The following is a 279325-nucleotide window of genomic DNA, read 5'->3' on the forward strand; positions in this document are numbered from 1 at the left end:
AACATAATGAATATCTTTATTAGGCTGATGAGTGATAAAACAAAATATAATGTAGAAATGTTTTTTTTTTACTTTCGATATATATTACTATCTTGCAATATTTAGAACAATAAATTGAAATTATTATTTTCAGTTTAGTTTATAATGAGCATTAATTTTTTTTAATTAACTTTAAATGATAATTTCTTCACTCATCAAAAGTATGTTAAAAAAATTTGTAGTGTTTCATTTCTAAAAAGATAATATATATATAATTAAATTATGATTTACTCAATTTTTAAATCATTTATCCAAGTATATTTAATAATAAAATAAACAATTAAACCAATCATATATCAAATAAAATATTTACACCAACACAAAGTCAAAATCTCATATGGTGAAAAATGCAAGATAATAACTTCATAACAAATGCATGTTTTTAGCTATCAGTCAATCCTTAGCTCTTCATCGTTAAATCTAATTTCTTTAAAAACATGACCAATTTTCATATCTCTATATTATGTATATGTCAATTATTAAATTATTTTTCTAATAATAATATGCATTTTATTTCATGATCCTAGAAAATTCAAAAAAAATATTTATTTTATTTTATAATAAAATCACTCTTTGGTTAACTATTTTGAGCAATTTATTTTTCCATATTAATTTAATAAAATGAAAAAACCAAAATTTTAATACAATTATATTTTTAAAAATTAAAATACTGATACATATATACGAAAATAGTAAAATAAAAAAGATTGAAACTATGAAATATTTAAAGGATATTTATGGAAAAAACTTACTTGTTTCTGTCTTTGTCTCTCTCGTCTCTCATTTATAGATCGACCAAAAATTGGCTAAAATTGTCCTTGTAATTGATACAAAAAAAAAAACTTTTGTTTTCTCTGTTTTTACAATTAAACATTTTTTTAAAATTTTAATTATCCATGTCTTTTTATTTCCGAGATAATAATCAAACTTGTACATCCCATGTTCGCCATTTTTATGGGCTCGGCTTAATATTCTTTGTCAGTGGAATACGAGTAATGGACCAAGCCTTAAACCACCTAAAAATGATCTGAAAACTCCATGAAGGCCATCCAACTAAACAGAGCACCGGCGAAAAGAGAAAGCAGGGCCAAGTAGTTCAGATAAGCTATAACAGAGCGAAACCCAACAAAGAAAAAAGCCTACTAGAGTCTAACAGTGTCATTGCAACAAGGCTCAGTGGATCGAAGAACACCCATCCAGTATCCAAGAGGTATTCGGCGGTTTGCTTATAAATAGAGTTTTGCCTCTCTTTCCCGTGATCAAAGGAAATTAGCATTGTCTGCCTCTGTGATTTATTTATATTTTATATTTTGATCACTATGTGAGTTTATTGTTGATAATTGAATTGGATTTTATTACAGGAACAAAGTGAAATTGTTATTGAAAACAGAGAACTAATCAAGACTCATTGATTGAGAAACATAAAAGAATTTCCATTAATTTTTTACCACTATTTATGAATAATATCCTCCCTTTCTATTATTTCATACTCGATCCTAGTTATCTTAATTTCACTGGTAAATTTGGTAATATTCTAGTATTCGAAATGCTCTAACATTCCTAGTCATACCTCACGATCGAACACCATAGAATGACAAATATTTTTACATCATTTAATAGCTATATAAACGTGACAGAACTAGCACGAATTTATTTGCGCCCCTATTGCTTCTTGTTCAAACTCTCCCAATATCCATTTTCCCATTTCTCCACCTGCCTCGCTGCGTTCAATTGTTTCCTGTAAAAGGCTCCTAGCACTAGGGGTTTGTAAGGAGGAGGCATCGTGCATGGACTTGTAGTAGAAGGACCCTTTACCAATGATTCCATCATGAATTCTCTCTCTAACCCATCGGCAGAGCAGGCCATAATTTCCGAGCACAATTCAGCAGCTCCTTCGGGCACTTGTGGCGTAAATCTCAGAAGCTTGGCATACTCATTTAGGAGATGAAACATGTAGTCATATACGTAGTCCATTTTTAACCCTTCTTGAATGAAATCACTTGCTGCTTTCCCAATTGCTTGTGCCTGTCAAGTCCAACATGTATCATTATATATAGCTCTAGTAGTTTGAGAACGAAATCGTGATGCACGGAGTTGTTGAAATGTGCCAACCTAATTAGAGATTAGGGTTTACCTTTTGTTTGTGTTTATTGCCCCAATCTACAGCAAATTTAATGGACTTGCATTTATCATCTTCACGAATAGGCCAATAGTGCTCCACAGGTTTCAGATTTCTTGTGAAGAAATCGTAGTAATGGGGTTTTACAAGCAACGTAACAGAATCACATGCTAGAATGTATTTCTCACTTACAGACCATGCATATCCTTCGATATAGATTTTGTACCTATATATTTCACAAGAAAGTGAACGCTCAACGATTAAATAAAATTAATCGTATCATTTCCAGACCATGAAAAAAAAATATTATAACCTGTGTGTGCATTGGTTTGCCACGTTTGATTGCTTGAATTCTTGCTGGGATTCAAGGATCCAGTCCTGCGAAGGGTGATGAACTATTTATTAATACTTGGATCATGGAATGTCTGAGGTTTAAATGCTGGAGCCAAGAAATGATGTATTTACCTTCGATGTCTGTGATGAAGATATATACAGAGTATTTGCACAAGAAAGGCTGTTCTTGAATATTGAACCCCAATATATACTTAGGAACAGAGTATTACTACAGAAGGACTAAATACCTGGATGAACAGGCGAGCATTCCAGTCTTGTTGGTCGGAGACATTACAAGTAAGGAGGTCCTTCCTGGTTTCAGCAACAAAGGGGTTTCCCTTCCAGTAGGCATACGGTTCTCTATCTATCCATCTGCTCCTACTGTTGCCTTCTTTTAGGTCTATCAGCAATTTATCCCATGGCTTTATATTAATCTCAGCCCTACAAGAATCACACACACAAACCCTTTTTCATAAGTAGTTTACAGAACTGATTTTTCGTTTTATTTTTTAAAGAAAGGACATTTTAGCAGTAAAATATGGTTACTCTATTTGACGACTTCAATCAGCTATTTCAAGGAGGACGACGCGTCGTCGTTATATTTTAATACAATAAATAAATCTTGTGTAAACTATATTTTTGCTCTTATAAATTCACAAATATTCTACTTCGGGCCCATGGTTTAAAGTTTCCCATGCCTCTTTTAAGTACTGATATGTTTGAAAATATTGTTGTAATTATTGTTTAAAATATTTTTTATTTAAAAATTTATTAAATTAAAAATATATTAAAATAATATTTTTTTATTTTTTAAAAATTATTTTTGATATTAACATATCAAAATGATCTAAAAATATTAAAAAATATATTAATTTAAAATAAAATAAAAAAAATTTAAATTTTTTCAAAAGTGTTTTTAAAATGTATAAACAAATAGAACTATTTAACCTAAAAAAACACTCAAGAGCTGAAAAATAAAATATATTTCATGATTTGGGTAAAATTGAAACTTTTTTCATACGTTTGTGAAGATTATCACTTGAGATTCATGGGGACATGAGATAATATAAAAAGCTAGAGAAGAAAAAATAATAATTAGTGAATTTAGCAAGAGGGATTATCACCAATTCCTTTAGAGGTCCGAATCAGAGAATTGCATTGCACAGTTATATATTCTGTGCATGCCTAGCTAATCTTCTCGCAGATATCTTCATCATGATCATTTTTATTTAGAGATTGTTTGAGATTATAATAGTATTAATGATTTAAAATATTTTTATTTAAAAATATATTAAAATAAAATTATTTTTAATATTAACTTAGCATATCAAAATTATCTAAATATATAATATTTTTTTATTTAAATTTTTTTAAAAAATATCCAAGAACACGGTTTCACCATGTTCGAAACATACCCTTGCTGGTCTTAATTATTGCAAGAGCCGCCATCACCGACTCATTCCTATTAATGCCTAGAATATTCTTATAGAAAACAATAAAATTCAACAAAAGGACTGAAGGCTGAAGGCACAAGGATAAGATTTCAGAATTCAGAAAATATACCATCCCCAGAAGGACCAATCAGGGAACACAATGTCCTCGGTCCACTTGTCGCCACAGTACCGAAACAACGGTGGTGGGCCTGTCTTGTTCGGTCCACGATAATCACTTGATTGGATGACCGGCAGATCATCACAGTCGAACATCAGCTCCAAGTCTGGTATCTTACCTGGATACCTTCTCAGGAGTTGCAAAATGCCCCATATAGTGAATGCGTCTCTTGTTTGTATAGACTTTTTGTACTTCTCAAGGTATGCTTTGCCCTTGACAATTATTAGACGGAAATGTGCTGTTGTTTTGGCTCTCTCCAACATGTCTCTGCTGATTCCTGTCGCATTCCAAGGCCTTAAATCTTCGTGAATCCATCGAAAGTAGTTTGGACATTCTGGTTTAGATGATGTGTCTTCTTGATCTTTTGTTTTGGATGTTTTCGGATAGTTCGTAGGACAGGTTTGTGTTTGGTTTGTGATGATGCAGTTTAGGGGGAAATATTCGGGTTTTCTGGTGATGATCAGGGTCTGGTGTTTTTGAGAGATTATTACATTTGTTAGATTTTGACCAGAAAACTTAGACTGCAAAAAAATGTTAATGAAAGAATTTAGATAATCGAAAACTTAAACTTAATATAATAAAGTGAACTGCAGGGCTGAAAGGTATTATTGAGGTTTTGGAACTTACAGCATCGATCCATAAAGAGTATATGATGACGGCAATGAAGACGACTAGTAAGAAGAGGAGAGTCCTAATAGTGGCTAGCCCCTTCTTCATTTGGGGCCTTATCCAAACTTGCATCTCAGAGACTTATCAACAACTCCCGATCCATGGAACTTGACTGTCCCTTTTCTGATCTAAGAACTTTCGAGCTTTCTTTTAGCTTGGTGGAATGGAGACATGAGCAGTCCAGTGCTTTGAGTGAGAATCAAGTTTCTATGCAAGTACCTTTCTGTTTGTGTTTTCCTCAACGGACCTGTTGAAAAGCTATGGAAGCTTCTACTATTCCACTCCCCCTGTAAGTTCATACACCTCTGATCAAGATTCAAGAATCTTCTCTAACTAGTAAGTAAGTAACTGCTGAATTATTTTATTTTTATTTTTTGAGATAAAAAATAATATGTGGAAGGTGGAATACCTGGGTATTAACAAGGTTCAGTTGAGCTAAGAGCCCAGAAGAAAGTAGCTGAGGGAGGGGTTTTCAGACAGGATTCCAAGATCTCTATCTAAGAAGATAAAAAGTATAGTTTAGAATTATTGGCATCTTTAGGGACGGCTTGACCTACAGTTGACTACCAAATTAGCATTCAGCGATGCGAAGTACTGGCGAAAAGTGTTTATCCAATGCAACTTAGAGGGTGTTTGGTAGTGTGGTTGCGGATACTTTTCAAATAGCTTTCATGCCGAAATACATGCCAATAATATTTTTTTATTTTTTAAAAATTATTTTTGATATCAGCACATCAAAACGATCCAAAAAGTACAAACCGCGCTCAATTTTAGCAAAAAAAAAATTCAAATTTTAACAAAACGCAGGTACAAACGCAATACCAAACGTTCCCTTAGCATTTAGTGACGTCATAAATATCTTAAATATTTTTTAAAATATTTATTTTAAAAAATTCTATATAAACTCATCTTTCTAGAATTATAAGAGAGACTAGAGCTCATCTATCCAATACTTATATCTTTAAACTTCAAATCTAATACATTATAAGTCTAACACATGATTTAAAAAACATTTAAGCTAGGAGAATACTCATTCTCTATAACATATACAAACACTATATTTACTTAAGCTTTGGAGTGTTTTATCAGCCAATGAAAAACGCCTCCAATTTTTTTCCTGAGGATTTTTTACAACCAATCATTTGATGTCATCTGTAGAAAATAAACAAAAAGCTAGTTAATTCATGTATGAAACCCCAACACAATGGCTATGTCTAGGACTGCGCCAACAATATGCCAACGATTATGCCTAGGCTACTCTCAATATGGCTACGCCTATAGTTACACCCATGTGGCTACGCCAAGGACTATACATAGCAACACTCGCGACGACGTCCACGATTACATCTACGGCTACACCTATGACTATGCCTACGACTATGCTCCACAACTATGCCATAAGGCTACGCCTATAAATAGTTTTTATGGTGGCTTGTACACACCAAAAGATAACATTATGGTGAGTATTTCCTTCCACACTTGCTAGGTCAAGTCTTTCAAATATATTTGCTTGCAAGACTTGGGAGGCTCTAATAATACATGAAAAAACTATGATGTTTTATACAATGTATTAGGGGTGATCATTTTCGGTTCGGTTTAGTTTTTATATAAAAAAGTGACCAAACCGGTTTTTTTTTAAAACCAAAACTGGTTCAAACCGACCGGTTTTGGTTCGGTTCGGTTATTTTAGAACAAAAACCAATTCAAACCTACCAGTTCCCATTCGGTTCAGTTTGGCTCGGTTTTTTCCGGTTTGGGTTCTGTTCGGTTTTTTTGGTTTCAGGCTTATAAAACCGAAACCAAACCAAACTGATTGGTTTTTTTTCATGGTTTGATTTTTTTGATTATTTTTTTCCTGCTTTTTCGGTTTAATTGGTTTTTTTGCTCACCCCTACAATGAACACATCTCTATAAATATTCTAGATATTTATATTAAATATCCTAGATATTTATCTTAAGAAAGTCCATATAAACTCATCTCTCTAGACTTTAAGTTTAATACAAGACTTAAACAAGTTTTAATGAACATTTAAATCAAAAGAATACTCATTTTCCTTGTCACTTGTACAAACATTATATCGACTTAAGTTTCAAAGTGTTTTTCTTATAAGTGTTGTCAAGTTCACCAAGTTCTTCGGATCTAGTTTTATCAGCCCATGGAAGGCGCCCTTAATTTTTTTACTGAGGAATTTTTTCATCATCATCAACAAGTTAACCCATTAAACTCTCTATTCAATTCATGGATTTCACTAGAGTTTAATAACTTTTTTTTATTTAAAGAAACTTATTTTTATTTAATTATATGATAAGAAAATAGATACCCGCAAAACTGTGCACCAATACAATGCCGGGAAATTTGTTTGAGATCATGATAACCTCATAGAAAGCAAATAAAAATAAAATTATAAAAATTAATTCTCAATCAACCCAATATTGAAAAATAAAATTAAAATAATAATAATAAATAAATAAATGGACAAAAAAACAAAATATTATTCAAGTAAATAGTACTTTGTGAGTAGGTGAACTATCAATATACCTACTATTTAAGTTATTGTTATAGTTAATAGACATGTGACCCATGTTACACCGCATATTGGACAACATATTTTTTAAATACCGAGACAGTGATGTACAAGATGATATCTTTTTTATATATAGAAATTGAGATGGTGACAAACTGAATTGACCCAATCCACCTCAGGTCACGAGATCGCAATAACCCCATAGAAAACAAATAAAAAAATTACAAAACTCAATTTCTAAATAACTTAATATCGAGGAATGAAATTGAAGGGAAAAAAATCAATCTAAAAAAAGATGAAAAAAAAAGCTTGAGTCAACCTAGGTAAATAAAAAGAACCTGCAACACGAGTAATAAGAACATGATAAACTCATAGAAATCAAATCAAAATGAATTTTAAAGCTCAATCTCCAATAAACTCAATGTTAAAAGATGAAAATAAACAAAAAAAGTTTATTTTTTTTTAAAAGGCAAAAAAGGCTCAAGCCAACTCGAGTAAATCTTCTGAACTTATGACATGTGTTATAAGAACGGGATAACCCCATCCAAATAAAAGTGAAAGAAATTATAAATCTCAATTACCAACGAATCAAAAGGTTGGAGGATGAAATTGCAAATAAAACAGATTATTTAAAAAAAAAAGACAAAAAAGATCTAAGACAATCTAGGTTAACTTGTCAAACCCGCAACTTGGGTCATTAGATTAGGATAACCCTATAGAGAGGACATAAAAAAAATGATAAATCTCAATTTCCAATTAACCCAATATTTAAGGATAAAATGAAAAAAAAAATCAATTTAAAAAGGGACCTAAAAATAACTAGAGTCAACTTGAAAGAACCTTTTGAACTCGTGACTCAGGTCATGAGACTAGGAGTATCTCATAAAAAAATAAAAAAAAAATACAAATATCAATTCCCAATGAACCAAAAGAATAATTATTTAGAAAAAAATAAAAAAATACCTGAGCAAAATCGGGTAAACCTGAAAAACCAGTGATCTGGGTCATGAGACCGAGATTACCTTATAAAAGAAAAACAATTATGAAACTCAATTCCCAACAAATCAATATCGAAGGATAAAATTAAAAAGAAAATAGTCGGTAAAAGTAACAATAAAAACATGATGACCAAATTTGATAGCAATAGAAAGTTTGACAACCCACTTTGATATTTTAGAGAGTGCTAAGCATGGAAATCGAGATAAGAAGCAAGAAAATAAATAGGAAACAAAAGAGAAGAATAATGGTTTTTTGAATTCAAACTAGAAGGCCCTTGTTGATGTGCATCACACATGACGATAGACCAACATGGCAAGTCAGATCACATCAAGAAAGGGCGGAATTGGACATTTGAGGCTATACACACGCCACTAAAGCGCGATGGCCCCTCTAACATGTTGTCATGTGTTATGCTCACTCCAACAACTTTTTCTGATTTTTCTCCTTTTGTGTTCAAATCAATCATTGTATTAACAAGTTTTGAATTTATCCCTAAAGTGTTAATTATTTTAAATCAATGAAATTGTGTCTCTGTTTTTTATGTTTTCATCTCTTTTATCTCGGAACAATAACCAAACGCTATATCAAGAACAAATGATTAATCATTAACAACAATAAAAATTTTAGATCGGATATTTTCTAATAACTTCAACAAATTAGTATTTTAAATTAATTTTATTCAAGTATAATTTCAATATTTATTTAATTTTCATGCTATGAATTTTTTTTTTGTATCTTTCGTAATTAAGTTTATACGTTTGCTTAATTAATATGCTAGTTTTTTATAATGATTAGAAACTAAACAAATAGATCCACTTATTTAATTATTTAATCGTTTTGTGATTATTTCACAACACTATGATCGAGTCCACGGCTCGATGAAATAAGCAAAAGCCGCCGGAATATAGAGGTTGGTTACAGCTTTGATTGCTCGTCCATTGAGTGTTTGAGAAGCTAATCCTCCAATAATGTCGCTTTGATTGCAAAGAGTGGCTGGCAGGGGCGAGAAAAGTGAAATGAACAGAAAATTAGGAACAAATGATAATTACTTGAGTTTTATAGTTACGTGAGACAAAATTAGGAAAAGAAGATTTTGAAGACCCCTGGAGTTGTAATAAAAATCACAATTGCTATCACGGATCACAAGCAGTAAATAACAATCAAAATTATAGAAAATAAAGGGTGACTAGTTAAGCTTCGCTGGATGTGATTCATCAATGCACTAAATATATATTGTTATATGATCTTGAAGCCATTAGGAACCCAAAAGGGCATTGATCAATTATCCACCCAACACATACGTACATATTTCATATAAGACAGCAGGTGCAACATATAGATTATACTTGCTATGTGACCCGCGTTTCGCCATAAGTCAGAAGACATGTCATCCACAAGCTTAAATTTCAGTTATTACTGTGATGATTGAAAAATTAAAACAACATTTGTTTTGCTCAAAAAAACTTAATTTTAAAGTCATTTCCAAAAACACCTCCCTAATATCCTTGGAACATCCACAAACAAATCCATTAACTAAAAATACCCAAAAGGATCCTAAAATCCAAAATCAAAACGGGTTAGATTTATCTTTTCAGCTTAGATCTATTTTTTCATGCAATATTGATGCTTTAAATAACCACCATCAAACCCCTCTCATTCCATAAAACTCATGGACAACGAAAAAATCCATTTTAGTTATCAGAAATGGATTGAACGATGATTTTCTCTCTCATCGCTAGAATCCGACAACCCTTCTCTATCTTTTCTCTCTAATTAGGGATTGAAAAATAATACAAATAAATATTTGTACCAAAATCATTTTTTTAATTTAAAGAGACCTAAATTGTATATTTTGTGTTATTTTAAAAGTGTGAGTAAAGTGTATTTTTTATGAAATCTTTGGAACGCCAATCATGTTCGGCGTTTCTTTCATTTTGGTTCATCTTTTTTCAATTTCACTATTGTCTAATAAATAAAAAGAAATTGGTCTTCAATTAGAATTAAATCACCTAAAATTAAATTTTAAAGACCAATATAAATTATTGAAAAATACATAATAGGTCCAACGTGTTTTGTGAGTATGTAAACAATGTCATATGTAGTTAAAGTTAAACTTTGAGAACCAAAATAAATTATTAAAAAAATACATAGTAGGTCCAACATGTTTTGTAAATGCGTGAAGAATGCCATTTTCTGTTAAAAAACCCACACCCCTTTTACTTTTTTTTTTTAATAATATAATAATATATTTTGTTGCTGGGACATTTGGACCATATCAATACATTTTTTAAGCAGAAAAGCTTGTTCTCAAATGGAAAAAAAAAGCATTAATCAAAAATATTATCAATATTATATAAGAAAGAAAGCAAATGCATGAGAAAGTGTAATCCTCTTCATTCTCTATTGACTATAGATGAGAAAAGAATCGAGTAAGAAAAGCAAGAAAAAGGCCTTTCCTTGCAATAGTGGCCAACAGTATGAACATAGTGGTCATCATGATCTAAGCCAAGGCAAGGGCAGCTTGCTTTAAATGTATTCGTCTCTCAAAACCCCAACCCCACGTTGCTTTGAGTTTCTCTTAATTTTCCTGTAGCTCTTCAACTTTTCATATTCATAGTTTCCGGATAAATGGCACAGGTACAGTTAACCCCATGAGTTGTTAATGTTTCTGCTGTCTTCTCTGGCTATAACAAGCAAGGAAATAAAAACAACACATAATGATTTTCGTGTTTGATATATTTGTAGTATGGTTTTGTTTTTTTGTTAGAAGGTGGTTCTACACATGATGACTATGAATGATGAAAAGACAAAGCAGAAAGCTATCGAGGCTGTTGCTAATATTTACGGTAAGGAGTAGACATTACGGCCTCACCCCCTTCCATTTATTTTACATGTATCTCCTTCCTCGGTCACTTTGTCCGACATCTTTCCCATTGAATTAGTTCGCCGGAACGCAGTGCTAGCTATATAACTTAGAATTAATGTCTTGCTTGTCATGATTTTCAAATTGTTTGAATTATGAGGAGTCAATGACAGTATCAGGTATGAGTTTTATAGCAATGCAACCAGTTTGTGCTAACTTCTCGTATTCAAACTAGGAATGTAAACCGATCATTACCGTGTACATGCTCATAAATTTCAGGGGTTGACTCAATTGCCGCTGATTTGAAGGAGCAGAGGTTGACCGTCATTGGAGAAATGGATACAGTTGCGATTGCGAAGAAGCTAAAGAAAATAGGAAAAATAGATATAGTCTCAGTTGGCCCATCAGAACAGGAGAAGAAAGATGATTAGAAGTGATTGTCGGCTGGCTTACCTTATGATTACCTATTTTCTTTGAAGTATCGATATTCATATTTTGCAATGGTATTCGTATATATATGTAGTAATTCGGACATGGAATAAGCAAATAGCCCGAGACAGCAGACATGTTAATATGTTCCATACACACAGCTCTTTTCATTGGAGTGTGCTGGTGATTAAGAGTCTGATTAAATCACGGCGGTGCAATTAACGTTGTCCTCTTCGAAAGAGATGAAAAAGATTAAATTAATGGTCTTCGTCATTGTCACTTTGCCTAGTAACAACCCAACACAAGGGGTTCGTTCTCACCATCTTCAACCTATGAAAAGGCATGTTTCATATGGAAATAGATGATGAGTGCGTAGCCCTTGCAGTGCGACTACCCAGTAGGAAATTACTAATGAGTAGATTATTTGCTGATACATAGTAGATTATGCAATTATGGAAGATCTTTATTGATTTCCATCAAGTGATTTCAGCTAGCATTTTCAAGTAATTGGTCCATGGTGTGTCAGATTCTTTTGTAATCCACTGCACTGTAGTGATGTGTGGCTTGTTTTTTTGTTTTTAATAGTATGTTTGTCGGTATGGTATCAGTTATTTTTTAAATAATTTTTCATGTTGAAATACATGTTAATAATATTTTTTTATTGTTTAAAAATTATTTTTAATATCAGTATATCAAAACGATCCAAAATATACAAATCATATTAAATTTTAATTAAAAAAATTTTAAATTTTTTAAGAAATCAATTTGCACTAACTTTTTTTTTAACTTTAAAATTAAAGAAAATCAAATCACGTTCAAATAACGCTCCTATGTAGTAGGCCCATGTACAAAGGCCCAAACCATTTTCACTTTTTATCGAATGTCGAAGCCTCTACTTTTTGCAGGGGCTCGGGCCCCACTTACACCTGTCTCCGCCTAAACTCTTGACAGACAAATAACACAATAACACCAACAGAGGAATGTTAAATGTCATCTTTTAATAATATTTACTTTTTGGATTCACTTAATAAAACAAAAAGCAAAAAGAGAAGAGAATATAAAAGTTATTATCCACAAGAATATCTTCACCTAAAACTAAAACTTTTTTATTCTAATTGTATCTTTTTTATTTCTTTAAAATAGATTATAGAAAGAAACTAATATGATATTACTAGTTTGTTTTTCTTTTTAAAAAATTTAAATTTGAAAATATTACTTGAGATGAAAAAAATCTCCATCTTTTTTATTTTTGTAAAATTACCAATAAGTTTATTTTTATTTTATTGCATAGGCTATTTGTTATGGGTTGGTTGTAGAATTTCTTGCCCAATTCCATGATCTAGGTGACCACTTTTAATCTGGGTTTCAAGTAGACCCACTTTGTATGATGTTTGTTTATTGGGTTTGGGCCCGTTTTATTTGTGTAGTCTACCTTTGCTTCTGTCAAAGCTTTAGAAATGACAGCCCATGCTGCTCTGTTCTTCTTTTCAAATATATTTAACACAGAATGTTTGGATTGCTACAGTAAAATTATTAATTTTTTTTTAGGTAGAAAAAATGGTGACCTTGGGATAATGTAGTCTTTTTTAATCATTCATTAGTTATTAAAAAATTGTTTGAGAGTATCAGAGTCTTTTTCAATTTTTCTGCACAGTAAAATTATATTTTTACGTTATATTTTTACCCTTGAAATCAATAAAATTTAGAGTTGTTGACTAATGATGTTTTTATCTTTTAACAAGCTTTAAAACAATTAAAAATATTGCTTTACCCGTAAGGGAAAAAACCTAGAGTTGTTGAACAAGAATTTTTTTAGCTTTTTGTTTATTTATTAGGCTATAGTTGAAATATGTTTTTGCCCTAAGAAAAGACCAAAAAAGTAAGGTATGTAAAGAACCTAGAGTTGTTATCCTGCTCTATTAATCTCTGATTACACAAATAAAAAATAAAAAATAAAAAATAAAAATGATACGGCCCATTAATCTCCTAGACAAAGTAACTTTTAGGTCTTATCCTGCTTTTCACGGACGTAGCATCCACTCGTCCGGTACTTCCTTTTTCCTGGTGTGTTCTTTGAGTTTTCACCAAACCTTCTTTCTTTAATGCATTTTGCTTTTACTATACAATCTATTCTTTCCGTTAGCTGAGAGCATTTTGACTTTTATATATATATATATATATATATATATATATGACGTTCTTGCCTTAGCTAGGATCGATAAGATATTTTTATTAATTTTCTGAACATTTAACCTAAATTTCAAGAGTCAACTGTTTGAACTTAACTTGTTAAAAAAGAAATAATGATTAGAACCTATTTGGCTATTTTTAGAAATCATTTCAGCCTAATCGGTGAAGAATATATTTCCATTGTTATATTATTTTATTACTTATGGTGCATCCACACGTGTGCGAGTTTGGTCAAATGTGTGTGAATCCAACTCGTTGCTTCTCCAAAACTCTCTAGTTTTCTTCTTCTTAATTTCGAAAGAAAAAGGCTCTAACGTATTATTTTAATATAAAGTACTGTTGGTAGATTAGTTAGATGATGTTTGTTTTTATATTTAAAAAGTATTTTTAAAAAATTATTTTTTTATTTTTTTCTGCACTTCAAATTAATTTTTTGGGTATTTCCGGATTGTTTTAATATGCTGATGTCAAAAATAATTTTTTTAAAATAAAAAAATATTATTTTAATGTATTTTCTAGTAAAAAATACTTTAAAAAATAATAATCACCATATTAATCCTATAATTTGATGTAAGAAAAAAAAAGAAAGAAAAAAAGAGTCGAGGGTAGTACGTATATGCATGAAATCCTCATTTCCCAGCACCATAAAATTATTAATTTGATGCAGGATGAAATTGTCGTACGTGTAGAAAACGCAATCTAACTAACCCCACTTATTCATCACGGGATTGGATCAATCAAAGAGTTATTATCACTAACAATAATTAAGAAACCATAAAAAAGAATATTAAGAAACAATGAACTGTAAGATGTTGATCCATTCAACGTATATACGTACGTCATGAGCACTAAGTGGAGCTGCCGATTTGGAATCTTAATCCATAATTAAAAAGTTATTATCCTGATCTTATTTTTAATTTCTTACACATCACATGCAAGTGCTTCATTGGCAACAATTAAAGAGCAAAAGAACATTAATCGGTGTATATACATGTCTGCGTGCGGCCGCTAGCTATTTGGTTCCCCTTCTCGATCCGTATCGACTCATGAGGCATGAGCAGTGTTATTCTATAATGAAAACAGTGTATAAGGATTAAGGATAGAGGGAAATCTCCAGCAACATGGGCTGACGAATATATATATATATATATATATATATATATATTGCCTGTCATTTGTCGCTCTTTCTACATGTGTCGATATCAGCAGTACAAACAGATGTCTTAATGAGTTACTTATTAGTCGTTTTTTAGACATTCATGCGTGTCCAAATACATGATTTGTTGAATTAGTTTTAACTTTAATTGTTTTTATCCTTTTCATGAATGATTATTAATAAGACATAACACAATATTCATGATAGTGTATAACTAGTTACTTGTCTTGAAAACTCTCACTCTAATTACTTGTCTATGTCAATATTTAAATTAAATCGTGTGAGAATTGTTTCAACATAAACTAATTGAATTAGCAAGTTAAAAACCAAGTGAGACAACTTAGAAAAATATGGGTTGTCCTAAAAAACAATGATATTTTTATGTTGTTTTAATACTAAAACTATGACACATTGGATCACGTATAGTCATTTAAGATAAATATCAAATGTGTGACCCGGATCATGGACATGACCGTAATGCGTTAACTCAGTCAGATAACCATCTCTTTTTCTTTCCATTCCTCTATTCTATCATCACTTGAGCTTTATTTGAGCTTGGATCGGATGAAAATTGATATTAAATTGAAAACTTAATAGAGAATATGAGGCTAATTTGAAAGAAAAAGTTTATCTCGAGTGGGATGAGATTTGGGCTCAAAATGAAGAGGTGTTATTGAATTAGGGATTAATCAAATGCAAGTTGAGGCCTAATTATAGAGTTATTGGTGAATTAAGAATTAAATTGAATAAATTATATGAGATTCAAGATTTAATTGAAGAGTTATTATCCAATTGTAGTGGCATATGTGGTTTCGTAGCACCTCCAAAGACAATCTTGTTTGATATCCCTAAACTTTCTTCCCTAGATGGTTCGTGTAGTATAAGTCTTGATAATATGGGGTCAATGACTCTTTTTTCCTTCCAACTCTTTCCTTTTTATTCCGCTCTCCTCCCTTGAATTTCATAATATGGCTCGTCTTTTCTACCTTTACAACCTTTTGTTTTTCTCTTCTTGTCAATTTCAATTCCTCTAGTTTAAATCACTTTGAAAACAAAAAATTCGATCAATTTTTCACACAATCAATCGCAAATTCAATGCTAGGATGTTTTCTAACTACAGGAGAAGTCCACGAAGAAAAAATAAATTACTAAATCCAATTGCAAAACAGATAAATATAAAAGAATTGAATTAAAAAAGAAGATCACATGGCAGGAAAAAAAATAATAATTGCACTGTGTGAATCCATCCCATGTTTTAAAAAAACTTAATTTTTTTTTGTATATTTTAGATCGTTTTAATACACTGATTTTAAAAATAATTTTTAAAAAATAAAAAAAATATCATTTTAATACATTTCAGCATGAAAAATACTTTAAAAAATAACTATAATCATATTTCCAAACAGGTCTAAATATCAGAGATGCAACATGGGATTGCCTGTATCCTTTAATTTTTCTTGATACTCAAATAAGCAATATGATCAGTTTAGTCTATAAATAGTTGTAGGGTTTTTCAGTATCATTCCATGAAATTCCTCCTCCTCCTCTTCTTCTGAATTGTTCAATGAAATTCCATAGGAAGCAAATATGCAGATTTATCGATCAAGCTTTAAGGTATCCATTGATTATTGTTATTATTATAGCGTAGGTGAGAAGAGAGCATTTAATTAGGAAAGAAGATGTTTTCGGAACGAAAAACTACTAATTAAAGATATTTAGCGTTGGTTAAGAAATTATTGAATTATTTTTTATACTAAAAGGACTAATTAATTAATTATGGTAAACTGCTGGGACTAAGTTCTAATCAACTCTTATTCGAAGCTGGCACAGGCCCTGAGTTTGACTCACTTCTTCGCCAATTAATTCGTGCCACCTCATCTATTGCCGGACAAGAGGAAAAGGAAATAAAGAAAGAAGGAATTATTAAAAGCAGGAGGATGAAAGATAAAGTGCCATGAATGAATGGTGTGAGTGTGACAGTCTGGCAGAAAAAAGCAAAAAAGACTTATAATAGCTTCAGATTGAACAAGATTGGCTCCATTCGGAGAAGGAATTTCCATGTATTGAATACGTGATATCATTATTTAACTGGGCTATTAAATTTAAATATAATAATTTTTTTTTTTTTTGCAGTGCTAAAGTCATTTATCTCTAATAAATACAAACAAAAAACATATAAAGAATGAAGTTTAGATTTTGATACATTATAATTGAACTTGTTTTTATTTTTTTTTTAGTTTTTTTTAATTTATTATGTTTCTTTTAATTATTATGCAACTGTTTTATTAATAAATTAATTGATTATTAAAAAAAAGAGTAAAAAAGGAATGAAGCCGGCACGTGACGTCGGCACAGGAAAACAGTATTTTCTTTTCTTCTTGTTATCACTTATCAGTTATTGACCGAAGAAGGGGTTCTGCTGGCTGCTACCAGCACCTTGTAGGGTCCCGCCTAATGGAGTGTATCCATCCAGATGTTAACCTTTACCAAAAAAAAAAAAAACAAAAACAAAAACTTATTATGAGTATATGCTTGCAGTAATTTGTTAGGACATTACGTATAACAGTTGTTTTTTTTTTATTTAGAAAAGATATATGTTAAACAAAAATTTATTATGAATATATTATGTTACTATTTTAGATGACATGTATGACTCACTATTAAATCTAAAATCAGCTTTATATGATATTTATAAATTAATCTCGTTGGTATTTTTCTGATAGTATTAAGAATATTATCGTCATAATTTTATTGTGTTTTAAACACTCTACTTTTTTTTTTTTTTCTCTCGTGTTTTTTTGCCATGTCATTTTTTTATAGCCACTGGATTAGTTTTTTAGCTGTTTTTGTTTGAGAAATATTTTATCTCATTTGGTGAATGAAAACATAAAGCTTGTGTTTTTAGGTTTTAGTTGTGTTTATTAATCTAGATTTAATATGTTTTCTTATCAATAAAATTGAAAAATTAAGGGGTATGTGTTTTGTTTCTTTCCTATAAAATAATGCATGAATATAAAACCTTTTGCATCAATCTTTCACTTGATATTTGTTTTTTCCAGAGAAGATATCTGAAGATAAATTAAGTGGTAATATGTATAAGAATTTTATCGCTGTACAAAGACCCATGAAAGGACAAAAAAATAAAAGGAGAAATAATAACTTGAAATAACTGAAAATATCATATAAAGCATGTAGTAAAAATATTAGATATGAAATTAGCGGGAACAAAACAAAGAAGAAAAGAAAGCTCTGAACAGCGACGGTGGCCAGAATAAATTAAGGAGACCCGGAGGCACTTGATGTTAGGTTATACTTTAGAGCGTGTTTTAATTATGTCTTATTGTGATATATGGTTAGGTTGGTGACATGTCATCCACGTGTATTACATTCAAAAAAGTGAATTCGACATCATCAAACTCTCGTTAATTTCTAAAATTGTAAAAGCGGAATGATATCTGACTTTAAACAATGGCCGGCGGCCAAGGAAAAACTTGAAATTCTAGGAAAGGAAAGGGTGTCCGTAGGGAGCTGATGTTGCATTTTTGGCATAACCCAATTAAATAATAGTAAGTTTAACCGAGCCACGCCAACTTCATTGGAACATAAATTACCCCTAATACATTACTCTCCATTTTCAAGACCAAGTTTCTTTCCTTACTTTAATGGCTAAAGTGTTTCCTCACAGTCAGAGACCTGTGTTAGACCCTTTCGTGTCTTTAGAAAAAGAAACATTCACTATATGGATGAAATCACTTGTGTGCCAAACTAATGGCTGCACCGTCTTTGATTCCAATGGAGACATTGTTTATCGCATCGACAACTATGATAAGAAGTGCAGCAGTAAGGTCTATCTCATGGATCTTCGAGGCAGAGTTCTTGTTACAATTATACGAAGAAAGGTATTACGATCTCGAGTGAACTTGTTATAATTATCGGTTTGATGCAATTTTCTGGTCATTTTAATGGATGGGGATTTTCTTTTTTCTTTTTGGATCGGTATCCATGCAGAGGTTACAGATTGTAGGGTGCTGGTATGGTTATAGATGGAATCCTGATGCCAACGAGGAGAAGCCATGGTTTCAAGTGAAAACATATCGCAGACTTATCTGTATGGGAAGCTTTGCCTGTCAAGTTACTGTAGGGTTTGACAAGTATTGGGTGGTGAAATTGAGCAGCAAACAGGCATTTAGAATCGTGAACATTGATAGAGAGGTTATTGCAGAGGTAATTAGTATACCGTTTCTTCATATTGATTTTATGTTTTCCTTATTGCAAGCGCAGGTTTATATAAGGTTTAAATTCTTCAGATTGCTGGTTTAATGCAGGTGAAGCAAAAACAATTATCTTCAGGAATCTCACTGGGGGATGATGTGCTAACTTTGGTTGTGGAGCCTCACATAGATCATTCCCTGATAATGGCAATTGTGACTGTCTATGGGTTGATCAATTATAAACTGTAGGATATTACTGTCTTTTGCTTTTGATGCACAGTGAGACAGCAGTGATATTCATAGCCTTCAAAGACCAGAAGCCACTGAATATCTTGGCCATTGTAGAGGCAGCGAGAGGAGAGAAGTCTACTAGGATAGATATGAAAGTGTATAGTCCCGAAATGTCCTCGTCGTTGTTATTTTTTTATTTTATTTTTTTATTTTTGTAGAAAATGTTGCTATTATTTGAGCTTAATTAATTAACCTGTTCTCTCTGTTCAATTGTTTGTCTTTTGCCAACAAAAATATCTTTCCAAAAGAGGGCTAATTATAGAGGTGCACACACGCAAATATTCATCAATAGTTAAGATCTTCGAGGCAGATTCAATGTGTGAGGTAAGTTCTTTCGTGAAAGCAACTAAATAATTCTGTGAATTGATTTAAGTTTTTTTTTTTAAAATGTCATAAATATATTCGGTTACAAATAACGTTGACTTGAATACAAAATTTATACAATTGAATTTTCTTTTAATCAATAGTTAAGATTTGATTCTACTTTACATTATCTCTCTTTTAAAAGAAAATGTTATTTTAAGTCATATATTTGTTAAATATACTTCTAAATTAATTCATTTTAATTTTTTTTCAAGTAAAAAAACAACAATTAAATATCAAAACACCAGTTTTAATGACATTCCTTAATTTTATTTTTTTTAATCTTTCAACACAATACAGCTTAGCAATATGATCAAACAGTCGCTCTAGCTACTTCTCTGCACAGCCTTCGACTTCCTAATTTTGCGACAAGGTTTGATATTTACAGGCGTAGCTGTGCTACCCAGCTAGCTACATATGGCCAAACTCTACAAAAGAAGCTTGCATAGTACTGGCAACCACGTTTTCATAAAACAAATTGAGACTAACGGGACACTTGCTAGATGCTAACCAAAGTTGAAAAAACTAGATGAAGGCACTTCATTTGATGATCTCCGCGAGGACATCATCAACATTATTATGGAGAAATTTTTACCAAAAAATAAAGGGATTACTGCATATATACGCTGGCCAACCTTGATAATTGATGTTTCATTCCAAGAAAGCTGCATGCGTACGCATCTCTCTTTGAATACATGCATTTAGACAATGTCAAGAGCATATATCATGTCCACTGTTGCATGAAATTATTAGTACCTTGCATGTCATGAGAGACTTTGACTTACAATATTTGCATTTAAGTTCTTCTAAATTTTTATTCCCTGCATTGGACACCAAAAACATTGAGAATACATGGTTGCATGTTCTCTTGTAATTATAAGGCATTCATGGCTAGCAATTGCAATTATATAATGATGAAGTCCACATAGAAATATATATGATTTTCTATCCAATTGCAATTATATAATAATGAAGTCCACATAGAAATTAGATTTTTCATGGGCAATTTTTTACAAGTTGGGTTTCGAGTTTGTACTTTAGTATTCCTGAAAGAATAAATCCCTGTGAAACAAATGATTCTCCAATGTTTAAGTTGACAGGAGAAAAATAATGTAAAAGAAAAATGAGTTTTGCAATATAAGATAAAGTCTTGCAATGTAAAACAAATGGTGAGTAGGTGACTCAAGATATTTATAGATTTTGATCATATCGGTTTATCTTGAACGTGAAGAATAATATTACAATTGATTAGTGAAAATATTAATATTTATTATATGTTATAGTATTTGACATTGTTATTGATGAAAAGACTAATGAATATTACGATTATCCATCTTAAGTTGTAGTGTCTCACATTAATAATGTGTGTGTGGACAATGTATGCTACCGCATTTTAATTTCTAAAAAAAAAATTAAAATATATCCAAAACAAATTAGAAGTAACTTGTTTGAGCTAAGCTCAAATAATATGGGTGTTGCCACGACCCAAATGCTAACAAAGTTTGTTGTTATTTGAGCCACATTATTAAACGTTAATAATTTTTATTTAAAAAAATTATTTTGATTCGTGTAATATATATATATATAAAACAGAGAAATGTGAGATTCCGCTTCTAAAAGTCAAAATTCTGTTGTTTTATATAGACTATAGTAGTAACATACAAAATTGTTTTTTTTGTTATAAGAGCTATTTTTCCAAAAGGTTCTGCCCAATAATCAAAATTGTCATACAGAACAGCAAAATAGAAAATGAGCTACCAATACAATATTTCGTAAGAAAAAATCACTAGCCATGATTAAAAGTAGTAGACGCTAATTTCACAACAAAATACATTTTGACGATGATAAAGAGATTTGCTAGCTGTATGAATAATCAAAACCATGGATTGGAATAATCAAAGTGCACATGCATGCATGGCACAAAACCATGGATTAATCAAAATACTTATGGCAAAAAACTATGGACAATAACACGTACAATTTAATTAAAGGTATAACATAAATGCTAGTTGTGTGAATAATCAAAATTAAAAGAAACTATATTCGACTGATCTATGCATCGATGGGTTCTGATTAATTATTTGAACTATATATATATCATATAGATTAATATACTTTTATTCTCTAGAACAAGAAAGAAGTATTTGAAGATATCTTTCCATGACATCAATTCCCCTAAACAAAACAATATGAGGGTACGTAAAAGAAAAAAGAAACCTTGAACCAATTGGTGAAGGTTTCTCTTTCAACTCCCCTGACAAATATATATCGAGGGGAAAAAAGAAAAAAAAAACATTTTAAACAAATTAATAATGGCTTCTCTTCATTTTGTTGTTGTAGCTCTTTAAATGCAAGAAGTGAGATGAGAATAGCAATAGTTATTACAAGAGATAAACAGAGAATGCACCATCCATGACAGAAGAAATTAATTAAGCTGCAAACAGTAACTCTACAAGCTATATATAAATGCACCCTATTCTCCCCCGCAGGCACCCTCCATGCATGTGCTACAATGTAGCATTTGCCCATGTCCTAAACGTTATCAGTGCGGATCAAATGTATGTGAAGAACTAGTCAATAACATCCCTCCTCGGTCTTGTTATAATTTAGGTTTCCCTCTCTATAAATATTTCTGGCATCATGGAACATGCGTTCTCAAAAAATGTATACTGTGTTCTGCCCTTGGATTTAAGGTATGGTATTGTTATCATTTGTTGATTTCTATTCTTTTATATTGTTGCGCATACATACATATGTAACATGAAGCACTTAAATATTTTTCTGGTCTCCGGTCTGAAAAAATATTTTCAACGACCAAATCAAACCAACTACAAGCAAAGCATGTGCGTTTCTTTACATTTCATACTTTCTTTAAACACCATTCGGTTTTTAATGAAAACTAGCGCTTTGTCATCAGAACAATTTTAAATGTTGTGCGTCAGATTCCATGAAAAAGACAGCAGCTCCGGCGCTTTCTTTTCTATTACCTGATCCAGAAAACCAAGTGTTTTTGCTTGTTGGATAAACTACATGAACATTAAACCATGTGGCCGAATCTCTTATATATAGGGTAATCAAGGTATCTTTGAATGAGAACATAGAATCAAGAAACACGAAAGCTTGGTGATAGGAATCACCTCCAAAAACACTTGAATGGCTATGAGATCTAATTCATTTGACAAAACCCTTTTTGAGAACTTGCCAACTTCTAGAGAGAAGATGGCATGTTATAAAGTTGGTAGTCCTCGAAAGGATGCTCTCTAGTAGTCTGAGTTTGGAATCCAAATTTGTTTCTCCCTGATCTTGAAGTCTCTTGGGAAGAGAGCTTTATATCATTTTCAAGATTGACTCGAATGAGCCGTGATCTGATATTATTCGACCACCAATTAAAAAACCATCGAGTTAATTAATCACCAAAGTATAGCTGTCTTCTTCCTTTGTACAAATAGACAATAAATGGACTTGTTGAAACTAGTCTAGGAAAGAGCTACCTACTCTATCCATCTATATTTGTACTGGTACACAGAGATTAGCAATTGGATTTGATTAATTAAACCATGAAACAGTCATGGTTTAAGAAAAAAATAAAGGATGGCTTTGGCTTAGGTTGAAGCAGCAAGTTGCTGTTTCTCATGTCATTCAGAATCATCCAGATAGTGAAAAGAAAATAACCCCATTTCAAATCCATGGAAGTTTGCCACAAACCAGTTCTGCCAAGTGAAGAAGACAAGGAATGAACTGTCGTCATAGATGAGAACCTTCGTGATATAATACGCAAACACATCGAAGAGTAAAGACCTATGCATACCATATATAAACGTGTGAGATTGAAATAAATTACATATAACCATAAGCGTGTCCTTATCTTCTCTTTTAATGGCTTCACTATATATACACACATTACAACACGCATAAATGTTATCAAGTCTCATTCTCACATCAAACATCTTCAAAAATCCAAGCTAACTCTTCATCCACCAGCTAACCAAGCTTGATTCAAATGGCCAAGGTTCATGCTTTACCACAAGTTGATTCTTCTTCTTGCTCTACCTCTACTACTTCTTATATCTCTTCAAAGCCAGAAACGTTCACTATATGGATGAAATCACTTGTGATGCAAACAAATGGGTGCACTGTTTATAATGAAAATGGTGAGGTTGTTTATCGAGTAGATAATTATGACAAGAAGGGAAGCAATAAAGTTTATCTCATGGATCTCAAGGGCAATGTTCTCTTCACTATACTTAGAAGGGTATGTTCATGATTTCGAATTGTGATCAGTCTGATCATTTGAAAGACTGCCCTATTGTCACAAGATTTAATGTTTTTATCTTTAATTTATGCAGAAACTATTCTTCTTCAGACAGTGGAGGGGTTATAAAAGTGATGGCTTAAAGTTAAGAAATCAAGAGCCTTATTTCCAAGCTAAAAGTACAGAAATATTCCAAGGCAATTTATCTTGTCGAATTACTGTTCGATCCAGCGAAGCTCCTGATCAGAGATGCCACTACAAGTTAGAATCCTTGGCTGGAAAATTAGCATTCAAGATTACAAACAGCAATGGTGAAATTGTTGCAGAGGTATCCTTCTGATTCTTCCAGAAATATAATTGATGATTTGGGATCCGGTTAAATATTATATAGTTCGGTCTCTTTATACCTTATGTCATGAGAAATATTAACATTTAGTTTATGTGTTTGGTGCTTGGGCAGGCCAAGAGAAAGCAATCATCCTCGGGAGTATTATTAGGAGATGATGTACTGACCTTGGTGGTGGAGCCTCATGTTGACCACTCTTTTATCATCGGACTTGTTACTGTGTACGGTTTGATGCATCATAAACTGTGAATACTCTTCAAAATAATCACAAGATGTATATAGATCAGGAGATTTTTATATAAATCGATTTCAGTTAAGACGATTTTTGTTTTATAATTTTTTACCAATTCAATCCATGAGAACTTTAGCTAATGTAATGGGGGGTTTCTTTCTGCGCCCCTCCCTTCTTTCTTTTTCTTTTTTATTTTTATTTTTTGTTTCCGGTGCCATATTTCATCAGATTTTTCATCAATTAATGCAAAGTCCTTTTGTAAAGTAAGACAAATTAGACCCATGAATTATCTAACTATTTGTCACTTAATATTCCATGTTAAGTGTTTAGAATTGCATTCCAATAGTATCTTATGAAAATTTGAAAAACAAGTTTTGCTTAAAATTATTTTTTTATATTTTTATATTGTTTTGATACGCTGATATAAAATATAATTTATAAAAAATATATATTATTTTAATGTATTTTTGAGCGAAAAATATTTTAAAAAGTAATGCTATCATACTCTCAAATACCCTTTAAATCTAGTATGCATAATCTAGGTTCATAATTAGATGGAAAAGATAAAAGGAAATATGGTTGCTTTTAGATAATTCATATTTTTGGTAATATTGGAGTTAGCTAATTTAGTATTTGTAAAAAAAAAAAAAAAAAGGGTAATTGATTGTTCAACTCAAGACCCTCATTGTTGACTATGTTTTGCACAAAATGTCTATACTGGATATTGATTAAGAGATTATTTTTATCCGTGATAATAAAACAATGTCTATCCAATAAAATATTTTTTATTTTACTTTTTAAAAATAGTAAGAAATAAGCATTTTATATTTATATTTAATCAATTAATTTAATTTAATTAAAAAAAATAAAAGAAAACAACTTTAAAAAAGAACAGCAAATAAAAAGACCTGATATAACTTGAGTTATTTTCAAAACCAGTGAAAATCCTATCAAAAGTAATAAAAACAATTAATGAAGCCAAATTTTTAATTAAATAAATATTAAAAGATAAAATTGAAAAAACTTGAACTTTAAACACGTCGTTTATTCATCCCTAAAATCCAGTCACTATGGTGGCCAGAAAAACTGAGCCCTTTGTTTTCTTACTCAAAACTCATTCTCAACTCATTATGTTGTCCAAAACACCTAGGAATACCCTATAGACCTTGTTAAACTAATTCGTAACCACAAAAACGTAAAAAACCATCCTAAAACCTAAAATCCACCACACAAAAAACTTTCCAAGTTTATATCTGATTTTTTAGGTGTTTTCAAGTTAAAAAAAAAAACACCTAGTCTTAATTCTTCTAATCATATGGAACTACTTGACACAAAAAAACAATTATTTTAGTGGCTTAAATCCTCACTAACAAATATTTTCTCTCTCTAAGCTGTAATCTAACATCCTCCTTTCTTTTCTCCAACCCAAAAAACACTGAAAATAAGTAAAATGAATTTCTGTATCAAAATTAAATTTTATAAAATTTAAGGGACATGTCAATTAATAGATAAAAAAATAGGGGACTCAAATGAATTTTGACATAAATTTTCAATATGCCACCTATAGTATCTGCTTTTTTTCACTTAATTCGGACCCCTTTCTTTCAATCAACCCTTCCTTACAAAAAAAAATATACATGCAATTAGGCTTTAATTTGGTATAGAAAGAGCTTAATTGTAAAAAAAAACGAGGTTAAAGTATCAAATTGAATTTTTTAAAAAGATTACACTATTGTAATTCACGATAAAATATGAAATATGAGAGGTTAAACAGTGTTTATATATATAATCTTCATATTGTTGAAGGTATATTTACAGATTTGTCTTTGACATAAAGGGGATATAATTGGATATTTGGCTGAAACTTTGTCATACCTGTGGCCTTTTGGGCCAGAATCCAGCACCATCATTAAAAATATGCCCAAAACATAATCCAGTAATTTTAGGGCCAGATACCTAACTAGGAACTAACATTCTCGTTAATCACTTCAAAACAAGCATTCCTGACTTAATCGAAAATATTTTTCCTTTTCCTTTTCCTTTTCCCTTTCCAATTCTAATTTTCTACTTCATTTTCAGTTTTTATTGTCCAATAAAAAATTGTTCATTCCTTACCGTCTCACCATGTTTTTCTAAGTTACAAAATTAGAGATAATCATATGAATTTAAAATAAATACAGTTTGAATCTGAAAGTTCAAGCAACAAAACATTTATTGAAAAAAAAAAAAAGAGTTATGCAAGGAATGGTAGTGAAAAGAGAAACACAACCCTTCATTCAATGAAAAGAGTTGGAGAGCATGAAAAAAATGTTCTCCGAGCTAAAGAACAAAACCAGAGAATTAGAAAACACGCTTTCCCAATTTTCTAATTAAAAATTTTTGAACATGAACAAGAAACTCTCTGTTTTTTGTTTTTATTTTTTCCTGAAAAATTGGAGTATATCTGCAATACCGAGCTTCCCAGAACATGCGCTTCGGGAAAAAATATGAAAAAGAAAGACCATTCAAGCCCAATGCGTTTTGTAAGCAGCGGAGAAAACAAAACCAATTTAAAAGATGCGCACACCCAGAAACAAGCAACGCAACATTGCTTGAAAATAACTCCGAAGCACATGACAGAAAAAAAAAACATACAGCAGAAGTAAACCAGACACCCGTATATCCCATAAGCAAATGAAGGAAAGACAGATATCTCTCATCTTTAATCCTCGTCCTGGTATGCTTCCTCATCTTCATACTCGCCTTCCTCATCAGCAGTTGCGTCCTGGTATTGCTGGTACTCTGAGACCAAATCATTCATGTTGCTCTCAGCCTCCGTAAATTCCATCTCATCCATTCCCTCTCCAGTGTACCAATGCAAGAAAGCCTTCCTGCGGAACATGGCAGTGAACTGCTCGCTAACTCTTCTGAACATCTCTTGGATTGATGTTGAGTTGCCAATGAAAGTGGAAGCCATTGTCAAGCCTGTAGGAGGAATGTCACAGACAGTGGACTTGACGTTGTTGGGGATCCATTCAACAAAGTAGGATGAGTTCTTGTTTTGAACGTTGATCATCTGCTCATCAACTTCCTTCGTGCTCATTTTGCCACGAAACATCGCAGAGGCTGTGAGATATCTGCCATGGCGAGGATCAGCAGCACACATCATATTCTTGGCATCCCACATTTGTTGGGTGAGTTCAGGTACAGTTAGGGCACGGTATTGCTGTGAGCCACGGGATGTAAGAGGTGCAAAGCCAACCATGAAAAAGTGAAGACGGGGGAATGGGATGAGGTTCACAGCAAGTTTGCGAAGGTCTGAATTGAGCTGACCAGGGAAACGAAGGCAGCATGTAACACCACTCATGGTGGCTGAAATCAGGTGGTTCAGATCCCCAACTGATAAACAAATTTTTCCAGTTAGTTACCATCAACGATAAAGGCATCTATCACATTGATCATCTCATCACAGTGAAAAATTATATAACATAACAGGGTAAGGAAAGTTTCCGAAGACCCAATTTTTTTATTCTGCGGTTGAAAGTTCTTTTTTTCTCAAAATGCAGGCTTATGAATGAGAGAAACAGTAACAAAAGAAGGCTATCACTTGTAGCAAGCCATAGACAACCATGTTATAACAATGAGCACATCAAAACAAGTGTTAGTTTAGCTGAAGCTATTACCAAAGCATTACTAAAAATGGCAAAAACCTATGAAACCTGACGTTTTATATCTTTATGAGCTAAAACAGCTTTAGCAAGCGAGGCCCATGTGCACTCACAACTGTATTTGTGCATCGAGACAGAAAAGAATATGAAACCATGTGGCTAAAACCGTCCAAAGATGGTCACTGAAAAATTGAGGATATATTTGTGCACCGACCATGAGCACACGGTTATTCTTCTAGGTAAACTAGAATATTGTTTCAATTACGAGACAGCGAGCTCCCCATTTAAATAAAACCCAGATCAAATTAATATATTACCATCTCACGTAAATCATGATTATGAATACCTTTTTTGCCTACTTCATTGTCCAGGTATATGAAAGGGAAGAAACTGAAACCTTTAATTCAAGCAGCACATCTATGATAAATTAAAGTACAGCTCCTACTAAAATTGATAACGAAGTGCACGACAAACACACACAAAGAGAAGCAAATCAAAGGAAATTGAGACCAGGAAACAAGAGGTAACAGAAAGGGGAGGGGGGGGGGGGGGGGGGCTTACAGCTGGGAGTTGTGAGCTTGAGAGTACGGAAGCAGATATCATAAAGAGCCTCATTATCAAGAACCATACACTCATCAGCATTCTCAACAAGCTGGTGAACAGAGAGAGTTGCATTGTAAGGCTCAACCACAGTGTCTGAGACCTTTGGAGATGGGAAGACAGAGAATGTTAGCATCATTCGATCTGGGTATTCCTCTCTTATTTTCGAGATCAAGAGTGTTCCCATTCCAGACCCTGTGCCACCCCCCAATGAGTGGCATACCTGAAATCCTGCATTACCAACAAATGTATTTATTTATTAACTACTTATCAAAGCCAAAACACAGACAAGAGTCTCTTTTATTTGCTGAATCATTATCAGAAACAAAAAGCCTTCAACGAGATTAGAGTAGCAGATGGACTGACAAAATTTATGAAAGCAACTCGCTTCTTTACTTTATTACATTAAAAAAAACATTTATTATATTTTCTCTCTAAAAAAAAAACTCTAGTCAGAAACTCTTTGTTCCATTCTCCTCCATTTCCCTCAATTTCCCGAACCAAACAAACCGATACATAACTCAACTTTTCCTCATTTTCCGAAGAACCAAACAGAAAAGGAAAAAACAGAACTCCAGGTCCACTTTCCTGAGAAACAAACAGGAAAACCGTATCGCTTTCCATTCCACTTTTTCGAAAAACAAAAAATTAAGACCAAAACTCCTTACCTTGCAAGCAGTCACAGTTCTCAGCCTCCTTCCTAACAACATCAAGAACAGAATCAATCAACTCCGCGCCCTCCGTATAATGCCCTTTAGCCCAGTTGTTACCAGCACCAGATTGGCCAAACACAAAATTATCCGGTCTAAAAATCTGTCCATAAGGACCGGATCTAACACTATCCATAGTACCCGGTTCAAGATCCATTAAAACAGCACGAGGGACAAACCTTCCACAGCTGGCTTCATTATAGTAAACATTAACTCGCTCGAGTTGGAGAGCCGAGCCACCATGATACCGACCGGTTGAGTCAATCCCGTGTTCTGCACATACCACTTCCCAAAACTTTGCTCCTATTTGGTTGCCGCATTGGCCTCCTTGGATGTGAAGGATTTCTCTCATTTTCTCGGAAAATTTTTTTGAGAGGGAAAGTTTAGGGGTTCTTATATATATATATATGATTTATTTTTTTTTTCAGTAGAGGAGACTGGAGAGGATGCAGTGTGTGTGCTCTGTGGTTTGATTCTTCCTTGTTTGTGTATAAAAAAGAAGGAATTTGACGGTTCTGTTAGTTGACGGTGGAGAAGGGATTGACGTTTGGTTTTAGTGGGAACTTGAAATTTTTGAAATTGGGTTTGGTTTCTCTGGTGAGGTAGTTTTTATTGGGTTTGTGCAGTTGGAGACGCGGAAGGAGGTGATTTGTTAATGGAGGAGTTGAATAATTTGACGGAAAGTGGAATCTGTGTTGTAAATAAATGGTTGTCGATTGGATTGGGTTTTTATATAAAATAAATTTATAAAGGGTGAATTATTTTATAATGTTTGTGTTATGAAAAGTAAATTAAAAAGTATTTTTTAGTGTTAGGTTATATAATAGAAAATGATTTAAAAAATAAATTATTGATATATTTTTTTCAAGTTTATTAAAAAATAAAAACTAAAATTGATAAATGAAAAAATTGAAAGGTAATGAAATAAAAAAATAATTTAATTTTATAAACTTTTTAATTAAAATAAAAAAAACTAAATATGCTAAATTAAAAAATTAAAAGATAGTGAAATTAAAAATAAATAAATATAATTTTTTAAATTACTTCAAATAAAATAAATAACAATTAAAAAAATAAAAACTAAAATTTTATAAAAATCAAATTTTAATGGAAGAAGTTAAAGGAAAAAAATTCAAACAAAATATAAAATAATTAAATTTGATATAATCAATATGATAATATAATATGATAATAATATTTTTCATGTTGTGAGTGGAAGTGTGCGAGATACTAATAATAATTAATAATAATAAGTAGTATTAATCAAAGATCAATGAATAACTTCATTATTGATTGCATCGAACGGCTAAGATTGGTTGGTTCTGTGCGGACCTGGGTGGGTGGGGAAACTTGGGGGTTGCTTGAGCAGCGATGATCCAGGGGACTGACAAAAGGCAGTGGACCACAAGTACAACTGCGAGTAGCAGAAGCAGGATTGCAAAGTGTAACCTAAGCAAAGAAAAGCTGTTAGGAACATGACAGCTATGAAAGAGAACGGACTTCTCTATCCATCACAGCCACATGATCAGAGGTCAGAGGTCAAGGAAGGAGTGTGGTATTGGGCCTTGTCATGGATCCTATGTTGGGCATAATTAACGGGACAGTGATGGCCCACTGCAACTGATTATTAATATGCTCTTTTTCATTTTGCTGTGAGGCTACTTCTTTCTTCTCTTCTGACAATATTCCAAGTGGCAGCCTTCGACTGGAAGGCAAGCTAAGCTATCTTTATGCTCCTGCTTGAAAGTTCTGGGGTCATCTTTTGCTTTTTAGGTTTTTTTTTCTCCATTTATTATTGGCCAAGTTTCCTCGAAATGGATCCTAAATTTCTTATCAATTGGTTTTCCATGCTTTCCCGTTACATTTCACCACCGTCATGGGGTGAAGTCTCCTCCAATTAACATGAATTGGGACGATGATATTTTCTCTTGACACTTCCTTTTAGCACTCGGCTGGCCTAGCCCGTTGAAAATAAGGTTTAATTCATGTTTTAAAAAAATATAATTTTTTTATTTTATTTAAAATTAATATTTTTTAATGTTTTTAAATTGTTTTGATGCGTTAATATCAAAAATAATTTTTTAAAAATAAAAAAGACATCATCTTAGTGCATTTCTAAGCGAAAAACACTTTGAATCACAACCGTTACCACAATCTCAAACAGGCAGCTAGAAGTGTTTAGTGTTGGTACCAATTTTAAAATCTAGCCTAACAGGTCGATCCGGGATCCGACTGATCCAGGGCTGGAACCGGGTCTAGTTTTAGAAAAAATAAAGGAAGTTAAAAATTCGGCAGACCCGGCAGATTAACTCGGTCAAAAATCAAATTGCAACCCGTTGACTATTTATTTTTTTAATTAAAACAACACCATTTTGATTTATTAAAAAAAATTAGGGTTGACTTAGGTGACCCGGTGACCTAATCAAAACTAGTAACCTAAATCTTGGGGCGGGTCGACTACTAAGCTGAGTTTTAAAACTCTAGACACGCTACCAACCGCATTGCCAAACTGGTTCTTCAACTAGAGAATATCACAAGACAGGGCATAATTCTCTTTCATGATTGACTTCTTCTTTTTTTATCTTGATGATTGAACATTTTTGTTTTTGTTTTGATTAATGTAGGTATCTAGATTAGCTTGTATATATCTCAACTAATCCTACTAGTTCTGAAAGTAATGATCATATAAATCTTTAATAAACTCGGAATTAATTGAACATTCTCTAATCATCTTATATGTTGCACTTTTACTCAATTATTGTCCAGGTTCCCTCAATTGTTTGAAATAAACTACAAAACAAATAGATTATTGGAATAATCCAGTGTAAGAATCCAATTTGATGGTATCATTACCAAACTTGGGCAAATAATCAACTGGTCCAGGCATCTATTCCTTTTATGCATCCTAATCAGGTTTGATCGAAGAATGTTAGAAAAATAAGCAACTTCAACATTCTCTCCTATATATAATGCTCAATGTTCCTATATCTTTAGACTTTCAATGTTGCATTATCCAAAAGAATATTACAAAATTAATTGATTTTGCGGTGATCTCACAATTATACCATATATCGATTGCATTCAAAAATGTGCAAACATAAAATTACATTATTTAGTCCCTTAATTTTTTATTTTTATATTAATTTGGTCCTTTAGTTTTAGATATTTATATTTCACTCCAAAAAATTGTTTTTATTATGTTTCAATTCTCAAGAGAGTAGACAAGAAGTCACGGCAAAAAAAGGAAAAAAGAGAAAATTTTAACTTTCACATTCCGACAATAAAAAACACCAACAAGTAAATTTAATTTTATCTTGAAAGTGTAAATATTTTTTTTTTGAAGAGGGTAGTTATTGGAAGTGGTTTGGATCTTAACATGTAAAAAAAAAAGATAGGGTTTTGAATATATTTGATTTGGCTTGTTTTTAGAATTTTAGATTGATTATATAGTGTTTTAAAGTTATAAATGAGATTATTGAAGTTCATATAATTGTTTTTAGGAGTTTTAATGTGAAACTGAAATTAGAGTTTTTAATCCAAATAAATTGTAATCTAATTTTTCAATCATTATAGATGGCTGAAATTGTATATCAGTTGAGGCTCATGAGTGCCTGGCCTCACTTGGTCGCTTTCTTCTTCTTCTTTTAACTTTCTTTAAATTTTTAAATAAAATTCTTTTTAAATAAATAATTGTAATTATTTTTTAAAAATATTTAAATTATATCATATTTCTCAAATAAGATTAGAGGATTTTTATGGTTATATTTGTAATTGTTTAATAATTGCATATGAAACTAACATGCCTAGCATTAAAAAGAAATTACACATGAATATTCATTGACAATAAAATATTTTTTTAATATCAATGTTTTTATATTATTTTCATGAATTACTTATTTTTTTCATGCAGTTGTATAAGAATGATTGAGATATTATTTTTTTATTTTTTTTATTGAAAATTGGTTCACAAGTCATGATAATTTTTGTTTTGAAAAATCATACTCCTGATAAACATCAAAAATAAAAATATATAAATAACGAAAAATTAAGGAGATTTTGCTAAGGAAATACATTTTGTCCTTCTAAATTTAGATTTTTTGAATTCCTATGAATGTGTATTTTAATTTCTTTAAGTTATTATTCAAAAAATCACGTTGTTGATGAAAAATTCACTGTTGCTTTAAATAATAATAAAAAAACATTAACTCATTGAGATTCCTTCGAATATTTTTTTAATAAAATCGTTATAAAAAAAATAAAAATTGGTTTTGAGAATTGAAAAAAAAAACCTAAAAATAGATCGTTTCAGCTTAGACGTCTAGAAGGTAAGACATAATCAGCAAGGAGCCAGAAAATTCCAAAAAGAACACCCTTCATTTTCTCCTCCAAACTCTCTCGTATTTCACAATCTCATTCCACCCTAGAAATTTCACCTCTCAAGACTCCAAAAAACAAGGATCTCCATTCTATTTCTTATTCTTACAACTCTCATTGATCATCTTTGCTTCCTCTACCTTTTTCACAATTCACAAGGCCCGACATTCTTTGGTGGCAAAATGGTATGTGCATGCTTCCTTCCTCTCTACCTCTGCAGTGCACAACAATGTATCAAATATTGCCATTGAAAGCTACGATGCATGATGGCTGCTACTGCCAAATTTAAAAATTTCATATGATTAGTTCATTCTGATAATGTCACGATCAACAGTGAAAAATTTTGGTCTCGCAAACTTGTCTGTTTCAAGATGGTGGAGCATGTTGTTGATAGAGAGAGATCTAATTGTGTCTCATTAATCTTTTTTAGCATTTAAAGCTTCACAATTTGAGCTTCCGCATTAGTTTGAGTTCCTTTAAGGTGACATCCACCATCCACTTTAGCCATTCTGAATACAAGATTATTATTTCACCTCAACTTAATTTTTTCTCAATTTCAGGAAAAGTTGTAAAATTAACCTCCCCGTGTCTAATAATATATTCATGAATCTTCCTAAGCTATATATATATATATATTTGAAAAGATGCATTAGATTTAGTAAAATCCAAAATTTGTACCTTCTGTGTTATGATAAAAACAATATAAAATGTTGATTTTTCATAAAATAATAAAATAAAATGTTGAAATGATTACAAACAGTTCCTCTCTGCTTAAGCAATTTGTCTGTGACAATTAACTATTAATTATATCGAACTAAAGTTATGTTTCTTTTTTCTTTTTGGTCTATGGTATATATAGGCAAATTCAGCATCTGGAATGGCTGTTAATGATGGGTGCAAGCTGAGGTTCCTGGAACTAAAAGCGAAGAGGAGCCACCGATTTATCGTGTTCAAGATTGAAGAAAAGACTCAACAAGTGGTGGTTGAGACTTTGGGAGAACCTCAACAAAGCTATGATGATTTTACTGCCAGTTTGCCAATAGATGAGTGCCGATATGCTGTCTACGATTTCGATTTCACCACTGATGAGAATGTTCAGAAGAGCAAAATCTTCTTCGTTGCATGGTAATTAACATCAAACAAATATTGCAATGCAATCATTATTTTAATACAATTCTATGCGAATTTATCCATATCTTCATTTAAAATATCATACATATTTGGCTCCAGGTCTCCTGATGCATCGAAGATAAGGAGCAAAATGTTGTATGCTAGTTCAAAGGACAGATTCAGAAGAGAGCTTGATGGGGTTCAAGTTGAGTTACAGGCCACGGATCCCAGTGAAATAAGCTTGGATATTGTCAAGGAACGAGCGTTTTAAACAAAGGCTTGATTAGGGTTTCTTATACTTGGCGCGCACTCTAAATTATTAGTGCCAGAGTTTTTGTACTCTTACCTTACAAGTTACAAGCCTTAATTATTGACCATGTATGGATCACTTGAGTTGTGGTAGAATTGGTCAGGTTAGGACAATTTCTATTAACAACTGATTTTTTCTGCAAGATTTGCGACAGTGGGATCTTCATCCTTGAACATGGCTTTCAGAATTTATTTTTACGTATGCTAGCTGCCAAGTTAATTATCCATTCGACCCCCAAAAAAGACTAAATGAATGACCTTGACCATCCAAGATCTTAATTTAGCAAGCAATATCCCCGTATGGCAAGAACCAGTGGGTAGTTAGCTCTGCATGTAAGACAATCGGTGCCATCCAAGACTAATATCCACTGCTATTTTAGAATCAACCTCAAGGTTGACCATGCGATGCCCTAACCCTAGGTGAGGTTTAATTAACCAGCAACTATCACATCCCACTTTAGAGACAAGAAATCATGTGTGAACTTAAACCACTTTAGAGAGAGTGGTTCTTAGCATGCACGTACAAACTGCTACAACTAGCTAGATGAAGAACATTTGATACAACTATATATGCATCAATATTTTCACATCAGGTCCATAACTTGGGTGAGCCGAAATGTTGTTGTCCTGAACTTACAAAAGTACAAAAGAGCACTAAGTTGATAAGTTTCAATCATTTACGCCGAAAAATAAAGTGAAAAATAATTTATTAATATAAAAAAAGATGCAATTGAAAAAAAAATTATTTTAAATAAAATAAATAGTAATTAAAAGAAATCTGATAGATAAAAAATTAAAAGAGGATAAAATTAAAAAAATCATAAATTATTTTTAAATAAAATAAATAGAGATCAAAATTAAGAGGATCAAATTTAATAGAAAAAAATTCAATTAAGAAAAAAATAAAGAAAAAAAAATAACAATAAAAAAAAGAAGAACCGCAATTACTATAAAAATAAAATTAAATCAAAAGATTGATGACCAAACTTAATATAATTAACATATAAGAAAATATTTTTTAATTTTTTATAATTTATGAAAAGTATTTTTTACGCAAAATAAAAAAAATACTTTCTTAGCCAAATTTTTTTTTAACTAAAAAAATATTTCCCATTCGTCAATTTTTTAATAATAAATAAATATCTAAAAATAATTTTTAAAATTAAACGGTCTATGGATTTCAATAATATGAGTTTTGAGATTTGGTTGACCAAGGACAAAAGAACCAGCTGGGTTTTGAAAGTCAAAAGTCAAGAACTGCAGGCCGAGGATACTGAAATGGAGCAAGGCGAAATGTCTCGAAGGGTTATTAGGCTCAAACATTAAGGAGTTTATAGGGCAAAAAAATAAAATAAAGAATCTACATCCAAATCCCAAGCAAATCTGATCATCAGTACACAAAAGTTAAACAGTATATTAAACGTTGTCACTTGTCAGCTAATTTCTCGTTAGGCCAAGAGTCAATGCTAGGAATCGAATTAGAAAATGTCTCGTTCTTTTTAAAGGGTTAATGTCAACAAAATTAGGATGTGAGAGTTTGTGTTTGAATAGAACACTTCAAGGAAAATGATTTACAAATCAGCCTTACCAAGTAAATTAGCATTTTTCATCGTTGTCAATGCTATATATATATATATATCTATATATATATATATATATGGTTTTTATAATCTTGCTTCCGATCGAGTATGCCAAGGATGCCATGAAAACTCATCAAACATTGTTTATTAGCTGCTATGGCGTCATTCTAGAAAAGAAGAACTCTTTGAAGTAACACTACGTTGGTCATATGTTGGTTAGTCAAATAAATTTAATAATGTTTTAGTATTATTGTCTGTTTTTCTTTCAAGAAGTTTTAGATTCAAGCAATATCTTATTATAACAATAAATAAATACGATATTCTTCATTGATTTTTGTATTTTAGGGGAAGTCATTATCAATGCAGTTAATTGATTTTCTTACAAATTTTTCTTACAAAATACAAGAGCTAATCCATTTCATTTTGATTTTGATTTTGATATATTTCTGTTAAAAAAACATTTCAATCCAATAGTTTAAATTGTTAGGTGATGACCCCTCAAGTGAAAGCTCTTCGCGCTTGAAACTTGCACATGCATGCCCACATTACCTCGTACTTAATTTTTATCAAATAAACAGGGATGGTAAGATTCGAACTCGTGACCATTTGGTCATCAAGACTCTGATATCATGTCAAAAAACCAACTTTACCCAATAGCTTAAACTATTAGGTGAGATTCTATAATATGATTTATATTATTATCTAACAATTTCTTCGTTCAAGTTCTATCCGTTTATATTCTTAATTTACTCTTCTAATTTATCCTGCTAAGTATTGCTTTTACTATAGTACTGTCAAACTTCTTTAACCACTGTATGTTTATAATTTCTTAGATAGTTTTTATTTTATTTTATTTTGCTTATAGATTAATCAGTTTAATTTTCTTAAGTTGCTCAATCTGACAATGTACAAACTTGAGTAACAGACGAGTCATCCAAACCTAGCGACTTGGGAATCTAATAAAACTAGAAAACCTAGCAAGAACAAATGACCGTTTGAATTCTCCAATGCTTTTGCAAGTAATTATTAAAGTGTACTAAACAAAGTAGTCACGACTGGGTCCATTGGCTTAAAAAATACGAGGATTGAGTTTTTACTAGGCAGAAGCGGGTTTTTTCCTTAAAAAAAACCTACATGGCCAAGGATTGCGGGGAAATGCTGATCAATAGTTACGACCGGGTGATAATTTAAAGATTTTCAAACACCACAATCACAGTTGTTTCATCAATCATATCATCGAATGACTCGGATTCGTAGCAACTACGGCATTGACTATTAGAATGATGCCAGAATTTCGGTCGAATTAATAAAAGAGTGTTATTTGTCAATTTAATTACATGGTTTAATTTGGTCAGCTTATCTGTCTTTTTATTTCACGTTCAACTTGCTGTCCGCTATTTTCTCTCGCCTTGTAATTTTTAAATGGTCGGTGAAAGAAATCGATGCGATTTAGTTTCAAAATATTGATTGAGGCACAGAACTTCAAAGCTGAAATGCATTAATCTAGCGAAGTAACGAAGGAGGGTGGAATTAATTGCGCTCTCCATCCTTCCGGTCTTCCGAAATTAATTAATTTATAAATGTCTCGTTGACTCGTTGAAGTTTGCAAAATTATGATGATACCCCAGTGCCTTACTACATCAATTGACCATTAGTAAATTAAATTACTGATTAAACCTTCCGCTATCTTTTAAAATTAATTTTTTTTTGTTTTCTATTGTTATTACTTCGTGACAAAAAAACAATGTGATTGATTCATTTATTTGGCACAAACTTCAAAGGAACCTACTTTAGGGGTGAGGACTATTAGAAAAAAATCAAATTATCCAAAATTCTTCAACCAATTCAGTTTAAAATTCTTCCTAGAAAATATATTGCTTAGCATAAGTTTTTTTTCCGCATGGTAAAAAAATAAACAACAATGAATAATTTTTAAATAATAATTTTTAATAAACAAATGAAATTTAAAATTTACAAATATGGAGGTTGCTTGTATGATAACATCGACGATGGAATCATCAATAAAAGTATCTTTGTTTCAGTGGTGTTGAGTTTCCAAAAATTTTGAATGAAAACCTATAATTGGTGCTTGGTTTGAAAAGTTCAAGGTTAGTATAAATATAAATTACTAATTATTTTATAAAATTGACGTTGCAATAAAAAAATTTACTTGTCAGGAGGCTAACAACATTATTGTTAGGAGAGTATGAGAGAATCATAATGCCATTAGGTAAGATTGAATTCAAAATGTGATATTTTTTTAAAAAAAATTGTTCAAATTTTATTTTTCTTTATCTCAACCAATAATATTTTTCTATGAACTAGGTTGCGTGATTTATGGTATGAGGCGTAGAAAAAATCAAAGAAATATGCAAAAGAAAGTGATCTTCTAGGCTTATTTTAATTTTAGTTTTTTTAAAAAAAATATTAAATAGAATACTCATGGAATCACTAACAAACTTTACATCATTGACGAACTAAGTTCATCGGAGAGTTCTAGGAAATTGAAAATAAATTACAGAAATTTACCACTAATAATTACAGTCGGAATTAATTACTAACAAACTAAATCTATCAAAAAGTTTTTTGATAGTGTAATTCTGTCAGTAATATGCATATATATATATATATATATATATATATATAAAATTACTAATAATTTATTTTATTGATAACATGCTATTTCCATCGATAAATTTATTAAACAAATAGATGCTGATAATATCAAGTTTTGCAAAGTCCACGGGTTGATAAATACCGTTCCTTATTATAATTCCCTTGCAGTATTTCTTTGATGGCTGTTATATTAATTAAACGAGATCCAAAAGGAAAGGAAGGAAACGATTAATTAATTTAATTAATTATTAATATTTTGTTAGAGTGTTTGGTGGTTCGAGTTACTATATAAATCAATGCTTGGAAGGCAGACTACGAGCAGGAGTGTAAATCAACCGTCGACATTTCTTTCAAGTAAAGTTTCTCTCTCTTTCACTCTCCGTAGTCTCTAAAGTTTTCGTTAGTGCATAATGCACGCTTCACAAGTTTTCACACATGTATAATTTTCCTGTGCATTTACTTACTGAGCATGCATGCTACCTTGCTGATATTGGTTTTCTCCACCGGCATCAAGAGTTTTCGCTAAACCATTCGGATATATCTTTTAATAGAGGCATCAAAATGATTATCATTGTTAGATTAATTTACGACATGACTAATTAATGGGTCTTTAATTTGAGTTAATGATAGTGAACTTCTTAATTATGCATGCAAGGAAGTCAAAATAGTTGCGAGTCCCCTTTTTTTTTTTTAATTTTATATATAGAAATATTTTAGTTTAAAAAATGTCCTCTTCACAAAAGTAGGCTAGGATAGCTTTTCATTTTCGTAACAGGGCCAATTCAGTTCGTTACAATAATACAAGTACTCTCCCACTTTAATTTCCTTGTAACTACTAATTATTATATCATTAACTTTTTAATTGTTTAATCATTGATTTTTTTATTAAAAAAAGCTGATAGGATTAAATAGGACATAAGTGTGTTATGCCGTCACATTACACAGAAGAGAAAATTCATTGAACTAACTAGCTAGCTCAATATAGAAATATAAGATCCTTCTCTTGAGTAACATATTATACTAATTAATATTGTTTCTTTCCACCATCTGTTCCCTGTATAGGAACCAAAACATTACCCCAAAATATCACAAGCTGCAGAGGATAAACAGAATACTACAGATGATCTAGGTGAGTCATAACCAAGCAACAAAATCAGATATTCTGTTCACTCCTTGTTTAATCATTGATTGTGGGCGGCAATAATACTACATACTATGTACAGCAGAGAAGAAGAAGAAGAAGAAGGGTTTACGTGCAGTTCCCATTAATGTGGACAGCAATAACAATACTTAAAAGAAAGGATTTGAATATATAAATAGTTTCAAGATTGATAGAATATTAATTAAATCCCCTCTTCCTCTAAACTTGCGTTTATCCTATACAGACAAGTATCGAAGCTTGAGCTCCTTTCAATATATAAGAAGTAATATATTGTTTTCCTCGCTCAATTTAAGGAGCTAGCTATATATTCAAACCATTAAAAAGGTTCTATCAGAGGTCAAACTTCGAAATTAAGCTATGAGAATTCATATTCTCATGAATTTCTTAATCATGGAGTGAATAGCTAGCCTGCCTTCTAGTATATGAAAGGTGGTTTAATCTCAATGTCTATGAAGATTGATCGTAGAACACACCCAACCGAAAAATCAATCAAAAGATTTTGTTTTACTCTTTATTTTTAGTCACTTTATAAAAGGCTATGATTTCAGCACTGTCCATTGAAAATTTAAGCTGTCTGCTGTTTTTCTATTCATAAATGAAAAGTCATGAGCTGATTCTTGTTCTATTTTTTTTATTTACTTTAAATTATTTGTTTTAGATGTTTTCATATTATTTTTAAATATATAAAATTTATATTTTAAAAAATATTTTTAGGTTTCAATGTGTTTTAGGAAACACAAAAGGCCAAACAAGCTATATGTATATATGTTTATATACACACGCCATAATTTTTTGCAGTCAAACAAATCATCCAATCACCGCCGTTAGATTCTCAACTGGTTGCTGTCGGCAAATTAAATTTCCCCGATCTCCCCTATAAATAGTCTCCTCCATTACAGAAATCCTCTTTCTTAAGATTAATTTCAAACACAACAACATCTCCTATATTTATATCTACTTGTGCAGGTTGAAAGAACGAACGTATACATAAACACTTTATTTCATGGCAACCAAATTCTTGGCATTAGCATGCATTCGCAAAGAGAGTACCTATGGGGATTTATCACCAAGGCCAAGGTATCCTTCGATGCCGAAGTACCCGAAAGGGGTTTCAGTTCGAGAAACGAACGTGGAAGGATCAGAGGCAAAGGCAGTGTTTTCTGTGATGGGAATGACATGTTCTGCTTGTGCTGGATCGGTTGAGAAAGCTGTCAAGAGGCTTCCTGGGATTAGAGAGGCTGTTGTTGATGTCATGAATAACAAGGCTCAAGTTCTGTTCTACCCCAGTTTCGTTAACGTAAGTTATTAATCTTTTCTTGATCCAACTTTTTTATTTTGTATTATGCGTGAAGGAAAAGCAACTGGAATTCTTTATTAATGTTCTTAGTTTGAAATTAAGAAAAGCGAGAGGCAGAAGGAACTTTTATCATTTGCTCTTCTTCTTTTGAATCTTACACTAATTTGTAACTAATTTGTTTGTAATTTTAGATATTAAGTTCCTTATTGTTAGTTAATGCGACCTGAGAGTTCTTGTTTTTGTGAAATAGGAGAGAGTTATTTAAGGTTGAGACCATGTCATGTTCCCAATCCCCAACCTTCAAATATGTAGATAATAACAAAGTATGCTCAGTTCCTTATCATTAGCTAGCTATAGATGGAATACAAACATGTCTAGTGCTCCTTCTAAGTTGCAAAATCTGACATTGCATTTCACTAACCTACATTGCCATGTCAATTTGCCCGAGCTGATAGTTTGTAGCAGTACACCACTCACTAACTGTCTTAAGGTGTATTTCCACTTCCATCAATTTGTTGACATATTAATCGGATAATGATAGGAAGAGACCATTCGTGAGACTATTGAAGATGCTGGATTTGAGGCTACATTGATTCAAGAAGGGACCAGTGATAGATCCACTCAAGTATGCCGAATTCGTATTAATGGAATGACTTGCACTTCTTGCTCCTCTACTGTTGAACAAGCTTTGCAAGCAATTCCAGGTGTGCAGAAAGCTCAAGTAGCCTTAGCAACTGAAGAAGCAGAAGTTCATTATGATCCAAATATCCTGAGCTACAATCAGATATTAGAAGCAATAAACGAGACAGGATTTGAAGCCATACTACTTAGTACTGGCGTAGACATGAGCAAGATAGGGCTCAAAATTGATGGAGTAAGAACACAGAATTCAATGAGAATAATTGAAAATTCTCTTCAAGCTCTCCCTGGTGTTCAAAGTGTAGACATAGATCCTGAAGTCAACAAAATTTCCCTTTCTTACAAACCGGATGTAACGGGTCCCAGAAATTTTATCAATGTGATTGAATCAACTGGGACGTCAGGGCGATTCAAGGCAACGATATTTCCTGAAGGAGGAGGAAGAGAAAGCCATAGACAAGAGGAAATTAAACAATATTACCGATCTTTCCTATGGAGTTTGGTTTTCACAGTTCCTGTGTTTTTAATATCCATGATTTTTATGTACATTCCTGGAATTAAGCATGCATTAGACACCAAAATAGTCAATATGCTGTCTATAGGAGCAATCTTGAGGTGGGTGCTATCTACTCCAGTTCAGTTCATCATAGGCCGTCGATTTTATACAGGTTCTTATAAAGCTTTGAGGAACGGTTCTCCTAACATGGATGTGTTGATCGCCTTAGGAACAAATGCAGCCTACTTTTATTCAGTCTATTCGGTGTTGAGATCCGCTACCTCTCCAAGTTTTGAGTCCACAGATTTCTTTGAGACTAGCTCAATGCTTATCTCATTCATTCTTCTCGGGAAGTATCTTGAGGTTCTGACTAAGGGAAAGACATCCGAAGCCATTGCCAAGCTTATGGACTTGGCACCCGGCACTGCAATATTGTTGACTTTGGATGATCAAGGAAATGTGGTCCGCGAAGAAGAAATTGATAGTCGGTTGATACAAAGGAATGATGTAATTAAAATCATACCTGGTGCCAAAATAGCTTCAGATGGTTTTGTTATTTGGGGGCAGAGTCACGTGAATGAGAGCATGATAACAGGAGAAGCACGGCCAGTTGCAAAGAGGAAAGGTGACACAGTGATTGGAGGGACTGTGAATGAGAATGGGGTGTTGCATATTAAGGCAACGAGGGTTGGATCGGAGAGTGCTCTTTCACAGATTGTTCGACTTGTTGAGTCAGCTCAGATGGCTAAAGCTCCTGTCCAGAAGTTTGCTGATCGTATCTCCAGATACTTTGTTCCTCTTGTAAGTATATAATACACAGTTCGAATTAACCATTAATTTCATAAGCTGATTTGAACTTCTGTCACCAGTATTTCGCATAAGCATTCTACTCTGTTAATTTCTGGTCAACGTTTGCAGGTCATTATTCTTTCCTTTGCAACCTGGCTTGCGTGGTTTTTAGCTGGAAAGTTCCATGGATATCCAGGCTCTTGGATACCAAAGTCCATGGATAGCTTTCAGCTTGCTCTCCAATTCGGAATCTCTGTTATGGTCATAGCCTGCCCTTGCGCTCTTGGATTAGCAACTCCAACTGCTGTCATGGTTGGTACTGGAGTCGGTGCATCTCAAGGTGTTCTAATCAAAGGTGGCCAAGCGTTAGAAAGTGCACATAAGGTTAGCAAGAAATTTCAAATTTCTATTTCTATTTACAGAACCATGATATTATAGGCATTTTCCTGACGAATTGACGTAATACTTCAAGATCATTTCTGGCAATCTGAGCAACTGAAATATGTTCTAGTTATTAAACTTTTTTTCAGTCCTAAGAAATTCTGTACATGAGGCACGAGCCTTTCAGGGACTCCTTTTCTGATAAATGATTTTTCAGGTGAATTGCATTGTCTTTGACAAGACAGGAACTCTTACGATTGGAAAGCCTGTGGTTGTTAGCACAAGACTCTTGAAAAATTTGGCACTGAGGGATTTTTATGAGCTCGTAGCTGCAGCTGAGGTAAGCTTTTCTCCTTGTATGAACTCACTGTTAGAGTGTCTGCTTACCAATATAATCTAAATCTTTGGCCATTCTAGTGTCTCTACTGAAGCATAGAGAATCTGGGTTCAAGTATCTGCTTAATGTTTATTGTGTGATGAACATTGATATAAAGTTGGTGTTGCGCAACCACCTCAGGTAAACAGTGAGCACCCGTTGGCCAAGGCCATTGTAGAGTATGCCAAGAAATTCAGAGAAGATGAAGAGAGCCCTAAGTGGCCAGAAGCACAAGATTTTGAGTCCATTACCGGACACGGAGTGAAGGCTATCGTCAGAAACAAGGAAGTGATGGTGGGAAATAAAAGTTTGATGTTGGAAAACAACATCCCCATTTCAATTGAAGCAGAAGAGATCCTCGCAGAAACTGAAGGGATGGCTCAAACTGGGATTTTAGTATCTATTGATAGGGAAGTGACCGGAGTTCTAGCAATATCAGATCCATTGAAACCGGGTGCTCATGAAGTCATTTCCATTCTCAAGTCCATGAAAGTTAGGAGCATCATGGTGACAGGTGACAACTGGGGAACTGCAAATTCCATTGCCAGGGAAGTTGGGATTGAAACTGTTATTGCAGAAGCTAAGCCTGAGCATAAAGCTGAGAAAGTGAAGGAATTACAGGTACATAATTGAACTTTGTTTTTCCTTTTCTCCATTAATATACTAGTTAAGAAGATTTTTTCTGTACTTCAATTTTTTTTCATTCATAGGCTGCAGGCTATACAGTGGCAATGGTAGGTGATGGTATAAATGATTCACCAGCACTTGTAGCCGCAGATGTTGGTATGGCAATTGGTGCAGGCACAGATATTGCTATAGAGGCAGCTGATATAGTTCTAATGAAGAGTAACCTGGAGGATGTGATTACTGCCATAGACCTCTCCCGGAAAACCTTCTTCCGAATTCGCCTGAACTACATTTGGGCTTTGGGCTATAATCTCCTGGGCATTCCAATAGCTGCCGGGGCCCTTTTTCCAGGCACTGGATTTCGCTTACCACCCTGGATTGCTGGTGCTGCAATGGCAGCCTCTTCAGTCAGCGTTGTTGTGTGCTCACTATTGTTGAAGAATTATAAAAGGCCCAAGAAGCTGGAAAATCTAGATATCGGTGGAATAATGATCGAGTGATCAATAATTACAATGGTTTTGATTCAGTTTTTTTTTTTTTCCTGTGAAGGAGTGGAATTTGCCTTGTGATAAACTTAAGCATGTGTTCCTTGAGCAGTGCAGATAGTCTGTACAAAGTTGTTGATGCTTGTTATTTTTTTTTCCTGTATAAATACATTTGCTAGTGGTAACATGCACCATCGATTCTTCTTAAATGCCAATGCAAGTATAAGGCCTTCAGGAAGATCAGCAACGAAAAAAACCTTTTCTGATGCACGTAATAACTTATTCAGTTTGCTGTTTTTTTTTTTTTTTTTTTTTTTTGATAATCATCCCAGCAAGACTGATGCAAACCTGCAATTTCCTTCGTAGTTTTTGCTGATGAAAATATATATAGTTGTTATCGACAAATGGCTGTAACCGAAGCAAGACAAACACTAAAATCTGTGGCAAGTCAAAGCGTCCATGCATGCTGCAATTGTTAGGTTGAGCAGCAGGTGATGATCAGAAATGTTGATAAACAGAAGGGAGTCCTGTGGGGTTAGCGAAAAGTTCATTCAGACGCATTGCTAGACATTTTGTGCTCATGCATTATATGGAATAGGGTCTTTATCCGTGACCTAACGATTCCATGTGGTGTGGAGGTTTCGCATTCTCATCGTCATCTTTTCTTATTCTAAAAGAGAGAGAAATTTTTAATGAGCAATAGATGATAGAAACATGGACGAAGTGGCATCCACTTGCTTGCTGTGAAAATCTTGAATATAAAATCAAACCTGGATTTCGTTTTCCTAACCACACTCAGAACTATGCGAAAACATTCTAGAATATTATTGCTCAGCATTTTCCATTCCTATATCAACACGGGGAGAAAGTCCAAACTCCGAATATTTCCTTCTTTAATATTCATTGTAAACATTAGGGCAGAAAGGCTTAAAACCTTCCTTTTCCCAAATCAAGAAATAAATTATTCTTGTTAGGTATAGACATGACTCGTGAGGCAATTAAAACCATTATCGGTATAACCACTACCAAACCATAGTGGCCTGCTTGGCTACTTTCATAAGTTGCCATTTTCTTAGAAGTAGCTAATCCCGGTTGTACTCATTGGCTTGTGTCTGGTATGCTAGATAATGATGTATCAGATAAGATAATTTTTTTTGTGAAGTTGTTTGGTGTATTTTTGGATAATATAAAAATTAATTTTTGTCATGTCCAAGTTGTTTTAATAGAGAAATTTGTGTTCCACTAAAAGGATAGGACAAGCTTGTCTAATTTTTCATACAATGGTTACTCTAGATGATCCGGTTTAATGTAAAGATAAAAATAATTGTTATTGTAATTTTAAAACTCGACTAAAAGTAAACACGAGGCAAAAACCGGGTCATGAGTCTGATTGACCATTGACCCAGGTCAACATAAAAATAAAAAAAAGTTATTATCATAATTTTAAAAACCTGACTCGGAAGTTAAACCAGTGTTAGACTCGGGTCACGGGTTGAGTTGAACATTGACTCAAGATAACGTAAGGATAAAAGTGATTACTATTATAATTTTAAAACCCGACTCGGAACTAGGCCCAAGTCATGGGTCAGGTTGACAATTGACCCAAAGTCAACGTAAAGATAAAAATTATTATTATTATAGTTTTAAAACTCACCTTGAGAGTCGACCCGAGGTTAGGGTCGAGTCACGGGCTTGGTTGAAAATTAACCTAGGTTGACATAAGAATAACAATAGTTATTATCATAATTTTAAAACTCTACCCAAAGGTTGACCTGGGGCAAGACTTGGACCACAGGTTAGGATGGTCAACTCAGGTTGACCTAAAGCGACATAAAAATAAAAATAATTATTATCATAATTTTAAAACTTGACTTGGAGGTTAACTTGGGGTAAAGTTCAAGTCACGGTTTTAGAGGATCAACCCAATTAAAAAAATCAAAGCAATCTCGTTTTGACAAAAAAAAAATATAAACAAATCAATGGATTTTTTACTCGTGTTTTATCTTGGGTCGACCGGGTCATAGGTTGACCTAAGTTTTTGACCGGGTTAGGTTGGATTAGTCCTTTCTCTATTTTTTTTAATTTGAAATGGTCTAGATCTTGGGTTGGTCAAGTCTTGTCTAATGTCTAGCAAACACAAAATAAAATAGACTGTCTAGTCCAATCCAAACCATATACCTAATACAGGACAAAATATAAAATTATTGCTTTTACTTTTTACCTTTTCTTTTCCAGTGAAAAAATGGGAAAACGTTTTTATTTGTTGAAAACCAAAACGAAATTTTAATACATCAAGATTATAATTGTTTTTCACAAAAAAAAAACTATAATTTATAAAAAAAAATATCTTAATATTTTATAATTTATAATAATATAATGTAGAAAATTAATTTTATTTTATTCAATTTCAACCAATTTGTGAATTGATGAATCAAGTTCGGATAATAATGTCTCCAATTTCAACAAATTAGCCCAAGAAAATATAATTTTCAATTATATATTTGAAAATTTATGTGTTAGGTTCTACCCTACTCGATAAATATTAGACTTCTTGGTTCGCAAGTAATTAATTTGTGTGTGTGTGTGTAATATCGAATTAATAGAAATATTTACTTTATTACACCGTGAATCTGCTTCTGTCCGTTGCCCTTTGTTTGTGGTGTTCTTGCCACGTAGGGGGTAAGATTTTCCCGAGTCAACCTGCAGGATTGACTTCCAGAATTGGCAAGTAATTGATAATTTGCTGATTGAAAACCAGCAAAGCAAGTGGCATCTCCTGACTTGTCTATTTTTGTCTGGGGTTGCACGTGTGTCGATTGGCCCAATGTTCGGCATTTCTCAGCCCATTAATAATTTGGGTTTCTCAGCCCACTCAGTTTTCAACACTAAATGAAAACATTGCTCATCCATTTCTCATGAAAATTTAATCCTATTCATTGTCTTTCTCAATAATTGTATCTTTTTCTGGAGTTCTTAGTGTTGAGAACTCATGAATGAATGAATCCATTTCTAATATATATTTTTAATATATTTCTTTACTAATTCTTTTTTTTAAAAGATGTATTATCGCAATATCTATTTAATGAAAATTTTTATTTTTACGCTTCACACTTGAACATTTAATTCTACATCCACTAATATTTTTTAGATTAGAAAGTATAAAATTAATAAACCATCGTTCTCTTTACAATAATCTTTCATGTACAACCTTTTTAATGAATCTTGATATATTCAAGAATAATCATCCGTTATTTATGAAATCTATATAGAATATTGATGATAACATTTATTAATAATGTAACCATCAACTCAAAATTCCATTTTGGTAATTAACAATAAATTCATAATTTAATAATCAATTATTATTTATACACAGATTCAATGTTGCGTCAAAATATGAACTAAGCAATTAATCAAATTATCTGTTGTTTATTCAATTCAAACTTATTCAATTTAAATTAATCCCCTTTAATTATTATCAATCCCACAAATATTTAATTTCCCTCAAATTTTCAACTTAACAATAAAATTGATAAAATATAATTGGTACTCATGAAATAACTCATCGTTTCTTTCGGTATAATACACCTAAGTTACAAAACCAAACTCAATTTCATCCAATGACGAACAAATTCAATTTCCCCTAAATCTGAAACAAACTCTATCTTACAATTCATACTTTAATACAATAAGATTCCCTAAGAAAAAGTTGTGATGCACTTAAATATATAAACAAACTATAAATACTACACCAATAAATTAACCTAAAACATAAATGTGTAGGTTTGCTTCCTTCATGCAGAGAATATTTAGAAAAAATTAAACCAAAACAATTATGCTGACACTATTAAATATTGAGGTGGCTGAATTTATAAGGATGAGAGCTAGATTGTGGCGAGATAGGGGGAAGGATTGTTGTTTTCCGCCTTGAAGAAAAAAAAGAGGAAAAAAAAGATATTAAGAGACGAGGTTGTTGTCAATTACAACATTTTTAAGTTTATCGACATAACTTCCAATGAGAATTGGTGATAAAATATTTTTATCGGTAATTTCATCTACAAACATGTCATATTATTGACAGAATTCTAACAAAATATTTATTAATTTATTAATTATTTTTATTTTTATTTTGTTGGTAATTTTATTAATAATTACCATCGAAAATAATTACTAACAACAGTTATTCTACCGCTAATTATATCAATAGTATCCAATGAATATCTCGTATCATTGTTATTTGGTAATTTTCTAATAGTGATATGTTATCAAATTTTCTATCATGATTGCATTTAATTCATCTTGAAAATCAAGAATGATAAATGCAAAATTTTAACTTTCGATACTACCTTCGTAGAACCAAATAGTTCCATGTCATGAAAGGAAACAGCAATAACAGTTCTATTACAACTTATAAAATGGTGGACCCTATAAATTAAATTTCCTCAAGAATCATAACAAGTATGCTCAGGTAGGACCATTAACCATTCACTAAATTCCTTCTTTTTAAATCAAACAGATCATAACTCCACTCAACCTAAGATTCTCAATCATAAACCATTTAGAAGAACCTTTCTCTATAGCCACTACCCCTCGCTAAGAGTCCCCCAGCTTTCAAACTTTGTTATAAAGGAACACAAAATACAGACAATGCCGTGAAGACAATAATCTTGTCTTGCTGAGAAATTGCTCAAAGTTTCAGTATTTTGATGTTTTGTGCAGCAATATCTTAACTGCCAAAACTACGAGCTCCACAAGCATAAAACGCAGCCACCTTTCTAGCATTTCAATGGCTACCATGTTCTTGAAATTAACTTGTTTACGCAGGGAGAATTGTGGGGACCTGCTGGCAAGGCCACACTATCCATCGATGCCAAAGTATCCGAAAGGCGTGGCAGTGGACGTGAAGGGAACAGAGGTGAAGGCAATGTTTTCAGTCACAGGAATGACATGTTCTGCTTGCGCTGGTTCAGTTGAGAAAGCTATCAAAAGGCTTCCTGGAATTCTTGAAGCCGTCGTTGATGTCTTGAACAATAGGGCTCAAGTCCTGTTTTACCCCAGTAGTCTTGTTAATGTAAGTATGTTCTGTTTGCTGCTTGTTTTCCAAGAAAATACTAACAAGGATTAGGCATACATGCTTGGTTATTTTCCTTAGGCTGCATAACTCATTTTCTAAATCTGTAACATGTTGTAGGGGGATTAATTTGTATGTTCTGTTGCTTTGTATTCAGTCAAAAAAATAATAATCCAGCCTTGCTTTATTTTTGTTCTCAAGTGAGAGTTCCAATTTATCTTCATTGAAAAAAGAGCATTCTTTTTAGTGTGTGTCGGACACAATTAGTATCTTTAATGTCACGAGAGAAAAAGGGGTTCATCCTTTAGTTTGTTAATTTCTTTCTCATGATGGCCCCTAACTCTTTATCACTGGAACTTTTCCTAGTTGATGAACACTGCTTAGGAGCAAAGCTACAGCCTTCCAGCTGCAAACCTTTTTCTTTTTTAATCGAGACTCAAACTACATTATCATGAGACATGAAAATGACAGCATGTCAACTAACCTACAAGGCATATGCCATTACAGTGGAGAATGGTCAAAATACATGATATATTTTTAGCTTCTTTTTCTTTTTTTTTTTGTCTTTTCATTTCATTTCTTTTTCCAATTTCTTTTGTATAGATAGCAGCATATCATGGTTTTGTTTTTTCTTTGGTAGTGGAGTTGAAGCAGGATGAATTTGATCTTGGCAACTATCCACTCGGCACATCTTGGCAACTATCCCCTTCACTTTTCCCTTTACCAAATAATGGTTTGTTTTCGTGTCTGGACGGGAAACATGTCACTTTCCTTTTTCAGTTAGTGCACCAAGCAAGTGTTATCTTTTTCTTGATTGCCAGATCATGAATTCATCATTATTGTGACCTCGAAGGGCCACCTCTTGGTAGGGAAATAAAATTACAATTCATATCAGAGTTGGTGTCTTTTTTGAATTATTAAAAGCTTATATTATTATTAATTTTAGTACTCATAAAATTAGTTAATATCTACACAAACTAGTATGAATATCCATATTAATAATAATAATAAAATTACAATTCACAAGACTCAAATCTAAGAGGGTTAGGAGTTTTGGTAAAAAAAAGAGAAGAAAAAAACACCTCTTGAGAAAAGGGAACTTGCATTATTTGATCATGGTTTTTCTTAACGGTCAAGGTATACCACTACTAGAACCAGACTAAAGTGCCTTCCCAGGTTCATTCATGACAAATTTCTGGCAGCCCCCCTTAGATTTGTAGTGGTGTATTCCTTATCATTAATGTCGCTAATGCAAATGTTTGAACAGAAAAATGGTTGATGTAGCCTAAAATGTTATTGATTGATTGTTGTTTACTGGCTGATTCCTCCTGGACTATAACTGAAGGCAGGATATTTCCACTGGGTTCTGAATTGAAGCTGTATGTGAAAATAATTTTCCCTGTTCTTCTCCATCATTTTTTAGGAAGAAACTATTCGTGAGACTATTGAAGATGCTGGATTTCAAGCCACATTGATTGAAGATGAGATCAATGAAAGATCCAGTCAAGTATGCAGAATTCAGATCAATGGAATTAGATGCACTTCGTGCTGCTGTACAGCTGAAATAGTTCTGCAAGCAATTCATGGTGTACAAAGAATCCAGGTGGCCTTGGAAACTGAAGAGGCTGAAGTTTACTATGATCCAAAGATCCTGAACTACAACCACCTACTAGAAGCCATGGAAGATATAGGATTTCAAACCATGCTTGTTAGCGCTGGAGAAGACGTGAGCAAGATAGATCTTAAAGTCGATGGTTTAGGGGCAGGTCATTCAATGCAAATAATAGAAAATTCTCTTCAAACACTTCCAGGAGTTCAAGCAATCGAGATAGACCCTGAACTCGATAAAGTTTCCATCTCTTACAAACCAAGTATGACAGGTCCTAGAAAATTCATCAAAGCCATTGAATCAGCTGGGTCTGAAAATTTCAAGGCACTTGTATATCCACAAGGAGAAGAGAAAGAAAGTCACAGACAAGATGAAATCAAGCAATACCGTAGCACCTTCTTATGGAGTTTGGTTTTCACAATTCCTGTGTTTCTAATTTCCATGGTATTTATGTATATCCCCATAATTAACTGTCAGCTAGACACCAGAGTAGTCAATATGCTAAATGTAGGAGAGGTATTGAAATGGATGCTATCCACCCCAGTGCAATTCATTATAGGCCGGCGATTCTATACTGGATCTTATAAAACATTGCGGCGCGGTTCAGCTAACATGGATGTTTTGATTGCTTTAGGAACCAATGCAGCCTACTTCTATTCTTGCTACTCAGTACTGAGAGCTGCTGGCTCTCCAGATTTTGAGGGTACCGATTTCTTCGAGACTAGCTCAATGCTAATCTCAATTATTCTTCTTGGGAAGTACCTCGAGGTAATGGCTAAGGGAAAGACATCTGAGGCCATTGCCAAGCTTATCGAATTGGGACCTGAGACGGCAATATTATTAACCCTGGATGATTATGGGAACATTTTAAGCGAAGAAGATATAGACAGTAGGCTGGTACAAAAAAATGATGTGATCAAAATTCTTCCCGGTGCAAAAGTTGCTTCAGATGGTCTTATCATCTGGGGGGCAAGCCATGTGAATGAGAGCATGATAACAGGAGAAGCAATACCAGTGAAGAAGGGGGTGGGTGACCCTGTGATTGGAGGCACTTTAAATGAAAATGGGGTACTGCATATTAAAGCAACGAGGGTTGGATCAGACAGTGCCCTTTCACAGATTGTTCGGCTTATTGAATCAGCTCAATTGGCTAAAGCTCCGGTGCAGAAATTTGCTGACACTATATCCAAATACTTTGTGCCTCTGGTAAGTCCATAACAAGCACGAATACATTTCTTTAGTTCATTTATTAATTTCTTTTTTATCAACTAGCTGAATTATTCATGTGAACAACTGACCTTTTTTTTTCAGGTCATCATTCTTTCATTTTCAACTTGGCTAACCTGGTTTTTAGCTGGAGTGTTCCATGGCTATCCAAAATCATGGATACCACATTCCATGGATAGCTTTCAGCTCGCACTCCAATTTGGAATCTCTGTCATGGTCATAGCCTGCCCGTGTGCTCTTGGATTGGCCACTCCGACTGCTGTTATGGTTGGTACAGGAGTTGGAGCATCTCAAGGTGTTCTAATCAAAGGCGGGCAAGCATTAGAAAGTGCACATAAGGTTAACCAGAATATTCGATTTTCTATTTACAAATTCTGGATCTTCACAGATTACTTGTCATGGAGGTGGTTAATGATCTTGTAGGTGAACTGCGTCATCTTTGACAAAACTGGAACTCTTACAGTTGGAAAACCAGTGGTGGTCAAAACAACACTGTTGAAAAGCATGGCACTTCAAGATTTTTATGAACTCATTGCAGCAACAGAGGTAAGCTTTTTTCCACGGAAAACCTACAGTTTGCCTTAAGTATACTACTCTTCTTTTATGATGACTGTAAGTTAGCATTGGGGTTGCATATCTTTCTCAGATGAATAGCGAGCACCCTTTGGCCAAGGCTATTGTAGAGTACGCAAAGAAGATCAGAGAAGATGAAGAAGACCCTGTTTGGCCTGAAGCAAGAGCTTTTGAGTCCATTACTGGCTATGGAGTGAAAGCAACTGTCAGAAACAAGGAAATAATAATCGGAAACAAGAGCTTAATAGTGGACCAGAACATTGCTATTCCAGTTGATGGAGAACTGATGCTTGCCGAAACTGAAACAATGGCTCAAACTGGGATTTTAGTATCTATTGACCGGGAAGTGACTGGAATTCTAGCTATATCAGATCCTTTAAAACCTAGTACCCGTGAAGTCATTTCGATTCTCAAGTCCATGAAAGTTAGGAGCATCATGGTCACAGGTGATAATTGGGGAACTGCCAATTCAATTGCGAAGGAAGTTGGGATCGAAACTGTTATTGCAGAAGCCAAGCCTGAGGAGAAAGCTGAGAAAGTGAAGGAATTACAGGTACATTTGTGCACCTTGCACCCCCTATTTTCCCGGGATCTTGTTAGCTGTGAAAGTTGTTTCCAATCTCTTTGATTCACAGGCTGCAGGCTTTACAGTGGCCATGGTAGGTGATGGTGTAAATGATTCGCCAGCACTTGCAGCAGCCGATGTTGGAATGGCAATTGGTGCAGGCACAGATATTGCTATAGAGGCAGCTGACATAGTTCTGATGAAGAGCAATTTGGAGGACGTGATTACTGCTATAGACCTATCTAGGAAGACCTTTTCCCGGATTCGCCTAAACTACATATGGGCTTTGGGGTATAATCTCATTGGCATCCCAGTAGCTGCCGGGGCGCTTTTTCCTGGCACCGGACTCCGTTTACCACCATGGGCTGCTGGAGCTGCAATGGCAGCATCTTCAGTCAGTGTGGTTCTGTGCTCCCTCTTATTGAAGAATTACAGAAGGCCCAAGAAACTGGAAAATCTAAATATTCATGGAATAAAGATCGAGTGATTAATAGCACTAGTTTCGACTCAGGTTTTCTGAATAGATGTTGATCAGGAGTTGATTGAGAGCAATGTAGACGATACGTAGAAAAGCGATGCCAATTGACTAGTGCTCCATGAGATATTATATGAAGGAAATTTGCAAGAAAGATTTTAAACAAGTTATAGTGGTGAAGTATGAGCTTGGATACTTCCACCAAAATGGGAAAAATGGGATAAACACTAGATTCACTGTGGACATCCACATTGTTTCTCCTACACGGTAGAGTTTCTTTTAATTTTAATTAATTATAGCGCTTTAGGACCAGCACCGTCAAGCATTTCCCAAATATTTTGGCCAAGAAGCCTCACCCCTCAGCTTTTGCCGATGAGAAGAACATCGTCAATGCATGGTAAAGTATGTGCTTGGATGCTTCCACCAAATCAAATTGGATCGTGAAGATTCATGACGTAGATTCGGCCGCCACGAGTCTCTTACACCCTAGAAAAACTTTAATGCAATTGATGACACTGTAATCAAAATTGCATAAGAAATGAACGTGAACTCTAGAATGCCAGCAAAACACGGATGCAGTAGAGGCAGTATAAGCCATTGGATTTGAATGGTGATATTAACGTCAAATCAAATGGTTGCCGATGCTCAGTATTGTAGCTAACCCCAGAATCGAATAATGCTAGGCTGACAATTTAATCACTCAAGAGCTTAAACACCCGCTGACAATTTCTTTATCCAAAAAAGTTTCACAACGATGGTTCTGGTGTCTATAATAATACATCATCTCTTTCAAGCCCGAAATTGTTATTACAAAACATCGCAAAATATCAAAAGTACTTAAATTAATACGTTGTGGACTGTGGTCCACTCATTATTTGATCCAGTCTTGCTGCATAAAATCATTGGCTCAAAGTTTATACATGATGAACCAAGAAATATTTATTGCATGTCTTGTGAAAGATTTAAAAGCAAAGACTTCATACATATCTTGCTCCACCTCACAGTTTTTACTCTATTTACGTTGCATCTGTAATTTAACTTTGGCTGCAAAGAGGGCTTGATGCACTTCATCAAAGTGTGGTTTTGTTGCATTTTTGGTATCCTCAATCCACTTCTGAATCTTCTTGTGGGGACCAAGTATGCGATTGCGATCCGTTTCATCTGTAAACTGAAGCCCAAAAACAGTTTTACTTCGAGATAACAAATGCCTTTAGTTTAGCAACTTCATTTCCTCGGTATCAAATAGGAATAGGATGTTCAAGGCAAGTTTAAAGCAACAAAGATTCCCAGCTCACCAAGTGCAAGTCTATGTGTGCGTGTGGGTGTGTGCGTCTGAAAGAAAAAGGAAAGGATGAAATTCCCCCCCAGCTCCTATAATGAATTAGTGGATACAAGATGAACTACCATTAATCCTAAAACAATGACAAAAGTAGCTTGGTCTAGGTTTCAGCTCTTTTTGAAGAAACATGTGAACTTGAGGTGCGAGGCCTCCTACACATCAACAAAGCAGGGAAGTTAACTCAAAACATCAGCTTACTGCTATTGATCTAAACAGTCACAGAAAATCAACGTAAAAGCAAGCAGCTGGGACAAAGATTCCTCTTTCTGCATCAATAAACATAAGGTGGTGCTCTAATGAAGAGAGCTGGATTTCAAAATACTGCCAAGAAGACACCAAACACATTGCTTCATATCCATATCTTATCTCTCTCCATAATGTTTTGTTGTGGTTGTGATTGTGGAAATGGAAGAGCCCTTGGGTGGTGTTGTAAAAGGGAGGAATGAGGAAGTGGGGGTTTTTCCTTGTGTTCAAATGAAGTAAATCCTCACTCCCAAAAAAACTATATCCTATCAAAAAGTTTAGCTAAATCCCACTATCCATTGAATTTTCTCCCATAATAGCAGCAACACTAGTCATATTATATAGAAATTAATGTTCATAGCTACATACCTCTAGTTGCATTATCTCACAGACGAGGCATAGATCAGCTATGGATGGTTGGCTACTGCCTAGCAAGAACTGGCCACTCTCTTTAAGCCACAGAGCCTCTATCTTTGACAGGGATGAAGACAAAACTTTCTCGCCTTCAGCAGCTGCTTGTGGATTCAGAGGTCGACCAAAAAAAGGTGCTAGCAAAGTATTCTGAATAAATTCAACTGAAGAAACATCAAGTTGAAAAACATTGGTTTCGTCAGAACGAAGTACGTGTGGGAAAGGAAAATAAGCAATACCTTCAAAATGGAAGTTGCAAGGACAGAAATAGGGCAACTAGCATGAATGAAATACAATCCAAAATGTCTATTTCAGCGTTTAACAAGTCAGAACAAGATGACATAGACAATATGAGATAGCCCATCCGGCAAATGTTTCAGATTAGATTTACAATGACATACCTGAGCCGCGACGTAAGTTGGAGTGATGCCAATCCAAAATTGAGTGAATTTCAGCTCTCCTGTAAAGATCAGCTGGATACCTAACAGTTGAGCAAAACCTCTTAAGAACTAGTCACAGCATACAATCTTGTAATAATATAAAAAAATTCAATTAATCTTCAAGTACACTAAAAATCCTGCATCTGAAAGCACATGCAAACCAAACACACAGTGTCACCTGCATTATACAAAAACTAACATGCTTTTTTTAGTGTGATTATAACAAATATCCAAGTCATCAGCAGTAGATAGGTTTTAGAACATAGAAAAATGACTCACGTTTTCCATTTTTACATTTATATCCTAAAGTGAAGTGATGATGTACAAAAGCTGCCTTCCTTAAACAAAAGATAACAGATCAAGAATGTGGCCCAGAACTCTCGAGTGCCAAGAGACTTCCTGGTTCGTTGGACACATTTTTAGGTATTGAGAACATAAATGCTTACATAAACTCTATGTCATTTTCAATATCCATTTCATTCACTTTCCAATTATGTATTTCATATTTTAAGCCATTCATGTCACGTACAAATATACAAAAATTCATCACGATGGATATACAACTGTACTAACCAGTGATCAGCAACTCCAGGAAATGCAGAAGCAAGAAAGATTAGGATCGCGTGACTGCAAAGACCAATCAACAATTTAAAAACTAAATTGATGAGTAAAAATTTCATGGGTCGAAAGGGAGTACAAGTTCTCACACAGTAGTAAAAATCTATGCAAGGTTGAAATATATAAACTATATCATAGAGCGAAGTTGCTCGCAGTAAGCTCGAGTCTTAGATTTCCAGGAATCCATACATAAGAGATCAATCACAAGAAGGAGCAAGCAACTGACAGTTTGGGCTTAGATTACCTCTCAAAAAGCTTGAACTTTCCATCAACTACAATAGCTGGCACCTTTCCCATAGGATTTATTTCTGAAATTACAATCAAGAATTAGATACTGTCACAACTTCATGCTAGAGATCATTCATTAGCACAATTTTAAGCAACCAAAACACTTGATCAACATAATTTCCATCTGGGGTGGTCTCAATTTGCAAATAGAAAACAAAAGCCTCAATTTTTAGACAAAAAGACACCACGTCAACACATATATAAGCAAATGGAGAGAAGAAATACTTGATTGAGGGGTACCTTTGAATTCAGGAGTTAGATGTTGACCCTTTAATAACTCAATTCCAACCTCTTCAAAGTCTATCTTGTTTACCCTATACAAAAAAACATGCGAAACTCAGATCAAATAAATTACGTGAATATAAAAAGAACTCAAGTTCAAAACATTTTCAGTACGTGATGATTACATCAAAGAAGAAACCATCACAGAGGGAATTCAAAAGGGTCTTTTAAAAAAGTAAAAAATTACTTGCAGAAGATGACAATTGCCCTTGATGGCTGTGACAGACGATCTACATATACTTTCAGCTCCATTTTCTTCAATCACTCTTGGTACTGATTTTTCTTCGTTTTTTTTTTTCCGAGCAGTGCGACTAATGAATGATTCTCACGGTAATCTATTCTTTTATTAGCCTTCGAAACCTTACCCTAGATGTACATTAGTCAAAGGAGTATTTTTTTCTCGAAGATAGAATTAAAAAAAAAAAAAAAAAAAAAAACTTATCAACATGGAGGCTTCACGGTGTCCAGATGTGTAATGATTCACTGCAATATTATATTTACTATTTTACCTTTTCAAAGAAAAATTAATTATCTTGACTAAATTACATTTAAAAACAACATTTATTTTATTAAAGCCTAAGACAACTTTAATTATCTTGGCTAATATTTTTTATATTTGTTATTTGTATAATATTATTAAATTAACCAAGTTTTTGAATTTTTCATCTTTGGTCAATGTTATTTTTAATTATAGTATTTTGACCTCACAACTTTATTTTATTCACATCTTTTAATATTAATATTGAAATGAGAGAGAAAAGGCCACCAAAAGGGAAAAGGAAAGAGAAAGAATTCAACTTCATATAGCACCGTAGGTTTGTCTTGAATAATGAAGTTTGATGGAGATAAATTTGTACTTTAATAATATTATTAAAAAAAAAGTAGATTGAAGATAGCAAATTCTTTAAATTAATTTTTATTAAGATTGTAACCTCAGCTACATATTCAACAATCTATTTATTTATAAAATTCTATTTCTTCTTCGTGCAATTGTCTCATCATCTACTACTTTACACTATCAGTTTTTTTTTTTTTTTTCTTAACCATAAGAAACTCATTTATTTTTTCATTATAGGCTGTTGATTGTGTTTATTATATGATTAAAGTACAGTTTGGAATCTTGAACTCTTTATTATTTTTTTTTATTAACTTAGTTGTTCGAGCTAACATACAAACACCTCAACTAATTATACAGACTTTAAAATTAACGATAATGTAAATCTTCAGTGGCTATTATATTAATAATTATAGAGCTCGAATCTGAAATAACATGAGAGCAAATTTTTTATTTTTATTATAATGTAAGGTGAATTGATTAATTGACATTGATGTAGTAATTGAAAGTTCATAGAATTAGCAATTTTTGTACTTTCGTGCGAATGTAAATCAGGACGTAGTTGTTAATAAATAAATGTATTTAAGATAAGAAAATTGATTATTTATGTTTTGATTCGTAAATTTTAACCACAGCTCTATAAAATCAGCTGGTGTGATTCAATTGATTATCTGAAACGTAAAATAATTAAGTATCCAATTCAATATTACCAATAGAGAAGAATACATTACCTCTGTGGATTTGTTCCAAACATGTAATCGATACTAGTTATCTAACTTCAGTTTCATCGTTTAATAATATTTTTTAGAAAACAAAATATGCAAACTTTTCAAATATGTTTTCTTACAATAAAAATCTGAATTATAAATCAAAACTTCTATGTATATATTTAATTAAATAAATCAAGAACTATATATGCCAATAAAAATAAAAAATATATATTAACATGTTTATTTGACTCACCTAGCTTCAAGTTGAATTTTTTTTTTCTAACACAAATGAATTAACATGCGGTGTTATTAACATATTTGATAGTGAGTAAGAAATATAACTATGAATAAAAAAAATTAATGTTTATATATAATAAAATACAGTGAAAATCATATTCGTTAATAAAAACATATAAGATCTCAAACTTATTTTTAATGTAGTAGAAAAATAGGATAATATTACAATTGTTATATTGAAACACTATTTTCCTTAGTCTTTGTATAAGAATTTTTTGAAAAATAAAAGGTGTAAAAAAAAACAATTAGAATACAAAATACAAAAAAACGAAGATAAGAATAAAAAAAAAGTATAAATAGGATAATTGTAGAGTGATAAATATTCCAAGTTAAAAGAATAAAAAATTATATTAATTTTTTTCCAAAAAAAAGATAAAGGCAAAAAGGAAAAACTATAAAAATATTACAAAAAATGGTGATGAATATGCCAAGTATAAAATAATAAAGATATTAAGTATAAAGAAAAAAAACATAAGAAAAACTTGTTTTCTACTAAAAATTACATATTTATCACTACTATAGTGAAGAAATTGGATAAAATCTCAATTGTGACATTTATACAATAAAGTTGTGTTTTCTTTAGTATATAATAGTTATTTGACTTGTGCGTCGCTATGGGTCATAAATTATTATTTTTTAAAATCTAGGTATGCATGCTATTTTCTAAAAAAATCAAAGTATAAATTAAAAGATTTATGCAAGCATCTAATCAAATAAATCGATAATCATTTATGAAAATAACCAAAAAAATCGTTAACAATAACAAAAAAAACTAAAAAAAAATAAGAGATGGATACAAACCAAGATATTTGATCCTGCAAAATGAGATATTTATCTATTAGTGTCAACTAAATTTATTTATTAAAATAAATAAAAGATAATAAAAACAAAAACACATATAAAACCAATTGAATAAAAGAAAAGAAAAACAAAATTATTATGCAAGGCCAAACATATAGCCCAGACTACTTTCTAGGTCCATGTTTCTTGAGTGATTAGGCTTAGACAGTAGCATGAAGGGTGAGCCTGTACTTCAAAAATCTTCTAAAAGGCCGGGAAACCCAAAGAAAAGAAGCTCATACTTATAAAATTTTCTAAGTAGTTGGAAAGCCCCATTGGAGAGTCATGCAAGTCTAAGACTGCAATGAAAAGGCATAATATTCTAGATTAGTTCGTGGAGATTTCTTGAGGCCCGGAAGCCTCACTAGAGAGTCATGCAAGTCCGAGACTACACTAGAAAAATAAGAGATCGGAGATCAATCCCTTGAAATTGCACTAGAAATGCGAGAGATCCAAGATTAATCCTTGAAGATTTCATGAAGCTTGGAAGCCCTACTAAAGATTTGTAAATAGGAAATACTTATCAAAGATATGATTATTTTATTTTAAAAATAAACTTATTTTTTATTAAGGATAATGCATCCCAATGTGATATGTTGGGCTTTAGGGAGCCTAGAGAGTTTGGCATGAACGACAAGATTGATAATTGAGTTCCAACCTATGGTAGCTAAGGGGAGCGCATCTAGAGTATCGGCTATGTACATGGATATCACAAATGGCGTGAGCAATTTATAGAGGGACTTGACGAGTGTAATTGTAAAATATTCTCTTAGAGATCATTATGCCTAGGCTCTTCTAGGTAATGCAATTGCTTATGGGTGTTGGGAGTAGCCAATGATGATGGTCCTAGGATCAAGTGTGTTATCACAGATGCCAAAACTTGTTGGGATATTAAGGTCTGATTTTGCTCCTAGGTTACCAACATAGTTTAGGTAAGGATTTACACTTAATTGATAAGTTGTTGAACGTCTGGTTGAGCAAAAGTGCTCGTGATAGCAACAACAAGTAAATTCATCATGCACTCTGGTCTAGATATGTCATAGTTGTGTGCCATAGGGTATGAAAATGTTAAAAACAAAGTTTATAAAAATATTGATGTCTTTATAAATCTAAGTATTTTAAGAATAAGATTTATATGTTAAAAAATTAGTTAATTTTTTAGTTCTAGCAATCTAATACATGCTCTTAAAGCATATAGGTCCAATAAATGGCTTGAGCCCATGTTATTTTGGAGAAGATTTTTATGCAATAAAAGGATTTTTAATCCTATTAAATTTAAGTTCATTAATATGCAAAATCAAAAAAATTAAAAAGTACATTGCAATAAAAAAGAAAGAAGGTATCTTAACATTTGGGAAGCTCATATTAACCCAGTGACATCAATTAAATCTTACATCTTTTATTTTATTTTTTAATTTTTTGAAAAAAAGTCTCACATCTTTTGATTTCATTAATTTTCTCTCAAAATATAATAAATATTAGACAACATCTTCCATCCATCCTTAACAATTAAAAGAATTAGTACAATTTTCATGTGATTTACATGAGTTTATTAAGTGGTTTCAACTAAAAAGCCAAAACAAACCTCAATTTTTCTTAAAAGACAATGTTAGCGTTAAAGTTCACTAGCAAAATGATGGAAAACTTAATACGAGTTCATTTTCAAATCATGGAGAAATTGAGAAGGAAACTTTTAACTAAGCTAATAATAAATGATATTAATTACATTTGACGCAAAAATTGATAAATTAAAAGATTTAAGACTCAATTGATAACATGGTAATACTTTGTGGGCTGAATTGGGATTTGTTTTAATTACTTTATAACTATGCCTATCTACTGAAATTGAAAAATTGAAATCTAATTCAAATACCAATTTGAAAGTTTATGGACGGTAATGTTTAGGATTTTTATTGCAGTTATTTTTAAAGTTTTTTTATTTAAAAATATATTAAAATAATTTATTTTTTAAAAATTTATTATTAATATAGTATATCAAAAAAATAATAAAAAATTTCAAAAAATTTCAAAAATAATTTTTAATAGTTTCAAAGTATTTTTTACTTGAAATTATATTAAAATAATATATTTTTATTTTTTAAAATTATTATTAACATCAAAATAATAAAAAAATTAATTGAAAACAGAAAAAAATCTTAAAAATTTTCAAAAACAATTTTTAACCTTAAAAACAAACAATTTTTGCTACGTTAGATTAATTTAAAACGTTCAGCAATAAGTCTATAATTTCAACTTCAACGTAGGATTAGGATTTATTGATCATAAAACTGCGTGAGTAGCAAAGAAGTGCCGTTTCGGAAAGAGAGGTAATGGTACGATCACAGCTCTCTATTTACAACATGATAGACCCTCTCTCTCAACCGTTTGATTAAGTCAAAAACCCCACCCCCTTAAAACACCTCTTGATCAGCGGCTGACGCCGACAGAACCCATAAACCTACAAGGAATCCATCACGTGGTAGCACTACCCTTCCCCGTCAGACACTTGACATTTATCCATGGCACACACAACTAAATTCAAATCAGTTACTTACGGCGGTAACTGGACCACCAAAAAGAAAAAAACACAAGCTCATGACAAGCAAAAATGAAATGCATAGCAGCTGATTTCTCTCTGCTAAAGCTGGAAAAAAGAAGAAGAAGAAGAAGAAGAAGAAGAGAAGCTGGCTTTTCTCGCACCTTGTTGCTGCTGCTGCACCAGTAAGTAGAGAGACACTTGTAGAATCAATTACGGAGAAATTAGATATGTTCTCTTTCTCTCTCTAAAGCTGCATTAGTTTGGTTCTCTTTCCTCGTTTCTCGCACCCAGCCAGAACACATGCATCTCTCTCTCTCTCTCTCTCTCTCTATTTCATGGAGGGCCGACTTAAATGCAGCTGCAGGCACCTTCATGATTGCTTGAAAATGTTTGCCATCTGAAGTTTTCTTTCCTTTTCTTTTTCTTTTTTTTAGTTTTTGTTCTCGTACTGGCGAAACCGATTATAAAGAAGGTAAAGCTTTTTCTTTCTCCGTTTCTTTTCTCCACTCCTTGATTGTTTTTTTATTGGAAAAAATGAGCTCAAAGAAGCAATCTTTGGCTTTTTATTTTTTCTATTATCAAATTGAATCGTGAAATGTGAATGATGTTCGCTATAATCACTTTTCTGCACTTCTTTTTTTAGTTTCAATGAATGAACCAATGCATGAACATGCATGTTCTTCTTTGATTTCGTGCCTTTTGCTCTTTGATGTATCCATTCCTGTTTGGTTGCCGAGAAAATTGAGTAAAATAGAATGTTATTCATTGAATCTCCGGTTCATTTTGATCTGATTTCCATAATAATTTGAAACTCTTAAGAAATGCATGATTTTGAATTTTTTTATTTTATTTTCCTTCTTTTTGTTAGCTAGCTGGGGCCCAAAAGCGTGGAAAACCCTCATGGCTTCTCTTTTTTTATTGTTTTCTCAAGCCTTTATAATAAATATATTAATATATTATTATTAAATGGAAATATTCATTTGTGATGAAAAGGTCATGTGTCTTAAGCGTGGTTTTTGGATCTTTAATATAAAAGAGTGGACTGACTGATTATATGATAAGTAGTTAGCTAAGTACTTGGTTTGATCTTCTTCTTCTATTCTTTTTTTATTTGAATGTGTTTAGATCTTTTCAGTAGGGAGTCTATCACATGCATCAATTTAATTAAGCATTTGACTTGTGTGCCTTTTCTATTAGAATTCCTTAGATTTTTTCTTAAGGTCTCAATTTCAGCAAATTTAAGTCAACTACTAGCACTTTCCTAAAGGAATTTCTTGATGGGTTATTAAAGAAAAGGAGTTGTCATTTGCTTAAAAGATAAAAGTACTCTAGTGGTGTTTGCTCCATCCACTTAATTTTCCAGATTCATGGGAAATTAGTGCTATTTTTAGGTAAATAATCCGTTAATTTTCGAATGGTTAGGTGTAATGGTGGGATTAATGAAAGCATGTTAAACAAATTGGATGAAAATGTTTTAGAGCCTTAATGATTGAATTGTCCTGGATGGACACGAGCTAAGGTAAATGCTACGTCTACGAGTTTAGTTACTGGGATTTTTTTGAATGACTGGAGATGGTGTCCTCTCTGCTTGATACATATCAGCTCTGCTGTGAATTGAGCCGCTGGGAAGGTCTAGCCATCGTTGTAGCAAATATTTAACTAGTCATTAGTTGGCATGTAAATTATTTTAACACAGCTAGCCCCTTATGTTCATTTAATGTTTTCTTTCCTCCTTGCATTACTTCCAAAGTACATTTCTTTGATATTTGCAACACTGATGTTTGTTACAAACAATAATCGTATTTGTTTTCTGCACTGCAGTCTTCTTCCATCTTTCTAGTTCACATTTTTAACTGAACGAGCCTAGCTGCATCGACGTCATGATGAGCAACCTTAAGCTAGGGGTAGAAGTGGTTAGTGCGCACAATCTTTTGCCCAAAGATGAGCACGGTTCATCCAGTGCCTTTGTAGAGCTCTGCTTTGACGGCCAGAGGTTCCGCACAACCATCAAAGAAAAGGATTCCAATCCTGTGTGGAGTGAGTGTTTCTACTTCAACATCCCTGACCCTTCCAACCTACACTATCTTACTCTTGATGCCCATGTTTACAATAACATCAGAGCTACCAACTCCAGGTACTTCCTTGGTAAGGTTTGCCTTACTGGGAATTCATTTGTACCCTACTCGGATGCTGTTGTGTTGCACTACCCTCTGGAAAAGCGTGGAATTTTCTCGCGTGTAAGAGGAGAGCTTGGCCTGAAAGTTTATATCACTGATGATGCATCCATCAAATCCTCTACCCCACTTCCTGCAGTTGAATCTTTGCCAACAAAGGATCCAGGCTTAACACATGCCGTGGCTCCAATGGTAGACCCTATGACAAATACTGTATCTCATAAAAGAGTTGAGAGACACACCTTTCATCATCTTCCTAACCCAAATCACCAGCAACAGCAGCATAAGAATCATTCTTCTGCTCCTTCAATCACCCATCATGTACCAAAGTATGTGGCTGATGAGATGAAAGCTGCAGAAACACAGCCTCCAAAGTTAGTTCGAATGCACTCCGCATCATCATCACAACCCGGTGACCATGCCCTTAAAGAGACAAGTCCCTTTCTTGGAGGGGGAAGAGTTGTTGGGGGTCGTGTTATTCGAGGAGACAAGACTGCAAGCACTTATGATCTTGTTGAACGGATGTACTTCCTGTATATAAGGGTTGTTAAGGCTCGTGATCTTCCTGCCATGGATGTTACAGGAAGTCTCAATCCGTTTGTTGAGGTGAGAGTTGGAAACTACAAAGGAATTACAAAACACTTTGAGAAAAAGCAAAATCCAGAGTGGAATCAGGTGTTTGCTTTTTCAAGGGAACGGATGCAAGCTTCTGTTTTAGAAGTTGTTATTAAGGACAAGGATCTTGTTAAAGATGACTTTGTAGCCGTCATAAGGTTTGATATCAACGAGGTTCCATTGCGAGTCCCACCAGATAGTCCTCTAGCTCCAGAGTGGTATCGGCTTGAGGACAAGAAGGGAGAGAAGATAAAGGGCGAGCTAATGCTTGCGGTGTGGATTGGAACCCAAGCAGATGAGACCTTTCCTGATGCGTGGCATTCTGATGCAGCTACACCTGTAGATAATACACCGGCTACCTCCACTGTTACACGTTCAAAGGTCTATCATGCACCAAGGTTGTGGTATGTACGTGTTAATGTTGTCGAGGCACAAGACTTGGTCCCATCAGAGAAGACACGTTTCCCTGAAGTGTATGCTAAGGTACAGATGGGAAACCAAGTTTTGAAAACAAAGACATGTCAGGCTCGAACTTTTAGTGCGTTATGGAATGAGGATCTTTTATTCGTTGCTGCTGAACCCTTCGAGGACCATCTAGTTCTTTCAGTTGAGGATCGTGTCGGTCCTGGAAAAGATGAGATAATCGGGAGGGTCATCATCCCATTGAGCTCTGTGGAGAAGCGTGCTGATGATCGGATAATTCATTCTCGCTGGTTTAACCTGGAAAAGCCAGTTGCTGTAGATGTAGATCAGTTGAAGAAAGACAAGTTCTCTAGCCGTATTCATCTTCGAGCCTGCTTAGATGGAGGATACCATGTTCTTGATGAGTCAACTCATTACAGCAGTGATCTTTGTCCAACGGCAAAACAGCTTTGGAGGCCTCCGATTGGGATACTGGAACTAGGCATCTTAAATGCTGCGGGACTCCATCCTCTTAAAACACGAGATGGGAGGGGTACATCAGATACGTACTGTGTTGCAAAGTATGGTAACAAATGGGTCCGGACACGCACCCTTATCGACAACCCGTCTCCAAAATACAATGAGCAGTACACGTGGGAAGTTTTTGATCCAGCTACAGTTCTTACAGTTGGTGTATTTGACAACTGCCAGCTTGGGGAAAAAGGTTCAAATGGAAAGGACCTAAAGATTGGGAAGGTTCGGATTCGCATCTCTACACTTGAAACTGGGCGTGTTTATACGCACTCTTATCCCTTGCTGGTTCTTCATCCTACCGGGGTTAAGAAGATGGGGGAATTGCACTTGGCGATTAGATTTACATGCATATCTTTTGCAAACATGCTTTATCAGTACTCACGACCACTTCTACCCAAAATGCACTATATCAGGCCATTCAATGTGATGCAACTAGATATGCTCCGCCACCAAGCTGTCAACATAGTGGCATTACGGTTAGGTCGGGCAGAACCTCCTCTTAGGAAAGAAGTGGTGGAGTACATGTCAGATGTGGACTCACACCTCTGGAGCATGCGTCGAAGCAAGGCAAATTTTCTTCGCTTGATGACTGTTTTCTCAGGATTATTTACAGCTGGAAAGTGGTTCGAGGATATTTGCATGTGGAAGAATCCTATCACTACCGTGCTTGTTCATGTGCTCTATCTTATGCTTGCTTGCTTCACAGAACTTATTCTGCCCACAGTTTTTCTTTACATGTTTCTGATAGGCATTTGGAATTACCGATATCGACCAAGGTACCCTCCCCACATGAGCACAAAGATTTCACAGGCTGAGGCAGTGCATCCTGATGAGCTAGATGAGGAATTTGATACATTCCCAACAAGCAGGAGCCCTGAGCTGGTGGGAATGAGGTATGATAGGTTACGAAGTGTTGCTGGAAGGATTCAAACTGTCATAGGCGATATAGCAACCCAAGGGGAGCGATTTCAGGCACTGTTAAGCTGGCGTGATCCACGGGCCACTGCCATCTTTGTTATATTCTGCCTTGTAGCTGCACTGGTTTTGTTTGTGACACCATTTCAGGTCATAGCAGCTTTGGCAGGCTTCTACATGATGAGGCATCCAAGATTTCGCTACAGGACACCATCTGTGCCCATTAACTTCTTTCGCAGGCTTCCTGCTCGGACAGATAGTATGCTGTAAATTGGAATTGGATGCTCGCACTTGCTTTGCAGTTCTTGTTTACAATGGATTGGCTACAAAAGTTGTAATCACTAAAATAGTTCGCAAATAATCTGTATTTGGCATGTGTGGCCACAGAAAAGTAAAATAAGGAGTTGTTAAATGTAATTTGATTAGCAAAAACTTTGTCCATGTTCTATAGTTTACTTGTTTGTCAATGTTCTGATTTTCTTTTCTTCCCGAACAACTCTAGGTTTTCAATTTGATCCGAGATTGTCTGATCTGACGCACCATACTCATGAAAATGTTTACAGAAGTCGGGGATTAATTATGAATCCAGTTTTCTCTATTAAGCTTCAAATACATTGCCTTCCCACCTTTTGTTTTAGGTGGTTAACATTTGCTTGCCCACTTGATGTCTTCCAGTTTGCTTCACCAACTGCCATATAAACTTCGTCTGATATTCCACCGAACTGCTACGTCTGATTTATAAGTGCATCCCAGAAGCCAGTTACCGATGCTGGAAGCAATTTGGTGACACAAGCCACTGTCAAAAGCTTAATTTGTAGAAGACAACTCCTGATTTCAACGTCGTTTGCTCATTCCTAATCCAAATGTTAAAAGATTAACGGTTTGTCCAGGGAAGAATAGAGGGGTTGGCAAGGGAGAAGAGGGGAAGGGAATCTTACGAGGCAAATTTTTTTAGAAATTGTGTTGTGATCTTTCATGGTGACGGTCTGTTCATAAGAAAACACATCCAGGACAAGGACAAGGACAAGCATTTCTTTCTTTTTCTTTGTTTGTTTGATAATTATACTCGTGCATTTTAAAATAAATTCAACAACTCTTCAATAGCGTGCAAATGGCACCTTTTAGGTTGGTCGGGCTTGCTCATGAATGTTCTTTTCATGGGGACTATTTTTTACCAGAAAATTTATATATATATTTTCTCAAGAGTATCTCCCCAAGTAAATAGTTTGTAGCAATGATTAATGCAGAATCTATTTACCAGGCAGCTATCATGCCCAAGGAAATGACATAATTATGGAATCGAAAAAAACAGAGAGACCAGGCAGGGTTGACAGAAGTATACACATCAGGATTTAGGTCAACCATGGAATCTAATAAATCTTGTATGATTGATTTCACCTGTTAAATTATATATATAGTAGTGCAGAAATTATGGGTGTTGATGTACAACAACGTGCATACAAATTAGGCACTTACCCTGTACGTTTTTCTTTTGATTATCGTGTACCTATGGTCCTCCTCCACTACCATCATCTCTGGCAAGATTGTTCACCTGTGTTTCCTCACGGAAGCTCATCAATCTTTTTTCAACAAGGCCTTGATAGGTCAATGTGTGGAGATATAATGCCATGGACAGATTTTTTCAAGTATTTCAATAACGAGGCCTTGGGTGAGCCAATAGCAAATCTTGGAAATGGCTGGTATCACGCTCATCAGTACTCGTTGGAGACAACATTTCATTCAAGAATACTGAGGCATCCATGTAGGGTGTATGATGAAAATGAAGCAATGCTCTTTTACGTTCCATACTTTGGTGGTCTAGACATCCTGAGGTGGCATCTCAAGAATGTCTCTGATGATGTTAAATACACTTCGGCATTGGACCTAATCAAGTGGCTCGAGTACAGAGAACCCTGGGTTCAAAATTCTGGCATAGATCATGTGTTTGTGATAGGAAAATTTTCATGTGGGATTTCAGGAGAAGGAATTATACTTCATGAGGTTCTAGGTTTCTAGAGCTTGAGCAAATGAAGAACCCAGTAAAGCTCATGATCGAACGACAGCCATGGGAAGTCATCGACATTGGAATTCCACGTCCTACCTTCTTTCACCCTTATTCAGATGATGATATTGTTGCCTGGTAGCAAAAGATTATTGGAACAACTCGAAAGAGCCTCGTCAGTTTTGCTGGACCAGCGCGTCCTGATCAACCCCATTGCATAAGGTCAATATTGATTAAACAGAGCACTTCCACAATCAGTGATAACTGCCAATTTTTGGGTTGTAAATCAGGTGGATGTGATCAGCCTGAAGCAGTTACAAAGCTGTTTTTGGAGTCTGAATTCTGCTTACAGCCTCCTGGTGACAGTCCAGCAAGAAAATCTGTATTTGATCCACTTATTTCAGGATGCATACCAGTATTTTTTGATCCTTTTACAGCTTATTACCAATATCCATGGCAATTACCTGAGGATCATGGTAAAGATTCAGAGTTCATAGACCAAGAAGAAGTGAGGCAAATGAAGGTGAACGCGGTGGAGAGGCTAAGCAGTATTTCTGCTAGGGAAAGAGAGGATATGAGGAGGTACGTAGTGTATGAAGTACTGCCTGAGTTGGTGTATGGTGATTCGAGTTCTCGGTTTGAGGATGCCATTTCCATAACAGTTGAACACCTGCTCGAGAGGGTTAGCAGAATGCAATGAATTTTATATTATCACATCACATAAAATTGGAAAACACCAATGGGATATTCCATCTGTGTTTAGGTAAAACTTACATCGGCAAATACAATTCTTCTGGACTTTTTGACGGAAACATGTCATCAGGCATTTAAGTTTCGTTGTCGGTTCTGTCGGTCACTGGATTTTTTTACGGGATCACCGACAGAATATTTCATTATTTATTTGTGCCCTCATCTCAGCAGTTGTTTCTAAATCCGATCTATTAGTTAGCAGAATTCAAGCTTAGAGTTATTTAGACAATAATTTAATATCTTTATTTAAAAAAAAAATTAGAAATAAATAAAATATACTTGTCAAATATATTTTATAAAAAACTAATTATCTTCACTTAACAAAAAAAACTTCCAACACAAAATGAAAATTATCAAAGACCCAACTTATTATATATAATAATAATAATAATAATTAAAAAAAATTAAAAAAAAACCACATTTATAGTTTTATTCAAAACTCCATTCTCCTTAATCGTGTATGTTAATTAATCATATATTATGTTGCTGGATCATCACACAACACTATGAACCTAGATTTTTTTTTTTCCACGGGATGCAAAGTCACAATCCTGACCGTCCACTAACCTCAAATTTGATTCAAACCTGAAACGTGGCTTAAAATTTTCCACGTGTAGTCATATCCTCCCACAGCGTGGTTACGTTGAAGGCTCGGCAGCACAGTTAGCCACGTGTTTGTTAAAATTTTGAATTTTTTTTATTAAAATTAGTTATTTTAGATATTTTTAAATAGTTGTTATTATTAAAAATAAAGAAATATTATTTTAATATTGTTGTAATAAAAAGTAATTTAAAAAATAACTATTAGCCAATGATAAAAAAACAAAAATACATTTGCATCTTCATTATCCACATATATAACATAACCCAATTGCTACTATTTGGCCATCAAAATCCAAAGATCGTCCATTTCTATTGGGACCCATTTCCATGCTCACTTCTCGCTCTCGCATTCTCTCTCAAAAATATCTCAACTTTGCATCGTTATCTGCTTCTTTTTTATTATCAAAACAGTCATCTTTCAATTCCAAGCAAACCCTTTTGCCATCTTTGCATAACTCACCTGTTTCTTTACATTCTCAGTCAATCAAAGCAGGGGTTTCAAGGCGTTTTTTGGGTTCTGTAAGATTCAGTCATTCAATGGCTAGCCAATCCAGTCCTCAATCTGCTCATGATTTCACTGTTAAGGTGGCTTTTTCTGTGTTTTAATTATGGTTTTTTTTTGTCCTTTTAGTTTTTGTCTATAAAGTTGCTTGCTTTATGCTGATCTTGAGATTCGGGTACCATAACTTTCTTGGTTCTGGGTTGTGTTTGTGTGATTTGAACGGTGCTTAATTGTAGTCTGATCATTTTTTTTGGCTGCTGGAAATTGAGAGGATTACTGTAATTGTTATTAAGAAAAAATGAGGCCTAGGTTGGTTTGTACGCGAGGAAGGTCTTTTTTTTTTTTTAGGTCGCTGAGGTGGCAAGAACTTGTGTAATTTGATGGTGTTAAAGAACATGGAGGTGTCTTTTAATTTTGTTCCTTTTGAGTTTTTGAATCTGTGTATGTTTTAGTTATTTGACATTTCTGTTGCTGTTGGACCATCGAATGTGTTATCTTTGATCCTTTTGTACGACTTATCTATATCTCTCCTATGCTTTGGCTCTATCTTGATTGTAGGATGCTAAGGGAAATGATGTTGACCTCAGCATTTATAAGGGGAAGGTCCTCTTGATTGTCAATGTTGCTTCACAATGGTAATTCATTTCCCTACTTTTCATTTGTCCTCGATGGGAAGAGGTTGAAGGGTTTTCTGGCTCTTATTACCTTTTTATTAAAGAGACGCTCCTTGACATAGTTCCAATCAAAATCCTTACTGTTGCAACATCAGTGTTAGTCGGTGGGTTCACTCCTCACGGATTCACTTTGCTGAAATCCTGTCGCAAAACAAGAGTGCACGAATGTAAACTCATTTAAGTTTGGAAATAAGGAGTCCACTGTTTACTTCTATGACCTTTAATTTTAATGCAGTGGCTTGACCGATTCAAACTACACGGAGCTGACCCAGCTATATGCAAAATACAAGGATCAAGGTCAGATTCTATCTTGTTTTGTGTTGTGGCACTTAAGTTTGTAGACCTGCAAGTATTTTTTTCATAAGTTAGCTTCTGCATTAGGAACCAATGAACCCCTATTAGTGTACTAGATGGGTTAGTATATGGGTTTGCCTGTATTTTTGGATGGCTTCTATATGTTTCCTTGTGAAGTTCAATTAGGAATCAAATTGCTTGACATGGCTAATCATTTCAAGTCATTGCCATTTTTTGCTATATGACTGTTCCTTTCTCTGATTGCTTGCCTTTGTACTGATGCAGGTTTGGAGATTCTGGCTTTTCCGTGCAATCAATTTGGATCCCAGGAGCCTGGGAGCAGTGAAGAGATTGTGGAGTTTGCTTGCACTCGCTTTAAGGCTGAATATCCCATATTTGATAAGGTAAGCTAACTCTTGCCATTTTACAGCCAGATGAAAATGGATTTCTTAATTTTTAATCAGTTTTCTTTCTGACATGGCTGCCAAAAAATTTCCACCTGGTAATGTTCGTGTCTTTGGTGAACATTGTCAATGAATCAAAGTTCACTTTCTTAAGAAGCGTGTTATTCTGGGTATAGGTTGAAGTGAATGGTAACAACGCTGCTCCAATTTACAAATACTTGAAGTCTAGCAAGGGTGGACTTTTTGGGGACAACATTAAATGGAATTTTTCCAAGTTCCTGGTAGATAAAGAAGGCAAAGTTGTGGATCGTTATGCTCCCACTACCTCCCCTCTTAGCATTGAGGTAAAATTTGGTTCTGGTATTTCATTCCCCATATTCAGCGACTACATTTGATTTCAGATGTCTGATTAGTAACTTATATGATCCTGGTCAATATCGTTACTCTCTGCAGAAAGAGGTGAAGAAACTTCTGGGGATTGCTTAATTGCTCAATGCTTGGTTTGCTTAATCGGCTATGGAAAAAATAAAAGAGTACGCTGCACTACTATGAATAAACACCATGTAGTTGATGCTGGGGGTGTATTTATCTGGTCTTTTTCACTTTTGTGAGCTTGTTAAGACATGAATTATAGTTAATCTTCAGAATTCAGTTTCCAACTTTATACTAATCATCTTGTGTTCGCTTTAAATCTTCATCGTGGATTATATGCTTTTCTTTTTGAAAATGAATAAACCTGTCTGTATCTGAGGATGTGTTTTGGCTTATTGATGTACCAGTCTCATCTTCCTAATCTGAATGTGGCATCTTGGAAAGAAAAATGCACATGATATATATATATATATATATATATATATATATATATATATATATATATACTAACAACTATACTTTTTCTACATCTTCTTCACCACCATTATTAAAAAATATTTTAAATGTTCACTTGTAAAATATCTTACCCAGAACAAACAACCCTGGAGTCAATCTAAAGTACCAAAGCTATGAGGTGTCCAGGTCCTTGTGCCGTACAAATAAAGCACCGTGCCCTGGTAATTGACTGTTTTAGTTGATCCTTTGTTGGAATTGGCCGACAAATTACTTCTTTCATTTTATTACATGCCAAACTGAGTTGTGATCAAGCTTGCATGTCGTGAGCATCATGAGCAATGGTTATATGAAAGTGGTAAAAAGAAAAGAAAAAGAAAAGGAAGCAAAATTTGTCACAGCTTGTCTTGGTTTAGAGTCCATTTCGGAAATCTGTTTCTCTCAGATTTTAATTTTTTTTTATGAGATTTGTTTTGATGCGCTGAATTTAAAAATAATTAAAAATAAAATAAAAACATATTATTTTTATATATTTTTAAATAAAAAATACTTTAAATCACTATTATAATCTTAAATATAAAATTAAAAAAAAAAGAGATATTAAAATTACTTGGAAAAAGAACAATAAAGCTACAGGGGCAAGCAATATTCAAAAGATCCTAAAATTATGATATAATTGTATAAGTTAACATATATAATATATCGTGTAAAATTATTTTAAAAACTAATAAAATCAAACTAAAATTATTCTAATTCGGTAAAATCAGTAAACTTATTATTTTAATACAGATTTTATGTTCTCATTGAAAATATAATATTGCTCCATTTCATCACAAAAAATAAATGTGTTTCCTAGTCAAACTTCAGTCTTTTTCTTTGTATAACCTCAATTTATCATCTAATTATATACAACCCTCGGAATTTTGTTTCACTTCAATTCATCAAAACTCGTTACTTCCTCTAACCATTCTCTTATCTATTACAAATATCAATTTCTCCTAAAATAATCTAAAACCTTGACTTAGTATTTCAAACATGTTTGGTTAAAAAACAAACATCCCTGATGGAAACTTGTAAGAACATGAACTCTAAATTCCTTGCCATACCAATTACACAACTTTAAAAGCTTCCTAGTCTCAATTTTCTTCTATTTCTCCTTTCTTCTTTGCAGCTCCTTACTTTACCACTTTTACTTTTATACACTTGATTTTCTCTTAAATTTGATGTTTTTCTGAAGGAATTACCGACAGTAAGACACTCGGTCGAATAAATCTCTTGTCAAGCAATTCTTGCAATTTCACCTTTAACTGTATCAATTCCACAAGTGTCATTCTATGAGGCATTTATGCTATATACAGGTGTAGTTCAATTTAAGGTTCAATTTAATCTCCTTGTGGTAAACTCGGCAATTCCTTCAGAAAAACATCAAGATACTCCCTTATAATAATAATAATATTATCTACATCTACTTTTATTTATTTATTCCACTACATGCTCTAAATAGGACATACATTATTTTTTCATCAATTTCCTAACAATCATACTGAAATTATTCAATTTGATATGACGTTTCCTTCCCCCTCCCTAAACAGTATTCTTTTTCTCCCATCACCCTGCAAAATGTAAATGTTTGGTTTATGAATAAGAGTTACAACGTTGGTGAACTAAGTATGGGTACTCGCAACAATAGTTTGATTGGTGATCAAAGTACTGTGGTGTGGGTGCTAGCAACAATAGTTTGATCATTTGGGTAATGGTTGTATTTGTGTCTAATGTCTCTTTTTATTTCTGATCTTGTCATAACTAGAGTGAATTTTTGTTTTTGATGGGTACAATTTGTGTTTTTGGTATTGGATAAGTCTTATATAAGATTGTAGATTTTGACAAGATTTCTTAGTTCGTAAATTTCCAGGTTTATTGATGTTATGTTATAGGTTTTTCTAGGCTTGAAAATCAATCCTTAAATTAATTAAGGGATCAGCCTTCTTTTGAAGTTTGTTGCAATGTGGCCATATTCATAGTATTGGCTTTTGAATTAATTGAATGAAGTCATTATTTTAATTTATATGATATAATTATTTTATTACAATATATGTTGATGCAATATAGGAGCATCATAAATTGCTCTTATCGGATAAATCTAGGATGTAATGCATGTCCTACCACATTGAGCAAATATTTTGATTATCTAATAAATATTTTGCTTTTATATTCAATCCTACCCTTACCATACTCAATTTTAGGCTTTGTAACCCGACAACCACCAATATGCAACTTCAAAACGTACACATGTTCTGGAAAGCTCATTAGGTTCAAAATAAAACGATTAGGGTTTGATTCAATTTTAGGCTTTTTTTTTCTGACGTTAGTTTTTTTTAATATATTTATCCTGTTGTTGTCTTTTCATAAATCATCCTTTTCGTTTTTTTTTTAATTTTTAAATGAAACAATGTTCATTTCTTATTGCTCTATAATGTAATTCATTAGTGCATGCCAATATTTACTTGCATGTGTCCACGTTAGATTTACTGCAATCAAGTATTCTTCAATCAATTACAAGTTGATTGAAGAAAAAAAAAACCATTTGAAATGAAGGTACGTACCGAGCCTCTATCATAGTCCAAAATAATAACTAGTTGACAAGGTAAGTAGTGGTTCTATGGAAGTTGACTCAGATAGGAATGCTGTCTTAATTCATTAATTTGTTCAATTTTTAGAAGATCATGACTTTGTGTGAAATGACCATGATTCATTTGGCCTTAAGAGTTTATGCAAATATCCTAGGTACTTCTTCCCTTTCTCCCGGCTAATTTTTTCAGTAGCCTGTGGCAAGGATATTGTACAGAGTTTTTAGTGGTTGACAGATGGAAAGAAATACATGTTTCCTTTTATTTTCTTTTAATCTATTTCAATTTTATGCTTGCTCGCATAAAAGTCAAAAATCACAACAATATATCTTGTTGCATTAACAGCTGTGAAGCTCTTAGATTTTACCGAAGTCTGGTTCTGTGGGCGTGATTTAGCCCGTTTATTTAGCATCTGAAAGATTGAAATTCTAATTTTAATGTGAACTGTGCAAGATAGTATTCTAATCTTTCTCCCATGTTCGTCCCTAGATTGACGTGAATGGTGAGAATCCGTCTCCACTGTATACAAGTTCTTGAAGTTGGGAAAATGGGGAATTTTTGGTGATGGATATTCAGTGGAACTTCGCCAAGTTCCTTGTCAACAAGGATGGCCAAGTTGTCGATCGTTACAACCACCACCTCTCAGTCTTGAGGTAATAGAAAAACTCGCTATAGGAAACGTGTTTGGATCTCTAGTTTATCTCAGTTATGCTGGCTTCTGTTGGTTTGTAGTGGGAAATCTCAATCCTTTTGATGTAATTGCAGCGTGACATAAAGAAACTGCTGGAGATCTTATGATTTGTTGAGGTATAAAGGATTCAACACCATAGAAGAATTGAAGCATATGATGTTTAATTGCTCTGAGCTATTTTACATCAAGACTTGTGAAACACTTCTTGCAGAATATGTTAAGTATCATGAGACCTGAGTGTTGCAAGATCCAGAATCAAAATTAATTACTTGTATCTGCGTTGTTGAAAAAGGAAACTGCATACACTTTGCTTCTTGGAATGAGATCTTTTATTCCCCTGATTTCGGGTGTTGTCAGTTGGTTTTGCTTCGGATACTCCCAAGTTAACAAGATACTGCTAATATTTTTGTATTATGAGCAACTGAGTATTGGTATTTTGTTGGATACACTTCAAAGTTCATTCTTTTAGCACTTCTTTGTTTTTGTAATTTCCAGAACAATGAATGAAGACAAATAATAAAAAATGCCAGTTTGGAAAAGAAATCTTCAAGATGTGAAATTGACTTCAGCTCAAAAAGTACCATGACAAATCTTTCTTGGTACTCCCGGCCACTTTCATGCACTACTGTTGTGCATTTCCTGTATGTTCCAGAGGAACAAATTTATTAACTGCTTCCCATTCAACCACAAGGGTGGAAAGTTAGAAATAAAACAACATCTTCTTGCAGAAAAGCAAGATTATTTCAGAACACAAGAAAGAGAGCAAATGAAAATCAAGCATCAGACCAGGTGATATCCATCCATCCCCATTCCTTGTTCTTCTCATTGACACCTAATGCTTTCCAAACAGCTTTTGAGGCATCAACAATATTATTTGAGCAGGGTGGCTGGTAACCATGTTCATCATCACATCCCATAGTAGAGTCACAATGATCGACCACCAACGCCTTCACGCTTCTTCCATTTCCATTAATGGTGATATGGTGGTGGCACCTCTTCTTGTTGCTGAACCATCCTGTTGACAGTGCCACCACAGGTGTGTCATCATCATGATACCTACCATCGCATTCTGATGGTCCACCCCCATCTCCACCCTCCTCGAAACTGTTTATTGTTAAAATTCCCTTTGTATGAGCGGACACGGGTGGCGAACACTTGTAGGTGGTGTAAAATTTTCCTTGTTCACAGCATTCTGCGCCATTATCCTGGTTACACTCATTTTTCGGGGGCTTCTTTCCTTTCACTTTGCCACTTGGCTTGCACTTTTGTGCTTCAACCAATGCACCAGCTGTGACAAGAAGCACAAAGAGGACTAGAAGATACGTAAAAGTTGGGTAAACTTGCTTCATTTTTTCAGAATGCCTTCTTGCAGTGATGCTGATTATTTGTGGTGTACAGAATATGTGCACACCTTAGAAAATAAATAGAAAGAGGGGGTGCTGAAGGACAAAAATTCGGGCGGAAACTACCAAAGACTGCCTCTTAATTGTGATTAGGAGATTTTACGATTCATGTGAACAATGTTACTCTCGCGGTGGAAAACAAAAAACAACTGGGTTGATGCGAGACTTGCATCGTGGTATCACGTAATTATTCAACATGTTTTGTCATTTGGTTCTACCGTTTCAGATTCTTTTGTTGTTTATGATGATTCCTAGGAAGATTCACTGGGGTTCAAATCTCTTTTGGACACCGGCCCGATCGAGCGGTTTCTTAACAAAAGAGCACCTAGAGCTGTAACATTTTCACTTTTATAAAGTTTATATTTAATATCTTCCTATACAGGGAATATAAGTTAGGAATTTAAAAAAAAACTGAGAGAGTTATATTTTAGTGCACAAACCATTCAGTGTTGAATCTAGTAAAGTAAACTCAGAATCAAGATAGTTGAGTCCAGAACCAGGCTAGTTGATTTTTTGCATGATTTTTTCTGTGTTGGAAAGGTTTTGTGTAACAACTATTTTCATACAAGGGATAACAACTAGATTTCTGAATCCTTTATAAATACCTGTCATTTCTATGAATCTTAAAACGAGGAGTAAATAAGAAGGAAAGTTAGGAAAACACTTACACATACATTATCATCATGCTTGAGAGTTTTAGTAATTGGTTATATTCTTGTATATTGTGCTATGAACATCAATTGATTTGCTCTTTGTGGTGAGCATAATCATATGTACATATATGAAAGCATAATCATTTGAATTACTTAGTCTTGGCTAAAAATATTACTGATATGTAAGTACGCACCATATCAACACTCAAAAATAGGTTACTAGATCAACACTCGGGTTAGCTTTTGAGCCCATAAAAAAAATAGTTGTAAAGGGTTTGGTCCTCGATATATCGTTCATGTGAGTATATGAACATTTAATGAATTGGAAAAGTCTAAGTTATGCTCAGAGACTGGATGTAGGCAAGTTAGAACCAAGTATGATCTCTTTAACTTCACATTCTTTATTTTACACTTTTGTACTTATATATAATTACAAATTCATTACAAGTGTTGCTGTTATATATCATCATATCAAAGTTTATTCACTCCCCTCTAAACTTGGCTCTTGATCCTACAGGAACATCGATTCTCTCTTTAGAAGAAATTGGTTAAATTTAACTTTTGAATGGTCAATTACAATATCTAAATTTCCCAAAAGTGGAATTGTGGAAATACTTTTGCAATCATTCACCCTATCGAATTGTATAATTTACATTTATTAGAAGAATATCATATAGTCTCATCACATTTTGTCTTTATATAGTTTCTGCCTGTAGGGGGGAAAAAACAAAAACAAAAACATTAATTAACTAACCTTGCATATGACTCCAAGATCCCCGATAGGTTCAGTTTGGCTCTTGATCCCATAATGTATTCCTCGTACTATTTTTTTAAGAAGCAATTTGTTAAGAAGTTGCGTGTGTTCAGAAAGATTATAGGCCTCTACGTCCGTATTGAACCTACGTGCACAAGAACTTATATTTAATGACGGACACCACAGCTCTAACCCAAAAGCTTAGATGGATCCTAGATCTTTCTTATATAAATACTCTTTGTTTTATATTCCTTTTTAATATATGATATTTACCACTCACATGTACACCGAACGCATCTCCCCCCTCGTATGTGAATCCAGTCCATTCAAACACAACTCTCCCCTTAACAAAAGTATTTAATTAATAGTTCAAGTGCGTTATCTAGAGCTTGAGACCTCGCTTTTTTGCTTAATTATAGAGAAGCAAACAAAACCATGGGAGCCCAACCACAGTTATCACCCATCTCAAGTTGAACCATGAGTTTTAATACTAGTTTGTTAAGGAGCTATCTACTTTTAGAGAGGTGCATGAGCCTTCACATAAGTATATGGTTTGTGTGCGCAAAAACTTACATAGAAGGATGCACACACTCTATATATGCACCTAATTAACACAATCAGATTTCTTTTCTTCAAACAACTTATAAGGCTCTTGTTAATCCAAAAAGTTCTGCGGAGAGAGTTTGTCTGAGCTTTTCTAAGTTTGATCGACACTTAATTCCTGCATCTGAAATTGATCAGCTGTCCATCACCTTGTCGTTCTCACAGAACCTATTCTTTAATGGATAGCGGAAGGTTATACGCATGCTCGTTTTGGTGCTTCATGTCTTTCTCTAACCTTTCATGATGATCATGATCAAGGCATTCCCTACTGTCTCTCATTTTGCAGTACTGGATACTAGATATTCCAAGCATCAACAGGCTTGTTCAGCCACTATCCAAACCAGTCTTAATGCAAGAACTGTGTAATTGTTACTTCGTGCCCAAATTTTAATATCCTCTTAAGGATCCCAATATTTTTGGTGCTGCTATGTCTAGGGATGAACTGCACCCTCAAACGTTGAGCCCATTCAGACTTGGAGCCCCATTTTCTGATCACCCATACTGATGTTTCCGTAAAAATCTCTTTTTCTAAGGAATCATTCAAGATTCCAAGTACTCCTAAACCATCATTTCTGTTGATGAGGTTGTGATGCTCGCTTACGACCCTCCATTTCCCATCTGTATTTGACATTTTACTTGGAGTATGGAACTCCTGTTTATGAGTTAGTCCAGAGATGATGACAGCCATAAATAAATAAATAAATAAATAAATAAATATATATATATATATATATATATGTATGTATGTATATATATATATATGGAATGATGCTACCATTCGTGACCATTCATCTAAGTATTAGTAAGTTGCATACCCTAAATGACAATCTTCTCTGTATGAATAGTAACCTCCTAAATTAAAGGCCAGACACGTTCGGACAGCCAGAAATGTTTGTGATTATTTGTTTTCCAGCTGCGGACCAAATACCATAACTTTTCTGCAATGTTTTTGGCAAACCATAATCCTGAGCTAAAACAGATCCTTCACCTTGCCTAGTTATCCGGCATTAATTTCAGAACCCCAATTTACAACTCCAAATTAGTCAAGTTACATTAGGCTAATCTGATCATAAACCGTTGGCAGACAGACAGTGAATACTCATATGCCCTATTTATAGTTCTCTACTCACTGAAACAGTTCATGTAAAGAATTATACACTTGTTTTCTATGTGGAAAATTCTCCATCTAGCTCTTTGAACCAAATTAAAGGGATAGAAACAAACGGTTACACCCAGGCCAGATTATTTTTACAGCAGAAAAACCTGACCCTCCATTGAAAAAACCCTATACATAGCACTACTTGATAATCCATTTTACACCCAAACTAATTCCGCTTGTTAATCGGTCCCTTTTTTCTCTTTCTTTGCATAAATTTTCTACCCAAAATCATCATCTTTCTTTTTCATCTACGCCTATCATACATGGCAGACACAAGTCCATTGCTTCCATTTTCCCATTCTCTGGGCCCTGGTTCCACCTATAGTTCTATTAGATGGAGATCCAAGAAAGTACTTCTCTTGGTATTTTCTGGTTTGTTTCTTGTTCCTTTAATTGTATCTATAGCTAGTAATGTCAACGGATTCAAACAACATGTCCAATATTTACAAGAAGATGATCAAAATGTATCTTTGTCTCCTCCCAAAGAAACGACAAAACCGCAAATTTTGAGGCCAGGATCACGGGGGGTGTCAGCTGGTGTGTCAGAGAAGGCCAACGTGAATTTGAAGGGTGCACAAGAGAAGGGCTATCCTCAGAACGATAGCATGCTGTCATGGCAAAGAACTTCTTTCCATTTTCAACCTGAAAAGAATTGGATGAATGACCCTAACGGTCCTTTGTATTACAAGGGCTGGTACCACTTTTTCTACCAGCACAATCCACATGCTGCAGTATGGGGTGACATAGTTTGGGGCCATGCTGTATCAAGAGATCTAATCAACTGGTTCCACCTCCCATTGGCAATTGTTGCCGATGAATGGTTCGATATAAATGGTGTATGGACTGGCTCGGCGACTATTCTTCCTAATGGTAAAATTGTCATGCTATACACAGGATCCACTAACGAGTCAGTACAGGTACAAAATCTTGCCTATCCAGCTGATCACGATGATCCTCTCCTCCTTAAGTGGGTCAAGTACTCTGGCAATCCAGTTTTAGTCTCACCACCAGGCATTGATCCCAATGACTTCCGTGACCCGACAACAGCTTGGTACACTTCTGAAGGGAAGTGGCGCATCACAATAGGGTCAAAAGCTAACAATACTGGCATAGCTTTAGTCTATGATACTGAAGACTTCATAAATTTTAAGTTAAGTGGGGTACTTCATGGTGTCCCTGGAACTGGAATGTGGGAGTGCGTGGATTTTTACCCTGTGTCGAAAACAGGTCAAAATGGATTGGATACATCGGCTAATGGTCCTCATGTGAAGCATGTGGTGAAGACAAGCCTAGATGATGTTAGGAAGGATTCCTATGCTCTTGGGACATATGATGACAAGACTGGAAAATGGTGTCCAGATAATCCAGAAATTGATGTTGGTATCGGAATTATGCTCGATTATGGTATGTTCTATGCCTCCAAGACCTTTTATGACCAGGATAAAGGAAGAAGAGTGTTGTGGGGTTGGGTTGCAGAGTCTGATACTGAAGCTGATGATGTAAAGAAAGGATGGGCATCTCTTCAGGGCATTCCAAGGACTATTCTGTTGGATACAAAGACTTGTAGCAATCTGCTTCAATGGCCAGTAGAAGAGGTAGAGAGGTTAAGACTAAAAGGCAAGGAATTCAACAACATAGAGGTTAAGACAGGGTCGGTTATGCCGCTTGAACTTGACGGTGCCACACAACTAGACATTGCTGCTGAGTTTGAGTTGGACAAGAAGGCCTTAGAGAGCACAGCTGAATCCAGTGTGGACTACAGCTGCAGCACCAGTGGTGGGGCTGCTCAACGTGGTGCATTAGGACCGTTTGGTCTTCTGGTTCTTGCAGATGACAGCCTAGCTGAGCACACTTCTGTATACTTCTATGTTGCTAAAGGAAATAATGGCACCCACAAAACTTTCTTCTGCACTGACCAGTCAAGGTCTTCTGTGGCAAATGACGTTAAGAAAGAAATTTATGGAAGTTATGTTCCAGTTTTAGAGGGTGAAAAATTATCTGTTAGGATACTGGTGGATCATTCGATAGTCGAAAGTTTTGCTCAAGGTGGTCGGACAGTTATCACATCACGGGTTTATCCAACAAGGGCAATCTATGGTGCTGCTAGGCTTTTTCTATTCAACAACGCCATTGAGGCTACCGTCACTTCCTCACTCAAGATATGGCAAATGAATTCTGCATTTATACGCCCTTATTCTAACGAACAGTAGCTGCTACCTTTAGTCTACGTACCTAATTTGCATCCATCTGTACCATAGTTTTCTTTTCTTTGTGATGCTTTTTACCCAAATTTTGAATAACAATAATTTCTTCTTTTTTTTCCTATCAAAGAGAAAGGTAAAATGTAATAGGATTATCTTCAATTGATTCCTTTTTCTTTTTTAACCTCTATCCAAACAAAATCTTAGAATCACTACTGTTATCATTTCATGATAAGCTTATTAACACCAACACTATCCTTTCAACCAAAAGTATGAAAAGTTGGAAACACAACAACACTGTCTTGCAGCAAAGCAAGCTTATTGCAGCTTTCATGCATGAATAATCTTACAGCAGAACACAAGAAAGAAAGCAAATGGAAATCAAGCATCAGACCAGGTGATATCCATCCATCCCCATTCCTTGTCTTTCTCATTTACTCCTAATGCTTTCCAAACAGCTTTCGAGGCATCTACAATATTATTTGCGCAGGGTGGCTGGTAACCATGTTCATCATCACATCCCATAGTAGAGTCACAATGATCGAGCACCAACGCCTTCACGCTTCTTCCGTTTCCATTAATGGTGATATGGTGGCGGCACCTCTTCTTGTTGCTGAACCATCCTGTTGACAGTGCCACCACAGGTGTGTCATCGTCATGATACCTACCATCGCATTCTGATGGTCCAACCCCCATCTCCACCCTCCTCGAAACTGTTTATTGTTAAAATTCCCTTTGTATGAGCGGACACGGGTGGCGGACACTTGTAGGTGGTGTAAAATTTTCCTTGTTCACATCGTTCTGCGCCATTATCCTGGTTACACTCATTTTTCGGGGGCTTCTTTCCTTTCACTTTGCCACTTGGCTTGCACTTTTGTGCTTCAACCAATGCACCAGCTGTGACAAGAAGCACAAAGAGGACTAGAAGATACGTAAAAGTTGGGTAAACTTGCTTCATTTTTTCAGAATGTCTTCTTGCAGTGATGCTGATTATTAGTGGTGTACAGAATGTGCACACCTTAGAAAACAAATAGAAAAGGGTAGGGGGAGGGGGGTTGCTAAAGGACAAAAATTCGGGCGGAAACTACCAAAGACTTCCTCTTAATTGTGATTAGCAGATTTTACGATGCATGTAAACAATGTTACTCTCGCGGTGGAAAACAGAAGACAACTGGGTTGATGTGAGACTTGCATCGTGGCATCACGTAATTATTCAACATGTTTTGTCATTTGGTTCTACCGTTTCAGATTCTTTTGTTGTTTATGATGATTCCTAGGAAGATTCACTGGAGTTCAATACTTCAAATCTCGTTTAGACACGCTCTTTCTTAATTCAAGGACAACCAGATCGGTAACATTTTCATCGTTATATTTAAGATCTTCGTGATGATCTCCATTGGTTGTCCTTTACAGGCTTGCAGCAGATCCAAGATACTATACTATCAATACATCTTCCTCCCCAAGCAGTTATATCATAGTCCATGAATAATTCAGATCAGCAGTACAGTTGAAGGCTGGCGTTTTCTCCCTGATCGACAAAATCGTATAATAACAATAATATTTGTCACATGCTCGAGCAACACGGGTTTCTTACATAAAGAATTGATCGGGGTAATGCTTACAAAGAAACACCTGCCAAGGCTCGGTTAAACTAGGAATGAGAAACAAGGGAAACCAAAGTTCCAAAGAATAGCAGCCATCATTTGCTTGAAACAGCGATTTACGCTACTTTCTGCTACAGATTAATGTTTTTACCAGGAAATTTTGACAAGTTTCCACTGTCACTTGAAAATTTTAAATGGTGGCTACTTGTACACACTACGTCAGCACAAGCACATTGCCCTTTACTTGGGTGAACCGATTTCATAATTATCGCTGGATTGGATACATTTAGAACAACAGATATGTACAAAATTGTCACGTGTCTATTGCAGCAAACAGTCATCCTCTTGTCAAGTCAATATCAGTGTGGGGGTTTCTCATATCAGCTGGTCGCGGACCAGGCCAAACACTTATCAGAGAGGGAGTGAAACTTTGCGGAGTGCTGGTAGGGGTGGCTGATTTCAGGTTAGCAGAATTATCATCGAGCTGAGATGCAGAGTCTTTTTTGTTTTTGGGACGGCCTACTTGTTTATCCTTCTTAGAACCACCATATAGGAAAGTACAGACAACCACCTGCAGCGAGGGCTCATTTATCATTTTATTATGACCACATGGCTAGACTGATAAAAGCTAGAATATAAAGGTGAATATAAAGTGGTGTATCAACACAATAACAAAAGGGATATATATTCAGTTAAACCATTCTGTTTTTACCAAGTTCAGTATTGAAAAGATTAATCCAATACACAATCACCCTTGCAAATCCCAAACAATGCTTCACAATTCACATATTGTATTTCATAAAGCATGCATTTTCCATGTGCACACTTTGATCGCCCATAATGGAAACCATCCATAGTGAATTCAATATTGCAAATCCCAAACAATGCTGCACGCTTCACATACATGCAAAAGATGAACCATGATTTTTGCATGCCATTCTACCATATGCCAAGCATGATGTCATGATTTTGGCTGGTTTCCAGTAAAATGGAAGTCTGAATTGCAATTAAAATAGATTTGAATGTCACCAAATTTTACAGCATTTAGCACGGGCACACTCATAACGTAAGAAGAAACGAAGTTTCAGTAATATTAAAGATTGTAAGCAGAACAGTAACATAAAGATTGTAAGCAGAACAGTAACATAATCATAGAATGAACAATTAAAGGTACAACACAATTCAGAGCATCAAAATAGTACCTGAACTAAAGATTGTAAGCAGAACAGTAACATAATCATAGAATGAACAATTAAAGGTACAACACAATTCAGAGCATCAAAATAGTACCTGAACTGGGCTAGCTGCAATAAGCATTGCAATTGCACCACCAATGACATGGCCATCAGGACTGGAAAAAGAAGCACTTATACCACCAGTTCGATTGCGAGGGCCACCATCTTCAGCAACCAAGTATGAGCCTGACAAGCATAATATCTCAAAACGGCCCTACACAAGTTAAATATTCTAAATGAGGTCCTTCTTGCTGCTAAAAACATGTTTGAATTAATTACAGTACCTGAGCAGAAGGGAAAGGCAAAAAAGATCCATCCAAGTTTGAACAATATCCATTAAACCACAGTACTCAGCACCCACTTAAATCCACTACAGAAAGTGTTTGCCAGTCTTGAAACTCACTAAACAATCCAATGTGGCCAAAAATATGGCAAAACTTCAAATGACCACCTTCAAAAGGCATCACTTATTTTTACATTAAATCTGCCAAAAACTCTGAGGCCACTTCAATCCACGATGACAAAGCCATTGGAAAAGCATATTTTTATTCATTGAAAGAAAGTAGTAAAGTGTTCGCCACCCCTGGAACTTACTGAACAAGTTACGTGGCCAGACATGTAATTACTCTACAAATCTACCACAAAATGAACATTGAAGCCAAGAAATACAATCCTATCTCGGGCAGCATTCCCAAATTTAGCAAATGCTTGCTCCTTGTTGGGGTTTTAGAACCCTACACCCAAAGTTCAAAGTAACAGTTAACCAACATTCATGCCAGGTAAGCACTCTTGTCTTAGTTATCAGCTGATAAATGATTTTGCCTGAGGTTTCACAAAAATGATGAATAAAATTGGTTTTGATATCTGCACTAATGTCACACATTAATTGATATTTCAATAATTTGAGACCCGTGACATACTTCCTCATAATGACATTAGAATCCTTGTTCACATACCATTTGCTATCCATGTAATCACAGGCAAAGCATGAACATAATTACCAACTTTAGACACTTGACCCAGCCTAAAAGCTCTCCTACTTGATAGAACATATGCCCAATTATGTTCCATATTCAAATTCCAGACCTTCAAACAAATTCCCAACTGTTGCTTATCAGCCTAACAGGCTTCAGATTCAATTTATTTTCATGCAATGCTTAATCACCTCCAGATTAAGCTGAGTCCCATCTATTTTTCTACCAGAACCTTACCATTCCCTGTTTATTCTTGCATTCTATGCTCAAATATTCCTTTAAATTCATTTATTGAATTCTTGGTTCTGACCTAGTTTAGTCACAAATCTACAAGTTGACAGCTACTACATTGTTTGCCCACGCGCTCTTATATTTTCAGCATTTTAACGATTAACAAAAGAACAAGTAAAAATATATCAGGAAGCTGGACATGCTAAAATTCAATTGCAATTTTGGAATAATTATTGCCGTGCATTAACGTATTAGAAGATGTGGAAAAAGATAATGTACTATAAAACAAGTCAGAACCTTGTGGGGTTCTTATAAAACTTCGGGGAAAATAAGTGTGGCATAGTGGCATTCACATCCAATTTCTGATCAACAGTTTCAATAAAATTGCAGTAAGGAAGCTGAATCACTCAAATGAAACAGTTCAATCTAGAAAAATATCAAAAGATATTTGATTGCCTTAACCTCGTATGTGATAGGGGGCCCAGAAGATGCTGGCTGACGAAGTGTCACAGAGGAAACTGTACCAGTACCGGACAAGATGCAAACAGCCCTTGGCCTCTGTTGGGAAAATGACAGTAGTTTTGAAACAATATCCTACAAAGAACAGCATAACAGGTTTTAAATCAACATGAAATTGGGAAACCATGCAACTCCATAAGGGCAAATGCATCCATGTGTGTGCCTGCACATGTGCACCAAGTTTCTCCATTGATATATGCATATTTTGTTTTGAACAATCTGTTTAGCTATTTCATATAGCTAAACAACTTGCATACCAAAGAAGACACAGACTTGGAAAAACATTAAGAAAGCTTCAATGTCAGGGCAAGTACCAAATATTGTTATTTCTGCCCCACTAGCAAAGCTAATATGCTAGCAGTAGTTAAAAACTGGTCCCTTTAAAAGTACAGGAAAACCTCATCATTCAATTCTAATGACGTTAAGACTACTCTTTCAGATTCTAAAAAGCATAAATGTGGCCAATTGTGTTTCATGGAGGAAAACCCTTCAAGTTTACTTACATACTGGACAAAACACAGACTGGAAATGAAGGAAACTTCAAAGTCAGGGGTGACTATCCTAATATCACTATTTCTCCCCTCCAAAATGCAAGAAAACCTCATGCATACGATTCCAAAGATGTTAGACCAGCTTCTTTCATATTTAAAAAAGCATAAATGCGGGTAGTAAAATGAGTTTCATGGAGAAAAAACTTTCAAGTTAACTGAATCTTGGACTAAAAAAGTTGAACACTCAACTTAAGATTACAAATCAAATGTCCAAGAAACTTGAAACTACAAAGGATATAGCATACCTCTCCAACTCCAATGCTGACCACATGCGGTGAAAAAGCTAGTCCAGCTGAACTGTTCATCCATTCACCTTGCAATATCAATTAAAATCATTTTAGAAAATTGAAAGAAATAAAAAAAAAAACTAGATATATTAAAGTCAACATAAATATCAAAATCAAATTTGACATCAATGATAGATTAAAAATGCTTTAAAGCAAGAAGGGTTTAAAAGGAATTATTGAAAAATGGAAACATAAATATCAAAATAAAATTTGACGTCAATGACAGATTAAAAATGCTTTAAAACAAGAAGCATTTAAAAGGAACAATGGACAAATGGAAACAACTTTGAAAGAATAGAGCAAGGTAAAAAAATGGATAAGAGCGTAGCATATATGTCAAGGAAAATCATGATAACAAAAGCAAAACATTGCAAATCAAACACTTTGTTGAAAATAAAATGACAAGATCACTATTGAAGACAATGCATTGCCTCCTAATATTAAGCTAAGTGAAATTCCCAATGCAGAAAATGCATTCAAACTTATTATTAAACCACAATAAATGTCAATAAGATATCATATAAATAACTTACAGTAGCAATAGCATATAACTACAGGAATGATGTACTTCAAATACTTACCAAGGGTAGCCAATTGCTGCTTCCTTCCACTCCCAGGCGGCCGCCCTCGATTTCGTTTTGAGGTGGAAGAATCCTCCCCTGAGGATGGCTTAGCCTTATCTGGCAAGGAAGACAATCCAAGTGAAACCTGCCCATCCAAACCGTATTTTCGGGGCCTACCTCGCTTCTTCTTCACTGGCTCGCCCACTTGCACCTCAGAGGTTGCAGCCATGTTAATGCCATGACCAAAATTAGCATTTGGCGGCTCTATTGAAAATGCTGGCGCAGATGAACCAGGCCTGACATTTGATTGAGATGCAAGGTGAGGGCTTGACAAGGATCTGAACCCAGTTGGAGGATGTAATGGATCATGTTGTGATCCAGACCCAGACCCAAGAATTCCACTTCCTCTGTGAATATAGTATGAAGATGACCCACTAGGAAATGCCATGGTTTCTCTTCCATCCATGCATTTACTAAGCAAAATTGAGCAAGATCACAACAGCACAAGATCAAACCAGCAAAAAGATCTCTAATATTTCATTACCTTCTCTCTTTAGTTGTTAAAGATAGTTTTTTTTAGACCCTCTTCAACACTAAATTATGAATTTAACCAAAGATTGTGCAAAATAGAAACTAAACTAGAGAGCAAGTGAGGGTTTCAAGATAAGGGTTTTACAAGGGTTTTTCTATAAAGAGCGCAAATGCTGGGAAACAATAAAATTTAAAATCTTTAACTTGAAATATGAAAAGATGAAAGGAAATGAAACGCATTATAGCCCTAAATCCTCAATTACACATATATAAAGGAATTTTGAAACAAGGGTTTCAAAGAGGTTTCTGTTTCAAAGGACAGAATTAAGAAAATCCAGTGATAAGAAAGCAATCTAACCCCACTAAAGCTAGCAAGAAAACGATGTTAAACAAGCAACAAACTTCACTCTCACAGCACCAGAAAACAACTTATTTTGTGAACAAATGTTGTGCAGAATTAGAAACAATTTTGATAGTTACACAGGCCTAAAAGGATGGACAACTCAACTAGTCCTGAACCACGCCATAACAAGAACAAAACCCTAGATTTGAAAATAATCTAGAGCTTTGACAGGGAAATGCAGATGCTGGTAAAGAAAAGCAAGAGAGAGCAAGAAAAGACAAAAGTGGGAAAAAAAAGATGAGCGGAAAATGAAATGAAAATTGTGTGAGTTTTTGAATTAAAGACCTTCCCTTTGTCTTTTGTTTCTTTATTATTGTTTAGTAGTCTGGTCAGATCGGAGTGTGTGTGAGTGTATGCGCGAGTGAGTGTTTTGACTAAAAAGAGAGTGAGTGATTGACAGTGTGTGGTGTGGTGGCCTACCAAAGTATCAAACCTTACACTAGATGTCCTAATCAGATTACCATGAGTGAAAACAATGAGCTCTCCCTCTCTCCCTCCCCCCCCCCTCTCTCTCTCTCTCTAATAGTAATGGAATGATGAGCCTTTCACTGGTTTTGGTTTCACTATTACTACTTTGATGTAAACTGAGGGAGAGGGATCTTTTTGAGGAGGTCTTCGCTCGGAGAAACAGACAAGACAATGTTCTAGCAGTAACAGGGAAAGGCAAGGAAATAATATTAGAGAATTGTGTAAAGAAAAGAAAGGGAGATGGTATGGCTTGCCAGGTACAAGGAAAGAAAAAATGACTCTGGTTATCGGATTGTCTTCACTCCCTCTGCAGCTCCAGACATGTTACAGGGGCCTGTTTAAGTTGAAAAGAGGGGCTCGTCCTTGAGATGGGGCCCCGTAGAGATTTGAGTTTGTGTTGCTTTCAGAAAGACACCGAACCGAACTATTGCAGACTTGATAACAGTCTCTCTGTGGTGGCTAGGCAGCTAGCTCTATCAGTAGAATACAATTTATGAGTGTGCCCAGGCCACTTAATCTATGGGTTTGTGTCTTCATTCTCAATTCTAAGTAATTTTATGAATGTATCTTATTTTGATAAATTAAAAAATATAAATGCAATTAATTGTTTATATCTTGTAAAAAATCAATTAAAATAGTCAATAAAGGCAAGAATCGACATTGAAAGTATGCTCAAAGGATTTTATGAATGTATCTTATTTTGATAAATTAAAAAATATAAATGCAATTAATTGTTTATATCTTGTAAAAAATCAATTAAAATAGTCAATAAAGGCAAGAATCGACATTGAAAGTATGCTCAAAGGATTTGTGTGTATTTGGTATTACTACCGGTAGTGATTGTGATTGTGGTTTGAAAAAAGTTATTTTGTAAAAAGTACTTTTAATTGAGGTTGATTTGGAAAAAATAGGTGTTTGGTTAAAACTGTGGTTGAAATTGAGTTTGAAAAAAGGTTATTTAATGTGTTTAGGTAAGAATACTTTTAAAATTGAGGTTATAAAATAATTTTAAAAAATATATATTAATATTGATGATTTTAAATTTAAATATTGTAGAATTAATTACTCATATTATATTATGAAATAAATAATATTTTTTATAAAATATTTTTTATTATTCCATTAAACTATTTAATAATACAATTAAATAAAATATTATCAGGTATAAAATTGATATTACAGTACGAGTAAATTTAATTCACTCTATACTAGTTTTTCGGTAAAAAAATATTATTCATATCACAGTGCAAATAAATTTAATTTACTCTAAACTAGTTTTTTTAAAAAAATTATTAATAAAATTAACACATAAAAAAAACTGTTTTAACAGTGCAAGTGAATTGCACTGTTCACGTGAACAGTGCAATTAACATGCATAGTGAATGGAAAGCAGAATTTTCCTGCTTTTCATTTACAACGTTTCAGCCGCAAAAATCACGTGGGATCCATGCACAATAAATCATTTTTTTTCATTACTAAACGGTTATAAACTACGTTTTAATTAAAATGAAACCGCAACCGCGTAAACAAACGGACCCAATATTAAAAAGTTGTCTAGTTTGAATTAATAATTTCATAAATATTGATTTAAAAACTCTACTTGATTGTTAAATTCTTTCACTCATATTGACATAATTTTGAACATAGATTTTTATTATTTAAAATATAGCTATAAATTTGCATAGAAAATCAAGTGATGAATTATTTAATGCGTCTTTACTAATCCAAAAGAACAAGAAATTATATTTTTTAGACATGTTGAATTATTATGATAAAATTTAAAGTAAAACATAATCAGTCAAAAATTAATAAAAAATAAAAAATGATGAATTATCAACCAATAAATCCTTATTATTTGAACCATGCATCTTTTCTTTAAACTAACATATACTAGAAGACCTTGATAATTCACATTATAGTACTAAATCAGTGAATTTTCATTTTAGTATCCCAATTAAAGTTTTGAAAACTTTTTAAATTTTTTTAATTTCAGACTTAATTTTTTTTCAATTTTATCATTTAACATTGGGTTTACTAGGTATTGAACTTCATAATTTATCTTGATTTGTTTTCTATGAAATTATTTTAATTTTATAACCCGAGCTGGGAGTTTTGCGAATTAGTCATGTTGACTTGAATCATTTGTTTTTTTTAATTTTATATTTCAATATTGGATTGAATGGAAACTTGGTTTCATAATCATAATTATTTTTTTATTTGCTTTCTATAAGATTATTATGGTTTTATAACCCAAATCATGAATTTTACGGGTTAGTCGGATTGACTCGATTTTTTTATTTTTTAATTGTATTTTTTTTTCAATTACATCTTTCAAAATTAGATTGATTGGAAATTAAATTTTATAAATTCTTTATTTTCCTTCTATTAAGTTATCATGGTCTCCTCACCTAGGTTTAACAGGTTAATTCTTGTCAACTCGGGTCATTATTTTTGTCCATTTTTATTTGAGTTTTTTCAATTTAATTCTTCAATATTAGGTAGATTGGGATTTGAGCTTCATGATTATTATTTTTTATTTTATTTCTATGAGGTTATCACAATCTTGTGATTTAGATCGCGAGTTAAGTTGGTTGACGTGGGTTTTTTTGTCTTGTTTTTAATTGATTTTTTTTTAATTTCATTATTCAATATTGAATTAATTAGAAATTAGGCTTCATAATTTGTTTTAATTTGCGTTATATGAGGTTATTCTAGTTTCATGACCCGGGTTCAGAGTTTGTTTGTTTGGCTCAAGTGGTTTTTTATGTCTTTTTTAAATTGATTTTGTTTTTTAATTCCATCCTTCAATATATTGATTGATTGTGAATTGAGCTTCATAATTTATTTTGATTTTTTTACATGGTTATCTTGGTTTCATAATCTAGGTTTGGTAAGATAACCCGAGGTTGACTCGGTTTATTTTTTTAGTTGAATTTTGTTTTCAATTCTATCATTTAATATTGGATTAATTGAGAATTAAGTTTTTAAAAAAAATTACATATTTTCTATAGGGTAATTAGGGTTTCATAACCTGAATAAAAAATTTGATAAATTAATCAAAGTCGATCTAATATACTGTCATTTCAATACTTAAAAAAACTTGTTGTCTTAATTTTTTTTTTAGTCAAACTTCTTCTTTTTTTTTATCTCTTTAAACATGTCAAGTTAAGTGGTCACATCATATTAATCCTATATAATTTAAAGTTTTTTTACTAAAAAATTCATTAACAATACTTGAATATTTTTTTAATATAAAAAATTTTAATTTGACCTGTGATGCAGCATCAACAATGACATGTGACATTACTGTTTCTAAAACCCACTAGTTATAAAAATTACAACTTAATAAATCGAAGCAAATAAAAAAAAAACAATAAAAATAATGAAATATGATCTTTGAGGTGAAATGAAAACTTCATATTCTCTTTTAGAATTTCTAAAAAATGACTGTTACTAGACTTTAGTAGCCGCACTACTAGACTCCATTGTGGCTACTATGAACCAATAAAAACAGTGAAATATGATCTTGCAAGTCATTACAAGCTCTCTGTCTCTTTTGTTGACGTCAAATTGAAACTTCTGAGATTCCCTACTTGGGACATAGAAAAAACAATTGTTTGCATCTCATACATGTAGAAAAGTCTCGAGTCATCATAAATGAATGGAGGAACGAGCCGCATTATTAGACTCCATTGACAAAAAATCTCATTTCTCCATGATTGTCAAGAGAGGGTTAATTTTTTCAAATCATAAGATACAATTATTCAAACTGAATTATATATACACACACACACACAAATACAAACTGAATTAAATGCCTACGAACGTATATCAAGCTCTCATATCAATTATCAAAGAAGTTGAGATGCCCTGGTGGGTTATTGCCCATCACAAAGAAGAGAGAAAAATGTACAAGCTGTATGAGCTATAAAGTCTTGCGGTAACTTTCTTTTTTTGCGAATATTAATTATCAAAGTTTTAATCGGAACGGCCTGGTAATTAAAGCAGCTGTATGTATGAAGAACCAGTGCTGCATGCCAGCTTCTTCTCCTTTGTTTTTGTTCTTGAACTGGATCACTGTGGAGAAAAGATGGGATGTTTAAACTCCAATAGTGTAAATCTATTCATAATTTTAATTGTAAAGATAACCTCTGCTGGTGCCTGGTAGGTTCGATTCTTAAGAAAGACGCCTGGATTGCGCCTGTGGAGAATAAAGCTCAAGAAAAGGAACATTACTGCAACTATAAATTTGAAAGTAAGCTCACTTATTCTTTTCACTGCCATACATAAAGTGTATTTGGCTTGGAGATGTGGTATCTATTTAGCTTGGAGGCCTGGTGGCTTTTTTTCAAAGATATAATACTCATTAAGCACAAATCACACCGACTTTAGGTTTATGGCCTTCAGAAATATAAAATCATTCACCATCTTTCGTGAGACAAAAAAAACTAATTTATAAAAAAAATTCATAATAAAATTATGAAGTATAAACAAAAACTATTTTGTGTGGAAAAAATATTGTAGCATAAGAGACAAAACATTATTCATTGCAGTAATATGCTAATCAAAATCCTTATCACAAGAAAATTCATTGGCTTTGATCTTGAGGGTAGGATGATCTTTTTTACATGGTCAATATTTCATTATGAAGATAAGTGGGGTAGCTCACTCTTTAAACTTTTTTGCATAGTGAAATAACATTATTATCTTTAAAAGCAAAACTCAATCAACTAGTTTTTAAAGGTTTTTTTGGATTTGTATTTTTTAAAGCACGGTGAAATGATTGAGTTGCTCTTAAAAACATTTTATTTTTAACTTGACTCCTAGGGTCTTTCTGTATTTTTCACCCTAACTTTTTAGTTGTTGCTAGGTAAGAAGATGAGCAATTTGATATTTTAAAAAATACAGATATGAAAAGGTTGTTGGCGCATGCATTCCATACACCAACAAGTAAGTTGTCTCATTGTATTTAGATAGCATGTGCAACGGCTTATGGTAGCCAAAACCAACCTTTCTTAGGGGTGTTTTTATTTGTCATGGTTGTACCTCCATCCCTAGACAGGCGTGTATAGCTTAATTCCCTTTGATAAATTTATCATTATTTGTTAAATTTGGTTTTTCTTTAAATATAAGTATAAGATGCACTTTTCATGATATTTTATTTGGTTTAATTTATGAGCCATTGCTTTTATGGTAAGTGCGTCCTCTTTCATGTGATGGGATAGTGTCCACAACGGAGCGACTTCTTTCAAATATGATATTGACAACTCATTTCTTATAATTAATTATTGAAAAAAAAATTGTTCGATTTATTTGTTATTGTTGCCTTTTTATCATATTATTAAATTAACTGGATTTATTGGATTCAATCAAGTCATCAACCTAGGTCTCAAGTTTTTCTTACTTCTTTAAAAACACTCTCATCGTCGAAGCATCTTTTTTTATACTAGAAAAAGTTTGATCCGACTCACGAGTCGCGATGTAACATAGACCGCTAATCTATGTTTAGCCGGGTCACTTTTTTTAGGTCTTTATTTTTAATTTAATATTGTTTTTATTTTTTACCTTCAATATTTGGTTAATTAAAATTGAGTTTTCTAATTTATTTCAATTTGCGTTCTATAGAGTTATCATGATTTCATACTCTAAATCGCATGTTTTTTAGGTTAATAATGGCCGGCTTGAGTTGATCTAAAATATTACCTTCTCAATATATATTGTTTTAATTTTATTTTTTAATACATCACCTTCTTAATATTTTAAAGATTTTTCATCCAGCAGGCATTACATTTTTTAACTTCACCGTGTCTTTACATTTTTTTAGGATTAAAAAAATGATCAATCTCGCAGCTTAGCGCTGATCAAGAATTTAGTATTAATCAATTAGTAGAGCAGGTGATCGTTCAAGTGATCTGTGAGAAGGGGAACGGTGATTTACAAAAAAAAATAAAATCAATGCTTCAATTGATAGTAATTTATGAGAAAGTGAACATTTTATGTACAGTCAAAACTCCACAAGCTTTAGTTTTTGTGAATTTTCATTCTCTTCTGCTAAATATGGGCTTGTGGATTAGGGACATGAATTTTTTTTTCTTTTGGACTCATCTCTCTTCTCATTTGGGTTGGGGTTTATGCGTGCTTCTGGGTTCTTTCGGCTTAGGCTGGGCTGGAGCTACTAGATGTTTTGCAGTGGTGTCTTCTAACTGGCTTCGCTGTTTTTTCCGCCGCTCCTCTTCTCTTTATCGGTCAAAGCCGTCTCCTTTTGTTTCACGTCATGGCTTGCATGGTCGGCGCGGTTTCTCAACCATTCTCTTTTTTCCTTTTCATCTGCGTTTTTACTTGCTTTTGTGAGGAACATTGTTGCAAATCCAATGTTTTGTTTTGGCGCTGATTCACAGGTTCCTTGATTAGTGAACTGTGATGGGTTCCCATGAAATGCGCTTCCAAGTCGGCAAGTTGTTCGAGGGAAGTGCTGAATCAAAGCACTGTTTGGCTGAGACTGGTTTTCTGAGGGCTGGCCATTCCGTGTCCCGTTAAGGTTTGTAATGCCTTGTTTTGTCCCGGTAGGCTTTTTTTTATTTTCTTTTTCGGACATCATGGCAACTCCATGTCACTTCGTTTTATAATATGCTGCCACGTTTGCCATGGTCGTCGTAGCTCTCATCATGTCAAAGTTATTTAATTTTTTTCTTTAAGAGATTGTCAGATGGTTATTTGTTGTTTTTTATGTCAAAAAGCGTGTTTGTGTGCTCTCTCATTTGCTTTATGTCTTTTTTAGGTCTCTGTAGGTGGTTCTTTTCGTTTATGGCTCTGTTCTTTGTTTGCTCAAACTCTGTTGTTTATTGGTTGTGTTTCTCTTTGTTGTTTATTCTTGCTTTTGGTTCTTTGATTTTTTTTTGTCTTGACAATCTCTGCTCATTGTTCAGTCTTTATCATTTGTCCACTGTATCCGCTTTGGATTTGGTTTATACACACACACACACCTTTTGAAAGCTACTCCCACAAGCCAAACTACTATATTTACAAGTGAATTGAAAAATATAATTAATAAAATTCTGATTTTTTTTAATTGATTTCTTATCATTTGATTATTTGATTATTGCTAGTTAAGCTACAAGCTTACTTGAGATTACTTTTTTCTCTTGCAATCTCTATAATTATGTTTGGAGATAAAAAAAACAAAAATAAAATTATGTTTGGTAATGGTTTATAAGACATGATGAATATTTTTGTATTCTTTTTTGTTATGATAAATAAGATAAAATAAAATATCAAAAAGTCTATTTTATCTTTAATACATATTATTATCAAATTTATCTATGTGAAAAAAATAATTAGATATATTTATTTTTAGTTTATATTGGATAATAAAATTAATAATATTATAATAATCATAATTATAAAACCAGAATAGAACTAAAAAGATATTATTATAATAACCATACTATTATAATAATTAGTTAATTACTATGTTGATGCATTATTTTATGTTGTTATGTGATGTGGATGTCCTGGACTTCAATTTAATGGGCCTTGGTTGTTGCCGTTAAATGCTGAAAAAACTTTCCTGTACATTTTATGAACAGATGTGATTGCTTCTATTTGCGCTTGATGAATGTTTTATGATATAGTTTCTTGACTTTATTATCGTTGTTTAAATGCTAATGAGGTTTAACAGGAAAATTGGGCATCCTTCAAAGATGTTATTTTAGCGTTTTGCAGGCTTCTCAACACTTTATAAGAATACGGTTTAAGTCTTTTAAAATTTTAAATTTTTTATTTTAAATTAATTTTTTATATTTTCAAATAGTTTGAATATGCTAATGTTGAAAATAATTTTTAAAAAATAAAAATTATTATTTTAATTATTTCTAAATAAAAAATACTTTAAACCGCAACCACTGCTGTATCCTTAAATACACCCTTGCAAAGCTGCATATCTCATTGGGGTTGATGCACAAAGTTTAAGAATAATACACGAATAATAAATACACTGGTTGCTAATATTTAGAGTTTTGTTTTCCAAACGTAGTTGATTATGAGACTATCTGATTCCATCTAAACATTTATGTGTAATCATGTAGAATGTTGATCCTCCGGTCTTTCTGGTTTGTGTTGCGGGAGGCTTTTGGTCCTGCATTTCCAGCTCTGGAGCATGGGTCTTTGTTTGTTAGTTTTCCAGGAAATGATATTTTCTGTTTTGATAAGACTTATTGGTTACTTCATTTTTTTTTTAGCTTCATTTCCCTTCTCTTCTCTGAGTTTTTCTCTTTTATGTTAACAAGTTTAATTGGGCTCCGAATTTACAATGAATCGCTATTCTCTACAGGTTATGTTGTTCTTCTGGTCAGCAATCGTTATTCTCTACAGGTTTTGGCGCTCATGTCCTATGGACGATTCTTAGCTCTTTCCAGCCCTTTTTTATATGTTTTTTTACTCATTTTTGTTGATTGGCTGGTTATGCTTCCCCCCCCCCCCCCCCCCCCGTGAATTTCTTCGCCTTTTTTCCCATTACCCACGAGTTTTTGCCGATGACTTGTAGCTTTTCCTCGCACTTCATTTCATCACAACATTTTCAAATGTGTTTGATTGGTTATGATTCTTCCTTTAGCATATTTGACCAGTGACCACCAGCGAATTCTTATGTTTTGTTGCGTTGCGTCAATTTAGTTTGCAGCTGATCAGCTATGGTTCTGCCTCCCCGCTTATTAGACCCTTTTTTTCTCCTGCTCCAGGGGAGTGGATTGGCGTTAATCATCGGTTTTCTCTTTGACTGCTCCACAGAAAAGGTCTATACCTGACCTTTTCTTCCTTCAGCTCTTTGGTTGCATTGTGTGTATCCGTCTTTCTTATATAGTTGCTGTTCGTTGGCTTTACACAGTAGAAACCATGTTTTCTCAGATCTTTAATTTTTTTTATTTAAAATTAAGTTTTTATATGTTTTTAGATTATTTTGATATACTAATATAAAAAATAATCTTTTTTTAAAAAAATATTTTAATATATTTCTAAATAAAAAATAATTTAAATTGAGATCATTACCGTAATCTTATTTAAAGAACTCCAGTTCTGCGTTCGTCAATTGATTTTATCCCCACACTTCTTTGCAGGACTTTCAGTATGAAAGACAGGTATCCCATGTATAAAAAAATAACATAATTGTGCAACCATTGTAAAAAATGGACTAAGAGTTAAAAAATTACAGCAATGCCATCTCTTGAGCTGACATGGAGGAAGATTAAAAACTTTGTTTTGGTGTTTTAAAAACATTTTTTTAAAAAATAATTTTTATTTTATTTTACTTTAAATTATTTATTTTAGTATTTTTAGATTATTTCAATGTGTTAATATTAAAAATAAATTTTAAAAAATAAAATAAATTATTATTTTAATGTATTTTTAAACAAAAAATATTTTAAAACCAAAATATATTTATAAAAAACAGTACAACAGTTGTGCAACACATGTAAAAAAAGAAAAAAGACCAAGATTTTAAGAAAAATATAAGACTGCCATTTCTACGGTGAATGCTCATCATGTTTTATTTTCTTGGTTAAGGCTGAACATGAAGAAGACAAGAGCAAGAGGAGAGAGAAGCCAAACGACGTGATAACTAACTACTAATTTATGAACTCCTTGCTGACTCCGTCAGAATTTGTTCCTCGTATGCAATTCATCCCACGCAACAAATTTTCTATTCTCTCTCGTCGTAGAACATATATCGCACAGGACAGAAGCCACTAGGCTGTTCAGTGTCAGAAGAACATTTTTCTTCTTCTTCTTTTTCAGTTGTTTTTTCTTTTTCTTTTTTAGTAAAAAAAATTAAAAAAAAATTGTTCTTGAAGTTTCAAAACATCTTTCCAGCTCATAAACTACAAAAAATAATCATGTTATATTATTTTCTATTTAGATAAAAATTATTGACAAAATTGAAATCATGTTCAAATTAACTTGTTTTCCAAGGTATTGTTTGCATTTGGACATCGATAGATATCTTCTTCTCATCTCAAGAGTATTAATTTTTCATTTTTTATTTATTTATCATTGTTTTGAGAGAATAATTTTTAATATAATAACTTAACAACGAAAAATGAGAGTAACAACTTCTTAAAATCTCTATTATTATTATTATTTATTTTGTTTTTCACTCAATATTTCATATAGATAATGGTATCCTACAAAACATAAATAAGAACCGAAGAGGTTGAGAAATAAAAAATTTGGAAGGGGTTTAGCATTGGATCCACGTGATGTTTACTATTAGTTAGCGACATTTTGGAAATGATAGGAACAAATTTTAGAAATTACAAAATATATTTATTAAAACAACTTGCTAAATACACATTATAGTAATTATTCATAATAGCAAATCTTTTTTTTTTCATCCTTGTATTTTTATTTTCAGTTTCAGTTTTTTATGCTTGATTTTTATGACCTTTTTGTTAAAATTTATTTGGGAAAAAAATCAAATATAAACGATCAAAATGTAAAATAAAAAAAAAACCATGTTTAATCTAAAATTTGATGGAAAGGTTCTTTTACATCCTCGTACCTTCCTTTTTCTTCCTTCATATTCCATATAGATTTAGTAATTTCAATTTTGATCTAAAAATTTATTTTTTTAATATTTTAATTATTTAGTTAGAAAGAGAAGAGAGAAAATCATCTAAAAATTATGATAAGAGAGAAAGTGTTTAGTTTGACCATTTTTCAATGACAAACTTGTTATTTTTGTTAACGAGTTCTATTTGATGGTGGCAAATGTTTTTCCATGAACATGTCTGAAAAAATAGATTTAATTCATTTTGATTTTTTCTATGCAATTGATTTTCAGTTTTTTTAGGTGGTTTTTGGATGTTTTGGAATTAATAGGTGATTTACAGAGATTTTTATAGTGTTTATTATGTGTTTTGAATGAAAATATTTTAAGCAAGAAAAAATACAAAATTTCTAGCCACCACTTTGGTGGCTGGATTATAAGTTGGCACCTCATAGGTGCATTTTTTTTTTCTAAAAAATTATAAGGGATGAATGATAGGTTGTTCACCCTTTAAAAAAAAAACATGGCTCGTTGACATGAGCTTGCCATGTTAGGTGTGTAGGCTTGAGGCAAGCTCATGTCAACGAGCCATGTTATTATTTCAATGTTTTTATTTTTATCAAACCATGATTTTACCAGTTATCTAGGTTACATTGAGACTAGCGTGTCTAGGTTGTTTTTTCTATAATGTTTTTCATTCTTTGATTTTTTCTTTGAATTCGTTAAGTTGATTAGATCATGTCCAAGCAACTTCCACATAATTTAGGTATAGTTTGTTTTCATGGTTGGACCATGCATTTTTTTTAAAAAAAGTTTCTTCGATTTTTTATGTTTTTAGATCGTTTTAATATGTTAATGTCAAAAATAAATTTTAAAAAATAAAAAATATTATTTTGATATATTTCAAAGTAAAAAATATTTTAAAAAGTAAATATTATTATAATATTAAATATTATTTTAATTTAAAATTTCGGTTAAATAAAGTATCGAGTCAAAAGTTTTTAAATTTATATAATAATACCATAAAAAATTTCTCATGAATATTTTTTTTTACATTTAATTTTTTTTTATTTGACCCATAACCTAACACGGAAGTATTGAGATCTCTGCATCTATTGAGATCGAAATGAGTACACTCGAATCAACAAAACTAACCCTAATAAATCCGCTTTACCATTTCCGTAATTTTATCCACAATTAAATCTCATTTTCTATATACCGAAGTCCGAACCCATTCTCTAGTCTTTCACATGCTTTCAAGGTCAAAATTACCATTTTCGTAATTTATCAACTTGGAGACCTCTGAATCTGAAACCCCTCTTTAATTATTTTTCACAGGTCAAAACTACCCTTCCTATATAAACCACCCCCACTTCGTTCCTAACCAAAATTAAAATCTCCCACGGAACTTCACTCTCTCTATCTCGCGCACTCAGAGAAAAACCTAGTCTTTCTCTAGTCTCTAAATAAAAAGGTACGCGCGAAAGAAACCCTAGAATTCAATTTGCATTGATTTATTGGCTTCAATTTTTGCAATATATTCATGAATTTATAGAGATGGTGTAATCATAGATTGATTGTTGTTAATTGCGTTATTGATTTATTGGTGGCAAATGGGGAAAGGAAAACCCAGGGCTGTAGAAAAAGGAGTTTTAGGGCCAAATTTGAGTTTATTTTCGTCGTCTTCATCGGCTTCTTCGTCATCCGGGTCATTGCATGTGCCATCTGCACCTGTTTATTACCCTAATGAAGAGGAATTTAAGGATCCATTAGAGTATATTTACAAAATTAGACCGGAAGCGGAGCCTTATGGGATTTGTAAAATTGTGCCACCAAATAATTGGAAACCGCCATTTGCATTGAATTTGGAGAATTTTAGTTTTCCTACGAAGACTCAGGCTATTCATCAGTTGCAAGTGAGGCCGGCGTCTTGTGATTCCAAGACTTTTGAGTTGGAGTATAATAGGTTCTTGGAGGAACATTGTGGGAAGAAGTTGAAAAGGAGGGTGATTTTTGAAGGGGACGAGTTGGATTTGTGTAAATTGTTTAATGGAGTGAAGAGGTTCGGTGGCTATGATAAGGTCGTGAAGGAGAAGAAGTGGGGTGAGGTTTCGAGGTTTGTTAGGTCTGGGAGGAAGATTACAGAGTGTGCGAAGCATGTTTTGTGTCAGTTGTATCAAGAGCATTTGTATGATTATGAGGAGTACTATAATCGATTGAATAAGGGGGTTGCTAGGGGTTGTAAAAGGGGAGTGCGAAAGTGTAAGAAGAGTGATGATAGGATGGAGTTTTCACGTTCAAAAAGGAGGCGGAAGAACAGTGATGGTGAGAAAGTGAAGGTTTGTAATAAGGTAGAGGAGGAAGAAGAGCATGATCAGATATGCGAGCAATGCAGGAGTGGTTTGCATGGGGAGGTGATGCTTTTGTGCGATAGATGTAACAAGGGGTGGCATATTTATTGTCTCTCACCGCCATTAAAACAAGTTCCGCCAGGGAATTGGTATTGCTTTGAGTGTTTGAATTCTGACAAGGATACTTTTGGTTTTGTCCCTGGCAAGCGCTTCACAGTGGAAGCTTTTAGGCGTCTAGCTGATCGGGCCAAGAGGAGATGGTTTGGCTCAGGATCTACTTCTCGAGTGCAGATGGAGAAAAAGTTCTGGGAAATTGTGGAGGGATCAGCTGGTGACGTTGAAGTTATGTATGGTAGTGACTTGGATACTTCTGTTTATGGGAGTGGCTTCCCGCGTGTAAAAGATCAGAGACCAGAATCAGTTGAGGCTAACTTATGGGATGAATATTGTGGCAGTCCATGGAACCTCAATAATTTGCCCAAGTTGAAAGGTTCAATGCTCCAAGCTGTTCATCATAACATTACTGGTGTTATGGTGCCCTGGCTATATGTTGGCATGCTTTTCTCATCTTTTTGCTGGCATTTTGAAGACCACTGTTTTTACTCAATGAATTATCTACATTGGTACGTGTCTGAAACATTTGTTTATACTTACTCTGCAGTTGTTTTCATCTTTTTCTTCTTCTTCATTTTTCAATTTGACAAAATACATATCTTTCTTTGACAATGGAATAAGAAACGGTAACATAAAAAGTTGCTCATTATTAAGCCCATTACCATTGAGTTGCAAAGAAAGTGACATTTTGCAGATCAGGAAGATGAAAATTGCTAATTGAAATTTTAGAATATAAAATGAAACTACAAGTGAACTTCAGGCTGTAGCTAGTTGATGTCTCACATAACTCTTTTTTTGACCAAAATCCCCCTATGAGTGGAATTAACTAAAGAATTCTAAAAGATAAATATTAGCTCTTTTATCTGTTAGTTATACGTCATGTATCGATTTTTAAATGTTTTGGACAGAGATACTAACATTGCATCAGTATTTGTAAACCAAAAGTGGTGGCAATGCGTTTTCATGTTTTAGGCATCAGTCAGCAATTGAAATATTCCCTTGTCAACTTTTGAGTTTACCTTTTTGTGATTATATCTCTGTTTCTTCGATGTCTTTTACTTTCACCAAGTGTCCTTTTCATGCCGGTGTGTTCCTAGGTCTACATGATACATGCCTAATTCATATAAAACAACTAATCACATCAAAGTTCATTTGATGAAAGGGATCCATGCTTCATTTGTCGATGTAATAAAAATGAACAAACAAAAAAAATATTTCTCTCCAAGATCATACCTTCAACTTCTTAATTATGTGCTCATGTTTGGGCTTTGGAAAGATTAGGAGGGTAGCTGGTGGAATGAAGCCCTTGTCTTTCAAATTGGGTTGCCTATGGAAGCAATAGCTTTTCTGAAATGCTTAGAGGTTGAATAACCAGCCTTCATAAGGTTATAATTGCAAACATTCTTTTGTTTCTTGATTGGCTTTTGGTGCCTATAACAGCCAGATTATTATTTGGGAACTTTGTTGGCCTGACCAAGAGTTTGTACTTACCTTTGATGGAAGATAGATAAACTAGAGAAGAATTGGTGGAATAACAGAGACTTCACTCTGCCTGCTCTCCTTCTCTTTGTCACTGCATTTGTCTCTTTCTCTAGATTGCATGTTCTGGTCATCCAATCACGCTTCTAGATGAAATCAACTGATGAGTTTTGACAAAAGAACAAAATGTAGATGGAAATAGTGAGGAATTCCATTTAACCTATGAAGGTTTCCTTACCGGTGCTGGCTCTAATGCTCCTGCCACCCAATTCATCTATTTGGTGCACCGGTTGATATTTGACTGACAAAATTAGATGGTTGGCTTGTGAAATCTTTTTTTTTTTTTTACTTGGGTGCACTATCCTTTGCCCTGATTGATCAATACAAATACTACAACTTTCCTCCTTTGTCATAGTTTCATGCATCAAACTTAGATGTCATTTCCATGGAATCCTATTCATTTCTAGTTCTAGATGTTTTGGCGGTGAAATGGTGGACATGTGGGACTCATAATCTCATGCTGAAGAGCGTGGTGGTTTGAGATTAATATGAGCCTCTATTTAAAGATAATCTACTCTTATGATTTTCAAATTCTAGACATTTACCCAAGCCTTGCAGATGCATCATTTTCATATTTCACTCTTATTAGTGAAATGTTCAATGGTATCATGTTAGACATTTTTTCCACTGAAGCCTGCAAGGCATATGTTAAAATGGATTTCATCTGCTTATATGAGAGTTGAATGTTTGTCTTGTGGTCTCAGGGGAGAGCCAAAATGTTGGTACAGTGTTCCAGGTAGTGAAGCTGGTGCTTTTGAGAAGGTAGTTATTTCACATTTTATGTGCTTGGGTAACTTTTCTATCTTCTTCTGTAATATCTATGTCATTTTTGGTATTTCCTATAAATTTTTATTTTTGTCGAGTGGAGGAATTCATGTGCATTCTTTGATGTTCCATATTCACCTTTTCAGATGAATTCCTATCTACTATGTAAGTAGGGTAATTTGTCTCTTGAATGGTAACATAATCTACTTTTCCGTAGGTGATGCGCAGTAGTCTTCCTGATCTCTTTGATGCACAACCGGATTTACTCTTCCAGCTTGTAACCATGCTGAACCCATCTGTCTTGCAAGATAATCGGGTTCCAGTCTATACTGTACTGCAGGTTTGATACTCAAGGACATGAGTTCCATGTCCATAAATATAGTTTTTGCTTGTCTAAGTTGATATACTTGAGCATTCAAATTGATATTTTTCAATTGTTATCTATGTCAATATGGAAATAGAACCATTACTGTTTGTTTGTTGACTCGAGTTTTCATTTGTTGGTCATGAGGTTCTTGAATTTGAGCACAACTAAGTATCATGGTGTAGGTTGCATGTGCGAACTGTTAAACTAATTATTTATTTATTTTGACTCTTCATTATCTATAAACTGCCTTCATAACAATTTTTTTATAGTACCTTTTTCTTTTAGTGGCTTTACATGTTTGATTTCCAATTGAAAACTTGCATTACAATTCCTTTTGCACTTGCTCTTTAAACAGGAGCCTGGAAACTTTGTCATCACTTTTCCCAGGTCTTACCATGGAGGTTTCAACTTTGGTATGCAATATCCATTTAAACTTGAATTCATTGGATTTGTCAATTTAATGAACTGGGGTTGGAGATTTATGTTGATATCTAGCTGATGTATTGAACCACCTTGGCTTTGCTTTTCAGGTTTGAATTGTGCAGAAGCTGTGAATTTTGCTCCGGCTGACTGGCTACCTTACGGTGGATTTGGAGCAGAGCTGTATAAGACTTATCATAAGACTGCTGTTTTATCTCACGAGGAGCTTCTTTGTGTGGTGGCTCAGGTTACCAGTTTTCTGCTTTTTTAAGAATGGGTAACAATAGTGAAAAAGAAATTTTCATGCTAAAATTAAGGATTGCCAAAAAGATGATGCAACTGCTTTGACTTGGGGGAAAAATGAACTTACTGCTCACTAAATTAAGCTTGGCCAATAAGATGAATCTAATAAGTTGCTGCTTTCATCTCTTTAAGTTTCTGGTCAGTTAAATTGAAAATAACAAGAATTAATACTTAAAGACATGATTTCGTCTGCAAACAATTGCAGATGGTGGAGTTGAATTCACTTAACATGAGTAATTAGTGAGGAATAAGATAACTCTCCAATCCTGATTTTTTTTAAAAAAGCTGAGTCCCTGTACTAATTTTTGTGGATTACATTTATCATTCTGATTATTAAAGTTTTAAAGCAGGGTGATTTTGATAGCAAAGCATCGCCTCATATAAAGAAAGAAATGCTTAGGATATACACCAAAGAGAAGTCCTGGAGGGAGAGGATTTGGAGAAGTGGCATCATCAAATCATCCCCTATGCCTCTGCGGAAATGTCCTGAATATGTTGGTACTGAGGAGGTAATACTGTATCTGATGCATTCACGCATTCAATTTTTTGTTTTTGAAGCTTCACATTAATATCACGGTTATCTTAAGATGGCAATTATCTTCTGACGGCCTTTTCAGGATCCTGCATGCATTATATGCAAACAATATCTTTATCTTTCTGCAGTTGTTTGCCATTGTAGGCCATCCGCATTTGTCTGTCTGGAGGTATGTGGTCTTTATAAATCAGCAGATTTAAATTTTTTTCATTATAATTGTTAGTTAAATTTTATGTGCTTCCTATCTTCATCAACCTTGTTAAATGAGAAAAAAAGCAAACACTTAACTTTATATTAGTTATGTCTCTAGAGGATGGTTTCTATGATTGTAAAGTGCTTCACTAGTTCTAAATGAAAGAGAATGCATTGTTATCACAAAAATTTTCTTATGATCTAATAGTATTAGCTTTACCTGTTAATTTCTGATGTAGCAACCACCTTTTTTTTCTTTTATTTTCAGCTCTTTTGCTTTTGTAAATGTTAATTGAGCAAAGTGAGTTTTATTAATTTTTTTCCTAAACATTTATGTTGTTGAACTACTCGTGGATTGGAAATTCAAGACGCGGTAAAGAAAGCCCGGCTCATTGCTAAACTTCTTGAATTTTCAACTTTGGAATGCCTGCTATTGTCTGGTGCGACCACTATGTGGTTTATATTATATCTTATAGAACTTGAGTTGCTATAACACAACTCTCGTTTCTGCTGCCTGATTTTGTAATGCTTAATTGTACACCTTTTCTTCTAATTTTATTTCTCAAGGACATTCTCAACTGGTTCTTTAAGATCAGTAGTGAAGATGACTTATGTACTTGCTCAAGCTTTTTTTTCTATTTCCCCTGCTTTGCAACTTTTTGTTGCTGCCAAATGCATTTCCCATCTTACTGATTTCATCTGCTTCTGGTGCAGCATTGGGAGCGTATCTGTGAATGTAAATCCAGAAGACGTCGTCTTCTATATCGTCATACCCTTGCAGAATTGTCTGATTTGGTGCTCGCATCAGATAGCGATAGATTTGAGGAGAGATCACCAAGTAATGACTTACGAAGGCAAATCTCATGTTCCAATGAGCTGAATGTGTTAACGAAGAAGGTATTGCTATGGTCTTTTAGCATACCATAAAAAGCCAGTTACTGTGGTTTTCATGTACAGTTGTTCGCATGGGGAGGCGGGGGGGGGGGGGGGTGGGTTTTCATGCTGTAGCATCCAGTATTATGGTGCTTGGATAATGTATAGTGCTCTTCAGCTATAATGATGCATGTGTTATGCTAATAAATGCTTCAATAGGACTAGATATTCATTTTTTCCCCATCTGAGATCATGCTCTGCATGCAGGTCAAGGGGGGGAATGTCAGCCTGGCTGAACTTGCTGAACAATGGCTTTCACGTGCCAAAAAGTTTTTTCAGCACCCATATTTGGGTGATGCATGTGCTACCCTGTTGAAGGAAGCTGAGCAATTTCTTTGGGCTGGTCCTGAGATGGATCCTGTGAGTTTTTAGCTGTCGTCTATTTCATACTTGCACTGCCCTTTTGTGTGCATGGAAAATGATTATTTCATTTTGAAATATAGGTACGAGACATGGTGAAGAGCTTGAATGCAGCTCAGAAGTGGGCAGGAGGCATAAGAGATTGTCTTTTTAAAGTTCAAAACTGGTCATCTGGTCACAGCTGTGATTTGGAGAGAGTGCCTTTGGAATACATTGCTGAGTTGCTGAATAATGATCCCGTGCCATGTAATGAGCCAGGGCATCTCATGTTGAAGGTTGTTATCATAAATGAGTAGTTTCCTCTTCACACTTTATTGTTTTCTAATGGAAAGCATGCCCATTTGACTTATTTAATGCAGGAGCGTGCAGATGAGGCATGTCGTTTGGCTCAGGAAATTGATTCTGCTCTGTCATCATGCTCAGAAGTATCTCCGATCCAACCTTCGCACTCCATGCAATCATTAATTTCATAATTAACTTTGTTTTGATAAGCTCTAAAGTGCTGTTGCCTTTTAATGGATAATTCTAATACCAGTATCTCTTGATGCTCTCATTATTTTAATGAATATCATTCAATTTCATATTGTTATGCCAGATATCTGTGCTGGAATCACTGTACTCGAGATTTAGTGACTTGCCAATATATATTAAAGAAAGCAAGAAGCTGTCGAAAAAACTTTCATCAGCAAAGGTAAATTTGTTGTTGACACATTCAGATTTTAGTTTTCCTCTGTAATTTTCTTGATTTGTCATATAGATACCTAGGTATTCAACCTGGGTTCCTGTGACCTAAGAAGTGAAGGAACCTTATTAATTCAGGTTTATTCAATTTGATTTGCTTGACCATTTTTATAAGCATTTGTGAATGGTCACTCACTTGTATATGTATCTTTTTAAATGGTAGATTTGTGTTCTAAAACATTTAGGTTTGGGTGGTAAAGAGGGATTTTGTTATTGTAGTCCTGACAGATTGTTGTTTCCTCTGACTCTTTGCACATCATGAATGTGATTTTCTTCCTGGATGGTGGTTAATTTTTTACACGATTCTTTGTGAATTTGTTTACATTACATGTTTTTTTCTCTTCCATTTCATGCCAGCTTAGATGATGTTTTCATTTACTTCAAAAATGCTTGCTTTTCAGGGATTGGTGTTTGGTTTAAATTTTTATCTATAAGTGTGTTTTTAATCATGATAAAAAGGATAATTTCTTTCAATCCTCTTTAAACTGTACTTTTTCATGAGAATGCTGTCCAAGCAAAGGTCATAACTCTATATAATTTTATGTTATTGAACATACCCGCATCCCTTATGTCCAATGCTCTCAACAGATCTACTTTCTTTCATAGTGCATTTTTTGTTGGCCAAAAGTCATTGTACCAGCATAAGCAATTTCCTTAGTATTGTATCTTTTTAGCAGGTACCTTTCTGTATTCTGTTGCTCATGTAGTTTATTGCCCTGTAGATCTGGATAGACAGTGCAAAGAAATGCATATCAGAGACACAAAGCGCTGCAGTTGACATTGATATTCTCTACAAGCTGAAGTCAGAGGTGATTTGAATTTCTTTTTCCTCTAAAACTTATACAACATCTTGTCATTTTCCAAATTTATTCTAATTGTTATAATGTTTGTTGAATAGATGTTGGAGCTTCAAATTCACCTTCCAGAAACAGAATTGCTTTTGGATCTAGTAAGGAAAGCTGAATCATGTCAGTCTCAGTGCAAGGAAATCTTGAAAGCTCCATTTAGTTTAAAGGTAAACATCATCATCATTTTATTTTTCTCCCTTAAGTGTTCTGTGAAGCTTGGGAGCTTAAATTTTAGAAGTGTTTACTGATGCAGAATGTTGAAGTGTTGCTTCAAGAATTCAAGAATTTTACTGTTAACATACCGGAGTTGATGCTTCTGAAGCAATGCCACATCAATGCTGTTTCATGGATTTCTCGCTGTAATGATGTTTTGGTGAATCTTCATGAACGGGAAGATCAAGATAAAGTAGTTAATGAATTAAATTGCCTATTAAAAGATGCAGCATCTTCGAGAATTCAAGGTTTCTTTCTTGGAATGTTCAGATTCGTTAAATAGTAAATGTTCATCTCTGTTGGCATTATCTTTGCTGGTGTAAATTTTTCTTAATGCTCAGTCATTTCCTTGAACAGTTGATGAGTTGCCTCTAGTTGAGTTAGAGTTGAAGAAGGCTTGTTGCAGAGTAAAAGTTCTGAAAGTAATCTATCCCTATCCTCTTATTTCTATATTCTTCCAGTGGCTGTTTTGTCACAGTATATGTTTTGATTTAATGTCACAATCTTCCTTGTCCCATTCCCCAAAACATGATGGTTTAAATTTTGTAGATAACAAGGGCTATGTTCACTCGATGATTGATGCATTCAATTAAAAAAAACTTGTATTGTTTATGGATCTCTTACAAATTTATTTTGCTCATTACAGGCTCGTGATATGAAAATGCCTTTGGACTTCATTCAGGAACTGATGATGGAGGCTTCTGTGTATGTTTTTCATGCACTGCTACAGTAACCTAGATATTTGTGTTAGATTTTGAGTGCTCATTCTGTTGGTTTTTCCTCTCAGGCTACAGATTGAAAAAGAGAAACTGTTTGTTGATTTGTCTGGAGTAATTGCAGCTGTGAGGTGTTGGGAGGAAAGAGCCACAAAACTTCTTGCACAGGAAGCTCAAATGTTGGATTTTGAGGATATTATAAGGTTTTATAGTGTGCTTAGCTTGTTTGTTTTGACTTGATGTGTTATATTTTGTGTTCATAACAGTTGAGTTGTAATCTCTTAGGACTTCAGCAGATATACCTGTGCTTCTACCCTTGCTAGATGATATTAAAGATGCTGTAGCAATGGCTAAGTCCTGGTTAGAGAATTCTGCGCCATTTTTGGTTTCTTCTAGTTCCATGGTATCTGGCTCTGTTTCTTCACTCAAACTCGAGGTCCTAAAGGTTTGTCTTGTCTGCAGAATATATTATATCTAGAAAATATTGATCAACCATGATTTTGCAAATGTAATTTTTGTCACGCAGGAGTTGGTTTCACACTCGAAGTTACTAAAAATATCTTTGGATGAACGAAGAATGCTTGAAATGGTTCTGAAGAACTGTGATGAATGGCAGCAGGATGCCAACTCTGCATTGCAGGATGCTGGGTGCATTCTGAGTACAGATGATATTGATGATGGAAAGAGCGGTTGTCTTTTTGGAAAAGTTGAACATTTAGCTACTAAAATGGAATCCATCACTAAAGCTGGTTTATCTCTGAATTTTGACTTTGCTGAGATTCCAAAACTCCAGAATGCATGTTCAATGCTGCGATGGTGCTCTAGAGCTCTTTCTTTCTGCACCTGTGCTCCTTCTTTGGAGGTTGTACTTAATCTTTATAATCCTTTCATCTGTTTTTTTGATATTTCAATCTTTGATTCGTATGCATTTCTTTTAATACAAGGTTAAAAATGAAGCAAGTTGTGCGAGGTTGGTTTACCTATAGCTTCTGTTTTAAGTGAACAAGATATGTTGAGTTGTCGCATCATGGTTAGCAAAAGCTTCTTCACCTTTGGATTTTAAATGAGCCTGGGTATTTTGTATTACTGTAGCCTGTCTCATCCATCAGGTTCCATCTTCAAACATCTGGTGGCTAGGCTTTTAGTGTTGATGTGCTCGATTTCCCTGTTTCTCATCTATCAGGGGGGAATGCCTAATGTGGCTTTAACCCCCTTTTTTTGCTAGTTCGATTTTTAACCTTGTGCTTATTTTGGTAATCTTTCTTTCCTCGGTTTTTTTCCCATTGACTCATTTGTAAAAGCTTTCTCTCTGTTCTTATGTAGGATGTTGAGAGTTTGATGGAGGCTGCAGAAAACCTTTCTGTTATCGGTGTCTCTGGTACCCTATGGAGTGCATTAATTGATGGGGTCAAATGGCTTAGGAAAGCCTTGGGAGTAATTTCTTTGCCTGGCAATTTTGAAAGATTCAAGCTGAGTGATGCCAAAGTAGTTCTTGCTGAATCTCAGGTATTCAAGTTTATGTTTGCTTGCTTTGCCTCTATGGAAGCTACAACTTCTGCTTGTTGTTCAATTAATTATTGGTTCTTGTAGAACTTACTTGTAGGATTTTCCAACTGCAGAGTATACAAATCTCCTTTCCTTTGATGGTCAATCAAATTGTAAATGCCATTCATAAACACAAGTGAGTCTTCTTATTCTTGTATGCAATATTCTATGCTTCTTGTTTTCCCAGACACTTGAACTGAATTTTTTCCTCAGGTTAGTGGATGATACTGAAGTTCCCTCACCCAACCTTTTATTTTGTTTTGGATAGATATGCAATCCAACATATGATTTGCCCTCTGGGACAGTCCTGGTGTTGGTGTTTTAGAGCATGTTTGGACATCAATATGAACCATAACTATGAAAATATCTTTGTGATGAAGTCTTGCATATAAATAAAGCACCTTTTTTGGCTGAATTAAGCTGAATGAAAAATGAAATCATGTATCCAAAAAATCAATTCTGGTTTTCTAATCTTGTTTGATTTAAGTTTCTGTTTGATGAGAGTTTAGCTGTTCCTGTGCTTGTCTTAAATATGCTCTTTTGCATTAGTGTATTATTTTGTGCTCTTGTATAGGAAGATTTTCTTTAGCTATCGCCCTGTGCAATTATTTTTAATTTCTTCACATATTGGGGGTTGCTCATGTAGCTGTATTAACACTTTCAGCTTTAAACAAACAGCTCATATTATTTGTTATATATTGAAACTCTGAGCTTAGACTTCCTGTTGTTTGACTTGTTCATTTTATTGTGATTAGAAAGTCACCATTACTTGGTCAGATCCACGTACTTTGTTAGAATGATTTTCTTTTTGTACTGCGATAGATCCATATAGTTTCAAAATGAGAAAATCACGTTAATTAGTGAGTAGAGAAGGCAGTGTGATTATCAACTAATTGGATCTACTCTTCTTGTGTCATCACCATTATGATTATGATCCTTTGTTTGGGTGAGACCTTTTTTATGTTTCTTTTCATTTTTTTCCATAGTTTCTATTGTTTAAGTGGAGAAAAGTACAAGCTTACATGAAATTTATTTTCTCAAGTTTTTATTTAGAAACTTGGGAATGCTGCTTGGGCCTTTGGTTTTATATTGCTTTTCATATTTAATACCAACTCCTATAACAAAGCAATTAGTTGGAAGGCTATTGTTTTGTCGATAGGAAATATAGAGTAGAGACACAAGGCTATTTTTATCATGGATTTGGCTATGTTAACCATATTCTTTGATTTCCTTGCCGCTACCACCCGTTGCACTGCCAGGGTGGTCGAAACTCGTTGTGAGCTTCATAATGTAAGAAAACAATCTTACATATTAAGAAGTGTTTCTTTCTCCAACTCAAAACAACACAAGTATTGCACGTAACACAGTGAAATCATGTTATGTGTTTTTTTCTCTTTCAACTGTAGACAATATTAGCATTGCATTAAATCAGAATGTTATGTAGGTGTATGTTCTAGTGTTTTTTTTTAGTTTTTTCCTTGATTATCAGTGACAAATTGTAGCTGATGGATTTGCACGTTTCACTTGTAGGTTGTGGCTAGAACAAGCTGAACGATTTTTTAGTCTAAACTCTGAGGAAAGATCCTGGTCTCTAATATTAGAGCTTAAGGTATAGTCTGCATCATCATCCCATATTCTTGAATATGCTGGAAACGCTGTGCTGCTTTTTGTTTGGATGGGATTTTACTCTTTACACCTTCATTATTATTATCTTGAGGATTTCCATGAACTGCACTGCTTATACTTAAAACAAAGATCATATTGGACTTTTGACTGGGGATACTTTAAAGGAAACCACTGCATCTTCGCAAATGCACGTTGAATTGTTTTCTGGGATGTGGACTTGTACTTTGGCCATTGCAGTTATGTTTTTATCTTCTTATAGCTCAATACCAGCGCTAGAAACCACAACCATGTGCTGTATGTATATCATTTGCCTGGATAAGTTTGCATGTGATGATTTTCGAACAAGTATTGGCTGTTCTTGTACACCTCCATCTATTATGCATGTTTTAGTTTTATAGTAGGCGCGTCATATTTAATGCATTTTAATTATATGATATTGTGACTCTGGATTATTGGTGGAGCCTGGTTTTCAGTTCTTGAACGTAGTAGATTTTGGTGCTCTGGTCTTTGCTTCCCATTTCCTTCATTTTAAGGAATTCAAAATGCCATTTCGCTATCATCTAATAAATTTTTTGTGATAAATCAATTATATATTCGGTTAACATGATTTTATCTCACTCAGGAACTGGGGAAGGCTTCAGCATTTTCTTGTTCAGAGCTAGATCTGGTTCTATATGAAGTTGAAAAGGTTGAAAAGTGGAAGCAACAATTTGTGGAGATTATTGGAAGATTTGTAGATGATAGGAATTCGTTGTCTGATGCATTGCAGAAGGTTTGATCAAATGTTCTTTTCATTGTTTGTTTCAGACATTTATCCTGATTTTAAGATATTTTGCAGATATGTTTATAGTCCTTTTCAATATTGTACAGGTCAAGCAGTCTCTGGATATATCTCTGAACATCTATGGCAAATCATGGAGCGCTAAAGCAAGAATACTATGCATGTGCTATACTGGTTACAACGAAGAAAAAGATTTTCTCACTTGTTCAATGTGCAAGGACAGGTGAGTTTATATTTTGTTATGTCACATAGGGGCTGCCATTTTGTTATTTTATATTAATGTCCAAAAATATCATCCTTCTAAAAGTAGTTTAAAATTTCAACTCCAATTATAGCCTTCAATTATTTGAGCTCTTTGTGAAGAGTTTTTACCAATACTCCCAATAGTATGTTGACGTGTCAAACCCTTATTATAATGGCCTGAGATCAATATGGCTTGCGAAGAACTTTGAGGAATTAAACCAACGCCAATACCTTATAACACTATCAAAGTTTTGATATGATGTACTGTCCTAATGTTATCTGGTTATCAGATCCTTTAATGGTTGTGTACCATCTCTTGATCTTTTTCTTTCTCACATGGTCTGGTTATCACATGCTTTGTTATGCTTCAATTGAACAGCTACCATTCGCGGTGCCTTGATTCAGCACAAGTCAATCCAAATAATGCTGAAGTTTTTATTTGCCATTATTGCCAATTTTTTTATGATGGGTCGATATCCCAAAATGGAGGTGGTCCCCTGGTATGCATTTATCAAATATCTTTGGACTTTCTCTTATAAAGAATCTGGTGTACGCTTCTCACCTTTTCCTTGGTTATAGAAAAATGGAGAGAAGCAGCTTGAATTAAGAATGCTGATTGAACTTCTATCTGATTCTGAGAATTTCCCTACAAGGTACCAACATTTTTTTGCAATTAAATTGGATGCAGTGCATTTAGTATGCTTTAGATTATTTGCTTGTTCCTGTTAAACTCATATTTGCGGTAATATAACTGTGTAAAGGAACTGTGAAATTTTGTATAAAACAACAACAAAGCCCCATTATGATACTTTTTTTTGAACTGCCTTATTAGTAAACTAGTTAGGGTACATTTGTATAATGATTATAAAATAATTGCATTAAACATTAAGGTGAACTTCCCGTACATTAAGTATACAAATTTTTAACAGTTTCACTTCAATATTAATGATTCTCCTAATGTGTGTCACTCTTGTGAATATGTTGTTTTTACTTTTTCTTAAAAAAATAGAAAGAACTTACCAGTTACCTAAATCCCTTTATTCTATTGTTATTTTAAATATGGCGACATGAGCTATGCTCTTTGACAGGATTGAAGAAAAGGATTTATTACAACAGATTGTGGACCAAGCTCATGAATGCAAAAAAAGCTTGAGAGAAATATTGGATTTTGCATTATCTTATTTGGACAAGGATCTCACTGTTGTCTGTGAAAAACTAACCATTGCTTTGAAGGTACTCAATCCTTTTGTATTTTCTGTACGTTATGACTTGCATCTACTTTCGAATAAAATTTAACACATACACACACAACTTTAGCTTTTGTTATATTTCTGCGCTGGTGCATTTGGTTGACTTGTTTTTCTTTATTCTCTGGCCTTGATTAACTATTATTTCGTCATAGCCTATGGCATCAGATTTATATTTTTGAACCCGTTAGAAAAAAAGAGACTCGTATCCTTGAAACATTGTTCGCAATTGAAAGATGTAAACATCTACAAATTAGTAAATTTTCCTGATTGGAATTGATTTTGTTTTGCAGGCCACGGAAGTGGCAGGTGTTTGTGATAATCAAGATAAATGTGACCTTGAACTGGCATCAGCTAGAAATTCTTGGAGAGTGAGAGTCAAGAGACTATTGGAGGATGCACAGAAGCCTACGATGCAACATATTCAGCGGCACATGAAAGAGGTTTGTCTCCTTGTTATTTAATTCATTTATTTCTGGTTTGACATCACTTCTTTATCATCTAGTTTCTGAATAAAAATTAGCTCACGTCAGACACAGACATGCATGTATATATGTATATACATACGTCAGTGATGAATGGTAAAATGCTGTATGAAACGTTGGCAGGGACTAGCTATGAGCATACCTCCAGAAGATTACATATGGCAGAAACTTGCTGAACTGAAGGACATTGGCTTGCAGTGGGCAGATCACGCAAAGAAGGTTGACAACACTTTGCCAATTGTCTTTAAATTTTGCTATTGCTCAATAATTTGGTGCTTTCTTTTCTGTGGGCAGGTTGCAACAGATTCTGGAGCTCTTGGCCTGGATAAGGTTTTTGAACTTATTTCAGAGGGTGAAAATTTGCCTATATACTTAGAGAAGGAACTGAAGGTAACAAATTCTGACTCTGTATGACTGGATGGTTAAGTATTTCATTTACCAATGAGCGCTTGGTTCTGCAGTTATTAAGAGCTCGAAGCATGTTGTACTGCATTTGCCGAAAACCATTTGACAGTAGAGTAAAGGTAGCGTGTAAGTTGTGTGGTGAGTGGTACCATATTGATTGTATCAAGCTACTCACCCCACCAAAGATCTACTTCTGTGCTGCATGTGAGCCTCAAACTGAAGGGTTGTCTGTGTCACTACTGGCAGATCATGAGAGGTAAAGATCGTTGACTAACATTATTGTCTTGAGTAATTCATAATTGCATTAGCAAGTTCTTGTCTTGAAGTTCTCTAGGCTTAGGGTATGATATTTGAGAATGCGATTTATACATTGCCATACCTTACACGGTCTTTAGATATTGTTTTTGTGAGTTCATAGTTGACTGTTTCAATACTGTGTTAAAAAACCAAGAATATAGGGAGAAGATTTTGTAAATAGTTTTTTTCTAATCGTTTCTGGAAATAATGTTTATTGTAACTTTGTCATGAATTCCTTGACAGATCAACGAGTGCCAAATCTGTAGAGCCCAAAACACCTTCACCTCGGCACACAAAATCAAGAAAGAAGCCAGGTGAAACAGAGTCCAATGTGATGCAAAAAATGCTTGCATTTGAAAACCAAAGTAATGTATTTATCCATTCTAGTGGGATTGATCAATTGGGGTGGCAGAACCGGAAGCCTCTTAGAAGGGCAGCTAAAAAGCGAACAGAGCTCAAAATGCTGTCCCAATTATTTCATAGGCAAGGAAAATAGATGGCTGTCAATCATTTAATTTATTCAATTGATTCTTATGGATGCAGGCCAATTCTGTTTCCATCCCAATTTTCTCCTTTCTATAATAATCATCTTTTACTCGGATTATAATTGGCAACTGTGTTCTATCTATTGCATGGTTCATTGCTAAACTAGCCAATAAATTAGTACGTTTTCCATCTCGATAGTTTCTAGAATTGCGTTGTAGATATTATATGGTGAGCATGGACCTCCGGGTTGAATGCTTGTTACAGTTAAAAAGAACAAGATTTTCAATGATCATGAAATTCAAAATTATGCATTGATACGAGTAAAGCAAAACAATTCAGAAGGTGAGAACCTTGAGGTGAGAGTATCTGACTCCAAGTATAAGCCGACGCCTGCTTACAGTCTTGTGAAGATATGTGAAAATGGATAGATTTCGGCGTGAATCATGCTTTTTCCATTCTCAAGTCCAGAAGTCGTGATTATTGGATGATGGATCCACATCTGGCCAGTAATGTTCTATTGTACTCAATAAAGTTGCCCCACCTTGATCACTAGTTATCTGTAAATAATATTCATTCTAATCATTAATAAAGACATAAAACTACCAGAATGCAAAAAATAATACATAGAACAACTTAAAATAAGTTTGAAATTAAATGTGCATACTATATAACTTCTGATGGAAGATCTGATGAGCTAGAATAGCATTTCTTTGGTGATGAACCTGGGATCTTTTGAGGCCATAGTCAGACGGATAATAAAGTAGTATTTGAGATTATAATAGCTATTGTTGTTCAAAGTATTTTATGTTTGAAAATACATCAAAATAATATATATATATATATATATATATATATTAAAAAAAATTATTTTTTATATTAATACATCAAAACGATTCAAAATAATAAAAAATTAATTTGTAACAAAAAAAATATACATATGATATATGTGAAAAGTTGATCAATGCTAAATTTATTTTCGTTTTTAAGTTTGAGGTTTTAGGACTAACATTTAGAAAACTTTATTCCTCTAAATATACATATGATATATGTGAAAAGTATATTTTTAAAACTATTCAGAGAAAATCTTTAAGGATTGTCCTTTAAGCGTAGATAGTAGTTAAGAATTAATATTTTAAGAAGCAGAAAACAAAAGAAAGACAAAGTAAATATATAATGTTACATTAAGAAATTTTTTGTTATTGTTTGGCTATAAAGGGTCCTAGTAGCTTAATTAGTTATTTCTTCTATACAATCTTTTATTTTAAAAGATATTTTAAACTCTCGTGATTTGTTTAAGTTATAAACTAATCATGCTCTAAATAATGTCTTCATCTTTATACTCCCATCAAGATTACCATGTACTCCTAAGCATTAGCCTCTAATACAAAAACTCTATCAAAGTTGGGTAATGCTAGTATTGGTGTTGCACACGAAGCTTTTTTAAGTATATCGAAGCTTCACGGGCCTTGTTATTCCAAGAAAAATTGTTCTTCGTCAATAAATTAGGATTTAAATAAAAAAACTCAAAAGCATAGGGACCAAAGTGTATATGCGACAACAATTTATCACTTTTTTTTTATGAGATCCTATGATGTTTTTCATTTTGTCTCTTTGATTCCACACCAAGTGATCGAAATGATTTTAAAACCCTCTCTTGGAAACCCTCATCATATTATATCAATCATCATTTCTTAAACTTTCTAATGAATTAATGAATTAAATAGTACAAAGTTTTATGAAAATTAAAGTAAGGTAAAAATATATCTTTTTTTTTTTAATCTTTTATATGTTCATCACTATATTTCTCTCTCTTTATATATACTAGTAGTTATGTCACATAACATACGTTATTTAATTTCTCTCTTATTCAAATAAAGAATTAAAGTTTTTTTTGAATTTTAAATTATATATTTTTTTACGAATATCTATTTTTATTGCTACACAATTAAATAAAAAAATTAAAAAATTATTCATATATGCGCATCCATACTTTGCTTCTTACCATGAAGATCAACTTTTGGCTTTAGCGGTCAATTAATATTAATAATTCTTTCTATAATTTATTATTTATTATATATTTTCATAACAAATTAATTATACACTTTTTTTTTATTTTCACATGAAACCTGTTCAGTGAATAAACAGAATCAACAATATCCACATTTCAATTCATTGCACCAAAGCACGGGAATTAAGCTGCAGAGATTTGCGGAGTTTTGAATTAGAAACTTCAACAGTAGATTTGAAATGCTGTCACGAAGTTTGTGGCTAAAGCCTCTTGTCTTTTCTTGATTCACATTCCAGTTGGATAGTGAAACTTTTAGCTCCTCCATATATTCTTGTTTTTATGATTTGTAGGTCAATGGCCCAACAACTAGCAGCTAGCTAGCTTTGATAATGGCAGTCAGGCATGATTACATAGCTGGAATGAAGATGATGATGAAAATAGAAGAGAGATAGCGATGGGACTCATGGGAGGGTTAAAGCATCTTAATTAGGGTTCCTGAGATTGGCTTGATCTTGTTTTTATAGTCGATTCCCTTCATGTTTGATTAGCTAATGATTATCAGTATGATATCCTGTTCGTGCCAAGCAAAATTCTCAGTCTCGCGAAAAGATTGGTGCAGAAAAGCTTGTGATATTTTTAGGTGCCAGGTGTTTCAACAAACTTATTACTCCATTTAATTATTTGATATCAACTGCTTGGAGTATAGTTTCCAAAAGAGTTCTACAAAAATATTATTTAATGAGATTTTATATGATTAATATCTTGAGTTTCCGAATCATGTATAAACCAACCTATTATATCAATGAATTCACCCATTAAATATTCTCATTACTAGTTAGGTAACCTTTTAACAAAGAATCATCAAAGTTCAAATTCTATTTTAAATTTTTTATTTATTTATTTTTCAAAATCAACATTCAATCTACCTGGATTTTGATTTAGAAGCCATTCAGAATTCCGTTCCAAATGATATTTATAAAAAAAATATTTTTTATATTTTTCGATTGTTTTAATATGTTAATATAAAAAATAATTAAAAAAAATATTTTGATGTATTTTTGAGCAAAAAATATTTTGAAAAACAACTATTATCGTACTCTCAAACGTCGTGGGTATGAGATTCACTGCTTAAATTGTTGAATTATCTACCCCAATTAAAAATATTGCATGCATTGACTTGTGAAAGAAAAGCATATCATCGCGGGCATGAGATGCACTGCTTAAATTGCCAAGAGAATCAACTTCGACTCAAACATTGTCCACATTAAACAGCTAGAGATTTCGTTGTTATGGGTCAATAATTCTATGCTGCTGTATTTTAGTATTAATTTCTTCTTTGTAGTTGGTGATGAAGTCTTAAGCAAACTAAGGATTCTGAAGTACCTTTCACAGCTGGTTTACGAGCTTGGGGGTTGAAGACGAATAACTTGATCAGCGATCCATGATCGATCTCCTGGAAAAACAAGTTTTTTTATATAGTTTAGGAACCTCTTATGCTAAATTTAGCACAGATATAATTAATGAGAATGTTGTCTTGAAAACTCTGTATAAAAATTAATAAATAAAAATGATAAATGCAGGAGAATATTCTTCTATGAATGCTTGTGAGTAGAACGAGTTTAAAAACTCACTTGGTGCTCTATTATAGTTATGAATCACGTCAACTTGAATGAATTATTGAGGGCGAAGATGCGAATAGACTATATATGTAATCTATTTTAGAGATAGTTGCATGAATAATAGCCTCTAGCTAGTAGTCAATGATGATATTATTAATTGTGAAATAAGATATTTAGACGGGTTAAACTCTGACACAAGCATGTATTTACACCGTTCCATGAGTTTCATGGTAATAAAAAGGTCATGTTAGCATTAAACACTAAACATCAACCTTGTAAATAGTTGATAAGCACGAGACTCTGCCATTACATCAGGCCGTTTGTTAATGTGATTGCGGGTGAGTTTAACTCATAGTCACAGATATAAATATTCGGTGAAAGAAAAAACACAATTTAATGTTGGTAGGACCATCAAAAATTCAGTTGTGCCGCATGTTTTATAAAAGCAATATTTTGCTGCTTCTCGTCGAGAGGAACCACTGAATAGTGGAGCATGACTTTACTGTCGCACTGTTTATTAAAATGAACATTTTTTTTTGAAAAACCAGTGCAGTTAATTGTTTTTTTCTTTTCTTTTGAAAAACCAGTGCAGTGAATTTTAATTCACTAGCACTGTTCGCGTGAACAATTTTTTTTTGAAAAACCAATGCAGTTAATTGATTTCACTTGCATTGTTCACGTTTTATTGCACAGTTTTAACCAAAAATATATTTTTCCAACCTAACCTCAACTAAAAATACTTTTTATAAAATAATTTTTTTCAAATCACAACAACAACAACTATCATAATATCAAATATGAGTTCCACAAGACCTAGTCTTAGTAGGCCCGCGCTAAACTAACCCAATCCCACCATGATGAAGTGGGTTTGAGGGTGGTGGATCTCACAAAAAAAATTTGAGTTCAAATCACCAACTTGGTGGCTTTAACTAGCCTAACCTAAACCCATTATTTTTATGGTTCGGGTTTGGGTAGGTGGAATTTAGACTTTAGTCCATAAGTTGAGGGTGGTGAGTTTCTCGGAATTAGGATGATGTTGTCCTAATCCAAATCCTTAATCAAGGGTGATTTGGGAGAAAGCTTTCTCATAATCATGTTTGTCGGTACTCGATGCTTTAATAAAATGGAAATTGAACAATTTAGGCAGTAATCCACTTCCCTGTCAACAACTATGATTAATCGGGCAAGTAATCTCATGGCAAATGCATTTACAATTAAGTTGAGGTAATCTCTCTCTCTCTCTCTCTCTCTCTCTCTCTCTCTCTCTCTCTCTCTCTCTCTGGTGCATACATCTTCTTTTTAAAATTATTTTTTAAAAATCCCATTTATTAAATAATGGATAAATTCTATAGATTCAATTGCTGAAAGGTTTGAAAATTGATCTCGGAAAGTCTTTGGGGTAAGATCAATACTATTCTTATATTAATACCTTACTTTTATAAAGAAAAGTTGGCTGTGGAAGCATTATTGACTCCCAATGCAACCTAAAGAGTTAAATGTCCACTTTAGAATGTTCCATTTCTAGACCTCCTACTTGTGTAAATGACATTCACATGTATATAAATATTGATGGCACCTTCACTATGAAGCACCCCCCATTGGAAGTGAAATATTCATGTTGCTTCAATTATACATGTGTGCTCGTTGGTGCCCATCTTTTATCTCTTGTAACATCGTGATAATCTTCGAAGCTCCGATAACGACACTATAATATGAAATAATTCAAGTATTTGGAGTGCAATTTAAAAATTAAACGACAAAACCATGGCTGAAAAGTGGTGCTATATTTGAATAGCATCCACGAGGAAGTCCAGAATACAGAGCCCTCTTGTTTCTTCAATCATGGCAATCTATTAATTTGTACCACATCTTCTGCTGCTGTGATTATGAAAGCTTTGCCATTTGCAATGGATTCACAGAGAGGAGATGGCACATTTGGGATGATGATCATTAAGTTTTTCTCCATGATTAATTCATTTCGTTGACAAGCACAGTCAACCTAGCTAGTTATTAGTTCAGAAACCGAATTTAGCAACATTAGCCGGGATTGAATTCAATTAGAGTTAAATAGTTAAATAAATTCTTATATTTGTAACTCTTTTAAGATATTAGTTTGAGTTTCAAATATGGAATTCAGTTTATAAAAAAAATATTATAAAAAGAGGTTTAAAAGTGAATAAAATGAGATACCATACTTTCTATTTATTTTTACGTTTCAAAAACGTTTTTGAAAAAAATTAAAATTTTTTTTATTTTTTTCTTTACTTCAAATTAATATTTTTTTGTATTTTTAGATCATTTTGATGCGTTGATTTCAAAAATAATTTTAAAAAAATAAAAAAAATTATTTTGATATATTTTTAAGTGAAATACACTTTAAAAAGTAACCGCAAGATCCGTAATCACACTTTCATGTAGATATAAGTAATATAGACCTCTTTCTTTTCTTTCAGAAAATCCTTGGTAGTACAATATCACTGATTTCTCTACTTGTCATCTATCCATGGTTATCATAAAGTGTGTTATTACTCTCTCCTTTCCTCTTTTCTTTTTTTTGTTTTTGCTGGAATCTTTCCTTTTTTTCCTTCTTTTCTGGTTTTGTTCAACCAATTATGTGTGGATGATGAGTGTTTTTTTTTTTTTAGTAATGCATGGATGGTGGTTGATTGATGGGTGAAAGGGTGCAAATATATATATATATATATATATATATATATATATATATATATATATATATATATTTTCAATAAATGTTTAATAAACAATTATATGAGATATATTTATTTATATCTTATTTAAAACATTTATAATTTAAACATAAAAATAAATTTAAAAAAATAAAAATAATTATTTTGATGCATTTTTAAAAACTTTAAAAAAAAAAGTTACAACCGTCGCAAACACCACCCCCGTCAAAACAAGATTATAACAATTATAGTCATCTTGTAATTGCATATCATAAATGAATCATCAAACAAACGATAAAAACAAAAACAAAAACAAAAGGAAAACAAGAAAAGGAATGGCCGTATCTCTTTTGTTCAAGGTCCCATGTTTTTTGAGTTGGTGATGTTTTGAGACAAGTCCCACTTTTATAGTTGATGGAAAACAGAAACCATTCCCACCAAAACTAGTATTTCTCTGTCTCTCTTTTTCCGTAACCTAGCAACCTAACAACCCAACATGTTAGAGAGTGTGCAAGGAACCATAGTTAAAAGTGACTTCTCTCAACAAAACCTTGTGAATTTCTTACAAGTTTATTATTTCCAAGATCTGAATAGATGATCTCCTATAGCTGATCTAAGTAAACAGTACAGGTGGGCAGATTGATAGTGGGAGCTTACTCGTAGAAAAATGAGAAAAAGTGAGTGTCATGTCGGTGGAAATTGAGAAAAAAATATAGACTGATAATAAAAACAAGACAAGACAATAACACATCCAAAAACCACCCAGCAAAGACAGAGAAACCTCTCAGGCTCTCACGCATGTCTCTCTATCCCCCCTTCCCTCTCTCTATAAATATATACTAAACTATGTATATAGTGGTCTTAAAAAAAAGTTTGATATATTAATCCAAATCTCAAAGCCCTCAAAATTCTTATTCTCTTGCATAGAAAGAGAGAAAGGAACTGAAGGATCTCTCTCGGATTCAGAAACTCGAAAAAACATTAAAACCCAACTTCACAAAAAGCCAAGTTCCTTCTATTTTCTTGCATTGCCAAACACAAACTACAAAAAACACACATAAACCTTGTAATAAAAAGACCCCCTTCTTGTTTTCTTTACTCTTGAAATTTGTTAAAGCTCAAGTCTTCTCTTCACTTCCCTCTATTCAGGTTCAAGACTCTCTCTTTTGTTCTCTTTCTTTGTGTTTTTTGTGTGAAGTTTTGTGGGTTTGATTTTATTTTTTTTTGTAATAAAGTGAACCACTTGAGCTGATGCAGGGATAGAGAGAGAGTGAGTGAGTGAGAGGTGAAGTTTGTTGGCTTGATTGTTGGTGGACTAAAGGGTTTTTCTTTCCTCTTTTTTTTTTTTTTTGATGATTTCCCTTGTTTGATTGTTCAGATAGCTTAGGAAAAAGATATAAATCAGCATCTAGAAATCACTCTTTTTTGCTTACCTTTTTGCATAACTTTTGTGGGAGTTTAGATTCATAGGGAAAAGAAGAATTTGTACTTGAAGAAAATGATGTTTTTCTATAAGTATTAGGATTTGCTCTTTTTATATATTTATTTAGAGAACTGATGATGTGACAATTCAAGATTCTTATTTTGATTTTTGTAGCTTTGGGTTGTTGTAGAATCAAATGTTTGAATAGTACTGTTATTGTCATTGGTTAATTGGGTTGTTCTAAAAAAAAGTATTTGAGGGCAAATTTTTCTATTCTTATTGCAGTGAGGATTGCAGTTTATATATATATATATATATATATATACACGATTGCCATTGAGATATTGTAAAATTTGAAGAAAGGCTAAGTCTACTGAAGATAATGGAGTGTTTGAGCTAGAGAAAAATTGGGCCTTGAAGATTTGATTTAATTAGTCCTTTGCTTTCAAATTGTGGTATTGGGATGGGCTGCGAGTGTTCGAAGCTTACTAAGTGTTGTTGGAGCTCTGACTATAATGGATCAGTTCCCGAGGACCGCAATGAGGGTAAGTGGAAGGGGTGGTTTTTGTTAGTTTATTTATTTGGTGTCATTTTGATCATTGGTTTGTTCGGTCTTTGTAGTTAATGAAGAGAAGAGTGAACTTGACAATTTGCCTGCATTTCGTGAATACAACATTGAAACCCTAAGGATGGCGACATCAGGGTTTTCTGTAGAAAATATAGTTTCTGAACATGGGGAAAAGGCTCCAAATGTGGTTTATAAGGGGAAGCTTGAGAATCAGAGGAGGGTTGCTGTGAAACGGTTTAATAGATCAGCTTGGCCTGATGCCAGGCAGTTTTTGGTAAGTGAAGCATATTGTTTCTCTTTACCAAATACCATATTCACAGAAGTCATGCCTTTTCCATCTACTGTATACAACTGCCACTAGCATGATAATGCTGTCCCTTAACTGCAATGTTCTATGAATTTAGGAAGAAGCAAGAGCTGTCGGTCAGCTCCGGAACCATAGGTTGGCAAATTTACTTGGCTGTTGTGGTGAAGGGGATGAGAGGTTACTTGTTGCAGAGTTTATGCCCAATGATACATTAGCCAAACACTTATTCCATTGTAAGTCTGTCTCTGGTGCCCTTTCGTTTGCTTTAGCATCTAGTGGATATTGTCAGCTTCTTTCTTCTATTTCCAAGCTCGCATTATATATTCTTTCATATTGAGCAATTAGTATACCTATTATTGGAAATTTATGTCTCTTTGTGTGTGCATTTAGTAGATTATGGAGGAAATGCAGCACCTTTCTGTTATATCATTATTCCTGGTTACAAACAGTAATTTTCTACTGTTACAGATTTTGCAACGCAAAAGATTCACTCTTGTTTTTGTCACCATTACTGTTGCTTGAGCTCCTGGCTGTGTGTTTGGAATTAATACACCTAACAACAATACCAGGGAGCAGCCTTGTTGTTTAATTTCTCTTTTTTTTTCCTTACAAATCAATGCTGGCCCGATGGTTTCTTCAGGGGAAACACAACCAATGAAATGGGCAATGCGACTTAGAGTGGCTCTCCATCTTGCGCAAGCTCTAGAATATTGTACCAGCAAGGGACGTGCTCTGTACCATGATCTGAATGCTTATAGAATTGTCTTTGATGATGTAAGTATGTCATTATCTTTTAATGTGTTCCGTATCAATGTTAGGATTTAACAGAGTTCATGTTCATCTTATCATTCTATTTATTAGGAGGGCAACCCTAGACTTTCATGCTTTGGTCTGATGAAGAACAGGAGAGATGGAAAAAGTTACAGTACAAACTTGGCGTTTACTCCTCCTGAGTATCTGAGGACGGGTATCTAATTCTCTGAAACAAGCTAAATGTTATTGCGCATCTAATCTTCACCCTGATCTTTGTACACATGGCACGTGGAATTGATGTTTCAATTTAATCCTATTAAAGTTCTTAACACGATTTATGCTCGTCGAATATTTGCCTAATCAGCTATCATGATCATGGTTTCTTGATTATTTTATCTCCTTAATAACTTAAATTATTCATTCATTCTGTAGGAAGGGTAATACCAGAAAGTGTAATTTATAGCTTTGGCACCCTTTTGCTGGACCTTCTTAGTGGGAAACATATTCCTCCCAGCCATGTAAGTTCCGTCCTCAATAGGATTGTTTTGATACTGAAATATCAAGCATCTGCTAGTGAGTTTTATTGTAAATTTCTTCATTTATTATGCTGTGCATCCCAAAAGCTCCATCTTCTCACTGGAATCACAAAATAATCTGGGACCGTTGCCTGGGATAAAAGCTGTGGCTGTAATGACCAGACATAGTTATTCTGTTATTCATTTTTTTTCTTAGTAGATTTCCAGACATTCCTGAAATATTTGAACAATAAACTAAAATTTATTTTACTGTGTTGTCTTTATCCATCACAACATCTGGAGTATCACATAATTGGCATCTAATATTTTGGTTCAAAACTTATTTCAGGCACTGGATTTGATAAGGGACAGAAATATTCAAATGCTGACAGATTCTTGCTTGGAAGGCCAATTTACAAATGATGATGGAACTGAGTTGGTGCGGTTAGCTTCACGTTGTTTACAATATGAGCCCCGGGAGCGACCAAATTCAAGGTCTTTAGTTGCTGCTTTGATTCCTCTTCAGAAGGATACCGAGGTTGGTTATTCACTTACTCTCAAGTATCTGGGAATTTATTCTTTTTAAGCCCTTGAGTTTCTCAAACAAATCCTACCACATACAGCAATTTCATTTTACTCAAAGCAATTAAAATTAAAATAAAATGAGCAAATTTCTTAGTCATAAATGAGTATTCAATTACATGACCTGATATCTGGAAATATGGTATTTGGTCAAAATAATGTTTCTTGTCGGGCCCAGCAACAAGCAGTTCTTTTCAGATTTGCTTTGGTGGTCCTATTAAAACTTTTTTTGGAACGTCTGGTTTCTGACCTATTGCTTTGAGTTTTGGTGCTGATCTCATGGAACTTTTACAAACTATAATAGGCCATACGCTTTTGTCTTCCTGGTGAGAATTAAAAGGTTTGAATCACTCTATGCTTCAAAGGAATTATTTAGTAAACTGTTTTGCAGGTTCCTTCTCATGAATTGATGGGGATACAAGATGCTGCTGCAGCATTACCTCTTTCACCACTTGGCGAGGCTTGTTTAAGAATGGATTTGACTGCCATACATGAGATTTTAGAAAAGCTTGGGTATAAAGATGACGAGGGTACAGCTACTGAGGTTTGTTTCTGATATTGTAAAATGGAAAAATGTAATGCTATTAATTCAATCATCTGGGCATTTATTATCAGTTTCTTTAATTAGAGATTCAAAGATTCTGGTTTTTGTTCTGTCAGATCATGGTTTTTCCTATAGTTCTGCCAAAGAAAATCTTGATTTTCACTTTTGCTATGCTAAATCCATGGAATTAAAAATTAAGAAATTGACAAATCATTCTAGCTTCAAGGTTTTGCTACACTAGCATCATTTTGACCTTAACATTTGAATACTTTACTTCTGATTTTAGCATGGCAATATTACATGAATGTACTGGGTCTTGATATTTCTTGATTGGTTCTTGTTATTGGCTTGATGCTCACAGTTTCCCCATTAGCATTTATTTAGTTAGTGTCTGTGTACTTGTATGCTCATGTTTGTATATTTTTGCCACTTTTTCCCTATTGGTTTTATGTGATGCTAGGGAAAACTCATTTGATTCTTTACTCCCACCGAGTGTACTCATCCTGTGTTTTCATCCCCTTTATTGGATGCATGTCATTGATTTCTTACATATGCCTGACTGGTTCAGCTGTAACATTGCTTCCTATGATCTGCTTTTTTTTTTCTTACTGTCATGTAGCTCTCATTCCAGATGTGGACCAACCAAAAGCAGGAAACATTAAATACGAAGAAGGGAGATATTGCTTTCCAGCACAAAGATTTTATAGCTGCCACTGAACTCTATTCCCAGGTTAATTTGTTTCTGTTTTTTCTTAATAACCTTTGACATGGGTTGAAGTGAATTAATTAAGTGATTTTATTAAAGTGGAGAAAATAAGTATAGGGGGGCGTCAGCGAATTTAATTGTAAATTAGAAAAGAAGTCTATCATTACAGAACAATGAGATCTTAATGTTAGGATTCTTTTGTAGGGTTAATGTATTTCTGTATCCAATCAAATGTTCCAAATTGTTCTATTGGTTATCATCAAAATTTCCAAATTGGGCTCACAGTTTATCAATTTGCAGTTCATTAACGTTGGAAACATGGTTTCCCCAACCGTTCATGCACGCCGAAGTCTATCCTACCTCATGACCAACTTGCCCCAGGAGGCCCTAAATGATGCATTGCAAGCCCAGGCAATATCCCCTATTTGGCATATTGCATCTTATTTACAAGCAGTAGCTCTTTTTGTGCTGGGAAGGGAGAACGAAGCACAAGCAGCTCTAAAAGAGGGATCAACTCTTGAAAATAAGAGCACAAATGCCTGATAGTACAAGGACAAGGGTCAAAGTAAATCTCTTTTCTTCCTTGAGACGACCACCAATGGTGAACACAAGCTTAATTTCAAGTCAGGATGATCCAGGGCTTTTTTGAGTTTTGACCTCACAGCAAAAAAAAAATGGCTGTAAATTGCCTCAATCTTCTGCATGCATTGATTGGTTGTCATCTTGAAGAATTATTTTGGAACATTATTTGATGGGTTAGGTTTGGTCAGTTTGCTGGGTGTTTGCCATATTTGTCACTCATGCAGATATGAGGGATACTCTTGCTTCTGCTGCTGACCATTTCCAATACAGAAATCTTGAGGAATAATTAAGACATTCTTGAGACAGATTACATGTTTGTAGAGGGAATCAACTGCTGTTTCAAATTGCTTTTGGAGGGTGAATAGAAAATGTTATTGCAATCCATGTAATTTATGTACAGTGTCATTGGTTGTGGCTGCGTAAGCAGAGGTGGAATTGGTGTTCATTTATGTCAAGTTTTTTAATCAAATATTTTTGCTTTTCAGCCATGTCTTTTTATTGTGTCGGTGGGATTTTCGTTGTGCAAGCGCAAGCTTGCATTTGTGGTGCAGGCAGAGTGTTTAAATTGGTCTCAAAGCCCCGCAAAATTCCCAGGAGCAGTAATAAGAATCTGTCAAATGAGCAGCAGAGGATAGCATCATTCACTTTGTTTTTTTAGATAAATTGATTTGATATATTGATATTAAAAATAAATTTTAAGAAATACAAAAATAAATCTGTCAAATTTGCATGAAGCAACAGCGTCAAGAGGCGTCAATGCTTGATAAACACCATTCTCTTCAACAACCTAACCTGGTTTCTATATGTCCACTTGTCCCCTTCAATTTCAGCACCGGCCCTTGAAATCTTAGCTGATCTAATATGACATTATTGGTTTCAACATTAATTTTGCTGCTCGACGAAAAGTCACTCTTGATGCCGACATTTTTTTTATTTTTTGTTTTTTGTTATTTGAGACTGGTGTCTCCCTTCTTAATAATATTGAAAGAACTTCTGCGCCATGAAAACATTAGCCATCATCTTCCCCGCCTGTGTTTTCCTTGTTGTGTCATGGGAGGAGTAGGAGGAGGTGTATCACATGGCAAGAGGCCGGTCGGGTTAAGACCAGACTAGTTATCCGTGGCCCGTAAAAGAATAGCAGACTAGGAACCCTGATTAGCCATAAGAAAAGTTGGTGATTCGGGAGCCGACCTTCTCCCGGGCTCACCTCCTCCTGTGTGTATGGGGTGGAATTTGGGTTGAAGTGGTCTAATAATTGTTCATCTGTTGAGAGAGATAAAACCGATGCAAAGGAAGCTTAGAAAAAGAAAATGTCAGGAATATTAAAAGAGGGCCCAACCGGGTTCGAACCGGTGACCTCTTGATCTGCAGTCAAATGCTCTACCACTGAGCTATGGACCCAAGATGCTTTCATAGCTCATTCATTTAATACTACTATTTGAATTCAATATTTGCTTTTATTTGCTCAGCAAACGGCCCTTCGTGTCTGTTTAGATTGCGGTAGAAATTACGGTTAAAACTGTTTTTTAATAAAAAAAAATATGTTAAAATAATTTTTTATTTTAATATTATCACATTAAAATAATATAAAAATATATTTATTAAAAAATAATAATTCAAAAAATGGCAAAAACGATTCAACTATAATGTCAAATAAGCGTTTCATATAATTATATTATGTGTGTAAAATTACAAATAGACACCTATCTTATTTGAAAACCAGTGATTTCCATGTATTTTCTAGATTTTAGAGAAAGAGAGAAATGATGATTTTATTTAAAATTCCTCCTCAAATTACAATTAGAGTTGAGATTTTTGAAAAGATAATTCCGATAATATTAATATTATATAAATAAAAATTACTAATAGCAAATGATAACCAATCCATATTAAAGAAGAAGAAGAAGCAATAATACAATTTTTGTACTCAACAATTATACATAGTAATAATATTCACAATATCACAATTATTCAAACATGACCTCATGATTGACCACCAAAACAATAAACATAAATTAACTCCGTTAAAAAAAAAAAGAAGAAGAAAAAAAACATCCTTATTACAGCCATAACCATAGCCAACCAACAACCAAATCAAATAGCCCTTTAGTTCTCCGCTGTCTCTTCTTCATCGTACTCGTCGTCATTATCCGCAGCGGCATCTTGATATTGTTGATACTCAGAAACCAAATCATTCATGTTACTTTCAGCCTCAGTAAACTCCATTTCATCCATTCCTTCCCCAGTGTACCAATGCAAAAATGCCTTTCTCCTGAACATGACTGTAAATTGTTCCGAAACACGTCTGAACATTTCCTGAATAGAGGTAGAATTTCCCATGAATGTTGATGACATCGCTAGCCCAGTTGGTGGAATGTCACAAACACTTGACTTTACATTATTAGGAATCCACTCAACAAAATATGATGAGTTCTTGTTTTGCACATTTATCATTTGTTCATCAACTTCCTTGGTACTCATTTTGCCTCGGAACATAGCTGAGGCAGTTAAGTACCTGCCATGCCGAGGGTCAGCTGCACACATCATGTTTTTAGCATCCCACATTTGTTGTGTCAGCTCAGGGATGGTTAAGGCTCGGTACTGTTGCGAGCCACGGGATGTTAATGGTGCAAAACCAACCATGAAGAAATGGAGACGCGGGAAGGGGATTAGGTTCACGGCCAGCTTTCGAAGATCGGAGTTCAGCTGACCAGGGAATCGAAGGCAACATGTCACTCCACTCATGGTTGTTGAGATAAGATGGTTAAGGTCGCCAACTGTAACACATACGCATAAATTCATATTAGAGAATCAACAATATGTTATATCAGAGCACAATTGGGGCGTAGACTTACAGCTTGGATTGGTGAGCTTGAGAGTACGAAAGCAGATATCGTAGAGAGCTTCGTTGTCAAGGACCATGCACTCATCAGCATTTTCAACCAGTTGGTGTACAGAGAGGGTGGCATTGTAAGGCTCAACCACCGTATCAGAAACCTTAGGAGAGGGAAATACTGAGAAAGTTAACATCATCCTATCGGGGTATTCTTCCCTGATCTTTGATATAAGCAGAGTCCCCATTCCTGATCCCGTTCCACCTCCCAAAGAATGGCAGATTTGGAAGCCTAATCACATCACCAATAATTAATTCAAGAAACTAAAGTTAATGTGCCAAGAAATGATTACATGGACTAAACTGAACACAATTTTACCTACAAATGCGAGGATGTGGAAGTCATACCTTGTAAGCAATCACAATTCTCAGCCTCTTTTCGAACAACATCAAGAACAGAATCGATCAGCTCAGCTCCTTCAGTGTAATGTCCCTTGGCCCAGTTATTTCCAGCTCCATTTTGGCCGAAAACAAAATTGTCAGGCCTAAAGATTTTCCCATAGGGACCAGTCCTCAAGCTGTCCATGGTCCCTGGCTCAAGGTCCATTAGGACAGCCCTAGGCACATAGCGGCCACCACTAGCCTCATTGTAGTAAACATTGACCCTCTCAAGTTGAACGTGAGAGTTGCCAGTGTAATTCCCCGTCGGATCAATCCCATGTTCATCACACACAACCTCCCAGAACTTGCCACCAATCTGGTTACCACATTGACCAGCTTGAATATGGAGGATTTCTCTCATCTGGATTAATAATTAACAATGGTAATGTTAAGAAGGGAAATGTAGAGAAAAAGAGTAGAGGAGAGCGATGGAGAATGGAGAAGTGAAGGGCTTTTGTAGGTGCAAGGAAGGATAGGATTTTAAGAGGGTGACTTTGATATTATTTTAGCCAATCAGATAGAGAAAATATTTAATGATATCGTGTGTGTGTGTCCATGTTAGGAGGGGAACATGTCAATAACTCCAGCAATGAGTTGTGAGCTGGATTCGATGAGGAAATAACAAGTTGCATTATAGGCTTCCTTCAACCCCACTCCCAATTTGATTTTCTATCTGTCAATTAACTTTCCAAAACTGCCCTCTCTCTCTCTAAAAGTCGGGTGTAATTTAACACTTAACAAATTAACCCACGAACTAGTTTATTCGGTTAAAAATTTAATTGATTTGTTTTTTAAAATAATATTTTTTTTAATATTTTTTAAAAAAATTAATTAACTTAAATTAACTCATATAACTAGGCAGGCCTTTTACAAGGTCCATCCCCGGATGGGATGTCTATGGCCAATACAAACCTGTCCATTTTTAGAGATTTTTTCAGACAACTTGGTCACTCGAACAGAAATGACATGATAGACATACGAGGGAGGGCAGTCTGGTAATGTTGGAACTTCGGACAAACAAGGTGGTTAGACCACAAGGAATTAAGATCTCATTGGTGATTTCAGATCAAATTAGGTGCCTGATTGGTGATATAGAACCTAAGGTGGTTTCACAGAGGAGTGAGAGCTAAGAAGCTTCAATTATTGTAGGGAATGAGGCTTCCCTGTCATCAATCTGTCTCTTCTTGAACAAGTATTCTTTCTGGCCCTCCTCCGAACCCCTCCTCGAGGACTAGCTGGCTTCTTGATGCTGGAATCCTATGCTCAGCCCTCCTCCTATAATATGATATATGATTTTTCCCTTCCACCCAATGAGATCATATGTGGATGCCTATCTACAACCTGTTTGTTGCTGTGCTTGGACTGCATTTAAAATTATCAAACACATGTACAAACACACAATCTCATTGCAAAGGGTTTTGGGAAAAAACCACAACGAGCCAAAAGAATAAAAAAAGTGAACTAGTAAATAGGGAAAACGATAGCTTACATGCGATAAGATTTGATAATGTTCAGAGATGTGCTTCTAAAAACTCTACTGTTATAGCATCGTTCTCGAGTCATTCAACACCTAATCAAGAGTGGTAGGGATAGCGAGCAGTCCCCATCTAAATTATCTCCCTATTATGTTTTGCCTGTTCCCTTCACAGCAATCTCACACCTCTCAATCCAGCCAGGTGCACTTGACATAACCCCCTCCAAATCTCTGCCTTGGTTGGATACACTGAACAGATAAAATGTATATACCAACAAGTAATTATCCAAGTATATGATAAGAGGTAGCTAAAAGACAGGAGAACCTAAACAAAACAATTGCATGGATAGCTACCATATAAAATGTTAACGTGGTGGGGTATCTCTAGTGGGTATCGGGAGTACATGGTACCTGTGGGCAGCCACATGGCCCGGTCATGAGAGGTGACCTGAGACACAGCAATATCACATAAGATTTTAGCGATACAGAATGGAAACCCTGGTTAAGCTAATGACCATGAATTAATTACCTCGTAGAAGAGCATGGCATTGAAGGATCTACAGCTGGGGAAATGTGGGATAGTATCTGAAGAGCAGAGAGTTTTTTATCACATTATGAAGCTAGGTAGCGTCATTCTTAAAATGAGCACTGTCAGTTTATTTTGCATGCATCAATGTTTGAGCCGAGAATAGGTAAAGTTTGAAGGTTTGATGCTATTCACATTTCCATCACCAACCTTCACAATTGAATTTTGTGATCAGTGAAAACATGGTTAATTTGTGAAAATGGAATCGATCAACCAAATGGGTTAACCATTTTCATCAAGGATGATCACAATGATGATGAATGACACAAGGCGAACAACTTAACCATAAATGCTTGTGAAAAGCATACAATTAGTTTGTTATTACTCTGGAAGTAAAAAAAATATTCACTCACTCCAAACTATCCGGGTGTATTCAATGAGAGTTTCACGAGAATCCTCGTACCAAGGATTTACATTGAAATTTATTCAGCATAAGACAAACTATCAGTAACAGTAGGTAAAAATAGTTCGGAACATGAACAAGGCTTACACCCAAAGTAAACAGAGAGAATTACATAGCAGGGCACTGCTGCAGAGATTCAAAAACCTAATTCACCTTAGTAAAGTAGCTCTTCAAAAACAGGATCTATAGACTGCCCCCACTTTCCATGGTAAAGTTCCAAAAGCTTCTCTGCTGGTGTTATGCCTGCCATAAGATCATTAATATTCGTGACCATCAAGAAACAACTTATGCAGGTTAACTTTAGACTAAGTACTGGGGAAACATGCAAAAACACGTAGATATTAGTAAGTTACCTGTGCTAGCCACCTCAGCCACTGCGTTCAAGAAACCAACTTCCTTGAAGCCTCTCCTTTCTAAGCCATCCTGAAGAAGAACAAGTGATTGTTTTGAGAACAACATTTACTAAAGTTGAACTGACTCAGGACGTCCCAGAGATAAGTACAAGTCCAAGAAGAAGTCTAAATGCGACAAACAACCTTTTTGATGAAAACAAGCATGGCTTTTTATGATCGGGCAGAAATTTTGTAAGTTCAGTCTCCAAGCCCAGTTTTATAAGGGGGTCAGCTAGCTTTGTTTTCATGTCCAGATTCAGCTCAGAAGATGTTTAAAAATTTTCTTTAATTATTTTAGGATTTATGCAAAATTTTATTTGGTTTAAGTTTCCTTACTTGGGTCAGTTTTAGCTCCTATTTAAACAACATTGTGTGTTATTTTTCATAAAAGATTGATTATTCAGATTATTGATATTCAGAATTTAGGGCTTGAAGAACCCTAGGTTTTATCTTTTGCTATATGCTGCTTCATGAACAAAAGCATATTGCAGTTTGACTTAACCAATTAACATTAGTCGGGGGGGTTTACCTTAGCTAGCTTTAGAACTTCTTCAGCAACGTGTCTCAGCAGCCCATCCCGGAATGGTGTCTTTAGACCTGTCTTTGGAACCTACAAACAAGATGATATCAGATGCACTGTCAGGACTACGAAAGACATGCAGGCTGCACTCTGTGGTAGGATAAAATTAAATAGCAAGCAAGACCTATCCTAATTATACCACATATGCTCATCTATATACAATGCCATGACAGATATCAAAACACAAACCTATGCCTCTACCAATGTCAGGTTTCATGAACTTGCTTCTTGAATATTGAGAAAACATGAACGAAATTTTCAGCAAAGTTAGAAATTTTCATTGTCCTCAGCAAAGTTTGAGATTTTCGTTGTCCATTAGATCACCATATTGTGGACCCTTCTATGGCAGCCTAAACATATCGCAACGGAAGAAATGCCAACAGGGAACACAACCCACCCAACCAAGACTTTTTTTACAATTGGACTACACAGGGTAATGGTCTTTTGCCTATATTCAGTCTTGTTTGAGGCATTTTATGACTTGAAAGAAGATTGACTTAATATAGGTTGTAAAAGTGTGTCACCTTATTCCTTAACATTTGTCTTTCTTCAGAAGTCCAGTCAGCTGTCATGTCTAGAACACTTTGAAGTGAGTCTTCATCGTATAACAGCCCTACCTGACATTTGAAAAAAAACATATCAACTGAAAACAGTGCCAAACTACAAGATGACAAAGCAATGAAACATGCTATGGGTACAAGATTGATATCTTCAAGTTACACATCCTTGCTACTGTAACTGTTCTAGGTATCATATTCTTTATAGCAATGTTCATTCCATCTAAAAATTTCGCTAGAGAAATCAGAAGTATACAAATCATGCAACCAAAAAATGGGAAAAAACATAAAGGATCAAAGGGGCCAACTACCCAAAATGCTGGCAATGCACATAACCTCCTCCAAGGCCCTCCATCAGCACCCCTCATCTCTAAGTATCTCTTCAACCTGACCTGAATGAGATGAGTAAGCAATATGCTTCGAATGAGTCAGGATCAGAACACAGTATCTTTAGCAAAAGAACCAAAATGAAAATAATTTAACCTCGGGAAATATTGTTGTCAAATGGTTTTCCCAGTCATTAAGAGTAGGCAATTCACCAGGAATGCATGGAAGTCTTCCTGCCAAAAAGTCCTGCAAAATTATAAAATGACCATTACTTCTTGAAAAATTAGCACACCTTATCATCCCATGATATTCCTGAAAAGCTGGTGCAAATATCAAAGGCCATAAATTACAAGACTATTAAGGATAGATAGAAACCCGGAATGACATTCCAGTACAGTCAATATACTTCTCTTTCCGATACACGAAATACATTGGAACATCAAGAGCATAATCAACATACTGCTCAAACCTGCAAAGGGAAAAATAAAACAAAATTGTCATCATGTCATCAACTTCATACACCAAGTGCTCGTCCACTTGTTTATGCAAGTATCCATGCAAGCATTATGAACTTAAGCTTTCAAACATACATGTAGCATGTATTTGACTGCAGGAATGGGTATATTCCACATGTTTATTTACTGATAAAAGAATTGGGATTGATGCTACCCATCTTGAATCTTTTTAACTCAGTAGTCGGAAGTCATGATGGCACTTGTTTATGCAAGTATTCATGAAAGCATTATGAACTAAAGCTTTCAAACATACATGTAGCATGTATTTGAATGCAGGAATGGGTATATTCCACATGTTTATTTACACCTGATCAGCAAACTGATAAAAGAAACAGGATTGATGCTACCCCATCTTGAATCTTTTTAACTCAGTAGTCGGAAGTCATGATGGCTCCTCTTGATCATAAACAAACTAGCAAGGAGTGAATCTATACATGTCATTAGATCTATATTTACACAAACAATGATCATATGTGCTCATAATTGAAGCGATCTAGGTTCCTGTACATCACAATGTTCAGAATAACAAAAAGCTTGAAAAATATAGATTATGTAGTTGGATTTCCAAATCCACCCACCCTCCACCACCCCAACCCAAAAATTATTATCTTAAATGTTATTTTCCTCTCAAATAACAAGTTAAACTTACCCAAAGTTGTCATCAAAAACAAATGGGAGCATCCCAGCACGGTTGTTGTCAGTATCAGTCCAGATATGGCTGCTCACGTAAAGAAAAGTCACTGGAAGCCCATGGGAAACAAATTTCATATTAAGTACAACAGTACAATTACGTTTAGAAACCTTCTCTTGCTGAGATAGCCATTTGGTTTTCCATCAGTGAAAGGTGAGTTTGCAAATAGAGCTGTTGCTATCTGTTTATTTTCAAAAAATAAGAAATCAGAAAATTTTGCAGTGAAAAAACAAGAAGGAATATAGAAAAGTTTCTCACCGGCTGCAAAGCAAGGCCAGCACGAAATTTTCTTATCATGTCAGCCTCGGAACTGAAGTCCAGGTTAACCTATTGAAAGTCAATTTTTAATATAAATAAAAGTTATCAATATGCATTAGGAGAAAAATTCGCTAAATACAAAAAAGGAAGTTTGAGCTACAAAATTAGCCACCAGGCAAAATTTTGCTTCAAAATGACTAAACCATTGAAAAAGCAAAATTCATCTGACCTGAACAGTGCAAGTCCTAAACATCATATCAAGTCCTAGTGAGCCAACTTTGGGCATGTAATTCCTCATGATATCATATCTTCCCTGAGACAAAATACATGTCAGTAGACAAGCAATTAAAATTTACAAAGACAACCATGATTATAAATAGCACAAAAAAAAGGAAGGAAGAGAAGTATTAAAAAAGGGATTGATTGAAAGGCCTAGTACTGCAGGGATAATAAACATATATTAAATATCACTGATGGTCTGTCACAGACTCACATGATAGATTGGAAAGGATCCTTTGACAAATCCAATACTTAAAGCAGTCCGCAAATTTCTAGAGGCTCTTTCCTCTTGACATGAACATTTAAATCAGTCTACATATGCAACTTTAGATAGCTTATAGCAAGAAAATACTAGGGGGGTGTAGTTGGCTGAATAATCAGCTTAAAGCCACAGAACTAAACAATTCCCAAGAGATTGGCATAGATATGTGAAAGCTCAGAGACACAATCTGCCATATTTAACAAAGAAGGAAGCATTTGTAGCATACTGTGAAGGAAGGACAAATCCAGGGGGGACCAGGGGTTGCCCTGCCCCTCCCCCCTGCTAATACAGCATATTAGGTTCTGTTGTTTAGAAAATTTTCATTTAATCCCTGAAAAATATAACTGTTTTCCCTTGAAAGCCTTTTTCATCAATAATTTTAACCCTCCAAAGATAGAAAATTAGCTTTCCTTATTAGAAGATGACCCATTTGGTCCTCTTTTCTTACAAAATTTTTGTTTGAATCCTTAAAGACGTTTAATTTATTTTGTGTCCTACAAAAGATAATGAGTTGACATATCTAAGTTTTTTTTTTTCCTCTACTTTTTCATAGGGAAAGGAATTTTCACCCCCTCCCCCCTATCTCAATAGTCCTAGATCCATCCCTTCTATGAAGGTTCGACATGCAAAAGGCAAACAGGAAACCAATGAAACAACATAAAAACCATGAATATAAATCCATATGATCATAATTTTATTTATTCCATCCCTTTTGTTAGTGACGCAAAAACTCACTTAAAAAGTTTACAAGGGCACATTTGTCTTATATGAAAAGCATGTTCAAGCTAATTCTGTGACAACTATTACCTTTTACTTTCCTCAATTATCCATTTTATATTTCCATGTAAGTTAATTGGATAAAAAAAAATATAAATTGATTGAATGATTATACCTTGGGCATAATAGGTATGTCTTTGAGTACCCATTTAGGCTGGAAGCCAATTCCTAAGAATCCAATTCCCATTTCCTCTGCAACGGCTTTCACCTGGAGAAATTAACATATGTCAAGCTCAATAGGATGTAGTGTGTGTGTGCAGGCGTTTCATTAGGCATTTGAAAAGAGATAAGTACCACCAAGCAATATCATATTCATTCATACAATAATAAAATTATAATACCAACAATTAATAGAATCCAAGTCAAGATCGACCCAAAATTAATTCGAGAAAGTTATAAGATAAACATAAAGAGTTGATGTAAAGGAATGAAAAATTCTAGAGAGAAAAGGATTTGAAGCATAAAAATGAGTAATCTGATTCGATATGTTTTGGACGGTGAACTGGAATCAGGTAGACCACAGAACTATGCACATATACCTTTTTTTGGCAAAACATGAAGAAAAACATATTTTTTTATGGAAACAGATCATTTAGATGTTTCTCAGACGTTGTTTGGAAAAAAGACACTTGTCCTATACCACAACAAACCTAGAAGTTTAATTAACCTCAACACAAGTCATGCAAATGCTAAAAAAGTATAACGATCACAATTTACCTGATAAAGGTGTGAATTAACTTCTGCACAAGTTTGATGCAAAGTTTCTACAGGTGCTCCACTGAGCTCAAACTGACCACCAGGCTCTAATGATATGCTTTGCTTCTCCTGGGCACAACAATTAAAAGCACATAATCAACAACTCAGGTGCCGTTTGAGAAAGTAGCACAAAGAATTCCAGTGTAAGAGATGCATCTAGCTTGTATATAAACAGTAGAAAAGAAGTCCAGAACAAAGTATATGATATGCATAAGAATGAGATGCAATTAGCTAGGGAAAAGCAATGAAGATAAACATGATGACCATTTTACCTGTTTAAGTCCTATGATGGTGTCACCTTCCATTATTTTGTCCCAGTCAAATCTCTCAGCAATACCATGAAGCAACTCTGCAATCTGTTCATATTTCATAGGGCGCAAAGTTCCGATCTCAAAACCAAACTTCTCGTGTTCTGTACCTATTCTGCAAAAGTAACACATGTAAACAAGCAAATACCCTGGGTACAGGTAAAACAAGAAATCAATATAAAGACCCCGATAGAATTGAGTATCAATGAAAACAAAATGAAATGGGATATAAACGAGGTTGTTAGCAAGGACGAGGGAAGAACTCTTCTTTAACAGAAGGTGCTTGGACTTGCAACTTGAAAAGCATACGAAGCACTGCAGTATGAGATAGACTAGTCAGAAGGGCACAAGCACAACAAAACCTTCCCACTATATGTTCGATCATAATTGACCTTTGGTAGATACAAACATGATTTGTGTCAGAGTATTTGAATTGCAAGAATTCAGGAACCACTACGATTTGCAGAATTTAGGAATGGTGGAATGGGCCAAAGAAGAGTCTTTTATCCATATGCATGATTTTAACAATATACCATTTTTCCTCGGGGATGCAATCAGTGACAAGGTCTCCAGCAAGAAGACGATACCACCCTAATCCAACTATGATCAGGAACTAAAAATTTACCTCCAATTTTCCTTAGGCTTGCAACCAGAGGCAAGGTATCTAATAAGATCCTCTTTCGTTAGTGGTTCTGTGGCAACGACAGCATCTTCTGTAGGAGGGCTTGCGGCGACAACAAATTGATGCCCTCTTTTCATTCCTACGGACAGACTCTCTGAACTCAGAATCTTAGGTGTCTTGCTAGAATTACATGATAATGAAGAGAATCTGGCGGGTGTTTCCTTCAGCTTAGATGCATCAATGTTACTAGCCATACCAATAACCACATTTTGTGCAGTTTTGCAGCGGCTTATATCAGTAGGTATACAGTATGATGGACCAGCCTGGGAAACCAGCGTCATGCCTGCAACAACCCACATCCATCCTTTCAATTACAACTTATAAAGTCAACACGAATAGGAATCAAGCATCCAGAGAGAAAATTTTGAACACAAACAAATTACATGTCAACCAACTGTAAAACATCGGGAAAGTTAGTTATACAGAACTTATTCAGCCAGACTCAAAGTGCATTGCAGCTCCAAAATAAATTCACTCACATTGTTTCACATGGTCTTCAAGGTAACATCTATGCACCTTCTAAATTTTAGCCATTGCAGGTCATATTGGAACCAAAAATAAAGACATATCTCATAGTAATACATTCAATAGTTTCACATAATGCCCCTTTTCAACTTCACCACTTATATTTTCAGTAACCAAAACACAAAAAAGTTCATGAGCGTACTTCCAATAAGTTTACATGATACACTTATTTTAAAAACTTTGCTGTCCATTTCAAATTCACATACATATTCAATATTCAAAAATCAGAAAACGCTCGAGGCATCTACTTCACTGCATATCATCTCAGTATAAACAAAACCCAGATTAGCTTATCCAACTAAGTATCAATAACAAAATCCCTTCACGTGAATCAGAAACGAAACAAAAAAGAGAATTTTGGCATAAAAAAATAAAAACTCCACTTCTCCTTGGTTTCACAATACCCAATTCACCATTCAACAAACACAATAGTCATTGATTCCCATGACATTTCTAACACTATATTAGAAAAACAATAAAACAAAAAAGGTTTTCGCGACAAAAGACCAGTAACACGATCAAGGCATCAAATGAACCAAAAAAAACCTTATAAAAGAATGCTCTTGTTCACATAAAAGACAGAATTTTTACCTTGAAGAGCAAGAGAAAACAAAAGGAATTCTAGGGTTCGCAGTGATTAGATTAAGATAATAATAGTGGCAGATTTTGATGGATTGAAGAGTATCAAAAAGGAGAAATTTTTGAGAGAGCGATAGCTAAGAAAGGAGAGAGCTTTTGTTGGGTTGGTTTTGCAGTGAAAGTGAAGAGACGAGAAGATTAAAAATGAGTGCGGCACTGCAAGGCTGCATATTGCATTGCTTAATTGCTTATATGGTCCACTTTTGCTGGGCTTCTTACACGTCAGCACTTTTATAGATTCTCCAAGCATATGCAAAATACCTTAATTAATGTGTAAACTAGTTTAAAAATATTTCTTAACGAATACAATGGTACATACATCTTAGTAGTTTGTACGTCTTCGCTGTGTTGCGAGGAAACGAGTAAGAAAAGTTCAAATTTTAGTGAATTTTTTTGGTATTATTATTAACTTAAAAATAATTGTTTTGAAAAAAATTTTATAAATTTTTTTTATTAATGTATCTCTTATTTATCTTAGCGAGTACAAGATTTTTAACTATAATTATTGTTTAAAAAAAATATTTTATGTTAACAAAAATATATTAAAATAATATATTTATATTTCATGTGTGATTGAAATATTAAAGAAAAAAACATAAATATAATAAATTCATGTTGAAAATCCATTTAAAAACTTTGAAAGTAATTGAAAAACAAATATTAAGATTCAGATAAAAAATTATAATAATATTTAAAAACTGTTTTAAAACTTAAAATTAAGAGAATCTAGTAAAAAGATTTCGGAGTGTTAAAAAACCCCAAAAAAAAATAAAGATTGAAAAGGATTAGACCTGGCATTTGACATTTCAACAGCAAATCAAACTCATTAGACAAGAAGTTATTATCCTTTGAATTAAATAAATATATTAGTTTATTTAATTAGTTCGTATAAATCATAAAAACCTTAAATTCTTTTAAATGTGTAGTATAATATAATAATTTTATAGGAGTTACAGCTTGGGTGACTTCACGTGACATGAAAATTACTCACAAAAATTAATATTGACCAACTCATCACAAGACTGGAATTCAAGCATAAACAGAGAGAGGGAAAAAAAATAAGAACATCTGACCATTTTATCAAGTGTTCATTGACTATATGAAAATTTATTGGGAAGTCTCTACGTTGAAGATTTCATTTTGTCATATTCCATTTTTATATTTGTTTAAATTTCCCGAGAATGTGCTATTTTTTATATTAACCGTATCCCTCTGTAAATTATTTGACTTTAGAAAGACTTGAATCCATAGACAGAGCAACGTCTTAATCACTGTACTAAGTTATCTTAGATAAGCTCCGGCCGCCGTCAGCTGCGAGGAAGCACAGGACAAGGACGATGATGTATTTGATGACCTCAACAGCATAGGTACATGGGGTCTCCGATCTAGAAATCCAGTGATGCAAGAATAAATTATATTTTTTTTGTGGAAAAGGTTAGAATAAAAATATTAGATTAGCGCACAACAACGAAGATTCCTGGCATTTTCCCACTAACAATGGAGCTTATTAGTTTGAATTAAAAATTATGTACGACATATTGCTCGTAATCAAATTGATCATTTGCTCTCCAGACCTATTACTAACAAGATAATATATTTTTTAGATTTTTTTATATTATCATATTAAAATTATTAAAAAACATCTAAAAAGTGTTAATTTATTGTATTCATGAGTTTACATTTGTGCGTTAATATTTTGAGTTTGAATAAAAAAAAGTCATGTTAAGAGATTTATATATATAAAAAATCAATATAAACAATTGATTGCCACACTCAAAATGAAAATATTTTTATAACTCTTTCTTAATATATCTTTCCAATATAAACTTTGGTTTTTACATGATATACTAAAAGGATTCAGTGTTCTTATTACCATTTACATAAATATAAAATACTGTTAATTGGAACGCTATAATAACAGCCTAATCCTTGACACAAAAAGTTGTCATGGCAACAGGGGAGAGATATGGTTGTCTTTTTGTTGGGATGCATTTGACATTGAACGGATAGTTGAGGCAAAAATTGTCATAACAAGTTTTGGTGGGGCTGCAAGTCATAGGGAGCGGGCACCTGGCGTTGGCGCTACCCATGCAGGGACAACTGGCGCTTCGGCTGACCGGCCCTTGCGCAGGGCAGACCGAGCACCACATGGCGCATGGGCGGCCTTGCCCTTGCGCGGGACAGACCTGAGCGCCACGTGGCGCAAGGGATGGACATAGTCATGCCTAAACCCAAGTTGGGTTTGGACACGTCCACGCCGAACTTGGGGTTAGAGCTGGACGCGTCCACGACCATCCCTATATTGGGTCTGGACGCGTCCGCGCCCACCTGTTAATATAATAATAATGTGTGTTATAAATATTATTTTTTCTCTTACAATTCAAAGTGTTCAGATAAAAAATAGTATTATTTATGTTATAAATATTGTTATTTTTATTATAACTCAAAGTATTAATATAAAAAAATATTATTATATGTTGTAATCATCCTTGAAATTCTTAATATAATTATTTATGTTATAAATATTATTATTATTTTTATTATAATTCTAAATATTCATATAAAAAATAGTATTATTTGTTTTATAAATATTATTATTTTTATTATAATTAATATTATTAATAAAATAATTAATAAAATTGAAAAAACAATTATTATAAATATTATTTTTTATATTAAAAATATTTACATTAGTTTTTATAAAAATAAAAAATAAGCTCGCCACGTAGCGCGGGCATCCAACTAGTTTCCTTCATGAAAACAATTCTCAACAGTTACAAAATAAATGCTTTTCCTCTTTCTTTCTCTGTGGCGCAATCCTGTAAAATTCATGCCAAATAGTCAACGGAAATGATGAATGAAAATACGTACACGTTTCGTGGAATGGGTTACTGCGAAGTCGCTTTCACTCAGCTTGGCGGCTGACACCTCACCACTGATAAAAAGACAAGTGGCTTCGTACTTAAAAAATAATTTTCTAGTTGAAAGCCAAATATTTCAACAGCCATTGCAGTCCAAACTATATATATATATATAATATTATTTTAATGCTAACATGCAATAGTTTCTAGGAAAATCTGTACCGATTCAGAGCCGTGTGTTATTTTGATTCTCGTATTAAAATAATATTTTTTATTTTTTAAAATTGATTTTTAACATTAATATATAAAAACATTAAAAAAATAAAATTTAAAGCAAAAACAAATTGTGAATGTAACTTTCCACGGGTCACTTTCATTTTTATTAAGTATTCATTAAATTAAAAAAAAAAAAGAAGCAGCGGGGCATTTACCGTATGTATGTATCATCATGACTGCTATTATATGGGAGCTGGTAGGGAACAATTTCCAGGCTTTCTATGTAATTAAACTAAACTTCGAGGGTTTCTTTTTAAGGGTCTCTCCTTTTTGTTTGTGGCTGCGTTTTACTGCGTCTTTTTTTTATATTAATTGCCAGGGTTGTCGTCTCCTTGACTTTACTATCTTGCCCTTTTTTCTCCCCACTAAATGGAGTGGGGCATGGCTTTCTGGACATTTTGCTATGTGCACGAGGTAGCTTCTTCGTTTCATGTAAAGCGTGTTTGGTCTCTCTCCAAACCAGAGGTCCACTGTGCGGGACCCACCAATATCAGCCTCAGTTGCTGGCGAGTCGTGTAATTCCCGCTTTTTAATTGCTTTCCATTTCTCTCCTCTTGTTAATTCAATCTGGACGTCTTTTTATATCAGTATTTTTGAAAACATTTTAATTTTTTAATTTTCATATTATTTTAATATTAAAAATAAAAAAATATTTTATTTCGATTTATTTTATAAAAAAACCACTTCAAAAAATAACGACAAACACATCTAAACTAAAAAAAAAGTTTTTACTGGGCTGAAACTTCGCGCTGCAAGGTCTCAAGGGGGTCTTTAATCTTACCAAACCTAGCATGGTGAACATGCTTAGATCTAACAGAGCTTGCTTTTATCATGGCTGATGTGGCTTTATGCTTCTTTCCCCTTGCTCTCTGTTTGGTGTGTACAGGTCTACAATGGCTTATCAATCAACATTATAGCTTTTCCATCGTTTTCAATGCACCTGGCCTCCGTACTAACCACCAAATCCTTGCATTTTCTGAAGTTGATGATGCATTCCAATTTTTATCTTCTGCCATTCTTAGTCTGGTATCCCTTGAAAACTTCCCCATGCACGAGTCCTTTTCATTACCTTTTTTGCCTCATACGATTCTTTATGACTCTGTTCTTACGAGTAGGTGCATGCATGTTAAGTTTTCTGTCAACTCTTAATTGCCCACCCTTTCTTTTTACCACTCACTGCAATTTTGAACTAGCTTTTCCTGCATTTTGTTCGTGCTTCTCGGGTTTTTCCTTTCGCATTCCTTATAATTTTAGCATGTTAGCTTTTGTGCTTTGCTTTTTTCTCACATGATTTCTTCAATAGCATTTGTGATCAGCTAGGCCGCTGAGTTTTCCTGGCATCGTACCTGGGCTCAACAAAATAATTTACAAGTCAGTTTCCTTTACTACAGTCCTCTTTAAAGCTACTGTTCACCTTCTTCTATTTCGGCTCCTCTACATGTTAAATTGGGCCCTGAGTTTATCTCCCCCTACCTTCTCACCTTGTCGTCGTGCTACAGAGTAAAATCTCGTGCAAGGGTTGTTTCTCTTCTAATACGCAATATATAGTCTAATATCGGGATGCCTTTTCTACTGTATAATTTTTATATATTAATGCAATCTACACCATTGTTATGGTTTCTTCCTTCTTGCTGTTTCTTTCCCTCGTCGTTTTGCCGATTTCTTTTGATTAGGAGGGATTTCCCACCTTCATTTGGTGTGGTTTGTCCCCCTTTACTTGCATTCTCGTGTTTCCTAATACAAATTGTTTTCTTTTACCCTCTGTTTTCCATCCTTTTTTCTCTTCTATTTTTTTTTTCCAATTATTTTCACTTTTTTTATTATTATATAAATTGGGTTTTTATATAATTCCGAATCACTAAAAATTATCCTTTGCCATCACAGACCAAATTGTAATCTTCCTAAAATTCAGGGGTCAGATCGTAACTTTATAAAATTGAAGTATTAAACTAAAATGATCATAAATTAGTGACCAGGATGAAATTAATTATACTTAAACTCACAATCATTTCGGTCCACAATTCCAAATTATGTTTCAGGGGTCATATTGTAATTTCTCCAAAGCTATGGGACTAGGCTATAAATTTCACAAATCAAGGACTAAACCAAAATTTGATCATCTTTAACCTCAAGAGAAAGGTGGGAGAAAAAGAATGTAAAGCCCAATACATGTCATGGATCCGAACATATAAAACATGGCCCAAAGTATACCCAACATACAAGTCCTGTCTTGCATCCTTCTACAATATGTAAGATTGGGTCGACTGTAATCATTGTTTGACACGAGACAGTGACTTTTTTTTTTTTAGTTGCTATAAACTTGAATTTACATCATAAATTTCAAATAGCCGTGTAGTCATATTATAAAATAAATTGACTGGTTTACGTTTTTTATGGTAGACTTTACTGGAATAATGTGTTCTTTTTAATTATTATTATTATTCTTATTAAGGTGTGAAAAGGTATAATTTAGTTCATAAATTTTTTAATTTTTACAGTATCATGTCTTAACTTTTTAGTTCTCAAACTTATTTTTCATTCTCCTGTTGGAATGTCAACGGGGACTCTAAAACATGCTGGTCATCGGCCCCTTTGGATTAGAACCCAAATGGTAACAAAGAAACCGCGGACCGAACCGAGTGATACCGGATAGAACAGGAACCGAATCCCCAGCCTTGTGAAGACCAAATACGACGCCACTCCAACTTTCAAGTAAAATTACCAAAGGATTGTTGAGAACATGACAAAAGGAACCACTTTTGCCACAAACGCTAGTGCTATAACGTTATCAATGATTTTTACCTGGAGGGATCTAATAATTTTCGAGGTCGGATCATTGGTTCCTTGGTTAGAGCACAACGGCGGCAAGCAATTAAATTACAGATGTCTAACTGCTCAGCCAAACATCCCAGACCTTTGAGAAACCAAAGATTTTATGAAGCAACTTCAACCTCCAAGGAAACGTACCACTTGTTACAAACCAGGCTCTCGACCTGATCATCTTAAGCAATTCTGCTGTTGAGAATTGTTAAACAATATGATAAACAGAGGGAACATTGAGCAATGAGCTTAATGATTCTTATACGTACAGTTGAATTGATTCTAAAGGTTCGAACAGAAACAGAAAGAAGCACGGCAAACAAATTATTGAAAACACAACTATATACATTGTACGGGTGATACATCATAATGTAATTCTAGTCCAATGTAGACCACCATTTTTTTTTCCTTCTTTTTTTGACCTTTTCTTCTATTTCCCTCTTTCTACTTTTAATCTTTTTTTATCCCTTCTACACGGCAAGGGATTCACCAGCTTGCAGTGATTCTAGAGGGGGCGCTATAGAACTATTTTCATCAAGAATTGGATAAAGCACAAAATAAACTGTACAATTCATAAGAGCTACCAGAAAATATCATCAACTCCCGCTGAGGTAGATCGATCATTATCATCCTCAGGCTCCAGCTCCGTCTCTAGCTCAACAGGCCCAAATTCTGGCGATTCAATATCAGCAAGATTCTTCAGATCAACAATTGAAAGTTCATCTAGTTTCCTCACCACCAAGTCTGCAGCACCAAGCTCATACACGGGATGCTTACTAGCAATAGCAACACACTTCATAAAAGCATCGTGTGCAGCCTCCACAGTTTGATTAGAGTTCCCAAACACAATACAGCGCTGTGGTATAAAGTTTAGAAGCTGGGCTGCATAAATAAACATCTCCGGATCAGGCTTCCCCCTGTGAACATCTTCTGCTGCTACAATAGCAGTGAAATACCCTTCAATCCCGACGGTTCCAATTGCACTCTCGAGAGTTTTTCTTGGACGTGTGGAAACCAATGCCATTGGTATCTTGTAATGCATCAAAATATTCACAAACTCCTTTGAGCCAGTTCGTAATCTGTATATCCCACCTTGAAGAGATTGGTAGATTTCTTCCTTCCTTGTAGCCATTCTTTTCATCTCTGGCGGGTCTCTCGACCAACACAAGACTTCAGAAATCGCTTGTTCATTCTTCATCCCATCTACTCGTCTCAAAATAAAAGCTGGAGGAGTGGGTTTTCCTTCTTCTCGGGAAAGAGCAAGCCAAGCTTGCCTCTCGAGATCAGGATTGTCCTCGATTATCACACCCTCCCACTCAAAAATAGCACCCAGCCAACTGCAACCCATCCTTTCTTGTCGAATCAAGGGGTTATGCAACAAAGCATTATCCGCTCTGTTCTCTGGTGGCCACAAACCTGGTTTTCTATCAACACCAGTATCAACTCGGTAATTCCAAGTCCGTGGTATTCTCTCTTCCTCCCTGTATGAATACACCTCTTTCGTGAGCTCTGTTGCCAGAGCCTTAATTGAGGTATTAACTAACCTATCAATTTTCAATCTTGGCAACATAGGAGAAGAATAAACAACCCTTTTACCCACGGCTTCTTTTATCGGACACCGACAACTACTCAAAGATTTTCTCCTGTAAGAAGTATCCTTGACAGACAATCCCCCACACAGTGGCCTATATCCAATAAGAGATGCTGCAGCGACTGAATCCGCCATGTTTACCAGTTCTCAAAATAGGCAAGCCCACCAACAAATTTCAACTCGAATCTAAACTAAATTTTCCCTAATTCAATCCCTAGAGAATCGTACACAACTTAAAATTTACACAGCAGTAATTATAATTACACAAATAAACATCAATTCAATACCTGAACTTTTAGATAGAAAGCTATACAAATGCCTATAATAATAGTATTCTCTAAAACCTTAAAAAGAGACCAGAATAAAGCAGAGCTTTCTTACACTAAAAAGAAAGCAACTTGCTTGCTTAAAAGCCAAACCAAGCATAGCCCATTAACCCCAACAATCTAAAACCTCAAAGAAACAACATAAACAGCTGTAAATCCTATAAAAACTCACCCCAGAAGGCTAATACACAACAAATAAAAAAGCCTCTAAATTATGGAAATTTTTTATCAATTTTAGAGTGGAAAAGGGGGGAATGAAGAACCTGTGAAGTAACCGTTGATTAAATATTCGATGGGTGGGATTGGAGAAGGAGAGGGGAGTGGCTAGATACTTCGAGGGAGGAAGGATATGTGAATATCTCCGAGTGTGTGTGATGCTTATTGTTGAAGGAATGGTTGTTGTTTTCTGTGGTTTATAATTACACCCAGACTTTTTTACAAGGAGAAAAGGGTCCAGCTTGCTGGGCACGCGTCAGTTACTATTATTATTATATTATAGACTATAGAATACAGGGGGGATTATATAATTTATTTTGTTACTAAAAGTTTTATTTTATACTATTTTATCCTGATTGAGAGTAAATTACTTCTAATTTCTTAATTAATGATGAAATTAAAAGAAATGTGATTGAAATAAAAAGGAGGTCAGATATAGATGACATGCCAAAGATTACATGAAAAATATACTTAGATTATTGGTATTTGAAAATAACACAATTTATATAATTTAGATTCCTTTAAATTTTTAAAAATCACTTTTGGTACGTAAGTTTATTTGTGTTATTTTTTAATTCCCGGTCAAAGAAAAAAGAGAGAGGGGTTGTTAGATTTCAACAATGAGAGAGAATGTCATCGTTCACTGCCTTTTTCAACCACCAAAATAGTTTTTATTAGTGTCCATGGGTTCTATGAGATGAAAGGGATTTCGTAGTGGTTGTTCGGACCCTACATATTGCATGAAAAACTAGATCTAAGTTGAGAAAATAAAAACTAACTCAGTCTGATTTCGGGTTTTTAGGCTATTTTTTAAGTATTGGGAGTTAATAAAATGGTTTTGGGGTGTTATAAGTGTGATGGTAAGGTTTTTTTAGGTAGAAATAGCTTTAAAAATGGGTCATTTTGGTCAAAAGTGTCACTGTCCTGATTTTCAATCATCACTTTAGTGTTTGAAATATAGGCTTACAGATGATACGTCATTTACCTTGGTTGGCAATATATCAACGATTTTTTTTTAAATAAGGATAGATGACATTAAAAATTTTAAAAAGAAAAACCAAGGCCCCACTAATGCTCTCAGGCTTTTCATTATAGTGGCTCAGACACGTTGGACTATAAGCCCGCGAGTCTTGACTCTTTTTGGCTCTTTTTTTTAGGATGACTATAAATTTAAAGGAAAAAAATTATTGAACCCAGTTGAGTTTATGGTCCAGGTCACAAGTTTAAAGAGTTAAGTCATATCACTCGGACTATTTTTTTCTTCTTTCTGATATTGCTTTTTTTTAACTAATATCTTTTTTTAATATATATATATATATATATATATATATTAAGATATATATATATTGGATGATCCTTTTTTCTTGTTGAATTAGTTTTTTTCAATTTTATCCTTTATTATTTTGGTTGGTTGGAATTTAACTTTATTATTTTTTTAATATTTATCTTATACTGTGTAATCCAGCTTCTTGAACCATGTCATGGGTTTGAGAAATTTGATGAGGTTGATTTTGATCCTTTTTAATTTTTTTTAAAAAAATAAAGGGAGAATTAACTTATGCAAGGTTGAACAAGTGAATACAAACTATAATTCCATCATCCAAGCAAATCAATCCAATCGATACATTCTCGCAACAATGGAATTCCTATTATTAATGTAGAGAGCTTTATGTTTCAAAGATAGTAATTATTTGAGAAATAAACTTTATATTATGAAAAAAATGGAATTGTGTTAGGAAAGTTGATATTGACTGCGTGTCTTGTAATATAAAGAATGTTATTTTCCTTCATATTGAAACAAATATACCTTCAATACTAGAGTAAATATCGAATGATGAATAGCCGATATTTTTAGTTATTTATTTTTAAAACTCAATAAATCCTTCAAAATCCATGATTTTTTAATAAAATAAAATAAAATAAAATAAACCCAATTCTTTAACAAAACATGTGGTTCAGAAACGTAGGCTTCAAAGTCGAATATCTAAATATATGGCTGATACAAAATGGATGTTACAATATATCTAGTTGGTAAGTCAACTAGTTAAGATTTGTAAGGATACATTTTCAAATTTCTAACTCTATAATATGATCCTCAACCTTTTAAATTCTTTTTACTTTAATCATTAAGTCTTTTAGTATTATAACAATCTAACTCGATTTTATACCTTTTAAATCCAACATCCCCGCATTTAAATAAATTATGATACTTAAACTTGTAATTTTGATTTTAAAGGTGTCGTTGGTATTAAACCTTTAATCATGTCAACTTTTCAAGACATGAACTAAATCAATGGTAGCATTATTTTTCAAACCATAATATATAAATGTCCAATCATAAAAGATACACGTATAAAACTACTTTGTTCTTGAGAAATTTATTAAATTTAAGGACTATTTTGGTCTTGTGCCTCCACCTAGATTTCATGAATATTTATAAAAGTATCCACACTTTTGTTTGAAGCATTGAAATTCATCTTTATTATGTTATTGCTTAGTACCACATGCATATGTTCATTATCAAATATTTGAACTCAATTGACGGATAAATATTTCTCTTTTTTTGACATCAAACCCATAATGGTCATCGCTCCAATATTTTTAGTTTATTTTTTTTTTTAAAGCTAGGATAGAAATACATGAGTCTAGGAAGAAGGTTGGGCTCGGGCACCAACCCGAGCTCAGGTGCTGGGCATGTTCAACACTTTTTGTTAGGCTTGGATGCAGCTCGAGTCAGGTGTTAGGCACCCCAACACCTCTTTATGAGTTTGTGCGTACCACTTAAACCCAACCCTCACACTCAAATGATGTGTCTGGATCTACTTTTTAAACTCAAAAACATGCGTTGACTATTTTTTTCCTTTCATTGTTAATTCTTGTGTAAGAGATATTATTCTTCATTAATACTTATTAATATTTGTGTAAGAAATATTCTTTCTCATTAATATTTGTATAAAAGATATTTTGTCTCTCATAAATGTTATCATGGTAAAATTACTCTTCAACCCCACTACCGATTCTATTAGTTGTAATCTTTACCATTAGAAAGTCCTTAAACACCCTAAACACCCTACAAAAAAACTTTTGCAGGTATTCAAAGAAATTCGTCAAGAAAATTTACCTTAACATTGAAAAAATAAATTATTTACAAAGAAACTTAACCAATTCATAATTCAACAACTAAAAAAACTTATCCTACAAATACTTCTAATTCTAACACCTCATCACAAGGTTGTACCTTCCACAATATTAGTAAACATTAATCTACTTTATGTACCCTAGTGTTTATGCCAATCACGTATCAATAATTTGTATCTTCCATTAAATCTTTGAACTAATTCTTGGTTAGGAACGGTTGAGTTCTCACTATTGAAAATTCTTTTAATTTTATTATTTTTCATGGTAGTCCAGTGATTTATTCCCTCGTGAGTTTTTATCACGCTTGAATCTATGGTAGAATTGCATATATAATTCATATGGACAATTGAGTCTATAAAATGTATTCAATTTATAAAGTTGGTATTGCCATAGCGGTTGTAGTTATAATTTTAAAAAAATTATTTTATAAAAAGTACTTTTAGTTGAGGTTAGTTTGAAAAAATAGATGTTTCGTTAAAACTGTGGTTGAAATTGAGGTTGAAGAAAAAGTAGTTTTAATGTGTTTGGTTAAAAAATACTTTTCAAATTGAGGTTATAAAATAATTAATATATATATATATAATGATTTTTAATTTAAATATTATAAATTTAACTATTGTTATTACATCATGAAATAAATAATATTGATATCAAATATTTTTTATTATTCCATTAAACTATGTGCAATGTCATTACATACGAAATCTATCTAATAAGGATTATATTTTCTATGGTTTCTTAAACGCGCAACAACAAAAACTGAATTTTTTAATTTATGTAGTGTTATTAAATAATAAAGAGTGTGATATCTTTGTTATTGGAATTATGGTCAAATTCCACAAATGCTACGTCATCATGCGATATCTTTCTAATTTATGTAGTGTTATTAAATAATATTAAATACTAGTTTTTCGAGTAAAACACAATTTTTTTAAAAAAATTTACAATTTCATTACCGTACGAGTAAATTTAATTTACCTTAAACTATTTTTTTTTAAAATATTGTTCACGATTAACTGCACTAATTTTTTGGGGAAAAAAAAACTAAACTTTTCTCATTAGTTTTTTTTTATTAAAAAAACTAAACATTACAACAGTGAAGCATGACTCCATTGTTTCTAAAAATAACCACGAGAAGCAGCAAAATGTTGCTTCTCCAATCCTGCAGCTGGGCAGTAAAAATTAGTGGCCTCTACCAAGCAAAATCAGGTTTGTTTTCTTTACCAAACATTAAAATATGTGGCTATAAATAAATTTGGCTACGAGTAAATTTCACTCGCAGCCATATTAACAAACAACATCTTAAGCACACGAGTATTTATTTAGACCCCACCGCTCTTAATCCTAGTATAATTAGATGCTTGATAACAGTTGTGTCGAACCTTTCATATTTACCATCGAAAACCACATGTATACTGAAGCCCATAACATGACTGAAAATGTTTTTTTTTAATAACCAAATAGCTTATATTTACAATGTCGAGTAATTAATAACCGACATTTTTTATATTTATAAACTTAAATAAAAAAATTAATAATGAAATCAGTTTGTGCGAAAATCAAACCAAAAACTCCCCAATGCTCCAAAATCCCTTGTTCAATTTATAAAAAAATCCCTGCACAAATAATTTGTAGAAATGGTTGAAAACAAAACGTGCACGGGGTAATTTTTTTATGGAGAAAAAAACACGCGTCCCCATAAATAATCACCATAACGTTTGGCACGACGTCGTTATCAACAATCCTTTATTCCTTCATCCAGGCCAAAAACCTAAGCTCCTCCCTATCTTCTTACTCTCCGTTTTCCTCAACCAGCTGTTCGATAAAACTCTTAAAAGAAACAAACCCATGGGAAAGAGAGGAGGAGGGGGAGTCAGCAAAAAGCCACCACTGAACACGCTAACAGCTTCTAACAAGTCTTTCGCACTGAGTGCAAAAGGCGGAAATCACAATCCCAGGTCATTATTGAAACTTGAACACTTGCAGAATCTTGCATCATGGGCTACTGAAGAAGCTTCAATCCCTTCTCTTGCTGCCTTTTTTGGGCGTCAGTTTGCGTCTTCTGCAGAGACTTTGGGTGTCCCACTTGACCCTTCTGCTCTGTTTCAGTGTCAGAGGTTAGTATTAAACGTCAGAGCTTGATTGTGTTGGCAAAACGATTTTTGAGACTTTTATGTTTTATGTTTCTGTTTCTTGTGTGTATTTAATATGGGCTCAACGCGATTGTTTTTACTTGAATGGTTGAATTACAAGTTTGCTGATGAATTCGCGCTGGCTTAAGCTGAAGAAATTACACTGCTTAGTAGGTTGTGAAATATTGTTAGCTTTTCAAGTCATCGTGCAAACATTTGAATACGAAATAGGCTTGAGATTGGATTTTTTTTCACTAGTTTGACACTGTGGTTGCAGAGCAGTGTGCTTCTATGGTGCTTATTTTTGCCATTGCAATGGATATTGACTTCCTCGTTTGTTAGCAGCGTTATTCAATTACTTTTGACTCGAATTTCTGCTTGTATGAAAATGGCGTTCTACTTGAATGCATAATCTTTCAACTGTGGTCTCTAGTTGAACGCATAATCTTACAAATGTGGTTTAGCTGGTCCAGCTGAGCTTATTTGCTTGACACCCCCTCCCTTTTTTTATGTTGAAATTCAATCTTGTCATGATCAGTAGGATTTTTTCATCCTAATTGGATATCCTTTGTTTCGCAGGTGCGAGACATTTCTTCGACCTGGCTTTAACTGCACAACACAAATTGAAAAGAATCAACGAAAGGCAAGGCGTCGACACAAGAGATTTAGTACTTTGACGAAGAATAATGTCGTCTACAAATGCCACCACTGTTTACATCTTAATCTAAAGAGAGGAACTCCTAAAGGCCACATGAAAGAAATATGTCCGCCCAAGCCAAAGCCACATGCTAAACCAACCAAGTCCGTGCTTCAGAAGTCTGCCAACTTGGAGAAAGGCACAAGTAGCAAAGGTGAGATAGTTAAGATCGACGGGCCAGCTCTGCCTGCAATATCTCTGGATACTTCCATCACGAACAATCCAGCAAATCCATTTCCGAGGATTAAGACAGATGAGATATACAAGATAGCCGAGACAGCTTTGCCTGCAATATCTGTGGATACTTCCATCACAGACAGTCCAACAACTCCATTTCCAAGAGTTAAGACAGACGAGATAATTAAGATTGATGAGACAGCTTTGCCTGCAATATCCATGAGCGCTTCAATCACAAGCAGTCCAGCTACTCCACTCCCAAGCGGCAGATTTTCTCTGCTGGATGCCACGAAGAAAAAGAGAAATAGATCAGCTAAAAAACCAGAGCAATCTGAAGGCGATTCTGCTGCAATGGATGCTGAAAACACTGTCAGCACATCAAGTAAAAGAAAGAGAAAATCTTGGACAAGCCTGAAGGAAATTGTGGAGAAAAGAGCACAATAGGATTCGAAAAATTAAAACCCTGACAAAGCCAATGTTTTGTGTAAAATAGAAAAATCTTCTTAACAATGAAGACTGCTGGTAAGATCATGGCCAATTGTTTTTTTACTGCAACATAAACAATCTTGAGGGAAGAAAAGGTTCCAGCAAAACAAAGTTTTGGATTTACTTTTGTATGTTCGTTAGCAACATAGAAGTTTGGGCTTTAATGCTTTTCAATTTTTCACCAAGGTACTCTGTGTAGATGGTTACTAGATTGTTGTTCTGCCGGGTGGATTATTTTTTTAAAAAAATAAAAAAAACTATTCAGATATTGTTAGTGTTTTTTCTAGTAAAAAGAATAAATAAACCTTTGAGGTGAGATTAAAGATTGATTTAGTGAAGCAACCATACTGTAAATGGCTGGGGTATGTAAAATAGACTCCATTCTGGAAGAGAACAAATAAACCTTACTATCTCAGAACCAACAACACTATCTAATATATTCCGCCTTAATTAGAGGATGAAAATGAAAACTATCTTACCAAAACATGGCTTTTGACAAGATTATAGCCAGAAGAAAGTCGTCAGCAATGCTTCCATTCTCAGTTCAGTTGTCCTACTCTTTTCTTTTTCTCTGTCCCTTCGCAAAAATGCACCTTCAATTTCCTTCAGCAACTGCATCATCAGGTTGCTGCAGATACTGCACAAATACTGACCACCAATGCAATAAAATCTCCCTCAACGAGGATAATATTTTACATTGTTTTTTATTTTTATTTTTATTTTTTTAAAAAAATATATTAAAAGGATATATTTTACATTTCATGACTCCGTGCTCTAGTAATGGAAACAGTTGTCAAATCCCTACATTCATGTCATTTCTGTAATTTACTCATCCTCCTAGGCCCCAAGTGGTCAAATCCTCTTGAAATGGAAACAGTGGCGCAACACCAGGCGGCAGCCAAATTTCGGAGGGAATCAGAGAATGAGACTCCGAAAATTCGCGCAGATCTCAACGAGCGAAGAGGAAGAGGAAGAGGAAGAAGAAATGTCAAATGAACATGAAGAGGGTGAGATACTTCCCCCAGAAGAGGATGAGGATGAGGAGGCGTCGCTGGAGGATCCCAAACCGGTTGGGAAACGAGTTAGGTTTTCAGGAGAAGGAAGCGAGAAGAAAAGTCACTACAAGGTTTTCGAGTTTTCCGGAAACCGTTACACTATTGTGAGTGATTTTTTTTCTTGACAACATGAATGGGTTTCGACGTTTTGTGTTTGAATTGAAAGTTTTGGTTTTTTTATTCAGTGTGTTTAGGGTTAAAGCTGGAAAGAAATTGGGTCTTGCGTTTGGTTTGCTAGCTTTTTTGTGTTTTTCTTGGTGGGATTTTGGGGTTTTAAGTATTTTTTTGGGTTAACCTCTCGCCTTGGATATCTAGTTGCTATTGGTCTCTTTGTTGAAGGGCTTTTGAGTTTGTGCTTGTTATTGAGTGCTGGAGGTTATTTTTAATTTTTTTTTTGTTGTTAAATCAGGAGGGAATTGGGTTTAGGTTTGTTGCTTGCTCAAAATAAGTGAGGAAGATTTGAAAGTTTAGAGCTTTTCAATGTCAGTTGTTTCATTCTCATGTGTTGCGAAGGCTGTACCTGTTTGTTTTTGGCTACCTAATGTTCGATCTGTTTTCTTTATCAATGTGGTTTTTATTCTGGACCTGTATATGTAAGAATTTGGAGTTTGCGTGAGGGACTGAAAAAGCGGGGCGAAGTCTCCCTAGCTTGAACTTGAAGTGGCTTGAAGAAAATGTACTATTACAAGAAAAGGAATTGATTTTTTTTATGGTATTCAGATTTCTCATTTCTTGTCTTCGAATTACCTGTTTTCTTTGATTTACTGGTTCAAATGCAGCAGTGGTTTTGAGCTGCTATGTTGGAATGAGACTGCAGTTAGTTTCATTGATTGCATCCGGGGTTTTAATGTTTGAAAAATCCCTTATTTAGTGTGTTGGGTTTGTTGAGGTGAAGTTTGGTTAGCTAATTGGACAATTTGAACTTTAAATTTTCATCTGTTTGTGTGTTTAAATTTGACGTGGGAATGCACGCTGGTTTTGAGACCTTGGTGGAATCATGGTTGCATTTGCTTTTTTTTTTATTCTTTAATTGTTCATGTCATCAACGAATTATATTTCTCAGTTTCTGCTTTTGCTTTTCTGCAGGAAGATCCTGTGCTTCTAGCTCCTGAAACTAAAGAGCAAAAGCCTGACATTGTAATTATCAAGGTAATTGCTTGGAATTGCTTTGTGGTGTGTCATAGGCTTCTCATTGATCCTTTTTTTTGTTCGTTGACCCATCTGGTGGACACGCACTTATGCCATTCATATTTAAATTGGATATTTGCACATTTTTTCATTTGCACCTTGTTCCTCGTATTTGCTTTTGATGCTAAATAAGCTAGTGTTAAAGCATAAACATGATTCTCTGTTTGTAGGGATGAAAAGGTTCTTTGAGTTGTTACTGTTCTGCATAAATATTGCAGTTCATGCGTTACTGGCATGCTCGGATGTCTTTAATAAATGATAAGCAACTGATTGTCAACCGATCTAAATTTCTCCCAATCTTTTCAAGTGAATTAATTGAGCTTGCCTTCATTTTATATTTAGCGCATGAACAACTTCCATATCATCCTTTTCCATTGAAACCAACATGCCTGTTATCATGATGACAGGACATTACTCAGACCATTGATGGTATGGTGATGGTCACTGGACAACTGTTTTATCACCCCGAAGATGCTAAGAAAAAGGGTGGTGGAAACTGGCAGATACGTGATACCAGGGAGCTGTTCTACAGTACCCATCATGTTGAGGTTCCAGCAAAATGTGTAATGCACAAGTGTGTGGTGCATTTTATCCCCGCCAACAAGCAGCTTCCAGATTGCAGAAAACATCCTGGGTTTATCGTCCGGCAAATTTATGATGCTGTAGAGCAGAAGCTCTGGAAAATAACTGACAAGGAACATAACTAGCATTTCTGTTCTTCCCAATGTTCTGTGAAAGAAAAATAGATTAGGATGCAAGTAATCAGAGGAATCCAAAAGGCATATTGCTGCAATAGGTGCTAAAATAACTTAGGACATCAAGTAAAAGAAAGAATGAAATGATTGACGGCAATGAACATAATTGATTTGACTAATCCAGAGTTATGCAAGTAGGACAGGCATTCTTGTGTTTAATACAGGGGGCAAGAATCACAAGGGGTTACTCTAGTCATCGGATTGCAACGTACTAATTTTCAGTAGAGAATGGGAGATTTTATGAAATTCTAGGCTATTGTTCGTTCTGCATTATCCCGTTGTTTTTATCCGTTACATTTGCTTCCTAGCTTCATGTTTTGCTCCCAAATTGTTTGCTCCTAAATTGTTTTGTTCTCCCAGGCCCCAAACCATGTAGTTTTGTTTTATGTTACTACTTCCCTTTTCACATAGTCTAATCAACGTGAACAACACTAATCATTTTATAGTTTTTTTTTTTTTTTTTTATTTTAGCTCTCAAATTTTATTTTTTTGCTATTTCATATTTGCACTTGATATTGATTCGTATGTTAAGTTTTGCTTTTATTTGCATGAAATCATGCATGGAGGCTATTGTAATTCAATTTTTGACCTTTTATTTTTGTATATATTTTGAAAAAAATTAGAAAAATCTAAAAAAAATATCTTTTCAGTAATTTTAGTTAATTTTAATAATTTTTTTATTTAATTTTTGTGTCAGAAAATCTTGGAAACATAAAAATACAAAAAAAAAATAAAAAATACAAAAATAAAAAACATAGTCGAGGTTGAAATTTGACTGATAACGAGTAAAAATGAAGCTTGAAAAAATTTCCAGCCTCAGTTAAGAATTTGATTGAATATAAATCAAAGAAAAAGGACTTAATTTAACCTTCTAAATTAGAAAAATTGAAGAGGCAACCATGGATTTGAATCATTTGATCAAATTAAAAAGTCAATTAAAAACTTATTAAAATAAAAAAATCAAAATTGAGAGTTAAATTGATCAAAATTGTATAATTATGAGAACCAATGATGAATTTGCAATAAATTGTTAAACTAAAGATCTAAAATGTTTCAATTAAGGATATAATTGAAAAAACAAAAGATAATTAAGAGCAAATTGAACGAAATTGAAAAAAGTCAAAATCCAAGACCGTAACAAGAATGCGGAAATGTTTGTCCTATTTTTTTAATAATACCAGCAGCGTTGACTAGACATTCTTGGTTTGCCGACAATGTGATTGCATGGGATAGATGTAATTTAATTAAATTGTAAGACCATTTCGGTGTTATCGTCATCTTTCCTATACAAAGCATCCAACGGCTAACTCCTCCTTGCTTGGCCTGGATATACTTATCTGCACCACCGCAAAAAAAAAACCAAGTCTTGTTGCAGCAACAAACTCACCGGATAAATCAAAATAAAATGGGAAACCGAAGATTCGCTCAAGTCTCCACCAGCGATGAAGAAGAGGAGGCGCCACCTAAGGCACCATCATTATTAACAAAGACAAAGCCTGTAAACAACAGCGAGATGGAGAGGAAGAGGAAGAAGATAGAGCTTCAAGAAGAAGAAGAAGTAGCAGTGACGAGAAGGAGAGGGAGACCGAGGAAGAAAGTTAGAGAGGAGAAATCGGAGGAGGAAGTAGAGGTGGAGGAGGTGCCGCAGGAGGATGCGAAGCCGGCTGGGGTATTGACTAGGGTTTCGGGGAAAGGGAGAGGGAGGAGAACTCATTTTGATGCTTTCGAGTTTGATGGGAATCGATATGAGCTCGTGAGTTATTTATTTATTTTAATTAGTGTAATTAGGGTTTTTTTCTTAGCTACATTTTTTGGAGAAAGATTAGGCTTTGCGCTTTAATTTTGCCAATTGGTTTTGGTCTTTGAATGATTCTTCGCATTGTTTTAGCTGTTTTAGCACTTTGGTTGTTCGCTAGAAGTTATTTGAGCTTGTGAATGTGGCAGGCATGGTGAATTTGGGGTTTAATAGGGGATTTTTCGTCCGTTTGGTTTTGATTGGTCTGGGAGGTTTATTTGGTGGATTTAAGGTTTTTAATTATGTTTTGTTTAGTTAAATTTCGGCCTTGTGTTTTGACATCAGTTTTGGTTTTTGAAGGGTTTAGTGGAGTTTGTGTTTGTGATCGGGATAGATATAGATGCTGGATTTAGTTCTGGAAACACTTTGGCTTAGGTTATCCTCGGCTCTGACAAAAACAGGGAACATTCAAGCTTAGATTGAATTTGTGTTTGTTTTTTGTTATTTTGTTGAGCTGTTGTGTGCTTTACTTTATGGATCCCTTGATTTTTGTTCTTCACCTGGTTATTTTAGTTGATTTGATTATGGAGTTTGAGTGTGCTAAAAAGAATTGGGGAAGGAGCATGACTTGTAAAGTCCAGTGACAGGCTTAATGTGGCTGTTGTTCAGAATCACAAGAAATTGAAATGATGATGGTTGGTGGAATTTAGATTCTTTATTCTTTTTTTTTTTGTGTTATGCACTATTTGATTTATTGATTCTAATGTATTCATCGTTTTGAGAAGCTTTGCTGGAATCTAGGATTATACATATGTTTTGATTGATTGCTTTTGGGGTTTGCTGTAACCATATTTTGGTAATATTGGTTTGTTGCTGGCAATCAGTTTAGCTATTGGTGCTGTTTCTGCTCCTGCAAAATTTGAAGGAAGCATACAATTGTACATTTTAAGATTTAAGCTGTCGGCTGTTTTTCTAGCCCTATTTAATCAGTAAATGCAGCTGTGGTTTTGAGGAACTTCATGGAATTGTTTTTACTGTTCTTCCCTAATTGTCATATAATGAATCATTGTGGTTATTTATTTGTTTTTCCTCTGGCTGTTCTGCAGGAGGATCCTGTCCTTCTAGTTCCTGAAGATAAAGAGCAAAAACCTTATGTGGCAATTATCAAGGTAACTCATGGAATTACTTGTTATTTTAATTCCTCATGTGTTCTGTATCATATTTGGTGGATTTGTATCTCATGCATGGATATCCTATTTTGAATTTCATGTGGTTTTTCCTCCTACCCTTTATCATTCATTATTTTCTCTTTAATGATGGATGACTTGGTGGTGAAGCAAAATATTGATTTTCTGTTTTCCTTGATAATGAGAATTTTTTTGTGTTAACTGTGCAATTTTTCAGGAGTTCATGCACAGATTTTGTACTGGTTTGAAATCAATAATATTTTGGTGATGTTTGATTCTAATGATGAGCAGTTATGTTTTGACAGATTTCACAATAGTATGATATGCTGTCAACCCGTCACTAAATAATGGGTGATGGGCTTAAATGAATAATATTCTAAAATATATCCAAACACATGAATGATATACTAAAATATTTCCAAAATGAAACGGTGATAAATTCTGAACATCAATTAAGTTTGGGAATTTGGTCCTATCATATTTTAAATGGGAGCATCTTTTTGTTTATACTGAAGCTTATGAGAAGACCCTGTTATTCCATATTAATGTATTTCTGTCTGTTCATTTCTTTTCATTTTTTATTTCCCAACCACTAGTTGGAAATGGGACGTGGCTTGCATACCTCGGCGATTTAATTATTCATATTCCAACTTATTTTCTTTCACTTTTGGGCATGCGATAAACTTCTATTGCACTCCGAATTGGAAATTAATTTCGTAAATTGTTGTCTTGCATTTTATTATTTCATGGATCTCTCTGGTAAAAGATTCTTAAGTACACACTTTTCGGCCAATTTCATTGTAGTTCTGTTGCTGACTGAGTTTGTTCTATTTAGCATAATTCATATGCTGCCTGGTGAACATAGGACTCATTTAGTCATTTCATCTTGATGATGTAAACCATTCAGATTGTTCTGATTTTGTATTTAGTATGTATGATTTCTGTCATCACCTTCCTTTGAGACCAATGGAATTGTTATTCTGTTGATAGGATATTTCTCAAACTAAGCACGGCAGCATGATGGTCACTGGGCAGTGGTTTTATCGCCCTGAGGAAGCTGAGAGAAAAGGTGGTGGAAGCTGGCAGTCACGTGATACTAGAGAGCTCTTTTATAGTTTTCATCATGATGAGGTTCCAGCAGAGTCTGTCATGCACAAGTGTGTTGTGCATTTTGTCCCAATTCACAAACAGCTGCCAAATCGCAAACAATATCCTGGCTTTATTGTCCAGAAAGTGTATGACACTGTGGAGAGGAAGCTTTGGAAGCTTACTGACAAGGATTATGAATATAATAAACAGCACGGGATTGATCTTCTTGTTCAGAAAACTCTATCAAGGATGGGAGACCTTCCTGACATTGAAATTGAAGATGCTCCCACTGCTGCTCCTGAACAGGAAGATCCAGTAAAGGCAAAAAGAACTCTGAGGAGAAAGAATGTTTCACCTCTTGATGTGACCAGGGAGGAAGAAGCAACTGGCAGACCTGATAATTTAAAAGCTGAAACACCAGGAAGCTGCCCAAGTAATGATTCAGAATATCATGCCATCTTAGTAAAGTTTGATGCCCTGACTGGAGATACCCTTCGAGACAAGTGGTTGGAGCGGCTTCTTCAGAGTATTCAATATATGTGCAGTTCTCCTAACTGCACACTTGATGATGGTAAGCTAAGAGGTGGTTCTGATGGTGGTGACCATAAAAAAGAGCAGAAGTCCCAGGGAGCTGCAAATGGACCCGAAGAAAATAGTGCGAAGGTGTATAATGAGTTTTTGCACTTAGCTTTGGCATATGACATTGAATTCCATTTTTTGTATCTTGATTAGTAGGAGGAGATTAGAGATGGAAATTTGACAATCTTGAAGATGATTTGACTCTAGTGCTCTAATTGTAAATGACAGGTTGGCAAGTCGTTTCCCTGGCTGGATGCAGCTGTTCCTGCAGTAAGTGCTCTTGAGAAGGCCTCACATGATGCTCTTTCCTCTGATTTTCAGAAATATAATCAAAAGCTGCGCCAGCTAGCATTCAACCTCAAGGTTAGTCTTGCTCTCACTCTCTATCAAGGTTGTTATTCTCCGGGGGTTCACCCCATGTGGATACTCTTCTTCCCTTCTGCTCAGTATGGGAATAAAGGTGCAATGGAGTTGAGCTCAGTCTTCATAAAAGATGTCAGTCATGTTGAGGGACTGTAGTTGCTTTTTCTTTACATCTGTATATTAGTGATGCACGTATACACGTGTTAATGTTAAACAAAATAAACTATTGAAGTTTTTCCTGTTTGCATGTGAATGAAATGGTTTTTAAAAGAGAAAACAAGCATACTCTGAATATCAATGATGCTAATACATATGTATTTACTGGCGTATTTAAATGAAAGATTGAAATTTTATCAAAAGCATTTGTTGAAATGCTTTTAAAGGGAAAACTAAGCATTCTAGTAGGATTGTCTTAAGCGGTATTGATCATAGGGTGTGGAGTATGGTCCAAATTCACATGATTAAGACTTTGCTGTGGAACAAGATGAATTTTCAAACTAATGGTGTTTAGTATTCAACTTTTGACTGACCATGCCACCTTCTTTTGCTGAGGATATTGATATCAATCTTCTTTACCTAAAATTTTTTCCATTTATTCTTGGCAGAATAATGCATTTCTAGCCCGCCGTCTTCTAAACAAAGAGTTGGAACCCTCAAAAATGCTGAACATGTCACCAAATGAGTTGAAGGTATAAGCTCTATATCTGCCTGCTTGGCATTATTTTGATTATTTCTGCTATTATGATCTTGTTCTGGAATATGTACAAATGTTATAAATTGTATGAATTAACAAACTTATTTGCAGGAGGGTTTAACAGCTGAGGAAACTGCAAAGAAGGAGCCTGATGAGTCAGAGCGCATGCAGGTTGCTTCTTTTTGCCACACTTTGGTTTTAACTTTGAGGTGTTGGATAGATTTTTTGGCTGTACACTTGGATGGGTGCTTGTGCTCATTGCTTGGCTAACCTGTTTGCTTGTGTATCAGATGACCGATGCTCGTTGCTCAAGATGCAGCGAGTTTAAAGTGCGACTAAGGGACGTAATCCAAGCAGGACATGGAGCCCGCTACCAGGTTTTCTTCACACCCGAACCTTTTTTCCTACTTGCTATTATTTTTTAGATGGACGTTAATTTCAAATATTTAGCATGTTGCATTGCCTTTCTGACTGTATTACATCTAACGAGCTAGGGTGCAAGCACCCAATGCATAAAGTGACATGGTAGACGTGCTAATATTTTGAACTCTAGAGATGCATTTCATGCACAGTTGCATAATATGTTCATACAGCCAAGTTGTAGACACTTGGTCTCATCTGCTTTTCCGTGTCTTGTAAATTAATTGGTAGTCCTTGTTCAGTCTTCTTGTGCATTTATTAAATCCCCATATGAAATATTGGCTTGCAAGTCAAAATTTTGCTGACCATGGTAACTCAGATTGCATTTCAGATTTCCATTGGTGATCTGTGATAGTGAACAACTTCAGAAGGCAATAAGTTCAACAGACAAAATGTTAACTGTCTGTTGCCATAAAAAAGAAAATAAAAACCACAAGTTATTCTCTTGTATAAATCGTTTGCTTATATGTTGAAGAACAGTAGCTCCTTTTTATCAAAATCTTTCCTTTTCTTTCTCCGTATTCCTTGTCTTGTTAGATTCAATGATTACTGGGACCAGACATGGAATTGAAAACCAATTTGCATGTTTGGATTATCAGTTGGAACTTCCTGGGGTTTGCCTTTCTGTTGGACCTTAACAAGTTGGCTTTATAATGCTTGCTACTCTTTCAGTTGCTAAGCTAGCTTGCAGATATTCGTGTTTGATAGCTATGTCTTCTTAAACTCGTTGCCAGTAGTGCTAGTCCCCAATCCAATAAGGTTATGTGCTTTGCATTAGCAGCATGTAATCTCAATGGGCATCTGTGCCAGAAGACTTGGCTCTGCCAAATTCCCTTGGCAACTTGTACTCCACAAGCCATTTTCCATGGAAGCATCAAATCTTAAAAAATGTTTATGTAAGACAATGCATGCCTTTCCATCTCTCTACTGATATGACGTCTTAACTGGGTCATCGAGAACATTAACGTGACAAACAAACTGTGTTATTTTTGAATGATTGGACTATAATACAACTCTGAATTGCAATCTCCAATAGCTAGAAGTAATTGTCCATGTAAATGAACTGCCATATTTAAGTCAGTTAACTTTCAGGGTATTTTTTTTCAGCTGGAGTGCATTGCCTGTGGCAATTCCTGGTATGCATCCAGGGATGAGGTATCGATGCTATTAATAGACACCCCGAATTCTGCCAGAAGTGTAGGCACTGCACCATGGGCAACTGCCAAGTTTGATGAGGTTGAGAAGAAGCTAGTGAGTCCCTGTGAATCTGATAAGGCTACTGAATTCCTTAAGAAAACAAGTGAACCATATATGCCCGTGTTGGAAAACCAGAGATCATTTAGCAAGGTCAAGGTTGAAGAGAGTTCTGAAACTCAAAAGAATGCTGAATAATAAACACTGCCAGGAATTTGCTTGATTGTGCAGATGTCTGTAGTGGGTTATGCATAGTTTTGCACATTCCTGAAGTTCCAAGTATAGTTATCTAAAAATTAACTAAGAGTTGCTTTACAGGAGTAGGATTATGTTAGTAATACTTTGACCTTAGGAGTTCTACCTGATCACTGCAGGATAGAAGTTATCTGTACCTAATGACAGCAAGTCTCGATTTGTTCTTGAATCAATTTTATATAAATGCATAGTTACTGAAATAGCTGAAGTTATTTGGATCTCTGCCGAAATGGATAAACTTTATTTGGAACAGTACGGTTTCTGGCAAAATGAGCGTTGCAAATATCTTCTGTTGGTTTGCACGGGCGGCAAGAAAGAGAGAAAGAAAATACCAATCATCCTTGTGAGCCGTTCTTTAGGTATCAACTTGATACTATCAAGCACTCTATTGTTCAAGTGCGTGGAGGTTCCATTATGTTTTCTTGGAAGTGATATGCTCGAGGCATGCACGCGCATGAGCTATTTCTTACATGAGCTTTTAGCTTAGCACTTTTGAGAGAGAGAGAGAGAGAGAGAGAGATGATGATGTCTGCTATATTCATTGATTAATAGTATATTTAACCTTGACGGAGTGAATTCAACTGGTCTGTAGATTTTGATGCTCTATATTACATCAATTATCACATGAATAGCATATTATTAAAAAAAAAAACAAGATGGTGGGGGGGGGGGGTATCACATGAACCATACACGTTGCTGGGGACTTGAATGCCTTGAAACAAATCGTTGTGTTCTCGAACTCGTGGAAAATCCATGGAGTATACTGGAGAGAAAAATTGATAATTCTTCCCATTCAATTCAAGAATGTTGGATGCAGGTTTTTACATCAATTCGGACCACTTTATTTTACGTCCAGGACCACTTTATTTGACGTCTTGGACCACTTCAACTAAACCATATGATGTAGTAATCACAGTAGAAGAGAGTTTAAGAACCAGTTCCAGGAATCTCGAGCCACTTGTAAATGGCATAAATAATTTGCTTATTTTTTCCAATTTTGTTTTCTTTTACTTGCTATATTGGAAGTTTGCTCCTTGCAGATGGCCGTTCATGCCAGCAAACAATTTCGCAGCTTCAGGACGTTGAGGACTTACTTGTAATTACAGTAGAATTAGACCTGCATTTTGGTACTCTAATACCAATTATTAGTTTAATTACTCGAAACAGCTAAAATTAAATGTGGTCGCTATCTTGTCTTGATATATGTTATTCCCAAAACAATAAGATAATAAGATGTCACAGTGAATCCGGCACACCGTCTCATTTTAATTAAAGAATTAGTAGTATGCTACCCCAGGTGTAATATATCACTCCTAAGTAATAAGTTAACCCTCTTGATTTTCATTTTCAAAAATAATAATTAGAAAACAATGAAAAATAATATTCAAGTTAACCCTCTAATCCCACAATCATGGACACAAGATCATAATAACTCAATTTTTTTTTTAAAAAATACTAAAATTAGTTTTTAATAAAAGAACAAAAAAAAATTAACTCATGTTAATATTTGAAACCAATAACTCTAGTCATGAATCTAAGATTAAATTCATAAAAGGTAAACAATGAAGAATAACAAAACAATACTCTAAAAAATGATAATATTATTAATTTTTTTTAAAAATAATAATGTATCATTTGATTTTGTAATTTAATTAAAAAAAAGGCTTGGTTGAAAAATAATAAAGAATCAAATAATAAAACTTCTATAGTGACATGGGTTAATCTAGTATAAGAAATGGGTTTCTTGGTTTTTTTTATATATATTTACCGAAAATTATTTAATATGTATTTTAAACTAAAGTTTATGATATGAACTTTCTATTAGTTTAATAAATTTTCTTACAATAAACCTTTATAGAAAATTATAATTCAAAGTATTTAATTTAAAAACTTCCTCATATTTTATATTTTAGCTTGATATAAATATCTTGATTTCCCTATTTGTATATGCATGCGTGACAATATAGATTACGTGTGCTTAATTTTCAGTAGATGTCAAAAATTTATTAATTAAAATATAAATATATTTACACATAAACTATCCATATATTTAATTAGTACCAGTTTAAGTTACATCTATTTTAAAAATCGTATACAAAGGAAGGAGAAATGAAAAAGAAAATTATACACTTATATATAAAATAAAGGTAAATGGTTCGTTCACTTATTATGCATCAAGAACTTGCTAATTTAATACAATGCCATTAAAAAATTATATAATTGTTAATTTTATTACCTTTAAAATTAATCAAAGCATGTATAAGCTGATCCGAATAACTACATCAAAAATAATAAAAAATATTATAATTTTATCCTATAAAATTTATCTGCCCCTCTTAAAATTAAAAACACATCCAAATAACCAGAATCACCATCACCCAAGAAATGGATTCCGCTTTTAAGTAAGGGTATAAATGTCTTTGCATACATGAGTGCCCCATCTAAAACTGGCCATATAATTCAGACAAAAAAGTAAAGGCAAAAACAAAACAAAGCAAAGCACAAAAAGAAACACAGGCAACAACATAGCTAGGCTGCAAATCATGACTTGAACACAGGATGGCTTTTTTAGTAGACATGCGCAGAAGCTTTGCAGCTCTCTGTCTCTCATTGCAGCCCTTTGTCACGTGACTGGGCGAGAGAGTGAGACTCCACTCTATATTCTATAGAAACAAAGACACATTACACTCTCTCTATAACTAAAACCAAGGCATGCACTCTTCCCCTCTCTCACTTTTTGTGTTTATTATGCTTTACTGTCATTGGTCTACTTCTTGTTTTCTTTTCCTTTTGTACTTTTGTTGATACTTTGAGAGTGTAAACACTCTTTGGGGTCATTACTGACTGTTCTTAAGGATTGTTTTTTTGACCTTTTTGTTTCTATTGATAAAAGGCTTTAGCTTGAAGAGATTGGAAGGATATGATTACAGCTACTTGTTGCTGGGTTTTTCTTTGAATTCACAACCGTGAGATCCAGTGGGGTATGGCATTTCCTCGAGTTCGTTTTTTTCTCAACATTTTTTTTCTTTGGCTTAGAATGCAAGTGAAGATAAAGTTGTTGCTAATAATTGTATGCAGCCTTCATGTCTGCAACTTTACTCTTTTGGGGAGTTAAATTTATACAGATCATAGGATTCCTTGTTAATTCAAGTTTTTCAGTTTTATGGATCATCAAAGTTAGTTTCTTTTGAGGTTTTTTGTGATCTCAAACTTAGGAATCATCAAATGGGGAGCATGCTTTTTGAAGTAATTTTTTTTTTAAGGTCGTCATAATAGTTCTTCAACTTTTGCGTTAGCTCTTCAAAATTAGAATATCAGAGACGGCCCTTTAAAGTGAGCAGATTGGTATTTGTAAATGAGAATGTGCTGGCTTGATAAGTTCTTACTACGCGGCTATTTTTTTTTGTCTGTTTTTCCGTTTCATGTGTGATTTGTACAGTTTACTTGGAAGCAGATAGCTATTTGTTGTTTGTAGCTGGATGTCAAATTTAGTGTAAAAATAAATGCATATGATTACAATTAAACAATCCTCTTAAATGCTGATAATTTTTATTGATTCTCTATTAATACTATCGGTCTCTGGCAACGTTTAGTTGTCAGATAAGTTGGCTTCTATTTCTTGTTTTTGGGGGTACTGTGAGTTTTATAATCAGAAATTGCTACTATCGCATTGCTGGGTCTTTTGTTTTTTTGGCTTCTTCAGATATTAACAAATTTTTCTTCTTATTTTGGATTTGTTCTTTCTTAGGATTGTGGATCTGTTAATGGAACTGGAGATGGAGTTGGATTCTGAGAAGAGTAGCACCTCAGATCTGAGTCCTAATACTGTTCTTCCGCATCGACGTTGCTCAAAAGCAGAAAAGAGAAATGCAAATGGCAAACTCACACGTAAAGATGATATTTTGAGGATGAAGGAGGGCTTCACTGACATTAGCTTCCGTCATTACCGTAGTTCCTCTTGTAAGAATGTTCCTTGTAGACCTGTCGGTCTACAAGGTAACATAGAGCTGAAGCGAGGCTCCATATATCAAAGCTCCAGAGAAGTAAGGAGAACGAAGGAAATGGGTTCTAATGGGGGGAGGAGAGCAATTGAACTTTCCCGTGCTAGTGACACCTCGTTTTCTTTCAGAATTGTTGACTCTCTGTGTAGCTTAGATGAAGAAAGCATGCCGAAGAGATCTCTTGCAAGCTCTGTGAACTCAAACTCGAATTCTAAGTTTGTTCGAAGACCTTGTGTGGAACCACGCTCATCAGATGACTTCATTGAAATCTGTCCAAATTTGGATAAGAGAGACAAACATTCTGTTGGAGCTGTACGGAGTGACTCGATTGGGAATCCAAACTTCAAATGCGAAAAGGTGGTTGGTCCACTAAATGATGGGAATGAACTTCTGGAAAGAGATACAGCTCTGACATTCCACCAATCAGTCTCTGCTAAGGTAGAAATGCCCTGTTCACCTTGTTCTTCAGAAAGCGATTTCTCAAATGGAGCCATCTCAAAGTCCCAATTCAGTCCCATCCGAAAGATGTTCGATCCATTCACAAAATCAAAGTCTATCCGGAGTCCGTTTTGTCATGTACCTGAACCAAGTGATGCCAAAACCACTGGGATGTCAAAAATGGGAGGGAATCAGACATTTCGGAGATCTTTGTTCCATGACTTTTCACATACAGCTCAGAAATCAGATTTTGGTTCTCAGATTGTCAAGAAAGATCACCATCATTCAGCTGTAGTGTGTTCACCAGTTCACCTACATGGTTGTCTGAAGATGGAAATTAAGCACGGGGTGTCTTTTTTCGAGTTCTCATTGAATCGCCATGAAGAAGTTCTGGTGGCTAAGACATGGAAAGCAAATAATGCATTTAATTGGGTCTATACATTTCACTCCATTTCCAATAGAAAAAAGAGCAACGCCACAGGACGGGGGTTGAGTGATGGAAATAAGGAATCGTCGGTGGTGGGGCAGATGCAAGTTTCATGTTATTTATGTTCAGAATTAAAAGATGGGGGGAACTTTGACAACTCTCTGGTGACAGAGTTTGTGTTGTACGATAATGTCCATGCAAGACAAAGAGTTTCTGCTGAAGAATCCCCTGGAGTTAGACCTGACATAGGTGCCAAACCAGACTTGGTTGGTGGAAGTCATGAGATGGATGGCAACTCTGATGCAGCGAAGTTCAAACATCAACCTCAACATGCTTTTGATAGAGGCGACCTTGATTCTTCCAATCCTTATCCATGGGCAGCTGCAGTTTTGCATCCAGACCTCGAAATAGCAGCCGTTGTTATTAAACTCCCATTTGCAAAGAAAGAGAGCCTGAAATACAAAAGGGGGGACAAGGGTAGTGATAAAATGCATTCGAATCTGCTCAACCTTTCTGTTAGCGAGCAAAGGATGAAAATTATCCGTGATGAAGAAAATCAAGAGAAGGTGAAGGTGGTGATTCCAACTGGAAAACATAGTTTGCCAAGGGGTGATGGTCGGGGTCCTTCTTCATTGCTTGACAGATGGAGATCTGGTGGAGGCTGTGACTGTGGTGGCTGGGATATGGCCTGTCCCCTTACAGTTTTTGGCAATCCAGGCATCCAATGTGCTGAAGACGAACCACTCTTGGATAATCAGCGGCCTTTGGAACTTTTTCTTCAGGTAAGCGTCCTGATTCATACTCGAAGATGTTTTACATTGCTGACATGGATAAAATGGAAATCTTACACTTGGATAAAAGAATCTATGCCCCAAATATGGGCAACTTTGCTTTATTGGTAATATGAATCATGCAATTAGTCTCTCCATAGTTTCTACCTATAACAAGATTCTGATTTTTGTGCAGGGAATGAAAGAGAATAATATACCAGCAATGACCATGACAGTTCTTGAAGAGGGTCGGTATGCTGTTGATTTCCATGCACAATTATCCACATTACAAGCATTTTCCATCTGTGTTGCTGTATTGCATGGTACAAAAGCCACTGGTGTGACTGGAGAGGAAAGAGGCAATCGGTTATCACATTGCAATTCACTGAAAATGCTTATGGAGGAGGAAGTGAAGTTCTTCATTGAAGCAGTCACTGAGGAGGAGAAAAGGAAAGCATCCAAGAAAGTGGAAGGGATCAAGCAATCTTACGTGGTTAACCCTCCCTTTTCTCCAATTGCTCGGGTATAGCCTCAACGTCATACTGAATGCTTCCTCTAGCGAAACTGACCAGGCTTGCAAAGATCCAGAACCAAAAGAAATTCAATGAAGAAAGAGGTTTTCATGATCTAAAAGGGTTCGGCAGGAAGCCGGTTGCAGCAATCTTTGCCAAGGGTGACTAAGCTGGGAGTTTGAAAATGCTTTTGAAACCCTTGCACAGCTGTGCTCATCAGAATACTTCAATGTATAGTTTGATTCTATTTTGTTCTTCCATTTTTCAACTAGCTAGAAATAGTATAGAAACGTATCACTGTCCATAATTGTAACTTGATAGGAAGGGAAAAACACTAATTGGAAAGATAAGAGGGGGGTCTTGTTCTTATTTGTATTATATTTGAGGATATGGTGCTAAGGGGAGTAGATATCAGATGGTTTTTAGAAGCGTTCATCACTAATGTATTTGGAGGCAGGCAGTTCAAAATATTTGTTCACAAAACCATATTGTAACTTCAAAATTTTGAATAATGGGTTACTTTATCCTTGTTTGTTCTCCATGGTTAAATATTTCACGCAGTGATGCAATTACCTCTTGAGTATTTCCCCCCTCTCTAACTCAATAAATTCTCACACTCGGGATGGGAGTCCGAAAACATCGATAGACTGCTTCCCAGATTCTTGATGTCCTTCATGAGAATCATGACAGAGCCATGCTGTGGTTTAACTTTTGCAGGACATGTCCTTGCTTAAGTAAGAAAATCTTGACATGTTCTGTCCCAAAGAGCATGCTCCCATGACAGTGACCGTGCACTAAACAAATTCTTACATCCTTGGCCTTCATGTCATCTTTTTTGGCTTTCATGGAATTGCTAAGCTAATACTTACAGTAGCATACTTTGATACTCACTGTCCTTTTTTCTCAGCTGAAACAACACCTCGTGCCTACTCCGGCATGGCTATCAGGCTATGTGGCCTGGGAAAAATGAAATATATTAAAAAAGTATCGATTATTTAATTTATTTTAGCCACTACATGTTCAACAACGTTTCCCATAACTCAAAGTGTCTCAATGTTATTCCTATTATTTTCACACAGTTTCAGTACAGCCTTAATCGTTTTTTTTTTTATTATTATTATTTTCATAGATTATTATTGCATGAATATGGTGGTCTAGAAGATACAGATGAAAGAAAGAAATGGAAAAATTGAAAAAAAAGTTAAATGTAAAGGTGGGAATTTCGTTAGTTATTTACCAATCAAGAGCCACACTAGATCTTTTTATAATTTATAAGACCAACATCGCAGATTTTAAACTACAGGGACTGGAGTAGAAAGTTTCTGAATCTGCAGAGCTAAAGCCTAAAGTACAATATAGAGGTCATACATACGCTGACAAATAAAATTAGCTCAACTAAAAATGTAAGTCGCCGTTGCCGGGGATCGAACCCGGGTCACCCGCGTGACAGGCGGGAATACTTACCACTATACTACAACGACACGCTTGTAAGGTCATGCATAATTAAATCATTTATACAATATAGTTATTAGGTAAACGCCGCATGGGGGCACCGTACGTGGTTGGATTCAAGAAACAAGAACCGGTGACTGGAAAGTTGAAAACAATTATCAATAGTAAAAGTCAGCTGAGAGAAACACATTGAAATCATTGTGAAATGCTTCCAGTGCTTAAATAATTAATATATCTTAAAAAAATTGCAGTGATTGGACTATAAAGAATTTGGATTCAAAATAGCATTAGTGTTGGTTCCATTATTCATCCACTACTACATTCTCTGTGACAAAAAAAGCAGCACCAGAACAGCATTGGTTTTTCGATAATGTAAACACCAAGAATTTGGTTCATATCCTGGTCGATGTTTTCCAGAAACCCGAGACAGGCTAGAATAGCATGGAATATCATATTTAGCTGAGGTGAATGGCAAAGACAAAAATCCACTTCATGTTGCAGGTACAGCATCCATTTCCAGTCCACGGTTCCCTTGATGGACTCTCTCATTCCTTTATTCTTCCAATTCCAATCAACACAGTTCACAAAATAATCATGATCCACGAAGATATCTTCTTTCTTTATTCTTCAAGTGAACACACTTGTTCACAAATAATCCTGATCATCTTGATGACGGGGTGCCAACATTGTGATTATGATGCTATTGGCAACGATGCTGAATCATCTTCAGTCCTTTCTTTGTACTGAATACTTTAAGCCCTAAACTGTGGCATCTCCAAAGAAAATAATCTTTTCAAAAATTCATATGATGCAAAGAATAGTGCTCCTTGAGACATGTACATAACCAATCTCGGAGTTAATCCCCTGAACATGGAAACAAGAAGAATAGTGGTTAAGCAGAGCTGATAATATCTGCAAATCACAAGTTTCAATGCTGGGAATATAATTTATAAAATGATAATTCAAAAACTAAAATTACTCTTCAAAGAGTTTGAACAGTCATACAGGTCATAAGCTCCTCAGATGTGTGTTGCCTTCTCAAACTTCTAATAAATTTGCCAAATATGTCACACTTCTAGATACTATAGTTCATCCTAAAAAACTTCAGATTTTTAACACCCTGACATTCTTCAACTCAAAAGCCACAGCAGAGTTACCTGTTCATAGAAGTTATGACTCGTCGATGATGACTTAAGAACTTGAAATGTTCCACCATTTTAAGCGTGTAAACAATTTTTAAAATAATTATCATGCTTAGATGAAAATGTGCAGATCCAAATCAACTGTACCTATAGAGACCCTTCAAACCTTCATTCTTGCCTATTTCTTGAAGTGCATGAAATACGTTTCCATATGGGCTCATGGATCCAGGAATCTGCAAAATGCCACTGTTAGAGAAACATGTGCAAAAGATTAATGATGATAGCAGGCAGCGCATAGAGAAATATAATTAGTTTCAAGTTACACAGCTAACTGACAGGTCTTTTTTCACACCAAACTCTCTTGAGGTTACACGATTGCACACTCAAAAAGGCTTTAGAAAAGTAAAAAAAAAAAAACATACTACATAAACTTCTCATCAGTTGAAAATCTATAGATGGCATGTCATTGAATAATATCAATCTTTCCCTTATGATAAATATCTTGAATAATAAAGTCCCTAACATATCCTTGCAATTAAATTGTACAGTCACATTCATGATACACCCATATAGAGCTATTCCAGAATGGAAATACAAAAAAGGTTTCAGTGCATTGTTTCAAATATGGATGGAGGGGTGTGTGTGTGTTTCAATGGGTGCATAAGAGCTTGACAAATGTGATACTTCTACTATCTAACTTTCAAGAATCACATGAGGCTACACAACAACAATTCAATACATTTACAAACCTGCGTCTGCAATCTTGTCTTCACCACATCAAAAGGAGTTGTAAATAAGGCTGCAGTAGATCCTGCTAATCCTCCGCAAACTAGCTGCATTGATTGGACTTTATCTAAGAATATCCCGTGTAAATGATTTGAAGATACTAAAAGAAAATGCTATGATCCAACCACCAAGCCAGCACCACAAAAAAGTGGAAATGTTACACACAACAGGCAGAGGGTTTATAAAAGGGAGCATGCATAAAGAAAGGAACAAACCGTTTGTAATGTACTGGGTTGAGCACTGGAATTTTGAGATGACAGCACCAACTGCTTCAAGCTTTCATATGTGTAAAACTGCATAATGGCTAATATATCTTTAGAATTGGATGCTGAATCAAAAAGCATCAGCAGACAGTCCATAAAAAACAAAATCTTTGTGAAAACTTGAGGTCTAAAGCAGCCAGATTTTTTATCGCGTTTCACTATCTTGCAACCCAGAGGCACCACATTTTCACATGTTAAAGACATTATCACTTGTTAAAATAGAGCAGAAGATTAACATAAAAGAGGCTGTAGAATATCAAATAGCAGGGGTCAACATAAGCTGTAAAGCAGTTAGATTTCATAGTTTAATTTACATTATGATCAGAAAGATCATTAGTCTAAAATCTGGTGCACAGAACAGGCAAAAACATCTAGCATGCAGAAAGATCTAACCTTGATCACTGACTGTGGAATGTTCCGACAGAGTACAGCTCCCCAACCTGCATACAACGAGTGGAAACCACCTTTTCCAATTATTCCAACCAGTGCACTCCTGCAAATACATATTAAAGTAACAAAAGAATGACATATTAAAGTAACAAAGGACTGGCATATTTAAGTAACACAGGAACGACAACCAATAATAGAATGGATTCTCTATTATGAAGACAACATAAAACAGTGTCCAGGAAAAATAAGTACAGAACTTCAAACACTAAGGTAATAGTAAGCTCTCAAAGGTATACCAGCAATTGTTATAGTGTGAACCAATTTGCATCTGCTGCTTTATACGTTCACTGGGAGTAAAAACAAAGGAAGTTGCAATGCTTGCACAACCGCCTGCAATGCAATGGGCAAAAGAATGATGTTCCTGCAAAAGTAAATGGTTAAGACTTTTAGGTGTGTAGACATCACATCAAGGTATAACACAAAAGACATGCAGAAAAGCAATATTAAGCATCATAATCCATTTCCTTTTTAAATATTTTCCTGCAAACAGAGGGTAGACATTTCAAAAACAAGGAACAACAAGAAAGTTGAACAAAGCAAATAGAATAAATGCAACCTTGGGAAAATGAGGAAGCAAAGATCCTTTAACTGATTCATATGTAAAAGTGTAAATGGCAGAAATTGGAGCTGACGATGCAATATTGCTACCTATTCCACGATAAAGCCCGGTCATGCCTGAAAATTCCATCTCGATCAATACATGATGCCAATGCTGCCAAGATAAATATTAAACAGAAAGCCAAGAAGAAGAACAAGTTCAATAAACTACCAGCAAGCACAATCACCTTCAACTTTTCACACTAGAATTTACCTCTTTCAGAAACAATTGATCTTCCAATGAAGGAGATAGACTTCTGTTCTGCAGGGCAAGATTGGATGATTGTCTTTACTGTATCTATAGGATGCAGAGAAAGGCTAACAAAAATACCAGCAAATGCACCCGCAAAAGCATGCTCTTGCTTAGCTAAGGCATACTGAGGTCTTTCGCATGCTGATGACTGAATTTGTATTCCAGTTCTGCCCTGAGTAACCAGATTTTGAGGTTGTTCTCTTGCATTTTTAGGTGCATCAAAATCACCAATGTCATTTTCAAAATGTTCATGTGTACTCTTACATGGAGCTAAACAATTAATATGATAATCTGAGCAAAGAACAGAATTTAGAGCTCTTGAAGCACTACTATTGGCATTAAAATCATGGAGAGCCGCAAGGAAATGGTCAGAGGATACAGAGCTGGATTTTCCTATAGTTACTACTCTTGCATTATCGCACACTGATACCTCTTTTGATTCGACTGAATCAGAATAACAGTCAGCAGTTCTAGAAGCTAAGTTATTTGCAGGGTTAGTTGGACAATCTCTGGCAATGCAACCTTCTGTGCTGTTATTTGCAGGATATTTTGAACCAGCAGGAATCAGTTCCTTCATCCATCCATATATCTTATCCAATTCATATCCAGTACCCACAGTTGCAAGACCTTTTCCCTCCCGAGACTCATTCCGCAAGCTGGTACCTCTCTTCAAAAACCGCCAGAACAGTGACCGGCTGTAATTTTGACTAGAAGGTTCAAACACCAACATCTTCTTAGTTACTTTAAGAAACTCAAACTGTGGCTGCACCATCTGTGTAACATGGCTACCATTCCTTATATCAACACAAAAGTATTTAGTATTATCATCTAGAATAGCTGCCCCGCCAGCTCCTGCCCCGTTCAGATCATTCAAGATAACATTTTTCTGATCCTTGGTTTCAGGAATGGCGCAAGGATTCAAAAGATTCCAAACCTGCCCAACTGCTGAGACAAGCTCAGTCGTGCTGAATATTTCTGGCGACGAAGTTCCAGATTTTATGTCATTTGGCTTATTGTTCTCAGAAATGGAAGGGGAATGTCCATCATGGACAAAATCAGCAAGGTCAAAAGGCATTCCCCCATTTCGATTCCTCTTGTAAGTAATTGGAGGAGGCTGATTACCTCTAACAGGCCTTTTGCCCCCATACATTTTGTTACAGATCTTTCAAGACTTCCCTCGAAAAAGCAGACAGTACAACATCACTATCTTGAAAGCAACAGTAACTGCAAACACAAAGATTGAGTTTCAAATCTAAACAACACACAAACACCTTAAATCCCAAGTAATTCACGTAATTATGCAAAACCCAAAATCCTTTAAAAAACGAGATTGACTGTGACTAATAGCAAAACCCACCTGCTGCAATGGAATGCAAAATTGAACAAATGTAGTCCCAATTACGAAAAAGTAAGCTTTTTTACATGGCAGCTTCTAAAGGTAACTAAAAACCAGTTCACAAAAACAAAAAGCGAGACCATTCTTATTTGGGTTAGAGCTTTCACATTATCCAAACAGAATATAAATAAAAAGGTCGAACATTTATAAGAGTTCAAGGAGTTTTAGAGAAAGCTCAGACCTTGATGAGTTTGACTTTTCTTCTAGCAGAAAGTAGCAGTATCTGAGAATTGTCTCTGGAATCATTTCCTGGATAAATATTTTTGAAGGAAGGAAAACTTGGGGTTTTTACGAGGGTTTTTATTTAAATTTGTGATATCATTTTTAAGCATAAATTCTATCAAATCATTGCTTTACCATTATGCAGTGATGGGCCACCGTACAGATTCTTGCCTGTTTGAAAATTGAATGTTGGGACTATGTTTAATGGGCCGAGACGATACAGCGAGGACCCTCTCGTAAATAAGTAATGCTTCGTTCCCAAATTTATTTTTTCCAATACTATCAATCATCGATCATTGATATGATAATGGATCCGATGGAGCACTCCTCTCGTCGAGCAGTAGATATTATTCTAAGAAATAAAATTTTTAATTGTTTTTTCCCTTAGAAATACCATTGTTGAACATGATGATTCCATCAATAAATTTACATGGTCGATCTAAAATATTTGGCTAAGTTCCCAATAATTTTTAAAATTTTATCGTGATGAAAATAAATCATTATAAATTTTCTAATTAAAAAACGGTTTAAATTAAATATGGATGCAATCCATGTGAAGATGGTCTATTATAAGAATTACACCTTCTAACATTTTTATTATTACCATAGTTGCTGCCAAAACGACTCACTTTTTTTTATTTCAAAATATATTTATTTTGAGTTTTTTTTTTATTTTTTATCCGCTGAAACTTGGTAATGGTTTTGCTGAGATTATAAATTTTAATCCAAAGTTCATAAATCTCTTTTCAATTTTCTCAATATCTCTAGGTTTATTTTTGAAGATCTTCCTCTCCATTACCTCTCATATTTATTTTTTATTATTTTTATTTCTTTTCACCGGAGTTTCTTTTAATTGTCGATGACCTGATGTTCATGCAAGAGTTTACAAACAATATAACAGCAACCACCAATTACAGGAAGACAATGAATTATCAGTGTCATTCACGGATGTCTGTGATAATTAATACATGTCAGCAATGAAAAACAAATACTGTCAAGCATCAAACATTCTAATAATATTCTTCTTCTTTTTTTCTTTTTCTTTTTCTTTTTCAATTAAAAATCGGATAATGTGTTCATTTGTGGAGAACTAAAATTTTTGTCTGTGTGTGCATAAACATTCTGGAGAATTACAGCTGCAATTTAAAACTCTCTCCTTTTGTCTATATCAATGGTTACGAAGCAAAAATAAAGTTACCATTACATGAACACGAGGAAGGAGAAGCTATCAACCTTATGGTTTCTTGTTCTAATTATATCTCCTTCTAATTTATTGTTCGAAGGAGACTATTTCAGTTTTCAAATCATATATTTGCAGGTATTATCTAAGAGCCGAGCCCAATGCCTCATTCACTCCTCTGTAGGAACCGATGCTGATTACTTGAAGCCTGGTATGCCAGCATGTTATCATTGGTGCCTTTGTCAACTATAGCAAGAGTAACCTGCTGCTATTAGTCTCAACATTTTATTCTTGATTTATAATTACTCCATCTCATAGATCCAACCTGTATCAGTTGCAGGATGTGCAGGAAAAGTGTGATCGTTGACAGGAGGTTGTGCTGGTATAAAATATGCAAGAAGGATCCTCAGAACTTGATCCTGTGTTTTCTTTATCAAAGTTGCTAGTTAAAACAGTCGATTTTATCACTGTTTCTTCTTGTGCTCAATCGGAGCTGTCTTCTATTATATTTGTCAAATTCTTATAATCTTATAAAATTGTGCTTCACATACTGTACTTGGATGTAATGGAAACAAGAGGGGCTAAAACAACTCAAAGAGTAGGTAGGGTTCTTCTTCACAGTTTTTGACCGATACTTCTTGATAGAGCTGTTGCTCAATACCATTGGATTTTATCGTTCTCTCATTCTACAAAACTACAACATATAAAATTATAATCATAATAATTACCTGAATCAAATGTTATAAGAGATATAGCACAAAATAAAGAAAGCTAGGATAATGATGACAATACTGTAATGCAAGCCTACATTATGCCATGGGGGGTAATCCAAATCATATGCATCTTTTTTGTGGAGGAAGTAGTACGGAATTGCTCAAAACAAGCGGTCTCCAAGTTATAGACACCTGCATCATATCTTATTTGCTTATTCTTGCAGCCCTTTGCATTGACAGATTGATCCGTGTAATAGATGCAATTTCCCTTCAAGCTCGATGCCTCTGACTCTGGTAAAGTAAATGGTTGCATCTGCGTTGGTCCCAGAAATAGGGCATAATCACCCAAACTCCCGACTTGATGTTTATCCCAATCATAGTCATTAACTTTTTCATGTTTATCCCGATAATAGGAATCGGAATCCAGTTTGTACAATAGGAACTGTGAGGTTAGTGCAGGTTGATCACCTCCGTCCTTTCTGCGCACCACAATCAACAACTCGCCTTGTGCTTCCACCAAGTATAGATGCTCGAACGTTTTGAAACTGGAATTCCGAGTGCGTGGAACACTGTTTATCAATTCATTGATACATAGATCAGACCCGTCGAAATTACAGACGAATAACTTCTTAGTTACATGCAACACATAAAACCGGTCGTGGCAATAAACCGCGTCCAAATAACCCTCGTGGTCAATTGAAGAATGTCCAAATCCAATGCTTCTCCACTCTCTGTTTCCCAATTTGCAATAAGCAATCTGACCATAGTTATAAATGGCCAAGACCAAGCATGAATTTGCTTCTAAGGGGTTTGGACAACAAGATAAAACAACTTTCTCAATAGAGCATGATCTAGGATACCATGATGGAACACCGCCTGTGCCATAAGGAGGGAGTGTGGACACATCAGGAAGTTCGAATTTTTCACCCGAGACAGGATTCAGGACAAGCATGTCCTTGTTTATTTTATTGGTGAATGCTTCCTCGTTTCTGTCCTCCAAGATCAGCCACCCTCGATAAGACCCGCAATATTTACCAGCTAGCGGGATTGTTAGCATTAGCGGTTTGTTAGGCGCAGGGCTATCTTGGTTATCATCCTTGTTGATGATTTGTTTCAGAGGCAAGAATTGGTGTGTCTTGGAGGACCTCTTGAGGCTACCAGTAGGTAGTATAAGACCTGGAAGTTGCTGAATCGCTAGGTTATTGCAATCTTGAGGAAGGTTATAGCACTCAGCCATTCTGGTTGCTGCGTCAATTTGTGCTCCAAGAAGAGACTAACTAGTGAAAAGTATAATGTGATAGAGCAGCTACACACAATGTCGGCCTCTTACGTTTATAAAACCAGAGACTTTATGATTCCGTAGTTAAATCGGATGACTTCTTATTTTCCGAAGCCTGGTTCCTTAAGGATGGTCGAACGTGCTCAACCGTTAGGATATCTGTCCGAGCTAGCCCATTCTTCAACTTTCCTGTTCAAGGAGCCGGCTTGTCGGATTACTTAATATTAAAAAGAAGGATAATTATTTTAATACAGTGAAGAAAACGAGAACTTTGTATTTAGTGGACTTTTACATTTTATTTGCTGAAAAATAATTTTTTCAAAAAAATAAATTATTTTTTAATGTTTGGTAGTGTAATGGAAAATAAGTTGAAAAATATTTTTCAGTATTTGGTTATGTCATAAAAAATAAGCTGGAAAATAACTTATTAATGTTTTATTTTTTTCAAATTTATTAAAATAATAAGGAACAAATCTTACAAATTAAAAAGTTGAATGAGAATGAAATTGAAAAATATATAATTTCATAAATTATCTCAAATAAAATAAATAATAATCAAAATAATAGAGATTAAATCTATAAAATAAAAAAAAATAAAAGATAAAGAAATTAAAATAATAATAATTAACATTTCATAAATTATTTCAAATAAAATAAGTAACAATCAAAAGAATAGGGATCAAATTTGATAGATAAAAAATTTCAATAAAAAAATAATAAGGAAAAAACAAATAACAATTATAAAAATGAGGACTAAAATTAATATAAAAATTAAATTTTAAGAGATGAAATTGAAAATTAAATATTTAAAACAAAATATATATATATTTGAGAACCAAATTTGATATAATTAACAAATAATATGACATTTCTAAATTTTTCACAACTTTCAGAAAGTGTTTTCTGTCCAAATTTTACAGTAAAATACTTTTCTAGAAACCAAGCTAAATTTTTCTTTGACTGGAAAGTATTTTTTGTTAACTAATTTTTCTAATAACAAATAAATACAGGAAAATTTTAAAAATAATTTTCCACAAACCTTCCAAAAACAAACAAATCCTATATTTATAATTCTTTTCCTAGGTGCTTAGGAATTCAGTTTCCTTTTTTAATTAGGAATCTAACCCGCGACCTCCCATTTAAAAAAAAAAGGAAAAAAAGAAAGAGGAATATCTCTATAGATAATAATAGTATTTGTTGTTTTCCTTCTTTATGTGTTCTCTCCACCATTGAAGCAGTCACAGAAACAAAAACTACACTCGTCCGCTCAAGAAAACCAAGAGAAACTACATCCCGCCTGCTTATTGTTTCTTATGACAATGAGGGGAAGCCAAAAAAAAAAAAAAACTGTTAAAAAAAAATTGTGATGTTATAGAGTGACAATGGTGAAACCTAAATAGGTTACCATTGCCTATATACAAGCACAAACACTCCCACGAGATAAATGGAAGTAATTGTTGGTAATAATAATCATTACAAGTTAGAATCACATTCTGCCAAGGTTAGGCTTCAATCATTCTACCATCTAAAACTCCTTCACTTTTAGTGCCATTGTTTCACCGGCTTGGTTGCAGAGAAACTGCTTGCAGGAGGTTTCCTGGCTGCTGACATACCTTTCCAGGAAAAAAAAAAGCGGAGGGTGAATCAACAGAGATTATTAAAAGCATAGGGCACCATTGTAAGTGAAGGATAATAGTTGCAAGTATTAGTGTTAGCAGTAATAGCATACCAACACGCCCTGCAAGATAAGGGACTCCAGAAGGAGATCCATGGTTCAGTATGAAAAGTAATTAAACATACGTACTTGATGAAGCCTTAGAGGCAGAGCTGATAGTCGTTGACAGACGAGGTAATCTTGTTTGTGCCAGCTTTTGTGAAGGCTTAGGAAGCCTAGATACGAAACTCGGTCTGCTGAAAACAGCAAAATTTATCAGGCTTTGGATTCAATGCAAGAAAGTGGTATAACTCTGATTAAAATCCTAGGCCTCGAGAACAACCATACAGAAACTCATTCAAAGAGGAGGAAAGGACAGAACGTGAGTGATAAAATTTACCAATAAAGAGATGTAGCAGCAGCACTATGCACAGGAAAGCTATATAACAAAATAAAAATTTACCTTATTTTTCTATGCCTTTTATTTTATGCTGAAGATACCAAACTAATGATGACTTCCCATCCCAAATACTTCAGGGAATAAATTTAGTTGAATAACAGTAAAAATGCAGGTACAACAGCGCTGAAGATATGTGTAGGATATGATAGTAGATCATTTTAAAACTGAGCAATAACTTCTAAAGATATACCTTAGTTTTAGTATAATTTAGAAAGTTTTTGAAAACCGAAGCAATTTATAATATCAAAATCGTTTCACAACTTTTACACTGCAATTTTACTTGGGTGATAAAACTGAGTGCCAGTCAGGTTGTAGTATCGCAGAGACAAGAAGCTGTCTGACCCAAACAAAAAAGATTGTAGAACATTCAAATTTCTCAATAATATGAAGCATAATCACTTCTTGTTCGCAGCCTTCTTGGCTGGTTTTGCAGCTTCAACCGGTTTTGCAACTTCAACTGGTTTTGTAGCTTCAGATGGTTTAGATTCAGGGAAAAGAGTGAACTCTACTGCACTACCCAGAGAGCCTTCAGTTTCAGCTCTTGAAAGACAACCATCAGATATGTCACTTAATCGCTCCTCAGAATCTGCACTTCCAAAGCCCAAGAGATCAAGGTCTTCTTTATCTTTATGAGACAAACATGTTCCGACAAAATTTGGCCGAGAGACAAATTCTTTATTGAGTGTCAAGTCATCCTTTGACTTTGACTGTGGAAGCAACATTTTTTTATGTTGAAAGTTATCCTTCGACTGTGCAGAACCAGCTTCAGAGCGTCTTTCACTGTGCTCTGAGCAGTTGTCTGTATCAGAAGATGCTTTCTCAAAAAGTCTTGAACCTTTCCTTCCTGAGAGCCTAGGGCTATGTAGTGCAGTCCCATTTGAATATCTTCTTGGAGAAGAAGAATCATACCCATGTGAATTCATACCACACTTCACACCATTGACATTCGCCTTGAGCTGCTGCAACCGCTCAATCACTTCATCTTTCCTTGAAATTGTGTCTTTGAGGAACGCAACCTGCAAGATTGACTTTGAATATAACACAACAAATGGACTCAAATCAATGCTAACTATAAAAATTTGAAAACAGGTAGATTCTATTGAATTTTAAAAGGAACTCCAATTCTGTCGAGCAACAGAGCTTTATGAAACGAATGACATTGGCACTGGAACAATAATCTTCTCATTCTCACCCCTATCCACTTGAATGTCTGTACCATAAGAAATTGAAGAGGCCAAAAAAAAATCTTTTTTTTTTGGTTTAAAATGGCAGCCACTCCATCACGTCAGGAAAATGTAATGAATAAGGTTCAAGTCAAGCAGGCCTATGCTAGTTCAGGGATTTCCCTTTCATATTTGCATGTGCCTGTTTACATGGCTGACATTGATCAATCGTGAGTTATGCCTATCCTGGGAGGCTACTAAAATTCATACATTAACTTTATGAGTATTGACGAAAGAAGAAGTTCACCTGCTCCATAAGTTCTCTTGTATTTCTTCCCTCTTTATTGCTCTTTGCAGCACCCAACTCAATCCCTGAAACCCTCTCAGCAAACTTCAAAGTACTTACAGTTTCAGAATAGGAATCTACGTCAGGATTAAGCTGCACAAACATAAGGGTCTTTGCTTGACCGCCTAGAATGTGGAGAGAAATACAATAAGAAAGAAAAAAAGCAAGCCATTAGAGCATTTTTCTAAGAATGAGATATAAGACATTGTGAGTCATAAATTATGACAAAGCACTTCAGATGAAAATAGTACCTAACGAACTTTGAAGCACTTGAGTTAGTTTGCTATTTCTGAATGGCACATGCTGACTCTTTTGAGCTAAGGAAAATATTACATCCCCAAGGGCGGATAGTGATTTGTTAATATGTTGTGCTTCCCTCAACCTCTCTCCAATAGCTTCAGATCTATCCACTCTTTCACTACCAGCAAGATCAACCAAATGTAGGTTGCCACGTAAAACAGCACCAGTTTCTAAATCCATGCCATAGACATGAACAGTGAGAACACTGCAAAATAAGAGTTCAGTTAAAACAAAAACTATTTGTGATGACCAACGGTTGCAACAATCAACATAAAAGAGACAACCTGTGGGATCTACTACTTCTTTCATTTAGTACTGTAGCACCCACTGCACGGTTCATTAAGCCAATGTTCATTAATTCTAATACATCTGCAGTTGATGTAACCGCATGCATGCTGGCATCAGGGACAGCCAAACCATTTGGTTGGGTTGTGCTCCAAATCCCAAGTGTTTGCAAGTTAAGAGAGAGACAAATATTTTAACACTAAAACTCTGAACTAATCAACAAAAAAATGACCAGAAAGCAAGAATCTGCATTCATAAATCAAAAAAGAACCAGAAAGGATCACAGAATCAATCCAAAAAAGCTATGGAGTTAAATCTCCAATCATGAAATATATATAACCAAGAACAAATAACAAAATTGAAAAGAACAAACATGAAGGATATCTTTTGTGAGGACCATCAGTTGAGAGTAAATCACGAACTTGCTCATTGTAAATTTCAACCATTTGAACTCCAACTTCATATGAGATGGAGCTTTTCCTGTGCTGAGAGATCTGGAAAAGATCATGCAGTGCTCGGTAATTGACCCCCCAATCTTCTTGTGATGTTATATTAGGCCCACTCTAGAGGAAAGATACAAGCAGAAGTAAAATTTATAAGCAGCAAAAGGTATATAATAATGTATGTGTTTAGGTGAGGGAAAATAGATAATCATACCATTGTATAGGTCTTTCCTGAGCCCGTTTGACCATATGCAAATATACATACATTGTATCCATCAAGGACAGACCGAATTAGTGGTTGGGTATCTAAAAACACCTCCTCTGCCATCACAAGTTCATGAGAACATAAAGCTAGGAGTCATATACAATCTCTAAAATACAACTGTGTGTAACTGAATTCAGCGTTACAACCACTTAAAGTTTTTATATAAAAAAAAAAGGAAGAAAGAAAAAAAGGGAATAAAAAGGAAAAAATAAAGTGAAATCAAACTTCAATTAAAAAAAAATGAAAAAAGAAAGAACAAAAAAGAAAAACTCTAACCTTGAGTAGCTGCTGGGCCAAAAACCTTGTTAAATTTGAAGAGCCTATGACTGTCTTTTCCTTGTTTTGAGGGATTCGAAATAACCAATTCACCATTTTCACCAATATATTCTACTGTTGTTCGCTTCTTAGATTGTCCAGGAAGCAATGGCCTTATTCGACAATACACTCTAATATTGCCTATGGTCAGATGACAGACAAGTATAAGCTACAAGAAAATGCACGATAACATTTCTTATGATATCAGCAAAAGCAACACAAGGTCACAAGCATACCAAGCATGCAATACAGGGAAGTGTACCTTTCAAATCCTGAACCTCATTGTACAATCTTCGATTTTCTGCAAGAACAGAATGATAATTTGCAGCAGCGTCAACTAGTCCTTTAAGCTTCACACCTGTTTGAGATTAAAAAAAGAAAAAAAAAAGAAGCATTCACAACATGAGAAAATGCCAGATAAATCGCAGAAATGACGTGTTGATATTAAAATAAAGAACAAAAGATGAATTACGAAAAAACAATACTAAACTAAACTACAGCAGAAAATCAATCCTACCCAGGAAATTAAATTCCTCAGCGTAACTCCTTTTGGTCTTCAAGATCTCGTGTTTTAGAAAGTCAGAAGCTCCCCTTAATTCCTAGCAGTAACAGCATGATTTAATATTGTTGCAAAATCGACAGAGGCTCACTTAAGAACAAGTGAGTAAGGCAAACCTGTAAAGCTCTAGATTGATAATCTATGAAGCTTTTATAGGTGCCCTCTTTGCTTTTCCATCTCTGATATTTAGATTCTGAAAATGACTCGAGCTCCTTCACCCTCTCCTTTGATTCTGTTAAAAAACATTTGAATTCCATTAATTTCTTCTCCAATTGAACTTTAGTTTCCTCAGCCCGCATTTGCAATAGCAAGCAGTGCTCTTCATGCGCCGTCTTGGCTATTTCTAGTTCATGTTTCAGCGTGGAGTTCTCAATATCACTGTGGATTTTCTCTTGCCTTGTTCTAAGTAGTTCCTGCTCTTCAAGCTTTTTCTTTTTCTCTATTTTAGTTTTCTCAATCTGCAACAAAAAAAGGAGAGGGCTGAAGAGAACAAACAATTTAACACAGATATTATGACATCTTTGCAGGTGTTCTTTCATATCAGTTATGAAAAATAACAATGATTACTATCTGCCTTTTCTAAAGAATTTAAAAATCTCGTTATCATCCACTAGCAATAAAAAAAAATTGTTCATCAATGAAGCATATAGAAAGCCTCCTCGGTTATGTATAAGACGTATATTACAAGAAGACTACACAAAACGAATTAAAAAACCTATTGTGCACATCAGCCACTAAGAAAAATTAATATACATCTTAATCAAAATCGTAGTTCCATCAAACCTGCAAAATCTGGGGCTGTAATATTTCAACCTTGGTTGAAGGCAAAAATAGCTTAAGTGGTACCAATATACAATTCTATAATTAAGGAACTCGGGGTTCTTGGCCATATTCACTCCAACATCAATGCCAGGAGTTCAATGAATTTCTTTTCTTTTTCTCCCCTTCTTTTGAAGTGGACATATCCATAACTTCAATGACAAAAGATGCATGCTGATTATGTTGCATTTGCCCAAAGGCACCAAAAAAATACCCAGACATAGGAAACTAGGAAGCAACAGGAATGGCACGCTACAAAAATATTGAATAACAAAGTCACACCTTGATTTGTTGCAGCTTTGACAACAAAACCTGCATATAAAAGAAAAAAAAAGGATAAAAATCAATTACTAAAACGAAATTCAAAAAGGATAAGCAAGACAATTCAAAATTTTATTCAAGATACCTGAATTTCTTCTGTGGTTCCAGCTGCAAGGGTCTCTAGAACTTTTATTCGTGATTGGCACTTTCCCAAGTGAACCTCATAAAGATTGTTTAGCTGCAAGTATGCAACAACATGATCATCAATATGCACGAGCTGTGTACAATATATTATACATCAATGTAATCTAGAAGACAATTCCATGAAACATTACATCTTTCAAGTTCACTGCTTGGGTTGAAACCCGATGTTCAATAACTTGCACAACTTTCTTCAATATAAGAGCCATCTGCCATCCAAAACATAAAAAGACATCAGGTAAAGAAACAAAAGAGAGAAAACTCCATAAAAATTATTGATTAAAAAATATATCATTTCAGCATGCATTAGACGTATAATGTCTATGCATCCTCTGATTAACATACATGATGGACATGCCCATTCTTTCTTTCAATGTTTTCTTCCAGAATTCTGTTCACTGAGCTGAACAATGTTCGAGTAGAGGCATTCTGCTAAAAAAGAATGGGAAAAAAATGAATTAGAGCAGCATCACTTCAAGTTAGCTTTCTTAATTGATCATCACACAAACACACAATATATCAGGAACTTACATCGAACCCATTTGATTTCATCAATTCCAAGATATTGGAATCTGAAAGATCAGCGTAGGACCCTTGCTTTTGTTGGAACATCTCAGATAACTTGTGTGCAGCATCATGCGCCAAAGCAGCAGACTCTAAATATGAAAGCACCAGAATAAAAAGAATAAGAAAATAGCACATACAAACTTCTATAAATATGTAATTTATTCAGAGGAGGAAGGGGGATGGGAGAGGGGGGATAATGGTCCATTCAAGAATGATAATGGATTGAGCAGCCAAAGGCTGCCGGTTCCTAAAGTAGGGCACTGCTGGGAAAACAGCCCCCAACATGAACCAAGATTAGGTTTCATATTAAGCCCTTCCACAGCTGCCCCATATAAGATCAAAATAACCCTAATCAAGTGCAGAGAAGTCAAGAATGACAATGGACTGTGCAGCCAAAGGCTGCCAGTTCCTAAAGTAGGACATTGCTGGGACAACAGCCCCCACCATGAACCAAGATCAAGTTTCATATTATGCCCTTCCATAGCTTCCCCGTATAAGATCACAATAACCCCAATCAAATGCAGAGAAGTCAGTCTGGGTCATTCAAAACAAGATAAATTCTCATTCAGAAGCAACTATAACATGAACTTGTCAAGCGAATCTAATCATGCGTGTAATTGGAAAGTTGCAATTCCAACCCATACAAGTATAGCTTCTGTTTCATACAAACCTGAAGAGATAGAATCATCCAAGCTGCTTCCATATTTGTTCTCAAAAGAATCTTGTTGCCTCTCGTCTCCATTTATGGCAGGGTTTTCATCGCATGTTGCTGTGTACACTAGCGAGTTAGTGATTCCCTCTGAAAATTCTACCTTCGGTAGATTCCATCTTCTTCTTAGATGTTCACGGATGCTCTCTTTCCCACCAGTAAACTCAAAATGAGTTTTAAGTGTCCCAAGGCACTGCAGAACCGGTTCCATGTATCCCTGCAAAGCATCTCAAATTATCTGTTTCAGAAAATTTTTATAACAGACAGAGCCATAAAAACTGGTAACAGAATGTCCAGTTTTTCAATGCCAAATGCAGAGGCAAGTTGTATGGGAAAAGTTCATAAAAAGCCCAAGACCAAATAAACATTTCCATACCTTAAACTTTATATTTAAGTTAAAAACCAAAACAAGAGCCAGCCCTGCTAGATTTATGATGAAGCACGATCGTTTAAAAAGCTAAATTTTTCATGACAATGTACCCAATGTATGAACTAGGTTTAGGAGACTCTCAAAACTGCCCCTTCCAAGACCCACTTCACTGAAAGCTGCCCAGGAAATGGCCTTTTAATAGACCTAGCGTGTCAACACATGACCATTTTAATCATATTGTCCTTGGAGAACAGACCTATTGTCACGTTGGCTCCACCTTCTTTTTAAGTTTGAATCCCCAAATCACGTGAATGATACGTAGCCGAATCAAAATTGGAATAAAATGCAAACCACAATTGCTTTGATTGAAAAAATTCACATACCTCCTGTATGTCAGCAAGTACAAACCTAGGCAATGCAATTTCATCCATCGCTGCTAAAAACTTTCGGATATTTTCTGGTCCAGGTTCAGAATTGCCTCTCTAAAGCAGAAACAACAAATCCAGTTTCCTCTTAGAAAAATTCCATACCAAAAAAAGGAAAAGGTACAAGAACCAAGCAACAGAAACATCAATAAGAAAGTAATCCAACCATTTCAACTAAACCAGGACAGAGCTTGTCCAGAATGTTACACAAGACAGTGCCATCAATCAAGTATGCTCTCAGTTTCTCCTCCGACGCATCCGATGGCAAATTTAAATGAGGTAGCGAACGGTTTAACCACTCAATCACTGATTGAATATTAACTGCAACCAAGTCAAAGTTCTCAAATAAAACACATAATCATAAACGAGAAAAAACAAAGCAGCACGCATTTTTGCGTGTTCCTCACCATCAGCATGAGCTCCATTTGAGCTGTCATATCTCCCATTTTCGCTCAAGCTCCTTTCTGGCGAAGCACTCATGTTTCAAAGATCTAGAACTATTTGCTTCTGTCTGTAACTGCGCGAATTAAAAGTCAAAATATTAACTTCCACTTATTAGCAGCTTCAATTGTAAAAAAAAAAATGTCAGAAAAAGCTAAAAACACGTGCTTTAGGATTCTTTTATTTCCCAGGACTTTACCAGAATAAAAGTACAAGAAATAGAAAGAAGAAAAAATTTAACACAATTGTTTAGCTTAATTGTTTTATTCTAATTAACCTCAGCCATTAGCTGCCTGATGAATTCAATGATTTTTTTAGAAACAGCAAAAACCCTGAGAAGAGCAAAATTCTTCATTTGGAAAACAGAAATCACAAATGCACTTCCATAAGTGCCAGAAATACGCTAATTCCGCACCAGATCGACATAACAGAAAAGGAAGGAGATTGTTAGAGGAAGAAGCGAACATGAGATCTCAAAGAATGAACAGGCATTACAGTAGCTGCTTTTGAGAATCGAAGAAACGGGAAAAGGGAAAAAAAAACGTCGAGGAAGAAATGTATAGATCGACTCCGTTTTTTCCTCTATCTTTTCCGGGTGTAGAGAGATGGAGAAAGGAGAACGGCTATGTATGTCTGACTTCGCTGGCAAATGGAACGCGTATTTTCAATTTTGGGATGATTTAAAAAACAAAATAACTGAAAATGTTTTTGTTCTGTTTATTTTTGGAGTGGTGGGGTCCATGGCCCCAACAAATTTAGAGTGGGCGTTCCCGCCTTGTTGCTTTTGTCGAGATTTTGAAAAGGTAAAGCTACGACGTTTTCGCTATTTTTTTTTTTTGGAAAGTGGAAGACGAGTGCTCACAAAATTGCCTTGATGATGGAAGCCTTTTTGTTAGATCACGTGCTGCGGAATTAAAATGGAAGATTCTATGATGCTATATTTTATACCATGTGTCGTATTAAAATTAAATCAAAATTTAATTTAAAAAAAAACAAAAAAGTTGTGCAAGCTTCTATAGACACGGGACACAACATGCATAATGCAAAATTTATTGTTCCTGAAGACGTGAAAATACAATTTAATCCTTTAATTTTTTTATATTTGCATATTTGGTTATTATAGTTTTAGATATTTATGTTTCGTTTCTACTTTATTTGTATTACAGTTCAATATTTAAATATTAAAAAGAATAAAAAATAACATAAAAAAATAAAAGAGAGAAAATATTTTGTCAATCATGTTTTCACGATAAAAAAATTATTTTTAACGTTGATGAATCATTTTAAAGATGGAGTATTCAATGAAAATGGTTTAAATCTTTAATCATGCTAGAAAAAAGAATTGAGGCTTCAAAATTTTTTATTTGATTTAATTTTGAATTTTTTAGTATTCAAGATTTATTATTTATTGTTGCTGCAGTTTTTTTAGCTTCACATTTATTTAATGCTTAAAAAGATTGAGGCATGAAAAACAAATTTAATTGATTTTGGCTTAAAAAGATTTCAGGGCTAGTTTTTTTTTTGTTTTTTTTTGTTTATTTATTGTTTTTATATTTTTTATATTGTTTAGATTACAGGTTGAAGTAATGGCCCGAACTTTGATTTTTTTACCCTAGCATTTTTTCTAACATCGATAAGAAATCTTGTCTGGCAGAGCGCAGACAACAAATCTAGTATCCTCTAATTGATTTTAATTTTTATTAAATAAATAAGAGAAAAAAAAAATTATGTACTAACAAATTAGTTTGTTGTGATTTAATTGGTGTGATATAATTAAATAAAAAGATTAAATAGCTCCACAAAACATAATATTGGACATTTTAATTTACATATGTTTCTTAATTTAATGATTTGGTATTTATTTAGCGTTAGAATATCCATTCAACATTTATCAATGTAAAAATCCTCGATCTATTTTATCAAACATATATATTAGATTTCGAGTTTATAATAGAAAAAATCTTGCTGCCACAAACACAATAGTAATGTTTACACATTTTTTTTATGTTAAAAATATTATTTGTCGAACCTGCAATAAAACATGTGCTATTTATCTAGTACTAAATAATTGGCTAATGCTATGTTGTGGATGGAACTAAAAAATATTGAATGTAAAAATATAATGTTCGGGCATTCCTAATATGTTTTGAAAGTAAATTAAAACAAATTATAAATTTTATTTTTTAATAAATACAATATTAATGAATAAAAATAAATGAAAAAAATCAAAGAAAATAAAATAAAAAAATGAAAGGACCTTGAAAAAACAGCACCTATATATAATAAAATCATATATGTTTTTGCAAAATCAAATATCAATCAATACCAGGATTTTTTTTGAGATCGTGATAACTACTTCAAAAACAAATTAAAATAAATCTGGAAGCACATTTACCAATTAATTTTATTTCTTTTTCACAAAATTGAATCTCAACCAAAACCAAATGTCATAATGTTTTTTTAGACTATGATAATCTTGTAAAAATAAATAAATTATAAAGTCAATTATTAAATAAAATCAGGTGGGGGTTGTCATAATATGACTCGATTGACTTGATAAGTTTAAAGGTAACCTGATCAAATTGATGGATCTAAAAACAACTTGAACGACTGTTAAAAATATAGAATGATTTTAAAAAAATCCACGACAACATTTGTTTTAGATTCCAAGACAATAACATTTTAGAGGGCATGTATTTTTTTAATTATTAAGATATCAATATATTGACTCAACCCGGGCTAACTTGGATTAACTTACCAAGTCGGCGACCTAAGTCATGAGATATTAATATATTGGATTAAGTCAGGTTAACTCGGAAAGTGGTTTCTTTTTAAAAGTGCTCTCCTTGAAAAATGGATTCCTGAAAAGTGAATTATTTTTTTATTTTTGGTAGTATTGTGAAAAATAAATTGAAAAACACTTTCCAGTATTTGACCATATCATGAAAAATGAGTTAGAAAATAAATTGTCAATATTTTTTTCAAGTTTATTAAAATAATAAAGAACAAATCTTACAAATCAAAAAGTTAAATGAGAATAAAATTGAAAAAAAAATCTAATTTCATAAATTATCTCAAATAAAATAAATAAAAATCAAAATAATAAAGATCAAATATAACAGATTAAAAAGTTGAAAGATGATGAAATTAAAAAAAAATTACAATTTCATAAATTATTTCAAATAAAACAAGAATGATGATCATATTAAATAGATAAAAAATTTCAATTAAGAAAATGATAAGAAAAAGTAAATAAAAATTATAAAAATGAGAACCGAAATTGATATAAAAATCAAATTTTAAGAGATAAAATTGAAAAAAAATTCAAAATAAAATATATAGCAACAAGAAGTTTGAGGATCAAATTTAATATAATAAGCAAATAATATAATATTTTTAATTTTTTTTATAATTTTTAAAAAGTATTTTTGCTCAAAATAAAAAAAAAATATTCTTTGAAAACAAACCAGTATTTTTTGTTAAGTAATTTTGTTAATAGGAAATAAACACAAAAAAAAATATATTTAAAAATCAGTTTCCGAGCTAGAATGGAAAGATCACTGAAGTCCCCAGCTAAGCGCGTAAATACATAAATAAATACAAAACGCCCTTTGCTTTTATTTAATTTTTTGCCTTTTTATCGCGGGAAATGGTAGAAGAAGCGGCAGCAGCAACCAGAGAGATCAATCAACTGATACGGAAACGGTAATCATACAGCCAGACCTCGATCCACCGTCCTCGTGCTCAGATACCCGATAGCACTGAACCGAAATTCAATTTGAACCAGAGCGAGATCTTCAAGGCACTAGAAATCGTCGAGAGAGACGCTCTAGCCATTGCCTATAGCTTCACTTCTCTCTTCTCTTCACTTCTTCTGGCTCTCTCTGAGGTGATCTTTGACTCTTCTTCTAGTAAGTTTCTGTCTGGTGCCCGTGAAAAGAACGGAAGTGAAGTACTTTTTATTTTTTTTGAAAATTGTAGGCTGCTAGTACATCAGTTGATCACATGCAATGTTTTGGTGATGCTACTGGTCGTCTTCAAGAATATGGTAAAGATAATTAGAGTTTTATTTTTAAGAATTGATTATTATTGTTATTAATTGTGAATTGTTTTATTATTATGATCGTTGTATTCTGCAGTGCTTGATGCAGCAACGAATTTTAGGTTTGATTAAGAAAAAGAAATAGGTTGCAAAATTGCGCGATATTGAATTTATCTTTTTGTAGGAGAAATATTAATAGTCGGCAGAGAACAAGATTAAAATTTTCTCTGATGGTGATTAAGAAAGGGGGCAAGGTTAAAGTGACAGATTTTCGGAGTGTCTGATGGTGATTTTCGGAGTGACAGATAATAATAGTTAGGAGAATTGGGAGATTGAAGGGTCTCACATAGGGTCTAGAATGGATGTTCGAGGGATAGAGAAATCTCCATGAAAAATTTGCTTTATTTTTGTTTTCAAAGAGATATCCTTCATCATGTTCTGAATCTGAATTTCACCAATATTATTCTACTCGACTTTTCCACCACCTTGTCGTTTCCCTCAATTGCTCCTGCGATCATGTCCTTGTGATCAGAAAATAGAATCTAAAGTTTTGCCAGGTTTATCTTTCTGCACAAGTATTTCACTATTCCTGCTTTGAGAATCAAACATACAATTTGCACAAAGTTTTCATTTGCATTTGTCACTGCGTTGCTCTGTCACCCACCTCTGAGTACAAAACAGAAAATAAAAACAGTGTTAAATAGTTCTCCACGTCTTTTGGAGATAACTGGTAAGAATGTTGACCCTCTAACTTGGCAAAAGATAGTTTCCTTTGTTGCCTAACTACTTAAGCAACCCAACTACAAGTCTTAAAAATCTTTCTGTACATATGTTTTTGCCAATATTTCGCGGTATGTTGAATATGAAGGACATTTGTTGCCTGGCCTATTTCTGGATGCAGATTGAACTAGGTAATGAAGGACATTGACGCACTAGCCACTCAACTGTATCCTTTGTGTTTGTTTTCTTACAATACTTGTTTGCTAGGCACAGAGGGTGGTGTTTGACATTCCGCTCCAATAATACTTTGGATTGTTTTTTTAACTTTAAATTTTTTTTTTATATTTTTGAATTGTTTTAATTTGCTGATATTAATTTTTTTAAATATTATATTGATATAGTTTCAAGCAAATAACATTTCAAAAATTAATCTTTACCGCACTTCTAAAAATCAATTACCCCACTCTATATTAAGCTGCATTTGGTGAATCAATAGGCTCATGGGTGTTCACGGTTCGATTCGGTTTGATTTGGATTAAAAAAACCAATTGAACTGAATTAGTTTGATTTTGGAAAATACAAATCGGACCGAACCGAAATCCGATTCAAATCGAACTGATTTGGTTTGGTTTTTTATAAAACTAATAAACCTAATCTCGTCAAATATGGACGCATTTCAAATCTATAAAATGATGGTTTATACTTTATAGCTCTTTTTACACTATCAATAGTTCATTTATGGCTAATATATTTGTGTTTTTCTCTCTCAAAATCATAAAAATAAAATTACTTGCCTACATGAAATAATGGAGTCAGAAAAATCAATAAAATCTAGAAAGTTGATAATTTATTATTATTTGTTTGTTTATGACTCACTAGCCCTACTTCCCAGTACCCGCTAAAAAACAAAAAATTAGGTGCATGTAGGAATTTGATGATCTTCATTTCTCAAAAGTTGTATATCAATATCCACAAGGTCAGCAATAAACCTTGATATCCTTGTGTAGAATAAGTCGTAGAGCTTTGGGTTAGACGATTCACAATAACAAAAGGTAAATATCCTTGACAATTGTGTTTGGTAAAAATGCATAAAATTCAACTCAATAAATACAATATAATTACCTTCAAACAAAAGGAGAGAACAAAAGAGAGAAGCCAGGGAGATGAAGAGGTGGGTTTGTATTTGGCTAAATAGTGTGGGAAAGGAAGAATGAGATGGAGATGAGGCGCAGAGCATATGAAAGGAAAATGAAGAATGAGAAAAATATTCTTTGAGTAGCGTTTTTTTTTTTGTGAGAGGGTTATGTTAGAGTTAGATTAATTTATATCTTTTTTATTTTAAAAAATCAGTTTAATTAGTTTTTCATTGTAGTTTAGTTTTTTTAATTATTTTAGTTTTCTTGATTTATCGGTTTTTTTTAAAACAGTATTCATCTAACTTTCTCGGTGCCTCTTCCTATCATGGAGGTAACATAGGCGGGTCCTCCTTCTTCGGGACCCACATGGGCTCTACACGAGGCTTTGCATTCAGGATAGCGACTCTTTCCACAGATCAGAAATTTCTAATAGGGCGCTGTAACACTATGGTTTCCCTTTGCTTCTCGCCGCGTCAGTATTCACGAGAACTATCTGTACAACTTCCTTCGCATCACACACTGGTTTTACTTGGGGAGTTTTGAATCTGGTAAGAAGGCAGCTCGTTTAAAATTATGGGAAGATTGTTTTCTTTAAATCGATCATCTGGCTCCCTCACCGAGCACAACTGTTCATAAGATCATTCATAGGCATTCTGATTTCCATAAGCATGAACGATTGTTAAGATTAGTTCAATTGGTAACTATTTTCCCCTAGTAATTGAATTGATATTTCTTGACATTCCTAATTGGCTCTTGAGAAAAGGCAGCCGTTTCTGAACAATAGGAGTATTGTGTCAGTCTTTAAGAACCATTGCCCTGGTTTTCAGCTACAAGAGCTTAGAGTGACGAGGTTGATGCTTTGTCATCATCGTGACATCAAGTATTGTTCATTTCTTTTCAGAGATGAATCAGCTTGAGTAGCCTTCACTGACCGCATGATGAGTTGGTTTGCTTGATCGATGAGTAGACTCGAGCCAATTATCGGAGAGATGATGGAGGCACTCTTAGCTGCGTTAATTCTAGTTTCTGGGATTCAGGATGGCCACTTGGTACAGGCCCATGTAAGAGAGAAGCACGATGCCTTCTTCAGTAGGGCGAAATTATCGGTGAGGGGACCATGCCCATGAAGGTAGCTGGGAGCACAACAGGCCTGGTTCTGGCTAGAGTTTGCAAATGATTGTGCTAAAAAGTAATAGCCTTTTTTCGAAACCTTTGTTCCCCTTTTGTCCTGGACAAACGAGGAACACGTTAGTTGTATTTGTTTTCACTCCATAAGAGTTCGAATATGTTTCATAGTAACCTCCACCTAGGCCATCTACCACGCTGCACAAGGGAAATGAACGAGCTATTATAGCTTAATTCGATACTAGATAGAATTTTTATTTTTTCCCTTCTCATATTACAACACCAGTTAATTCAGTAGCATGCCCCCATTTTAATAAGAAACTCTGCATTCACTTGTGAGATGCAAGTAATCTGCTCCTTTGTCTTTCATCGACCTAACCTTCAAATGATTCTGGCGTTGCTGTTATTTTCAATAGTTGTGGGCACACCACCATCAGGCCTCTAATTAATTACTATTCAATTAATTGACTTGATTGATCGTTCAGGGAAGCATTACCCTCCGATCACGTGATCAAAAAAAAGTTATACATTATTCTTTTCAAAAGTATAGCTTAACTTGATAGATTTAGATTTATTTTTTAAAAATTATCAGTTTGAGTTTTATGAATTTCAGGACTATTAAAGACTTACATAATTGTCAACTTTATGATTTATAAAATTAATCAAGATATATATAAACTGATCCAAATATCCATATCAATAAAATTAAAAAATATATATATTTCAAACCACAAAAAAAGTGGCCTCGTCCATGTATTGTTGAATCTGTAGTGGTGATGCTGATGCCATGTCACCCACAAATATTATAGAGTATTGAATCTGATGCTGATGCCATGTCACCCACAAATATTACAGAGTATTTGACAGTATGGTTGTGGTTGTTTTTCAAATAATTTTCTGTGTCGAAATGCATGCCAATAATTTTTTTTATTTTTTAAAAATTATTTTTGACATCAGCACGTTAAAACGATCTAAAATATATAAAATATATTAAATTTTAATCAAAACAATTAAATTTTTTAAAAACACGGTTTGCACCACGTTCCCAACCGTATTATAAAATTATCACTCTGGCCACTGCAAACTGGCCGCGGCCCACTGCCCACTGCATGGTTTGGGTAAACAATCAAACATTATTGTTAAAATAACGACAACAGTTACATTGATCCGACCGTTTTTGGACCACTTAAGTCATTACTTCTTATTTGTGTAGTGGCCATTTCTCATTGTCACAGTCACGGGTAAAGATGTGAAGGGTGAGGGTTGAATTTTTACGCGACATTGATTGTTTTTTTAATTTAAAAATATATTAAAATAATATTTTTTAAAATTTATTTTTATATTATTATATTAAAATGATTTTAAAAGTTTTTTTTTTAAATAATTTTTAGCCAATTTTTATTTGGGCTGTAATCCCAAACGGGGCTAAGAGTTGATGTTTGGACGAGGTATCATGCATGGTCAAAACACCTGCATCTAGCGATTCAATGGAGGTTCAAGGTGTTTTTATTGACCATGACTAAAATGACCCCCTATAACTACTACGAAATCGAGCTACATGAAGGTTATTTTAGTGATTTAAACAAACATAAACATGGCAATAACTACTCTCCCTTTCACTTGATGGAGGGGCAAAAAAATACCAGGTTTGATGGGTAAACCTACTAAATTTATAAATCAGGCAACCTGAATTAATACGTCAAACCAGTAAACTAGGTAATGGACTCTATTGGGATTAATAACTTGTTTTTTTTATCTAAACTATTATTTTTTTAACTATATGATAACAAAAATAAACAATCACAAAATTAAGCGTCAAATCAATATTGAGATCTTTTTTTTAAGACTATGATAGCCTTATAAAAAATAAAACGAAATAAATTATGAAACTCAATTCTCAATTAACCCAATATTGAATGATGAAATAAAAAAATTAATTTTAGAAAAAGAAAAGTTAAACTCACTAAACTCGTTAACAAATCTATGGACTTTCTAAAATTTAATAACATTTTTTTTTCTAAAACTATTTTTTTAACTATATGATAAAAAAATCACGTAATCGAGTTCAATTATAGAAAAAAATGCTCTACTAAATTATCGAACCAAGATAACTATAGTTACCTTACTGAACTATAAATCATTGATTCCTTAAAATTCAATAACCTAATTTTTTAAAATTATTTTTTATTTAACTAATTTTTTTAAAAAATAGACTACATAATAATAATAATGATATACTTTTTTTTTGAAATCAATTCGATACTAAATTTTTTTTTTAATATTATAATAATCATAAAAAAATTACCAATTCTAAAATATCACGAACTTAAATTAAAAAAATTAATGACAAAAAAACAAAAAAAAATCAAAGGAATCTATAGTGATAATTGGTGGGTAAAGAAAACAATGTTTTCCTGCACCTTTTAACTTTATAATTAATGAATTCGTGAAGCTGAGCCCAATTCCGATGATGTTGACAGAGATTCAGGCCGTCCTGTTCTTGCTGAAGTGGCATTTCACAACTCAATACACATGCTTGACTTAAACATCCAGAGGACAAATTCAAGAACAACCCAACTACCCGTCAATTTTACCTTGTTTTTATTTTTCTAACTAAAAGACCTTGATGATATTCACTTGAGACCTCCATAGCCCGCTCCAACTTCTTGGATACACGGTGCTTAGATGAAATGGCTGATAATCACGCTGAGCTCACGCTATTATTTTCCTTTGTGCAGATGCAACAAGTAGAGATTAAATATAATTCTACATTCTTGGGGAGAGAAGTAGAGTGTACTCTCTCTCTCTCTCTCTCTCTCTCTCTCTTCCTGTATGACAGAAGAATGTACTAAATTCATATTTAAATTACCATAATAAATATTCTTGGTTTTTCTTACTTAATACTTCAATTTTCACCAAATCCCACTATTAAAACACATACTTGGTACAGCATGATCTCACCATTGCTTGAATGTTCATGGCCCCACCATCGCATCATCTACATTCTCGCTCGCTCGCTCTCTATAGTTCCTTGTTGGAAAAAACTTCGGATGCAAAAGAAGACAATCTTTCTTTCTTTGTAATTGTTTTATGTACATATTTTGATGTTTTAAGCTCTCAACACAATGAAGAAATGAAGCCAAATTAAGCACTTGATTTTTACACATGGAAAGTGAATGAGACAAGTGCTCTTTACAGCATGTGTTGAAGCTCTTTTGTCTTAAAGCAAACCATAGTGCATCTCTCTCCGTATCTGCTCGCCATAGGAAGTATTTTGAGCTGTTTTTTTGGTGAAAATAATTTTCACAAAGTTCAAAAAGAAGAAAGTTGTTTTGTGTGCACAGTTTTGTAGGTCCAAGTGTCTCAGTTTTCTGGGTCCGTGAGGACTCAGATCTTTTAATAGGCTCTTAAATTGGTTCTTTTGTGTTTTCAAGAGATATATAAAAAAAAGAATAGGAAAAGGGAGATGAGTGGGTGTATTCATGAATTTTTCATCCATTCATGAGCTTCTCCTTCTTGGGTTTATTTTGATAAAGCTAATATAATAGAATATTAGCAGCAATAATTTAAATCACCATTTACAAGATTGAGAGTAGAACACAAGAAAAATCATACTTCCATTTATTGTCCCTTTCCTTATTAAAGCTCGTGTTTTGTCTCTTGTTTCATAACAGGAGATAGCTTAATTACTACACTCGTCTAGAGAGGGGACCTTAGCCTCCGAAGAAGTATGTTTTTCACTCCTGCTAAAAAGTTGAGCAAGAGCTTTTTCTGTGGTTAATTTTCAAGCTTCATTACTACTCACAAATTCCAACCTTGAGTTTCTTGTCTTTGTAGTTTTCTTGAACAAACCCACCTTTTGTATTCAAGAATCAAGATTTAAAGCATATGGTTGTTCAGATACTGAAAATTCCGTTGTCAAAGTTTCTAATGTTTAGAAATGCAGAAGAGAGATTAAAGCAAGATCCTTTTTTTTTTCTTTTCTGATCTGATAAAAGAGGTGTGCTTTATCCTTTTGAGCTTAAGATATGGCAAATGAGCTCCGTAACCAAGAGAGACTACCAGACAACCTCAAGAAACAGCTTGCTCTTGCTGTGAGGAGCATTCAATGGAGCTACGCAATCTTCTGGTCAAATCCAACTGGACAACCAGGGTACTAATTAAACCTTTTTATATCTCTATTTTCTTTGTTTGTATAGGTGCTAATTTTTTACTTTGTTTTTAGAACTTGTTCTTTTTGCAGCTAAAAGAAATCTTTTTTCTACGAATCTCGCGAAAGAAATTTTCTATGCATTGTTTGCGATTTTTGAGAAAGCGAGTCAGCTTAAGATTCTGGGAGTTCAGTCACATGTTGGAATTAAGTGCAGGGAGTTTACTTTTCAGAAAGAGTAAAATACATGTTTCATTTTGTATGGTTAGAGTGAAATCTGGTTTTTTTTTTTTGTGAATAACTGTGCAAATGGTACTGATTTTGACAAATGGTTTGCATTGGTTTTGTGAATTGAAATTTAGGTTTTAGCTTTAAAGGAATCCATCCCTTTCTCAAATTTTGCAGCCACATTTTATGGTACTTGATTAAAAGATAACAAAAGAACATAGCATTTATGATGAAGGTATCTCATTCTTTCAATGGGAAGCATTTCTTTTTTTGACTACCTTGGAGAAAGGGTAGTCTATTTGTTTTGCGTGTTGATTATAGCCATGAGCCGTTTAATCATATAGGAGCTAGCTCATGCTCATAGCTCTAATGCATTATTTGTTCATGTTCTTATCACTGGTAAATGTGAATGTTTTGTAGGGTTTTGGAGTGGGCTGATGGGTACTACAATGGAGATATTAAGACACGGAAAACAGTTCAATCCATAGAGCTTAATGCAGATGAATTGGGTTTACAGAGAAGTGAGCAATTGAGAGAACTCTATGAGTCACTGTCGGCTGGTGAAGCCAATCCACAAGCGAGGAGACCTTCAGCTGCATTATCCCCAGAAGATCTCACTGATACGGAGTGGTATTATTTGGTTTGCATGTCCTTTGTATTCGACAGTGGCCAGGGGTAACTTCATTTTCTTTGCCATTTGCTGAACAAGGCCTTTCCATTTATTCCTTTTTAGAGTTAAATCGTTGTTAATTCTTCTTCCGAATTGTTCATAGCTTGCCAGGAACAACATTAGCAAATGGTCACCCTACCTGGCTATGCAACGCTCCTTCTGCAGATAGCAAAATATTCAGCCGCTCTCTGCTAGCTAAGGTTAGGATACTGTTTCCTTTCAGAGATCTTATTTCATTTCCGAATAAAAGTTGTACTCATTACACATACTCAAAATGATAGAAGAAATTAAATATTTTTTTTAATATTTTTGGTTTTTGTTCTATGATGGGAATTGTGGCAACCATAACCCTCAGAGTGCATCAATTCAGGTACCGCTTCTACCTTTTTCCTACTATAATTCCAGTATATAGGCACAAGCACACAGCAGCGTGCTTTTACCAAATGCATAAGATCCTGTATGAAAGAATATCAAAGCTTGTAAAACTAGTAAAACTGGATTATACCAAAACCTGAGCAAACATTTCCTTTTTAAACTTTCAGACTGTTGTATGCTTTCCATTTATGAGAGGAGTTGTTGAGCTGGGTGTGTCTGAGCAGGTGATACTACTGTCAGATTTCTATTTAGAATACAATCAACTACTGATTTGTTGTCCGTGTATTACAATTACCAACAGATCAAGTCATGTTTCTTCATTGTAATTTGTTTCTAAAGGTTTTGGAGGACCCAAGTCTCATTCAACACATCAAGACTTCATTCTTGGAGATCCCATACACAGTAACTGCCAATCATTCTAGTGCAAAAAGTGACAAAGAGCTTGCCTGTGCCACTTTCAATCGTGAAATACATGACACCAAACCTGTTCCAGTTATACGATGTAGAGAAACAGACACACTTTCCCCTGATGACAATTCAAATGATCAGGCAGCCACAGATACGATTATGGTTGAAGGGCTAAATGGAGGAGCTTCCCAAGTGCAAAGTTGGCAGTTCATGGATGATGACTTCAGCAACCGTGTTCATCATCCCTTGAATTCTAGTGACTCTGTATCTCAAACCATTGTAGATCCTGTGATGCTTGTTCCTTTTCTGAAGGATGGAAAGGTAAATGGCCAGAGTCTTCAGGACATTCAAGACTGCAATCACAAGAAGCTGACTGCATTGAACCTTCAAAGCGATGATTTGCATTATCAAAGTGTTCTCTCGTGTCTCTTAAAGACCTCCCATCCATTAATTCTTGGACCCAATGTCCAGAATTGTTATCAGGAACCGAGCTTTGTCAGTTGGAAGGAAGCAGGATTGATGCATTCTCAAAAATTGAAAAATGGAACTCCACAAAAACTACTAAAGAAGATACTGTTTGAAGTTCCTCGGATGCATGTTGATGGTTTGCTGGATTCCCCGGAATATAGTAGTGACAAAGTTGTAGGTGGCAGGCCCGAGGCTGATGAAATTGGCGCAAGCCATGTATTATCAGAGAGGAGGCGAAGAGAAAAGCTGAATAAAAGGTTTATGATTCTGAAATCAATTGTCCCTTCAATCAGCAAGGTAGTTAAAAATTCTGTTCCCAAAAGTGTTTGGCCTCGAATAGCAAAAGTCATAGATTAATTTTCTCCTTGTTTGTGCAGGTTGATAAAGTATCTATACTAGATGACACAATTCAATACCTTCAAGAGCTTGAAAGAAAGGTTGAAGAGTTGGAATGTAGGAGGGAGCTTTTAGAGGCAATAACCAAAAGAAAACCTGAAGATACTGTGGAGAGGACATCTGATAACTGCGGCAGCAATAAGATTGGAAATGGTAAAAATTCGTTGACAAATAAGAGGAAGGCTCCTGACATTGATGAAATGGAGCCAGATACCAACCATAACATATCAAAAGCTGGTTCAGCTGACGATATAACTGTCAGCATGAATAAAGGGGATGTTGTAATCGAGATCAAGTGTCTTTGGAGGGATGGAATATTGCTCGAGATAATGGATGCAGCGAGCCATCTCCATTTAGATTCTCACTCAGTTCAATCATCCATCATGGACGGGATTCTTTCGCTGACTATCAAATCAAAGGTATGGACTCAAAATCACACAATGGAAGTCACCGTCTTTATATCATGTGCCTTGTAAGAAAATGGCCACCTAAAGACAACCCATGATATTTTCAACGAAAAGTATGATCCAATGAGGTAACTTGATGGTTATTATTAGCATCAATTCCTTACTGTAATGTCAATGTGTTTATTGCAGCACAAGGGATTGAATGCTGCATCAGTTGGCACAATCAAACATGCCCTTCAAATGGTTGCTGGGAACTTGTTTTCGAATCGATGACTGTATGATTAGTATTCACTGCTTCAGTCGTAAGATTCTGTGTTGTGGAGGGCTTCATAGATCAGAGCTAATGAACATAGAATTTCCTCGACGTAGAGGAGTCCAATAAACAGAAAATGCACTTATTCCGAACATTTATGTCTAATAAACATTTATGTTTTGTACGTGTATGGAATAGTGGATTACTTGTAAGATAAGTGGCTTCAATGACGTCACATCAAAGGATCGAAGGGTGTAAAGCCGAGAGAAATAAAGATATGAAAGTAAAGTTTTGATCCACTGAATTTCGGCAGGTGCATTTGTTATGGCCTTGCATTCCGTTTTATGGATCATGAAAGAAGGCACATCTGATTTGTTCAAAATCTGGGACGTGGACAAGTCCAGTTTGCTTCGAAGAAGAACAAGTATATAGCGGCGTTGAGACAAGTAAAGGCCCTTATCACTTCAAGTAGCCTATACGCCGAGAAAGAAGCTGAGTTCACCACCAAGGTTTTTGACTAGAAAATCGGTCTCCACAGCTCATGGAAGCCTGGCTTGGGAAGATAAATAGATAGATGACAGGAAAAGAGAGGTCGTGTTTTGATTTGTTTTAGTGCTCATCGTGTAAAACATGCGTGGAGAACAGTAAGCAACCCTAAGTATCTCGCTAGTATTATGATCGCGATTGGTTTTAAAGTGTTTATTTTAAATTTTATATATATATATATATATATATATATATATATTAAATTTTATTTTTTTATATTAACACATCAAAACAATTAAAAAAATTTGAGTTTTAGAGAAGTAACATTAAAGCTGCAATGTGAAACACCACCTTAGAGTTTATAAAAAAAAGCATACAAAAATATACCAGCTAAAGTAACATATTAGAATTTCAAAAAAATAAACTATGGAACATTTCAAGAGAGTTTTTGATATTGCAGCCACACTGTTATTTCTAAAAAAATTATATTTTTCTGTTTTAATTTATTTTTTTTAATATTTTTAAATCATTTTGATATGCTATATTAAAAATAAATTTTAAAAAATAAAATAATATTATTTAAATAAAAAATACATTAAAAAAATAACCTCCGGTAAAACTTCAAAAGAGGATATAAGCAGCCGAGGAAAGAAAGTGTTGTGGCATTATTAAGCAAAGCGAAAACCATAGTTTCATACAGTCGATCTACTGCAAAGCTTTTCCTTGTTGATTTTCAGACACGGGTTGAAGTTGAACAGATGGCCCACCAAATCTAGTCAGGGTAATGGAGGCGAACTCCTTGTTTTTGGTTTCCAAATAACAGTGGTGTGCTCTGTAAACTCATCAAGGCAGCTTAAAAAAGAGAGAGTCCATGAAATAATAAATAATTTAATGTTTTTAACCAGTGGTTGTTTTTTTTTTTTTGTTGTTGAAAAAAGAGAAGCTCAATAGGGCTAATTACAGGATCTGACACGCAATAATACTAGCCTACAGTCCACGCTTTTCATATATGATTTTGTTTTAAATTGTGGAAATATATCAAAAATATAGTATTTATTTGATTTTATGGCCCTGAAACGCTTAGAATCTTCTTTATACAACGCCAATTTACTCACAAAAATTGTCAAGTTATAAACACAGAGGAATATAGCGATGAAGAGCGTGGTTTAAACACCTCATTGACATGAGCATTAAACTTGGAAACCAAAATGTTTTGGAGTTACAATTTGGCGAAAACTGACAAAAATATTAATAAAAAAAAGTTTCCAACTGCCGGATAGTTTCTAAGAAAAATATTATTTATGAAGGCTTGTAAATCATGGAATTGGCCATCATTACTCATTTTATTTTCAAAGATTTCCTTTGGTCTGCCCAGATCTTACCACTTGTCTTAGTGGCAATCAGCAATCATCTTTAAGAATCTTTTACGTAACTCTACAAAGTTTTTCCTGATAAGACAATCGATATGTGCTATGGACCAGTCACAGATATACTTTATATATATTACTAAATGCTGTAAACCACCTGCTGAGAGTAAAGTGGGCGTGAACTGTGCGTAGGGTAGAGTATCATCATTCCCAGATCTCCATTTGGTCCCAAGAGCAATCAAGCAGAGCAGGAAAACGAGAAAAGAGAAGAAAACGACAGAAAATCCACCCGGCTGATATGCTAGATAAACAATGCAGGAAGAGTAGAATATCAACACCATTGCATACTCACAGCTCAATCCATTACATCACAGATTATTTTATTTTGTGCTTTCCTTTTCCTTCGCTTGCCTTTGTTTTTTCCACACTACGAACCACGCGATTCCTGCTCAATCCATCGCATCTTGAGCCCATCCAGGTTCCCTATCCAGCTTTAGTTTTGCTCCCACAGAATCAAGAATTTCACAGGCCATTTACCAACATAAAAAATTCAGATAATCCAAGCAAACGAATGACTTGCTACATTTGAAGTGTGAGCCCTGCAAAATCTTTTACAGTGTACCCGATTTTCTCAAATTTACCTTCCTCGTTACTCTCTCTAAATTTCAGATAATCCAAGCAAACGAATGACTTGTAAATCCTCTGGTTTCCTTCCTCCACAACTTCATCTGGGGCCAAGATCACCTTCTCATCCTCAAAGCACCAAAAGAAAGCAAGAGAGAGGCGATTTACTAAACGCTTTAAAACAACCCGGTGTTCGGATGATCTTAACCTTCCATTACTCCAAGCCTGCATCAGATCTCCAATGTTAACAACAAGAAGATCCTCACATGGAGGTATGTCCAGCCATTCTCCTTCCTTGGATCTCATTTGCAGCCCACCAGTCTCATCCTGATAGACGATGGTTATACAGCTCATATCAGTGTGCATTCCAAGCCCTTCAACCTCCCTTTCTTCCACATCCTTCGGTGGTGAATAGTTTACAACCCTGAAATAGCCATGACAGTTGCTGAATTCTGATTCACAAAACTTCCTGTCACAACCATCTCCCAAAGTCATCACTAAAACCTCGATGATTCTCTTTGACAAGTCGATCATCTTGTTTCCATATTCCTGTAATATCTCACTGCGCAATTTAAAAGTGACAAGGGCAGTTACATATAAAAGATGCTTAGTCGACACTGAAAACATCAGAAACTATTGCAAACAGTTAGCACTGAAAACTATGGTTTAAAAATATGAAGCCTGGAGATCTAAAAAGATTGTACCTAAATTCAGAGTTTTGTTGACTAAAGAGTTCATCAGCAGAACGCTTAGCAGACGCAAAGAAATCTGGTCCAGACACTATCAGGCTTTCAAAATAAGGCGAGGCTATGAAATGAGGAGTGTAGGTCTTTAAGCATGATGATGGACCGACTTTGAGCTTGGAATCTGTGGGGAGGCTAAAGACATGTTTCGAAAGTGTGCAAACTTTGCTGAACAAGTTTCTTGAGATACCATGATTGGTAACATAAAAGAAGCCCCATTCTTGACAGGCTTGAGATAGGGAAGATAAAAATGAGAGGTTCACAGGTTGGGATAAATCTAACACAGGAAGCTCTACAGAAACATGCAGTTCAGCCATTATATACTATAAAAGGCTACGATTCTTTAGTTGCTTGAAGCACTAGGCTAGAGGGTAGGCTACATATAGGTAGGGAGCAGAGCTAAAAGGGAATTTTCACATTATTTATTGCTTCAAGTTTTCAAATTCACAGTTGGATTAATTCTACTTCTTCCAGAAATAATACAGGTAAATTGAGGCCTTTAATAACTGCTACCACTAAGAATTGCATACCATGGATTTCAGGATGAATGGAGATCTAAGCACCACATTTATAACAAAAGTAAAAAAATAGCCAAGTGTTTCACCGTGTCATGATGAAACTATGATTTTACCTATGGCAAAATCAGGTGGCTTTGTTCTACTAGCAGAGATATTATTTTTTTATGGAATTCATTAGTCTTTATAATAAAAAATAGGATTAGATTGTTTTTATATATTTTTATTATACGGTAAAATTATTTTATTATTCTTAACAGCAAAAACTTCTAAACTTTGGTCAATTGAACTTCTAGTATTGAACTTAATTTTCAAACAATTAAATTATATCATTGCCTTTTGAATGTAAAAACTTTGTCTTTGATTAAGGTGGAGTTGTTTTTGTTTTATATTTGATTATTTGATAACTATTAAGTGTTACTTAATACAGCAAGAGGATTTTATTAATAAACAAAAAAAAAAGTTTGGAAGCACATTAATAGTACTTTGCTTTTAGGGCAACAACTGAAGCATCTCGATGTTCCCTCCACGTACAAGCGACATCGTGTAGCGTGTGTGACCTTTTTTATTTTTTTTTCTCATACTTGACTTTCGTGCTAACCTTGAAAAAATCCAAATCAGCTTATGAGATTTGTTGTCCTGAAGATTTTATCTTTATTCTCTTTATTACAATCTAGTTTATTTAGAATAATTTATGAAGTTATGGATATTTTTTTAATTTCATCCTTATTCTCTTTATTATAATCTAGTTTATTTAGAATAATTTATATAGTTAAGGATATTTTTCGGTTTCATCCACCAACATTTTATTATTTTTGTTCATTCACTTTCAGAAGTCAACTCAATTCTTTTTCCGACAATCTAGTTTTTTTAAAATGAATTTCATATTTTATTTTAATTAAATTAAATTAATTATGTTAGTAAACATGAAATGCTTTATTCATTGTTTGTGTTGTTTTTGTTTTTGTTTACTTTATGAGTCATTGATCTAATAGCACAAATGACCTTTTTTTTATTATGAAATTTTAAAATTTTCTTACTCATTTTAAAACATTAATATTAATATTATCAGCACTGGCATTTATCTAGCAACTACTAATAGTGGGTTAGGTATAAAGAGAGAAGGCAAGTGGGTGTAGCCCATCAAAATCAAAACTTTTGGAGATAATTTATAATTAAATCAAACCATAATCAGCATAGTTGTGGAGACCACAGGCCATAATCACCGATCAATATCTCTACTGCTAATGCTCCTACCATTAGAGCTAGTGACAAGAACGCATGCCAAATACATAAAGACCACAACAAAATAAACCAGACATGTCAAGGAAATGTCTGGAAATGTCTGAAGATACTATTTTCAAGACAAGAATATCAACTGTGGAAAGGCAGAGTTTCAGCAGATTCAATAAACCAGTCCATGTCAAGGAAATGGACATGGCATGCAGTCTACTGGAGCAAGCACTTCTAACGAATAAAATCCTGATATCCAATACACCCATAGATAACAAGACATCAGAAAGATCTTTAGGGTTTAGAATTATGAGCAATAGGCAGAGATTACTGTTTGATTATTGAAGTTCCATGGCAGGTTTGACTGCTATTCACCAGGCAATGATCTAGGGCACTATAGCAGAGCAGGAAAAAAAAAGCACCAGAGGAGGAGAAGAATATCTTCACAGACTTCCTACAGATCACAATATAACTAAAATCCTTTTACACTTTTAACCTAATGACATAACAAGATCCACAAGATGGTAAATAATAAAAGCAGGCTCCAACAGGAGTGCATTACAAGAACACCTTTGGCAAAATAAAAGCATTAAAAAACCTAGACCTGCTGCGAACTTAAAAAGTTACTACCCAAGACATTTTCCCTTTGCTGCCCTATGAATTGCAGATTGCAAATAAATTGCCACACCATAGAATAGATGTGGCATTGCCAATATTGGGCAAGACCCGAAATTTAACTTTCATTCCCAAGTAAAGAAACACAAGAATAAAACTAGGTATTGTAAGCCATCACAGATAATAATTAAATATAATGATCACTCTTATAAAATTTCAATTGAATGTCTAAAAAGTATCATCCGTCCATTAAATAGAGATTCTAGCGACATCATGCAGTAAAAGAATCACATCACTTATCAACTCTTCTCATTTGCCGCCCAGCTAATCAATGAATTTGGGGCCGGGAGCAAGCAATGACTGGACTTATCAACTCTACTCATTTGCCTCGTGCATCCAAGGTTTGCATCATTCCCACTCAATTGTTGACGGAGGCTTAGATGTGATGTCTTGAACAACTCGGTTTACACCTCTTACACTATTACAGATTTTTCTGGCCACGTCATCAAGGAACTTGTGTTCAAAATAGTACCTGTAATTTCGCAATTCAAATATAGGTGTAAGAGTACTTATTAATACACAGATGAAACAGCAATGGATGCATAAATTTTTGGCAAGATAGAATGCCTAAATAACCAATGATCATTTCTCACTAGTAAAGACAAAACATGCTCTTCTAAATTTCCCACGTCTGTTCTGACCACTTCCCATCCTAGAGAAATCTTAAGCTTGGAGTCTTGTACCATTACCATGTAAGAAAAAAATGTTTGTAATGCAAAGAAGAATTGTAAATCCCTTTATCCCACAAATATTAGCAAGCCAAGAAAAAACTCAATAATGAAAAATAAAGAAAAGGAAGTTTAGGCGTGCAGATGTGAAAGGCACAAGTCGTACAATCTGAGTCTACCCAAAAAATACATCTAAATCTTAAACATTTTATAGGTTGCCCAGGACACACAAACACCCACGTCAAAGAGTCATAAGAAGGTCAAAACATATAGCAACAAGAGAAGGCTCACCAATCAGCTGTCATTCCATCTTGACTCGTAACAGCTCTAAGAGCAACAACATGAGAATGAGTTCTTTGATCACCTTGAACTCCAACTGATCTAACAGGAAGAAATACTGCAAAAGCTTGCCAAATCGAATCATATAGCCCAGCATCCTTGATGGACTGAATAAAAATCTCGTCAACCTGAAAAGGCAGCCAAAACAGTAACTTCCAAAAAGTATAAAAGAGCAAAAATGATGGATTAGGTTCGGCTCCAGTGATAAACAGTATATACCTGGCGGAGGATATCTAAAGCATTGCCTTCAGTTACATCACCCAAGACTCGTACGGCAAGGCCAGGACCAGGGAAAGGGTGGCGCTTCAGAAATGCATCAGGAACATTCAAGATTCTTCCCAGCTGACGAACCTTTTCAAATGAAAAGGGAGAAAGTTATTAAAAAAAAAAAACTATTGCAAAAAAAGCAATGCAATGCAAAAAAAGAAGAAAAGACAGCAATAAGTTTAATCAATACCTCATCCTTAAATAAAAGTTTAAGTGGTTCAATGAGCTTCAATTTCATGTCCTTTGGAAGCCCTCCAACATTATGATGGCTCTTGATAGTGTGAGAGTGGGTTCTTCCAGATCCAGGAGGTGGGCAAGATTCAATAACATCTGGATACAAGGTCCCTTGGACCAAGTATGCAGGTTTCTTTCCCAATTTCTGCTCCAACTCATGGGCAAAAGCATCAAAGATGCTAATAAACTCCTTTCCAATAATTTTCCTTTTCATCTCAGGATCCACCACACCTTTCAGCTTACTAAGGAATTCATTTGATGCATCAACACAAGTAACAGGTAGATGCAGATCACTTTCAAAAGTTTCCGCAACACGTTCTCTCTCTTTATATCTACATGACATAAAACCATGATATATGGAAAAAGATTTCGGTGGGAGATGCCAGTTACATAGTTAATGGAAAAATGGAAAAGGAGAGGTGGTTGCCCTCACCTCAATAAGCCATTATCAACAAAAATACAATGAAGCCTATCTCCAATTGCCTTGTGAACAAGAGTTGCAGCAACCGTGGAATCCACACCCCCTGACAATGCACATATGACATGCTCTTCAGGCCCCACTGTGTCATTGATCACCTTGATTTCTTCATCCAAAACATTTTCCATGTTCCACCCTGGAGAGACTCCACAAACATCAAACAGGAAGTATCGCAGTGTATCCATGCCCTCGGGTGAATGAGTGACCTGCAGAATATTCAACAGTTTCAGCATATACACCATGCCAACAAATGATAAAACAAAGTAGTCTCCCACTATCACCCTACGCAAGTTCCAAAACATTAACCACGGCAAAAGGATAGAAAACAATCAATTTTCTGAGCGTTATTAGCTTACGCTTGGCTAATCACGTAGCCAGTCAAAGAACAACAATCTCACTCCTAGTTTTATCTGAAAACCATGCTTGACCAACATACAAAAATTCCTATACTAGAATAACAATAAACTTTACACACATCAAGCTCATTGCATAAAGTCACCCTAACCATTTACCGAATTAAAATTTCTTTGCAAACTGCTTCACATAATAAAACTTATCAATTAATGGCATCTAAATGTTTCAAATTTAACTAAATGTCAGGCAACACTTTAAACATAAATGGTACTTCAGAACTCACAAAAATCCATTCAATTACAACAATACTAAACAACCTCAAAAATCAAAATAAGCCCAAATATCGAATTCAAACCCAAGTTACCTCCGGATGATACTGCAAGCCAAAAAACCTCATTTCTCTATTTTCAACTGCGGCAACCGCCCCTTGTTGACTCCTAGCCACAACTTCAAACCCATAAGGCAACTTAACAGTCTCGTCACCATGACTCATCCAAACAACCTGCTTATCCCCAACTTTCTTATTTCCAAAAACACCCAAATTCTTCTCCACTTCAATCTCCATCCTTCCATACTCTTGCCTTTGACCAACATCAACTTGACCGCCCAATCTTTGCACAATCAATTGCAGCCCATAACATACCCCCAACACAAAGATACCACCTTTTTTAGCCCACTCGACAAACCCAGATGGGAAAGTTGGTGAATTGGCAGAATGGACCGAGTGGGGTCCACCTGAGAGGATAACAACTTTGGGGTTGTGTGAAGTAATGGTTTCTAATGAAGAAGTGCCTGAGATACAGAGAGAGAAGATGTTCAGGGACCTGATTCTTCGTGTAATTAAATGAGTGTATTGTGAACCGTAGTCGAGGATAAGTACTAGGTCTGATTTCACTGCTTTTGGGTCCATCTTGGTGGCGGCGGCGGGGGCGGAGTCGATGGCGATGATGGTGTCAGCTAAGGTTTTTTGAGACAGTGATTTGGGTTTAAAAAAGGGCAGGGGACGAGACGGCATATAGGGTTTATGAGAGTTGGCGGGGTGAGGTGGGGTTTAGCTGTTTACTGGTACGTTGGCCGCGGATCAGGGAAAAAAAATTAAAACACAATAAAAAAATCTAGACATTTATAACGTGTCTCCTAAAAATTAGATTAAAAAAATCTAGACATTAATAACGTATATTAAAAAAAAAATATTGAATGATTTTTTTAAAATATTAAAATAAAATTTTAATGGATAAACCTGAGTTAATAAGTAAAAATCACATTAATAATCTTGAAAAAAAATAAAATAAAAAAATTTAATTCTTAATTATTTTAATATTAAAGGATAAAAATGATACAAAATAACATTTAATTAAAAAAAAACTTAAAAAAACTCGAGTCAACAAAATAACTCATTATAGAAGTCATGTGCATCCATAATTTTCATTTAATTACACAATAATATAGTGTATGAGAATTCTTTTTGTATGAAATATTTTTTTTAAAAAAAAAATATATTAGACGTGGGTGATTGAGATAACATTAGTAGATTATTGATAAAAAAAAATGGTGAGATTGTTTTTTTTTTAGTTTTGAGCTAAATACAAAAATTAATCATTAATAACAAAGGGTTATTAAATCAAGGAACAAAAAATATTAAAAAAAACAAATAATAACTTGAATATTATAGATGAACCCATTAAACCTATGACTCGATTCATAAATTTAATTAGATTCAATAATTTTTTTATCAATTTTTTCAACTCAAACATAAAATAATAAAATTTAAGCAAAAATAATAAAATTTAAGCAAAAAAAAAAGGAGCTCAGATACATTGGCAAAAAACATCAGCCCAACTTATGCTCATGAGCCTAGCCTTTTTTTTTTAATTTCTTATTGGGGTGAACGATAGGTTGTTCACCTCGTTTTTTTTTTATATAAATATTATACCAAATAACAGGTTGTTTGCTTTGTGCAGAATTCGGCGATCTGATCACTAGAAAAAACAAAGAGTTATTTTTTTGCTGTTTTAAAGTTATTTTTTACTCAAAACACCTTAATAAACATGTCCATGACCTAAAAAATAACTTAAAAAACCGAAATCAACTCGAATCCAAAAACATTAACATAGTCAGATCTGCCTCCTCAAGCAAGGAGAAGAAAAAAAAACTATCTAGGTGAAACTCTCCTCGTTAAATAGAATATATTGACACCAATTTCAACCATTTTGATGATCAAAATCGTTGATAATTGCTATTTTTTTTCATCAAAATTAAGCAACCCTCTCTCTCTCCTCTAACAAAATTAAATGACTAAAAAAATGAGAGAAAAGAACTTTGGTATCAAAATTGCACTTATAAAAAACTAAAAAGATCGATCACCTTTAAATTAAAAATTTTAAGGAACTAAAATAAACTTTTTGTATAAAATCTGAAGACACCACCTAGTTTAATTGTGTTTTTCACTTTGATCCTATCTTTCAATTTAATCATTTATTAAAAAAACATGTAATTAAGTGTTAATTTGAGTTTTAAAGGGCTCAAATGTATACCAAAAAAAAATTCAAGGATTAAATTGAAAATTAAGAAAAAAATCATTACTCCAATTTATCAGTGATTTGTAAAAAAACAAACAGTAATTTCAGCTATAGTAAAAACACTACAACCTTTGGTTTTTGTTAATTTGTATTCATTTTTTGAAGTGGATTATTTTGTTTAACTTGTTATTTGGTCAGCTTGGTTCGGGTTTGGAGCATTTGACTGTGTGAGAGGCTTATCGTTTCTAGTTTTTTGTTTATTTTTTTTTAAATTCACGTGATATTTTCAATTCATGTTTGACTAGCAATTGAGATCAGACAAAGTTATGAAGGATTTCCTTGCATCTTTTTTTTATTTGAATATTAATTTACAATAGAAATGCATTATAATTTTACAATCTACTTTTGGATCATTTAATATTATTTTCAAATTCATATTTGAAAAATTCAAATTCAAATATAAAATTACTTTAATCCAAAACTGTAAAACTATTCGTTTAAAAAAGCAAAGGAATTCAAAAACCATGAACTGTTTATTTGTGATGTGGTCGTGAAAAATTCCAGACATGATTGTGCTTTTAACGGGCTGCGTCTTTGGATAGTGGAGTGATTTGGGCATTGTTCATGAGCTTTCCTACAAAATAAATACATTAATATGTGAATCTCTGTTATGTAAGTTAATAAATATAAAAAGAATGTAGTATCTGAAGAGAGGTTATGTAAGGAAAGAGTTTTTATAAATGTCTTATTATAATATATTTGCGTTAAAAATTATTTTGTAGTTGATTTCAGGTTCGGTAAATAAAATCAATCCAAATATTGTATTTGCTTAGTTTGGGTTATCTAAGTTTTATTTCATTAGTTTTTTTAATTTTTATAATATGTTTTGTATCTTTGTATTGTTTGTATTTCACATGAATTTATTTTTATATTTTTGTATTCATAGTTTTGTATCGGTAATTTTAAATTTTTATTGCTTTTTAAATCTATATATTATTTTGGATTGCCCTACTAAGTTATTAGTTTTTGATTTGTTGCGAATTAATTTTTTAAAGAATTTGAATTTTGAGATTGAGAGGTAAAAATAAAAAAAATAATCATATTATCTTGGAAAGAAAAAAAATTAAGTGAAACACGTAAAGAATAATATCTATTAAGTATAAATACATGAGAAAGTTTGTAAATATATATTTTGTTGTTTCTAATATGAATTTCAAATTTTAATAATATTAATTAAAAATAATTGTTAAAGAATAAAAATAATCCGGAATGTGATTATTTGGCTATATAACAACAATTAGAGATGGTGAAGAGGTTATGAATAAGATGAATAAATGAAGAAACAAAATAGCTAGCCTTAGAGATAAGCTAGTCCATAGGATCAAAACTGCTGAAGACAAACATAATCCTGAGAATTCAAAATGTATGTACATTAGCCTGTTAGTACTGACTGGTTTATGGTTATCTTGTTATTTTCTTCTTCATTTGACAAGTAAGAATTATGTTCTGACTGTTGTTGGCAGAGAAAACCGCCAATTCACCTTGGTAAAGTTGCCAATTTTTGTCATTGTGATGGCCGGGGCAAGGATGAGTTTCTTGAAGAAATGTAAGTATTTGTTCTCCTGACCAACTTCGTACTTTTTGTGAAGCTATTGGTTGTGGTGGCGAGAGAGACAGAGGCAAGAGACCAATAATGACAAAAAAATTGCAACAGATAAAAGTGATGTGACAATTCTGACATCTGACAATCCAAGGGGTGAAGATCCATGTATGCGTGTTGAACTGTACTGCGTAGCTGAAATGCCTTGTTTGAAAAAGTTACAGCTAACTCATTTCATCTTTATCAGTGGACATCTTGGATGACATGTTAGCTGGCGTAGGATGGTCGATGCATGGGTATTTGAAACATGGGGAGAATGATTACTACCCTCCTTTTTCAATGGCCATCATCTGTTTTTGCATGATATTAGGTGAGTAGCTGTGCGTTGTGCTGTTGCCATGGGTGAAGAAGGCGATATGGTTTATGCCCCTTTTGCTGCTCCTGCTTTTGAAGATTATAGACAGATGGTTCAATATTTTCAAGGAAAACTGAATTGTTCCCTTGAAATTATTCCGAGTGTCATTTTATGTATAGCTTGTCTCTTGAATACTCTAAACTGCAGGTGGTTGCTGGTAAAGGCCATGAAACATATCAGATTGAAGGTGACAAAAAAGAATTCTTTGACGACTGGGAAGAGTGCAGGGAAGCGTAGCAGTACGTTGACGAGCTTCACCAAGCTGGGATAGACACAAGTGAATTCCCATGGAGGTAATTTAATTCATTGTTATCAAAATAGTAATCAAAATGCAGCCCGGTCTTGATTGTTCTCATATTATCAAGGATCAATTGTGAAATTTGTCTAACCTGTTTATAGTAAGCTGATACTTTGTTGGATTACTAGGACATGGAAGTACCATGGTAATGCGTACAGAAATTCTTTTATGGTTCAGCATCTTCTTCCTCTCATGCCTATGTTGGGTTTTCATTTGGGAATCTGATTCCAGCTTACATCTTCTAAAATCTTTTCTGATTCAGTACTTGTCATCAGATGGATTATTTCAAAGAACTAGGATCTCAAACTCTCATATCGATAGTGACATGTGCAGAGTAACAACGAAAACAGAATAAAAAGATGGTTTCTCTTTGTCTCTTGTTTATTGATCATCACATGCGATGGATCCAGAACTTGATGCGTACAAAAAGACATGAACTTTTTGCCTTTATCTCATGCTTTTTTTTTTCGTGCCTCTGCTGCAGCAGGTTACCAGGAAGCCATTGATTTAGTGTCAGAGAGGAATTGGTCGATACTGAACCTATCCAATGCAACGAAGAGAACAATAGTTTTGAGTTTTCTCTTGTATAAAAGTAGAATCTATTCAATTCCCAACGGTAGTTATCAAAAGGAAGAGAATGCTTCGTGGCTGGAAAGATCTTCACGGTGCAATCCTCGATGAAAGCTTCAGAAAGGGTATGGTAACCGGTAAGATCTGCACTTGCAATCCCTTAAAATGAGTTTGTAAAAGCTATTTTTTTGCCCCGTTGGTTTTTTCAGGTCTTTGTGCAGTCTAAAGTCTGGTGTAAACATATAGGGTGGGAATATGAAAATTCTGATCCTGTGAAGTACCAGAGGTACACATTTGCAAGCATATTGCCAAGTGTGAGGAATCCTTCGATGTTCTTTTCAGTATACCAAATTGGTTTTTGTGCTTCAATGGTCCGTTTCAAGATTGTTAAAATCTCAAGTTAACTATTTTACGAGTCAATTTGTATTTAGCATGCAAAATTGGTCGGACTCAACTTGGTAAACTCGGTAAAATCATGCAAACTCTTGATTTTGCACTGATTTTATACTAGTTTTGAGTAAGGATGTCCCTCGTGTTGAAGTCGATCAAATCAGGGGATCACTGAAATAGTAAATCCCAATTTCTATCTTGCTTCTTTCTGGTCTTTGAACTTTGATACCATCGATGATGGATGGACATCTGACATCAAGTTGGAACTCACATAAATTGCAGTGGAAGGAAAAGTTGTTGCTTAAATCTCTACATTCAGAGCAAATGAAATACTCGTAACTATCTTTAAAATCAAGGCTGAGTGGGTGATTGAGCAAGTGAAGAGGAAGCACCAACTCAGTGGGCGATTCAAAGCATGATTTATGTAGCCAAAAATCGCAACCTGATTGACAGGCACAAGCCGAGCCATGAATGATTTGAGGGCATCCTTTGCAAACAGGATCCTCGATCTCCTCTTCAATTGTACGTGTCAGCACTGCAATCTTCTTGAGCTTCTCCTCGCTCTTCACATAAAAACTAAAGTCGTGCCAATGGCTAATATGACTCTTCATCTCAATGGATGGTTTTTGCAGTCGTCTATACAGAGAAGAAAGAAATATGTGTAGTATTCAAGATGAAATCACCTACCTTATCCTTTAAGGAATTGAGGAGTGCAAACATCATTTAAATAAATAAAAAAACTAAGCTCCAATTAAAAAAAATAAATGACTCGGTGTTGGTGTTTGTAATGTGCAATAAATTGAATTACAATGATGATGATTGGACAACTAAAAAGGAAAATCATGGTTTATCAAACTTTTATTTGCTTGATATTATTTATAGAGTAATAAAAAGATCAAATTTTTATTTATTTGATGTTATTGATAGTGCGAAAGTTCATCAATTGCATTACAAAGTTATTTATTATTTAGTTGAAATTAACTATATAATTAGTTAAAAAGTTTGCTTATAACTTTATAATTTTACAATTTAATTTTATGTGAATTTTTTTTTACAACCTTCGTCCGTTTGCTCTCCTGTTGAAGCAGAATGAAAAGCGAGGAGCTACTAGATTCAATGGTAGACCCATCGTATTTGCTCGAGAGAAACAATGAGGCCCTTCTTGGCTATCCCCGGGCATTTCATTTCATTTCACTTCACGTCAGTACCCTAAAAACCCTTTAATAGGTTTAATTATCATCAATAATACAATGCTGTCAGAAAACTAGCAAATGCTTAAGTTGTACCTTCGCTTAACAATCAGAATCAATGCCCGAAGGTTGATGAGGGTACAGTGCATGTGATGTGTCTTCCCACCATGATGGTCCTGACAGAACAAGGCCTTACACTTTTCGACTGTCTTTAATAATTTGATCGTTGTTAATCTTTGATGTCTTTATTTACAATTTTTCAACAACGAGATAGTGTGTAGATGGTCCTGCCACGTTGTAATTTGATAAGGTTTGAGTTCTGGTTAATAACCAGTGCCTTTTTTTTCTTCTTTTTCTTATGGTGGACTATTTGCTAAAGCAGCATCAAGGAATATAATTAGTACGCATCAATCATCATTGTCTCAGAACATTGATCACACTAAGTGTGCCCTGTATGGAAATTCCAATGATTTCATTTTGCTAATAGGGTTTGATAATCTGTTGTTCAAGCAAGGCAAAGTCAAGAAGAAAAGAAGGGGAAAGAAAGGTCTTACCCTCAGATTCCTGAACTGATAACCTGCTTATAAATCTTAAAACTAGACCCAACGCTGGAATTCCAAGTTTAATTGGCTGAGGTATCCCTGTGGATAAAAAAGAAATTTGATTTTCATCACCGCCCTTATCATTTGTCATCCTCTCTCTCTCTCTTTTAATAATAAAAAAAAATGTGACTTGCCGATGCAGGATAACTTCAACTCTACAGTCTACACAGCTTTAGGTGTATCCCAAGTCAAAATGATGGAATAATTTTGCTGTTTCTCTGCAGTAAACACGAGGTTTCTTTCCTTTCTTCCACATCTCTTACATTTTCCAGTAGCATTGATGTAAAAATAATGCCTTGGTGCAAATGCGTTCGGTGATTCTCTGTTTTTGATACTACTCCTTTCAATTCTATTGATATACTGAAACTGTATTTTCAAACTAGACCTCTTGTATGTTCCATCTTGAAGAAAAGGAAAGGAGAAGCACATTAGAGCTACATTGCTCAGCAGCCATATTTGATTCAACATGCCATCCAAAGAACACCATTACTAAATTTGCCCACAAAAAAACATTTATGACATGATTGCACCAAACCAATAGTAAAAACAATAAATGGGTTTTTCTAGAATTGCCAGATTATCTAAATATTGAATGCATACATAAAACCCATTAATCCTTACAGCTGTAAGTTGAACGCGAGACAAAAGTCCTTTTCGCATGGAAGTTAAAAGACTTGAAGACAGGAAGCCAGTTTACATGGAAAGACAATTTGTCTCAACAAGAAAGGCAGGTGTTCGGTGAAAATAGATAAGAATTATAAATGGGCTTATCTCAAATCCAGTGACAAAATCTTTAAAATGCTAAAGAACATTCTTTTTGGAGTTACAAAAAAATAAAATAAAAATAAATAAAAGCACTGAGTAAGCTTTGATGTCTATCTGCCACAATGACCAGCCAGTATTAACAAAAAAAGGTTAATTGCCACCCATGACTCTTTCTGCCACTTCCCACCCAGCTCACAGACTCACTTCCATAAACAGCAAACACACTCACACTGCACAGATGGAAACAAAACATATCTTTTCTTGCCTTTTAAAGGGAGAGAGTGGAGATATAAACCCACGGTGAAAACAGCTCTTCTAAAAGAAATGGGACTTAGTCTCTTAGAGGTAGATGTTTGATAGAGAGAGAGAAGCATCTTCTTGACTTCTTACATGGTGAGTTGATGTCCATCTTTCAAAAGCTCAGTACTTTGTGCTTTGGTGTTGTTAATCTGATCTTCTCTTCATTTGTTAATGTTCCCTTTTCACTTGTTATGATAATTTTCGGTTTTTTTATTCGTATGCAATACCATGAAAAAGATAATGATTGAATCCAGTTTTCTTTCCTGTGGATTTTATGTACATTATATTTGGATTTCGGAATTGCCCCTTTATTGAATTGTTCTGGTTTCTGGGTTTATGAGATCAACATACAAGATAGTAGTTATCCTATGAGTTGATTAGTGTCTGTTCACAAGTTTTTTGGTGGCATTCTATTCTTTTCTTTTAAAACTATTTGAAGCATCATTTTGCAGTTTTTCCTGATTATGGATATTATAAAGTACCAGTTTGGTATGCTAGTTCGTGCCTTGTTTGACTTTATTGCCTCATTGAAAGGTATATAAGGTTCAGAAATTGGATTGCTTTTCTGCTGGTTTACATCTCATGCCTTAGTGAGGGGAGGATTTTGAAACTTTAAGTACTTATTTTTTTAAGATCAAGATGGTGCTCTTTCTTTTATATGCGGGTTTGTATTGCTGTAGATATTCAGTCTGATAGTTAGTTTTTACCTCTTCACAGCATCACCTGTTGCATAATTTCACAAGTACAGAGAATCCATGATGTCAGTGAATTCATTAAAATTGGTTATTGATTATTCTTTGTTATGAAATTAAAATGATGAAAGAAGGCAAATATTTCATATTTAGAACACCATGTTTGATAGACTCGTTTTCACTTTGAAGTATTCTCTATGCAATCAGGTTCCTGCTTAAAGAGTTGCAGTCGAAGTTTGGTAGTCTGATTGCCTACCAGCTTATTCACTTCAGAAGATCATGGAATGTTGATATGTGGGAAGGAATCGGTGCTGTGATTCCCCAGGCGATGGAAAAAATAACATTGACAATTCAACATCTTCAATTTATGTGATGATCCAGAGTTAGTGAGTTCATGATGTCCGCCAGCTCTAAAATGGCAGAGCAACTGAAACTGCATCAACGCTGGGAGTTTAGGAGGAAAGACAATGATTCCGATTCTTCTAGCAATGATTCAAAACCAAGTGGCGAGCCAGCTCTCAAAACATGCAAACTGATCTCCAGCTTCATTTCAGTTGACAATGAGGAAACTAGCGAGGCTAGTAAACTGCACCAGAATGGGAACTGTGATCCTGGTATTTCGGACCAAATGAAATATGGGAAAGCTGAAAATGGCCGGAGGAGGAGGAAGAGTAAAAGGGATGATTCAGCTCCTAATGATATAAAGAAGGGCCCTCGTAAAGGAGTCCGCCGTAAGAAGAGTAAAACTATTACTGATGAGCAGGCTGTATTTTATGATCTTAAGAAATACATGAACTTCTTATTGGAGGATCTTAAAGTTTCAAGAGAGAATTTGTTGAAGTGGATGAGGGAAGAAATGCAGAAATTGGTGGCAGAGGAGACAGTTTCTGAGCTGGCAACAAGAGAATGCAGCTTCAGAGGAGAGAAAGTTCAATTGCAGAACCAAACCAACTTTGAGGAGAATGCGGAAGTTCAGCACCGAAACATCTTCGAGAAGAACATACCGGCACAACATCAAAACAACATTCAGGGGTATGGCCAACTGCAGGCCCATAAAGAGTTTGAGGAGAACGTCCACAGGCAGAACCTAATCAATTTCGAGAACACTGAAGTGCATCATCAGGAGACCATTTTCCTGCAGAATCGAAATGCCTTCAAATCTTTCGAAGGGGCTCAAGACTGCAATGACGAATCTACAGAGAGGTTTAGTGAAACCAATAAATCAGCTGATTTTAGTAATTGCAGTCTATCATTGTACAGTCAAGCTGGTTATAGCCGAGCAAATGTACCCTCATCAAGAACTGAGAAGGACACAGAAGAAAGAATGGCATTATCTGCCAAGTTGAATTCTAAACCTAGTTCTTCGGATCAGAATGTGCAAGTGCAGCAGCTAAATAGCATTGTGTTGGGCATAAGAGCTCAAAGCAACAATAAATCTTCAGAGAGGTCTGCAAAAGGCAGAAAGACTAGTGATTCTAATCGTCACCATCAAGTACCTGAACATCAATCTGATTGTGCCCAAGTGATTGGATCCTTGACATCAACTGAGAGGGACAAAGGAGAAAGGCTGCCATTATCTGTCCAACCAATGTTTCCAGCTAACTCGAACCAGGTAGCTTCGTCAATGTACTTAACACTGCCTACTGTGTTAACAAAGCCTCATGTAGCAAACCATAGGTTTGATACATCTTCATTGAACTCTATTCAACCAAGACTTGCTGGGAATCAAATAGGCTTGAGTTCAGAAAGACCGAATCTGTTACTAGGTTCAAGCAGTCTTCATGGATACTTTCAGGACATGCAGCCAGAGGAAAGAAGTAGAAACTTTGCTCAAGTGAGTTCGAGAGGCATCAGTTACTTCAATCAAAATAGCACGTCATCAATTTTTGGAAATGGACTCCCAGATCCATTTCTTCAGGCCGTAAATAGTAATTTTAATATTCCAACCCAAGTCAGCTTGGAAAATCTAGCTCGAGAAAGCAGCATGCCAAGCCTAAGCATGAGAGGAGGAGCCACGAGGCTTCCAGGGGGGAGCTACTCTTTCTCAGAACAGTTTACAGCCAGCAACTTTCTCAACCATTCTAGTTTCAAAGTAGATGGTAGACTAATGGCATATCAAGATGGTTATCAATTCCCAAAATAGTTTTTCATTAGAGGCGAATACTGAGCAGGAACGAAAATTGTACTCAACTATGGGCCCCGAGATCCTAAACATCTCTTTATTGTTTTTGCCTAGCTTCAATGTTTAACAGTTGTAAGAGAGAGCAATTTTGATACTTTCAAAGACCCTTCACCTGGCAATATACTAGGAAAGTGGCATTTGGAGTGTGTACACGTCTTGATAGATACTGTAATTTAACATTGGCACAAGTGAGATAAGGGATGCTCTTTCAATTAACTTGGTATCTGCTTTTCCCAAGATGGGTTATCTGAAGTTTCAATGCCTCAAGTGCACTCACTATGCAAGAAAATGAAAGATTTGAGATTGATTCCTTCACTTTTACCTCTAAAAAAAGGCTGCAGCGATGTCAGAAGTGATTTCTTCATAAGCAACAGGAATATTTATCTCCTTTTCATTTGGATTTGATCGATTGGTGTCAATTTTGTTCAGCAATAAACTACAACTTTTTATTTTTTATTTTTTTATGCTGTTGAATGTGAAGGGAATAAGTGCAGGATGGTGTCTGTTTCTTTTGAAGCTTGAAAATCTGCAAATTCTTTATTCTCCTCCACTAAGCAAAATCTGCAGTTATCTGACAAGATATGGACCATATATTTTGATGTTCTGCCTTTATTTGGTTCAGTAAGCAATAAGTTTATCGTCAATGTTGCTAATCACCTAAAGTCGCCAAATGAATCGGTTCAAGTTCGAAGATTCAAGATTAATTAGTAATTGCTATTTTTTTAGTTCATCCAGACGGTCGTAAACTTTAGACTATATATATATATATATATATATATATATATACATATAATCAAATTTATATTACGCATCAGAAAAGTGAGAAAAGTCATATTCAATTTCAAACTGTTAATTCCGGTGGCCTCAGAAATTATTTTATGTGGTAATGAAAAATGCACGGGAATTTAGTTATATTTCATGATTGATCAATAAGTGAAGATATTTGATAAACCATCGTGGTCAAGTGGTCGGTAAATTTCCCAATCTTTCACATCCTACCGGCCACCGCACCAAATATTCCCTTTCCTCTGCTGGCCCATCTTGCCTCTCAATTATTTTTTCAATATTTGGCGTGAGTAGTGGGAAGAGGTAGAATCATTTTTCAAAAAGTAAAATGGACTCTTGTGAATCCAAGAACTGACGTGATTTGCACGACCAGTTTCAAGAACTGGAACATTACGCGTGTCACTGTTATTTGTAAACCATGCATTTTTTTCGTCATTGGATTAATTTCTACCGTTTCCTAGGTTTTTATCTTGAGGGCTGAGGTTGTAGGCTCAGAGAGGATCATTGTCATTGGCACATGCTTGGTCGAACAACTAACAGCACACAGTGTCTGATTTCAGCGTTCCATGTCGAAATCTTTTGTGACAAGGTTTCACTATCAGGAGTGAGATATTTTGCTGAATGCCCACTTGTGTTCTTCTATATCTTAAAATAACCCCTCATCAGACCATCGTATACAAAATTTAATGACTACTTCTGATATGTGTTTGGGCTTGAAACTACGAACACAAGTTCTTTATCGTAACATGGGACACTTCATTGTTTAAGCTTGTAAATATAAAAGAAGTATTGTATAGAAAAGAAAAGAAGAATAAAAATGTAGGGATGTGTGATTATTGAATGAACTGTTGTGAAGAAACTTGAATTTGAATTACTTAAATGTTTATTTAATGACCTGATGTATTTATAAATTTTTGTTACATCAATTTAACTCATGGAGAGTAGAGAATGATGTCACAAGTATATTGTGGTGAGTTATCGGTTATTATACTATTAATAAAGAGGTTAGTGTTCGTCATTGGTTATAATGCCTTATTATATCATTGGTGGAAGGATTGGTGATTAACCATGCCCTTTAAGGTAACATATGGACATGAAATAACTATTATAAAGAAATAACGTGCATATACTCTACATAGAAAACTTGATGTGCGCTACTAAGTGGTGTGCAACATTGTTCTATATCTTGAAACTGGAAAATACATTAAGGTGCATGTGTGACAAGTTCTATATCTTGAAACTAGAAAATATATTGAGGTGCATATGTGACAAGGATACATAAGCAAGGTCTAAAAGCATTGCATAAAACTTATTTATCGCTTGGTAAAGATGAGGTAAGGGGAGGCCATTTAGGCTTGGCCTAAATGGCTAGAAAAGGTATGAATGACTAAGATTACTTTTTTGGCACAACCATTTGCCTCTTTTAAGTCTTCTAATCATTCATGTTTAAAAGAGTTAATCAGTAGAAGTAAGAGGAAGAGAAAACACTTATTATCTTATACATGTCAAGTTATTTGTGGTGGTTTTTATTAATGGCATTGCAAGAGAGATATGAGTTTAATTAATTTACTTATTTCTTTTAGAAAAAAAACATTATTACTTAGAAAGTGGAGAATGATTTACAATAATAAAAGCAATGTTAAAGCATCATGTAAGGAGACATTGTATGAAAATATAAAGACTTTCATTGGAGATATGGAGATTTCACCGTGAATATTTTATTGGAGACAGGGAGATTTCAATAGAAACATAAAGATCTCATTGTAGAGATTTTATTAGAGACATAAAGATTCATTTGGAGACATGGAGAATTCATTTAGAGAAATGAAGATTTTATTTTAGACGTGACAAAACATCCCTACATTTAATGGAAAAAAACAAGGGTGTTAATGTTTGTTTACGCTTGATTATTGTATTCAAATATGGTTTTTCATCGCCTGTTTCACATTGAGGAGATTTCAACCAAGAAAAATATACATTTGTTCTTATAAAGATTAGTTTAGACCTCACAACTCAAGACTTCATTCTCAATGGGTTCAAGTAGACTTAAGTATTTTCTTATTAGATTTTTTGAAGATATGCTTCAATGCTCTTCTATTCTCGTTGTGTGATGACAAAGAGCTTAATGATGCTTTTTTTAGCTTGTATGCTTGTATTGAAACGGGAGGTGAGTTTGGCGCTAAGATCATAAAAGTTAAAGATGATCCATGCTTTAAGCCGTGGTACAACACTTGAGTAGATCAATAGAATATTATTAAGAGGACTTTGCATACAATATCATTGTCTTGTGTTATAATGCTTCATACATTTTGTATATGCTTTCTTAGGTATGTAAGTTCATTATAATTGTATAAGTTCGTCTTGGTGGAGATACAATCTTTAGTTTTCTATTATTGAAGAGGTTGTAATCTTCAAACACCAATTGTTGCTTGTCATATATATAGACCTTGTCCTTTTCTTAATCATTTACCTTACTGGAAAGGAAAGAAAATTAATAAGATTCAAGAAAAAAAGAGGGGGACATCTGTGAAAGGGATATATGTAAAAAGAGTTTGAGTGATCTTTTTCTTATTATTTCAATTAACAAGGAGAAAAAAAGAAAGAAAGATGGATTAACGGAGATTATAAGAGATGCAGAAGGAAGGATAGAAAAGAAAAGATGGTTGTTGTGAATTGAAGAATAAAGAATTGATTTGAGGTGAGTTTCATAGGTTTCAAGAACTTTCATTTAAGGTGACATGTAAGAAAATAATATAAAATCATTTGTGAGACCTCACTCGACATCTTAAATTTTTGGATTAAACTAGTTCTTTAGCATAATAGATTGAGCTTAAATAATGTTTTTGTGCTAATGCAGGCTTTTATCTATGTTTATACAGGTACACAAACTTAGAAGGTTAAGTCAATGAGTAGATAATGAATGCCTGAGAATTTTAGGTCATAGGGGATTAAAAAAAAAGCAATTGATGATTTGAAGATTGAAAAGAAAGTTGTTGATGGTTCAACATCACGAGCAATGTAATTTTTAGTTGAAATTGAATAAAGTTTATATTCAAACTTTGTTAAATTAGTTGAGAATATGATTCTAAAATGCTAGATTTTTATTACTAGTTTATATATATACTAAAGTAAAATCTTTTCGTTGGAAGTGGAAAAAGACTCAAAATTGAAATTTCTTAAAATTAAAATGGTTTGTAGCCATAATTAAGGCATCCATTATAATTCAAGAAAGCTTTGGGTTGGTTTCTTCTACAATAGAGATTTGATTATGATGATCCAAATTAGCTATTTTATTTATCAAATTTTATTTTTGAAAATACTGAATTTTTATTTGAAAATACTAATTCTATATGGCTAATCAAAAGATAGGAATCCTAGAATTATTAATTAAACTTTTGGTTGATGACCTAGTATTAAATGTATTGGTTACAATTATGACTCTTTTAGCTTTGTTAACTTTGACAATATATAATGAATGCATTTCTTTTGTAAAAGGTGTTTGAGAGTATGGTAGTAGTTGCTTTTTAAAATAATATTTATTTAGAAATGTATTAAAATAATATTTTTTAAAAAATTATTTTTGATATTAGCATATCAAAATAATCTGAAAACACAAAAAAAAATAATTTAAAGTAAAGAAAAAAATTAAAATTTTTAAAAAACGCTTTTGAAATACAAAAACAAACAGGTCTAAAAGTTTTAAGATGCTTAATGAAAATGTGATTTAAATCCTTTGACATATATAATTATTTCAATAAGCAATTTTTTATATTTTTTATAATTAAGAATATTCAAGTTCCCATTGGCATGCATAAGAGATCGATAACTTGATAACTTCGATGTCTATGATTATTTATCATATATCATTTGATCTAACAAGTAGTTGTGTGAATTTATTATCTTGTGTATTGGACTAAAAAAACAAGCTTGATGTGTTTTAAAGAGACCTTGCATAGATTTTTTGTAGACTCATCATATGATTTTCTTTGATCAGTTAGTGTGGAAAAAGGTTTATTTGTTTAAGTAGTGCATTTTTCACTGCAAAGACATAAACTTTAATTGATATTAAACAAAGTTGTAGCCATATTTAGCATCAATGTTGTTTTAACTTTTATTATGTTAAAGTTCCATGCTTACTATCATTAATTTGTGACTTGATGATGCAATTATCAAGCTTTCACTATAAAACATTTGAAAACTAATATAATATCTTCCCTTTTTCTTTCTTTACTTTGTCAATTTTTTTTATTAACGTGGGTGTCCGGGTCAGCTTACGTGCATCTCGATTAATCTCACGAGCCTTGAAGTTAACGACCATGTAAACCTCAAAACATATTGAAAACTAATATAATATCTTCCCCTTTTCTTTCTTTACTTTGCCAAGTTTTTTTTTTATTAACGTGGGTGTCTGAGTCAGCTTGCGAGTACCTCGACTAATTTCACGAGCCCTAAAGTTAACGACTATGTAAGTCTCAAATAGCTATCATATTAGTAACCACAGAACTCGAACTTGAGACCGCAAGGAAACTAAACCCCTTGATCTCAAACTCTTACCACTAGGTCTTTGCTAATTATTTACTTTTATAAGTGGGTTGATCTAGATTTATATTAATTTATGACTATGATAAATCCGTTTTACTTATTATTCTTGATAAATTTATGTGGATATATAATATGTTGAAGTTCATGTTTAAATTCATACAAGTTCAAGTTTTTCAGCTTATATCTTACCCAATTCCATTCATACCATACCATTTTTGTTCTTCAAAAGGATACTTCAAGTGTTTACTTTGCACATATATAGTGATTTTAAGTAATTTAATTATAAATTATTTATATGATTTTTTTTAAAAAAACATGTTATGATTCAAAATTTTAAATAATATTTTTTATAAGACATATAGACCTCATCTTCAATAATATTTCCATGTATTCTATCATTCAAATTGAACGGATGCCATTTAGCATATAATAAATTAAAATATCAGCAACTTAAAAACTAATTATTTTTCTCTCACCTAATTTATGTCATTGAATTCAACATTAACTATAAGATTAGAAAAATATCAATAATATCCCTTTAAAACATATAGTGATCCTAATAATTTTTTTTATCACATGTTTTTGAAGTTTTTCTATATAATAATAAAACAATTTTTCAGTTGGATGGTTTTGATATATCCATGAAATTCTCTTATTTTCATTTTTTAAAAGATTTAAATAAAAAATATAACAAATTAATTTTAAATAAAAATAAGTTTATTTTAAACCGCTTTAGCAAATAAATTTTTAAATCAAAAATAAAAAAGAAAGAAGAAAAACACATTTATTACTTAAATACATGAAAGGTATTCACTAAATATATAAATAATTTTCAATATGTTAATCATTATTTATTTTAATTATTTTTCAATGATTAAGGAATATGTAATAATAGTTTTTTTAAAGTATTTTTTATTAAAAATATGTCATAATAATATTTTTTTAAAAATTATTTTTAATATTAACATATTAAAATTATTTAAAAATATAAAAATAAATTTTAAATAAAAATAAATAAATTTTTTATAAAATACTATTTAAACCGCGTTAGCAACTAGCTCATGACGTTAATCATTATTGTGTTTTTTTTTTCCTTAGATAATAATGACTGTTGAATGTTGATCATAATTTTGTCAATGTCCAGTGACAGTACCTCACCGGTCACCGCTACTCTTATTTTATTAAAAAAATTCTTACGTAAACAGAACAGAACAGAACAAGACAAGACAAAAGCTTCTGTTTCTCGCCCCCTCGCTCACTCTCTCTTGCTCCAAAGTTTTATTGATGTAGCAGAGAGAAGAGAAGAGAACACTAAGAAAGGTTTCTTAAAAACAATCCATGGATTTGCAAAAACTGTGCCTTGTGATCACTGTCACAGCTGTGATTTCACTGGTGTGTTACCCATCTTCAGTTACCGCAGGAGATATAGTTCATGATGATAATTTAGCCCCAAAAAAGCCAGGCTGCGAAAATGACTTCGTTTTGGTAACTTCTAAGTGCTGGGTTTTTTTACATCGACCCAGTTTTTTTGTTTTGATGGTTTCTCAACTGGATTTTGAGTATTTTCTCTGATGGTTTCTTGGATTTTTGTATTTTGTGTGTGTATTTTATGGTCTTGTTGTAGCTTCAAATTCTATGAATGGTTGTTTTAAGAGTTTTTCAACTTGATTGTATGTTTTAATGCCCCTTTTTTCTTGTATCTGTTTTACAATTTTGTGCGATTTGGAGCTAGTAATGTGATCCATCAAAAGTTGGAGTTTCTAAATCTGTGATCTTGTTTAGGTTTTGGTTCTGTGTATTTAGATTTGGTGCTGATTTGCCTTGTTGGGTTGAATTAGGTTTCCATGTTTTAGAAACTTTAAAGGTTATAGGAGGTAGTTTTGAAGATGGTTTCTTTACTTCTTATGACCATAATTTAGTGCGGGTCCATTTCTATCTTTTTGGTTCTCTTTTGGGTTTCTTAGGTTAATATCAAATATGCATAACTGCATAAATTATGCGCTTTGATTGGGAAAGACATTTAATGTTGTCAGTGCCACGCTTGCTTTGATTTAGTGCATACCTTTGAAGCCTACCACTTCTTATCTGGTTTTATAGGAAAGTTACATTCACCAGATTTTATAGGGTCTGTCTTCTTTCTTGCTTGGAAATTGTACTTTAGTCTGCTCTGGACTCAGATTGTGTTCATAATATTTATCTGCTAACTTTGTGGATGGTTTTTGTTAGGTAAAAGTTCAAACTTGGGTCGATGGAGTTGAGGATGCTGAATTTGTTGGTGTGGGTGCTAGATTTGGCACTACCATTGTGTCAAAAGAGAAAAATGCAAACCAAATTCGCCTCACACTTTCAGACCCTCTAGATTGTTGTAGTGCACCTAAGCATAAGGTTTTTCCTTCAGGACACTATATATGCTCTAGATATTTGCACATAGCTGTGTACTTCAGTTATATCTTGTGGACGTTTACTGAAGTTGATGTTCTTCAATTTGTTAGCTTGATGGAGATGTCATCATGGTTCACCGAGGTCATTGCAAGTTCACTACCAAAGCAAATAATGCTGAGGCTGCTGGTGCTTCAGCCTTGCTCATTATAAATAACCAAAAAGGTAACCAGCATATCTGCTGCTACATTTGATGCGTTTAGTAATCAGTAGAGATCTCAATGTGAGATCTTTGTAAGCAACGATAATGGTCTTGCTGTGCTACCTCGCATTAAACTCTTCAACTCAATTAAAATTAAACCTAACTAATTCTTGATGCTAACTGGCTTGGGCTGGGCATATGAATCTTTTTCCATTATTCTGCCCATTCCCTTCTCCATCTGCACCTTTTCATTTTAGCCACACCTGTTTTACAAATATTTTGTTTTGTTAATGCCCAATGTCCTATAAATCTGCCATTTTTAAGAGGTATGTTAGGATTGCATGTAGAAATTCTTGAACTCCTTCCTTGAACTCACCATTGAAATTCTTCCTTGAAATCTTTCTTTAACCACATCATTCTTTTAATCTTTGTGGACATGGATGAATAACTGATCTTGAATTTATCTTCATCTTGCTTACACAAATGCTAACTTGGGCAAACAACCTATATAATGTACTTTACTCTCAATTTCTACCACTTTGTCTTATCTTGCATGGAACTTGTTTCCCTTTTCTGCAGAACTTTACAAGATGGTCTGTGAGCCTGATGAAACTGATCTGGATATACACATACCTGCTGTTATGCTTCCACAAGATGCAGGTTCAAGCTTGGAAAAAATGCTGCTAACTAATTCATCTGGTAAGATCTTCCATATTCCACATGTTGTGAGATAACATGCAAATCCATTTGTTAACTTGACCTTGCCTGCATTTGGATTTCACATTTTTCTGAAGATGATGATTGTCCATTTGTTTAGGCGATGACAACTTGCTGCTTTGATGTACTGCATACATTTATCGGGTAGTTTCCTTCTTGTGGGACAGTTGTTTAAAAATATTTCCCTGTTTGCAGTGTCTGTGCAGCTTTACTCTCCAAGGCGACCATTAGTTGATATTGCTGAAGTCTTTTTGTGGTTGATGGCAGTCGGTACCATCTTGTGCGCCTCTTATTGGTCTGCATGGAGTGCCAGAGAAGCAGCTATTGAACAAGACAAGCTATTGAAGGTGATCTTTTGACAATAATTGTAAAATAGCATCAACTTAGTGCTTTCTTTCCGGAACTGGTATTCTTATCATTACAACTTTTATATACACTCTGATTCATGACCGTCAACTTCATGTAGGATGCTGTGGATGAAATTCCAAATGAAAAGGCTGTGGGTTTTAGTACTGTTGTAGACATTAATACAACGTCAGCTGTTCTGTTTGTTGTCATTGCTTCATGCTTCTTGGTCATACTTTACAAACTCATGTCATATTGGTTCATAGAGCTTTTGGTGGTCCTCTTCTGCATAGGTGGTGTGGAGGTATGACTTTTCCTGTTTCACAATGAAATCATGATGGAATGTGGTGCCGGGAGCAAATACTTAAAGCATTTATATGCACATGTTACAAGTAGTGATTGTTATGCAAACTGCGATCAAACTATTTGACACATGAACATCCTGATTGTTATGTTTTCCATCATTTCCCCTTTCTGTTTGCTTGGATCAATTTTAATTATGTAGTTTTATGCATCTGCAGGGATTGCAAACTTGCCTGGTCGCTTTGTTGTCAAGGTATATTAATCAATCTCTTATTGATATGTGACTTAACTTTACTGAGATTTTTGCTTTTAACTCCTTGCTAGCCACATTCCATGTTTGAGTTGTTCATAATGATTCTTTTATCTTTGATTTGGGGAACTTTGGTTAAAGTTCCCATTCGTCAGTAAGTTGCCATGAAAGTAGTATGGTAGTGAAAATTGCACGCTCCTTCTAAGGAAAGTTCATTAACTCATCTTGTGATTCCAATTCAGTGCAACAAGTGTTAATGTATCAAATGCAGCTATTATGTATTTGAAGGTTCTGCCTGGGAGTTTTTATGAAGCTGGTTACCCATGGATGCTTGTTATCACTTGAGTATTTTCTGCCAGTTCAGTGGTCAAGAACTAAAGTTACAATAATTGTACAGGTGGTTCAAGCATGCTGGAGAATCATACATTAAGGTGCCATTCTTTGGACCTCTCTCTTACCTAACTTTGGCTGTTGCTCCATTCTGCATAGCATTTGCAGTTGTTTGGGCTGTGTATCGCACTGTTTCCTTTGCCTGGATAGGTCAAGATATACTGGTAAGGATACCTTCACTTCTTTTTTTCCTTATTGGTTGATGTTTCTGCAACTTTTAATTTCCAGTTATCAAGATGATAGAACATCATCTCTCTGATTTCTGTTTTGGTTGTTCCATCTGCTATATTTTTCATTCCAACACTAATGATTATTGACTCCAAAATGAAATGAATATTACGAAGCATACATTATAGCCCTTTACCATCTCTCTTATATATATATCTTTTTTTGGGAAGTTGTTAGACAAGACTGATGGGGCAATTTAGCTAATAATCCTTCTCATTTATTTGTTCTTAAATCAGGGAATTGCACTGATAATCACCGTTCTGCAAATTGTCCATGTGCCTAATCTCAAGGTAATGTTCTTAGATAGACAGGCAAATAAGTAGAAGTTATTGCAATGGTTATGGCCCCACCAAGGTGGATGTGAGGAAGAATTGTTCCTTGTGATTGCAAGTTCAAAATTTTTGCCATCGCACCAAGTAACGGGCCTGCACAGACTGCTCCTTAGATTCTTTCTTTAATCCGACTCATCAGTTTTTTCCTTTCTTAATTGCTCTTGGGCCTAGTATGTGTCCAGTGGATTTCCTTTCTAAATAGGCAATCATTGGCTGTTTTTTAAGTCAAAGAGCTCTAGCAATGACCCTTTTTTTCTTTGTTTCAGTGTTGCTCTGCACATGCTCACATGATTTCTTCTGTCAAGTCACAGAATTTATTTTGGTTGCATTTGTGATAGTATCATTCAAATTTCCTTTAATTCCATACAAAGATGCAATCCTTTTATTTGATCAACTGTGCTCGTGGTCTAGTTTTACCAGGTTTAGTATCACTTGGCATCAATTTAGATAGAGCAGATTTGAGGACTATGAATATTTCTGGTAACTCAGTGGTTTTTCTTCTGAAATGAATTACATATGTTTTGTAAATCAGGTGGGTACAGTTCTTCTCAGTTGTGCGTTCTTGTATGACATCTTTTGGGTGTTTGTTTCTAAGAAGGTGTTCCATGAAAGCGTCATGATTGTGGTAAGTAATCCTGCTAATTTTACCATTTATCATGCATAACTTTTGGTTTTGACTTTTGAATATCAATGCATTCGCTTGCTGAAGCATAACTTGGTTGATTGTATGTTTTTCCTTAGGTGGCTCGTGGTGATAGAAGTGGAGAGGATGGAATACCGATGCTGTTAAAGATCCCACGCTTGTTTGATCCTTGGGGTGGTTACAGCATCATAGGATTTGGTGACATCCTTTTACCCGGATTGCTGATAGCATTTTCCCTCAGGTTTACACTTCACTCAGTGATCCTCTGGCATGTATTTGCAGGAAGTATATTCTTAACCTGCATCTATTCTTGTAAGCTCAATATTTGCTAGCATTCTCTGGTGTTCCTTCCTCGTGTTTTCCTCCAGGTTAAGTTAATTTTTTATATTTATGTGATTATGAAATTCTTTTTCCAATTTTGATCACAGAATTGGCGACTGTACTTTCTTCTCGCAATATTTTTCTTCTTCCATTCTATTTCAAAGCTATGATGCTCACTTGAGCTCTAGCTCTCTAAGTTGTTATAAGAACACTTGCAACAGTAGTTCTAGCTCTCTAAAGTTTTAAGAATCTGTCATGTAAGGAAATAAAGTAAAGAAAATTGTACTCTTGGCTTTTTTAGAGGAGTGGAAAAACAATGACGCATGCTGCTCCACCTTTGGTCTTGAGCTTGTTTTTCATTCAGCAAGTTCTGATCACATGGACAGTTCATTCAACAAGATTTCTATGCTAAAAAATTGATCGCTCTTGCAGGTATGATTGGTTAGCAACTAAGAGTCTTCGAGCTGGGTACTTCCCATGGGCAATGCTTGCTTATGGACTAGGTATGGAATATTAAAAGCCATTCCCTTTCTCTGTTGGAACACTGTACTGTGTTTCCAAAATGAAAAGATAAAGAGGACTGTTGTGCTGTTCTTGTACTTTGGGATTTTTAAATTGCAATAATAATATTTTTACCGATTCCCCCTTGTAATCATTAAACGTGGCAGGTCTTCTCGTTACTTATGTGGCACTGAACTTGATGGATGGCCATGGGCAACCAGCACTGCTCTATATTGTCCCATTCACCCTTGGTAATTCTTTTTTACACAAGAAGAAAGGAAAACAACCTGAAAATGCAAGTTGGTTTAACATTTACTTCACCTTATGAAAAAATTCACACATTGATGCAGGAACTTTTCTGGCACTGGGGAAGAAAAGAGGGGATCTCAGAGTCTTATGGACCCAAGGAGAACCAGAAACACCATGTTCCCATGTCCGTCTCCAACATAGTGAAGAATTGGACTAGGAAAAATAAGACTCCTTGTGTAATTATATTTGTAGTATTTTGTAGTTTATTGCTCATCCACGGGGGAGCTGGTGGTGAAAAAGCAGCCAGTCAAGAATAACATAAAATTGAAATATTGTATCAAATCTTCAGGCCCTTCAGATCAACCTTGGGCTGACTATAAGTTAACATAACGAGAGTGCATTATTGTTCCAAGAAAACTCTCTTCTGTAGTCTGGCAGGTACCACAGAGACATCAGGGTGCTGCACGTTCATGGGAAAAGGTGAGGGCTAGGTGAAACTTCGTGGGAAAGCTTGTTGGTGTAAACATTGTTTCTCCTGAATGCTATTTATTGGTTGAAATTTACTCCATTGAGAGGAATGGTTTGAACAAGGACCTTGAGCTCCTGAAGTGATACTGTCTGGCCACTGGGAGACCAGGCTCCCTCTATGCGATGGACGGATGCCATGGAATCACACGGACAGAACCGTTTCACTTGTGCATGGCAACGATCCAAATCATTTCTCGTGTTTTAAAGTTCTCCAGGGTATTTGTGATAGTTTCTGTAGGAAGAATTAGATGGTTAACACCCTGAGATTTTCATTTTAGATTTGACCTTTGATGGGCAGGAGTTTTTAGAGACGGGAAGGGAAAAGCCTGTTAGACCTCCTATTAAATGATAATAAAAAAAAAAGACTGAAAATGTCTAATATAAGGTGTTATTGTGCTAAGAAGTCTTTAATTGCAGGTGAACAATGGAAGATTTTTGTGCGTGCGGGCAGCTCGATCGTTACTATAAAGCCTTTGATAAAAAAATAAAAAGACTATTAAACCTTGTAAATTCAATTTTATAAGAAACAGTTTGATATCTATGATGGTGTTATTGCAATAAATTTTACAAGTTACAAGTTAGTAGGCGATTCGTATTGCAAGTTAAGGCATCGGTGTTTTGTCTTTATTGAAGGCAAAAATCTTATATAAAGACATTTTATGACTTGTCCTTTCCATAATATAATAGTTCAATTGTTTATTTTTGAGCTTTACTTCATCTTTGCACCAAAATCCAACTTTAAAACACCATTCTTTTATTAATAAAATTCTCAAGTGTTTTTTATTTTGTTTTTGGATTTATAATCTTAATTTTTAATTTTTTTCAGGTTTTATTCTCACTCATTCTCTTAATTTGGATTTTTTTGTATTTTTTTTTAATTTTACTTTCCAATTCAAAGTTTGATGATATTTAAGGTTAAACCTTTAATGTTTTGATTTTAAATTTTGATTTTTAGTTCTTTTATCAAATTTTAATTTATCTTTAATTTCATTTTGAAACTATAATCTTGGTTTTTTTATTTTTTCAAATTTGATCTTCATCTTTATTTTTATTTTTTGGATTCTTTTGTTAATTTGATTTTTCTTTTTTGAATTTACTCTTCAATTCTAATATTTAAAGTTAGGCCCTTAATGTTTTAATTTTAAATTTTGATTCTTAACCCTTTTATTAAATTTTATTTTTGTTATTAATTTCATCATTGGATCCATAATATTGATTTTTTTATTTTTTTAATTTGGTTATTTTTTTTTATTTTGGATTGTTTTGTTAAATTGATTTTTTTTTACTTTGCCATTTAATTCAAAATTTTAGACTTTCCTCTCAATTTTCGAGAGTCGGACAAGTACTGAGTCACGTGTCATATGAGTTGACACGAGTTAACTTCAAGTCAAATGAACTTTTTTTATTTTATAAGAAAAAAAAGTAAAAGTGACATCATTTAAAAAAAAATAGCCAAGGAGTTTTAACTAAGTTTGTCACGGGTCAATCCGTGTTTTTTATCGTTTCACATCAAGTAAATTCTTACTAGATTTATTTTGAAACCCAACCCGTTCTAAGCTTCAGGTCATAGGTTAACTCACTATTTTATTTTCTATTGAGTTATCTTATTTATGTATTAATCTTACTCGTGAATTTGATCACCTCACTTGAATTTACTAGTTTTTTATTTATTTAGAATTTTTTTTTGTTTATTAATTTCATTTTTATATGTTTGGATTTTTAAAGATTGACAATCGTAAATTTGTTTTATAATGTCAAGTTGTGAATATTTTTCCAATCTTTAAAATACATTGAAAATACTTGAGCATCTCATTTTTACACTAAAGAAAATTCAGCCCACCCAGCAGCGACACCTATATATATATATATATATATATATATATATATATATATATATATATATATATATATATATGTTCAAGTATAAGATCTTTTCTAAGGTCCCATTGAGAGTTACGTACGTTACTAGATTCATAAAGATGGAGTGGACAAAATCTTTTCTTTTTTGTGCATTTGAAATCAGCGGTGGAGCCAAAAAAAAAATTAAATGAGGGGACAAATTATTAATAAATATTTAATATTATATATTATATAGATATGTGTTATAACATAGAAATTAATTTGAAATGTATGTACTAACTCATGTCAAGCAAAATTAATTTAAGAATATTTTTAAAATGAAAAAACTTACATTATAATTATTTTTTTCAAATTTTCATATTTTAAAACTGCTTTATAATGACTTCATTCTTAATTTCATTAAAGATATTCTTTCTTAATATATATAATTAAACTTTCTTTCATCTATTTCTAAATTTTTTAGGGACCAATAAAATTATTGACAACAATTCTTTGTTGACTTGTTGTTTTATACAAGTGAGTTAAATATAGATATTAATATATTTTTAAATTTTTTTTATTGTATCCCTAATTTTTTGAGTTGTTTAGTATTTTATTTTTAATCACTAGTAAGTTGTTGATCATCATTTTTTATATGAAATTCATAACAAAATATATATTAATTTATTAAAACTTATTTCAATTCATATACATATACATATAATATTATCCATACACATATTAATTTACATAACTAATTATTAAAAAATAAAACTAAAATTAGACAATAAAATAAATAGAAAAAAATGAAGAAAACTCATCTAAAACATAAAGTATAAAGCATAAAAGGTTACTTACTTAACTAATTAATAGTTTTGGATTTGAAGAGAAATTTTATAGAAGAAAAAGAGACAGAAACAATAATTCAAAAAAAAAAAGCTTGGATCAATTAGTTATTAATAAAAAAAATATTAAAAAAAAAAGAATTAAGGGGGCAATTGCCCCCTTAATTCCCATTGTGGCTCCGCCACTATTTGAAATGGAGTCTTTAATTGGATCATCACATGCTTTGTGTTGATTTTTTTCAGGAATCAACACTCGGTACAAATTATTTGAATCTTCTTGATATTGTTACAAATATATTAAGTTGTACTTCGCCAACTTAACTTCTAGAATCTTTAAAACTGTTTGATGTTTTTTCAACAATTTCCTTGGACTTCCCGGCCCGACATTGTTAGATGGTGCTGCCGATATATAGTTTTTATTAATTATTATTCTTAATTCTTCATAAAACTGTTAGTTAGAGATCCCGACAGTTTTTCTTGGATCTATTTAAAATTATTGGTGTTATTACAGTAGATTATAATATATTAGAGACCTAAAATATTAGCTGACGACGTAGTACAACCTAAAGCACAAGTATCTCGCCTTTTTTATAAAGGAAAAATCCATGCTCTCTGTGATAGGCAAAGGGCTACTATATAATCGGCATAGTAAAAACTAACACTCTGTGAACTTTCTTCTCCATGACTGTTCATTATTAGACTCTACTTCATCTCTGAACAGGTGAAATAGCCCAAAACTCCACCACCAGATCAACACCCTCTTCGACCAGTCAAATTCCAAAACGTTAATATATATATATATATATATATATATATATATATATATATAGTGCCCGCGCAATGAAGTTTTCTAAACGTATGGTTTCAAAAGTTGACGAGGCATGGTTTTTTATTGAGAAAAATGTAAACGGTAACAATTGATGGCTCAGGATATTGGGAACAAAATGCAGTGATTAACAGGGGTGGTGATGGAGATGCATACTCGTCCGAATCCCAACAGAAACAAGAATCGTCGAGGAGCACACAACTATTTGACCTCTGACAAAGCAAGAGTGCGTATAAACCCAGTGAAAGCTACTGCTGCGCGCATTAAAAGGAAATCGTAATATAATCGTCGAGGAGCGCACAACTATAAGCCTTTTTTAATGAGAGGTCAATGGATCTTAGCCTAGTTGTGTGAAGAAGAAAGCATTGAGAACAACAGTAAGGAAATGATGTAGTTGTTATCTCTCAAGAGGATGGAACTAAGAAGCGTTGTTTCTTGGCAGGTGGTTCTGCTGCAATGAATACTCCCGTCGAAGTCTGTTCCGTGTCACTCTCCGTAGGATGATTTAAATTCTCTTCGGTTAAAAGAGTTGATGACAAGTCATTTTCTTTTTCTTTTTCTTTTTTAAAGAAGAAAGGAGACATACATAAGCAAACCTAGTTTTCAACCATTAAAGAGGTAGGTGGAAAATTAGGATTGAGATTTTTTGGGTTTTAAAATTTATTTTTATTTATATACACTTAATAAATATTTTTAAAGTGTAAATGAATCAATTTGTCATCAAAGAAAACTCTGAAAATAGTATAAAAATACAAAATAAAATAAAATAAATAAATCCTCTTCCAGTCTCTCTTTTTTTTCTAGTAAGTTAAAGTAAAAAATAACATATTAATGAAACTTCTCTTTTAAAATAAAACTCGTTAATATAAAGATCATTCTTTTTTATTCTCAAAACATAGCTACTTAACAACTATGCCTCTTTTTCATCGTTTTTTAATGAGTTTATCTTCCTTTCTCAAATTCAGTAATTGAAAAAATAAACAAAATTATGATTTTTTGGGCTAAAATAAGTCTTCACGTAAATGTCAAGTAATTAGCCATGTGAGTTTCTCGTGTTTTATGTTTATATCCTTTTTCTTTAAATTTATTTCTTACAAATTTAAACCAAGCTCGTTAAATTGGTTTTCTGAATGCAGCCAAAAAAAGAAAAGAAAAGGGGTTTTAAGCATAAAACAAATGGTATTATTGTTCATATAAAAACTAACAGTCCAAATGTTTTAGTATATTTAGTAAAGTGATAGTGTGGAAGAAACTTATAAGTTAATTAATGTTTTAAATAAACATAAGTACGTTAAGTTAATTAATATCTTAGTTAAATTGCACTTAATTTAAAAACATTTTTAATATTAAAATGTAACAACAGTTTTTCTTTTTCCCACCAAGCTTATAGTTTGAATCTACTATAACAAAATGTTATAGTTTAATAATTACAAATAACAAAATGTAAGAGTTTCAACAATGTTACTTGTAAACCCAGAAGCCCTGTGGATCCATGGACATAAAGGATCTCTATTCGTGAGAGGAGCTGTTGCAACACTGGCGGAGCCGCGGAGGGGCTGGTTCATTGGCTGCAACGATATACAAATGGTGGTTTCGATTTTTTTTAATGAAAAACTTGTAATATTTAATATAAAGATTTTTTAGTTATTGATTAAAATATAACATTAACAATCTTGTAAATAATTTGATTTTTTTTATTTTTTTTAGCTTAACGTAAAGTATTATCAACATAAATTTCATGAAGCAAGGCGAAAAAGTTGGGACGTGTGGGATATAGAATATCTTTACATGCAAAGACGTCAAACTCTCACGTTTCTCGTAAATATAGAAATTTGGACCCATTGAATTGAATTCCGGTGTTGAAACAATTTCAAGGGTTTACCAGTTATCTAGAATTGTTGACTAGGAAATTATTGATTGTTTATTAAATAATTGGCATATATCTGTTATGATAAGAATAAAATCTCCTCAAGAATCTTTAATCAGACCCATGATTCTTGCGTAGTGTTTGTTGTATACAGAAAAAAAAAAAAACTTAATCTCATCCGTGTATCACGAATGAACCATCATCAATTCTTTATCAGAAAAGAAAATGAGAAGCCAGTTCATAATATTCCCGGTGAAGATCGATGCCCTAGTCTTGTATCTATCTGTGTGTCTGCTACAGGATGTCCTTCACCTGGGAAAAAGATGCATCCATGATCCAACCCATCTTTTTTCCTCTCACTGGAGCTAGAGTTCTCTTCCCTCCCAACGAACCTAATTACAATAAACACATGATCTGTTGTAATCTAATCACTTGCAGTCAAAGCATGTTCTGGCTAAAGGCAAGGTGAGCTGTGGCAAGATCTTGAAGCATGTAGTTGAGCGCCTGTGGTTCTCAGGAAGGGACCACATGGTGCCCCCCTTATGGATTGGTGGGTCAGTCTAGCTAGCTGTAGGTGACACAGCGGAGAATTATAGGAACAGACCAGGCTGACATCAGGCTATGACACGTGTCTGGGGGATAGAGGCTTGGACGGTTGGAGATGACGTGTGTTTGTTTGGAGTGCACTTCCCGGTTTTAGGGTTTCTGTAGGTGTCTTTTTATCTTCTTTTTTTCTCTCAGTTGGTGCTCATTTTCAATGTCACAAATGGTTGGAAATGGGGCCGGAGGCTGCATGTGAGGGCAGGGACGGTACCAGAAGGGGATCCCATGAGTATGAGTTGTCCAGCATCATTCATGCACCTTTTCTGTAAACAAAAAAAAAAAGCTACATGAATATTACAAAGAAAAGAAAGGAGAGGATAGACATAGAACAGGAGGGAGAGAGAGAGAGAGGGGGGGAGAGAGAGAAGAAGAAAGCATGTGGTCCCAATCTCTGCTGTTTGATTGTCATGCAAATGATTATTAAATCCATGTAAACCTCCCCAAGATTTATTTTGTTTTAAATTTATTTTTTATATCTTTTAAATTGTTTTGATACGTTAGTATTAAAAATAAAAAATGTTATTTTAATATATTTATAATTAAAACTGCTTAAGCGAGGAGATGTTTGGCGTAGACGGGAAAAAAAAAAAAACTTTAATAAGCGCCGCTGGTTTCTGGTAATAAAACTTGGTGGGGAGTGCCGAAATTCGAATAGCTTTAAATGATGGGTTATTATTATTATTATTATTATTATTATTTGTTTTTTTAATAAATAGATGCAATCCATGATGATCCAGGCAGGACAAGAGAAGTTAACAACCATCTTCCTTTTTAGACAATCGAAGTTCACTATGGAGTAAGTGGGGTCCCCTGCCCACCTACTACTTCTTTGATTATTTTTGGACCCCACCACCGTTCATGTCAGTCCGTTGTTATACAAGAAGGACGCAACTGTAATTTTAAGATTGTAGCTGAGGCTGAATTTCTTTTTCAAAATTTGATTTTCTTAAAAAAACTAATTATCTCTTAGTGTTTTTAAATATCTTTGATATATTAATATAAAAAAATATTATTTTAATATATTTCTGAAAAAAACACTATAAAAAAACAATATTTACTGCTCTTTCACTCTTTCAATAGCCGTTTGCCCAACTAGCCGTTAACTCCACCTCGTTCTCCTTTCAAAAAGGCTGCCCCTCTCCTAACGGTCACAAAACGGTCATCCTCTCACAGCCACTCGATTTTTCGTTGTTTGTTTTCAACTTTCTTCACTTTTTCTTGGCTGTGATTTTGCTTTCCTTGGAAGGAAAATCCAGTTGCTTCTTGCTTTAGCTGAAATGACAATATTACCCTTATCACCTTCGAGGGAGTGGCATCGGGAGCGCTTGATTCTGCATAACGAATATTCCGGGAAAAACAAGGAGATCATGACCGTCCAAGGTAAGGAAAAAGGGTGTCAAATCAAGAAAGTGATTTGACTTCTTCATTGTCCATCCATCTTGCTCGAGCTAGCCACCTGCTTGTAACGAACCAATGGAATTTATAGCTTTTGAACTTTATAACAAAAGGAAATAGACAGATCAATACAATTTTTTATGACTGTGAAATACCTTTTTTATTATTATTATTTCTGAAATCTTTCTTCAATGGAGTTGAATTTTAAACATGTTATTCGTATTCGGATAGACGTGTCCATGTAGATTTTTATTTTCACAATCTTCACTAAATTCGAGCTCTACATTTACCATTTTTTCTTTTTAAAAAACTTTATTTTGATTTTGAATCTAGACTGTCAATATAAAATTAACCCTTGTAGTTGTGTATTTATGACCTTTTTAAAATTGTGGTATTAGTTGCAGTTCAAAGTGTTTTTTATTTATAAATACATCAAAATAATGATTTTTTATTTTTAAAAAATTATTTTTAAAATCAATATATCAAAACAATCTAAATACATAAAATAATAATTTTTAGAACAAAAAAATTTAAAATATAAAAAATCACTGTTTTAATTGTATTTACAAACGATTTTCTAATAACTTCTTTTAATAAAATTATTTGGAGTCTTTATGATTTCTTTTTATTATTATGTAAACCTACGTGGCCAAATAAAAAATTAAAATGTGCTCAAATTGTAAATACCAATACTTACAATATAAAAGAGAAATAAACATAAAAAGTCACGTTTGAATCCACCTAAAAAGATAAAAATTCTCTCTATTAAAAAATTGTTCTTTTGATTTTTGAATATTTGTTATTAGGATTAATACCAACATTTTATAAGTAATAAACCTTTTTCTTTATTAGGACGCGAATAAATAATAATTAGCACGTCCTATAAAAGGATGGTGGTTACTTTGGTCTTTACACGTGCTGGTGGTGAAGCTCACTGAGCTTGACCACAGGTGGTATTTTCTTCTAGCTAGCCCTTACCATACACATTCTCCTGATCTGATTAGGTGAAGGCACAGCTAATTATTTTTAATTCAGGGACCAAAAAAGAAATACAAAGAAAACGACGACACTCTCTCCCCCTCCCCGACCCCGATGGATGAGAGGATAAGAACAAGGGGTACGAACCGCCAACCAAAACCTGTCAGCATCTCTCACTGATCTTTCCAGAACAATCCCCCTTACCCCTCCCTCGCTCGTTTGCTTGTGTAATGTTTGTCGTTCGGTGTATTAAAATAATATACTTTTTTATTTTTCAAAACTTATTTTTAGTATAAATAATACATTAAAACAACTTAAAAATACTAATAAAAAATTTAACTTTAAAAAAATAAAGTTTTTTTTTTAAAAAAAAACATGATGCCATCACATAAGAAAAATACCGCCTTAACCCTTATATCTTATCCCTTTCTAATCACGTTATCAAGCTAATATTATATTCCTAAACAAGAATATTTCTCCTATTCCATTCAAAACTGAATAATAATAATAATAATAATAAAATAGAGGAATAACAACGAAGTGTATGATTATTATGATGGGATTAATTCTCAACCAGGATCGTTGTAATTGTATTTATCATTCTGATTATTCTACATTAAAATTAGAAAAAACAATTCTATTTATTCGTTATCTTGACATTCATGGCAATGAACAGATTATCTATACTATATTTAAAATATAGAGTATTTAATTATAAGGAGTGTAACTTAAATAATCAGATTTTGAATATATTCTCTAGAAGTCACCAGTTCAAGTGTTATAAATTTCAGAATCATTAGAAACTTACATGGTTATGAACTTTAGATTTCGATAAATTAATTGAAATTCACGTAAATTAACTCGAACACTCGCAATTAATTTTTTTTTTAAAATCTTATTAAATTCTTTTAAACAAGTTTGAGATATATAATGTTTTTCTAAATATTTCTGATATTTTTCATCTTTTTTAAATAGGAGTAAATTAAAAAAAAAATTATCAACAACTTTGATTATTAATTTAGGGACATGGTGTAAGTTATTTAGCATATTCCTGAGAATACAGTAAAGATTTGTTTAAAAGTTTTTTTTACTTAAAAATATATTAAAATAATATATTTTTTATTTTTTAAAATTTATTTTTAATATTAATAACAATATTAATATTTTTAAAAAATATATATAAAAAATTAACTTAAAACTAAAAGCTGTAGTTTATTTATTATTATTGTACCTGTAAATAAATAAATAAAAATGCCGGTCCGTGACGTGGCTTTATTTAATGATTATGATAAGCAAGCAGCAAATTAAAAAAAAAAAAGACAACACATTTTTTCCAAGTGGCCAAATAATTGAAAAACTTTTATCATCTATATATAAAACCACCTTGTCTCTGTTCCTCTCATTAAACTTTTGCTCTGTTTGCCTGAGTGTACTCTCCTACTTTCAGAGAGAACACGGATAGAGAAAAACAAACAATCAACCCATCTTACTAGAAAGAAAATGGAGGGCAAAGAAGAGGATGTTAAGCTCGGAGCTAACAAGTTCTCAGAAAGACAGCCTATTGGGACATCAGCTCAAACAGACAAGGATTACAAAGAGGCGCCACCAGCTCCTTTGTTCGAGCCTGGTGAGCTCAAGTCATGGTCCTTTTACAGGGCTGGTATTGCTGAGTTCATAGCCACTTTCTTGTTCCTTTACATCACTGTCTTGACTGTCATGGGTGTTACTAAGCCTGGTACCAGCAAATGTTCCACTGTTGGTATTCAAGGCATTGCTTGGGCTTTTGGTGGCATGATCTTTGCCCTTGTTTACTGCACTGCTGGTATCTCGGGTAATAAATGATAAAGATGCCTCCTCCTCTCTCTCTGTTTTTTTTTTTGTTAGACCTGCTTAGCCTTGGATAATTCTCTCTTGTTTTTTTCTAAAAAAGCCTTCTTACTGGGTTCCGCCTCTTAAATGTTCAGTCTCTCTTGCTAATACTGGTGTTGTCTGGTTTTCCTTCTTTTTACCTGTTAAAGTCCAGGATGGTGTATAGTACTAACTAGATCTGCATGTGCTCAGGTGGACACATCAACCCAGCTGTGACCTTTGGGCTGTTTTTGGCAAGGAAGCTCTCTTTGACAAGGGCTGTGTTTTACATCATCATGCAGTGCCTTGGTGCAATCTGTGGTGCTGGTGTAGTGAAGGGTTTCCAAGGAAGCCACAACTACGAGCTTCAGGGTGGCGGAGCTAATGTTGTGAATCATGGATACACCAAGGGTGATGGCCTTGGTGCAGAGATAGTCGGTACCTTTGTTCTTGTCTACACTGTCTTCTCTGCCACTGATGCCAAGAGAAACGCTAGAGACTCTCATGTCCCTGTAAGTACTCTTTGGTTTTGTTTTACTCCATGTGTTTACCTATTTAACTTTATAACAGTCCTTGCCGTGTCGATTGATGCTATGTGATTGCTTTACAGACTCTACTATGTTTTTCTGTGTTTCTTGTTTCTTTTTATTGCTCGATTGTTTCATGTACGTCTCGTTGACAGGCATGGTTCTTGGTTAGCAAGAAATTGTTGGTTTTTTCTTTTACCAAGATCTTTAATATGGGTACAAATCACGTTTTCCAAGTTTCAGTGCCATGTTTGGTTGTTCGTTTCAACCTGTGATTGCGTTTTTAAAATATATTTGTCTTGAAATAACATTTTTTTTTTACAGTGCTTTTGGATATTTTGATGAGCTAATGTTAAAAATAAAAAAAATCCCAGAAAAAACACTTTTGAAAATCACCCACAGAATCAAACACGCAATTAGACAGGTAGATGTGTGGTTTTCATCTAGGGTGTGGTTTCTGGTTTCAAGTTTCCTGAAATCTTTTTACAGAGACTGGTGGGTGTGGCTGGGTAGTTTGTCTGCTTTCTTTGCTTTGGAAGGTGGAGGGTGTGATGGTAACTTTGATAATGATGTTTCACCTTTTGGTAGGTTTCTTTTGCCAAAAAAGAGAAAAATGATGATGGTGAATATGAAATGTCTGCAACTCTAGCATGCGCTCTAGTAATTAGCCTCTTGGAGTGCGTAGTCCTGTGTGCTATGCATCCTGCCAGAGTACATCTTCTTTAAAAAAGCTGTGGCCCCCTCCATTATCAAAAAATAACCACGCGGTGCCAATCCGTTCCTCTCATGCTTTTTACCATGTCCACTAACTGCTCCACTGCTATTATTTTTATCATATGCTTTTTTTTGCAGTGTTCGTATGTTCTATGTTAGGGGTACTGCGTTGAGTTATATTTGGTGGCTTCATCTGTTGATAGTCACAAGGAATAGGTTAATATCAATTGATGGATATTAGTGTGGTTTGTCAGTGGTTTTTGGACCTCAACGGACACATGCTAGCCATGCGTGCCTTTTGCTTCGTTTGGCTTGCACATGATGTTAATGTTTTCCACTAACATCATGATATATATATATATATAGATATATATATATATATATATATATATATATCATGTGTGTGTGTTCTTTCTGGTAACTGCTGCAAATTGATTTGGCTGATGAGAAATACAATCAGGGGCATGCTCTCATTATGTAATTCATGGTTATTCTGCAGATTTTGGCTCCCCTTCCCATTGGATTCGCAGTCTTCTTGGTTCATTTGGCTACCATCCCCATAACTGGAACGGGCATTAACCCGGCAAGGAGTCTTGGAGCCGCCATCATCTTCAACAAAGACCATGCATGGGATGACCACGTAAGTTGTTTGATTGAAAGAACTTAGTTTGCTCTCACTACTAGCTCAATGAATGATGAGTAGTGATTTTGATTCATTGCAATGTATCTTCTTGTTTCTTACAGTGGATCTTCTGGGTTGGCCCATTCATTGGAGCTGCTCTTGCCGCTGTCTACCACCAGATAGTCATCAGAGCCATTCCTTTCAAGAGCAGAGCTTAATTTCGTTCGCCCTTTCAAGAATCACACCATCTCTCAACTTCTTCTATCCTTGTTTGAACTTTGGCTTCTCTATCTATCATGTGAATTTGGTATTGTGGTGTTAATTTATGTGTGTAAATTATCTAGCTTTTTGAATGGAGAATTCTGTTTACTTTTTTATTTGCTTCATTCTCTCCCTGGCTACCACAGAGTTTCGCTTGTCTGTCCTTCCACTGGCAAAAAATGAAAACACTGCTTAAGAGATTTTATTCTGTGTGAGGCCAAAGACTGAAAAAACAAGGCCAACTTTCGGTGAATTTTTGTTCACATAACACTCATCATTTCATCAATTTTCCGAAGGCTAAATCCGAGACTTCAAAAAAAGAAAAAAAAAAACAAGGGACCAAAACTTCACCACATTGGGATAAGGGGTGTTTCCTAACACCAAGCAAAAACTGAAGTAATCATTAGAAAATCACATTAGGGAAAGAGGAGTTCCCTGACACTAAGCGACATTTTGGAATTTGGATCATACCCTAATCATATCCTTAATGACCATGTTTGAATTCTTTTTTATGGCTATGCATTACCTCTGTGATCATTGATAATGGTCTCGTAATTCCCTAGCAAATTGCAAAAAGTCATCGTGTGTATATAGGGTTCGATACTTGGACCATTCTAGTACACATCTATCATGGGATCGATACATTGCAGGCAGCTAACGCAACATGTGCTTGTGTATTTTCACTGTTTTTTAAGGGACCTTTAAGAATGCTCTCTCTGTGTGTGTAGCGGGTGTTTGGTATTATAGCAGGGTCTGTGTGTTCGTATTATGGTGAGGGTAGGAGTAAGCAAAAAAAAAAAAAAAATTATAAGAAAAAAAAATTCACTTTGAATCAATTTGATTTTAAAAATCCAAAACTGATTTAACCGAATGTAATTAAATTGGTTCATTTAATATTAAACCATGTAATAAATATCTAATAGGTATAGAAGAAAATAACAGAGACACAAACCATCAGTCACATCCTTCTAACCCTCTTCTCACAAATCCTTTTCCTCATCCCATCTCTCTAATCAACGAAAAGCAGATCAATTTTTGTTTTATTTCTTCTCTTTTCTTTATTTTCCTCTTCACGTAATCAAAATATGCTTTTTTTATATGATCCAAGCAAGGTCATAATCAGATTTCTGTGTGTTCGTATTATGGTGAGGGTAGGAGTAAGCAAAAAAAAAAATTGAAAGAAAAAAAAATTCACTTTGAATCAATTTGATTTTAAAAATCCAAAACTGATTTAACTGAATGTAATTAAATTGGTTCATTTAACATTAAACCCTATAATAAATATCTAATAGGTATAGAAGAAAATAACAGAGACACAAACCACCAGTCACATCCTTCTAACCCTCTTCTCACAAATCCTTTTCCTCATCCCATCTCTCTAATCAACGAAAAGTAGATCAATTTTTGTTTTATTTCTTCTCTTTTCTTCATTTTCCTCTTCACGTAATCAAAATATGCTTTTTTTATATGATCCAAGCAAGGTCATAATCATATTTCTGCATAAAATTTTATACCATCCAATTTTACTCTATCAAAAATAATTTTCAACTCGATAGTTGGATTGGACTGAGATTTATATAGGAGTTTCTAGACATGTTATTCTACATTGGGTTATAATCTCAAGTCAATTGGAGTTCAGAAAGAGATTATTTTAGATAGTCGAAGTTATTAGATGAATCTATTAAAATCTGTCTGAACCTTCATTTACTGTTTGGATTATATCTAGAGCTATAGAAAGAATTCCGTAGAGATTAAAATTGGGTTGGAAAGTAAACTTCCTTACCTTTCTGAAAGTATATGATAAGCTTGCTAATTCACCCGGATGAAAAGGAACAATGCGTTTCAAATTAAAGCTGAAATATGACAAGAATGTATGAAATTTGAAGAATTTTTCCTTGTATATTATGGATTTCAGTCAATACAATGATTTCTTAATGCTTTTGAAAACATGTCTGGCAAGTATTAACCTACCTATTCTATAAGGATTTCATGTCAAATAAGGAGACATTTATGGTAGCAAATATTATCTATAATTTGTAAGGATTCCATATCCATTAAAGAATGTATGTGGTGGCAAGGAGGCTTGAGATTATTTTGTTATTCTTTTTCTTATTTTACAGGATTTACTTGCACATCAAGGAGACTAAGAGGAGGCAATTTAAGGGAAAAAATTTCAGCAATTAAAAACAAAGTTTCCTAGCTGATTTAGAACATGAAGTTTCGGTCATGCATGGAGATTTTAAGTAAGATGAATTTGTTTTATGATGTTTTTTTAATTTATTTTGTGTTGAATATTATTAGCTTTGGATTTTATTCTAAATTGGGTTTTTTTTTTTACATATTAGACATTGTTTTTTAGGTTTGTTTATGTATTAGACTTGTGTTAGTTTATTACTAGAAAAAATCCATTAACTTGCAACCCAAAAGAGGTACATTAAGTTTATTTAGAGGGGACTATATATTGCTTTTATGACTGCAAGTTTTGGTAGTTATGATTATTTGCATAAACGGGATTTTGTTTTGTTTTGCGTGTTGCAATTTGTAGGGACAAATATCGCTCACCGAGTTATCAAAAATTAACTAATTTTATGACATCATTCGCATACTTCAAGTTTTTAGATACATGGTTATCTCTGAGATGAAGTTTTTTTTTCAATATATTTGGTTTTCAAGTACATGCTTACCTCTAGGTCAGAGTTTCAAACTTGATATTCGGCTTTCTTGGGTTAGATTTTTAATTTCATTGTGTGTTACATGACCACGTGATTATGAAGTTCGCATCGGTTAGTATCAGAACAAGATTTCAAAAATCAAGTTATATTTTTTATTTTTTTCTTGTTAGTTTTAAATTTCTTAGATTTTATTGTCTTTGATTTGATTTTTAATTATTTTATATCTAAAACGTAGTAGTTCAAGTGTTTATAAAAAAATATTTCAGATTGCATTAATCTTTTTGTCTAGATTAGCTACATTAGGTTTGTTTGTTTGTTTTTTTTATATATTATTATTTTCTCCTAAAGAAAGCAACCAAATCCCAAATTCAAGTTAGAAGTTGATTTTTTTTTCCAGGTTTGCTTTAAAAGTCATAGGTTCGGGTCAATGCGTTTTGAATTTTCAATCTCGGGTCATTTTTTAGTTCGGGTCAGTTTGGTTTCATAATTGTTCAGTTTATGTTTGAGTCAAATCTTTGTCTTTCCATATCATATATTCAATTCTTGTTACTATCTTTGCAAATTGCCATAATAAATTTGTGTGAAATATGAGAGTTGTGTAAACACGCGAGTGAGTGGGAAACATAGCAGGTTCTATGCATTTGCACCCTCTCGGGTCTTTTTCCTTTTTGATTGTTTACTTGCTTCTTGCTTGGAGATAATAATTTGTTTCGTTTGTTACAAATTGCTTATAGCTCATCCAAGCCATATCCTCGGCCAAGCGTTTCATCAAACACCTTACGTGCTGATGCTGCTTCCCCAGGATCACACCACCCTCTCACCAAAATGATGTAAGTTTTTCCTTTTGTCTTAGATTTATGCTTAACTGTGTCAAAAAGTTGCCATGTGCTTTTCTAAACATTTGTATCTGCGTTTTGCTTTATTTTTTTTCCTCATAAAAAAGCCACAAAGAAGATAATATGTTTTTGCAGGTGGATCAACCATCACTATTGTGCTACGATTATGGTCGTTGTTAGTCTCACATGGGAGATTAAAGGACAGCCAAACTGTGCTCAGAAGCAGGTTAGTATTTTTCCATTAGATTCTAAATGCATTGTCTGTTTGTATGTTAACAATTCCTTGAAGCCTGCCCAGAGAGGGGGACAAGTGTTCTTGCAATTGCTTATGATGCAAGGAGTTGCAATGCTTTTGCAAAATATACATCAACACCAGAGTCTCTAGCTTTGTTTAATTGTTATTTTAGGCTAAGCGAATGGAATATGGATGTTGTGCGGGGAGAAACAGCTGGTTGACTATCGCATTACTGACAAGAACTCGCTCCAGCCGGGTTGTAATTTTCACTGAATTACAAACACGAACTCAATCCAAGCAACAAATGTTTCTGATTTAATGAAATGATTAGCTGATGATTTTGTTATCAAAAGTGATTGATCAGTGGACAACCAGAGCGTTTTTTGTTGCAGTTACAACTTAAAAAGTCTTCTTCCCTGAATTTGCAGGAGGTGTACGAGCCATTACAACATAACACCAACTTGTTCCATATATTTTCTCCAACTCCAAGACATTACAAGTTTCTTGGAGCTGGAGGCACGAACACAAATGCTCCGATTTATTAATTATTTGACTCTAAAAAAAAGGGTGTAGTCGGTGCTGGTTTTTTCGTTTTAATTTTTAAGAATTGCTAGAATGATGGGGAACTAGCCTTTAAGCTTCAGAGGAATATTTAATTTTGTTATTATTAACAAAATACTCCTAGGCCCGTAATAAAAAAGCCCGGGCCCACTAATAAAAGCTAAAAAAATTAACATAGGTTTAATCGGTTCTAGAATAAAAACCTAACTGAATCTAACCAAATTAATTCTATTGGATGTTTTTTAAAAATATTTTTTAATTAAAAATATATTAAAATAATTATGCATTATGAATTAATTTCTAAACCGTTCAAACAACCAATCCTGAGAAACTTAATTTCTCATCCACGATCATCATTAAAGCATAAATATTAATAAAAGCCTCGGAAAATAGATCCCAACACTAAAATATAAAAATAGCAAAAGAAAACTATATATATTAATTTAAGAAATTACATCTACCACAATAAAAAAAAACACCCTATGCGCGGAATCCTCGTCAACAAGATGATGTCGTATTCGGGTTTTTTTTTTTTATATAATAACATGCTGTAATCATTACCATGGGCTGATGCAATAGATCCATGATGGGATACCATTTTCTGCAATTCTTATAGTCATCAGTCATCACAGTAGGATTATGAGCACATAAAGAGTTTGCAAACTCGAAAGCTGTTTGTTGTTTTGATCAAAATATCGGAAAATATGTGGCCTTTTTGGTGGAAAGGACCATCTGGGTTCTCACCTAGATCAACAGCCGAGCAAGTTACTCAAGGGATTGATGCAACTGGTCTCACTGCCATTGTTACAGGTCTGAAGCCGATCCGGGTTTCTTTTATTTTCAAGTTTTATGCTTTTTTCTGTTAGAAACTAAACGCACAAGTATTTGAACCTACTTACTCTAGGATTTTAATTTTTATCTAACATGTTCATACTTCGATCATTTCTTCTCACAAAGTTTAAGTCTTGTTTGGCTGCTTGGAAAAGCGAAGGAAAACAAATGAAAAAGAGACCCATGAATCTCATATACTCTGTTTGTTTGTTTGTGTGTGTTTTTTGACGAAGTCAACTAATCCAAGTAGTTGTGTTATGCTCAACGTTTCAAGCAGTCAAAAAAATTTCGAGGTTCGTGATAGTGATATCTGTTTTTTGCTTTTGTTCTGATTGAAACTTACGGGAAAAATTAAGACTTGTTCTTGCTCATTTGTAAAACGGAATATGCAAAGTTTCTTTCTTTGGGTGATCATTTCTGGGTTTTCGTGCTTTTGCCAGTTTTTTTTCCCTCTGTACATGGATGCTAAGCTATTTTTTAGTTCGTGCAAGATCTATAGAGACGAAGTTGAAAATGTCTGGTGAATATATCTGGGCTTCAAATTCTTTTTCTAGTTCGTTCTAGGCGCTTGCAGATGTTAATAAACTTATTTGGCCTAGGTAGCTTGTAATCGTGGTATGTTTGGAATTTAATTACTTTATTTCACATAAATATATTTGGAGAGGTTTTACATACCGCTATACTAGTTTTGTCATGCTCCATAGGTGGGGATCACTAGTTAATATTTGGAGTGGAGTTCTCTTTATCTTCCTGTTTATAGAGAGTGGTCCACTGCATATGGGATTCATTTTGGAACTTATGATTTATCATATTCTTGGGACGAGACTTTCTACATCAGAATGGAGTTCCTATATCAGAATTTTTCTATTAGTGTGTTGATCAGTTGTGGACAGCTTGCTATATTTAGGGTTCTGATGGCAATAGATATACATTTGCACTTTTAGTAATTGGTTGGTTAATCTGTTAATACATTCCATGCCTAATCCATTTCAGGAGCCTCGAGTGGTATTGGAACGGAGACCACACGTGTTCTTGCTTTGCGTGGTGCCCATGTAGTTATGGCAGTAAGGAATGTGGAATCTGGTAGGAAAGTCAAAGAAGAAATACTCAAGGAATTCCCTACTGCTAAGATTGATGTTATGCATCTAGATCTCAACTCAATGGATTCAGTGAGGAAATTTGCATCGGAATTTATATCTTTGGGTCTTCCACTGAATCTCCTAATGTAAGAAGACTAAAACTGAAACAATGCTTCTTATTTGTATTGTATATCCGTTTTGGGTCTCTATGGCTAACTTTTCTGTGTCACTTATGATGTTGGTTGTTCCTGTTCATTCTTTTCTGTAGTCAATGTGTTTGTGCTCTTAAATGGAACTTGCTAAGAGGCAATGCACCTCTTTAACTGTGCCCACTGAAGACATCCTACACAAGGAACTGTTTTGTAATTTAATAGTGAGAATTAATATTATCTTTTCTTGGTTAAGTAACAATGCAGGCATTATGGCAGCTCCTTTCATGCTTTCCCAAGACAACATAGAAATGCAATTTGCAACCAACCATGTGGGTATGTTGGACATAACATTATAAATTGTTTGCATATCTGCCATTAATTTGATTGCAGTATCTATTATGATAATGAAAGGCCAGAGAATAGAATTAAATCTTTAAATGAAGGGAAATAGAGCACGTGCAATAAAAATGATCCAGCATAGACAATTTAAATTCGTGTTATCAAATATGAGATTCTTGAACATGGATACCTTGAGAGCCACAATACTGAACAACAAAAAGAACACAACTTGACCTCTTTTTTCACATGTCTGTGAATACTGTAATCTTCAAATTCATTTATCTATTTATTCAGTCTTATCAATTATTGTGAATGAAGATGATGAAAATAAACATTAGTCTGATAGCTGTGGAAAAACAGGAAAAAAAGAAGAAGAAAGTCCCTTTTTACCAAATCTTGTTTTTCAATGTTGGGAAATTTGAAATGCTGCATATTGCCAAGTGCAGAAGTTTGGATTCTTAAGAGATTTTATAATTTTGCAGGCCATTTTCTCCTGACAGACCTTGTATTGGACACCATGAAAAAGACAGCACTTGAAAGCGATCAAGAGGGAAGGATTGTTATCTTATCATCAGAAGCTCACCGTTTTACATACAGTGAGGGAATTCGTTTTGATAAAATCAATGATGAATCAGGGTAACACTTTCTCAGTATCATTTTGTGAATCTTGTCTTGGAATGCTGCTCAGTCTGTGCTATAACACCAGACACTAGTCAATTGCTCATATATTATATATGGATTGGCCTTTCTTTATCTAATTCTACTTGTTTTTACCCTTTTGTGCTTGATAATTTTGCAGATACAACAGTATTTGGGCTTATGGACAATCAAAGCTTGCTAATGTATTGCATGCTAATGAGCTCACTAGGCGCCTTAAGGTAGTCCATGGTCTCAAGTTTACCAAACAGCAATCTGCTATTGAGATGATTAAATTTGCTCCCTAACTGCAAATTGGGATTTTCTTTTTCTTCTTTTTCCCCATTTCAGAGATTTAATCTTACCTCTTGTGGTTAAAGACCAGGTGGCTCTCAAATTTAGAATAGTTTCCAGTGGAAGCATGAGTCATTGCCTTTGCTCACCTTATTTGATGAAGTTGAAATAGATAGATTTTTGGCGCTGAAGATTCTCTAGTTAAATCAGTACAAATCATGGATGACAAAAACAGTTGATCAGCATGATCTTTTGGCTGTGACTTTCATAGTTATAACATTGTTGTCCAAAATAAATTCTTATGAGCACGTTTTTTATTTCCCTTTTTCTTTTGCCCATGCAGGAAGAAGGGGTCAATATAACTGCTAATTCACTTCATCCTGGAGCAATTATGACCAATCTTCTGCGTTTCCACAGTGTTATTAATAGTAATACTCTGATATATCAGACTTGTTTTTGGTTCCCCTACGGGGATTTTCTTGGCCTATGGGGATTTTCTTCTGGATTAAATTTGTTGTGTTTAATGCAGGTGTTGTAACTATGGTTGGCAGATTTGCGCTAAAAAATGTTCAACAGGTATGTTCTTTGTTTCCATGGAATATGTGGCAGCATGACCCGGGATTAATTTGAATTATAAAATCCATACGCAATTATTGGACTACCTCCAAAACACCACATAGCTTATTAATTTCTTTTATATGGTTATAGGGAGCTGCAACTACATGCTATGTGGCATTGCATCCACAAGTTAAGGGGGTAAGCGGAGAATATTTCATGGACAGTAACCTGTCCAAAGCTAGCTCTTTGGCTAAAGATGTAGAACTGGCCAAAAAACTATGGGATTTCAGCTTGAGCTTAACCAACCCCAAGTAGTCCTCTGAGCTGTGCTGTGTATTGAAGTAGTTGTTTCTTGTTTTGGGGAAGTCAGGAAACTTGCAAACTTGTTTTACAGTTTATACATACGAACCTGTTTCGTGTATTAAATCACATTGTATCTATTTCTAAATGGGTGGTTAAAGATTGGAGGTCCCCCGCTTTCCCATGTTGGTTTAAGATGGTAGTCTATAAAACATGTCTATAAACATTACCACCAGTTCCACCCTATTTGATTTAAATTACTTTCTTGATCATTTTTAACGTAGGAAAGAGGCTAAGATCTCCATTTTTTTTTTGTTACTTATGCGTAGAGAGAGTTATACGTTCACTTTCTTGCCTATTGATCCAGTCCACCAGGGATAAACTTAACTTTGAGTACTATAATTTGATGATGGAGTCTTTTATTTAAGGCACTTTCTCCAGTCTGTCCCTCTCTGGACAAATCCGAAGGAAAATGCCTTTTTTTTTCTTAACCGAGGTGCACGAATTTGCAGTATAGCTTCTGTAGTATTTTGTGATTGCACAACGCGCAAAGATTCAATAATGAATGTTGACGTTCCTTTACAACCGATGGTATTTTTCGGACCGACTGGCCGGATATGGAGACATCTGGTTGAGCAATTTGATCACGACTGGCTATCACCTCCCGCTAACATACAAGTTTTCCTAGTCTAACGATCCATCTAGAACGCTACTCTGATTAAGGAAAGAAAATGAAAGCAAACACACAAATCTGACGGCAAAATGAAAAGCTCTATGCAATTATGCTTATCATGTTCCTATCAAGCTTTTATTTATTTACACCACCAGATAATTCTCCATGGGGTCATGGTATGACTTTTTATTTTGCAAATTATTTGAGTAAATTATAGTCCCATATTCTAATCCCTTTAGTTTCATAAATTATCAATTAATCTTTTGTTCACATTTTGACCGTCAAGTCAGTCACAGAACCAACGGTGAAAAAAGGCCTGCTCAGCATTTCACTAACAATAAAAGTTAATGGAGGGACTAAGGTGTAAACAAATGTGAACACATAGGGATTAGTTAATTAGTTTTTAAGCTAGAGGGACTTGATTGTTTAAATCTTAAGAACATAGGGATTATTTAAAGTTATAATGGGCTTTTTATATTAGGCTGCCTTTTTTGAAAGTCAAGCACCAGGGGTCTGTCTTTCTATTTGGGCAACGGCATCACCAATAAGTCAAGGAAACAGCACCATGGAATTTGAACAAAATCAAAGAATAGCATAATGGCATGCAATAAATAAATATTAAGAAATCACAGGTGGCATTTGACAATTCTTGGTGGCTTCATCCTTGAAGAATTCTCCATATAATACTTGATGCCGGTCCATATCTGCTGCTACTTGTGAGAGGTGTATATACATTAGAGTCTGCAACTTTTAGTGTAGTTCAGAACCTGCCAACATGGGGTTTTTTGGAAAGAAAGGGCCATCTGGCTTTTCTTCCAGTTCCACAGCTGAGGAAGTTACTGAAGGAATTGATGGAAGTGGCCTCACTGCTATTGTTACAGGTATATTTTTCTTATCTTTGTCTGTTCTGCATCGTCTATATGCTCCTTCCATGTTCTTTTTCAATTTCAAATCTTTGGTTTCTGTTTTGTGCTGTGATTTTGTTGATCAAGATAAGTGGCAAAGTCAGTGATCTGTGGTTGTTGGTTTGTTCTATGCATGGATTGCTAGCAATTCTGATCCACTTGAAATTTCTGTAGTTTCTGTTTCACATTAGAAATATCATAATTTTATCTAAGTTACAGATCTGAGTAGCATGAGATGAGTGAAATTCTCTCATCTGAATATTTGTGTAGAAGATTCTCGGTCAGGGTTTTAGCAATGGTGGTTGTGGGATATCCTCCCAGAAGGCAAGAACTTTCTGATTTTATAGCCAAGTTTGACCAGTTTCAAATTTGTCTCTCCTGTGATTTATAAATTCTATGCTCTTAAATACTGCGGAGACTTCTAAAATCGTAACTGTGCTTTTATACCGTAATTTCTCAAAATCATATTTATTCTTTTGATGGCAGTAGATATCAATGTCAGTGGGTATTTTGTCATTGATAGGATAGGTTTTAAGTTTGTTTCTTTGCCTAATTTCAGGAGCATCAAGTGGTATTGGCACAGAGACAGCGCGAGTTCTTGCTTTGCGTGGTGTCCATGTAGTTATGGCAGTAAGGAATGTGGATTCTGGTAATAAGGTCAGGGAAGAAATACACAAGGAAATCCCCAGTGCCAAGGTTGAGGTTATGGAGCTGGATCTCTGCTCAATGTCCTCAGTCCGGGAATTTGCGTCCAAATATAATTCCTCTGGTTTTCCACTGAATATCCTTATGTAAGACAACTAATTTGAAGCAATTCTCTGTAGTAGATTTTGTTTTGCTCGTATATCAAAATTGTTATAACGGCAATTTCTCTCTATCCGTGAACAACTGGTGAAATTCTATGTCATTTAAGATTTCTTACAAAATTCAATAGTGAAGACTAATATTCTTTTTCTTTGTTGGAAGTAACAATGCAGGGATTATGGCATCTCCTTACTTGCTTTCCAAAGACGACATAGAACTGCAGTTTGCAACCAACTATCTAAGTATGTTCACATAATTATGCAGATTCTTTTTTTCTTCTGCATTGAAGGAATGATAGTTGTACATATCAAAGTGTTGTTCTTTATATAACAGTGTTTTCTATCATTTTGCAGGCCATTTTCTTCTTACAAATCTTTTGTTGGACAACATGAAAAACACAGCACGTGAAAGCAATCGAGAAGGAAGGATTGTTAACCTATCTTCATCAGCTCATCGTCATCCATTTCCTGGAGGAATTCGTTTTGATACTATCAATGATGAAGCAGGGTAACAATTTGGCAGTACCATTCTCTCAATCTTCTATTTTCCTTCTGCTAAGTGCCAAGTCATGCTGTAACACCCGCATATGGGGGCTTCTGTCATGTATTATTGTGATAAGGCGCTTTTTCTTAGTTTCACCCTTTTTTTCACGCTGATTTGCAGATACGGCAGTATAAAGGCTTATGGGCAATCAAAGCTTGCTACTCTACTGCATGCTAATGAACTTGCAAGGCGTTTCAAGGTACTCAGACATTTTCAAGTTCATCGAACAGGGGTTTGATAAATAAAGATACTGGAACTTTATATTCATTTTTGTCCTTCTTTATTCATACAGGAAGAGGGGGTAAACATAACTGCTAATTCACTTCATCCTGGAGGAATTCATACCAATCTTTTCCGCTACCACACTGTTCTTAGTGGTAATTCCTGGCCTATGTTAATCACACCTTGCATTAATAAATTTCTTCGTTCATTCACTAAATTTTGAATTTTCTGGTCCTGGGTTAAATTCTCGGCAGGCTTTGCCAGTACTATTGGCAGATTCATGTTCAAAACTGTTCCCCAGGTATGTTCTACAATTTTCATGGAATGTGTGTACTGCAGGATCAATGTGAATATGGCAGAAAGCTTCATATGTGCAAATTCAAATCATACGACCCCTTCTGTTTGTTACCATGCCCGCACAGTTTCTTTGTTAATTTCTTGTACATGGTTGTAGGGAGCTGCAACTACATGCTATGTGGCACTGCATCCACAGGTTAATGGCGTCAGTGGGAAGTATTTCGAAGACTGTAACATATCCAAATCAAGCGCTTATGGCCAAGATGCAGAACTGGCAAAAAAACTATGGGAATTCAGCTTGCCCTTGACCAACCCCTAGTTAAGTTTGATTGCCTCCTGCTTTCAAACTAGCGCGATGCCTGTTTACTGCATGATTATGTAGAGCTGAATCTTGTTCTGTAGAAGTAGTTATGAAATTTGTACTGTACACATAAAATAGATATGTTGCCTAAAATTTCCATATATAGGTCATGTTTTTGTTTAAACGGGCCTTCATTTGTGATCAGCTTAGTGCTTGTGTCAGCCTCTGACATTCTGGTGTGGTGTCTCTCTTCTTCCTATATTTTTTTTTCAATGGAAATAAACAGTGTTTTGTAATAATTTTATGCTTTGTACCAGAAGGGAATAAAAATAATAATAATAATTATTATATATTTGGACACGTTTCCGTGTAGAAATGGCAGATTTATAATTTCTTTTATTGCAGTGGATATTGTAAATCTATAAATATTTTTTTCTTTGTTTTTGTTTTAATATTTGATATATTTTACAGTTTGTCTAATTATAACCTTTTATTTTTGTTTTTATCTTTATTATTTTATAAATTTTTTTTATATTTTTTAGAAAAATATATTATTTTTTATTCTTTAAACTTGAAATATTTGTCATTTTATACTTCGTCTACTTACATCATTTTTTCTAATTATAACCTAAAGTATTATTGCAACTAAAACTTATTTTTTGCTGCTAAAGAAAATTTTTTATGTCTTAGGAGAAAATAACCAGAAGCTAATTTTCTCGTGTCTTATTTATTAGCACAGAATTTATGCGAGAAAAACTGATTCGAAAAGTGGGTAATGTTTGCCCTCGATATTATCAATGTATTCTGTCCTTCATGTAAATAATCTGGAACCATACTTTGGACAGTTATGAATTGGTTATGCTGGATAATTAATACTGTTGATCAAGACCCAATGAGTTAAATGAAGAACAGTACCCCAAATATGCTTGTAGTTGGATCATTTAAATCCGTTAAGTCAAACTAGTTACATAAATCCGAGGAGGACCCTTTGATGCTAAAAATTGTAGCTTCGCAAAGCAGTTATCAATATAACAGTTTGGTAAGGTTTGTAGTACGAGTTCATTATTAGAATCAGCAGAATGTGGTTTTTTGGATGGAAAGGGCCATCTGGGTTCTCTGCTTCTTCTACAGCAGAGGAAGTAACACAAGGAATTGATGGAACTGGTCTCACTGCCATTGTTACAGGTTTTACTTTTTTATTTCTTGCTAAGCCAAATACCCTGCCTTAGTTTTCCTGGCTAGAGCTTTGTTTAGCCGTAGGATACATGTAGTGAGGTTTTATTTGAACGTTCGAGCTGAGAGGACATCAGTTTTTACTTGATGAATTTAACTTCAGACTCACAGTAATGAAAGAATTATCTGTGGTTTTGAATCAAATCTTAATTTCCAGGAGCATCAAGTGGTATTGGTGCGGAGACAACGCGTGTCCTTGCAATGCGTGGTGTCCATGTAGTTATGGCAGTGAGGAATCTGGAAGCTGGTAGGAACGTCAAAGAAGCAATACTCAAGGAAATCCCCACTGATCAGATTGATGTTATGGAGTTAGACCTGAGATCTATGGCATCAGTTAGGAAGTTTGCATCAGAATATACTACCTTGGGTCTTCCTTTGAACATCCTCATGTAAGGAAACTATATTGGGGAAATTAAATTGCAGTTCTTATACCTATCCAACTATCACAAATCAGTTGAATGTTCCTGTTATGTTCGTAATACAATTCATATTCACAGGCAGCATCTAGCTTTCTAGCAAACATTAATACTTTCCTTTTCGGTTTGAAGTAATAATGCAGGGGTTCTGTCATCTCCTTCCAAGCTTTCTCAAGATAACATTGAAATGTTATTTGCAACCAACCATATAGGTATGTTACATTTGACTTTCAAACTTTGAAATATTATTTGCAACCAACCATATAGGGATGTTACATTTGACTTTCAAACATTGAAATATTCAGCCACAGTATCTTCAGTGTTGATTTTCCAACTTGGGGTTGAAATACTACAATTTGCAGGTCATTTTCTATTGACAAACCTTTTATTGGAGATCATGAAAAACACAGCGCAAAGAAGCAAGCAAGAAGGAAGATCGTTAATGTATCATCAGTAGGTCACCGTATTGTGAGCCGGGAAGGAATTTGTTTCGATAAAATCTATGACGAGGCAAGGTAGGTGGCAACTTGATGGCAGAAATATTTTTGTCTATGGTTTTAAGCTTCTACATATAATGTTCCATTGTCATCACCATGCATCGGCAGTTCCTGTCTGCCTTGCCTTTTTCTGATAGTTGATAATTTCAAATTCTGTATCAGTTGGTTTTCTTATGGGCAATCTAAGCTTGCTAACATATTGCACGCCAATGAGCTTGCAAGGCGCCTGAAGGTAATTAAAGCATGATAACATGTCCTAAATCAATTTCCATTATCTTAATTTCGTTTACCTAGCATAGACAATAAAGCTTTTTCAGCTGAATTTAGTTTTCTACATTTTTGCGTTTTGGTATTGAAGATTACCACCACAAAATTTAAGTGCCTTAGGTTGAAGTGTGAGTGGTAATCAATCACATTATTCTGATAGGCAGTGTAATATAAAATTGTTGGATCATTATGGCTTGAGTTTACAGCAAGAAGGGGAAGAGATAACTATTAATTCACTACATCCTGGAGCAATCCATGCCAATCTTCTGCGTCACCAAGGTTTTGTTAATGGTAAATCTTTCTTAAGCCTTATCACTTTTATCTTTCCGAGATTCTGTACTTTGATGACATATTTCGGTTTTGAGACTTTTACAGTAGTAAATTAATCTGATGTTGGGTTATGGAGTTGCTAGGGTCTTTTTGCAAATTTTACAGAAGATTGGAAAAGGCTCTCAGAGCTTGCATCTGTTGTTTATAGCATTTGGATATAATCAGCTTGATATATTCCTTCTTATTCTTTCACAGTGCCCGGAATTTTTTTGTTTTATTAATATTTTTCCCATTCGGTGGTCTTAATGCAGCTATTTTGAACTTGTTTGGTAAATACATGATAAAAAATGTTCAGCAGGTATGGCTTTCATAATTCTGAGAAAAACATTTCAAGAAAAACATTTCCATCCTTTGTGGATTGGCAAAATGATGATAAAATTGCTTTGTCTGAACAACGAATCTGTTTTACTACAATTCATTTCATTTGGTTATGGTTACAAGGAGCAGCAACTACATGCTATGTAGCGTTGCATCCACAAGTCAAGGGGATAAGTGGAAAGTATTTTACGGACAGTAATATAGCAGAACCTAGCTCACAGGCTAAAGATGCAGAACTGGCCAAAAAGCTATGGGATTTCAGCTTCAGCATCGCTAACAAGTAATCAGGATTATTTCAAGGTTTTCTACGAGTAAACGAAACTGTAATCTTATAGACATGCTCAAGTCAAGCTTGTTGAATGTCCATTACTTCAAGGTAAAAAAAATGTAACCTTGAAATGTAATGAAGATGCATGATGGGACCTAACCTAAATTATATAGATATGCTAATGATGTTTACGTGGTGGAGGTTGTGTTTAAAGCAGAACACAGGAGTTAAATGTTTGATAAAGAAAAAACCACTAATTACTGTTCACGGAACCTATTATTTTCTACGTTTGCAACGCAGGATTGGAAGAAGCAGCGAAAGGCTGCTTTCACATGCGTCCCGCTTGTTTCCGTAAATAATTAAGTTTTCATTCTTTGCGAGCTCTACAAAGTAAGAAATTAAAACTAACAGAAAATGCATGGGTGTCAGACCGGATAAAATAATTTATGCCAATGCCAAGTCATCACTAGCTTTCTTCTTATAAATGATGATTATGGCCATGTTTGGATTATGGTTAAATTATAATTATTTTGCTATTTTAAAAAATAAAAATTAAATTAAATTGTTATATATTAATATCAAAAATAAATTTTATAAAATAAAAAAATATTATTTTAATATATTTTAAAACATAACTACCAACCTATCCGACCCGGTAAAATAAAATAAAATATTTTTTTTAATTGTGTTTTATTTAAAAAATTAATGTTTAGCATTAATTAATTATTGTAGCACTTGTAGAATGTATTTTATACATAAAGAAATTGTAGATAATTTAATGGAACAATAATAAATATTTTATATAAAATATTATTTATTTCATGATGTAATAGCAGTAGTTAAATCTTAATATTTAAATTAAAAACCATCAATATTAATATATATTTTTTTAAAATTATTTTATAACCTCAATTTCAAAAAGTATTCTTAACCAAACACATTAAACTACTTTTTGTTCAATCTCAATTTCAACCACAGTTTTAACCAAACACCTATTTTTTCAAACCAACCTCAACTAAAAATACTTTTTATAAAACAACTTTTTTCAAACCACAACCATAATAACTACCACAATACCAAACACACTCTAAAAATACCATAACCTGACTCCAAACTACAGGCTTAAATCACCTCTAAAACCCAAGATAGGTATTTTCCCATCCCCATAGGCTGAAATGAATTAGAAAAGGAACTGATGTTATCAAAGAAAAATAAAACCAGCTCTGAAATTTAAGCCACAATGCGGGAGACAAAGATTTCTTAAAAATAAACCTGGCTCATTGCTGTTCCAAAAATTTACAATTGCACTGGACGATTTCACTAGTACACAGGTTGAATTAGATTTCTTTAATTTGATTCAAGGTATAACCGTATACATTAGATACAAGAATATCAGCTGGACAGCCCGCAAGAAGTTTTACACTGAGCTACCATAAACTGATAAAAGAAAAGGCACAGGCGAAGCCAGGCAAGTTCTCAACTGTTATCTTCACAAAATCTGGACTTCCAACTTGGTTCCCATCTTTCTGTACAATATTTGTTTTCAACTCCCACCACATCCTTCCAACCCAAAAAATAGTAGAAGGAACATAAAAGGATGTGAAATGCACGAATGGTAGTAGCTTTGCACTCCAGGTATAATAAATCTACAGTCTATCTAGCAGTTACATGAATGTGAGGAGCTGATGTATATAGGTCTCCGAAGGTAGCCTTCTTGGAATAATCACAAAATCTTCATTCATGGAATAGTTTGCACACGAATTCAGGTCAACAAAGCTGGCAGGAAATCAAACCGAGTTACTGACTTCAGTGAAATATATAGCTGCCAGGTAAAGAGCTTCACAGACACAAGTGGAATAACTTGCACGTGCTGCCACATTTCCATACTCAGTCCTCCCGTCTCTAAGCCAACTGTTTACTTGCCATAGGAACTCTGAAACCAAACTCCAAGGCCATTTCCAAGAAATTAATCCAGACCTTCAAGCTTCCGAAACATCTGACCTACTGGAATCACTTGTCCAGAGTTCATTTTTAGCACACAGATTTGATTTGTCTCCCCTTGATTAGAATGAAAAAAATGAATGATGCATTGGGAGATAGAATACTGAGAAAGATTTTTCTGATGAAGGATTCATGCATAGTTAGACTTTAGATTCCATTGGTACGGCCACGAATTGACGAGTTTGGATTCAGGTCCAGGGATGGCTTCAATTTCATATGATCCCTTAAGAGCTGCTGGGACACACGATCAGCTAAAACAGGGTGCCCATCATAGAGTTCAGGCCATCCCAACTGATTTCCAGTATTGCTGTTTTCTGATGAAATTATTTCCCGGAAAACACAAGAGGCTTGTGACATACCTCGAAATAGGTCGGGCTTTGGTTCCTGATAAAGGTTGTTGTTATTGGGATAGAAACTACTTTGGGACCCAGTGATCATTCCCTTGCTTTCTTGCAAGTACATTATGTGCTGCTTTGCATGATGAAATGGGATGGCACCACAACCACCAGTGAGAGGCGTGGATGAACCAGATGCAGTATGAGGGCTAGATATAGGAGATGGAGACATCCTTCCACTCAAATTCTGTGGGGATCTTGAATATAGATGAGGGCTCCCAGTAGGAGACACCGGGCATGATGAGTTCTTCATATGGGCATCACTGGAATAGGAAAAACATCAAATTAAAAGAAAGAAGAAATATTTTTGATTATGAAAACAAGAACCAGATATTTATTTTTAACACAACAAATTTTGTCGCAACATAAACCAACTAGTTGCACATTTAGATCTTCACACTTTGATTCTGCAGACTAAGCAGTCTTAAGCTAAAGCACAAGGATTTCTCCCCTCAATACAACAAATGCTACATGGAACTTCAAATTTTAAGTGTAAGTTGGGGCAATGGAGCAAAATGTTAACAAGTACAGAGCAGAACCAATGAAAGAAGTCTTCACAAAAAAAGTTATTGAAGAGCTAAGAACACAATACAGTTATTGCTTGTTGTTGAACAAAGTAATAATAACAGCCAACCAAGAAAAAAAAAAAGTAATAACACCATCAAACTAATTTCATGCAAGTTGTGGGTGAAGATGACTAGAATTTTAATACTGATCTCCTTCAATACTGCTCTCATAGCAAGATATTGCTTTTGAAACATGATATCTGACATAATATTTTTCTGTGCCCTGATGAAAAACCTATGTGCTTTTAGCTGAAATGCATTGTGCAATATCAGTCCATCTTCAGACAAGACAAGTACACATGCCAGTAATCCTAGCAACACATAAGACAAACTTCGCCATATGTGTTCCTGAATATGCAATGAAGCGAGAGAAAAACAATAAGGGCGAGAGCGCACACGTGTGAGTGAGTGTGTGGGTGGGGGCATGATGAGGGAGGGAGGGAGAAGAGACCTGATCCCTGAACCAATTTTTGTGGCTCTAGATTGATGCATAGAAATCCCTTCTGAGTCAAAGCCTGAAACATTTCTTGCAGGTCCAATTCCCTATTAAAAGTTCCAAGATTCAACTCATTAGTCAATTCAAGCAACATCATCAAAGCCACAACTGACAAATCAGGCAAAGTGAAAGGAATTATTCCGTGTTGTGTCATGAAGAAAACAAAATACATCATGGTAGCATTAGCAAGCAATACCAACATGAAATCAGACGACCACATATGCTAGCCATCTAAGGTGGTGTGCATAAGACTAAACATATAACAACTCCCAATTAACACATTCATCCAGTCATTTACCAAACTGAAGTACCATGAGTTTGGGATGCTTATTATCATAGCTTTTGTTCTGCTCTGTTTCTTAGTTTGGAGGATGACCTATTCTCCTACCTGTCTCTGTATATTTTCTTCTTTTCATCAGATGAAATCTTTTGTTTTCTAAAAAAATATTATAGTATGATAAACAGTAGTGAATAACTTCTTATCTCATATAATCTACAAGAAAAATTGCAATATTCAATATCATTAGACACCACCAAGAAAAAATCCTAATACCATTGATCTTCCTGAATTCATAATTGCAGGCAGTTCTTTTGAAAGCTCTGGGGACAAAAACGGCCTCTCCATCGGAGCAACATCGTTCACAAAAGGGTGCTCCAAAAGTTGAGCAGCTGTAGGGCGATGTGATGGGTTCCGTTGCAAACACTGCCTCACAAAGTCCTTTCCATCATCTGGCAGATTATCAGGAATCTCTGGAAGTTCCTTGCTATTTCCAATCTTAAACATAGCAGGAACCTTTCAAGAAGAAAATAAAGCAAAATGAGGGTAAGAAATAAGGTCAAACAAATCATACTTCTAGTTTAACACAATCTCACCAAGACACACATTAAGATTTCAAGCAGTGCCATTCAAACTGCAAAACAAGTTACAAAACTAAAAAATTTATTGTACTTCAATTTTACCAACCCCTTCATATTGGCTCCAAGGTGGTTTTGTTGTTGCCATCTCCAAAACAGTGCACCCAAGGCTCCATATATCAACAGCAAGATTACAACCATTTGAATTTTTTATCACCTGAAACAATTAATGTATTCAAGAAATGCATTACTGGAAAGCATCACAAAGAAATATAAAATCAGAATGTGACAATACACCAAGGCTGACCTCAGGTGCCATCCAGTAAGGGCTTCCTTTGAATGATAATGGACAAGACTGCCCAGATATCTGTAGATCAATTGATTAAAATGGGTTACAACGCATTGCCTACAGGTTAATATGCATGAGTAAATTTTCATCTTGCATTCTAACTAAACTAAAAAGATAGCAGTTATAGAGAACTAATTTAATTTGGTTGCATAACCAACAGAATTTAGCATTTGTTCAAAACCAGTGGCAATAACAGTCAACATATTTTCCCAGGTTTGAATAACTAGAGAGAAGAAAATTCCAGATGAATATCCTTACATGCTTTGCCATCCCAAAATCTGCCAGTTTAACACGACCCGAGGGATCCACCAGAATATTAGCCCCTTTAATGTCTCTGAACACGATTAAAACTTATGAAATAGGCTTGATAATGTTTATAAGTGATTAGTGTAAGTTGTGGTTCCCTATCAAAACCATGAGATAGCAAAATAATAAGGCTCACCTGTGGACAGTTTTTTTAGCATGCAAATAAGCAAGCCCACGCAGGATTTGTTGAGTATAGCTACGAATAGCTCTTTCACCAAATTGGCCATATTCTTGAAGCAGTTTATAGATGGAGCCACCAGACACATACTCCAAGTATATATATAATTTGTCATCCACCTGATAAGAAATAAAATACCAATTCAGCTAACAAAAATCTAAGCCATGGATTTCTATTCATAAATCTGTTGGAACTTTATGCTAATAAAGTATCTAATGACAACACTCTACCATGAATCAACAAATGATAATGCAATTATATAAATCATCAGCAATTAAATCCCACAAAATTCAAGAAGCGGTCTACTAGGAAGTACTGCAAGTCGGCAACATATAGGAGTCTCAGTAGTTTGGAATGAACATACACATGCAATATTTTATGACTAACATGTAAAATGAAATTATTTCAGAAAGTAAAAATCTAAAAGGAGATAACATAAACTGGCAAGAAAAATGTTACCGTTTCAGATCCATAGTACTGCACTATATTACGATGACGTAAGCGACTCAGAAGCACAATTTCCTGCACGTATCATGAATAACTGTAATATCTTCCTCAAAATTTCCCAGAGAAGAACTAGCTCTAAATTAACATCTATGCATATCAATACATAACCTTATATTCTTCAAACTATAAACTGCCTAAAAAAACAGAAAAATAAAAAATTACCTGTCCCAGCTGCTGTGCGCTTTCCTTTGATTTTGCATCATCTGAAAATAGAGTTACCTCCTTCATTGCACACATCTCACCTCTTTCTCTAAGGCCCAAACAACAAAATCAGATAAGACATGCAAAATGCATAAATAATGTGCATGGCAAATGGTTGATAACTCAGTTCAGTATGGTGTCGGATTTGTGTGCAAGAATATCAGGGAATCTCCTCTTTAATTATGAAGTGAAATGATATTAACATTAGACTTGAATGCATGATAACAATAACAAGGATAGCAATAATGATGACAATTGCAAATAAGGACTCTCTAAGGTATGAAGGAGGTTCTGTTGCAAACAAGTCACTCGAGTAGGACGCAGAATGAGTTAAAAGAGGGTGTGGTCGGTGAGACAAAGAGGAGAGATGTTAGCTCAAATGTTAAGTAAAAGATGGGTTAAAATGTCACTTGATGCATCACAATGATGAAGATGATGAAAGAACATGAAAAATCAAGTGTTGCTTTACAGAGGTGAATGGATTAGCAGAGTAAAACAAAAAATTTATAAATGCAATGGTCATAACTAATCCAAAACAATGTCAACTCAACTCCATTTAGTCTCAATCTCAATCAAGCTGTACGCCTAAATTGATCTGCTTCCCCCACCCAGTTATTTATGGACTAAACTTTCTAGAGTTTTTTATGATGCTAAATCACCCATGTCTATGCAATTAAACATTTAGCAAATAACCTTTGCACAGACCTGTTAAACCCGAGATATACATCTCCAAAACTGCCTCTCCCAAGCATACGACCCTTCTGCCAGCGCGTACCAGAACTTGTTGGGTTCTCCATCCTGCTAGGACTTCGAGGCACTGAAGGAGATGTTGAGGCGGAATAGGTAGGAGAAAAGGGATGGGTGTTGGAGATTGTTATCGGTGGAAGGGGCAAGCGGTGACTTTGTTGCTTTCCATCATCTGGCCGGCTTGTAGGCGACTCTATGGTAACCCCAGCAGCTCGTGGGTGCAGAGGAGTGACAGCACCACTGTGTATTCTGGAGCTGGGACCTGGGCTAATCACTCTGGGGCTAGGTAATGGAGAACACTCAGGGCTGCATCTACTGTTTGGCCAAAGAAGCTGTCCTGACATATCTCCACCTATTGAGTTCTGCCCAGAATTATAGCCTGAACCTGGACTTGAGCACTGTCCGGATCCTAGTAAACCAATATCTGAGTACGTTTTTCCTGCCCAGAAACCATTGTTGATAACTTGCTCAGTGCCAAATGCTCTCATTGGGCTTCTAGAAGGACTTGACATTGAGCTGTCTGGAGCACTAAAGAATGCTACTCGATGAGGAATCTGTAAATTTTGCACTTGAGAGCTAAAAATTGCCCGTTTTGGTGGTGTAGACAAGGTCTGATTATTTGCAGGTAAATTAGCATGTTTCAGAGTTTCTCTTGAGTTCTTTCTATTTATGATAGGGGATTGATCCTGTCGCATCGCGCTTCAGCAGACATAAAGACAAATTTTGTCAGAGACAAGACGAAACCTGGAAAGACACTTTAAAACTTTCAATGGAACAAATGGAAGCTCACCTTGGAGGGCTGTTCACAGCAGTTCTGTTCCCATTTTCATAGTCCGATGTGAGGGGGCTAAGGACACGCGAGTCAGGCAGATCATCACTATCTATGGAGCTATCACTGGACACAGAGGCAGTGGCTAAATCCCCTGCTGTATCTGCTTGGTCCAGTCTATTAAGGGCATGCCCTGGTCTCGGAAGGGGCAAAAGATGCAATGGTTTGCCCCCTCCATCCAATCCTGGTTTCACTGAAGCACTAATTCCAGAATCACAGCGCCCAATTTTAGTATGAGGCACCCCTGGAAGTGGAAGTGGAAGTGGTTGAGCCTGAGGCCTTTCAGCAAAACTTTGACAACGTGATACGTGTGTGGAGGGAGATGGTGATCTTGATGGAACGCGGGACAAAGAAACCCTTTCTGAAAGAGTATCTTTACAACATCTCCGAGATCCTCCTGATCTATTGTTGCTCTTTTCCTTTGATGTAATCTTAAATTTCCTATTTATTGTATCAATGAAACTTTCCTTGTTTGCTTTCTTCTTTTCCTCTTTGGATGAAGACTTCCCCCACCATGACCGCATGTTTACTTTTAACACTTCATGAAAATGACCACAAATCCTAGCGTAAGATCAACCCCTTGATCAGCAACACACTCTCACGTTTACACCAACTTAGTTGCCATGAATGCAACAAATCGATTTAAAACAATTGCATTTTCTGCCAAAAAATCTCCATAATAGGAGCACAGAAAATGGCACAACTCGGGAATGTCAACCTGGTCAGTGTGAATAT

General features: G+C 34.3%; 34 protein-coding genes, 1 long non-coding RNA gene, 2 other non-coding genes and 3 pseudogenes across 54 annotated transcripts in view; 23 read left to right on the forward strand and 17 right to left on the reverse strand.

Annotated features, from left to right (window-relative positions):
* Positions 1–1451: 1451 nt before the first annotated feature.
* On the reverse strand, positions 1452–5335 carry LOC133700376 (uncharacterized). 2 transcript variants are annotated; one of them, XM_062123883.1, is made up of 7 exons: positions 5181–5335; positions 4730–5058; positions 4055–4623; positions 2740–2932; positions 2472–2536; positions 2174–2384; positions 1452–2064 (listed from the first exon to the last, which is right to left on the reverse strand). In XM_062123883.1, the coding sequence occupies exons 2-7, from the start codon at positions 4841–4843 to the stop codon at positions 1702–1704; spliced, it is 1515 nt and encodes a 504-aa protein (XP_061979867.1). In that variant the 5' UTR covers positions 4844–5058; positions 5181–5335; the 3' UTR covers positions 1452–1701. The 2 variants fall into 2 exon arrangements, with proteins under 2 accessions (XP_061979867.1, XP_061979866.1); XM_062123882.1 differs by having other exon boundaries at positions 4730–5321.
* Positions 5336–18415: 13080 nt separating this feature from the next.
* On the forward strand, positions 18416–19645 carry LOC133700397 (protein LURP-one-related 4). Of its 2 annotated transcripts, none has more exons than XM_062123911.1 (3): positions 18416–18832; positions 18942–19157; positions 19241–19645. In XM_062123911.1, exons 1-3 carry the CDS (start codon positions 18596–18598, stop codon positions 19391–19393), a joined length of 606 nt encoding a protein of 201 aa, XP_061979895.1. In that variant the 5' UTR covers positions 18416–18595; the 3' UTR covers positions 19394–19645. The 2 variants fall into 2 exon arrangements, with proteins under 2 accessions (XP_061979895.1, XP_061979896.1); XM_062123912.1 differs by having other exon boundaries at positions 19259–19645.
* Positions 19646–23737: 4092 nt separating this feature from the next.
* LOC133700817 (protein LURP-one-related 11-like) lies at positions 23738–24732 on the forward strand. Its single transcript, XM_062124497.1, has 3 exons — positions 23738–24050; positions 24145–24378; positions 24511–24732. Exons 1-3 carry the CDS (start codon positions 23799–23801, stop codon positions 24643–24645), a joined length of 621 nt encoding a protein of 206 aa, XP_061980481.1. The 5' UTR covers positions 23738–23798; the 3' UTR covers positions 24646–24732.
* A 2383-nt stretch (positions 24733–27115) lies between these two features.
* On the reverse strand, positions 27116–30244 carry LOC133701812 (tubulin beta-5 chain-like). The gene is made up of 3 exons (XM_062125917.1): positions 29544–30244; positions 28837–29106; positions 27116–28006 (listed from the first exon to the last, which is right to left on the reverse strand). The coding sequence occupies exons 1-3, from the start codon at positions 29935–29937 to the stop codon at positions 27330–27332; spliced, it is 1341 nt and encodes a 446-aa protein (XP_061981901.1). The 5' UTR covers positions 29938–30244; the 3' UTR covers positions 27116–27329.
* A 537-nt stretch (positions 30245–30781) lies between these two features.
* LOC133700614 (actin-depolymerizing factor 1-like) lies at positions 30782–35340 on the forward strand. Of its 2 annotated transcripts, none has more exons than XM_062124190.1 (3): positions 30782–30805; positions 34819–35084; positions 35190–35340. In XM_062124190.1, exons 2-3 carry the CDS (start codon positions 34837–34839, stop codon positions 35338–35340), a joined length of 399 nt encoding a protein of 132 aa, XP_061980174.1. In that variant the 5' UTR covers positions 30782–30805; positions 34819–34836. The 2 variants fall into 2 exon arrangements, with proteins under 2 accessions (XP_061980174.1, XP_061980175.1); XM_062124191.1 differs by lacking the exon at positions 30782–30805 and adding an exon at positions 33176–33184.
* A 4558-nt stretch (positions 35341–39898) lies between these two features.
* LOC133701246 (probable copper-transporting ATPase HMA5) lies at positions 39899–46035 on the forward strand. 2 transcript variants are annotated; one of them, XM_062125091.1, is made up of 8 exons: positions 39899–39928; positions 40637–40703; positions 41703–42033; positions 42575–43969; positions 44087–44341; positions 44556–44678; positions 44856–45335; positions 45425–46035. In XM_062125091.1, the coding sequence occupies exons 3-8, from the start codon at positions 41740–41742 to the stop codon at positions 45839–45841; spliced, it is 2964 nt and encodes a 987-aa protein (XP_061981075.1). In that variant the 5' UTR covers positions 39899–39928; positions 40637–40703; positions 41703–41739; the 3' UTR covers positions 45842–46035. The 2 variants fall into 2 exon arrangements, with proteins under 2 accessions (XP_061981075.1, XP_061981076.1); XM_062125092.1 differs by lacking the exons at positions 39899–39928; positions 40637–40703 and having other exon boundaries at positions 41334–42033.
* Positions 46036–50341: 4306 nt separating this feature from the next.
* Positions 50342–55512, forward strand: LOC133701191 (probable copper-transporting ATPase HMA5). 2 transcript variants are annotated; one of them, XM_062125023.1, is made up of 7 exons: positions 50793–50897; positions 51538–51630; positions 52321–53712; positions 53818–54072; positions 54157–54279; positions 54380–54859; positions 54942–55512. In XM_062125023.1, the coding sequence occupies exons 2-7, from the start codon at positions 51553–51555 to the stop codon at positions 55356–55358; spliced, it is 2745 nt and encodes a 914-aa protein (XP_061981007.1). In that variant the 5' UTR covers positions 50793–50897; positions 51538–51552; the 3' UTR covers positions 55359–55512. The 2 variants fall into 2 exon arrangements, with proteins under 2 accessions (XP_061981006.1, XP_061981007.1); XM_062125022.1 differs by lacking the exon at positions 51538–51630 and having other exon boundaries at positions 50342–50897.
* Positions 55513–56171: 659 nt separating this feature from the next.
* LOC133701192 (glutathione S-transferase T1-like) lies at positions 56172–59379 on the reverse strand. 2 transcript variants are annotated; one of them, XM_062125024.1, is made up of 7 exons: positions 59155–59370; positions 58926–58999; positions 58642–58705; positions 58353–58406; positions 57741–57820; positions 57298–57503; positions 56172–56514 (listed from the first exon to the last, which is right to left on the reverse strand). In XM_062125024.1, exons 1-7 carry the CDS (start codon positions 59217–59219, stop codon positions 56359–56361), a joined length of 699 nt encoding a protein of 232 aa, XP_061981008.1. In that variant the 5' UTR covers positions 59220–59370; the 3' UTR covers positions 56172–56358. The 2 variants fall into 2 exon arrangements, with proteins under 2 accessions (XP_061981008.1, XP_061981009.1); XM_062125025.1 differs by lacking the exon at positions 56172–56514 and adding an exon at positions 56545–56837 and having other exon boundaries at positions 59155–59379.
* Positions 59380–64204: 4825 nt separating this feature from the next.
* LOC133700894 (multiple C2 domain and transmembrane region protein 7-like) lies at positions 64205–69295 on the forward strand. Of its 3 annotated transcripts, none has more exons than XM_062124624.1 (2): positions 64205–64370; positions 66010–69295. In XM_062124624.1, the coding sequence occupies exon 2, from the start codon at positions 66069–66071 to the stop codon at positions 69096–69098; it is 3030 nt and encodes a 1009-aa protein (XP_061980608.1). In that variant the 5' UTR covers positions 64205–64370; positions 66010–66068; the 3' UTR covers positions 69099–69295. The 3 variants fall into 3 exon arrangements, with proteins under 3 accessions (XP_061980608.1, XP_061980606.1, XP_061980609.1); XM_062124622.1 differs by lacking the exon at positions 64205–64370 and adding an exon at positions 64394–64660; XM_062124625.1 differs by lacking the exon at positions 64205–64370 and having other exon boundaries at positions 66092–66225; positions 66323–69295.
* Positions 69296–70062: 767 nt separating this feature from the next.
* LOC133701964 (xyloglucan-specific galacturonosyltransferase 1-like) lies at positions 70063–71530 on the forward strand (annotated as a pseudogene).
* Positions 71531–72459: 929 nt separating this feature from the next.
* Positions 72460–74727, forward strand: LOC133700566 (probable phospholipid hydroperoxide glutathione peroxidase). Its single transcript, XM_062124135.1, has 6 exons — positions 72460–72768; positions 73244–73320; positions 73595–73656; positions 73939–74057; positions 74234–74401; positions 74511–74727. Exons 1-6 carry the CDS (start codon positions 72511–72513, stop codon positions 74541–74543), a joined length of 717 nt encoding a protein of 238 aa, XP_061980119.1. The 5' UTR covers positions 72460–72510; the 3' UTR covers positions 74544–74727.
* Positions 74728–78973: 4246 nt separating this feature from the next.
* On the reverse strand, positions 78974–79549 carry LOC133701638 (kiwellin-1-like). The gene has a single exon (XM_062125634.1). The coding sequence runs from the start codon at positions 79547–79549 to the stop codon at positions 78974–78976; it is 576 nt and encodes a 191-aa protein (XP_061981618.1).
* A 3486-nt stretch (positions 79550–83035) lies between these two features.
* On the forward strand, positions 83036–84982 carry LOC133701965 (acid beta-fructofuranosidase 2, vacuolar-like). The gene has a single exon (XM_062126159.1). The coding sequence runs from the start codon at positions 83036–83038 to the stop codon at positions 84980–84982; it is 1947 nt and encodes a 648-aa protein (XP_061982143.1).
* Positions 84983–85354: 372 nt separating this feature from the next.
* LOC133701635 (kiwellin-1-like) lies at positions 85355–85931 on the reverse strand (annotated as a pseudogene).
* Positions 85932–86653: 722 nt separating this feature from the next.
* LOC133700459 (AT-hook motif nuclear-localized protein 5-like) lies at positions 86654–92810 on the reverse strand. Its single transcript, XM_062123997.1, has 5 exons — positions 90956–92810; positions 90333–90400; positions 89480–89611; positions 87868–88026; positions 86654–87148 (listed from the first exon to the last, which is right to left on the reverse strand). Exons 1-5 carry the CDS (start codon positions 91401–91403, stop codon positions 86915–86917), a joined length of 1041 nt encoding a protein of 346 aa, XP_061979981.1. The 5' UTR covers positions 91404–92810; the 3' UTR covers positions 86654–86914.
* Positions 92811–104261: 11451 nt separating this feature from the next.
* Positions 104262–120512, forward strand: LOC133700744 (lysine-specific demethylase JMJ17). Of its 3 annotated transcripts, none has more exons than XM_062124389.1 (33): positions 104262–105853; positions 107588–107645; positions 107866–107988; positions 108371–108428; positions 108546–108682; positions 109086–109247; positions 109356–109442; positions 110180–110362; positions 110606–110758; positions 110842–111033; positions 111118–111183; positions 111354–111449; positions 112222–112308; positions 112398–112514; positions 112601–112808; positions 112918–112982; positions 113207–113265; positions 113348–113479; positions 113562–113721; positions 113803–114138; positions 114600–114782; positions 114896–114957; positions 116352–116430; positions 117070–117219; positions 117318–117451; positions 117851–117971; positions 118051–118124; positions 118560–118704; positions 119012–119161; positions 119327–119422; positions 119498–119593; positions 119665–119864; positions 120149–120512. In XM_062124389.1, the coding sequence occupies exons 1-33, from the start codon at positions 104493–104495 to the stop codon at positions 120399–120401; spliced, it is 5583 nt and encodes a 1860-aa protein (XP_061980373.1). In that variant the 5' UTR covers positions 104262–104492; the 3' UTR covers positions 120402–120512. The 3 variants fall into 3 exon arrangements, with proteins under 3 accessions (XP_061980373.1, XP_061980374.1, XP_061980375.1); XM_062124390.1 differs by having other exon boundaries at positions 109089–109247; XM_062124391.1 differs by lacking the exons at positions 104262–105853; positions 107588–107645 and adding an exon at positions 107653–107673.
* A 6942-nt stretch (positions 120513–127454) lies between these two features.
* Positions 127455–133169, forward strand: LOC133701859 (serine/threonine-protein kinase BSK7-like). Of its 2 annotated transcripts, none has more exons than XM_062125999.1 (11): positions 127455–127854; positions 128414–128673; positions 128750–128970; positions 129101–129236; positions 129644–129777; positions 129865–129970; positions 130189–130274; positions 130621–130809; positions 131245–131397; positions 132029–132127; positions 132404–133169. In XM_062125999.1, exons 2-11 carry the CDS (start codon positions 128592–128594, stop codon positions 132644–132646), a joined length of 1449 nt encoding a protein of 482 aa, XP_061981983.1. In that variant the 5' UTR covers positions 127455–127854; positions 128414–128591; the 3' UTR covers positions 132647–133169. The 2 variants fall into 2 exon arrangements, with proteins under 2 accessions (XP_061981983.1, XP_061981982.1); XM_062125998.1 differs by having other exon boundaries at positions 127456–127854; positions 132017–132127.
* An 845-nt stretch (positions 133170–134014) lies between these two features.
* TRNAC-GCA (transfer RNA cysteine (anticodon GCA)) lies at positions 134015–134086 on the reverse strand. Its single transcript has one exon. It is a non-coding gene; the product is annotated as a tRNA-Cys (tRNA).
* Positions 134087–134548: 462 nt separating this feature from the next.
* LOC133702104 (tubulin beta chain-like) lies at positions 134549–136439 on the reverse strand. The gene is made up of 3 exons (XM_062126316.1): positions 135927–136439; positions 135541–135810; positions 134549–135462 (listed from the first exon to the last, which is right to left on the reverse strand). The coding sequence occupies exons 1-3, from the start codon at positions 136318–136320 to the stop codon at positions 134792–134794; spliced, it is 1335 nt and encodes a 444-aa protein (XP_061982300.1). The 5' UTR covers positions 136321–136439; the 3' UTR covers positions 134549–134791.
* A 1859-nt stretch (positions 136440–138298) lies between these two features.
* Positions 138299–146145, reverse strand: LOC133702103 (glutamate--cysteine ligase, chloroplastic-like). Its single transcript, XM_062126315.1, has 16 exons — positions 145923–146145; positions 144750–145089; positions 144089–144239; positions 143778–143885; positions 143176–143268; positions 141972–142055; positions 141743–141811; positions 141595–141665; positions 141443–141511; positions 140654–140747; positions 140435–140524; positions 140263–140343; positions 139919–140011; positions 139344–139424; positions 138776–138845; positions 138299–138665 (listed from the first exon to the last, which is right to left on the reverse strand). The coding sequence occupies exons 2-16, from the start codon at positions 145085–145087 to the stop codon at positions 138577–138579; spliced, it is 1581 nt and encodes a 526-aa protein (XP_061982299.1). The 5' UTR covers positions 145088–145089; positions 145923–146145; the 3' UTR covers positions 138299–138576.
* A 6091-nt stretch (positions 146146–152236) lies between these two features.
* LOC133702211 (5-amino-6-(5-phospho-D-ribitylamino)uracil phosphatase, chloroplastic-like) lies at positions 152237–154253 on the reverse strand. The gene has a single exon (XM_062126483.1). It carries the CDS (start codon positions 153651–153653, stop codon positions 152508–152510), a length of 1146 nt encoding a protein of 381 aa, XP_061982467.1. The 5' UTR covers positions 153654–154253; the 3' UTR covers positions 152237–152507.
* Positions 154254–158881: 4628 nt separating this feature from the next.
* Positions 158882–163961, forward strand: LOC133700619 (uncharacterized). Its single transcript, XM_062124197.1, has 4 exons — positions 158882–159315; positions 159910–161849; positions 162832–162894; positions 163341–163961. Exons 1-2 carry the CDS (start codon positions 159047–159049, stop codon positions 160646–160648), a joined length of 1008 nt encoding a protein of 335 aa, XP_061980181.1. The 5' UTR covers positions 158882–159046; the 3' UTR covers positions 160649–161849; positions 162832–162894; positions 163341–163961.
* A 943-nt stretch (positions 163962–164904) lies between these two features.
* On the forward strand, positions 164905–171404 carry LOC133702293 (ASI1-immunoprecipitated protein 3-like). Its single transcript, XM_062126605.1, has 8 exons — positions 164905–165441; positions 166530–166592; positions 167601–168362; positions 168507–168641; positions 169247–169330; positions 169447–169506; positions 169626–169712; positions 170863–171404. The coding sequence occupies exons 1-8, from the start codon at positions 165094–165096 to the stop codon at positions 171145–171147; spliced, it is 1824 nt and encodes a 607-aa protein (XP_061982589.1). The 5' UTR covers positions 164905–165093; the 3' UTR covers positions 171148–171404.
* Positions 171405–173694: 2290 nt separating this feature from the next.
* On the forward strand, positions 173695–177880 carry LOC133700959 (uncharacterized). Its single transcript, XM_062124702.1, has 4 exons — positions 173695–173914; positions 174098–174185; positions 174953–176852; positions 177037–177880. The coding sequence occupies exons 3-4, from the start codon at positions 174969–174971 to the stop codon at positions 177367–177369; spliced, it is 2217 nt and encodes a 738-aa protein (XP_061980686.1). The 5' UTR covers positions 173695–173914; positions 174098–174185; positions 174953–174968; the 3' UTR covers positions 177370–177880.
* Positions 177881–178761: 881 nt separating this feature from the next.
* TRNAD-GUC (transfer RNA aspartic acid (anticodon GUC)) lies at positions 178762–178833 on the reverse strand. Its single transcript has one exon. It is a non-coding gene; the product is annotated as a tRNA-Asp (tRNA).
* Positions 178834–179005: 172 nt separating this feature from the next.
* LOC133700586 (probable S-adenosylmethionine carrier 2, chloroplastic) lies at positions 179006–184034 on the reverse strand. 4 transcript variants are annotated; one of them, XR_009843442.1, is made up of 10 exons: positions 183873–184034; positions 182257–183519; positions 182002–182120; positions 181682–181806; positions 181389–181488; positions 180948–181025; positions 180696–180779; positions 180094–180192; positions 179810–179961; positions 179006–179668 (listed from the first exon to the last, which is right to left on the reverse strand). XR_009843442.1 is itself a non-coding variant. In XM_062124155.1 (9 exons), the coding sequence occupies exons 2-8, from the start codon at positions 183443–183445 to the stop codon at positions 180115–180117; spliced, it is 1773 nt and encodes a 590-aa protein (XP_061980139.1). In that variant the 5' UTR covers positions 183446–183519; positions 183873–184034; the 3' UTR covers positions 179006–179668; positions 180094–180114. The 4 variants fall into 4 exon arrangements, 2 of the variants coding, with proteins under 2 accessions (XP_061980139.1, XP_061980138.1); XR_009843441.1 differs by having other exon boundaries at positions 180094–180179; positions 183873–184033; XM_062124155.1 differs by lacking the exon at positions 179810–179961.
* Positions 184035–185897: 1863 nt separating this feature from the next.
* On the reverse strand, positions 185898–187043 carry LOC133701966 (putative F-box protein At5g55150). The gene has a single exon (XM_062126160.1). The coding sequence runs from the start codon at positions 187041–187043 to the stop codon at positions 185898–185900; it is 1146 nt and encodes a 381-aa protein (XP_061982144.1).
* A 1392-nt stretch (positions 187044–188435) lies between these two features.
* On the reverse strand, positions 188436–197307 carry LOC133701304 (kinesin-like protein KIN-14J). The gene is made up of 22 exons (XM_062125173.1): positions 197134–197307; positions 196635–196744; positions 196394–196548; positions 196186–196284; positions 195394–195649; positions 194688–194812; positions 194502–194585; positions 194291–194365; positions 194101–194193; positions 193977–194006; positions 192992–193333; positions 192834–192915; positions 192579–192674; positions 192278–192457; positions 191951–192057; positions 191678–191856; positions 191293–191457; positions 190960–191213; positions 190670–190833; positions 189599–190215; positions 188890–188993; positions 188436–188698 (listed from the first exon to the last, which is right to left on the reverse strand). The coding sequence occupies exons 2-22, from the start codon at positions 196705–196707 to the stop codon at positions 188628–188630; spliced, it is 3351 nt and encodes a 1116-aa protein (XP_061981157.1). The 5' UTR covers positions 196708–196744; positions 197134–197307; the 3' UTR covers positions 188436–188627.
* Positions 197308–200299: 2992 nt separating this feature from the next.
* LOC133700427 (uncharacterized) lies at positions 200300–203950 on the forward strand. Of its 2 annotated transcripts, XR_009843392.1 has the most exons (4): positions 200300–200557; positions 200650–200716; positions 202898–203114; positions 203468–203950. It is a non-coding gene; the product is annotated as an uncharacterized LOC133700427 (long non-coding RNA). The 2 variants fall into 2 exon arrangements; XR_009843393.1 differs by having other exon boundaries at positions 202898–203950.
* A 2845-nt stretch (positions 203951–206795) lies between these two features.
* On the forward strand, positions 206796–211741 carry LOC133702205 (transcription factor EGL1-like). Of its 2 annotated transcripts, XM_062126475.1 has the most exons (9): positions 206796–207419; positions 207529–207844; positions 208490–208744; positions 208843–208939; positions 209095–209109; positions 209282–209338; positions 209454–210287; positions 210368–210805; positions 210983–211741. In XM_062126475.1, exons 2-9 carry the CDS (start codon positions 207720–207722, stop codon positions 211064–211066), a joined length of 1905 nt encoding a protein of 634 aa, XP_061982459.1. In that variant the 5' UTR covers positions 206796–207419; positions 207529–207719; the 3' UTR covers positions 211067–211741. The 2 variants fall into 2 exon arrangements, with proteins under 2 accessions (XP_061982459.1, XP_061982460.1); XM_062126476.1 differs by lacking the exon at positions 209282–209338 and having other exon boundaries at positions 206796–207844.
* Positions 211742–212809: 1068 nt separating this feature from the next.
* On the reverse strand, positions 212810–214684 carry LOC133700927 (gibberellin 20-oxidase-like protein). Its single transcript, XM_062124660.1, has 2 exons — positions 214228–214684; positions 212810–214085 (listed from the first exon to the last, which is right to left on the reverse strand). Exons 1-2 carry the CDS (start codon positions 214581–214583, stop codon positions 213479–213481), a joined length of 963 nt encoding a protein of 320 aa, XP_061980644.1. The 5' UTR covers positions 214584–214684; the 3' UTR covers positions 212810–213478.
* Positions 214685–216810: 2126 nt separating this feature from the next.
* LOC133702288 (uncharacterized) lies at positions 216811–220103 on the reverse strand. The gene is made up of 6 exons (XM_062126602.1): positions 219394–220103; positions 218631–218881; positions 218154–218529; positions 217916–218047; positions 217649–217824; positions 216811–217161 (listed from the first exon to the last, which is right to left on the reverse strand). The coding sequence occupies exons 1-6, from the start codon at positions 220042–220044 to the stop codon at positions 217038–217040; spliced, it is 1710 nt and encodes a 569-aa protein (XP_061982586.1). The 5' UTR covers positions 220045–220103; the 3' UTR covers positions 216811–217037.
* A 7302-nt stretch (positions 220104–227405) lies between these two features.
* Positions 227406–230768, forward strand: LOC133701209 (uncharacterized). The gene is made up of 2 exons (XM_062125046.1): positions 227406–227771; positions 228578–230768. The coding sequence occupies exon 2, from the start codon at positions 228765–228767 to the stop codon at positions 230511–230513; it is 1749 nt and encodes a 582-aa protein (XP_061981030.1). The 5' UTR covers positions 227406–227771; positions 228578–228764; the 3' UTR covers positions 230514–230768.
* Positions 230769–237030: 6262 nt separating this feature from the next.
* LOC133701671 (signal peptide peptidase-like 2) lies at positions 237031–243157 on the forward strand. Of its 2 annotated transcripts, XM_062125687.1 has the most exons (14): positions 237039–237365; positions 238107–238265; positions 238373–238484; positions 239041–239160; positions 239374–239525; positions 239645–239827; positions 240045–240079; positions 240474–240630; positions 240931–240984; positions 241559–241651; positions 241768–241910; positions 242423–242493; positions 242659–242742; positions 242842–243157. In XM_062125687.1, exons 1-14 carry the CDS (start codon positions 237219–237221, stop codon positions 242955–242957), a joined length of 1626 nt encoding a protein of 541 aa, XP_061981671.1. In that variant the 5' UTR covers positions 237039–237218; the 3' UTR covers positions 242958–243157. The 2 variants fall into 2 exon arrangements, with proteins under 2 accessions (XP_061981672.1, XP_061981671.1); XM_062125688.1 differs by lacking the exons at positions 242659–242742; positions 242842–243157 and having other exon boundaries at positions 237031–237365; positions 241768–242037; positions 242423–242491.
* Positions 243158–253015: 9858 nt separating this feature from the next.
* Positions 253016–255709, forward strand: LOC133701297 (aquaporin PIP1-1). The gene is made up of 4 exons (XM_062125166.1): positions 253016–253452; positions 253683–253981; positions 255210–255350; positions 255455–255709. Exons 1-4 carry the CDS (start codon positions 253122–253124, stop codon positions 255548–255550), a joined length of 867 nt encoding a protein of 288 aa, XP_061981150.1. The 5' UTR covers positions 253016–253121; the 3' UTR covers positions 255551–255709.
* Positions 255710–258740: 3031 nt separating this feature from the next.
* On the forward strand, positions 258741–259688 carry LOC133701914 (uncharacterized). The gene is made up of 4 exons (XM_062126105.1): positions 258741–258920; positions 259000–259095; positions 259237–259327; positions 259509–259688. Exons 1-4 carry the CDS (start codon positions 258901–258903, stop codon positions 259653–259655), a joined length of 354 nt encoding a protein of 117 aa, XP_061982089.1. The 5' UTR covers positions 258741–258900; the 3' UTR covers positions 259656–259688.
* A 762-nt stretch (positions 259689–260450) lies between these two features.
* Positions 260451–264281, forward strand: LOC133701912 (short-chain dehydrogenase TIC 32, chloroplastic-like). Its single transcript, XM_062126103.1, has 8 exons — positions 260451–260707; positions 261722–261953; positions 262213–262292; positions 262781–262934; positions 263098–263176; positions 263572–263656; positions 263758–263804; positions 263937–264281. The coding sequence occupies exons 1-8, from the start codon at positions 260602–260604 to the stop codon at positions 264099–264101; spliced, it is 948 nt and encodes a 315-aa protein (XP_061982087.1). The 5' UTR covers positions 260451–260601; the 3' UTR covers positions 264102–264281.
* Positions 264282–265264: 983 nt separating this feature from the next.
* On the forward strand, positions 265265–268191 carry LOC133701913 (short-chain dehydrogenase TIC 32, chloroplastic-like). The gene is made up of 8 exons (XM_062126104.1): positions 265265–265640; positions 266224–266455; positions 266631–266710; positions 266822–266975; positions 267132–267210; positions 267304–267388; positions 267488–267534; positions 267688–268191. The coding sequence occupies exons 1-8, from the start codon at positions 265535–265537 to the stop codon at positions 267847–267849; spliced, it is 945 nt and encodes a 314-aa protein (XP_061982088.1). The 5' UTR covers positions 265265–265534; the 3' UTR covers positions 267850–268191.
* A 719-nt stretch (positions 268192–268910) lies between these two features.
* Positions 268911–271341, forward strand: LOC133700461 (short-chain dehydrogenase TIC 32, chloroplastic-like; annotated as a pseudogene).
* Positions 271342–272416: 1075 nt separating this feature from the next.
* Positions 272417–279325, reverse strand: part of LOC133701168 (mitogen-activated protein kinase kinase kinase YODA) — a 7999-nt gene continuing 1090 nt past the window's right edge. The window contains exons 2-12 of the mRNA XM_062124995.1: positions 278552–279308; positions 277720–278460; positions 276976–277063; positions 276766–276828; positions 276265–276425; positions 276081–276156; positions 275781–275840; positions 275583–275690; positions 275172–275411; positions 274574–274665; positions 272417–273819 (exon numbers count right to left, since the gene is read on the reverse strand). Of these exons, the coding sequence (XP_061980979.1) occupies positions 273309–273819; positions 274574–274665; positions 275172–275411; positions 275583–275690; positions 275781–275840; positions 276081–276156; positions 276265–276425; positions 276766–276828; positions 276976–277063; positions 277720–278460; positions 278552–279114 (2703 nt within the window). The 5' untranslated portion in view covers positions 279115–279308 and the 3' untranslated portion in view covers positions 272417–273308. The remainder of the gene's footprint in view (positions 273820–274573; positions 274666–275171; positions 275412–275582; positions 275691–275780; positions 275841–276080; positions 276157–276264; positions 276426–276765; positions 276829–276975; positions 277064–277719; positions 278461–278551; positions 279309–279325) is intronic.

This window comes from Populus nigra, chromosome 8 (assembly GCF_951802175.1).
Source record: "Populus nigra chromosome 8, ddPopNigr1.1, whole genome shotgun sequence".
Classification (NCBI taxonomy): Eukaryota; Viridiplantae; Streptophyta; class Magnoliopsida; order Malpighiales; family Salicaceae; genus Populus; species Populus nigra.

Bases quoted from the DNA above. Each gene is read 5' to 3' on its own strand.
- LOC133702205 (XM_062126475.1), top strand. From the start codon at position 207,720: ATGGCAAATGAGCTCCGTAACCAAGAGAGACTACCAGACAACCTCAAG. The intron at 208,745-208,842 runs GTAACTTCATTT...AATTGTTCATAG, and splicing joins GTATTCGACAGTGGCCAGGG to CTTGCCAGGAACAACATTAG. The intron at 210,288-210,367 runs GTAGTTAAAAAT...TTGTTTGTGCAG, and splicing joins TTGTCCCTTCAATCAGCAAG to GTTGATAAAGTATCTATACT.
- LOC133701914 (XM_062126105.1), top strand. From the start codon at position 258,901: ATGCATTTGCACCCTCTCGG. The intron at 259,096-259,236 runs GTAAGTTTTTCC...ATGTTTTTGCAG, and splicing joins CACCCTCTCACCAAAATGAT to GTGGATCAACCATCACTATT. The intron at 259,328-259,508 runs GTTAGTATTTTT...TTGTTATTTTAG, and splicing joins CAAACTGTGCTCAGAAGCAG to GCTAAGCGAATGGAATATGG.
- LOC133700614 (XM_062124190.1), top strand. From the start codon at position 34,837: ATGGCTGTTAATGATGGGTGCAAGCTGAGGTTCCTGGAACTAAAAGCG. The intron at 35,085-35,189 runs GTAATTAACATC...ATTTGGCTCCAG, and splicing joins AAAATCTTCTTCGTTGCATG to GTCTCCTGATGCATCGAAGA.
- LOC133700566 (XM_062124135.1), top strand. From the start codon at position 72,511: ATGCTCACTTCTCGCTCTCGCATTCTCTCTCAAAAATATCTCAACTTT. The intron at 72,769-73,243 runs GTGGCTTTTTCT...TCTTGATTGTAG, and splicing joins CTCATGATTTCACTGTTAAG to GATGCTAAGGGAAATGATGT. The intron at 74,058-74,233 runs GTAAGCTAACTC...TTCTGGGTATAG, and splicing joins AATATCCCATATTTGATAAG to GTTGAAGTGAATGGTAACAA.
- LOC133701671 (XM_062125687.1), top strand. From the start codon at position 237,219: ATGGATTTGCAAAAACTGTGCCTTGTGATCACTGTCACAGCTGTGATT. The intron at 238,266-238,372 runs GTTTTTCCTTCA...TCAATTTGTTAG, and splicing joins GTAGTGCACCTAAGCATAAG to CTTGATGGAGATGTCATCAT. The intron at 242,494-242,658 runs GTATGGAATATT...TAAACGTGGCAG, and splicing joins AATGCTTGCTTATGGACTAG to GTCTTCTCGTTACTTATGTG.
- LOC133700619 (XM_062124197.1), top strand. From the start codon at position 159,047: ATGGGAAAGAGAGGAGGAGGGGGAGTCAGCAAAAAGCCACCACTGAAC. The intron at 159,316-159,909 runs GTTAGTATTAAA...TTTGTTTCGCAG, and splicing joins GCTCTGTTTCAGTGTCAGAG to GTGCGAGACATTTCTTCGAC.
- LOC133701859 (XM_062125998.1), top strand. From the start codon at position 128,592: ATGGGCTGCGAGTGTTCGAAGCTTACTAAGTGTTGTTGGAGCTCTGAC. The intron at 128,971-129,100 runs GTAAGTGAAGCA...CTATGAATTTAG, and splicing joins CTGATGCCAGGCAGTTTTTG to GAAGAAGCAAGAGCTGTCGG. The intron at 129,778-129,864 runs GTAAGTATGTCA...TCTATTTATTAG, and splicing joins ATAGAATTGTCTTTGATGAT to GAGGGCAACCCTAGACTTTC.
- LOC133701304 (XM_062125173.1), bottom strand. From the start codon at position 196,707: ATGAGTGCTTCGCCAGAAAGGAGCTTGAGCGAAAATGGGAGATATGAC. The intron at 192,675-192,833 runs GTAGGATTGATT...AATCTCAAACAG, and splicing joins TGAGGAATTTAATTTCCTGG to GTGTGAAGCTTAAAGGACTA. The intron at 191,857-191,950 runs GTATGATTATCT...TCTTTCCTCTAG, and splicing joins CAGGAAAGACCTATACAATG to AGTGGGCCTAATATAACATC.
- LOC133702293 (XM_062126605.1), top strand. From the start codon at position 165,094: ATGGGAAACCGAAGATTCGCTCAAGTCTCCACCAGCGATGAAGAAGAG. The intron at 165,442-166,529 runs GTGAGTTATTTA...GCTGTTCTGCAG, and splicing joins ATGGGAATCGATATGAGCTC to GAGGATCCTGTCCTTCTAGT. The intron at 168,363-168,506 runs GTGTATAATGAG...TGTAAATGACAG, and splicing joins CCGAAGAAAATAGTGCGAAG to GTTGGCAAGTCGTTTCCCTG.
- LOC133702288 (XM_062126602.1), bottom strand. From the start codon at position 220,044: ATGCCGTCTCGTCCCCTGCCCTTTTTTAAACCCAAATCACTGTCTCAA. The intron at 218,048-218,153 runs GTATTGATTAAA...TCATTTGAAAAG, and splicing joins AACTTTTATTTAAGGATGAG to GTTCGTCAGCTGGGAAGAAT. The intron at 217,162-217,648 runs GTGAGCCTTCTC...GCGAAATTACAG, and splicing joins GATGGAATGACAGCTGATTG to GTACTATTTTGAACACAAGT.
- LOC133700959 (XM_062124702.1), top strand. From the start codon at position 174,969: ATGGAACTGGAGATGGAGTTGGATTCTGAGAAGAGTAGCACCTCAGAT. The intron at 176,853-177,036 runs GTAAGCGTCCTG...ATTTTTGTGCAG, and splicing joins CTTTGGAACTTTTTCTTCAG to GGAATGAAAGAGAATAATAT.
- LOC133700397 (XM_062123911.1), top strand. From the start codon at position 18,596: ATGGCTAAAGTGTTTCCTCACAGTCAGAGACCTGTGTTAGACCCTTTC. The intron at 18,833-18,941 runs GTATTACGATCT...GTATCCATGCAG, and splicing joins TTACAATTATACGAAGAAAG to AGGTTACAGATTGTAGGGTG. The intron at 19,158-19,240 runs GTAATTAGTATA...TAAATTCTTCAG, and splicing joins ATAGAGAGGTTATTGCAGAG to ATTGCTGGTTTAATGCAGGT.
- LOC133702211 (XM_062126483.1), bottom strand. From the start codon at position 153,653: ATGGCGGATTCAGTCGCTGCAGCATCTCTTATTGGATATAGGCCACTG.
- LOC133701812 (XM_062125917.1), bottom strand. From the start codon at position 29,937: ATGAGAGAAATCCTTCACATCCAAGGAGGCCAATGCGGCAACCAAATA. The intron at 29,107-29,543 runs GTAAGGAGTTTT...TTGGTAATGCAG, and splicing joins GAACTGTGACTGCTTGCAAG to GATTTCAGGTATGCCACTCA. The intron at 28,007-28,836 runs GTAAGCCCCCCC...TTTGTTTATCAG, and splicing joins CAAGCTCACAACTCCCAGCT to TTGGGGATCTGAACCACCTG.
- LOC133701638 (XM_062125634.1), bottom strand. From the start codon at position 79,549: ATGAAGCAAGTTTACCCAACTTTTACGTATCTTCTAGTCCTCTTTGTG.
- LOC133700927 (XM_062124660.1), bottom strand. From the start codon at position 214,583: ATGGCTGAACTGCATGTTTCTGTAGAGCTTCCTGTGTTAGATTTATCC. The intron at 214,086-214,227 runs GTACAATCTTTT...TAAATTGCGCAG, and splicing joins CAACAAAACTCTGAATTTAG to TGAGATATTACAGGAATATG.
- LOC133702103 (XM_062126315.1), bottom strand. From the start codon at position 145,087: ATGACGCTGGTTTCCCAGGCTGGTCCATCATACTGTATACCTACTGAT. The intron at 144,240-144,749 runs GTAAATTTTTAG...TTACTTTTGCAG, and splicing joins AAGCCTAAGGAAAATTGGAG to AATAGGTACAGAACACGAGA. The intron at 141,512-141,594 runs GTTTCTAAACGT...TTACGTGAGCAG, and splicing joins GGCTATCTCAGCAAGAGAAG to CCATATCTGGACTGATACTG.
- LOC133701912 (XM_062126103.1), top strand. From the start codon at position 260,602: ATGTGGCCTTTTTGGTGGAAAGGACCATCTGGGTTCTCACCTAGATCA. The intron at 260,708-261,721 runs GTCTGAAGCCGA...AATCCATTTCAG, and splicing joins TCTCACTGCCATTGTTACAG to GAGCCTCGAGTGGTATTGGA. The intron at 261,954-262,212 runs GTAAGAAGACTA...TTCTTGGTTAAG, and splicing joins CTTCCACTGAATCTCCTAAT to TAACAATGCAGGCATTATGG.
- LOC133701246 (XM_062125091.1), top strand. From the start codon at position 41,740: ATGGCAACCAAATTCTTGGCATTAGCATGCATTCGCAAAGAGAGTACC. The intron at 42,034-42,574 runs GTAAGTTATTAA...GGATAATGATAG, and splicing joins TCTACCCCAGTTTCGTTAAC to GAAGAGACCATTCGTGAGAC. The intron at 45,336-45,424 runs GTACATAATTGA...TTTCATTCATAG, and splicing joins AGAAAGTGAAGGAATTACAG to GCTGCAGGCTATACAGTGGC.
- LOC133701191 (XM_062125022.1), top strand. From the start codon at position 50,613: ATGGCTACCATGTTCTTGAAATTAACTTGTTTACGCAGGGAGAATTGT. The intron at 53,713-53,817 runs GTAAGTCCATAA...TTTTTTTTTCAG, and splicing joins CCAAATACTTTGTGCCTCTG to GTCATCATTCTTTCATTTTC. The intron at 54,073-54,156 runs GTTAACCAGAAT...ATGATCTTGTAG, and splicing joins CATTAGAAAGTGCACATAAG to GTGAACTGCGTCATCTTTGA.
- LOC133700459 (XM_062123997.1), bottom strand. From the start codon at position 91,403: ATGGATGGAAGAGAAACCATGGCATTTCCTAGTGGGTCATCTTCATAC. The intron at 90,401-90,955 runs GTAAGTATTTGA...TGATATTGCAAG, and splicing joins GCAGCAATTGGCTACCCTTG to GTGAATGGATGAACAGTTCA. The intron at 89,612-90,332 runs GTATGCTATATC...TGTTCTTTGTAG, and splicing joins TCAGCATTGGAGTTGGAGAG to GATATTGTTTCAAAACTACT.
- LOC133700376 (XM_062123883.1), bottom strand. From the start codon at position 4,843: ATGCAAGTTTGGATAAGGCCCCAAATGAAGAAGGGGCTAGCCACTATT. The intron at 2,933-4,054 runs GTATATTTTCTG...TGATTCTTGTAG, and splicing joins GATTGGTCCTTCTGGGGATG to GGCTGAGATTAATATAAAGC. The intron at 2,065-2,173 runs GTAAACCCTAAT...TGGACTTGACAG, and splicing joins GCAATAAACACAAACAAAAG to GCACAAGCAATTGGGAAAGC.
- LOC133702104 (XM_062126316.1), bottom strand. From the start codon at position 136,320: ATGAGAGAAATCCTCCATATTCAAGCTGGTCAATGTGGTAACCAGATT. The intron at 135,811-135,926 runs GTATGACTTCCA...TGATGTGATTAG, and splicing joins GAATTGTGATTGCTTACAAG to GCTTCCAAATCTGCCATTCT. The intron at 135,463-135,540 runs GTAAGTCTACGC...TATGTGTTACAG, and splicing joins CAAGCTCACCAATCCAAGCT to TTGGCGACCTTAACCATCTT.
- LOC133701297 (XM_062125166.1), top strand. From the start codon at position 253,122: ATGGAGGGCAAAGAAGAGGATGTTAAGCTCGGAGCTAACAAGTTCTCA. The intron at 253,453-253,682 runs GTAATAAATGAT...GCATGTGCTCAG, and splicing joins CTGCACTGCTGGTATCTCGG to GTGGACACATCAACCCAGCT. The intron at 253,982-255,209 runs GTAAGTACTCTT...GTTATTCTGCAG, and splicing joins CTAGAGACTCTCATGTCCCT to ATTTTGGCTCCCCTTCCCAT.
- LOC133700894 (XM_062124624.1), top strand. From the start codon at position 66,069: ATGATGAGCAACCTTAAGCTAGGGGTAGAAGTGGTTAGTGCGCACAAT.
- LOC133700817 (XM_062124497.1), top strand. From the start codon at position 23,799: ATGGCCAAGGTTCATGCTTTACCACAAGTTGATTCTTCTTCTTGCTCT. The intron at 24,051-24,144 runs GTATGTTCATGA...TAATTTATGCAG, and splicing joins TCTTCACTATACTTAGAAGG to AAACTATTCTTCTTCAGACA. The intron at 24,379-24,510 runs GTATCCTTCTGA...GTGCTTGGGCAG, and splicing joins ATGGTGAAATTGTTGCAGAG to GCCAAGAGAAAGCAATCATC.
- LOC133701209 (XM_062125046.1), top strand. From the start codon at position 228,765: ATGATGTCCGCCAGCTCTAAAATGGCAGAGCAACTGAAACTGCATCAA.
- LOC133701966 (XM_062126160.1), bottom strand. From the start codon at position 187,043: ATGGCTGAGTGCTATAACCTTCCTCAAGATTGCAATAACCTAGCGATT.
- LOC133701913 (XM_062126104.1), top strand. From the start codon at position 265,535: ATGGGGTTTTTTGGAAAGAAAGGGCCATCTGGCTTTTCTTCCAGTTCC. The intron at 266,711-266,821 runs GTATGTTCACAT...ATCATTTTGCAG, and splicing joins GTTTGCAACCAACTATCTAA to GCCATTTTCTTCTTACAAAT. The intron at 267,535-267,687 runs GTATGTTCTACA...ACATGGTTGTAG, and splicing joins TGTTCAAAACTGTTCCCCAG to GGAGCTGCAACTACATGCTA.
- LOC133701192 (XM_062125024.1), bottom strand. From the start codon at position 59,219: ATGGAGCTGAAAGTATATGTAGATCGTCTGTCACAGCCATCAAGGGCA. The intron at 58,407-58,641 runs GTAATCTAAGCC...TGGTCTTTGCAG, and splicing joins AAGTTCAAGCTTTTTGAGAG to TCACGCGATCCTAATCTTTC. The intron at 57,821-58,352 runs GTTAGTACAGTT...CTCAACTGTTAG, and splicing joins CCTGGAGTTGCTGATCACTG to GTATCCAGCTGATCTTTACA.
- LOC133701965 (XM_062126159.1), top strand. From the start codon at position 83,036: ATGGCAGACACAAGTCCATTGCTTCCATTTTCCCATTCTCTGGGCCCT.
- LOC133700744 (XM_062124389.1), top strand. From the start codon at position 104,493: ATGGGGAAAGGAAAACCCAGGGCTGTAGAAAAAGGAGTTTTAGGGCCA. The intron at 108,429-108,545 runs GTATGCAATATC...TTTGCTTTTCAG, and splicing joins CCATGGAGGTTTCAACTTTG to GTTTGAATTGTGCAGAAGCT. The intron at 119,423-119,497 runs GTTGACAACACT...TTCTGTGGGCAG, and splicing joins GGGCAGATCACGCAAAGAAG to GTTGCAACAGATTCTGGAGC.
- LOC133700586 (XM_062124154.1), bottom strand. From the start codon at position 183,445: ATGTATGGGGGCAAAAGGCCTGTTAGAGGTAATCAGCCTCCTCCAATT. The intron at 181,489-181,681 runs GTATACCTTTGA...ATGTATTTGCAG, and splicing joins TCACACTATAACAATTGCTG to GAGTGCACTGGTTGGAATAA. The intron at 179,669-180,093 runs GTACAGTTGATT...TTCCATGTTCAG, and splicing joins GGTTTGAAGGGTCTCTATAG to GGGATTAACTCCGAGATTGG.